Raw genomic sequence first — 285,455 nt, 5'->3', positions numbered from 1 at the left:
ACTGCGCTCCCAACTAAAGGTATGAGAACACAGGGACCAGCTCAGCAGGTCTTCCCCCGCCCTTAGTGCTGGACATGGAGACGGAGTCAGGCCTTCCTGGGACCTGACCTTTGCCTGACCTGTCCCAGGTGGCCAGATGGCTCTGTTACTGGGCTGTAACTATTGCCACCATCACTGACAAAGCTGTATAGCAAGTCTATACTTCGCCAGCAATCTGGGTTGTGAGGGTACATGAGGCCAGGCTAGGTCCCCTTCTCAAAGCAACTCAGCCACTTGATGGCCCCACTGGCAAATAGGAGTGGACACTCGATACGGCTCAGCATGTGGGGAGGTGGCTGCATGTGCTCAAGTTCTCTGTCTCTGTCTCTTACTCAGAGCCCCAATGGACATAATGCCCTCTAAGGGCACTTGAGATTACACGGAGTTACCTTTGTGGCACAGTGGAAACGAGTCCGACTAGGATCCACAAAGATTCGAGTTTGGTCGCTGGCCTCACTCAGTGGGTTAAGGATCCGGCCTCGCCATGAGCTGTGGTACAGTTTGCAGACACGGCTTGGATCCCAACTTGCTGTGGCAGTATCTTAGGCCGGCAGGTGTAGCTCTGATTTGACCCCTAGCCTGGGAACTTCCATATGCTGCAAGTGTGACCCTAAAAAGCAAAAAAAAAAAAAAAAAAAAAAAAAAAAAAAAAAAAAAAAAAAAGTTACTCAGGCCTATGGGTTACAGACTGGGGTCTGTGCCCAAAGGCTGGTAGACAAATTGTCTTGAACCCCACACAGACTCTATGAATGGCAATTTTGAAAAAATTAAGCCAGACCCAGTTCCCCCTAGAGGGCCTAGAAGTAGTGACACCACAGTAGCAATAAGCACATCCAGCCCCAAGATCTTGGTTCCTAAACAGCACTCTCCAATAAAAGGACCCAGGGCTCCTTAGAGAAATGACTGACCCTAGGGCTGAGGAGGGAAAATGCAAGATGAGTCTGGAGCTTATTGTCGTGCTAGAGAATAAGGAAATGTTCAAAAAATACACAGAAGCCAACGCGAAAGAGATCCCAGTGGCCACATTTAGACCAGGATGAGCAATAGAACAAATAGAATTATAGTCCAAAGAATAAAATAAATATCCATGAGGCGTTCCCGTCATGGCTCAGTGGAAATGAATCTGACTAGTACCCATGAGGATGCGGATTTGATCCCTGGCCGTGCTCAGTGGGTTAAGGATCTGGTATCACCGTAAGCTGTAGTGTAGGTCGCTGTCATGGCTTGGATCTGGCGTGGCTGTGGCTGTGGCTGTGGCTGGTGGCTATAGCTCCGATTAGACTTCTAGCCTGGGAACCTCCATATGCCGCAGGTGTGGCTCTAAAAAGACAAAAATATTATATATATATATATATATATATATATATATATATATATCCATGAGTCCCTACTGGTATAATGGTTGAAGAAATAAATACATGGGGAAGGTGAGACACATCTTCCCTATAGAAGAATTCCAGATAATTTACACAGCTTTTCCCCCTCCAGGAGGTAGAGTTTCATTTCCCACTGCCCTGAGTGTGGTGGACTGGACCTATCATATACCTTGGAAAGAAAGGAAGTAAAACAAGGGTTAAAAAAGAAAAACAAACAATTTTATGGTAGAGAAACCTGGCAAACCCTACTGTAAGCAAGTTGACGTCACCCACGAAATAACAAACCAACCAACCAACCCAGAGCAACAGGAATTTGTTGCTTGAATTTGATCATCAGGTGTCAGCAAACACTTACCCAGGGGTTACTGGGCGCCACCCACTGTCCCAAGCGCTTTTCCCAAATTTACTCATTTAATCCTTCCAACAGCCCTTGGAGCTGGGTCCCCTCGTTGTCCCGTTTTACAGGATTTGAACAATGATGCTCAGGGAGTTAAGTGGCTTGCCAGAGCCCACGGGCTCATGCAGGAGTCGAGCCCAGGCAGTCTGGGGCCTTGATAACATGGTGTTCCGCTTGCCTCCTTCAACTGCCAACACAGGACCATCTACTCTCTCTGCTGTGATGGGCCCCTCCCTAGATATGGTTTGAGAACACTGGGGAAACGGAGGCCACGGAACCTGCCCAAGTTCTCCAAATGCCACAGCGGCTGGGCCCAGGCACCCAGCTTGGAGTGGGGAAGGGAGAGGATGGAGGCTGTGGGCAGCTTCCCGCTGCTCTGGGCCAGGCTGGGCACGGGGGCTGCAGAGATGCCTAAGGTCCTTCTCAGCCTTCATGGGGCTCTTAGGTGGGGGCAGCTGTGGCACACAGAGGGACCCAGGCTAAGGAGAGGAGCTGGGTATCATAAGAGCCAGGAGAGCTGCACCTGACCCAGGCTGGAAGGTTCAGGCAGGCTTCCCAGAGGAAGAGGAGCCATCCAAGTGGAGGCCAAGGTCAAGTGGGAGTCTACCAGGTAAGGGGAAGAGAAGTGTCCCCAGAAGAGCATGTCCCTACCCTCCACACTCCAGACCTCAGTGAGGAGGGCCTGAATCTCCCCCATGTGACCAGGACAAGCCCCATGTTGGCTCCCATGCCACCCTAGCCCCTGGCTGCCATGAGCAGCCCTATGACGCCAGCCCTGCTCTCATTCCCACCCTAAGCAGAAACCTCCCCCCGGCCTCCGTCATCTCAGCTGCGAAGTGGGCCTGCAGCCCGACGCCTTCCCTGGGCTCTGAGCTGCAGGGGCCTAGGCAGCCCTTTGATGCACCCAACAAAGCCCTAGAGGAGGCAAAGGTAACAATTATGAAGGTGCTGGGTGCGGGGTTGCCCTTTTTCTCTGCTGTTCCCAGTCTAGGTGGCAAGTTAAAACAGTTATCACCAGGCATCGGCCTTGGATTTTCTAATTAATTAGTAAATCACAGAGGAATGGGTGAGCTCTCTGCCCCTCCTCCCGCCTCCACGCTCCACCTCCAGCTGTGGCCCAGGAGAGGGCCAGATGCTGCTAGAACAGAGGGTCGCATCCCGTGTATAAAGTGCTTGCGTTCTCAGCTCCGGCCTTCTGTGCCCTCGCCCATGCTGTGCCTTGGGCCTCAATTATCCTCACCCCAGAATGGTATCTGGCACCTAGGTGGCCCTCAATAAATATTTGCTCAATAAACAAAGAATGAAAGAGAGAGGGGCCAGGCTTTGGGGACCTGGGGGCCCGGTAGAGCCATGGGGAGCCAGATGATTCAATAAGCCAAAACACAGGTTGTGTCGGAAGACGTGCCATGCAGATGGGCTCAGCTCCTGCTGGCTGGCCAGGACCATGCAGGCAGTAAAGGAGGAGGGACTGAGCATTTCTGTACACCTACTATGTGCCAGTCAGTGTGCCAAGCCCAAGACTTCCAAAGCCTTATTGAAGGATCACAATGACTAGGAGTTCCCATCGTGGCTCAGTGGTTAACAAATCTGACTAGAAACCATGAGGTTGCGGGTTCGATCCCTGGCCTTGCTCAGTGGGTTAAGGATCTGGCGTTGCTGTGAGCTGTGGTGTGGGCCAGTGGCTATAGCTCCAATTAGACCCCTAGCCTGGGAACTTCCATATGCCACAGGTGTGGCCCTAGAAAAGACAAAAAGACCAAAAAAAAAAAAAAAAGAATCGCAATGACTAGGCAAGGCATAGATTAATCCCCATTTTACTGATGGGGACACTGAGGCTCAGTGAGGTTATGGTATCAGACCAAGATCCCACAGCTAGGAGATGACAGAGCTGAACATGAGACAAAGGCCATCTTATTCCACTGCTTGCTGCCAAGTGACATCTGGGGACATGAGTGGGAGGGGTCCCTAGGGGGCAAGGCAGCTGGAAGATGAAGGGGAGAAGGCTCTGTTAGGCACCTCCTGATGACCTTGCTGTGGGACCCTCGGCCTGTCCCATGGCTTCCTGGCTCTCGGTTAGTCCATTCGTAACGTGGAGGGCTGGAAGAAGTCCATCCCAGCGGGGGATAAGGGCCTCCTGCCCTCCCCACCCCTCACCCCCACCCCCAGCCCCCTGGCGCCCTCTCCCCAGGCAGCTCCGGGCAGCAGGCCCTGCTCCAGCCCCTCGGAGTCTGGCTTTCTAGCTCAACCTTGTCAGCTATTCTCTGTCAGCTCTCAGAACCAGAGCTGGGTTTCTGGGAAGCTGTGGCCGCTTCCCTCCCCGCCAGGGGCCCCGTTTCAGCAGCCTCATCACATTCCCCAGTGGCCTCAGCAGCCTGGATGGACGGATGCAGTTTCCACTCTGGTCTGGCATCCAAGCAGCTGCGTGACCAGGTCTCCTGCTGGGCAGAGGGGTCCTTCCCTCCCCTCCAGGACCAGGCCTTGGGGGCAGGCACGCCAATCCCAGCATCAGGGCCCAGACAGATACACTCAGAGGCCCCAGGATGCATCCATCACACCTCTTCCCCCAAACTCCGTACCCCTCCCCCTGCTCCTTCCAGACCCCCCAGCCTATCCTCAATTTTCCATCTGAGCCTTCGCCCCTCCCTACATAGGTCCCCCTCCCTTAGTTACGCTTATGGAAATTGCACTCATGCTTTCAGCCCCAGCTCGAGCTCTGCATCCTCCACCTCCAGAACCATTCCTGCCACCATTGCTTTGGGAAAATCAGCCCCACCCTCCGGTGCCCCCATTGCAGTACAAGAACCACAGCGGGGCTAGAATGACCTGCAAAAGTGTGTCTCTCTATCCCTGACTCTCTTCTCTGAACTGTCCCCTCTTTCCTTTTCTTCTTTGGCTGCCCCCACGGCTTATGGACATTCCCTGGCCCAGGATCGAATCTGAGCCAAAGCTGTGACTTATATCTCAGCTTCCGCAATGCCGGAAACTTAACCCGCTGCCCTCCTAGTGGGAACTCCCCCAGTTCCTTTCTTCGTATGAAGAACCCTGTGAACTGTAACTGCCATGACCTACCCCGTGGGTTGGGGGCGCTGCATATCCCATTTGCCCAACTGCACATCCCAGGCGAGGGCAGTTGTCCTATGTGATTGGTAAGAGCGCCTCCCTCTCCACTCTCTGTCCCTGTTTGGATGATAACCTACCTGGTCACCCTACTGTGGGGCATGTAAAGGGGAAAGACTTGCCCAAAGCCCTGCTCTGAGCCAGTGGCAGAGTCAGGATCCGAACTGGGCACCTTGCTCCAGAGCTGTGCTCTCCACGGATGGGTTTCCAAGTAAATGAGCCTAGGCCTTCTTCAGGGCCTACTATGTGCCATCTGCTGCCTGGAGCTCCTCCCCACACCCTAGGCATGACTCACCAGCTTCCTCTGACCTTTCAGTTCATGCAGCACAGCCTGAGAGAGGATCCCCCCGTCACCCAATTTAAAGGCGCCCTAGCATCCACCATATTTCCTTCATCTACTTCAACTCTGCAGCTACAGGCTCACATGATGTGATAATTATCTGTTGGAGATGCCACCTCCTGCCTGGCAGCCAGTTCCATGAGGGCAAAGACAGGCCTGTTTCACGGCTCCTGGTTTCCCAGACCTGACTCCTGGGGGGCAGCCCCCCCACATCTGATGTAGGAATCCATGAGTGGCTCTGGGTGCAAATGGTCCCCTCACAGGCCCCCCCACTCCCTAATCTGCCCGGGGGGGGGACACTCATGGAAACAAGGATCCTCAAAAGATAGATGCTGCTGTGCTATGACTGTGTGGGGGTTGCAGGACCCACAGAAAGAACAGCTTGTTCAGTCTAGGGTGAGTCAGGGAAGGCTTCCTGGAGGAGGCAGTTTCTAAGCTGACTTGAAGGATTGAGGTGGTAGGGGAAGAGTGAGACTGTTCAACTCAGAAGCTGAAGGAAGGCCAGTGTAGCTGCAGCTTTGAGGGCAGGACCCAGGCAGCAAGGCTGTGGGGGGTGGGGGGCACCGAGGAGCAGCTTAACTGTTCTTAACGGGAGGGGCAAGAAAAATCTAACATTCATTTTCAAGATTGTGCTTGTTTTAAAAAAAAAAATCATCTGGGTTCCCGCTGTGGCTCAGTGGAAACAAATCTGATTAGGATCCAGGAGGACGCAGGTTTGATCCTTGGCCTCACTCAGTAGGTTAAGGATCTGGCATTGCTGTGAGCTGTGGTGTAGGTCACAGATGCAGTTCGGAACTGGTGTTGCTGTGGCCGTGGCGTAGGCTGGCAGCTACAGCTCCGATTGGACCGCTAGCCTGGGAACCTCCATATGCCATGGGTATGGCCCTAAAAAGACAAAAAAAAAAAAAAAAAAAAAAAAAAAATCATCTAGGAGTTCCCTTGTGGTGCAGTGGGCTAAGGACCTTGTGCTGTCACTGCACAGGCTCAGGTTTCCCCCGAGGCACAGGGTGGATTCCTGGCCCAGGTACTGCCACATACCAGGGGCGTGGCCAAAAAAATAAAAAAATCATTTTTTTGCCTGCCATTTGTAAGACCAGAGCCACTGCCTGGCTGGCCTTGCAGGGCCTTGGAAGCAGGACTGAGCCGCCGAGGATGCAGGTGTCCCAGCCCCGCCCCCCGCCCCCCAGCCATCTGTCTGGGAAGGTCCATTGTAGTGGCCTCTGACATCACGGCAGGGGGCAGCGTGATGTCACAGGGCCTCATTGTGGCCATAGAGGGGGAAGTGCCCCTGACCAGAGGCCCACTCCCCCTGCTCCCACCGCAATCCTATTAAGCACAGACTAGGGACAAAGGAAGGTGCTTTGTGTTTTAACCCTGTGTCTGAAGTGAGTCACAGGCTGCAGAGGGAGGGGGCAGAAAGAGGGTGTGCATTCCAGAGCTTGCCGCCTCCCTGGGCTGGGCCTCCAGGTCCGGCTGGAGTCCCGGCTGCCACTACCAGTTGCTGTCCCCATGTCCCCAGCCCTGCTCACTGCGATCCCAGCAAGTGGGGCAACAGAGACAAAGGGATTCCAGGCCCGCCTCTCCCACTCCAGGTCCCCCTCGTGGAGGATCAAAACCTGTGAGGAGGCTGGAAGCAGAAACTCCTCCTGGGTCCCTGAAGGGACAGAGGCTTCAGGGGGCCTGGGGTGAGGTGGGGGGAGAAGAAGCAGAGTCAGCTGTAGTCAGAAGGGGAACGCCCCTGAAAGATGGCCCCCCCCAGGTCTAACGGGGGGGAAGCAGCCTCAGTGCGCAGATGGGGGACCAACGCCTAAGAGGGTTAGCACTTGTCACCCAGCAGCCTTGATGAACATTTATGAAACACCTCCCAAGAGGAAATTCCTGCTGGAGTGCTAAGGGGATCCACGACATCTTAGGAGTGCTGGGATACAAGTTGATCCCCAGAGCGGTACAGTGGGTTAAGATCTGGCGTTGCCACAGCTGTGGCTTAGACCCAGCTATAGCTCAGATCTGATCCCTGGTCCGGGAACTCCATATGCCAAGGGGCAACCAAAAAAAAAAAAAAAAAAAGAAAACAAAAGAAAAGAAAGAAACACCTACCAAGAGCCATAGTGGTCTGTATCATGGGTTGGTCATCTGAACCCTGAAACCCTAAAAGGCAGTGGCCAGCACCCACCCCAGGCCTGGCCACTTTGGACTGGGACTCGGCGAGGGGGTGCCTGGCCTGGGGCTGGCTGGGCAACCCCTTCCTTCTCCTTGGTGTCCCTAAGGGAGGAGGGGGCAGGGCTTCTGAAGCTCAAGCTCTGGGGTCAGAGGGCCTGACTGGCAGCAGCTCCTCTCCCACTAACTTGCCTGCCCCCCCTTTCTGAACCTCCATTTACTCATCTGTAAAGTGGGACTAACAGTACTCCTCTCCTGGGGTTGCCCTGAGGGCTGGATGAAAGAGTCTGAGCACCCAGAAAATGCTGCTCCAAACCATTAGCCCCCCTGCCACTGTAACCCACCCCCACTGCAGGTGGGGGCAGCGAGTTTCCTAGTCCTGGCACCCCCACCTCACCTCCATCTCTCCTTGGGTTTTAACCCTCAGCCAAGCCCCCTCCTAGGTTGGCATCTGTACCCTTTGAAAGACCTGTCTAGGCCCTCAGCTGGGAGGAGGGTGCGGCCAATCGGGGACACCTAGGTGGGGGGAGGCAGCAGCTCCAGGAGAGGCCTCTGCACCCCTCGCCCCCCGCCACTGCCTCCCGAGTGGGTTTCTCTATCCTTGGCAGAATGCCTGGGCATGCAAGGAGGCCAGGGGTAGCTTGGTTTCGGACAACAAAGTCCTCTTTCTCCCCAGCTTGAGGAATTCCTGGCACCCCTTCCCACCCCCGTCCCAATCCATATCTATTACCCAGACCCAGTGTTCGCTCCATGGGGCCCAGGCTGGGCACTGGCTCTGCCCTGAGCCTATCAGACAGAGCTGGCCCTTTACGGTGTGGGAGTGCCACCCCTGGCCCTCGGCAGCCTCCCCTAGCCACCATCTCAAACACACACACACACACACACACACACACATGCATCCCCTCAAACAGCCCAGCCCTTGGGTTGGAGCCCTGAGCCCAGCCCGGAATCCGAGGCTGTCTGGGGCAAAGATGTTGGCTGCAGGATGGGAGAAAAAAAGGCCCCCAGGGTGTCAGCGCCTTGCCTCACCTTGCTGTTCCTGTGTCTTTGCACTTGACGATGTTTTTAAAAATATCTTGACTTGGCAAAGCAGAAAGTCACAGCCCCGCCCACGTCTGCCCCTGTTTTTTGAATTGGTACCGGCATGTGAAACCCAGGATCTGAACCCCTGATTCTGTTCAAACCCCTCATTTTCACCAAGGAGGATGCAGAGGCCCAGGATAGGCAAGAGGCTTGCCCAAAGCCACAGAGCATGGCAGGGCTAGGACTAGAGGGCGGCTGGGGATCGGTGACATTCACATGCGTATGGTCTAGCGGGATCTCTTTCTGAGTCTAGCCAGGGGCAGGAAGGGGAGCTGGCCACCCTGGCGATGGTTGCTCCATTGTATAGATGAGAACACTGAGGCTTGGAGATGTTACCCAGCGAGGAGCAGAGTGAAGATTTGAGCTCCTGGGGCCTCACGGATGGGAGAGATTGTCAGACATCCTGAGCCCCCAGGTCCCCTCCTGGGCCACTGCCGACCCCAGTACAGCCCCAGGCTTCAGTTAGGGCAGAAGACTCAAGTGGGAGGCGGGAGGCGGGTGTTTGGACCCAAGCTGCTGCTCTGGTCTTGACCCCTGGGCGGGATCTGCCCCTCCTGCCACAGCCCTGGTCAGATTCTGCCCAGACGCCTCAGGAATGCGGGGGGAGGGGGACCCAGAGATGATGGGGCCTGGGGTCCAGGGGTGGACAGAACAAAGGAGCCACGTGTCTGGACTCTCCGTGCACCCCGGCTGGACCACAGCGGGCAGAGGGGGGGCCCCCAGGGGCTGCTCATGCGTGTGTCCCTGAGTGCTGTGTGGCCCTTGGTATGCAGCCAACCGTCTCTGGTTTCCTGGACTGCAAAACGGAGTGCAGGAGCAAGGCATTTAAGGCAGAGTTGCCTGCTGAAGGCCTGAGTTGGGGCTTCTGGCAGAGGGGCAGAGAGAAGTGGGGGGCCAGCCCTGTGGTGGGCTCTTCTCCCTGCCTCCTGCCGCAGCCTCAGGAATCGCCTTAATTACAGCGTCAGTCTCACTGTGCTTCCTGCCATAAACCCAGGAATCTAAATTAGAAGGCAGGAGGCCGGTCCCCCCTCCCTCTGACCCCCCAAGTCTGCCGGGAAGTTCTCCTGGAGACAGGCTGCCAGTGGGGGGCTAACTACAGAGGTGCCCAGGGCTTAGACTGGGGGTGGAGCAGGTAGGCGGGAGGCTGTCCCCAGAATCCTCGTGCCTGTCTCTGCAAGTGCCTGCTGCGTGCCAGGCACGGGGCTAAATAAGCCCATTTGATCCTCCCATCATTACTGCAAGATTGACGTCAATGTCCCTTTTACAGAAGAAGAGACTGAGGCACAAGTCCAAGGTCACCCAGGGTGCTGGTGGCTAAACCGACTGGACCCAGGTTTCCAGCTCCCAGGCCAGGGCTGGCCCCTTTGCAGAAAGTAAAGGGGAGGGGAGGGGACCTGGGGAATGGCTAGTCCATCCTGGGGAGTGGAGGAGGGGGCCCCCTCTGACCCTTGAGTCTGTCCCTGCAGCCCCAGGGGATGACGGGAGGGAGATTGCTGGGAAGGGGTTGAGGGGCTGCTGTGAGGTTGCTGGGCGGCACCGAGGCAGGTTACAGGCCAGGTGCAGTGAGGGTGGCTTTTCCTCCCCGCCCCTCGGACCTGGCCAGGTAGACCAGGGCTGGGGCTGAGGGCCTGCAGATTCAGAGTGAAACGCAGCCAGAGATCAGTGTGCATGCGTGTGTGTGTGTGTGTGTGTGTGTGTGTGTGTGAGAGAGAGAGTGTGGTGGGGAAGTGAGGTCATCTGGGCAGAAGGGAGCTGAGCTTGTCCAAACCACTGGAGCCACTGGGGGAGAGAGAGACAGACTTTAGAGGGGGAGGCAGAGGGTGGGTGGGGGGCTGAGGGAGGGAAAGAGACCAAGACAGAGGAGAGAAACAGGGAAGGACAGAGCCGGTGCCAGAGGAACAAGCTACAGTGGGAGACAGACAGGATGAATGAGAATGTCAGGATGGCAGGGGGGGCAAGTTTGAGAAAGAGGGAGCCAGAGAGCAGAGACGGGGGAGGGACAGGGCCTCCCCAGAAGGAAGGGGGCTGCAGTCTAGGCGGCTCCATCCATGCCTCCCCTGAATGGGGCGCCAAGGGAGGACCCCTCTGTCTGCTTTCATTCTGGTCAGTGGGTCTGAGACCACCTGTCCCTAGGAGATATTTTGAGGACCTGTTACCTGAGCTTCCCTGGGGTGTGGTCTACCTAAAGGATCAAAGCTCAGAGGCTGGGAAGGCTGGGGAGTGGCTCCGGAGCCTGCCCTGAGAGCTTGGGGGACAAAGAGGGGAGGCAGCGGAGTTCCTGTTGTGGCTCAGCAGTAGCAAACCCAACTACTATCCAGGATGATGCAGGTTCCATTCTTGGCCCCACTCAATGGGTTAAGGAACCAGCACTGCTATGGCTGTGGCGTAGGCCAGCAGCTGCAGCTCTGATTCAACCCCTAGCCTGGGAACCTCCATATGCCACAGGTGCAGCCCTAAAAAGACAGGAAAAAAAGAAAAGAGGGGAGGCTGAGATGGACAGGAGGCATATTTTATTTTATTTCATTCTATTTTATTTTATTTCATGTTTATTTTTTCTGTTTTGGCCTCCCTGTAGCACATGGAGTTCTTTGGCCAGGGATCTGATCAGAACCACAGTTGCTGTAGCAACACTAGATCCTTTAACCCATTGTACAGGCCTGGATGGAACCTGCATCCTGGTGCCGCAGAGATGCTGATTCTGCACGGTGGGAACTGCATAGAGGTGTATTTTGGATGGAGGAGCAAGATGGAGGTTATCAAGGAGGCTGGTGCAGAGCTGGGTCTGGCTCAGCCCCTGGCAGGGCTAGGGCACGAACCAGGCATCTCTTCTCCCAGCCACATCCCAGCCTCTTTGACTCTCTCATCACCCAACTCCCCCTAAGTGGCTTCTGAGGCACCAGGGGCCTAGCAACCTGGATGACTCATCTCACCATGCTCTCCCTAAACCAGTGGTGATTTTGCCCCTATGGGAAATCTGACAACGGCAGAAGACATTTTTGTCACCATTGGAGGTGTGTCTAGCTGTAGAGGTCAGGGAAGCTGATAAACATCCTGTAGTACAGCCGCTACAGCAAAGAATCGTCCAGCATGCCCACCTCCCTTCTGTTCCTGGGCGGGCCAAGTTAGTTCCTGCCTCAGGGCCTTTGCACATGCTCTTGGCCCTTCTTGGAATTCACTTTGCCCAGATCATCGTATAGCTGCTTGCCTTCTCATCCTTCTGGAATCTGCTCAAATATTCCCTCCTTAGAGTGGCTTTCCCTGACACCCCCTCCCACACTCCCCATTATAAACCTCTGATTATGTCCTCCCAGCCCTTATCTCCAAATCATGAAGATCTTGTTTATTTATTCAAATCCTTGTTTATAGTTTGTCCAGCCTCCACTTGGCCATGAGCTCCATGAAGCTGGGGACTTTGGCTCTCAGCGCCACCCAAACACTGAGTGCTGGGTGCTAAGAGTGAGAATTCCCTTAGAACAGCCAGGGCCTGGAATTCCTGTTGTGGCTCAGCAGTAAGGAACTCGACTAGAATCCATTAAGATGCAGGTCTGATCCCTGGCCCTGCTCAGTGGGTTAAGGGTCCGGTATTACTGCAAGCTGCAGCGTGGGTCTCAGATGCGGCTGGGATCCCACGTTGCTGTGGCTGTGGCTCTGGCTGGCAGCTACAGCTCCAACTGGACCTCTAGCCTGGGAACGTTCATATGCCTCGGGTGTGGCCCTAAAACAACAACAACAACAACAACAAAACAGCCAGGGGCTGTCAAAAGAACTACTTAACTCAATCCTAAGACTTAGGCACCACTATGATGCCCATTTCACAGAAGTGGAGACCGAGGCTCAAGGGTATCAAATGATACCCTTGCCCAAAGTGGCCCAGGCCCGAGCTGGGATTTGCACCCAGGCAGGCTGGCTTCAGTGTTCAGGCCCTTATTGAAGCCACACTGCAATCTCTTGACAAATGTGAGTCGAGTGGATATGTGAGCTGGTCTCCAGCATGCACGCCCCAGCAGTCCAGGCCCCTGTCTCCCTGAGAAAGCCCTCCCCCACTGTCCCCTTGCCGCCCGCCCCAGGTCTAGGGTGCTGCTGTCAGTGGAGCTGAGGCTTCTGAGAAAAAGGAGCCCTGGGCTCTTGGTCTCCACTGCAAGTCAGCAGAGAGTTAAGTCTCATCTTAGCAGATCCCTACAGTGAAGAGACTCGGGGACACACATCATGGTGTTCCCCCATCCCATAGCCACCCCACGAAGGCCACGTCTGCTGCCCTGAGTTGTGTTGACTCTCCCAGGCACTCCTGGGTGCTGGATAGGAGGCGTCTGCCTGTCTTAGGCCTTCCTGGCAGGGCCGGGGGCAGGGCAGGGGGGGCTGTGCACACGCTGAGTCTGAGGGTTGTACTGAGCTGGCAGCCCCTGAAGAACAACTACAACCAGGAGGGGCCATCAGGGCAGGGAGAGGAGGAAGCCCTCACCAGCAGGCTGTGAGTGCCCCACTCGGTCCCGATGGGGAGAGGAAGTTGGAAGGCTGCCCAGAGCTGCTTGCTGTACAGATTCCTGGCGGGAGGCCCCTGCCAGGCCCAAGCCCACCAACCGCCCCTCTTTCCTGGGTTCTCTCTGCCTGACGCTGGTACCTCCTCACTTTACCTGCAGCTGTACCGTCCTGTCCTGGTCTTTTCTGGTCCTGTCCCCTCCCCCACTGGTGGCAATCCAGTGACAGTCTGTGCCTGGGATGTGCCAGGGAACTTGATTCTCATTGGTTCATTAGTTCATTCATTCATTCCTGTATTCTTTTTTAAAAATTTTTTATTATAGTTGATTTACAATATTCCGTCAATGTCTGCTTGTACAGCCAAGTGACCCAGTTATATACATACATTCTTTTTCTCCTATTATCTTCTATCATGTTCTATCAAGGGTGATTGGATTATAGTTCCCTGTGCTATACAGTAGGACCTCATTGCTTATCCATCCTAAAAAGGATAGTTTTCATCTATGAACCCCAAACTCCCAGTCCATCCTACTCCCTCCCCCTCCCCCTGGATTTTTTTTCTTTTTTCTTTCTTTTTTTTTTTTTTTTTTGTCTTTTGTTGTTGTTGTTGCTATTTCTTGGGCCGCTTCCTCGGCATATGGAGGTTCCCAGGCTAGGGGTTGAATCGGAGCTGTAGCCACCGGCCTACGCCAGAGCCACAGCAACACGGGATCAAGCCGCGTCTGCAACCTACACCACAGCTCAAGGCAGCGCCAGATCGTTAACCCACTGAGCAAGGGCAGGGACCGAAGCCGCAACCTCATGGTTCCTAGTCGGATTCGTTAACCACTGCGCCACGATGGGAACTCCTCTTTTTTCTTTTTTATCAGCTCTGCACCTGCAGCATATGGAAGCTCCCAGGCTAGGTCGAATGGGAGCTGCAGCTGCTGCCTACCCCACAGCCACAGCAACACAGGATCCAAGCCGCATCTGTGACCTACACCAGCAACGCCGGATCCTTAACACGAGCAAGGCCAGGGATCGAACCCACATCCTCGTAGATACTAATTGGGTTCATAACCAGCTGAGCCACAACAGGAACTCCGCAATGTTTGTCTTCCTTTTTTTAAAGCCACTCCTGTGGCATACAGAAGTTCCTGGGCCAGGGATCGAACTCACCCGCTGCAGTAACCTGAGCCGCAGTGGTGACACTGCCAGATTCTTAACCAACAGGCCAACTCCAATGTCTGTCTTCTTTATTGTAACCATCCTAGTGGGTATGAATGGTGTCTCCTTGTGCTTTTAATTTACATTTTTCTAATGTTTAATGATGTTGAACATCTTCTCACGCACTTATTGACTGTTCATATATCTTCTTTTTTGTCTTTTTGCCATTTCTAGGGCCGCTCCTGCGGCACATGGAGGTTCCCAAGCTAGGGGTCTAATTGCAGCTGCTGCCACAGGCCTACACCAGAGCCACAGAAAGGCCAGATCCGAGCCTTGTCTGCAACCTATACCACAGCTCATGGCAATGCTGGATCCTCAACCCACTGAGCGAGGCCAGGGATTGAATCTGCAACTTCATGGTTCCTAGTCGGATTTGTTAACCACTGAGCCACGACGGGAACTCTCATATATCTTCTTTAGAGAAATAGTCACACAAATCCTTTATTTATGTATTTATTTTTGCTTTTTGGGGCCAAAACTGTGACATATGGAAGTTCTCAGGCTAGGGGTCAAATTGGAGCTGCAACTGCAGGCCTAAGCCACAGCCACAGCCACAGCAACACGGGAACTGCGTCATGCCTGTGACCTACACTGCAGCTCAAGGCTACACCGATCCTTAACCCACTGAACAGGGCCAGAGATCAAACGCATGTCCTAATGGATCCTTGTCAGTTTCGTTACTGCGGAGCCACAACAGGAACTCCACTCATTTAAAATTTTTTCAGCCACACGCACTTCATATGGAAGTTCCCTGGGCCAGGGAGCAAATCCGAGCCACAGCTTCAACCTGTGCCACAGATGCAGCAATGCCAGATCCTTAGCTCACTGCACTGGGCCAGGGGATTGAACTTGTGCCGCCTCAGAAACAACGCCTGGTTCCCAACCAGCTGTGCCACAGTAGGAACTCTGTTTTGCTCATTTATAAATGCATTGTTTGTCATTTTTATTGTTGAGTTGTAAGAGTTCTTTATATATTCTAGTACTAAGCCCTTATCAGATATCTGAATTGCAAATATTTTTTTTCCATTTGGTAGGTTATCTTTTCACATTCCTCCTTTTCTTTCTTTCTCTCTCTCTTTCTCTCTTTTTTTGGGGGGGCAGGGGAGATGCACCCGTGGCATATGGAAGTTCCTGGGGCAAGGGTTGAACCCACGCTGCAGTTGTGAACTGTGCCACAGCTCTGTCAATGCTGGCTCCTTAACCTGCTATACATACCACAGGGGTATGTGCTCTTTTCACCTTCTCGGTGGTGACCTTTGAAGCACAGAAGTTTTGAATTTTGATGAAGTCCAGTTTAGCTATTTTTTCCTTGCTGGTGCTGAGATGTCATATCTAAGAAACAATTGCCAAATCCAAGGTTATAAGATTTACACCTGTTTTCTTCTAAGAGGTTTATAATTTTAACTCTTAGATTTAGGAGTTGGACCATTTTGAGCTAATGGTGTGGTGGAATATGGTGTGAAATAGAAGCCCAACTCCATTCTTTTGCATGAGAAAATCCAGTTGTCCCAGGTTTATTTGTCGTAAAGACTATTTCCCCATTGCATTTTCTTTCTTTTTTTTTTTTTTTTTTTTTGTCTTTTTTTTTTTTTTGCCATTTCTTGGGCAGCTCCCACAGCATATGGATGTTCCCAGGCTAGGCGTCGAATCGGAGCTGTAGCCACCAGCCTACGCCAGAGCCACAGCAACGCGGGATCCGAGCTGCACTTGCAACCTACACCACAGCTCATGGCAATGCCAGATCATTAACCCACTGAGCAAGGGCAGAGCCGCGTTGCTGTGGCTCTGGCGTAGGCCGGAGAATACAGCTCCGATTAGACCCCTAGCCTGGGACCCTCCATGTGCCGCGGGAGCGGCCCAAGAAATGGCAAAAAGACAAAAACAAACAAACAAACAAACAAACAAACAAACAAACAAAGCAATGGACCATAGTGTATGGGTTTATTTCTGGACTTTTGATTCTGTTCCATGGGTCTATATGTCCATCCTTATGCCAGTATTACACAGCCTTTTTTTTTTTTAATTGGCTGCACCCACAGCATGTGGAAGTTCCCAAGCCAGGGACTGAACTCGAGCCGCAGCAGCAACCTGAGTTGCTGCATTGACAACTCAAGATCCTTAACCCACTGTGCCACAAAGGAACTCCTACACAGTCTTGACTATTGTGACTTTGTAGTAATTTTTGTTGTTGTTGTTGTTGTTTTTTGGCCTTTTCTAGGGCCGATCCAGTGGCATATGGAGGTTCCCAGGCTAGGGGTCTAATCGGAGCCATAGCCACTGGCCTAGGCCACAGCCATAGCAACGAGAGATCCGAGCCGAGCTGCGACCTACACCACAGCTCACGGCAACGCCGGATCCTTAACCCACTGGGCAAGGCCAGGGATCGACTCCACAGCCTCATGGTTCCCAGACAGAGTCGTTAACCACTGCGCCATGATGGGAACTCCCTGTAGTAATTTTTAAAGTTGGGAAGTGTGAGTCTTCTAAATTTGTTCTTTCTCAACATTGTTTGGCCTATTCTGGCCCCTTGCATTTCCAAACGAATTCAAGGAGGAGCTTGTCCATGAGGATCTTTGAACTTGTGATTCTGAGGCCATCATTTTTTTTTTTTTTTTTTTGGTTGATCCCAAAGAATGCAGAAGTTCTCAGGCCAGGGATTGAACTAGGGCCACAGCTGAAACCATAGCCACAGCAGTGACAACCCTGGATCCTTAACCTGCTGAACCACAAGAGAACTCCCTAAGGCCATACTTCTTGATAATTCCAATATCTGAAGTCATCGTGGTCTATTTCTGTTGTATTTTTTAAAAAAACTTAGTGAGGAGTTCTACTGTGGCTCAGCAGGTTAAGGACTTGATATTGTCTCTGTGAGAATGTGGGTTTGATTCCCTGGCCTTGCTCAGTAGGTTGGGGATCTGGTGTGGCCATAAGCTGTGGCATAGGTCACAGATGCTGCTTAGATCCAGTGTGACTGTGGCTGTGGGATAGACCTCTGCTGCAGCTCCAGTTTGACCTCTGGCCTGGGAACATTCATGTGCTGTGGGTGCAGGCATTAAAAAAAAAAAAATTAGTGAAATATAATTGACATATAACATTGTGTAAGTTTAAGGTATACACTATGTTCGTTTGATAATTTATATATTGCAATATGATTACCACCTTAATATTAGTTAGCATCTCTATCATGTTACATAATTATTATTTCTGTTGACGTGTTTGTGCTGATTCTTGCTCATGGTGTCTCATTTCCTTATGTACCTAGTTATCTTCACCTGTGTTCTGCTCACTGTATTTGAAAATTATTTGTGAAAATAACATGAAGCCTAAGATGATTATACCTCCTTCAGACAAGTTTTTTCGTTTGCTTCTACCGAGCACCTGGAGACACTGCTAATCCAAGGCTACTGTAATTCAAGTTCAAGTCTTGAGTTCCATGAGTCACCCAGGTGTCTGGACTCAAGGCTTGGCTTTCTTCTGGGTCCCCCTTACTCTGAAGATGTCTCTGCTTAAAGAAGATGCAGGTATCATCTTCATTTTCGGTTTACTTTTTATTTTTCCTCCTTCCCCATCGCCCCCCGGAGGCCATCAAAACAACAGCTCAATTTCAAAGCTATTTCTTTCAGATTGGCAAATGCCCTCAGGGCAAATGTGGTTTCCACACTGGGCTCTCCTCTGGATTTTTACCCTCTCCTAGGTTCTTACTAGGGAATTCTTCATTACTTTAATTGTTTGATTTTTTTTTTTTCTTTTTGCCTTTTCTAGGGCCGCTCCTTCGGCACATGGAGGTTCCCAGGCTAGGGGTTTAATCAGAGCTGTAGCCACCGGCCTACACCATAGCTCACAGCAACGCGGGATCCTTGACCCACTCACTGAGCAAGGCCAGGGATCAAACTCACAACCTCATGGTTCCTAGTCGGATTCGTTAACCACTGCGCTACCACGGGAACTCCTGTTTGATAGTTTTTTGCACTGGATCTAGGGACTTTAGTTGTTTTTAGCAGGAGGGTTGGTCCAAATTACATATCTCACCATTGCTGGAGCCAGAAGCCCCTGAAAATCCCTGATTTCCCACAGGCATTTCCTTACCCCTGCCCAGGCTGTGCCCAGGATATACCCCCTCTCTACTCATCTCAGACACTCCTAATCCCAAAGCCCTACTCTGAATTTTGCCACCAGACTCTCCCAACTCAAAGTCCCTTGCTCTCAGCCCTTGTACCTAGAGTCCACATCTCCATCCCTGTATTTACCCACCATCAAATGTTTACGTGGTACCCACAGTTTGCCAGGCTGTCCCTTACCCTTGAGGAGGGTAATAAACCGTTGGCTGCAACCCAGTGGGATCAAGGTTGGGAGGAGGAAGCAGAGGGAGCCATTGAATAGATCCAACCAGGGGAGGCTTTCAAGAGGAAGTAACATTTAAGCTGAGACTTGAAGGATGTGTAGCAATTACCCAGCAGACAAAAGTGGGAGAGGGAATTAAAAAAAAAAAGGAAGAAAGCAGCAGAGGGAAGGATGTTCCTGACTGCGTGAAGATCATCAGAAGGGAGCGCAAGGGCTCCTCTGGGAGATGGTCCAGCCCTCCTTGGCTTTACCGGAATCTCCTTGGCCTCCTCCCCTCCCAAGGATGCGGCTACAAGGAGTCAAGGACCCCACACTTGAGGGAAAGCAAGCTCCCTTGACCTTCTGCACTGAACAGTTCCTTTCAGAAAAGGTCACCTTCCTTGGCTCGTTGCAAAACCTCAGCTCCGGCCTCCTTCCTCTCCTCCTGCCTGGGGCAGAATGGAGAATGGCCACATCCCCCTGTCGCAAGTGAAGCAGGATGTAGAGCTGAATGAAGCCACAGAGACTGTCTTCCTCAACTGCCCCTGCCAGAGAGTCCCCTGTACCGGCCCCGGGGCCCTTCCTGTGGCACCTCCGGCTCCATCCTCACCATCCTGTTTGGCTTGGATGCGGTCCCTGATCTAGGGAACCTGGAGGGATGGGGTTGACTGGGTGCAGAGGCCAAGCCCTGAGCCTTCAGGAACAATCCACGTCATGCCCTTCTCTACCCAGCCAGGAGTCTAGGGGTTGGGGACATATAGGAGCCCTAGCCTCTCACCTGCCCCCACGTCACCTTAACATCGAGCCTGGAAGGCAATGTTGGTTAACCCTAAGGGAACCAGTTGAGAGGAGAGACCAGAAGATTTCTGCCCTGCCCATTGAAGGGTTAAGCAGGGAGCTGGGTGAGTGATCCTAACTGGGGCAGGTTCCTTGATCCTGCTCAGCCCCACCCCACCCTATTGCCTGATGGATAAACTGAGGCTCAGGTCACAAGGCAAATGAGAGGCAGAGGCAAGAACAGAACCCAGGTCTCCTGACTCCTGGCCCATTGCTCATTCCCTTCTCCCATCCCCTCCCCACGGTGATGCCTGATGACCTGGAATGGAGGCCGGTGGGGAAGAGGTTCCGAGACTCACATTTGGGCTGCGGTGGATGGGACAGCAGGTGCTGCAGGAGTTAACTGAGGAGTTAACCATTCTCCAGCTGCAGAGCCTCCTGGGAACAGATGGGGATTACGTTTCTCTCCCACCCCGTCACGCTTCATCAGAGGCTGACACGTTCCTGGCCTGAGGCTCCAGGGTCATCAACAAAATGGGCTGAACAAAACATGTCTTGTGCAGTTCTTCTAAGACTTTGTCCATGCCCGCCAGCCAAAGACCACCAGAGACACACCTGAGCAAAGTTGGGTTTACGGCTCCTTGCAATGATTGGGGAAACCGTAGGCGGGGCAGGGGTGGCTCATGAGTGAGAGGGAGTTAGACAGGACTTGGGAAGGGATCTGGGCTGGGTGGTGTTAGGAGCTTTCGGCAGGGCTCGAGGGAGTAGAGCTTTGCTCTGGGTTGGATGCGTCAGGACGCAGGGGTGATTCTGTGATTGGGCGTCTTAATCGGTTTAATCTGGAAGGGAAGAGGGCTGCATTGAAGGGCAAGCTGCGATGGGCAAAGACGCCGTCATCACTCGTTTAGCCAGGATAGAGGGACGTTTGGTCATTTCTGTGGTTTGGCCCACATTCATTTTTTTGTCTGGGTTCAGACGTGATTACGGAGTGGTCTCGTTCTTTGTCTTGATCCATCATGGTCATTGAAGGGCCTTGTCTGATGCTGGTGATCTGTGAAATTGCTTGTGCTTAATGGGAGCGCATGGTGGCCCAGCCAGAGGGCCGGGCCAGCTCCCTGCTGTCAGGGGGCTGATTTTCTCTTTCTCAGGAAAGAGAAACAATGTGGAGCCTTGGCAATCTGGCCATGTCACCATGGGGGGCCCCGGTCATGGGTGAATGTCAGCCATGTCCTGTCTGTGAGTCCCGGGCTGCAGAGGAAGCTCAGCCGAGACAGAGAAGTCAAGAACCTTTGGAGGCAGACGTGGGTTCAAATTCTGCCTCTATTCATGCTCTTGGACAAGTCATCTCCCCCCTTGCAACTTCATCCACTCAATAAATAGTTAGCCAATGCCCAGTGTATGCTAGGGAGGGGGGGATCTTGAGCAAGAGCCTTAACTCTCTGGCACTCAGTTTACCCCTCCATAAAATGGGAATAATGGGAATAAGATTGGTCCCTAAGGTAAATTAGTGCTTATCTCCCAGGGTTGCTGTGAAGCTTAATGGAGAACCGTGTGAGGGATTTCCCATTGTGGCTCAGTGGGTTATGAACCCAACAAGTATTCATTAGGATGCGGGTTTGAATCCCTGGCCTCGTTCAGTGGGCTAAGGATCTGCCACTGTTATGAGCTGTGGTGTAGTTCTCAAAAACACCTTGGATCTGGCATGGCTGTGTCTGTGGCTGGCAGCTACAGCTCTGATTCGACCTTTAGCCTGGGAACTTCCATATGCTGCAAGTGCGGCTCTAAAAAGCAAAAAAAAAAAAAGAGAGAGAGAGAGAGAGAGAAAAGAAAACTGCGTGGAGCGTCTCAGGCACAGTCTGCCATGTGCCAACTGTAATTCCCAGGGGTCCCTGCCTCCCCCTGGCCACCCCTGCCTTGTGGGCCCCTTTATTAGTGAGGAAGCAGGAAGGGCCCATTCCAGCTCAGCCTGCCTTTGGAGAATGAGTCCCTGGGACCCGAGATACCATCAGCTGGAGGTCTGGCCCCTCGGGTCTGCACTTTCAGCTGCTCCCTGGGGCTGGACCATGTGACACCACAGGGAGGTGGCCCCAAATCTTGGAATTGCCCTGAACGCAGCCAAGCTCCCAGCTCTGCCCAGGTACCAGCTCCACCACCCTGGCCTGGATGTTGCCCATTCTTCGGCCCAGGTCTCACCATCCACACACTGCGCGAGCGCCTTCTCGCCACGAGCATCCAGGGGCTCCCCTGCTTTCTCCAGCTCAGTGGTGCCGATGTGGTTAGTGGGGCCTGGGGAGGCAGAGGGTGCCAGGGCTGTGGGGGTGGAAGAGGGCATGCTCCATCCTGCCTTCTCCAGGCGTGGAGGAGGGGGTGGTGACAGAGGAGGGTGTGAGGCCAGCACAGAAGGAAGTTTGTGTATTCTCCGGAGGTGGCAGGGGAAGGGCCCTTTGTATGCATTTGAATAGCCTGGCAGGTGGGGGCTCTCAGCTGAGGGCTGGGTGTAGGTGTGTAGATGTGTGTGGGCAGGACCCCAACGGTGGAGGGGGGCACATTCACATGTGCCTCTGTGATGCCCGCACCTTGCTGGGTAAGTCTCAGAAATAGCCTGGCTTTAGGATTCAAACTAGCCTGAGTCAGTACCTTTTTTTTTTTTTTTTTTTTTTTGTCTTTTCGCCTTTTCTACATCTGCTCCTGCGGCATATGGAGGTTCCCAGGCTGGGGGTCTAATTGGAGCTGTAGCCGCTGGCCTATGCCAGAGCCACAGCAATGCCAGATCCGAGCCATGCCTGCGGCCCACACCAGAGCTCACAGCAATGCCAGATCCTTAACCCACTGAGCAAGGCCAGGGATCGAACCCGCAACCTCGTGGATCCTAGTTGGATTCATTAACCACTGAGCCACGACAGGAACTCCAAGGGTCAGTTCCCATTTGCGTGACCTGGCTGTGTGACCTTGGCCAGGTTCCTTGCCTTCTCTGAACCTCATTCATTCGCTTCACCAGTATAACCTGCCCTCTTGCTGTGTGACAGGCATTGCAGAGACAGGGGCAAACAGGCAGAAAGAATCTAATTCCTCATGCAACTGCTGGTCTCGCCTGAGTCTCCCCATCTTTTTTTTTCTTTTTGCGGCACTCCAACTGCTGCACCGTATGGAAGATCCCAGGCTAGGGGTCAGAGATGCAGCTCCCGGCCTACGCACAGCCACAGCTATGCCAGATCTGAGCCTTGTCTCAGATCTCCAGCACAGCTTGCGGCAATGCCAGATCCTTAATCCACTGAGCGAGGCCAGGGATCGAACCCGCATCCTCATGGATACTTGTTCGGTCCTTAACCAGTTGAGCCACAGTGGGAACTCCTGACTTCCCGCCTTTTATTTTGTCCTTTTAGGGCCACACCCGAGGCATATGGAGATTCCCAGGCTAGGGGTCGAATCGGAGCTGTAGCTACTGGCCCATACCACAGCCACAGCAATGCAGGATCTGAGCTGCATCTGCAACCTACACTGCAGCTCATGGCAACGCTGGATCCTTAACCCACTGAGTGAGGCCAGGAATAGAACCCAGGGCCTCATGGATACCACTGGGTTCGTTGCTGCTGAGCCACGACAGGAACATCTTTTTTTTTTTTTTTTTTTTGCTATTTCTTGGGCCGCTCCCGCGGCATATGGAGGTTCCCAGGCTAGGGGTCCAATTGGAGCTGTAGCCACCGGCCTACGCCAGAGCCACAGCCACGCGGGATCCGAGCCGCGTCTGCAACCTACGCAGCAGCTCACGGCAACGCCGGATCGTTAACCCACTGAGCAAGGGCAGGGACCGAACCCGCAACCTCATGGTTCCTAGTCGGATTCGTTAACCACTGCGCCACGACGGGAACTCCCCAGGAACATCTTTAAAGAGGGGTGGCCGTTCCCATCTCCCAGATAGCGACTGGGAAGTGCGGGGCATCGGGTCTTCGTGCTCTGTGAAGACTAGTTTGCTTCTCCTCCTGGGAACCCTGGAGCTGCACCCCTTCTTCCAAAAGACACACCTCTCAGCTGGTGGGAACGGGAGCCAAGGGGGCCCCTTCAGGGCCTGATCCAGCTCCCAGATGGCTCTTGTTCTGTTCTGTTGTTCTGCGTGGGCCGTGGGAGTGAGGGGCAAAGGCCTCTGGGCTGGGGGCCTCAGCATTCCAAGAACCCGGGCTCCTGACCTGGGGAGGGGGGAGGGTCTGGAGAACAAGGTTCTCTGTGGGCCCCCTTCAGTCACCCCACACACCTACTCAGTGTGGGCACAGGTGTGGGATGGAAACTCCTCTGACAAGTTAGGACACCCTCTCTTCCTCGGGCGGGGCTCTCGGGGAGGGGGCTGGGGAAAGGGCCGAGGAGGCGGCTGCCAACTTCCCACTGGGCTGCTGTTTACACCCAAGCGATGAGCTGGCTCTTGGCTTTGTTGTCTGCTCACCTGGCCAGGTATGCCAGGAGAAGCTGGATGGTTCCTGCCTGGCTCCAACAGGCATTCAACGCTCCGGCCCTGATGGATTTGGGCGCCAGAAGGGAGAGTCAGAGGCGGATGACTCCAGATCCTTGCTTAGAACCAGCTGTCCACGGAGTTCCCGTTGCGGCTCAGCAGGTTACAAATCTGACTAGGGATGAGGGTTCGATCCCTGGCCTCACTTAGTTAAGCATCCGGCATTGCCGTGAGCTGTGGTATAGGTCTCAGATGCAGCTCAGATCTGGCATGGCTGTGTCTGTGGCGTAGGCTGGCAGCTGCAGCTCCCATTCGACCCCTAGCCTGGGAACGTTCTCATGCCGTAGGTGCAGCCCTAAAAGGCAAAAACAAACAAAAAACTCAGCTGTCTGATTCCCCTCTCTGCCCGATTTCTCCTTCTCAGGGCCCATGGCAGCTCCTGAGTCTGATGATCTGCAGATCTTCTTGCAGGGGGGAGGCTGGTAGTGCTCCAGAGCATCCCTGGGCCAGAAAGGACAAGGCCTGGGGAAGAGCTGGTAACCTCTTTTCCATGCCCGGTGGACTGGGGGTGCATCTCAGTAAGGACAGCTGCCAATAGCCAGCCCACAGGCAGGTGAGGAGGAAACAGACTAGCTAAAATGGGAAAGATTCGGAGTTCCCTTTGAGGCACAGAGGAAATGAATCCGACTAGTGACCATGAGGTTGCAGGTTCAATCCCTGGCCTCGCTCAGTGGTCTAAGGATCTGGCATTGCTGTGAGCTATGGTGCAGGTCACAGATTTGGCTCCTGCATTGCTGTGGCTGTGGCATGGGCTGGCAGCTGTAGCTCAGCTGTAGCTCTGATTAGACCCTTGGGCTGGGAACCTCCATATGCCGCACGTGTGACCCTAAAAAGCAAAAAATAATAAAATAAAATAAAGTGGGAAAGATTCAAGTTAGATCCAAGAGGAGTGCCCGTTGAAGTTCAGTGGGTTAAGAACCTAACACAGTGCTCATGAGGATGCAGGCTCAATCCCTAGCCTCGCTCAGTGGGTTAAGGATCTGGCATTGCCACAACCTGCAGCATGGGTTACAGATTCGGCTTGAATCCCGTATGGGCGTGGCGGTGGTGTAGGCTGCAGCTGTGGCTCCAAGAAGAGATGCTGGAGTCAGTAAGGGAGGCTTATGGGGCTGCTGAGCTGATCCCTCTCAGGGCCTGCCCTCGGCAGGAGTGGGAGACAGGTCAGGAGAGATGAAAGTGGGGGCTGGGGAGCCAGGTCCCCTCTCCTGATGCCAAGTGATGGGCATGTGGGTCCGGCACCCACCCACCCATTTCCTCTCACATCCAGCCAGCACCAATGGAGAGAACCGAGCTTGGGAGGCGTTTGGTTGGAATTGCAGGGCAAATCTCTTTAACCTCTCTGAGCCGCTGCTTTCTTCTTCTGTGTGATGGGCAGAGCGTATCTGCCTCTCAGGGTCCATGTGAGGCCAGCAGCCACAAGTGCTAGGCAGTTTACACCTGCCACATATGGTTAATTCATTCCTCCCATCAGCCCTTTGAGGCAAGCATCGTTAGAACCCCATTTTACAGATGAGAAAACTGGGGCTTAGCGTCCAAGGGAGAAACGTGGTAGCTGGGAGATATGCATCCCATGGCACCGGTGTTCCCTCTCAGCGCACAGGGGAGTCAGGCAAAGTCTCAGGAGAAAGTCTCAGGAGAAGAGCAGCTGGGCTCAGGGCACAGCTGGCTGCACCGCAGGGGACTTATCATCATCCAGACAGTGTGTTCCCTTCCAGTCGCCTTCCTGAGTTTCACTTCCCTCAGCCATGGGTCCCAACTGCACAACTGGCTCCCCTAATGACGCCGATGGGTGTCCAGGCCCCCCTGGGCTGAGGTTCTGCCCAACGCCCACCACCCCCAGCTCATGAAACCTACCCCTGTCTTCTCAGACCTGCTGCAGCCCCTCTGCTGCCCAGGCCGGAGCTCTGCCTCCCATTCTGTGCATGTTCCCTGCTTCTTTTGCCCTGCTGCCTGCTCTAAACCTCTTCTGCTGGGGGCATTTGTGCTGGGGTGTCCAGAGAGAGAGGGGTCAGGGGTGGGGGTGGGGGTGGGGTGGGTGGGACGGTGTTCTGTTCTGACCTCAGTTTCAACCTCACTTTTGTTTTAAGTGCCAAGAACGAGGTACGGAGGACTTAATGCACCATGGTTACCCGGCCATGTGCTGCAGAGCTGGACCAGGAGCCGGGAGTGAACTCTGGGCAGCCCACTCCAGGCCCGTGCTTCCCATCTCGTCCACTCGGCCTCTGTCCCACTTTGCTCCCCTCTGTCCTTTTCCAGCCTCTGCTGTTGCCCAAGCTGTGGCCCCCACTCTGGCCCCCCAGCCTCCGGGCTGGCCCTTCCAGCAACCTCATCTGACACCATCCACCCCTGTGCCAAATCCTTCAGTGGCTCCACTTTGCTTTCTGATATTTTCATTTTTTGTTTTTTTGTCATTTTAGGGCCATACCCGTGGCACATGGAGGTTTCCAGGCTAGGGGTTGAATCCGTGCTATAGCCGCCGGCCTATGCCGGAGCCACAGCAACGCCAGATCCGAGCCACATCTGCAACCTACACCACAGCTCGTGGCAACGCTGGGTCCTTAACCCACTGATTGAGGCCAGGGATCGAACCTGGAACCTCATGGTTCCTAGTTGGATTCGTTAACCACTGCGCCATGACGGGAACTCCCACTTTGCTTCCTGATAAAGCACTGGCTGCTGGGTCTGGCATCCAGTACCTTCCCTGTGGTGAATGGCCGTGCCATGAACCAGCTACGCCTCCTCCTCAAGCTGGGTTCCCAGCCCTGAGTCAGCCCTGTATCCTAAGGTGAGGGATGCAATGGCCCCTCATGTGTTGCCAGGAGTCCTGGGGCCCAGAGAGACACCTCATCCTGTTCCGAGTCCCATCTGGGCAGCCCAGCAGAAGCCCAGCCCAAGGCTAAACCCTCCCCTTCCCCCCAAATCCTTGTAAACCAGAGCCAGTGACCAGGTGGGTGGCCTGCACAAATCACCCCCAGATGCCACAGGCGCCGATTGGCCCTGCTCCCCACCCACGTGCCCTCTCCTCCCCCAAGTAGCTGCTCTTCTGGGGAGCAATGAACCAACCAGCTGCCCCCTTGCAAGCAGGTTTGGGGTGCCGGGGGTTGGGGGGGCTGTGAGGCCGCCTCCCAGCACCGGTCAGGGGACAGCCGCAGCTCAGCCCACATCTCCCTTTCCAGACAGGGAGGGCCCCACCCTGGTGCCCACCCAGATCGCCCTGCCCAGGCCGCCCCCAGCAGGTTGTGTTCCGGCACTGGGCCTGGCGCGGCCTCCAGGGCCTGCCGGTCACGTAGCCAAACTCGTTCCTCCTCTCCACCCCCCAGGCTGCTGAGCACAGCGGTTTCCTGCTGGGGAGAGCACAATGGAGCCTGCCTCGCGGGACCCACCCTGGGGAGGTGCGGCCCAGCCATCTCTCCGATGGCTGTGTGACTGGGGCCAGGGCCCACACCCTCTCTGAGGCTTGGTTTTCCCGGTGAGAAGTGAGTGGGTGAGACAAGGTCACATGGGGTCACTCTCCCATACTGATAACAGCCGACTTTCCTTGAGCACTAAGTGCGTGCCAGGTGCAGCATCCCCAGATCCTCACGACCACCCTGGAAGGCTGTGGCAGAGCTAGGCTAACTCACTTGACCACAGTTGAATCTCCCTTTGTGGTCCAGCATCCTAGAGCTTCTTCCCATCTCCTGCCCAGAGATCTGCTCCCCATCCCCGCCTCCGCCTTGTTAGCCCATTTCTTCCGTCACCTCCTTCTCCCGGGAGGCACCCAGCCCAGGCTGGGGTTGAGAATAAGAGGAGATGCTGTTCCATATTAGACCAGAGGGCCCCTGGCTCAAGGAGGTCCAGGCCTGTGGGCCCCAGCTGAGGGTGGGGAGGAGGGTTAGGGAGTCATAAGAAGAGGGACTGAGGAGTTCCCGTTGTGGCACCGTAGAAACAAATCTGACTAGTATCCATGAGGACGCAAGTTCGATCCCTGGCCTCGCTCAGTGGGTCAGGGATCCGGCATTGCAGTGAGCTGTGGTGTAGGTCGCAGACGTGGCTCAGATCCCGCATGGCTGTGGCTGTGGCATAGGCTGGCAGCTGTAGCTCCAATTTGATCCCTAGCCTGGAAACTTCCATAAGCTGTGGGTGAGGCCATAAAAAGCAAAGGAAAAAAAAAAGAAGAAGAAGAAGAGGAACTGATAGTTGGGGTCGGGCGAGGTCGAGGGGAGAGACTGAGAGGGGAAGATGGCCTGCAGGTGGCCGGGGAGGGAGCCAGCCAGTTTGGGACTGAGAATCATTTGACAAGGCCCCAGCCAGGGGGTTTCTGAGGCTGGGAGCCTGAGGTCCTAGAGTTTGCTCCCGCCTCCCCACCTGACTTCCCCGCTGCCAGAGCGGCACCCCTAGCCTGCACAGCCTCTTAGTCATCTCAACGCAAAGCCTGGGACCCAGGGCCTGCACATGAGCCGGATCCTCTCAGTGGTGGGAAGATGGGAGGTGACTTCACTCTCCACAGTGACACTTCCTCAGGACACAGCCCAGACCCCCCCTGGCTGACTCTGCTGTGGATCAGGGTCTGCACAAGTGCATTTCTGGGAAATCGGGGCCCCCAAGTCGGGGGTGGGTAGGGGTCTTCCTGAGAGCAATGCAGAGGTTTCTGGGTGAGAATCAGAGAGACGGCAGACAGAGCTTTTAGCGAGGAAACCATGGCTCCCCCGGAGGTGGGGGAAGTGGCTACTGTCCCACAGCCATGTCCCCCCTTCTCGGGTTCAACATCCTCAGCCTGGCAGCGCCCCCGATGCCTGCCTCGTCCCCAGCTCTCCAGGATTACAAGGCTGGACCTTGCTGCTGGTCAGCCATGGCCTTCCTCCTGCCCCCTACCAGGCCTGGAAGTGTCACAGCGACTCTACTCGGAAGCTCAGGGTCCCCAAGAGGCCAGGCCTAGACAAAGCCCCAGTGGCCCATCCTTGCCTCCTGCCTCCCGTCTTCACCTCCTGACATGAAGAGTGTGGCTTTCTGAGCTCTCAGACAGATGGGAGCCAGAATCCTGTCACTTGCATCTCCCAGTCTCAGTTTCCTTGTCTACACCACAGTCCTCAAAATCACCCCCACTTCCGAGGCTGGTGATGAGGCCCAAAAGGACAGCGTATGTAAAAGCCTTTACCCAGTGAGCTGCAGAATCCTAAGTTTTTTGTTTTTTTGTTTTTTTTTTTGTCTTTTTGCCTTTTCTAGGGCTGCTCCCACAGCATATGGAGGTTCCCAGGCTAGAGGTCTAATCGGAGCTGTAGCCGCCGGCCTACGCTACAGCCATAGCAACGTGGGATCGAGCCGCGTCTGCAACCTACACCACAACTCACAGCAACGCCGGATCCTCAACCCACTGAGCGAATCCAGGGATAGAACCCGCAACCTCATGGTTCCTAGTCGGATTCGTTAACCACTGCACCACGACGGGAACTCCAGAATTTTTAATTTTTATTTATTTATTTAGTTTGACCACACCCACGCATGCAGAAGTCTCCAGGTCAGGAATCAAACCTGCGCTTCTGCAGGGACCCTAACCGCTGCCATTGGATTCTTTACCCACTGCACCCAGCAGGAACTCCAAGAATTTTTATTTTTTATTTTTTAAAATGTTATTTATTTTTTCTTCTTTAAGGCTATACCTGCAGCATATGGAAGTTTCTGGACCAGAGATCACCACAGCACAAGACCTGATCCAAGTCCCATCTGCCAACTGTGCTGCAGTTTATGGCAGTCGGATCCTTAACTCACTGAGTGAGGCCAGGAATTGAACCCTCATCCTCACAGAGACAACATCGGGTCCTTAACCCATTAAGCCGCAATAGGAACTCTGAAGAATTTGTATTTAGTTTTATTTAGTTAGTTAGTTATTTTGCTTTTTAGGGCCGCACCGGTGGCATACGGAGGTCCCCAGGCTAGGGGTCCGATCGGAGCTACAGCTGTTGGCCTACACCGCAGCCACAGCAACGCCAGAGCCAAGCCGCATCTGCGACCTACACCACGGCTCATGACAACGCCGGATCCTTAGCCCACTGAGCGAGGCCAGGGATTGAACCCACAACCTCGTGGTTCCTGGTCAGATTCGTTTCTGCTGCACCACGACAGGGACGCCAAGAATTTTTACTTGTAGTTGAATTTGTTTGCCATCCCTCTGCGGGTCTTTTCCCTGCCCCCCCACCGCAGCTCGCACTTCTGCACTTATTTCCATGGTTGCCACCTCCTCGGCCTCCAAGGCTGCTGGAAGAATCCCCCGTCATCAGACAGGCCCTGCCCAAGAGCCACATCCTGCCACCCCACCTCGGCCCCCTCCCCGGATTGGCTTCCGCCTTTCCCAGCAGGCCCAGCTGGGCTTCCTCCATCGGAATCCCCAGGCTTGGGGTCATCAAGATTAGGGAATCAGGACCTGGGTGGCAGGGCTGGGGGGAGGGGCCGTGGGCTCTGGAACCAGTGTGTTTCACTAGCTTCCCAGGGGATCCTGACACCCACTGACTTACCTGCTGAAACGGGAACATCTCGCCCCTCGGGGGAGTGCTGGGGCCCTTCTGTCAGCTCCACCCTGACCTGGTCCCTGCCCCCCCTTTGCTGGAGAAAAACACTTTCCCAGAGTGTCGGTTTCTCCCCCCACGCCCATCCCACCCACTTCTAGGGCCAGGAAGGCTGGGCAGGGTTGCGGACACCAGCTGGGCTGTTTCTGGGGGGCTTTCCTTTTTGGCTGGTTTTCTAAACAGGGGGCCAGAGCCGGACCCAGTCCCTCATGGGACTTGGGGGCAGTTATTATAGAAGCTGAGGGGGCATTTATTCTCCTCTCAGAGCCAGGCTGTCTTAAGGAATCCTCAAAGCCCTGTGATGCAGGACCCATGAACCCATCTTACAGAGGAGGAGACTGAGGCTCAGAGAGGCCCAAGGACATGCCCAAGGGCACACAGCTGAGGAGGGGGCTGGGAGGGGGCAACGCAGCAGGGAGTCTATTTAGTGGCCGCCCTGGGTGTCTGGTTACGCCTTCCTCCTCCAAATGGTCTCACTGCCCCCACCTTCCCCAATTTTGTGCCCTTCCTGCAGGCAGTGCCTTTCCCTTCTCCTTCTCCAGGAGGCCCCCTCCTCAGCCCTGTCGCCATCATTCTCCTCCCGCGTGGACACAAACCCCTCGGGCTTCAGCTGCCAATGTCTAAACTGTCCAGTTGTGGTCACAGCAACAACATCTAAGGAACCTGCATGAGGCAGGCCCTCGTCTAAGGTGTTACCCAGGATTCGCTCGGTTAGGTCTCACAATAGCTCTGTGTGGTCGAGGCAATTATTATTATGACGATTATTTTCATTTTTGGCCACCCCACGGTGTATGGAGTTCCCAGGCCAGGGATCAGATATGAGGCATAGTCACAACCCAAGCCATAGCTGCAGCAACACCAGGTCCTTAACCCACTGTGCTGGGCTGGGATGGAACCTGCATCCCAATGCTCCCAAGATGCCACCAATCCCATTGTGCCACGTGGGAACTCCCAAGTGCAATTATTATTCCCCCTTTACAGCTGATGAACAGGAGGCCCAGAGAGGGAAGTAATTGCCTAGAGGTGGCAGAGCCAGGATTCAGGTCCAGGAAGTCCATAGGCCTCACTTCTCCACACCATCCCTCTGGCTATCCAGCCCAGACCTCTGACCTCCTGATCTCCCATGGTCCCCCCTGCTGGGGGGGTCACCATCCCCGCCTGGCTTCACCATGGCACCCATCTCAGCGTTAATGCCTGTTTTCTTCTAGTCCCCACATTGACCCCATCCCTAGATTGGGAGCATCTCGGGTCCCATTCATTTGCAGCCGTGTCTCCACATCTAGCACTGCAGGTGTGGCACATAGCAGGGCCTCAGTGGTCCCTGTTCTAGGAGGGACAAAGGGATGCCTGCTCAGGAGCCGGCCTTGGCTTCTCCACAGTGCCCTCTGCTGGTCATATCAAACACTGCCCTGGGGCCTTCGGACCATCAGTTCAGGCCTGATCCCTCCCCATCACCCTAATAACCCCCTGGGTTTATACAGCTCCTTTCTTCCATGGAGCTCAAAGCACTTTCCCATCTGTGATCTCCCTGGCTTGGGCCCAGCCCCAGCAGTGTGGGAGGGCCCAGCATTTCTCTCCCCACTTTACAGCGACAAACCAAGGCCTGGAGAGGGATGGGGCGAGCCCCAGCGTGCTGCTGGCAGATCCAGAAAGGAGCTTATAGGTCCCTTTCCCCAACCCTCTCGGTTACAGATGAACAAACTGAGGCCCAGAGGGGAACAGACTTGCCCAAATAATTCCTGGGCTAGAACCCGGGTGTCCTAAATACTGTCCAGGGCTTTCCCACGGCATCAAGATCTCTGCCTGCAGCTCAGCAAGGCTTGGCCAAGTCATTAAATATAACGAGCCTCTGTTGTCCCATTTGTAAAAAGAACAGTACTTCCTGCCCTGCCTGCCTCCCTGGGGGATGAGGAGACGGAGGACGTGAGAGAGCTCACGACTGGCCGAGAGGTCCGGTGATGTGAGAATGAGGGCAGTGGCCCAAACTGCAGATTTCAGCAGGACCCTCTCCCCCGCCATAACCACAGCCCAGGAGGAGACTCCAGTCCAGGGCTTCACCTTCAGATGGGTTGGCATGCTGTAGATGCTGCCCGCAGCCTGCCCCCACTGACCTGGCCAGGGTATCAAGGGTGGGAGGTAAGAAGAAATGCTGACCAATCGAACCCTAAATCTCAATTCCTCGAGTTCCCACTGTGGCTCAGCAGGTTAAGAACCTGACATAGCATCCGTGAGGATGCGCATTCAATCCCTGGCTTAGATCAGTGGGTAAAAGATCCAGTGTTGCCACAAGCTGCGGCGAAGTTTGCAGATGTGGCTTGGATTTTTGACTGTGGTGTAGGCAGGCGGCTATGGCTTCAATTTGACCGCTGGCCTGGGAACTTCTATATGCAGCAAGCACAGTCATAGAAAAATAAAATAAATAAATAAATATCAATTCCTGCTCTCGCTATGCCCTTCCTGACACTTTTCACAAGTTGTCATTTATTTATTTCAGTGACTTGTTTGTTTGGGGGTTTTTTTGGGCTGCATCCATGGCATGAGGAAGTCCCCAGACCTGGGATTGAACGCATGCCACAGCAGTGACCTGAGCTGCTTCAGTGATAATACTGGATCCTTAACCCACTGAACCACCAGTGAAGCTCCTCCAGTAACTAGTTAATGTCTGCCTTTTCTGCCAGACTCTAGGCCAGGTGTCAGCAAATTTTTTCTGCCAAGGGTGAGATAGCAAATATTTCCAGCTTTGAGGACCATAGGATTTCTGCTGTAAATACACAACTCTGCAGTTGCAAAGGCAAGCAGCCACAGGCAATAGATAAACAAGCGAGAACGGATATGTTTCAATAAAACTTTATTTACCAAAATAGACCAAGGGCCGGATTTGGCTCACGGACCAGTTTGCTGACCCCTCCTCTAATCTCCAAGACAGCTGAGACCTGTCTGATTACTCTCAACTGTATCCCATTATTTACTCAGACAGCACATTTCAGGTGTTGATTTGAGCAATAGTTGATGAATGAAGATGTAAATGAGGAAGCGAAGTGGGGAAGGCCTCTGTGGCTGAGATATGTGTGCTGTGGACCAAATGAGGGAAAGTGCACAGTCTGTGCAAACGTCCAGGGGCCCGAATGGAGGGGATCCTGCCAGTCCCCGGGAGCTACTCGGCTCCAAATCACCCCCGAGGTCAAGATAGAGGGGGAATGCCTGGAGTTCCAGGGCTGCACCAGCATAATCATGGCTTAGTAACCTCTGAAGTTTACCGGGAGGATTAAACAGGACAGGACCCGTAAGGGTCTCAGCACAGCAGCTGGCATATGGGAAGTTCTCAGCTGCTGTGATTATTACTGGTGACCAGAGCGCAGGCAGGGTTTCGGTGTCCCTCCTCCTCAGCTGGGTACCTTTGTGCAGCGTGCACAATGCACAACCTTGAACCATGGCTGGGTCGGAGATGCCAAGCATCGTGCTTTCTGGGTCAACTGGCCAGGGAGGAAGGAATGAAAGCAGTGAAGAATGACGCTGTCTCAGGCTGCCCTCTAGTGGCCACAAGACACGTGACACAGACAGCTCAGGAAGAGCATCTCAGGTGAGCCTAACCTAGTGCTTCTGCCTTGGTCCTAGCAGGGGACCTCCTCCCTGTAGAGATCCTGAGGTTCAGGAATCAGGGTGACAGCCTCTGGAACTTGAAAAAGGGATCCTGTCATGAAGCAGCTGGGGCAGACATTTTCGAGATGAACTCAGCCTGTTCCTGTTCACTCACCAGGCTGGAAGCTGCCCCGGGGTCTGGGGCTGGTCTCACCTGAGTGACCCCAGTGTCTCCTCCATCAGACTTTGAGCTCCCTGAGGACTCTGTCTCCCCCATAAGACTCTGGTCTCACCCTTCTCTCTCTCTCCCTATCCCAGCTTGTTTCCTGGAGGAGGTAGACTCTGACTAGTCACCCCACTTGGGCTAGAAGCTGGAACTGAGAGTGGGCACATTCTGAGGCCATCCTGTGGCCCTCTTCCTCAGGCTTCCCAGAAAGGCCCCAAACCCTGGCTCTTGGGACCCCCAGGCCAGGCTGGGCTTCCAGAGACCCAGGGAACTGAACTCAGCCATTGTCACCTCCAAGGACACTCCCTCCACCTTCAAGACCAGATCAAGTCCTCCTCTACCCTCTCAAGAGCTCCTGCCTAGAACTTTTCAGGGTTGTGATTCTCAATTTGCCTGGGTCATTATTGGGTTAATGCCAACCCCCGCCCCCATTCTGTTCTCGCTCCCCCAGTGAACAGGAACCTGACTCATTCATATCATAATTTCAGCCCCATACAGTGTTGGGCATATAGTAGGTGCTCAATAAGTATTTGCTGGGTGAACGAGAGGTTGAATCAGACAGTCCTGGCCGTAACCCCTTTCTATGGCCTTATATGTGACCTTGGACAAGGCTCACTTTCTTGCCTTCAGTCAACAAATACTTACTGAGCATCTACTATATATTGTTCTGGGCACAGGAGTTCTGGCTTCCAGTTCTATTTTCTTTCTGCTTATCCAGCTCTGCCTGGGAATGAAAACCAATATTGAGGAGATGTTTGAGGCTGGGAGGAGGGCAACCCCAGCCTGAAGTTTCTTCTCTCCCACTGGACCCCGACATATAAGCCAACTGCCCATGTGTCCCCCAGCCTCCCTGCCTCCAAGCCTTTGTGTACCCAGAGCCCTCCTCCATCTCTGCCTGCCAACATCCCACTCAGCCTTCAAAATTCCATTGCTGGGTCACCCATTGCCTTGAAACCATCCTCATGACCCTTGGCAGAGGCAACTCTGCTCCTACCACACTTGGCTGGCATGGGGATGCGCTGCTGTCCACCCTGACCCGAATTATTGGGGCATGTGGCTCCCCTTGCACCGCACCGTCCCGCCTCCCAGGACTGCCTGGGCAGGGACCGAGTCTGATTCATCACTGTAACGGCTCCCGCTGATTAATCTCTCTCTGATCAAACCCTGCAGCATCTGCTCTCTATGCTCCAGTGCCCACCCCAGGACGAGTGGACTGGTTGAATAGGAGCAAGTGGGGCAGGCCACAGGAGTAGGGGTTCCGGCTGGATCCCCAAAAGCATGGATTCAGAGATTTGAAGGGCACAGCCTGGTCACTCACCCTGGTCCTCTCACCCCCCAGGAGTCTCCGCCTCTCCTCCTCCATGGATGGATGAGGCAAGGAGGGCGCAGGAGGGGAGGATAGTGGAAGGTCACAGGGCAGATGGGCTGTGGGCTGAGCTGGGAAAGGACAGCCTGGCCCCGGGGAAGGACAACCACACATCTTGGAGCTGTCTGGGAATCTGGGAATCGTCTGCTTCAGCAGAATTCCAAGGACTGGGAAGGTGAATGTGGGTGTGCCAGGGGGAGCTGTCCACCCCGGTGTGGCCCGGTCTCAGGCTCGTGCCAGGCCTGCGTTGCCAAGCAGGAGACCTGGGTTCTAGTCCCCACTCTGCCACCAACTTGCTGTGTGACCTTGGGCAAGCCCCTGCCTATCTCTGAGCATTCATCTGTGCAATGAGAGGATTTGAGTCAATGTGGAACTGACCAGCACGAATGCTAGAGGCTGGGAGAGCCAGAGCGCCACCCACCCCCCCTGCCTCTGCCTGGGTTGGTAAGCAAGGTACCCTGGGTGGGACCACTCAACCTGTCTCTGTCTCAGGCTGAGGGAGGCACATCCTCTCCCCTCCAAAACTGTCCCATACTCCGTGCTGGGGTCCTCCTCCCTGTCTCCCCCCTCTGCCCCCATAGCTGCCAGGCTGCCAGCTGGGAGCCTCCGCAGCTGTGACCAAGCGTCCTGCGTCATGGTGAGTCAGAGCCCTCCCTCCAAGCCAGCTCCAGTCACCCCATGACAGGAAGAAGAGAAAGGACACCTCTGCCTCCCCTACCCTGGGCCACACAGGATGGGGCCCAGGGCCCAGCGGCAGGCAGGCCGGCTTTTCCATCTCCATGCAAGGCAGCCACACAGCTGGCACTGCCCAAGGCATCCATCCCCTCAGAGCTGTCCTCCCCAAGGCCAGACCGGCGGGGCGGGTGGCAGGGGAGGCTGGTCAGATGGGGGCAGAGCATGCAGGGCTCTGAGCATCCATGACTGGGTATAGCACTGGACTCTAGACTGGCACATCTGTCTTGTTCACACTGGCACATAGTAGGTGCTTTGTACACATCCACTGAATGAAGGCTCAGGCTTCTGGGGGGGAGTAGGGATACTGGTGAGGTAATAATGCATTATATCTGTGTTCACCATTACATTATTTATTTTTAGCCCTGTATCAGTGTCAGTCTTTTTTTTTTTTTTTTTTTTTTTTGGCTTTTTAGGGCTGCACCTGTGGCATAGTAGTTTGAATCCGAACTACAGCTGCCGGCCTACACCACGGCCACAGCAACTCAGGATCCGAGCCACATCTGTGACCTACACCACAGCTCACGGCAATGCTGGATCCCTGACCCACTGAGCGAAGCCAGGGATTCATCCTGCATCCTCATGGTTCCTAGTCAGATTTGTTTCCACTGTGCCACGATGGGAACGCCCATTGCACACATTATCTCACTCCCATGAGGCAAGATTTTACCCCCATGGAGTTCTCCTTGTGGCACAATGGGATTGGCAGCATCTCTGGAGCACTGGGACACAGGTTCAAAACCCGGCCCCGCGCAGTGGGTTAAGGATCCAGCCTTGCAACTGTGGTTCAGATCTGATCGCATATCCTGAGGGGTGATGAAAAGACCAAAAAAAAAACAAAAAATATTTTTACCCAGTTGGCAGCAAAAAACCTTGAGGCTCGGGGAAGGGAAGCATCTTGCCCAAGGTCACACAGCTTGTGTGAGGTGAGCCCATATTCACAATAGTTCCCCGACCCCCATGGCCAGGGTCATTCTCCACCAGGCTTTTACTCCAGAGAGGGCACCGGGCCTGGGCAAGGAGATAACGTCAGCATCCACGCCACTGCTCCCCACCCCCACCCCTTGGCAGTCCCACCGGGCCCAGATCCAGCCCGGCTAGAGGCCTCCAGCTCCACCCCACCCCCTTGTCTCAAACCTCATTCATCCTTCAAACCCCGCTGGTCCATCCCCAAGTTTTTAAAGAGAACCAGTGAACCTGGCTTCCTCACTTGGAAAAGGGGCACAAGGACACCTGCTCTAACCGATGCCCAAGAACGTGTACGGATGGAGTGAGTCGGCAGGATGTAAAAGTGAGCGCTGAGAAGCTGAGGATCTGTGGGCCATGGGCAGGTTTGCTAAGGAGCTGGGGGTGTGTCTGAGTGTGTGGCTGTGTGTAAATGCCAGTGTGTGTAAATATGGGTGTGTGTGTGTGGGTGTACCCATGTGTGTTTGTGTTCGTGGGTAGGGATGTGAGAGAGCCAGTGTGAGTGATTAGAGGGGCCACTGCGGGCCCCATCGGAAGGGAGCTGCGGGTCTGAGAAAGGACTTGGCCATTCTGCACGGGCTCAGCCCAAAGGGCCTTCTCACCTCGCTGCCGGCGCTTGCAGGAGACCCGGTGGAGGGATCCGAACGCTCATCCCCACCCTCTGTATCCCCAGCCTGGGCCAGTGTTCCCCCCCCCGCCACCGATGATGTCCCTGACACCTAAGGGCCCTCAGGCAAGGCATCTGATCTCCGTGAGCCTGTGTCTTCCCCTGCCACTTGGGCACAAGAGACATCTGAATGTCGTGTACTTCTTCGTGGCCCAAATGCTGAAATTTCCCTGCCCCCACCGCCCTCTTCCCTGACCTTCAGCCCCTGTCACCAGGTGGCTCGGGAGGCCCGAGGGCCTATGGTCCCCCTCCAGCTCCCCTGCCCCCTGCCCCGGGGCTGCCCCCGCCCCTAGCCTGGCGGCGGCGGCAACAGGTGCGCTGCGGGCGGGGCGCTGGGGGCGGGGCGGCCTCGCGGGCTCCGCGCTCGGGGCTCCGGGCGAGCGCTCCCCGGGGCCGCCCCGCCCGCCGTGCTGCCCGCGGCTGGCAGGGGCGGGCGCGGCGCGGGCGGCGGTGGCGCTCGGCGAGCCGGGCACGGCGGCGGCGGCGGCAGCGGCGGGGACGACCCGGCGGGAACGGCGGCCGAGCGGAGCGGAGCCCCGGGCCCTTCCCTGCGAATCCGCGCTTCCGCTGCGCCAGCGCCGCGCGTGAGCCCCGGGCCCGCGCAGACATGAGCGCCCGGCGGCCGGACGCACTCAAGGCTCAGCGGCCCGACCCCGAGGCCCCGTGATGGGCTCCTGCGTGTCGCGAGGTGAGGGGGCCACAGATCTTGGCGAGGAGAAGCAGGAATCGGGGGCCCGGGTCCCCGCGCCGGGGACGCAGGCACGACCCCTCGGCCTCTCGGGAGAACCTGGGTGGGGGTGGGGGTAGGGGGACGACCCGCCCTTCGCGGCCAGCCGCACACCCCGCCCCCCCGCCCCCCGCCGAGTCCCAGGGGACAAGGTGCCCCGAGGGGGTCAGGGCGTGGGAGGGGGCAGCAGCGCGGAGAGAGCGAGCGTGGGGAGGTCACCGCAGCCCCGCTTGGAACCACACCCCACCAGGTGGCAGAAGCAGGGTCGCTACCTTTCCAGCAGCCACACGCCCCCTGCCGTGTGCCTCGGAGGGACGGCAGGCTTCTGATTTCTCCTGGCTTCTCTGGAGGGACTGCGGGACGGCGGGAGAGCAAGCCGACCCTCCTTCCCACGCCCTCCAAGACATAGACCTTAGTAGCTCAGTGCCCCCACTTCTGTGCTCCTTACCCCACGCCCCTGACTTCAGAGTCCCAGACCCCACTGGCCACAAGGGGTTAAAGGAGATGAACAGGTTATAAGGAAGGTTCCCCTTCCCCCACCTTCATCCCTAACTCCTCATCCCCACCCCCATCCTTGGTCAGGGGACAGGAAGGGACAGAGACAGCTGATGTTCCCAGTCACCCCTGGGCCTTTCTGTCTGTCTTTAAAAGCCACTCTGACCTGGCAAGCTCCTGCTCTCTTCCAGTGCCTCAACCCTGAGGCTCCCCCCAAGGCCGTGTCTGGGGAGCTGGAGTGAGCTGCCCTGGCACCATAGTGAGTGGGAGAGGGTGGGAGTGGCAGGGACTTCTACACAAAGCTGGGGGGGTTGGGCAGCTTGGCCTTTGGAACCCTCCCCACCACCAGCTTTCCAACAGGCTGCTGAGTGGCATTTTAGAAGAGGTTGGCTGGGCCATTCTCCCACCCTGGTGAGCCTTTTGGGGTGCGGTGAGGGGGTGACTGAGGCCTTGGCTTCAGCGCTGCAGCCTGAAGCCAAACCCACTGACCCCAATCACGGCCTGGGGGGCGCTGCCACCTTACCTGTCACCCCCAGCAGCTTACCCAGATGTGGAGGGATGACCAGGCCTTGAGGAGGGGCTGGCAGGCCCTGGAGGAGACCTATCCCGGGGGGTGTTGGGGAAGGAGCACACCCCCTCCCCCCACCCTCTGCCCTCTCCGGGGCTCTGCCCACCAGTCCCCGTGGGACATTCAGATAGGTGGCTCAGGATGTCTCAGGAGGGTGTCATGGTGGGGATTAGGCTGTTCTGAGGTTCAGCCACTTATTCATTCATGAAGCTTGATGTTAGTGTGACACCTGCTGTGTGCCAGGCACCATGTACATGCCGGGCCCCCAGAGCGATGAGCCCAGCACAGCGCCTGCTCTGAAGGTACAGAATGACCATAAGGGAAGGGAATTTTAAGAGTGAGGGGGAGTTCCCATTGCGGTGCAGTGGAAATGAATCCGACTAGTAACCACTGGTCTCGCTCAGTGGGTTAGGATTATGGATCTGCTGTTGCCATGAGCTGTGGTGCAGGTCACAGGTGCGGCTTGGATCCTGCATTGCTGTGGCTGAGGTGTAGGCCAGCAGCTGTAGCTCGATTAGACCTCTAGCCTGGGAACCTCCATATGCCGCAGGTGTGGCTCTAAAAAGCAAACAAAAAAAAAGAGAGAGAGAGGAATGTTAAGAATTCTTTAGAACCAACAGGCTTTCCGCGTGTCTCTAGAAACCTCGAAGCTCTGAGCAGGCGCCAGGTGTTGGGGAGCTGGTATTTCCCTGTTGTCTGTCTCCCCCATCACTCAGCCATCCCGTGCCAGGTGCTGGAGGCCCAGCCCCAGGTGGGCCCCAGATGGACTTGGCTGTGAGCGTCAGACCCGAGGAGGAAGAGATGCTTGTTGAAGGTCAGGCTGCCAGGCTGTGTCAGGGCTGGGGACCAGGTCCTCTGACCACCTCATCCCCTGGACCTGGTGCTGGAACCCTCTGCCATGCCTGTCTGAGGTTACCCTGACCTAAGAGAGGTCCTCTCCACCCTTCCCTCTGTGGCTGGGGCTCCTGAGGGCCACCTCTAGATCTAGCTGTGTTTTCAGACCCTGTCCCCCTCCTGAGGGAGTAGGCCCGCTTCTAGCCTCCTCATGCATGCAGGCAAGCTGGATGCAGGTAAAGAAGCTGTGAGCCACGTGAGCCGAGGACAACCATTGTCCCAGCGCTCAGGGTTCTGCGTGGCCTGACCACTAAGCGGAGGCCACCCACCCCTCTAATTGTCACTGATACCCATAGAGTGCTTACGGCTTCCCAGGGCCCCAGTGGGAACATTCTAGGCACAACTAGCTAATTTAGGGTATGTACCGTCCCCGCCCCCATTTTACCAATGGAGAAACTGAGCGGGGCCCAGGGCCCCATAGGTAAGAAAGAGCAGAGGCAGGACTTGAATCCAGTCACACTGACTCCAGAGCCTGGGCCCTTGGCCTCTGTACCACGCAGCCGGCCCTCAGACCCAGGGCAGCTTCCATGAGCCCCGAGCGTCCACATCTGCCCCAATTGCTAATAACAGCCCCTTTGCTCCAAGCACAGCCTGAAGTCTGGAGCCAGGGATGACGTGCCTCCTGCCGAGGGCCAGATGGAGCCCAGAGCCCATACACAGCTTGGGCCACCCCAGCCAAACCCCAGGTACAGGCCACACCTGGCAGAGCCACCCCACTTAGCTTCTGCATGCCAGGCCTGAGAGGTCGGGAGTGCAAACTCTGGAGCCGGCCAGCCTAGGTTTGCACCCCTGCTCGGCCATGCACTAGCCCCGTGACCTCAGCAAGCTGCCTAACCTTGTGTGTGTGTGTTAGTGTTCTCATCTCTAAAATGGGACTAATACTGATCCTGATGCTTTAGGGTTCCCGGGAGGGGATTAAATGACTTAATTCATGCAGATCCCTCAGACCAGTGCCCAGCAAGTAGTAAGCACTGTAAGTTTAGCTGTCAGTTTAATTTAAAATTTTTTTTATTTATTACCTTTCCGTGCAGACAGCTAACCCAGACCCTCTTGGCTGGGAAAGGGGAAGCCATAGACGCTCCAAGCACCATCCTACCTCATGGGAAAAGAAGCAGGTGGCAGGCATTCGAGGTGCTGAGGACACGGGGAAAGGGACTGGAGCCAGATTGAGGCAACAATGCTGTTTCTACCAGCTGTTTTGTGTTTATTATCTATGTTTAAACTACCATTTATTGGGTACTTAGCCTGAGCTGGCTGAGGCATCACTCACCTGACCTCATTAGTCCTCATTGCGTAGGGCTCAGAAATGGGAAAGGTCTTACCTGAGGTCACACAGCCTGGACACAGGGAGAATTTGAATCCCACCCTGTGTGATCCCGGAGCCTGAGTACAGAACACTTTGCTTTCTCAGCCCGGACACAGGGAGAATTTGAATCCCACCCTGTGTGATCCCGGAGCCTGAGTACAGAACACTTTGCTTTCTCAAGTCCCCACTTGGAGAGAGGTACTGAGCATGTGGCCAACGCTTAAAAAATCCAACCTTCTGGAATAACTCAACTGTTGGCATTTGGTTTGGGCTTTCCTGCCACTGCTGGTGACGGTCGCTATGGAGCAATCCATATCTGCCACTTCTCTCCAGCTCCGGGCCTCTCAGCACCCAACCCTTGCCCCTGGCACTGGAACCTCTCTGCCTGCACCTTCCTGCCCCAGGCCTCCCCTCCAGACCACCCGTCAGCTCCTGGCCTTGCCCTGGGGTCTATGCCCTGGGCTGGCAGGTGGTGAGAGCAGAAGTTGGAGACGGAGGTGGTCCTTCTGGAAAGTGAGACATCTGGTCATGTCTGGGAGAAGCCGCACGCTCTAAAGGGGTCACACACGGACTGTGACCCCTTCACCCACAGCCCCCGAGTCCCGTCTCACCTTGGCCCCAGCAGAGCCAGTGTGCAGAGTTCTCCTGGATGCTGTGGGGAGACTGAGAAAGGGGTAGATGGGGGCTTGCCGTTTAGACGCTCACAGTCTGAGGAGGGAGACACAACCTTGCCCTTGGAGTAGCCTAGTGGAGAGGCAGGCAGGACACACACACACACACACACACACACACACACACTTGGAAAAATGGCCTGTAGACCTTCTAGGTCAGCACTGGTCAGTGAATAGAGCACAAGCTTTGGAGTTTTACACTGGCCTAGGTTTGAACCTCATTTCTGCCACTTTCTGGCAGGTGACCTTGCAGGAGTGATTTAACCTCTCTGAGCCTCAGTTTCCCCACATGTAAAATGGGCATAATAGCATCTACTGTGCAATGTTAAGATTGAATGAGTGAGAAGGGATGGAAAAGCCGAGGAAAGTACCTGAACCATAATAGGTACTCAGTACACAGAGTCAGCAGATCACATAGGCCAGATTTTGCCCATTAGGGCTCCTGCTAAGGGACCAGCCCAATACAGCTAAGGCCAATCTGGCAGGCTACCTGGAGGAGGTGAGGCTAGAGCAGGGTGTTCAAAGAAGTCGGGCCACAGGAAGGCAGAGGCTGTGGAAAGGAGCCAGGATGTGTGGAAGGTCCTGGAGAGGACATGGAAAGGGACCCCTCTGGGCATTTCTGAGTTGCACCTGCTGATGGATGGATGAACTACTGCTGAGGCTCTGGTGACCTGAAAACAGTGTCCTGAGAAGTGGGGGGCACTTTTGTCTTCTCAAGGCCAGGCCGCTGCCAAGCTCTGGGGGACAGACTGAGGCCATGGCAGTGACTCACAAGGGCTCACCCTTGGGGGGCCTCCCTCTCAGAACCCCCAGGGCAAGCTGCAGCCCTGGGGACAGGACCAGAGATGTGACACCCTAGATCTGTCCCACCCTAGATCCCAGAATGAGGATCTGAGGCCTAGGAGGGGAGGGGGACAGGGAGGGTGTCGCTTCTGGAGTGTTTGCAGTGGCAGGTGTCTCGCCTCACGGCAGCTCTTTCCAGGGTTCTCATTTCACAGATGAGAACCCCAAGGCGCCCCGGGGCCGTGCCGCAGGCCCACAGCCCTGGAGCTAGCCTTGAAGAGCCTAGATTTAAACCCAGGGCAGTGACCTTGGAAGGAGCACCTTGCCGGCTGTGCTCTGTGCAAGGCTGGAGCCTGGCCTGTCAGAGCCGGGTGGCACACACCCGGCCAGTGGCTGGAGGGAGGACCCCATCGGGCACTCAGCCGCAGGGGTCCTGAGAAGCTTAGAGGGGAGGCCCGCAACTGTCCAGGGAAGGGACTTGAGACCCAGGCTGCTGCTCAGCTACTGTGTGCTTTCAAGAGGAGCTTTGCCCTCTCTGGGCTGCTAAGAAGGAGCAGGGTGAAGGATGGGACCTCCCTGTGCTCAGGGAGGTGTGGGGCAGGGTGTAGGACCCCGGGAGACACACTGGGGGCAGATGGCAACTATGATGACTAATGGGCTGGGACCCGGGGCACCAAGGAACAGCCACGGGGGCCGGACGACTAGGAAGGAGGTGAGAGGAATCTTGAGTGGTTACGTTGCCGGCTCACCCAAGGAATGAGCAGAGAAAACCACTGTGGGAGCTTTGCAGTAAGAGGAGTTTAGGTTAGACATCAGGGGGAACTTTCTGGGTGGCTGGAGTCTATAGCAGATTGAGGAGCTGGCATAGGCAGGCAGGAAACATCCTTTGTGAGCAGAGACTCTCTAGTTGAAGGCAGAGGGACGGAGGGGACATCTAGATGACACCCCTTCTCCTTGAAGGCTCAAGATGGCCCTCTCCAGGCTGCCATGGCAACCAGAAGCCTGTCACTTCTGTGGCCAGGGCACGTGGGGGAGGGGCAGAGCTGAGAAGGGACCTCAGACCTTGAGTTCAGGGGAGTAGGGTGTGGACAGGGAAAGGGAGGGGCCCCCCTTCAGCTCCCTCGGAAGAGGAAGGTGCTCACAGGAGCAGAGGCTAGGGGTCTCCTCAGGCTACCCCCCAGCCCCCACCCCACGAGAAACGCTGTGTTTTTCCAGTTGCCAGTGGTGACGTGGCTCCCGGTCCCAGCTGGGCGAAGAGCAGCCTGTGATTTCACCCTGGGCTGGTTCATTACCTGACGTCTCCATAGCAACCAGCCTGTGACATCACGGGGCCAAAGTCCTCAGGGGGAGAAGGCAGCTTTGACAGAGGCGCCTGCACCCCAACGGAGGTGGGGGGGGCAGGAGGGCCGGGGCGGGGCTGGGAGCCAGGAGTCCACGTCTGCCACCACCCCAACGAATGACCTTGTTCAAGTAATGTCTCCTCCAGGCCTCTGACATCACCTGCCAGCACCCCCTTGCTCCCCAAGTCTGTGGTTTGCAGTTTTATTTTTATTTTTTATTCATTTTGGCCCTCACCCTCGGCAGGTGGAAGTTCCCGGGCCAGGGATCGAACCCGAGCCACAGTTGCAGCCTGCACCACAGCTGCAGCAACACTGGATCCTTAATCAGGAGCTTCCTGTGGTTGCAGTTTTAAAACAGTGCCAGGTGATGGGCAGGGGCCTGGGAACACTCCAGCACCCTTCAGAGTGCCTGGGAGGCAGCCTGCAGCCAGCAGCGCCCTGTCTACCCCTTGGGGGCCTGCCTTATGCATGCTGGAACCTTAAGAGTGACTTTCAAGCTTTCTTGACTGGACCCATAAGAATAAATATGTTTCACATCGTGATCCAGTACACATACATAGAAAAGTCTTAGTGTATACACAGGTGTGTCTGTGAACTTTAAATAGAGGCTTTGTGGAGTTCCCATTGTGGCTCTGGAGGTTAAGAACCCAACACAGCATCCCCGAGGACGCTGGTTTGATCCCCAGCCCTGCTCAGTGGGTTAAGGATCTGGCGTTGCCACAAGCGGCATAGGTCCCAGATGAGGCTTGGATCCGGTGTTGCCGTGGCTGTGGCTGTGGCTGTGGCTTAGGCCTGCAGCTGCAGCTCCCATTCAGCCCCTAGCCTGGGAGCATCCACATGCTGCAGGTGGGGCCGGAAAAATAAAAAGAAACAGAGGCTTCGTGAAATAGCACTTAATCTGACTGTCGTGGGTCTGGTATTTTCTACTCAATTCTATTTCATTCTTTTAAAAGATGCTTTAGTTGCTTGCATGACCCACAGAAGGATGCGCCCCTGCTTTGAACACCACCTTTGAGGGGCCTTGAAGGTGGCCTCTGGGTACATAGAAACTCTGCAGCCCAGAGAGGGATTAGACAACAACTTTCATCCTGTAGCCCATCCAACACTCCCCTTCTCCCCTTGAGCAGGAGCTGGCCATACCCAAGAACCACTGTCTGTTTTTTTTTTTTTTTTTAAGGCCACACCCGCGGCATATGGAGCTTCCCAGGTGAGAGGTTGAAGCGAATCAGAGATGTAGATGCCCGCCTACACCATAGCCACAGCAACGCAGGACCCGAGCTGCATCTTCAACCTACACCACAGCTCGCAGCAACACTAGATCCTTAACCCACTGAGCAAGGCCAGGGATTGAACCTGCAACCTTATAGATACTAGTTGGGTTCCCACTGAGCCATGACGGGAAGTCCACTGTCTGCTCTGTGCTCTGCTCCCTCCCTCGCCTTTCTGGGTCCCTTTCTCCTCTGCCATGGTAGCGTCTGGGCTGAGGAACCTGAGAAAAAATGGCCAAGACATTTGTATTGATTTGACACTGCAGGGGGCTTGCTTGGCCGACACCTGCTCACTCCCTCTGTGTGGTAGGTGCCCAAATATTCCTTCCTTCCTTCCTTTTTTTTTTTTTTTTGTCTTTTTGCCATTTCTTGGGCCGCTCCCGCAGCATATGGAGATTCTCAGGCTAGGGGTCTAATCGGTGCTGTAGCCGCCAGCCTACGGCAGAGCCACAGCAACTCGGGATCCGAGCCATGTCTGCGACCTACACCACAGCTCACAGCAACACCGGATCGTTAACCCACTGAGCAAGGGCAGGGACCGAACCCGCAACCTCATGGTTCCTAGTTGGATTCGTTAACCACTGCGCCACGATGGGAACTCCCCTTCCTTCATTCTTACAACAGATATTTCACGAGCACCTCTTATGTGGCAGGCCCTGGGCAGGTGCTGGGGCTAACAGAGCCCCAGCCCTCATAGAGCTTTAGAACTTGTCCTCTCATGAGAAACCGTGAACAAGGAAACAGACACGGTGTGGGGTGTGGGGTGTAAAGCGAGGTAAGGGGGTAGAAAGATTCGGTGTCATATGAATTCAGGTGGTTTGGGGAGGCCTCGCTGAGGTTACACCATTTGAGCAGAGACCTGAATGGAGTGACGGAATGAACCTGTATGTGCGAGGAGAGAGTCCCATTTGGTGGAAAGGAATGGCCAGTGCAAAGGCCCTGAGGCACGAGTGTGCTGGCTATGCCTGAGGACCAGCCAGGAGAGTAATCACTATGGCTGGAGGGAGAGAGGTAGACACGAGGTGGTGGAGGGGGGGCAGGGTCTTCCAAGCTAGCGTGTGTGAATTCTTCGGGGAGCCCTGGGGCAGTCTCCCCACTACAGAGCCCGTGTAGTGTTGTGGAAGATCTGACCTGGTTTGATCTCTTTCATCCCCTGCCGAACTCCCTTTTCCTCCTGAAGTGGTCCACCCTCCAGCTTCTTGGGGCTGGGGTCCCCTTGCCTGCAAGCAGCCCCCTAGGGGACACCAGCGAGGCTCAAACCTTGCCAGTTCCTCAGTGTCTGCCTGACCCTTGAAACCTTACAATCCTTGCCATGCTGGAGGTGGGAGGGCAGGCTGCCTCCTGCCTCCCTGACCCCTGCCCGGGGCCCGAGCCTGACCCCGCAGCAGCCACCTCTCCCCAGTTATGGAGAGGGAGGGGTGAGCTGGAGTAGGGGAGATGCCAGCCTCTCCTTTGCCAGCTTCGCCAATTTCTGCGAGTGGGTCTCTGGGAGCCCCTCATTTGGCCTGAGGGGAGACATAGGTAGAGTCAGAAGGTAGTTGACAGCTGGGGTAGCAGAGCCACGGTTCAGATTCGATCCCTGGCCCAGGAACTTCCATATGCTTCAAGTGCGGCAAAAAAAAAAAAAAAAAAAAAAAAAAAAAAAAATAGACAAACCAGGTTCTCCCTGGCCAGCCTGTTCAATGTGGCCCTCCCTGTCCTCATGCCAGCCGCCTGTCACTTCCCCCACAGTCATCACCCTCTGGTATTTATTTGGGTGTCTAATCTCTGTGCCCACAATGAATGTGAGCACCATGAGGGCAGAGACCATGGCAGCCCTGCTCACTGCTCTGCGTCTAGAGCCTAGAATTCTGCCTCACTCGTTGTGGTGCTGACGTTGTTTTTAGGGCTGTACCTGCAGCTTATGGAAGTTCCCAGCCTAGGGGCTGAATCGGAGCTAGAGCTGCTGGCCTACACCACAGCCACAGCAACTCAGGTTCTGAGGTGCATCTGTGACCTACACCACAACTCATGGCAATGCCAGATCCCCAACCCACTGAGCAAAGCTAGGGATCGAACCTGCATCCTCATGGATACTAGTCAGATTCGGTTCCACTGCGCCACAACGGGAACTCCCCCTGCCTCACTTTTAAAGAAAGCTGCTGTGAGGTGGGGGAGGTGGGGAGAGCAGATGCCCTCTTGGAGGCAGCTGACACGCCAGGGTGCTTTAGCTGGGCCAGGAGGGAAGTGGACCCAAGGAGCCAGTGGAAGGTGGTAGAATACAAGGATGGGATTGGAGGTCTCCAGGAGGTCAAAAATGTGCTGGAGTTATTCGCTAGAATTAGTCACAGGCAGATGGGCCAGCCATTCCCACTTGTATCCTACAAGCTCTCCTTTGCGGATGCCCTTGACCCTCTCAACCCTCCACCTGCTTCGTGCCTGAACCCTCAGAGCTGCACGTTGCTGGGGAAAGTCACCAGCCTCCGGTTAAATCAGTGCCCACGCTCCCCAGAGATCCTTCTCTGTTTCTCTGACACCTGCCAGTTTGCTTCCGGCGAGGTTGGCGACCTCATCCCCTCTCCTTCTGGAACCTCCAACACAGACACCCCCGGCTGCTCCCTGCACCCTGCTGCTGGCTTCTCTCCAGCTCTCTAGCTGAGATCCAGGGGGCTTGGAAGGCATCGACCCATTCTCTCCACCACGGATCACATGGTCTGCTTTCCGTCTTGATGAAAGAAGAGCCGTCCCTGCTGAGGGGTCCAGGAAGGAGGGGACCTGACTGGACTCCTCACCTGTGGCCTCGAGTCTGTTTTCTACAAAATGACCTGAGTGGAGTTTCCGACGTGGCTCAGGGCTTAATGAATCCGACTAGGAACCACGAGGTTGCGGGTTCAATCCCTGGCCTCACTCAGTGGGTTAAGGATCCTGTGTTGCTGTGAGCTGTGGTATAGGTCGCAGACATGGCTTGGATCTAGTGTTGCTGTGGCTGTGGTGTAGGCCGGCAGCTACAGTTCCGATTCGACCCCTAGCCTGGAAACCTCCATATGCTGTGGGCGCGGCCCTAGAAAAGACAAAGAGACAAAAACAAAACAAAACAAAACAAAAAAGTGACTGAGGAATAAGAAAGAAACGCCCCCCGTCTCTCAGAACTGGCTTGAGCAAGCTTCGTAAGCAAGAGTGCACTGGGCTTTTCTAAGTCCCACCTGTTTTTCTTATTTCCAGATTTGTTCACAAGTGCCCACAAGGACTGCCCCATGCCCCAGGGCACGGCCCCTCTGAGCCCGAACTTGCCCTCCAGCTGCCCACCCATCATGGCTCCAGACCGTGTCACTGGCAAGGTAATTGGTGTCGCTTCATCCCCACCTTCTTCCTGCACTAGGCCCTGGTTCTTGGGCTGTGCCCTACGGGTCCCCAGAGGGAGCAGAAGCCATGTCAAGCTCCTTTCCACCTGCCAGGCTTGGCTACTTCCTGTGGGATCAGGGCCCCTAAGGGTTGGTACTCAGCTGGATGAAGGTCTGAACTGGCTGGGCATCCAAGGACTGAACCAGCCTGCTGAGAATAGAGAGCCCCATGCTGAAGCCTTCCCATCCAAGGTAACTCAGGCTTGCGGGTAACACGTTCTGTTACCAGCCCACGACTCCCTAGCAGCCTGCACTGCCTGCTGGAGAGGAAAGGCCTGGAATTCTCAGTCCAGGAGATCTGGAAGGTCTAGCAAGGAGCCTCCAATCCTGGTGCATAATTTCCACCTTTGCCCCCGAGGTTGTGGCTTGAACCTACTGGTTAATGCAATTACCTTTTTTTGGAGCATATACCACAGGCCAAGTGTTGTGCCAGGCATTTTGCCTACATTATGTCATTTATGCGTCAAAACAGCCCGGGAGGTAAATGGCATTGTGACCATTTTACAGAAGATGAACCTGATGTTCTGAGATGTTCAGGCACCTGTCCAGGGATACCCAGGTAGCAATGGCAGAGTCAAAACTCGAACCCAGATCTGATCCAGCCCCTGTACCCACTGCCTCTCCTGGCAGACCCACCGCTGCCCCGCCTCCACCCCCCAGACCACTTCTGTCCCCGCCAGGGGACACCAGGGCATAACCCATGAGTAGGCAGACCCTGACCTCAGGGAGCACCAGAAAGCTGACCCAGGGCTTCATGCCATCTGCTGGCACACTGTGCCAGGCTCCGCCTGTTCCTCTTTCTCCCTTTGTTTTAGGACAAACAGATGGATTTCTGTTGGGATCCTTGGCAGGTCAGTGCACGTGCCCCGCCCCTGGTCTAACCAGCCCCAGCTGCCCCTGCTGCCCCCGCCTCTGCTCGGCCCAGCCCGGGCACATGGAGCTGCCCACCCGGTGGGGGGGTGCTGAGGACATAGGTCCTGTGGGGGTTGGCAGGATTGCCCAGAGTACCTGGGGAGGGTGGGTAAGGGGGCTGGGAGGGGTGGGGGATGCCATCTCGTAGGTCTGCCTCCCCCTGCTCACCCCCTCCCCCTCCTGCAGAGGTGCTTCCAGACCACCAATGGCTACCTGTCCGACTCCAGGTCGTGCTCCAGCAACTATAACGTGGCAGCCCTAGCCACCTCATCCCTTGTGGGTAAGCTCTGCTGCCCTTGAAGTTGGCAACCCCCCACCCCCAGGCACTAGCTGTGGGAAGGTCAAAGGTGAATTGCAGCTGGAAGGGTCGCCACCCTGTTGGAGTCAACATTTTTGTTTGTTTTTTTTCCTTTTTAGGGTTGCACCTGTGGCCTATGGAAGTTCCCAGGCTAGGGGTCAAATTGGAGCTGCTGGCCTACACCATAGCCTCAGCAACGTGAGATCCAAGCCCCGTCTTCGACCTACACCACAGCTCATAGCAACACCTGATCCTTAACCCACTGAGTGAAGCCAGGGATCGAACCCTCGTCCTCATGGATACTAGTTGGGTTCTTAACAGGCTCACCCACAGTAGGAACTCCGGATTCGACTTTTTCTAAAGGCCAGGCTCCATGCTGGGCCCTGCAGTACTTAGGGTTCCTGCCCCTGGCACCGCCCCCCCTCCCCCCGCCCCCGCTGCCGTGTGTTGAATTGTTGTATCCTCCAGAAGTTCTGGGAGATGGCCCTGATTTTCCGGGCGTCTGCCCCGTGTGGTCTCCCCGCCCCTCTGCAGACGTTGAAATCTGCCACTCAGGCCAGCATGGGTTGGGGTTCCCTAGAAGCAGAGCCCGAGTTGAGAATTGTCGTGCTAGTGATTTGCTGAGGGAGTGTTCTGGAAGGGAACCTGTAGGAAGGAAGGGAGCCAGGGCAGCAGCACAGGGCAGGGCAGGGAGCTCGGCAAAGGTGTGGTGGCAGAAGTCTTGTCCTTCTCAGCCCGATTCCATGGGAGCTCCGGAGCATGACTCGCACCACGGGATTCGTGGCGCTGAGGCCAGGTGGCTGATTTTATGTTATTCCTCCAGCAGTCTGTCACTGGCTGCCACTGGGCTCTCCCACCTCCCCAGCTTCTCCAGGTGAGGCAGTTCCCATTGGCCAAAGGCAAGGCTCCTGAGAAGGATGCGGGTGTGAGCTGCCAGCAGCAGCAGCCGGGAAAGGGGCCTCGCTGGGCCACCAGGTCTCCCAGGCTGTCCTCAGCCGGCCAGCTCCTCTCTGCTCACAGCTTTGCTCCTTGTCCCTCAGGCTCTCATGTCATTAAATCCTCATGGCCCTTGCTGCCCCCTGACCTTTGCCTTGCCCTTTCCTCTACCCCATCTGCCCCTCGGGGGCCACTGAACCCCCCCCAGAAACCCTCTCTGGTTGCCAGACTCCCCAGCCCTGGGGGATCACCCCCTGCTTGTTCACCCCCATCCCCCCATTTCCCCAGAGTCATACATCTGTTTTTTTCTCTTAAATATTGCCTTTCCTCACATGCACGACTTCTAGGACCAGTGACCCCCAGGTCTGTGTTCTCAGCCTTGGTTAAAGGAGATGCTGAACTGTTCTTGATGACCTTCTTTCTGTCACCTTTCACAGCCGACCCGTCTACTCCCAAGAACCCCTCCAGCACCCCCTGCCCAGCCCTGTCCTGTCTCTTGCTGGGTCCCTTCAATGGCCCCTGGTGTCCCCCTGTCTCCACCCTTGGTCCCTGGTCCCCTAATGAGGATGCTCTTCCTAAACAATGGATCTGACTTGTCACTCTCCCGCTCATTATCCTGCTGTGGCTCCCCATTGCTCTAAAGGACAATGGCAGGGAGTTCCTGTTGTGGCGCAGCAGAAATGAACCCGGCTAGGAACCATGAGGTTGCAGGTTCAATCCCTGGCCTCATTCAGTGGATTGGGGATCTGGCGTTGCTGTGAGCTGTGGTGTAGGTCACAGATGTGGCTTGGATCTGGTGTTGCTGTGGCTCTGGCGTAGGCCGGCAGCTATAGCTCTGATTCAACCCCTAGCCTGGGAACCTCCATATGCCATGGGTATGGCCCTAAAAAAAAAAAAAGATAGCAAGAAAAAAAAAAAAAAAAAAAAAAAAAGGACAACGGCAGTGCCCTCAGTCTGGCTCTTTCAGCCCCCAGTGTGGCCCCTGTTGGGCTTGCCAGCCTCTCTGCCGCCCTACTCCTGGTCTTGCCCTGGTAGTCCTAGAACAATGCCACACTCTTCCTTGCTTTCATCCTCTTCTCATCTTTGAAATAGCCTCCTTCTTGCCTCCGCTTATCCAACCCAAGCTGCCTTGAAAGCCTGACTCAGGTCCTCCTCTTCCAGGAAGACTTCCCTGCCTGCTACACCCCCCGCCCCCACTGGTCTCACCCTCAGCAGATCTGTCACTGTCCTAGGCACAAGGGATGCATTCTTTTTTTATTAAACTTTTTATTAAAGTATAGTTGATTTACAGTGTTTCTTCCATTTCTCTATATAGCAAATGACCCAGCCATACATACACATGCATTCTTTTTTTTTTTTTCCGTACTATCTTCCATCATGTTCTAACCCAAGAGATTAGACACAGTTCCCTGTGCTGTACAGTGGGACCTCATTACTTCTCCATTCTGAATGTAATATTTTGCATCTGCCAACCCCAAACTCCTCATCCATCCCCTTCTCTGCCCTCAACACTGGCAAACATAAGTCTGCTCTCCGTGTCCCTGAGCTGTTTTTGTTTTGTAGACAGGATCATTTGTGACATATTTTAGATTCCGCATATAAGTGATACCACATGGTATTTGTCTTTCTCTCTTTTTTTTTTCCCATCTTTTATTTATTTTTTTTTAGGGCTCCACCTGTGGTGTATGGAAGTTCCCAGGCTAGGGGCCGAATCTGAGCTCTTGCCAGCCTATGCCCCAGCTCACAGCAATTCCAGATCCTAAACCCACTGAGTGAGGCCAGGGATCAAACCTGCGTCCTCATGGATATTAGTCGGATTCATTACATTTGAGCCACAATGGGAACGCCTATCTTTCTCTTTATGACTTACTTCACTTAGTCTGAGAATCTCTAGTTCCAGCCATGTTATTGCAGATGGCATTGTTTTGTTCTTTTTTATGGCTGACTAGTATTCCATTTTATAGATGTACCACATTTTTTTTGTCTTTTTTAGGGGTGCACCGGCAGCACATGGAGGTTCCCAGGCTAGGGGTCCAATCAGAGCTGTGGCCACCGGCCTCTGCCAGGGCCACAGCAACACTGGATCCAAGCCTCAGCTGCAACATACACCATAGCTCACGGTGAGGCCAGGGATCAAACCTGCATCTTCATGGATGCTAGTCAGAATTGTTAACCGCTGAGCCACAGTGGGGACTCCTGAACCACATCTTAATCCATTCATCTGTCGGTGGACATTTAGGTTGTTTCCATGTCTTGACTATTGTGAATAGTGCTGCAGTGAACATACAGGTGCATGTATATTTTGAGTTCTAGTTTTATCCAAATGCATGCCCAGGAGTGGGATTTCTGTGACATATGTTAGTTCTGTATTTAGTTTTCTTCTCTTTTCTTTTTTTGGTCTTTTTAGGGCTGCAACCGTGGCATATGGAGGTTCCCAGGCTAGGGTGTCGAATGGGAGCTGCAGCTGCCGGCCTACACCACAACCACACCAACGCGGGATCTGAGCCACATCTGCAACCTACACCACAGCTCGGGGCAACGCCAGATCCTTAACCCACTGAGCAAGGCCAGGGATCGAAACTGCATCCTCATGGATGCTAGTCAGATTCGTTTCCACTGAGCCACGAAGGGAACGCCTATATTTAGTTTTCTGAGGAAACTGCATACTGTTTTCCTCAGTGGTTGTACCAATTTGCAGTCCCAGCAACGGTGAAGGAGGGTCCCCTTTTCTCCACACCCTTTCCAGCATTTGGTATTTGGGGGGCTGCACTCTTAGAACGTGTTCACTGATAGAGAAAGGGAGGGCTGGGTGGATCTTGAATGGATCCTTTGAGTGGATCTCCTTGAGCAGAAGGGTCTAAACTTGGTCAGAAAGGAAATGAGGGGCGTGGCGAGCCTGAGGCAGTGGCACCGGGTGGGCAGGAATGTTGATGGGGAGCGGGGGACACTGGGAGGGTGTGGGGCCTGCAGGTGGGTGGGGAACATGTACATGAGGGGCCTCAGGGTTGGGGAGGCCTTGGGGCAGGCGGGGAGGGGGCACGAGGCCTTGTCTGGGCGTGAGGAGTGGGCTGGTATAGGCTTTGTGGGTCCAGGCCCTTGAGGTCACGGGGCACTGGGTGAGTACAGGGTGCTGAGGGGATGTGGTGTACAGGCCATTGGATGCCTGCAGTACTCAGGGGCCTGGGGGACTGGGGGGCCTGGGGTACTGGAAGTGGGGCCCCGAGCTGGGCCTTGGGTCAGGGCTGTCACCCATCTGCCCCCAATTCCCCCAGGAGTGGTGCAAAGCATCAAGGACCACATCACAAAGCCCACGGCCATGGCACGTGGCCGCGTGGCCCACCTCATTGAGTGGAAGGGTTGGAGTGCCCAGCGTTCGGGCTGGGAGCTGTCCCCGGCCGAGGACGAGCATTACTGCTGCCTCCCAGACGAGCTGCGGGAGGCCCGCTTTGCCGCAGGTCAGTGGGGGGTCGGGGCGGGGTACCTGGGGACAGAGACTGGCCCAGACCTTGGTCCTTAGGGGACCTAGGGTCCCCCTGGGCATTGTTTGGGTAGAGAGAAATAACGCCATGGGGTGGGGGGCATTGGTGGGCACTCTGATCCTCTGGACGAGGATGGGCAGCTCCAAGAGGCAGCATCTGGTGCCAGCCTGTCCTGGCACCTGAGGCCACCTCCCCCCTCACACCTTGCCCGTGGCCCCACTGAGCAGGGTCTGTCCCCCACAGGGGTTGCCGAGCAGTTTGCCATCACGGAGGCCACGCTGAGCGCCTGGTCCTCGCTGGACGATGAGGAGCTGAACCCGGAGAACAGCCCCCAGGACGTGGTCCAGCTTCAGGGTACAGTCTGGGGCGGGGCAGGCATGGGGGGGTTGTTGCAGCAAAGCAGGGGCTTCCTGCAGCAGAGTGAGGGGGCGCTGCCTGCCTGTTCTGACACCAGATGCCCCAGGGCTCAGGCAGGCCCTTCCTTCTCTCAGCCTTAGTTTCTTTATCTGAAAAAGGGGGCTGGTGATTCTTGCCCCACCCAGGGCCAAAGAACTGCCAGGAGCATAAAGGAGAGAATAATAATGAGAGAAAGAGAGAAGGTGACCTGAGTGCTTAAGTGGAATAACCTGAATAACACAGGTTATCCCATTTCACCCTTTCTACAACTTTAGGAAGCAGACGCTGTAACTATTTTACAAATAGAGGGGCTCACTCACTTCAGATGACACAGCTAGAGGCATCGGAGCCAGGACCTGAACCTTAACACCAAGCACAGCCAACCACCTTTCTAGAACCTCAGGTTCCTACTGAGGGCTTCAGGGAGCCTGGGTCCTGGGTGGAGCCTGCATCCCCGCGAGATCTCATTTGATCTTCCCTCTAACAGTGATGGCAGGGAGGGGAAAGGAGGCCCCAGGAAGAGCACTGGTTGTCCCAATTCTGAGTACAGAGGAATGTGAGGCCAGGCAGGCTGGCTCCAGAGACAGCTTTTAATGCTCTGCTCACTGCCACCTCCACCCCTGTCACCCCTTGGGAGAAACGGGGGCTCAGAGAGGTTCTGCGACCTGCCCAAGGTCACACAGCTTGGCAGGAACAAAGCGAGATGTAGAGGCAGGTCTTCGGCCCCGTGCCTTCGCTCACACCCCAGGAGAGGGTGAGGGGCAGGGTCGTCCAAACCCCACTCCTCACGCCCACCCCTTTGGTGCTTTTTCAGACCTGGAGAGCATCTACCTGCAGGACAGTCTTCTGAGTGTCCCCTCGCAGGATGACAGTCTTCTGGCTTTCTCCTCCTCTGGTCTCTCCCCCGATGGCTGGCCCTCACCTGAAGAGCCCCCCATCACAGCTGTGGGCCCGCAGCCCCCCAGTCCTGAACAGCAGCACAGGCAGCGGCTGCCGGGGGCCCCGGGACCCGAGGGTGGGGCCCACTTGCAGGGCTCCCTCCCCTCAGTGGACAGTGGCTCCCTCTCGGAGGAAGAGGACGAGGTGTTCTATAACTGAGGTGGGGACCAGAGCCTGCTGGCACCGTGACCTGGCCTGGTGGGCAGCCCAGGTGTATCCGGACACCGGGGTCTGGCTGTGCATCTCTAGACCCCTCAGGGCAGGCCCAGGGTGGGTGCAGCGGGGCTGGGGGCCAGCATTCCTTGTGGACCACTCCGTGCCTCCGTGGCCCTGTCCCTCGCAGTGGGAGCCATCATCCCCTTCTCCCTCTTTATGTGGCTCAGGAGGGCACCCCCCTCTGCAGAGTTTCTGCCATCAGCGAGCTCAAGAGCTCTCAGTGGACACCGGGGCAAGCCGCCCAGAGGAGCCAACAGCCAGACTCCCAGGAAGACAGACACAGAAGGGCCTGCGAGACCTGCTGGGAGTGGGGCCCGGGGACCCTGCCTTGAGCCCAGGGCTCAGTCCTTCCCCCTCTCCCCCTGAGCTTCTGCCCCCATCAGAGGGGGACTGCCTCTTCTGGTAGCTAACGTCTGCCCCTTAGCGCTCTTCATGGGGATTCTGTGTCTGGAGTGTCTGTAGGTCCCTCACTCTCTGAACCCGCTCCCTGGTGCCCTCCTCCCCCTCCTCGCTCTCCCCTGCCATCTCCCTGATGCCATCTCCCTGAAGGTCGTCTGAAGACATTAAAGTGGTGGATTCACCCTGGATGAACTTGGGTTGGTCTCTGCTGGGAAAGGCATGTCCTCAGGCCCCTGGTGGGGGGAACTCTAGAAGGACTTTGGAGAGGCTCCTAACCCCCAACACACAGACAGCTGGTCAACCTGCTGCCAGCAGCCAGGAGAGTCCCCATGAAAGATGCCCAAGGCACTGTGGACTCTCCAAGGAGCCACACACCTGGTCAGCTCTGGCTCAGCCAAGGAAAAAGTTAAGGCTAGAGTGAAGGTAACTGGGCCACAGGGTCCTGCTTAGATGTGAAGACAAGAGTCTCCTGGTGGGAGAGTTCCCACTGTAGCTCAGAGGGTTAAGAACCCAACTCTATCTCTCTAATGATTCCGGTTCAATCCCTGGCCTCCTTCAATGGGTTAAGGGTTCAGTGTTGCAAGCTACAGCATAGGTCTCAGATGCAGTTTGGTTCTGGCATTGCTGTGGCTGTGGCCTAGGCCAACAGCTGCAGCTCTGATTCGACCCCTAGCTTGGGAGCCTCCATATGCCACAGGTGCAGCTGTAAAAAGAAAAAAAAAAAAAAAGATCCGCTGGGGAACCTGCTTTTTTCCCTGCAAGGAGGGTGGCCATGAGGAACAGTGGGACATCAGGGGCCCAGCCTGCAGTGCCCACATGACCACTAGGAGGCCCCAAGAGCTCACTCAGGGCCAGTGCAGAGTAGGCGCTAAGGTGCCAAGTCCCTTAGAGCTGAGATGAGGAACAAACTGGGACTCTGGGAATCAACTTTATTCTTTTTTTCCTCAGGAGCCTCTGGTTGGGAGTCATACAAGCCCCAGAGAGCACCTGTGCCTGCCCTTGGCGACAGCATATACCAATCTCTGCATTCATGAATCTGAGGAACTTGCCTTGAACACCCAGCATGTACTGGTTTTCCGCTGTCTTGCATTCTGAGCTCTGTCCAGGGTGGGATATGCTCTTCAAGGCATGTAGCACTTGTCCCAGCAAAGATGGGACACGGTGACTACGGGGCCCTCTTCAGTGCTGGGTCAGCTGCCTGCTTCGCCAGGGAGTTGAGCAGGGCTGGGATGGGGCGGGGTGTTGTGATGCAGGGAGAGAGGCAAGGGTCTCTGCCCAGTCTCCTTCACCAGGGCAGCGGGGGGTCCCATATCATCTTGCCAGGCCAGCTTACTTTGGGGCCGGAGGGTTTGTTAGGCTGGAAATCACTTTCTCCAACTAGAACAGAGAAAGAGGGATTATCTGGACAGAGATGTAGAAAAGAGTGAAAGTGAAGGCTCCAGGGGAGTTTGACTCCCCTAAGGGTTGATTCTGGAGTGAATTTTAGAGCTGGTGCCTCCCTATTGCACAAATGGGAACACTGAGGCCCAGAGAAGGGTAGTGCCGGCCACTAGCCACAAAATAAGGTAGGGATAATTGGGCCCAGTGGCTGACCACCCTGGGCCAGGAAATAGGGCTCATCAGAATCCCACGAGGCCCCTCCAGTTTTGGATGGGAGGATATCAGTGCCCCCCACCTCCCCAGCCTGCTTGAGCATGGCTCCTCCCCTTTGCTCCACCCTCGAGACCCTGGTACCTCCACCCAAGACACGAAGCCCACAGCTCGGCCCCGAGATGTCACGAAGAGGGACTGAAGGTTCAACAGCTCGAAGAGGTTGTGTGCCTGGAGGAGGGGTGTTTAGGAAACACTGGGGGACAGATGGCACCCACCTCACCCCTCTGACTTCATTTTCTCCCTAGCTGGGAGCTTTGAGCAGAGGGGAAGACCCTGGCCAGGCTCTGTCCCAGTGGTGCCCATCCCGTTGTTTCTGAGCCTGGGAGAGCTGGACAGCTGTGACGGTGGGAGACAAAAGACCTAGGCCTGCAATCTCCAATACCACCACTAGGGGTCCCCAGAATCCACACAAGGGACTAGTGGAAAGACCAGGTTATTCAGCCTCATTCAGCATCATCCTCGGACCGGCACAGAGGGACTGGAGCCAGAAGTAGGTCCCCAACCTGCTTCTCTCCCTCCATGACCCCGTGTACCAGCTTCTGTGCTTGCAGGGGGGAGAGAATCAGCATTCATTGTGATTAATTTGCTCAAGATCACACAGGCAAAGTGCAGTGGACCTGAAATTGAAATCCATGTGTGCCTTCATGCAGACAAACTTTTTGTTTGTTTTTAAACCTGCAGCATATGGAAGTTCCTGGGCTAGGGGTTGAATTGGAGCTGAAGCTGCAGGCCTATGCCACAGCCATAGCAACAACAACCAGAATCAGCAGCATCTGTGACGTGTCCCAGATCAATGCCAGATCCTTAGCCCACTGAGAGAAGCCAGGGATTGAACCCACATCATCACCAACACTATGTCAGATTCTTAATCTGGTGAGCCACAATGGGCATTCCACAAAGACATACTTTTTTTTTTTGTCTTTCTAGGGCTGCCCCCACAACACATGGAGGTTCCCAGGCTAGGGGTCGAATCGGAGCTGGAGCTCCTGGCCTACACCACAGCCACAGCAACACCAGATCCAAGCTGCGTCTGAGATCTACACCACAGCTCCCAGCAACACCAGATCCTTAACGCGCTGAGGGAGGTCAGGGATTGAACCTGTGTCCTCATGGATGCTAGTCTGATTCATTTCTGCTATGCCATGACGGGAACTCCCCACAAAGACATACTTTTAGCCCCTGTATCTCTCCACCCAGACTTTTCCCTCCCTCTTCCCTAGTTTCCCCATCACCCAACAACCCTGAGACTGAGGGACCAGAGAGGGCAGGAACCGTTTTGCCCATCCCACAGGAGAGGAAGCAGACACAGGAGGAAGAGAGAGCCGCAAGGCAGGTGGAGGAAGCTGGAGCCAACTCTCCCCACGTTTCCCTCAGGCTCCTCCCTCTACCCCAGGGTCCCTATCTTCCCAAAGCTTGGATTTCCCCCATTACCTGGTGCAGGGAGGTCTCCGGGGACAGCTTCAGGGTCACTGGCTCCGTGGGGCAGCCCACAGCCAAGATGTCCTGGAGACACCGCTGGAGGTGGGGGAAAGGCCATGGGGGTCCGGGCCAGCCTCCCCCTTCCGCGGGCTGCCCCCTCTCAAACCTCAGCTCCCACAGGCGATAAGCTGGCCACTCCTCGTACAGCCCTCTGACGCCCCGCCCCCTTCCCATGCCCCATGTGCGCACTCACCTGCTGTCCTGGAGCCCAGGAGGGTGGCTCAGCCTGCAGTGCCTGTATCAGGTGCGCCCTTCGCACGGTGCCCACCAGGATCTGAGACTCTGGACAAGTGGTGGGGGGGAGAGCCTCATTATGCAAAAGGAAATTCAGTTTACTGGGCGTTGATGATGTGCCACGGACTGTGCTGGGTGTTCTTATGGGACTTTCAGGAACCTACAGCAGCTTATGGGTCAGGAAGTATTATCACCCATTTTCCAGAAAAGGAAACAGGATCTGAGGCACAGAGAGGTTAGTTGTCTTGCCCAAGGTCACTCAGCTTCTGACCTGGAGGAGCGGAAGCTGAGGGAAGCTGGGTAAGGCTGCCAGGGGACAGGGAGGTCACTGGCTCCGTGGGGCAGCCCACAGCCAAGATGTCCTGGAGACACCACTGGAGGTGGGGGAAAGGCCCACCTGCACACCCTGTGACGCCCTTTGGGGCAGGGCCTCATGCCAGGAACAGGTTGGGGACACCTGCATGAAGATGTCTGTGGCTGGGCTCTCCCCTCATTTCCTATAAGGAGTTCTGCATCTTGGCTCCACCAGTGAAGACATGAACGCGGAAGGCCCCCGTGTTCTGAGGTCCTCCTGTCTTTGCTGGGGCTTTGGCAAGCTTCACTTCAGGCTGTCACTGGAGTTTGCAGGTATTTGGTTTTGAGGGACAGCCTGAGAGTTTTGCTTCTTCTCCAATAAAATAAAAACTTTACAGGAGTTCTCACTGGGGCTCAGTGGTAACAAACTCAACTAGCATCCATGAGGATTCAGGTTCAATCCCTGAACTCACTCAATGGGTTAAGGATCCAGCGTTGCTGTGAGCTGTGGTGTAGGTCACAGACATGGCTCGAATTGGGCGTTGCTGTGGCTGTGGTATAGGCCAGCAGCTACAGCTCTGATTAGATCCCTATCCTGGGAAATCCCATATTCTGCGGGTGCAGCCCTAAAAAGCCAAAAAAAAAAAAAAAAGGAGTTCCTGTCATGGTGCAGTGGAAACAATCTGATTAGGAACCATGAGGTTATGGGTTCGATCCCTGGTCTCACTCAGTAGGTTGAGGATCTGGTGTTGTCATGAGCTGTGGTGTAGGTCGCAGACATGGCTCAGATCCTGAGTTGCTGTGGCTCTGGCATGGCTAGTGACTACAGCTCCGATTGGACCCCTAGCCTGGGAAACTCCATATGCCTCTGGTGCAGCCCTAAAAAGAAAAAAAAAAAAGCTTTACAACTAGACATACAAATGCTTCCCCTTTAAGAAAAGGGGGAGAGTTTCCACTGTGGCACAATGAGTTAAGGATCGGCGTTGCTGAAGCTGTTGCAAAGGTCACAGTTTCTTGAGGGGTCATCCATGTGCATGTATTTTCAAATGAGATATTTGAGGTGTTCTATGAGATAATGTTACAGGTGTCCCAATTTGGATGGGGAGAAGGGCTTGGCATTTGGGATGAGAACCTCTGACAACTATATTCCCTATTTTCCAGATGAGGCAACTGCAATTTATAAGAGCTTAAGGGCTTTATGGTTCTGCTGCTCATAAACAGCTTTATGCCTCTTGGGGTACATATGGGGATGACCCATACGGTTGTGCAGGTTGCTGTGTAAGAGATTTGCCCAAAGGACAAGAGGGGACCAAAACCCAGCTGTGCTTTGCTTGCCAGGTATGCACCTTGTTTCATTTGCGCAAAGGGGACATATGGGCTGACCATGGCTCTGAGTGGACATGGCTGTCCCCTTCCCACCCCGAGCTTATCTTTCCCACTCATACTGTACTTCTTCTAGAGGGAAAGGAGGCTCTAGCTAGGTCTTCCCCAAAGATTCAGCTTATGTGTCTTTTAACGAGGGCCTCCATTCTGAGACACCCTAGTAGGGTTCCCGTTATCCCACCCCCTCTCCCAGGCACACCAGGCCTGATTTCTAGAATTCATGGAGTGCTTTACAAGCCTCCTCTCACACCATTGAGACATGTCAAACACCCCAAGGTAGGGTGGTTTGTTTTGTTTTTTGGGTCTTTTAGGGTTTTTTTTTTAGGGCCACACTTGCAGCATATGGAAGTTCCCAGACTAAGGGTTGAATCGGAGCTGTAGCTGCCAGCCTACACCACAGCCACAGCCACTCAGGATCTGAGCCATGTCTTCAACCTACACCACAGCCCACGGCAATGCCGGATCGTTAACCCACTGAGCAAGGCCAGGGATTGAACCCGCAACCTCATGGTTCCTAGTCGGATTCATTAACCACTGAGCCACGAGGGGAACTCCTCCAGGGTGGTTCTTATCTCTACCAGTGAGGAAACTGAGGCCTAGAGAGGGGAAGTGACTTGCCCAAGGTCACACAGTGGCAGCGCCTGGATTTGGATGCTGGTGCCCCACAGGCCCAACGCCCTGCTTGCCCTCTCCTGGGCCTGACCCTCCCTGGTCCCAGGGCGAGATAGCAGGAATCCCCCTCCCCAGTCACGCGTCCCCCTCCTGCGGGCACCTGTGCTCTCCACCAGGGGGTACTCAGCCGTGTCTGTGGACGTCACGACCTTGACCACCTCCTCCTGTGGTGTGTCCTTGGCCAGCGTGGTGATGGCACCATTCATGAAGTGCTCCACGATTACCTGGTGAGAGCTGAAGGCACAGGGATGCTCCCATCAGATTCCGCACCAGGGCTTTATCCAAACCCCAGGACGAGGCAGGGGTACCCAGGGGAAGTTTGTCAGTCCTCCAGTGTGGGCAGGGACTGAGAGAGTCCTTGGATGAACAAATCCTAGCGCCCCAAGGTGGGATGGAACCCGCAGACCAGCTCCTCCATGACCTGGCTCTGAATTCTCAGCCCCTAATCCCCTGCCCGTGCCCCAGCCCCCCAACCTCCCCAGACCAGCTCCACTTTGGTCTATTTTATCCAGAAGCCATCTCTGGAGAATTTCATTTGAAGAAAAGTTTCATGGAAAAAAGGGAAGAAAAAAAAAGCTTTAAAGTCTGAAAATCACGAATAAGCACCCCCATTTAACAGACGGGGAAGCTGAGTCTTGAGAAAGTGGCAGTTTGCACATGTCTGGAGCTGGGCCTTGGACCCAGGACCCTCAGAGCCTCTTGGTTTTGCCTCTCTGGGGACAGGGGCTGCTTTGGCCCCTGTCTCAAAGTTCGTTTCCATTCTAGTAGGCCAGTCCCCTCCTCTACCTCCCAACACCCCAGAGAAACAGCAAAGCAGGAGTGGGAGAGGGGTGGGGACCTCTCAGAGCTGGTTCTGACTCTGTGTGACCTGGAACCAACAAATGGGCGATATCTGTCCTCCAGTTGTGAAGACAGATGGATGACCAGTAAGACACTGAGGCTCGGGAGGCCAAGGACTCACCCAAGGTCACACGGGGAGCTGGAGTGAATGGAGGCTAGATAGAGAGCAGCTGTGGGTCAGCCCCTCCCACACCCACCCATGTCCAAGGTCAGCCCACCCGGACACCTTCACCTCGGTCAGCCAGTCCAGGTAGGCACTGCTCACCTGATGTTTCGGCCCCGGATCCATGGAAGGTACGGCAGCTTCTTGACAATAATGGTGCCATCATAGAAGGAGGGCTGGCAGCTCTGGGCAATGGCATTGGCCATCAGCACTGCCATCAGCACAGGCAGGGCGTGCACAATCTGGCCAGTCAGCTCGAAGGCCAGCAATGCCGTGGAGATGGTGTGGGTCACAGCCCCCGAGAAAGCTGCAGCCCCTGCAGGGGCAGAACCAGGGAGAGGGGCTCAGGCCAGGGGACAGCTTCATGCAAAGGGCAAGGCCACAGTTTAAGGTGGGAATTATTCAGAGGCCACAGGTTAACCATTGTTGGAAGTTCCTGGATGCCTGGGCTTGGTAAGGGGGAGGGGGCATCAGGGACAAGGCAGGAGCTAGAAAGGGTAAGGGGGACTTAAGGGGAGGGGCTCCGGGTGGGGTGGGGCTCACTGGGAGGCTAATGACCTCCCTATGCCCTACAGAACTACTGGCTGATTCTCCAGGTCCAGCCCAGCCCCATAGCGTCTGCCCACCTGGTGGGAACCCGGTCTACTCACCTGCCAGGGCATAACCCCCAGGCATGATGGGGTTGGTGACCCCTCCAGCTATGATGCCCTCTGGGAAGGCAACAGAGAGGGCCTCTCCTATGAGGCGCCCGATGGCAGCTCCTGCCACAGACTTAGGGTGAGGACAGGAAGCTGGGCTGACCAGGTCCCCATAGCCCTCTGTCATGGGGGACCAACTTCAGTACCACCCTGGGATAGGGGGTAGACCAGGAGCCATGGCCCTGTCCCAGTAACCCTGAACCTCTCAGATCTCAAGACCCCAGACTCACCGAAGATAAATATGGGCATGAAGTACCCGGCAGGAATGGGGATTGTGGTGGCCAGAATCAGCATCCAGAACTGTGGGTGGTGGGAACCCAGAGCACGGAAGTTAGAGGCAGCCAGACAAGAGTGGGCAAGAAAGGGATGGGACAGGGGACAGGAGGGTTCCCAGGGAGAAGGAGGGTGTCCGGGCACATGCCCATTCCATCTGGTGGGAGGGAAGGCATGACCTGGGGAAGGAACCTCACCTTAACAAAGTGCCTATTGTGTGCCTGGCACCGTGCCTGGGACTTTCCTTTCTTCCCTCTCAACCTACCTTGGATGTAGGCACAGTAACTACCCCATTTTATCTTTTTGTTGTTGTGGTCTGTTTGGGGCCGCCCCCTGAGTCATATGGAAGTTCCCAGGCAAGGGGTCGAATCTGAGGTGTAGCCAGCCTACACCACAGCCACAGCAATGTGGGATCCGAGCCATATCTGCAACCTACAACACAGCTCACGGCAACACTGGATTCTTAACCCATTGAGCGAGGCCAGGGATCGAACCTGCGTCCTCATGGATGCTAGTCAGGTTCACTTCTGCTGAGCCATGACGGGAACTCCTACCCCATTTGAAAGATGAGGAAACTGAGGCTCAGAGAGAGCTGATGCAACTTGCTCAGGACCACACAGTGGCAGAGGACAGAGGCAGGTGCGACAATCCCTGGGGACATGCCCTTGCCCCACCCACGGCTGGTCTCGGCTCTGTGCACACCCCAGAGGGCCCCAAGGTGCCCACCTTCATAATCAGGAAGAAGGAGAGGGTCCCCAAAACGGTGAACGGTGGGTGGTACCATTCAAACCACAGGTTCTGGGGGTCGGGCTCTGCAGGCCAGGCTGGGGACGCGTTCCGGGTCATCAGCGCCCACGAGTTGTCGTCGAACAGTGAGTTCAGGTGCTCCCTCATGGACAGCTGGGGTGGGGCCAGGGCAGAGTTCTGCGTGAGGGCTGGGCAGCAGTTCCCTGCCACCCCCTCGCTGCCGGACCCTGCCTCAAACCCTTCCCAGCCACTTTGGGTTGCGGGGAGACCCTGGGAAGGGCTCTGCCCCTCATGCAGCTGCAAATGCCTCATTGGTAAAATGTCACAAGCCATCCCCTTATAGGTATCCTGGGCATGACGGAAGACGACGATGGTCCCAAAGTGGACAAGGACTGGGCATTCCCCCTTCCGGCCGCCCCAGCTCAGCACCCCTTACCCGAGAAGCTATGAAGCGGCCCACGCCAGGGGGGTAGGTGATGGAGGCGAGGACCAAGGCTGCCAGAGCGGAATACAGAGGCTTGCTGTGGAAGCGGGGTGGGGGAGTCAGCTCCAGGATGGGCCCTCCGCTTCCCCCACCCCAGGGAGAGGGAAGCAAGAGTGGGTCCCACCACCCTGGGGCTGACGCTGAGGCCTGAGCAGGAGGAGGAAGGACCAGAGCAGGGACGACGCGCGGCCAAGGGCCCCACACTGCTGGGGAACAAGGGGTGGAGCTGATGGGAAAGGTGGGGACAGGTGGGCTGCCCAGCCAGGCAGGTGGGGCCAGTGCAGCAGCCGGGGCAGAAGAGGGCTCTGAAATGCCAAGGCCAGGGGGCAGAGAAGATTGGGAGGTTAGGGGGCTCAGTAAAGGGGGCTGGGTGAACTGGGGGTTCAGTGAGGGGGCAGGAGGTTAGTGAGGGAGTGAGGACTCAGGAGAGGGGGCGGTTGGTAGCCCAGGAAACTGGGCACACGGAGAGGCGTGTGAGGGAGGGGATGGGAGCTCCATTAAGTGAATGTGGGTGCGGAGGTTGGGGGCTCAGTAGGAGGATGGGGATACAGTCGGGGGTGCAGCTCTCTATATAAGGCAGTTGTGGGCTCAGGAGGCTGACTCTGGGGGGGAAGGATCTCCCTGAGGGGCCCCCAGCCCCTATCCAGACCTGGTGGCCAGCAGTTTGGAGAGGAACCGATTGGTTTTAAGGAAACCGAGGAACGTTCGCTGACAGAAGAGGTAGGCACAGCTCACGATGCCACAGATGGCTCTGGGGGAGTGCAGAGGGGAGGTGAGTCCACAGCCCCCTGATCCCCTCCAGAACCAAGGGCAGCAGTTCGGGCTAGGGGAGTCCCCCGAGGCACCCACTCACCCCAGCGCCACAAAAAAGAAGATTTCTGGCAGGTCGAAGGGGACATCCACCCGGAAACTGGTCTGGTAGAGGGGGGTGATCGTCTCTGGGGAAGGAGGGGCAGGAGGGATGAGGGACCACTCTCGTACCCCAGTTAAGCCCCAGGATTCAAATGAACAGGCAGGGGTGGAGGTGGTGCCAAGTCTGCTCCAGAATCTCCTTGTCCTGGCGTTCCTGGGCCTCCCTGAGCTTGGCTGGGTCTACCTGGGCCTCCCTGGGTCTCCCTGGGTCTCCCTCCTGAACAGCTGGACCGCTTCTATCCCCAAGGCTCCCATCCCTTATGCCCGATACAGGTCAGTTCCTTTCCACATGCCTAGAAGGAGGGGGTGGAGAGGAAGAAGAGGGAAGAGAGAGGAAAAGACGGGAGGGAGAAGGGGGGCAGGAGGGAGGGCCGGGCGCGGCTCACCCTGCTCGCTGTTGAAAACCGCCAGGAGGCGGAACATGAAGGCCCCACAGGTGGCCGCGAAGAAGCCCCTCCAGTAATCCCAGACGGAGAAGTGGGAGGACATGACCTCCAGGCTGAACAGGACGCCTGGGGGCGACACTGAGCTCAGACAGCCCCCCCCCCCCCCGCATCCATCCGGGCGCCCCGACCCCGCGCGTCCTGCTCGCTTAGAGACCCAGCAGACAGGGCCACCCCTTCTCCTCCGTCGTGAGCTGAAGCGAGGGCGGGGAGGGGAGGGCGGGCGGGCGCCACCTGCCCAGGGCACACGCCTGTGAGCGCTCTCCCCGGCCACCTCGATCCTCACAACAGCCTGTGGGATGGGGACGATCACAATTCCCATGTCACCGATGAGGAGAGGAGTTCTGAGAGCTGAACTCACCAGCCCGGGGTTACACAGGGGCGTCTGTTTAATGTAACCGCGAAGCATTGGGACCCCCACCCCCACCGCCACCCCGGGGCGGCTCTGCCCTTCCGGAAAGACTGACATTAAGGACCAAGACCGGATTAGCCCCCCTCCTCGGGACCCCGCCTGGCGGCGGGCGCGGGGGACTCACCGCTGAAGGGCGCCGAGAACACTGTGGCCACGCCCACCGCCGCCGCCGCCGCCAGCATTTCATTTTGCTTGATCTTGTTCTGGAGGGATCGGAGTTTCGGCTCAGAGCCAACCCCCGCCTTCCCCTTCGTCTCATTCCTCCAGGGTGGGGGGTGGGGCGCGGGAGGCCTGAGCCCCTTACCTCCGACTCCCCAATGGTTTTGGTGCGCACGCGGCCCAGGTAGGCAGCGATCATCACGGACAGGTGCACGAAGGGGCCCTGACAGGGGAGGTGTGGGCACAGGGCACAGGGTCACCCCTTGGGGAGATATGGAGCCCTTCCTCCCCCTCCCCCTCCTCCCTCTCCTCCCCCTCCTTCTCCTCCTCTCCCCTTCCCCCTGGGGCCCAGGGTTGGGAGGCAGAGGAAACCTCATTCAGAGACAGTGTGGCTGCCCACCCCTCACCCCATCTCCCCAGCTCACTTGTCTCACTGCTGGGGAGGTATCTTGCCTCCTCCCCATGACTGAGCCCCCCACAAAGGCAGGCATGGCCCGAGTCCCACTAACCCTGCTTTGGAGGGGTGATGGGGAAACAGCAGGCAGGGTGGGGTGGGATAGGGAGCTCTCACACTGCCCATACCACTTTGCCCAGGAAGATGGTGCTGCCTGCGGCCAGGGTGCAGGTGAGGCCCACCACCTTGGCCCCGAAGTTCTTGATATCCAGGTAGTCCTCCAAGACCACGCCCGACAGGATGGTCTTCAGCTCTGGAATTCCAGAACCTTGGCAGGGAAAGATGGTCAGGGGACAAGGGGAAGGACAAGTTCTAGATCAACCCTTCGAGCATTCCCTGAACAGGGTTTTGCAGCATGATCTTGTCAGGACCCCTAAACCCTCTGAGGTAGGATTTGTGAACCCATTTTACAGATGAGGAAGCTGAGGTTCAGAGAGGGAATGGGAATTGCCCACCTTCTTCCAGCTGGGCCTGGCAGACAGCTGTGGTGGGATGGGGGGACCTAGGAGAGAATCTCAGGCCACCTGGACACCCCTGCACCTCCCCTCTGCTAGCCTGGAGCTGAAGGCAGAGTTGGGCCCTGGGAGACACGTGCCCCTCTGTGTGCCCCTCCCTGGGGAGCCCTGGCACTGGCCCAGAGGAGCCCTCAGAAAAGGAGCAGAGCCAGCAGTGACCCAAGAGGCAAGACCTGGCCTTCTCACCGTGTGGCTTTGGGCAGATGACATGGCTCCTCTGAGCCTGGCTTCTCTGGCTGTGAAGCAGGGTCACTGCTGCCTGCGTCCCCCCTCAGGAGCCCCGGGGCATACGAAAAGGCTTTGACCCAGGGGCATACGGGGCAAGTCACACAGGCAGACGGCGTGGTGAGTGGGCTCACCTCCAGAGAAAGGCGTGATGCTCTGGGAAAAGCCCGAGGAGAAGGAGACCAGAGCCACGGGGTACACGGTCCAGGAGAGATACCGGAGTAGGTGGCTGTCCCCAATCTCCCGGTACAGCCACATGTGTGCTGGGAACAGCCTGGAGTCAGGAAGTCATCCACAGGCCCTGCAGCCCTCAAGCGCCCACTTACTGCCCAGGAGAGAGAGGCTTGGAGAGGCCCAGGGCCACCCTGTGAGTGGCAGGTTTCCAGGAGGAGGCAAGAATAGATGCTTGGATCCACCCATATCCCAGCTGTGTGACCTATTGGCGAGTGACTCAATATCTCTGTGTCTGTCAAATGGGCCAGTGATGGTACCTCCCTCCCAGAGTCATTGTGAGAAAGTGCCTCCTCAGGTGATGCCTGGTACCTAAGCAGGTCCTTGTGATGAGACCTGAGGGAGCTTCCCAGAGAAGGGCTCTTAGACCCATCCTGCCCCATGCCCCCTCTTCCAGGGAGACCTCAGGGTGGAAGGAGCCGGCTGAAGCATGGAGAAAGTTCTAGACCAGTGCCCTCCCCCAAAGATACTGAGCTGAGAGAAGGGAGGGAGGAGGAGCAGGGATGGCAGGAAGAGGTGGGCTTGGGGCTCAGAGGAACAAGGGCTCTTGGGACCCTTTGAGCTCCCACTCACTGTGCAGATGAGGAGACTGGAGCCCAGAGAGGGGCAGGAGCCTGCCCAGAGTCACACAGCCAGTCAAGAGCAAAGCCAGGACCAGACCCAGTCCTCCTCCCCACAGAGAGCCATCTCTCTCCCCACCACAATCCCGCTGCACCTGGCAGCCCACCTGGCAGCCCACCCGGCATCCCCAGAGCGTGCTCAGAAGCCCTGAGTCCAGGGCAGGCATGCATGGCAGGGAGGGGTTACCTTGGACCACACGCCCGACGGCAAAGTCCATGGTGTAGCTGATCAGGGCCATGAGCACCCCGAGGATCATCAGGAAGTACCAGTCCTCACCCACGCGGAACAGCTTCAGCTTCAGCCACTCCAGGCCAACTGGGGCAGGGGCACTGAGTCTCACCCCCGGGCCTGGTGGGGGCCTAAGCAGCACCTGTCCTGGGGGCCTGCTCAGGCTCTGGCAGGGAGACAGGGGCTGTGTGGGGCTGGGGACAGGTGCCTGAATCCAAGGAAGCAGGGATGGGGCTCTGCCTCGGGTGACCGACAGTAGGATTTGTGGCAAGTGAGCGTGGTGGCACAGCGGGTGCCAGGCCTGTTGGCCCCACCTGGAGGGGACTTTGACCTTTCTGCCCTCCCCACCCTGCCCCTTGCTGAGGTTCATAAGGAAGAATGGAGACAGTGCTTTAGAAGCTGCACTTCTTTCAGTGTCTCTGCAGGGTCCACGGCTTAGAGGACATGAGTCTAGAGACTATTGTCCCAGGACGTACGGGGCTGTCTCGGTGTCAGACCAGAAAACACCCCCAGCCTAACCCTAGCAATGCCCCAGGCACAGTGATCAGATCCGGGGGCTGCATTCCCAGAGGCAGAAGGCAGACCTGCAGCACGTCTGACCCACAGACAGGCAGATGGATCCTCTCCCTCCCTGCGGCCCAGGAGACTCTGGGCAAGTGAAGGCGGGGTAGTGGGGGAGCTCTCAGGCCCCAGGGTGGGTGGGGAGGAGGGGGGCCAGGGGAGGATGAGGTCCCAAGGGGCCTTTGACAGGGAGAGGAAGGGAACCAAGCTCTCACCTCGGATGCCTCGGCGGATGCGGGGACAAGGGCCCCAGAGCTCCTGAAGAGTCACGGGGCTCCCCGAGGAGCCCTCACGAAGCCCTACCAGCTCCTCCATCAGGTCCCTGAGGGAGCGGACAGACAGATGGACCCTTGGTGCGCTGCTCCAGGGCCCTTACTCTGCCACTGGGCCCTTCCAATAGCCACTCCCCAGAGAAGAAGGAGAGGTGGCATTTTCAAAGGGGATGTGAGTCTGGTGTGCCCTCTTTCCTGAGGGAGTGTTCCCCAGGGCATGCATGTGTGAGTTAATATTCAGGACAGTTCCTAGCTGTGCCCTCCTTGTCCCGGAGCAGATTTAATCAAGACAGGACCCCAGGCTCAGAACCCCCTTCTCCCTCCCGTGGCCACCACTCCTACCCTGCCCTGAAAGCTTGGCTGCTTCCCCTGCTCAGAACAGTCTCCTTGCCCAGGAGCATCCATGTCTCACTGGGGTCCCCATGGACCACTCTGACTCCCCCTACCCATCCTTGAGCCTCTGCCCCCTCAGCTCAAGCTACAGAGTCAGGACAACCCCAGGCCCAAGAGAGCCTATGAGGGTCAAAAGGAGGTGCTGGCTCCCTGCCCCCCAGCCTCCTGCTCCTGCCTGCCCTGGTCTGGCCTGGCCCTGGCAGGTTTCATCAAGTCCCTGGCCCAGCTCTGCACCTGGCGGCCCCTCACCTCGGTCAGTCTGCTCTGCTGTGGCCCCAACCAGCCTTCCCCGACAGAGACTCCTTTGCTGGCAGCTCAGGTGCACCTGGACAGGTGTGTGTTCCACCAATCAACATCCCGCCCCCCTCCCTCCTCCCGCCCCCCCACCCCGGGTTTACCCTGGCCATTAGGAATGTCCTTGACAAACCAACTGGAACTGCCCTGGCCAGCTGAGTGCTGCAGACCAGAGCAGCCAGGAGGGACCCGGAGCAGGGGCTCCCCCGACCCGCCACGCAGAGGGGTGTGGCACCCGGCCGAGCTGCAGGAGCGGGTACACAGGGCCTAGGAGGAGAAAGCTCAGGACCCAGCAGGATGGTGATGGGTCATGTGCAGGGGTTGAAGGTCAGGGTCCTGGCTTCTCAGAGCTGGGCATGGGAGGGGTTTGAAAAAGCAGACAAGGGAGAGGGGAGAAAGCAACAGAGCGGGAGGAAAGACTCAGAAGCGAGGGGTCTGATGTCATTAGCACACCCTTGCTCTGTGACCAGCTCTGTGATCAACGCTCTCAAATCAATGAGTGTTCATGGGAACCCGTGGGTGGTATTAGCCCATTTTAAAGAAACAGGGTCTCAGAGAGGTGTCCAGGGTCAGAGCCTAAGGGATAAAACTGAAATTACCACCCAGGTTTTTGATTCCAAAGCCCTCACACCACTCCAAAGTCCTGCCTTGATGACCCTTGGTGACCCTGCCTTGCTCTGAGGTAGGGAGGGGGTAACAAGCTGGAGCAGGGCAGGAAACTTGAGGGGATGGCTGGGAACTTAGACCAGATCCTCATGTCCAGACCCTCCAGTCTCAGAAAACTGCTTCTTAAACCCCAGCACCCAAGGGGCAGCGGCTCTGCTTGGGGCTGCCGGGTAAATGCCACAAACTGTCCCACCCCTACAGAGTGTGGGGACATGCACATTACATCTGAGACCCAGTTCATCCTCTCAGCACCCTTGTGGGTCAAGGATAGCACCACCATTTTGCAGATAATAAGTGGAGGATCAGAGAGGTACAGCCACTCATCTAAGGTCACACAGGAGAGGCCGTACCCAGACTTAGACTCTGTGGCTCTTCCTCTGCCCAGAACTCCTCCAGCTCCTGTGGCTTAATCATTCAGGGCAAGGGTTTGGGCACAAAGCAAAGGATTTGTGTCTCATGTCACTTTTAGTAGATTTGGGCAAGGGATGTGGGACAACTCCTGCCCCCCCACCTCCCCCAGCAAAGCCACCCTCCTGAAAATCATGATGGCTCTTCAATGACTTGCTAAAATACTGAGACCCTGAGCCATTCTCTGCTCCTGGAGATCAGGCTAACTCAGTTGAAAATAGTGAGAGTTGGGGTGGGGGGCTTGCTGCTCTGCCTGGATCTGGGCCCATTGTCACCACCATTACCCCAACCTTGTACAGTAGCAGGATAACTGGCCACCCTGTCGATATCCCAAACCCCAGTCTCTGGTCTGGCTCCAACTCACAGCTGGCATCAGCCAGCAGCCAGCACCGCAGGTCCACACCCTCATCTCCCAGCCCCATGAGCATCAGGAAACTGGGAAGAGGGCAACAAAGGGACACGGTGCTGGTGACATGTCCCTCCTGAAGCCATTTTCCCCGCATGCCAGCCCCCAACTTCTCCCTCTTCTGCATCAAGCAGTGGAGGGTAAGGGCAGGCTGGATGCCAGAGCAGCTCTGCCACCCTCAACTGGTCCTTCACCACTCAGAGCCTCAGTTTCCTCTTCTGTCCAATAAGGGGAGCCCAAGAGCCACAGGGCGAGAGCCTATCTCTGCCACGTTCATCACAAGTCCCCCAGAGCCTAGAACAGAGCCCATAGACACGTGCTGAGTGCTGAGTGGTTTCCAAAGCCTGGCCCAGGGGCTGTTGAGTGGGGAGCTGAAGGGAGCAGATTCCTGGTCCCTTCCCAAGACCCCAAGTCAGAATCCTGGGGGGTACATGTGAAGAGTCTGTGTTTGTTCGAAATTCCTCCAGGTGACTGGGATGCCCTGGCAGGTCTGGGATTGGATCATCTTTGAAGCACCTTCTGTCCCTGGAATCTGAAGGGAAAGTCATGCACAGGGACGGGGGAATGGCCTCTTTGACCTTTCAGGGTCCCTCCCGGTCACTGAAGCCAGTGGATCCAGTGCATGTATGGGCGACGCCTTTGGGATGGGGGAGGGGAGGAATGGTGGGCGGGGGTGGGTAATGAGATCTGACGTCCAGGAGCAGTGACTCAGGCCCTCAGCATCGTGACCGTGTGTCTGCATTTAGCCACTGGCTCCTGTTTCCCTGGCGGGCGGCAGGCTTCTGGGACCCCACCCCCTCCACCACCCTCTCTCCATCTCACCTCAATGCTGGTAACTTCCTGGCAGCTCTCCTGGAAGCCCCCTTGGCCAGAATGGGTGACACAGGCCAGGCAGGAATCTCCACTGTGGGACAGACCCCTCTTGCTCCAGCTCCACCCTGGCCCCACCTCCTGGACCATCAGCTCCAGTAATTACCCCTGGAGATGGAGTTCTGTGGGAGCCAGAGAGAAGAGGGACACTCCCCCCTTCAGGGACCCCCAGCCTAATGGGGAGACAGGCAGGCCCCCGCCCCAGGGAACTGCCAGTCTGACAGGGGAGAGAGGTCACGGCAGAGGACACAGGAAAACCACGCCACACTCAGGTGCCAGGCTGGGCAAACATTGCCAGTACGTCAGACATCTGGGCAGGACCCCCTGTGTGGGCTGAAGCCATCCGAGAGGCCTCCCTGGGGGAAGAGGAACCAGAGCTGATCTGGGGAGGAAGGGCAGGATTTGGAGAGAAGAGCAGAGGCCCCAGGAACCTCCCAGAATAGCCCTCCCCCGCTTCACCCCTTTGGTCCTGCATGATGTCAATCCTGGCTCCACTGGTCCGTGGGTGGGCACAGGAGGGGCTTCTCAGGGTGTTCCAGGCCAGCCAGGCTCCCTACATGAATATTCAGGTCACCCTGGCCTCCTGGAGAGTTTGGATCAAACACGTTTGTGTTCAAATCCCAGCTCTGCCCCTTACCCACGTGCAAGCCCCAGGCTCTCTGTGAGGCTCCATTTCCCTGTCTGTAAAATGGGAAGAAAGAACATCCCCTTCCCAAGAAGGGAGAGGATCAGATGAGGCCCACCTGGAGCCTGGGCCCAGCAGGCACCTCAGGAGTCACAGCTGGAACCACTGTCTTGTGGGGGCCTCCTTCCCCTCTCTCTGCTGAAGCCCTGCCCCCTGCCACCCCCCACATCTCCCCTGAGCTGGAGGTCAAGCGGACCATTCCTAGGAATGTAAGTTTTTAGGTTGCTACCAACCTTTACAGAACTCTCTGCTCTCCTCCCCTGGGTCCAGCCCAACCACCAGCCCTGCCTGAGCTTTCTCGTCTTGGGTCCGTTAATGTTTCCAGAGTCGGGGGGAGGGGGAGGGGGGACAATTATGAAATCTGGGTCCCCGGAGGGGCTGCCAGGGCAACAGTGGCACCTTCTCCACCCCCTCCCCCAACTCAGGGCTGTCTCCGTCCTTCCTAAGAGATGGCTGTGAACATCGCCTGTCCTGCAGGATGAACCCCTCACCTCCCACAGGGGTCCAGCAGGTGGGGGTCCTCTACGCCCCTCTGACCTCTTGACTTGCATTTCCTGTCCTCCCCAGAGTCAGAGGCTTGGGCCCCTCTGTCCTGATCACCTGCCACCCAGATCCCTCTCACCAAGGGCTAGAACTCTGGGGGAGACAGGACAGGAAAGAGAGAAAACCATGTCTTCAAGGAGCTTGCCGTCTGATGGGGGAGACAGAGACAGAAAGCCTGCACACACAAGGTCCCGGGGCAGGGGGGCAGGGGTCTGAGTGGCAAGGGAACAGCATGGGCCCCCACCTCGTTGCCCTGGGAGGCCCCCCATGCGGAGTTATCAGCCTGGAATGCTGGACTGTGAGCTCAGCCTCACAGGCAGCCTGGGCCGAACTGTCAGCAGGGCCGTCTCACTGGAGAAGATTTCCAGCTCCTCTGGGCCATGGAGAGGACTAAATTTAGCTGGTAGACAAGGGGCTGGCCCTGCGCCCAGGGACGGTCGGGCCTTATAAAGCACCGCCGGCCAGGGCCCCGCATGCTCCCCCAGAGCTGGCTGTCCGCACCCTCTCCTGTCCGCCCCTGCGCCCAGCCCGGGCCCGGCCGCCTGCCCGTGGATGAGCCACAGGACTTCCTCCACCTTCAGAGCGGAGAGAAGCTTCCATTCCTCCTCTTCTTCCTCCTCCTCCTCGTCCTCCTCGGCCTCCCACACCCTCCCGGCCCAGGACCCACCCATGGAGAAGGCCTTGAGCATGTTTTCCGAGGATTTTGGCAGCTTCATGCGGCCCCACTCAGAGCCCCTGGCCTTTCCAGGCAAGTGCTTGGGGGCGCTGTGGGGGAGGGGAGGCACACGGGGGAGGGGACACCTGCTCCAGGCCACCACCCCATGCAGCTGCGGCTGCTGAGCTGCTAGGAACAGGTGCTGCACAGCTGCAGGGCCACCAGGACAGATGTGGCCCCAGGCAGGCCTCCCAGGAAGCGCTCTGGCCTGGGGGTCAGCTAAGGTGCCAAGGGCCAAAGGCCCTGTGGCCAGGCCCTCTCTGGAGCCCCGGAGAGCTGCATGTGTTGGGGGGGCGGGCAAGGTGCATCCCCAGTCCAGGCCTGGGACGAGTGGCTATGGACAGTGTCATATACCGGTGCCGAGTAAGGCCCTTCCCCACCTTGGGAGAGGTGGCTTTCGAGAAATGAGGAGGGACGGCCAGGGCAGCTGAGGAGCCACAGTTGAGAGGGAGGTCAGGCCTGGGGGGCCGCCCCTTCCCCAAGGAGAAGGAGCCAGAAACCTTCCTCCTGGGTGCCAGCCTGCCCTGTGCTCAGCTCACAGCAGCCCTCCCCACAGCCCGCACCGGGGGGCCTGGCAACATCAAGACCCTGGGCGATGCCTACGAGTTTGCAGTGGACGTGAGTGACTTCTCACCTGAAGACATCATTGTCACCACCTCCAACAACCACATTGAGGTGCGAGCTGAGAAGGTGAGCCCGCCCCCTCCCCTAAGACTGGGGGCTCCGCACAGGTACCTTCTGTCCAGCATCCCCACTCTCATGTCCCATCCTGGGACCTTGCACCCTAACCAGTGCCCCCTAAAACTTCAGGACAAACTGGGGGCCTTGCTCCTGTAGCCACGGGGCCCCCTTTACTGCCGCTCTCTGCCTGGAGGCTTCCAGATCCTCCTTTAAATTTTATTTTATTTTTGAAGTGTAGCTGATTTACACTGTTGCATTCCCAGATCCTTTCTTCAGGAGCCCAGGGCAGCAGAAGAAGCCACAGGGGATGGGGGGCGGCGGGAGGAGGCAGAGGGTGGGGCACCTGAGGCTGGGAGGAGAGGGGAGGTGAGAGGAGGTGAGAGGTAAGAAGGGGAGGTGAGAGGAGGTGAGAAAGGGAGGTGAGAGATGAGGAGGTGAGAGGTGAGAAGAGGCAGGAGAGATGAGAAGGGGCAGTGAAAGATGAGAAGGGGAGGTGGAGTTCCCGTCGTGGCGCAGTGGTTAACGAGTCCAACTAGGAACCATGAGGTTGCGGGTTCGATCCCTGCCCTTGCTCAGTGGGTTAACGATCTGGCGTTGCCGTGAGCTGTGGTGTAGGTCTAAGATGCAGCTCAGATCCCACGTTGCTGTGGCTCAAAAAAAAAAAAAAAAAAAAGAGAGAGAGAGGGGGACGTAAGAGGAGGTGAGAGATGAGAAGGGGGGGTGAGAGGAGAGCTCTTCCCTCAGGTGTGTGGTCAGGTGGGGGGCTCACCTGGGCGGCTAGGGGGAAGGAGCTCCCCCATGGGACAGCCCTCAAGCCGTCTTCCCTCTTGGACCCCAGAATGGAGCTCAAGGCTAGGCAGCAGCCCTGCAGTTCAAGGTCACACACACTCCAAACCCCACAATTCTTCTGCCCATGGATCTCAGGGTCACTGTGTCACTAGGGCCTCTACGTCCTAACTCCCAGGAGACTTGCACCCTCGAGGAGGGTGTGGCCCTGGCTGAGGAGGGGGGCTGCCCCCAGCGGGTTAGAGCCACAGCTGCTCCTTAGAGAAGAGGGTAGGCCCAAAGCTACCCCACCGGACAGCCCAGCTTCTTTCTCCAGCATGGGAGGATGCCCTGCACCTCCATCGGGGAAGCCAGGGACTATGGGCACCAGGACCAGTGGGCAGCATGTGGCAGCCCTGCCACCCCCACCAGTGACTCAGCCGCCCCAGGCTCTTCTGGACACCATGTGCTGGCTGGGTCGTGGGGGAGGGGCTGCCAGCCCAGCCCCGGAGGTGGACACCAATGTGTCTGGGTATCCAGGAGGGCTCGGCTCTGCTCTGTGCCTTCTCCTGTCACACAGGAGCCCCAGATTCTGCCACCAAGCCTCCTCTCCTTCGGAGCTCCCCCACCAACCCCTTGCCTTTCCCCTGGGACCACTGGAGCGCCGCTGAGCATCTTTGCGCCCATCCTACCCTGGCCAGCCCCTAGGCAGGGCCTCTGCACCTAAGAGCAGAACCTCTCAGCACATGGGAGCCCAGCTGGGGTTAGACGGCGCAGCCGGGGCTGCGGCCTGTCGTGAGCAGTACAAGGGTGGGGGCCAGCCTGCCCTGACCCATCACCCCTTCCCCAGCTGGCAGCTGACGGCACCGTCATGAACACCTTTGCTCACAAGTGCCAACTGCCAGAGGATGTGGACCCCACATCGGTGACCTCGGCCCTGCGGGAGGACGGCAGCCTCACCATCCGGGCCCGGCGCCAACCACACACGGAGCACGTCCAGCAGACCTTCCGGACGGAGATCAAAATCTGAGGGCCCTCCCCTCCCCGGCCCTGCCCCCACCGCCCTCTCCTCTCCCCCACTGGGCTGCTAGAGAGGCTTTCCTGCCCCCCTTGTGACAGCTTCCGGGACATCTCAGCCTGGGTTCCAGGCCCTGACACCCCCACCCCCGCAGACCCCAGGTGGGTCATTCCCCCCACATGAGGCCCTCTGCTCCACCTGGGGCAGGCCAGGGACCCTCTCGCCTCACCTGTGGCCTCTGGATTCCAGATGTGGCCTCTTTCACTTAATCCAGAATAAAGGAATTGGGATGGAGAATGGGAGATGCCAAAAAAGCCACTTTGGGGACGGGGGCTTGGGATAGGCAGGCTCTCTGGGCATTTAATCTGCAGGACAGACAGAATCTTTGATCTGTGGAATCTCTGCAGGGCAGGGGCGGGGGGATGATGGGGCCTGGGACCCCCTCCTTGGCCAAGGGGATCAGGAGAGGCAGATTCAGTTTTCTTTCTAAACTGAACTGCCATGGGGACACCAGAAGGAGACAGCAGGATGGTCAGCTCCCCTCAGCCGCTCTACCAGCCCCGACCCAGCTGCTAGGCTGCCTGCCCACAAGGTGCCCCCTCCAGCCGGCTGTGCCAGGGCAGGGCCACGTTGTGTCTGTGTATAGCTGGGGTTTTTCCAATACAGCTGGTTCGTGATAAACTGTGTGAACCGTCTGTTACCTGCTCATGCCTCCAGGGAGGCTGGGCTGAGGGGGTGGGGCTGGGCCTTCTCCCTCCCACCCAGGGGACCTGGGCTCCCCAGGCTGCCTCCACTGCAGACAGGTCACCCAGCAGAGGGAGCCTGGATAGGCCTTTGGGTCCTTAAGGTGGGACCCCAGCTTCTTGCCAACCTTCCCTTGAGGCCATTTGCCTCTCTCATCCTTTTCTATCCTTAATCTGCGAATCTATAGGCACGCGCGAACACACACACACACACACACACACTTAACCTTGTTCTTCAAATACTAAGTATTACCAGTGGTCGAAGCCCAATTTGGACCATTCTAAAATCAGATTTACCCTCTCGAATTTTAACACTGAGTGTCCGAGCAGCTGAGTGCCCAGCTGATGGCTGGATTTGAACCCACGGTGTCAGAAGCTGCTCTCAAACCACCCCTGCCCCCTCTGGGCAGTGAGGAGTAGTTCCCCTCATTCTGCCTCTTTTGGCCTGTGCACTCTGCCCCCACCCCTTCCTGCTCAACAATGCACAGATTGCCGTAGAGTCCCCAGCCCAGCTCCCTCCTAGGCCCCAGTCCAGGGTAAGGACCTCCAGTCAGCCTTCATTCTGGGCAGCCTGGCTGCCTCCAGGGACCCTGGCTCAGCCACAGACAGAAGCAGAGGTGAGGAGGAAGGGATGATTGACAGTCAGTCAGGGGCCCCGGAACAAAGTGGCAAGGCCAGCCTCAGCCCTCCGCTCCTCTTGGGTCATTGTTCTGTAAGGTGGCCTCTCACCCCTGCCATTTTGGGACCCTTAGGGGACAAGTGGGGGGTGGGTGGAGAAGGGTCAGGGGAGGGTCCTGGGATTGTACCCTGCACACGAAATATAATAGACAACAGAACTTGGACTTTGGGAGATCACCTGCCTGAAGTTCTCAAACTTGGGGTAAGGCTAGAGACAGCAGGGGTACAAAGCCCCAGGACAGACACACCTTTCTTAAGATTTGGGGGTGAGGGGAGGTCCTGTTGTGGCTCCGTGGCAATGAACCCGACCAGTTTCCTTGAGGATGCAGGTTCGATCCCTGGCTCCGCTCAGTGGGTTAAGGATCCCGTGTTGCTGTGGCTGTGGTGTAGATCGGCAGCTGTATCTCCAAATCAACCCCAAGCCTGGGGACTTTCATATGCTGCCCCTGCAACCTTAAATTTAAAAAAAAAATGATTTGGAGGTGGGGGCAGTTGTTCAAGTAAAGCTCAAGATCTCACAGAAGGAGTTTCCCGGTGGCCTAGCAGTAAGGATCTGGCATTGTCACTGCTGTGGCATGGGTTCGATCCCTGGCCCCAAAACTTCCATATGCCATATGGCCAAAACAAACAAACAAACAAACAAAAACCCCAAGCCCCCCACAAGAACAAAAAAAGTCTCACAAAAATGTGGGTGTGTTTTGGCCTCCTCCCTGGGCTCTCAGGCCCATGTGGAGTGTAATCTGGGAATTATTTCCATGAAAAACCTCACATCGCCTTCTCTTCCAACTGTCAGCCCCTGCTACTCCCTGCCAGGCACTGTGACACCGAAGGTGGGCCAGCTGCACTGGGTTGCCTGCCCTCCTAAAGCCTATCTGTACCAGATGGGTTCTGAGGACCAGAGAGCCTGAGTGACTGGCCTAAGGTCACACAGCTGGAAAGGCTGAGCCAGGTTGGAACCCGGCTGGGAAGCGGACTGGTCAGGGAGTCTGAGTGCCCTATGAGGGACACACACACACCCACGCACCACCAGGCCCTCCTGAAATCGGAGTGCCAGGCGCTCCCCAGCGCAGCTCGGCTGCAGACAGGAGGGGAGTGGAGTGGGCACGGTATTTCCAGCCTCTGTGACTCACTGATTCCACCGGGCTATTTGCAGCCCCAACACTCATCGGCGGCGAGGAGCTGGGGGGAGGAGCCAGACCAGTTTTCCCCCTCCCTCGACCCCCACTCGGGGTCAGGCTCAGCTTGGCATCCCGACCCCAGCAGCGTCCCTCCCTGGGCCGGGCTGGCGGGAAGCTGGGCTGGGAAAGGGGGCAGCTCCCCGGGTGGCCAATGGGGCTCCAGGCCCCAGCAGCCCCCTCCCCAGATGGTGGTTTTAGTGGATAAGGGCTGCGCAGTGCACAGAGCCGCCACCGGGGACACGGGGCGGTCTAGACGGAAGGCGCCCTCCTGCCAAGGTGACCCTGGGAAGAGGAGGGAGGGGAGGTGGGGACAGCCGGCTGCCTTCTCGTTGGCCCCGCCCTCTGGCGCCTGGGCGGGTCGCCGCGCTTTGTCTTCCGCCGCCCCCACCTTTCCAGGCTAAGTATAGGTCTGGCTGCGAGCGCTGAGCCCCGCCCCCACCCCGAAGATTAATTATAGCAGCCCCATTCATTGAGCGCCTCCTGTGTGCCAAACACCTGCTCATCCCCACAACAATCCCGCAAGGTGGGTACCAAGGAGGAGAGGCGGTCCAGAGAGGTCAAGCAGCTGGTCCAAGGTCACCCAGCTTGGAAGTGGCATGGCTAGAATTTGAATCATCGTCTCTGGCTCTAGAAAGACCTCTGCTGGGTCAGCCCAGATCAGTCCCACCACCACCAAAGGGCGAGGCTGCTCTCCTGCCTCCATTCTGTACAGGGAAACTCCATCTTACAGCTTTAGGAGCAGACATGGGTAGGGGGCAGGGGAGGTTGAAAAGATGGAGCCCTCTGGGGCTAAAGACCTGTGACAAGGTCCAGGTCACGTGGTGCCAGAGGCATGTGGGGCATCCAGGAAGTTCCATCGAATCAGAGCTGCTGCTGCTGGCCTCCGCCACAGCCTCAGCCACTCCGGACAGGATCCAAGCCACACCTGGGACCTACACCCAGCTCATGACAGCGCTGGATCCTTAACCCACTGAGTGGGGCCAGGGATAGAACCCACATCCTCATGGATACTAGTCGGGTTCTTAACCCTCTGAGCCACAACAGGAACTCCCAGTTCCATTGCTTTTCAAGGCCCAGTCCAGGTCAAAAACCTCCTCCTCCAAAAAGCCTTCCAGAGCTACAAGCTCAGAGGCACTGGCAGATCCCGGAGAAACCATAGGCCTAAAACATGTCTTCAAAAGAAACTCAAACTCAGATGAACGGAACACATGCCTGGAGGTAAGGGCAGACCCTGAGGCTTGATTGGCCAGCCCTGTGTCCTTTGGGAGTCACTCCAAAATCCTCAGGGTTTGATGGAGAGATGTAGGCCCAGGGAAGGGGAGAGCCTTGCCCAGGGTCACACAGCAAGTCAGTGGCAGAGATGAGATGAAGACTCAGGCCTCCAGAACTTCAGGCCAGAGGTGCTCTACCAAAGCAACACCCCCCCATCTGCATGACCTCCGTTTCCTGACTCACTTCCCACATTGTAGCCCCTCATCTCCCCCTGCCCCCATCAACTCACTTCCCAGGCTGCCGTGGATCCCAGTTCTGCAATGGCAGAAGATGCCTTATTCTGCCCTCTTGTTCCCAAGCCTGGCACAGGAAAGGAGCTCAGTCAATGGTTGTAGTGTTTTTTATTTATATATTTATCTTATTTTTTTATTTTTAAAATTTAATTATTTTGCTTTATGGCCATACCTGCGGCATGTGGAAGTTCCCAGGCCAGGGACTGAATCCAAGTCATGGCTGCAACCTGTGCCAGAGCTGCGGCAACACTGGTTCCTTTAACCCACTGCATCAGCCTGGGGATTAAACCTGTACCCCTACAGTGACCCAAGCTGCTGCAGTCAGGTTCTTAACCCACTGCACCACAGCGGAAACTCCTTTATTTTTTAATTTTAATTTTAATTTTTTTTGGCTGTGCACATGGCATGTGAAAGTTGCCGAGCCAAGGATAGAACCCGTGCTACCGCGGCAACCTGAGTCGCTACAATGACAACACCTGATCCTTAACTGGCTGCACCATAAGAGAACTCCTGCAGAATTGTTTTGAAAAGCTATCAAGACTTAGTAAAGAGTGGAGCGTCAGTTGCGGACGCTGGAGCCACACCACTTGGGTTCAAATCTTGGCTCTGCTGCTTCTGAGCTGTGTGATATCTTGAGCAGTAACTTAACCTCTCTGTGCCTCAGTTGCACCATCTGTGAAATGGGGCCAGAAGATCTACCTGCTGGGGTTGTTTTAAAATTCACTTAAAGGGCTTGGCACACAGTTGTTGACTATTGCTCACACATGCCATGCATTGGAAACACCCAGAAGGGCTCGTTTAGAACTCTGTTATTTCATGTATATTTGGTGCCCACTAGCCCCAGCTCACCCACAAGACTTGGGCTGGAAGGGCAGAAGAACTGCCCTGTACCTGGAATCTTCTGTCCAGAAAACCAGGTGAGGCAGAGCTAAAATGTAGGTTCCTGGGCCCTCTGGGAACACCTGTCTGGGCACTGGGGGAGAAGCACCTTGAAGGCTTAGTTTCCTCTTGTATAAACAAAGATCAGGTACTGCTATGAGGAGCCAGAGAGAGACAGTGTTTTACTATAAACTCAATAAATGCTAAGCTCCTGTTAAAATCCCTGTGCTGCTTTTCTGAACAAGGAAAGGCAAGCTTCCACCCCTGGCTCTGCCCTCACACAAGAATGTCCTGAGGTGTATGCACGAGCCCCTGGGCAGGGAAGGGCCTGCTGTTTACAGTCAGCACAGCTGGCCTAGAGCTCACCTGGAGCAGCCAGCCAGGCCAGCCCTGAGCTCTGAGGCCTTGCAGGGCCTGGGCCCAGGGGAACCGTCCATGGGCATCTGGGGCCTACTAGACTGGGTGGGGGCCCTCTGGAGCGCCTCCCTGAAGGGCACAAAGCAAGGCTGCTGGCCCCAGGGAGCCAGAGAAGAGAGAACAGGACAGTAAACTTGCCCCTCTGTCCCTCCCTCCCTCCCTTCCTCCCTCACAGCCACAGCAACACTGGATTCGAGCCTCATCTTCGACCTACACCACTGTTCATGGCAACATGGATCCTTAACCCACTGAGCGAGGGCTGGGATTGAAACTGCATCCTCATGGATACTAGTCGGATTTGTTTCTGCTGCACCACAACAGGAACTCCCCCACACAATTCGTGACCACTAATTATGTACCAGACACTTTAAGGCACCAGAGACCCAGGTCTGATTGGGCATAGCTGCCAGCTTGGGAACACATTCACTTTTTCACACTTTCACTCACTGGTTTGGTAAAGTCTTTCATTCCTTTCTTTTTTTTTTTTTTTTCTTCTTTGCATTTTGAGGGCCGCGCCCGTGGCATATTGAGGTTCCCAGGCTAGGGGTCAAATCAGAGCCAAAGCTGCTGGCCTACACCACAGCCACAGCAACTCCAGAGCCAAGCCACGTCTGCGACCTACACCCAAGCTCACGGCAACGCCAGATCCTTAACCCACTGAGCAAGGCCAGGGATCGAACCTGCATCCTCATGGATACTAGTCAGGTTTATTAACCACTGAGCCATGACAGGAACGCCAAGTCTTTCACTTCTTTATTGATTCATTCTCTCAACAGATTTTTCGGGAACTCCCTACAATATGGGACGTAAGTAAAGCTCTGAGGGCAACCTGCCTCCATTTCAACCCTAGCTCTGCCACTTACCAGCTGCGTGACCTTGGGCCAGTCACTTAACCTACCTGAGCCTCGGTTTCCTTATCTATGAAATGGGGCAGCACCTCAGAGGACTGGGGCGGAGAGACTAAGTAAGCAGTTCTCTTCCACCTGTGTGTCCCGTCTCAGTGAGGGCCTCATCACTTGTTGGACCCTCAGATGGTCCCTCCACACTGCCAGGCCCTGGGCGAGTTCCTTGGAGAATGCCCATCCCTTCCTTCATGAACAGGGCACCTACAGCTTAGTACAGGGTGAGGATGCTCTGATGACATAGTCACACCGCCTGTGGTTTGGATTTGGGCTCGGCCTTTTCCTAGTTGGTGACCTTGGGCAAATCATTTCATTCTCTATGCCTCAGTTTCTTCATCTGTAAAATGGCAACAAAAAATAGACCCATCTCATGTGAAGAAATGAAGTGGCATGTGGTGCCTATAAAAATCTCAGTAGGGGGAGTTCCCTTTGTGGCTCAGTGATAATGAATCCGATTAGTATCCATGAGGATTTGGGTTCAATCCCTGGCTCTGTTCAGTGGGTCAAGGACCCAGCATTGCCGTGAGCTGTGGTGTAGGTCGCAGACACAACTCGGATCTGGTGTTGCTATGACTGTGGTGTAGGCCGGCAGCTGCAGCTCTGATTGGACCCCTAGCCCAGTAGCTTCAATGTGCCACAAGTGCAGCCTTAAAAAAAGCAAAAAACCATCATGGCTCAGTGGAAATGAACCTGACTAGCATCCATGAGGAAGCAGGTTTTTTTTTTTTTTGTCTTTTTGCCATTTCTAGGGCCGCTCCTGGGGCATATGGAGGTTCCCAGGCTAAGGGTCGAATCGGAGCTGTAGCCTCTGGCCTACACCAGAGCCACAGCAACGCGGGATCCGAGCCGCATCTTAGACCTACACCACAGCTCACGGCAATGCCGGATCGTTAACCCACTGAGCAAGGGCAGGGATCGAACCCGAAACCTCATGGTTCCTAGACGGATGCATTAACCACTGCGCCACGATGGGAACTCCGAGGAAGCAGGTTTGATCCCTGTTCTCACTCAGTGGGTTAAGGGTCCAGCGCGTTGCATGAGCTGTGATGTAGGTTGAAGATGCGGCCAGGATCTAGTGTTGTTGTGGCTGTGATGTAGGGCAGCAGCTACGGCTCCAATTCAACCCCTAGCCTGGGAAACTTCATATGCTGCAGGTGCAGCCCTAAAAAGACCAAAAAAAAAAAAAAAAAAAAAAAATCTCGATAGGAGTTCCCTAATTGCTCAGCAGGGTATTGTCACTTCTGGGGCTCCGGTTCGATCCCTGGCCTGGGAACTTACACATGCTGTGGGTGAGGGAAAAAAAAAATCAATAATCATTATTCTGGATGAAAGGGATGTTGGTTAGAGTGAAAGTCTGGCTTCTCTAAACTTGACCCCCACTGGGTGGCTAGCTTGGTGACTCCCGGCCCTCCCTCAGCAAGTTCCCATCTTCCCCACCCACACCAGGAGGCGGTGCCCGCCAGTCCGATGATAGGGCGACACCTGCTGGTGAAAAACTAGACCTGCAGCCCCAACGTTTCCCTTGTGAGTCTCAAACTCTAGTTGCAGCTATGTCCTTGGGCTCTTCTTGTCCAGTGATTCTCAGCAGGAGGAGGAGAGACAAGGAAGTATATGTGACCCAGATATCCTCTCATCATGACATAGTCACACCGCCTGTGGTGAGTGAGTCCTTTGCCTGAATTAAGGTGCAGCCTCCTCAGCTTCCTCCCCTGCCTTCCTATCCCAGTGTAAGAGCTAAGAGGAATTTTTGTTTGGGGGCGGGGCACTTGCAGCAGGTGGAAGTTCCTGGGCCAGGGATCAAAACTGAGCCACAGCAGCAACCCAAGCCACTGCAATGACAACGCCCCGGATTCTTAACCCGCTGCACCATGAGAATTCCTACAAGAGGACTTTTTTTTTTTCTTTTTTCGTCTTTTTAGGGCTGTACACAGGGCATATGGAAGTTCCCAGACTAGGGGTCAAACCGGAGCTGCAGCTTCCAGCCTACGCCACAGCCACAGCAACACTAGATCTTTAACCCACTGAGCAAGACCAGGGATTGAACCTGCATCCTCATGGATACTAGTCGGGTTCTTAACTGAGCCACAGCGGGAACTCTGAGTTCTCCTTATTTCCCCTTCACTTTTTGTTTTGTTTTGTTTTTTTCTTTTCAGGGCCTTGCCTGTGGCATAAGGAGTTTCCCAGGCTAAGCGTTGAATGGGAGCTGCTGCTTCCGGCCTTCACCACAGCCACAGCAATGCCAGAGGCTTAACGCACTGAGCAAGGCCAGGGATCGAACCAGTATCCTCATGGATCCTAGTTAGGCTCATTTCCATTGAGCCACAACAGGAACTTTCCTCTCCTTCACTTTGAATCTCCTGTCCAGAGTCCCAAGGTCTCCTGGTGGTCCCTGGTCACCTACACACTTGCACGTGAGTCAGGATGATAGCAGCCAAAGTATTGCCCCTGCCCATTGTGCTGGGGGTGACCTGCCTTTTGCTCTGGACTGTTCTGGGATGAGATGCCAAGCAGGGGACCAGGAGGGTAGTGTGCAGTGCTGGCTCCTTCTCTTTTTCCTTTGGCCAGGCCTGCAGCTGTGGAAGTTCCCAGGCCAGAGATCAGATCCGCATCACAGCAGCAGCTAGAGCCACAGCAGTGACAACACCAGATCCTTAACCACGGGGCCAGCAGAGAAGTCCTCCTTCTCAACGTTTTTTTCTTTTTACAGCCGCACCTGCAGCAAATGGAGGTTCCCGGGCTAGGGATCAAATCAGAGCTGCAGGCCTATGCCACAGACATGGCAATACCGGATCCAAATGGCATCTGTGACCTGCACTGCGGCTTGTGGAAAAGCCAGATCCTTAACCCACTGAGTGAGGCCAGGGATCGAACGTGCGTCCTCACAGACACTATGTTGGGTTCTTAAACCCCTGAGCCACAACAGGAACTCCCCTTCTCACCTTTTAGAGAACACTTTGTTACCCACTCAGAGAGGCCTTTCCCAACCACTGGGTCAGAATAACTCTTTGCTCAAATCATTTCCCATCCCGGCGCCCTGTTTGAGTTCCTCCGCACCGCTCGTTACACGGTCCAAAATCATCTTTATTCAGTTGTTTAAGCATTCTCCCCCATCCCCAAGAATACAAGCTCTAAGAAAGCTGTGGCATCTTCTCTAGGCTTTGCAGGGCCTGGCATGTGGATGGTGCTCTGGTTAGAATTTGCCGTGTGAGTGAATTAGTCTCTTTCCACGTGGCGGTGCTTATCCTCCTGCTACTGAAAGGGAGGACACGCGTGGCTGTTTCAGATGTCCTTTAATGATCTTAGGCTCCTTCCGTGGCCCAGCCACAAGAGATTTCCTCTTGGCTGGGGAGGAGGGACGGGCTCCTGGGTGTCACCCCCTTCCTCCCTCGGCCAGGCTCTTCCGGTTAATCAGCCTGCGCACAGACGCAGGAGGAGAGGGCTTTGAGGGAGCCCAAGACCGTTCCCCAAGCTGAAGACCTCTTGGCAGGGCTCCCCTTGACTTCAGGAGCCTCCTGGAGGCAGAGTGGGCTGGCAGGGGAGGAAGCTGGGGCTGCACTCCCTGTGCAGGGTGGCAGGGGGCCCCTGGCCCAGGCAAGGCCTCCCTCATCCAGGGGGGCCTCTGGAGTCTGATGGGGGGGCCGGCTTTCCCCACAGAACAAGATGTAGGTCTTCATTGGAGGGATGACAGGTCCTGGGTTGGGACTAGGGGCTCGGGGTGGCACTGGGGGTGCTGTCAGGGAGATCCGTTTCCCGTGAGCACAGTCGATGACGAAAGTTAGGTGAGCTTTGGGAATGGCCTTCTGGTGGCCTGCGGGCTTTCCACCTAGAAGGAAGGTCAAGACCAAAGGTTTGGGTAGCACGGCGAAGGATGTGGTTCTGTTACTGCATATTGGTTGGGGCACAAACATGGAAGGGAGAAGTTCCTACTGCGGCTCAGCGGTAATGAACCCGACTAGTATCCGTGAGGACGTGAGTTCGACCCCTGGCCTTGCTCGGTGGGTTAAGGATCTAGCATTGCTGCGAACTCCAGTATAGGTCACAGACATGGCTTGGATCCTGTGTTGCTGTGGCCGTGGTGTAGGCCAGCAGCTGCAGCTCAGATTCAACCCTTAGCCTGGGAACTCTGGCTATATGGAAATATGTCACAGGTGTGGCCCTAAAAAGAGAAAGGAAGGAAGGAAGATGGGAAGACAGATGCCTAAGAGCATGAATTTCAGCATCGGAGAGACCCAAGTTTCCACGTGGTTTCCCCCGTGTGAGCCATCTGCCTTTCAGGAGCGCAGAACCCACTGCATCAGAGACTCTCAAGTCCGCTGTGTACGCAGACGGTTCGAGCGTCTTGTTAACATGCAGATTCTGGACAGAGGGTCTGGGATGGGGCCTGAGGAACTGCATTTCTTTTTTTTCTTTTTAGGGCTGCACCCTTGGCACATGGTAGTTTCAGGATGAGGGGTCGAATTGGAGCTGCTGCAGCTGGCCTACACCAGACACAGCAACACCAGATCTGAGCCACATCTTACATTGCAGCTTGTGGCCTTGCCAGATCCTTAACCAACTAAGTGAGGCCAGGGATTGAACCTACATCCTCATGGATACTAGTTGGGTTCTTAACCCACTGAACCACAATCAGAGCTCCGGGGATTACATTTCTAACAGGCTCCCAGGTAATGCTGGTGCTGCTGGTCCACAGACCACACGGTGAGTGAGTCATAAGAGCAAATCCCCTTTTTACAGGTGAAGAGTGTGGGGCTCAGCTTGTGCAAATGTCACTCTCCCCGTCCCCACATAATCGTGTCTAGTGGTCCCCTCTGCCCTGGGGATCCCAGCTCCATCTTCCCCACCAAACGGGAAGAAGCCACGAAGCAGTCAAGCGGTTTATCAACGAAGCAAGTAGCAGAGCAGGTCTCTTTGAATCCAAAGCCTGTGCTCTTTGAAAGGTAAGTTTTCAAGTTACCCAAATAATATACAAACCCACTCTCTTAAGAACGTGCTCGTCACCACGACAGGCTCAGAAGGAAGCTTCTGTTCAGGAAGGTTGGTTAACACAGGAAATACAGCTGACCCTTGAACAACATGGGTTTGAATTTCGGATCCATTTATACACGGATTTTTTCCAATAAATCTGGATCACGACACAATCCAGAATAGGTGGAATCTGTAAAGGTGGAACCTCAGAGACGCAGGGGTAAAGGGGGATTTTCCACAGCAAGGAGGGTCAACTGTGAATGAAGCCCACCCATGGCTTGAGAATCCTGGCTTCCCCCAAGGCAGGGTATATCTGCCCTCTGCCGCCACCCCCCACGGCCTCCCCAGCCCCCATTCAGCTGCAGGGCTGAGGCGCCCTCAGTCACCTCTTACCTGAGCGAGTCTTCAGGTCTGTCTTAAGGCCCCTGACTTTGGGGCTGGCTCTGGGGTCTCTGGGGTCTTTTGAAGGGGCTGTTTCTGCGGCCATAGCGCCTGGCTGAGCACCGGCTGAAGGAGCAGTTTGTAGCGGCCTCTTTCAGGATGCAGCAACCTCCACCCAAGGACCAGACCTTTTATATTTACCAGATCCGGATCTGCTGAGTGAATTCCACCAGGAGCCACAGGAACTTGCCTGGAGCAGTTGGGGGATTGCTTTGATCCATGGGGTTACGTCAACAGGGTTGCTGTCCGGTCGCTGGGCAGCAGGCTCTCTACTAGACACAGTTTCTTCCAACTCCAGCTGCTTCCTCGCTTAGGAGGGGCCTTGGAACATTCTCAGCCAAGCCTCCATTTCCCAAATCTCAGTCCTTACTGGCTGCATCCTTAGTTTTTAGGAGTTGTTTTGCTTTTGTTTTTTCCTAAGGACTATAAGGAACACTACCCACTTAATATGTCCTTGTGTTAGTCTGTTCAAGCAGCGATAGATTAGGGGATTTAAACGCAAACATAGAGTTCCCACTGTGGCTCAGCGGGTTAAGAATACAACATAGTGTCTATGAGGATATGGGTTCAATCCCTGGCCTCACTCAGTGGGTTAAGGATCCAGTGTTGCTGCAAGCGGCATAGGTTGCAGATGGCGTTGCGGTGGCTGTGGAGTCAGCCGGCAGCTGCAGCTCCGATTCGACCCCTAGTCTGGGAACTTCCATATGCTGCAGGTGCGGCCATTAAATAAATAAACAAACAAACAAACAAACAAACCACAAACCTTTGTTTCTCACGATTCCAGATGCCGGGAAGTCCAAGATCAAGGACCTGCAGATTTTAGTGTTTGGTGAGGACCTGCTTACCAGTTCACAGAGGGCTGTCTTTGCACTGTGTCTTCACCTAGAAGAAAGTGCAAGAAGGCTCTCTGGGGTCTCTCTCTCTCTCTTTTTTTTTTCCAGCTATGCCCATGGCATGCATTCAGGGAGGTTCCCGGGCCAGGGATCGAACCTGTACCAGAGCTGTGACCCAAGCCACAGCAATGACAATGCTGGATCCTTAACCTGCTGAGACACATGGGAAATCCCTGGGGACTCTTTTATAAGGGCACTAACCCCACCAGGAGGGCTCTTACCCTCATGACCTAATCACCTCCCAAAGGCCCCACCTCCTGATTGGGGATTAGTTTTCAAAATATGAATTTTTGGAGGACATGTTCAGTCTAAAGCATCTTTTAAGTCGACCAACAATTTTTTACTGAAAAAGAAAAATATTTGTCAACTAAAAAAAAAAGTGCGTCATCTAATCGTTGAGTTATGTTTTTCCCAGTGGACTTATTGAGGACTTAAGCCAAGAGACAGCTTCTCAGGTAGCTCTGAGGGGCTGTTCCTTTTTCTTTTTTCTTTTTTTTTCTCTTTATGGCCACACCTGCAGCATATGGAAGTTCCCAGGCTAGGAGTCAAATTGGAGCTACACCTGCCAGCCACAGCCACAGCATCACCAGATCCTTAACTCACTGAGCGAGGCTGGGAATCAAACCTGCATCCTCATGGATACTAGTCAGGTTCTTAACCCACTGAGCCACAATGAGAACTCCCTCTGAGGGACTATTCTGAAGAGGTAAGAGAGGAGCCACGATATATAGGAGTTAAAAAAAAAAAAAAGAAAAGAAAAGAAAAAGGAGTTCCCATCATGGCTCAGTGGTTAACAAATCCGACTAGGAACCATGAGATTTTGGGTTCAATCCCTGGCCTTGCTCAGTGGGTTAAGGATCCAGCGTTGCCGTGAGCTGTGGTGTAGGTTGCAGACGCGGCTCGGATTCCGCGTTGCTGTGGCTCTGGTGTAGGCCGGTGGCTATGGCTCTGATTTGACCCCTAGCCTGGGAACCTCCATATACTGTGGGAGCGGCCCAAGAAATGGCAAAAAGATAAAAAAAAAAAAAAAAAAAAAAAAGCCCAAGTATTTGGAACATCAAAAGATTACTGTAAATTTAAAAAACATCAGACAGCTCAGGAATTCCCTTCTGGCGCAGTGAGTTAAGTATCCAGCATTGCCACTGCATTGGCCTGGGTTGCTGCTGTGGTGTAGGTTTGATCCCAGGTCTGGGAAATTCCACATGCTGCAGGTGCCCAAAGGAAAAAAAAAAAAATCAGGCAGCTCAAGGTAATGAATTTAGCACTTTTCTCTTTATGGGAAGATGCATGACTCTGAGTTTATTGAAATTACTCATTTGATATGCATCTTAAACATCTAGGGCCAGTATCCTATTTTTCTCCATTCTGAATCCAGGGTGCACAACTAGGGGCAGCTGCAGTGGCTGATGGGTTGATGGCTGCCACATCCTTTATTTACTGATGTGGCAGGTGACATTCTTTGTCCACAAAAGGAAAATTGGTATTGCTTCATTAAATAAACAGTATTACTGCTACAAATAAAATACCAGAGTTCCCGTCGTGGCTCAGCGGAAACGGATCTAACTAGCATCCATGAGATGTGGGTTCAATCCCCGTCCTTGCTCAGTGGGTTAAGCCAGCGTTGCCATGAGCTGTGGTGTAGGTCACAAATGCGGCTGGATCTGGCATTGCTGTGGCTGTGGTGTAAGCCGGCAACCGTAGCTCCGATTTGACCCCTAAGCCTAGGAACCTCCATATGCCACGGGGATGGCCCTAAAAATACAAAAATAAAAATGAAAAAGTACCTATGTAAGGTAGAAGAATAATGGTACCCCAAAGATGTCCATGCCCTAATCCCTAGAACCTGTAAAAATGTTATCTTACACGGCCATCAGGTCTTAGCATATGTGATCAAGGGTATACCAATTCTCCCGCCCATTCCAATGTTTTTTGTTTTTGTTTTCACATTACCAAGCAATTGACTCAGGTCTGACTCCATCTACCTGGAGATAGCATCAGATCTCACAGGTTAAGGGTCCAGTCCTACAAGACCACCCCTGACACAGACATCAATTACAAGTCCTGCTTGTCACCTGTGTTTCTGACCAATAGATGGGCAGTTTCCACAACTCACTCCTTGGGTTTGATTACTTTGCTAGAGCAGCTCACAGAACCCAGAGAAACATTTTACTGACTAGATGACCAGTTTGTTATAAAAGAATATAACTCAGGGAGTTCCCTTGTGGCCCTAGAACCTGGTGTTGTCACTGTGGCAGCTCAGGTCACGTGTAGGTGATGTCATATGTTATTTGTCTTTGTCTGGCTTCCTTCATTCAATGTGATAGTCTCTAGGTCCATTTGTGGCTGCAAATAGCAGTCTTGCATTCTTTTTTTGTGGTTGCTGTTATCTTTTTTTAACACAGGCTTTGGAGATGGTGGAAGGAAGGTAGGCAGCCACTTTAACCTGGCAAAGGCCAGGAAAGGAAGTTTCCTGCCAACATGTAGATAGTCATGTTGGACTTCTGACTGACTGATAACAAATTTGCATTTAAGCCACTAGACTGGTGATTTGTTACAGCAGCAATAGAAAACTCATATTCTTTGTAAATGTCAAAGAAAAAATTTTTAAAAAATGCACCTCAGCGTTCTTAGCAGCATTATTTACAGTTCCCAAGACATGGACGACAATCTAAATGTCCATTGACTGGCGTTCCTGTGGTGGCTCAGTGGTAACAAACCCGACTAGTATCCATGAGGACTCAGGTTCGATCCCAGGCCTCACTCAGTAGGTTAAGGATCTGGCGTTGCTGTGAGCTGTGGTGTAGGTCTCAGATGCAGCTCAGAACCTACCTTGCTATGGCTGTGGCTGTGGCTGTGGCCAGCAGCTGCAGCTCAGATTTGACCCCTAGCCTGTGGGCTTACATATGCCGCAGATGTGGCTCTAAAAAGAAAAAAGAAAAAAAAAAAAGTCCATTGACAGACGAATGGATAAAGACGTGATATATATTTACACACACACACACACACACACACACACACACACACGGAATAGTACCCAGCCATGAAAAAAAATGAAATAATGCCATTTGCAGCAACATAATGGACATAGAGATTATCACACTAAGTGAAGTAAGTCAGACAGAGGAAGACAAATACCATATGACATTACTTATATGTGGAATAAAAATATGATACAAATAAACTTCTTTTTTAAATTTTTTTTTTGTCTTCTTTTTTTTTTCTATTTCTTGGGCCGCCCTTGCGGCACATGGAGGTTCCCAGGCTAGGGGTCAAATCAGAGCCATAGCCACTGGCCTACGCCAGAGCCACAGCAACACGGGATCCGAGCCGCGTCTGCAACCTACACCACAGCTCACGGCAACGCCGGATCGTTAACCCACTGAGCAAGGGCAGGGACCGAACCTGCAACCTCACGGTTCCTAGTTGGATTCGTTAACCACTGCGCCACGACGGGAACTCCTTTTTTTAAATTTTAATTTAATTTTTAAAAATTTTTTGCTTTTCAGGGCCACACCCACAGCATATGGAGGTTCCCAGGCTAGGGGTAGAATCAGAGCTACAGCTGCCAGCCTACACCGCAGCCATAGCAACGCCAGATCCGAGCCGCATCTGCAATCTACAACACAGCTTACGGCAATGCCGGATCCTTTAACCCACTGAGTGGAGGCCAGGGATCAAACCCACAACCTCATGGTTCCTAGTCGGATTCTTTTCCGCTGCACCGTGGCAGGAACTCCCAAATGAACTTATTTACAAAACAGACACAGACTCAAAGACATGGGAAAACAAATTTATGGCTACCAAAGGGGAAAGGGGGTGATAAATTAAGAGTTTGGGATTAATACATACCCACTACTATACATAAAATAGATAAACAACAAGGTTCCAATGTATCACACCTACAGAATATTCAATATCCTGTAATGGAAAAGAATATGAAAATTCTCTTATACACAGGCACACACACACATATATATAAAACCAAATCGCTCTGCTGTACACCTGTAGTGACATTGCAAATCAACTATGCTTTAATAAAAATTTTTTATGAAAAGTCAAAATTAAATTCTAGCTAGACATTTAAACCACAGTGAGGTGTTCCTGCTGTGGCTTGGTAGTAATGAACCCTGCTAGTATCCATGAGGACTCAGGCTTGATCCCTGGCCTCTCTCAGTGGGTTAAGGATCCGGTGTTGCCATGAGCTGTGGTGTAGGCTATAGATACGGCTTGGATCTGGCGTTGCTGTGGCTGTGGTATAGGCTGGTGGCTATAGCTCTGATTCGACCCCTAGCCTGGGAACTTCCATATGCCATGGGTGTGGTGGCGCCCTCCCAAAAAAAAGACAAATAAATAAATAAATAAATAAACCAAAGTGACTTGGCATGTCTGAATAACATGCGCTCCTGATATTACATGATGAGAAGGGCACTTCCCATTGGTCGTTTCCTTCCTCGAAACGTACAACCCTGGTCTAATGTGAAGGACATTGGAGGACTTCCCTTGGTGGTGCCTCAAGTCCAGCATCTAGGGTTGTCACTGCTGTGGCTCAGGTCCCTGCTGTGGAGAGCCTTCGATCCCGGACCCTGGAACATCCACATGCCACAGGAGAGGCCAAAAAGAAAAGAAAAGAAAAAAAAAAAAAACCCTCAAAACCAAAAAACATTGGAAAGATCCAAACTAAAGAACTTTATGCAAAATACCTGCCCAGTACTCCTCAAAGGGTCAAGATCTGGAAAATGAGAAAACACAGAGAGACAGTCACAGACTGAAGGAGGCTAAGGACTCATGATAACTACATGTCATGTGAGATCCTGGGCTGGATTCTGGCACAGAAAAAGAACATTCATGGGGAAAAGTGGTGAAACCCAAATAAAGCCTGGAATTTAGTTAATAGTCATGTACCAACATTGTTTCCTTAGTTTTGACAAATATTCCACAGTCCCGTAAAATGTTAACAATGGGGAAACTGGGTGTGGAGTACACAGGAACTCTCTGTACTCTCTCTCTCTTTCTTTTTTTTTTTTTTTTTTTTTTTTTTTTTACTTTTTTTATGGCCACACCTGCAGCACATGGAAGTTCCCAGTCTAGGGGTTGAATTGGAGCTGCAGCTGCTGGCCTACACCACAGTCACAGTAATGCAGATCCAAGCTGCATCTGTGAGGTACACAGCAATGCTGGATCCCCAATCCACTGAGCGAGGCCAGGGATCAAACCTGCATCCTCACAGATACCAGTCAGATTGGCTTCTGCTGCGCCACAACAGGAACTCCCCTCTCTGTTCTATCTCTGCCACTTTTCAATAAATCTAAAATTACTCTAAATTAAAAACAAAGTTTTTAAAAAGTGAGTTGGGGAGTTCTACCTGTGGCACAGCAGGTTAAGGATCCAGCATTACCACAGCTGTGTCCTAGGTTGCAGCTGAGGCTCAGATTTGGTCCCTGGCCCAGGCACTTCCATATGCCAATGCTTCGGCCAAAAAATAAAAAATAAAAAAGTGAGTGGGGAGGACTCTCCTTGGATGCTAGTGGAAGTAACCAGGATACCTTCTCCTTACTCTGAAAGTTCAAATAAAATGAACATCAGGAAGATAGACAATCACACGCGTGAGTGAGGAAGTTCCCACTGTGGCGCAACAGGATCGGCACCAATGACCCCAGGGTTGGGGGCGTCTTGGGAGTGCTGGGACACAGGTTCAATCCCCAGCCTGGCACAGTGGGTTAAGGATCTGGCATTCTTGCAGCTGCAGCTTAAGTCACAACTATGGCTCAGACCTGATTTCTGGCCTAGAAACTTTTTACGTCACAGGGTGTCCAAAAAAAGAAGAAAAAAAAAAAAACCAGGGGGAAAAAAAGTGTTAGTGAGGATCTGGAGAAATTGGAACTCTCTTAGATTACTGGTAGGATTGTTAAAAGATGCAGTCACTTTGAAGGTGGAGAGGAGGGATAAATTGGGAATTTGGGATTAATAGATACACGCTACTCTATAAAAACAGATAAATAGGACCTACTGTATAGCACCGAGGACTATATTCAATAACTTGTAATCATTTTTACGGAAAAGACTCTGAAAATGGATATATACACATATGTATGTATAATTGAATCTCTTTTCTGTACACCTAAAACATTGTAAATCAACTATATTCTATTAAAAAAGTGCAGTCACTTTGCGAAACACTTTGGCAATTCTTCAAAATGTTAAATTTATCCTAAGACCCAGCAATTTCATTCTTAGGTATATACCCAAGAGTGAAAATATATGTCCATACAAAACTTGTACGCACATGTTCATAATATCATTTTTTTGTAATAGCAAAGTGGAAACGACTCAAATGTCCATCCACTGATAAATGGATAAACAAAATATGGTATATTTATACAATGAAATATTATTTGACCATAAAAAAGAGTGAAGGACTGATACATGTTACAACATGAATGAAGTTTAAAACCTAAATGAGGAGTTCCCGTCGTGGTGCAGTGGTTAACGAATCCGACTAGGAACCATGAGGTTGCAGGTTCGGTCCCTGCCCTTGCTCAGTGGGTTAACGATCCGGCGTTGCCATGAGCTGTGGTGTAGGTTGCAGACGCGGCTCGGATCCCATGTTGCTGTGGCTCTGGCGTAGGCCGGTGGCTACAGCTCCGATTTGACCCCTAGCCTGGGAATCTCCATATGCTGTGGGAGCGGCCTAAGAAATAGCAAAAAGACAAAAATAAATAAATAAATAATAAATAAAACCTAAATGAAAGAAGCCAGTCTTGGAGTTCCCACTGTGGCTCAGCAGGTTGAGAACCTGACTAGTATCCATGAAGATGTGGGTTTGATCTCTGGCCCTGCTCAATGGGTTAAGCGTTGGGCCTTGCTGAAAGCTGTGGTGTAAGCTGCAGATGCGACTCAGATCTGGCATTGCTGTGGCTGTGGTGTAGGCCAACAACTGCAGCTCTGATTCAACCCCTAGCCTGGGAACTTCCATATGCCATGGGTGTGACCCTAAAAAAAACCAAAAAAAGAAAAGGAAAGGGAAGGAGTGAGCCAGTCACTAAAGACCACATGTTGTATGATTCTGTTTTATAAAACATCCAGAACAGGCAAAGTCATAAAGACCAAAAGTAGATTAGTAGTTGCCAGGGCCCAGGGGAAGGCAAGGATGCCCAACAGGGTTAAGATGGGGTTTCTCTTTGGAGTGATGAAAATACTCTGTAATTAGATAGCAGTGATGGTTGCACAATTGCGTCCATAATAATACCAGTTGAATTGTATACTTTATTTATTCTTTTTGCTGCACCTACAGCATACAAAATTCCTCAAACTCACACCACAGCAGTAACCCCAGCTGAAGCAGTGACAACATTGGATCCTTAACCCACAGTGCCACCAGGCAACTCCTGAAATTTATACTTACTATTTTTTTTTTTTTTTTTGCCTTTTGGGGCTGCACCTGCATCATATGGAGGTTCCCAGGCTAGGGGTCTAATCTTCCCAGCCTACGCCACAACCACAGCAACACGGGATCCGAGCTGTGTCTGTGGCCTACACCACCACTCATGACAACACCGGATCCTCAACCCACTGAGCAAGACCAGGGGTCGAACTGAAACCTCATGGTTCCTGGTTGGATTCATTTCCACTGTGCCACGATGGGGACTCATGAATCATATACTTTAAAGGAGAAATTTGTATGGTATGTGAATTATATCTCAAGAAAGCTGTTTTTCTTTTTGTGTGCTTTCTTTGGCCTCTTCTGTGGCATGCACAAGTTCTGGGGCCAGGAATGGAACCTGTACCACAGCAGTCACAATGCCAGATCCTTAACCTACTGAACCAACAGGGAACTCCAAGCTGTTATTTTAAAAAATGAGCTCTATCTTGTCTTCCCTGAAAGAATTATTTTTTAGGTAACTATCTGGCCCCCTGGTTGATGAGGGAAAGTTCTTGTTTACAGAAGAATTCCAGATAATAAATGTGGAAAGAATGATAGGATCAGAAATGCATCATTTTACAATCTCTAATGAAATTACTGACTCAGACAAGCATCCTCAAAGGAAGAAACTATTAGATGGAAAGTTGATGAGAAATTTTCCAAAGGAGGGGTCAGGCTGCTGCCACCCAAAACCATCACCAGAGGGGTCTTTAGCCCTCGGGGCACATATGATGTGTTCTTACCGAAAAAGTTGGACCCAAATCTGTTCAGGCCTCTACAACCATTTTATAGGCAATAGGGGGCAAATCAGCTAGTCACATGACAGCACAAGGAAGCAAATAGAGAAATCCAGAATGTGGGACAATCTATAGGACAAGTGACACCATGTCTGCAATAAGGCAATGAACTAGAACAAATGAACCAAAAAACAAACAAACAAAAAACCCTAAAACAAAAACAAAGAGAAAAAACAAAAAACAGGGGGAAAGGATTATTTTGGAATATACTGACTCAAAAGCAAAACAAAAAACCCACCCACTTGTGACCACAGTGAGAAGACCTGGTATAAATCCTGATTGGAGCAAAGCAATCATAAAAAGACGTTTCAAGACAGGGAAATTTAATTACTGTTGACTCATAAATGATTCCAAATAATACTCTTAATTTTGCTAGGTCTGATCAGGGCTTTGTGGAAATGTAAGGTCATTTTTTAAGATTTGCAGCCTGGGAGTTCCCGTCGTGGCTCAGTGGAAAACGAATCTGACTGGCATCCATGAGGATTTGGGTTCGATCCCTGGCCTTGCTCATTGGGTTAAGGACATGCAGTTGCCATGAGCTATGGTGTAGGTCGAAGATGCGGCTCAGATCCCGTGTTGCTGTGGCTGTGGTGTAGGCTGGCAGCTGTAGCTCAGCTCTAGATCTAATTCGACCCCTAGCCTGGGAACCTCCATATGCTGCAGGTGAGGCCCTATTAAGACAAAAAAAAAAAAAAAAAAAAAAAAAAGAGAGAGAGAGAGAGAATTGCATACTGAAATATGGAATGACGATTTCTGCGGTTTACTTTAAAACATGCTGGCAATTAAAAAAAAAAAAAAGGAGTTCCCGTTGTGGCGCAGTGGTTAGCGAATCCGACTAGGAACCATGAGGTTGCGGGTTCGGTCCCTGCCCTTGCTCAGTGGGTTAACGATCCGGCGTTGCCGTGAGCTGTGGTGTAGGTTGCAGAAGCGGCTCGGATCCCGCGTTGCTGTGGCTCTGGTGTAGGCTGGTGGCTGTAGCTCCGATTCAACCCCTAGCCTGGGAACCTCCATATGCCGCGGGAGCGGCCCAAGAAATAGCAACAACAACAACAACAGCAACAACAACAAAAAGACAAAAGACAAAAAAAAAAAAAAAAAGAAAGGAGGGAAGGATATGCTAAAACAAACAAACAAACAAAAAACCCCCACAAAAACAAAATTAGGAGTTCCTGCTGTGCTGCACTGGGTTAAGAATCCGACTACAGGAGTTCCCGTTGTGGCTCAGTGGTTAACGAATACGACTAGAATCATGAGATTGAGGGTTCGATCTCTGTCCCTGCTCAGTCGGCTAAGGATCCCATGTTGCCATGAGCTATGATGTAGGTTGTCAATGCAGCTCAGATCCTGCATTGCTGTGGCTGTGGTGTAGGCCGGCAGCTACAGCTCCATTCGATCCCTGGCCTGGGAACTTCCATAGGCTTCAGGTTTGGCCCTAAAAAGACCAAAAAACTCCGCACAAAAACAAAAACCCAAACCAAAACAAACAAACAAACAAACAAAAAAACAAACCATAGGAGTTCCCTGGTGGCCTAGTAGTTAAGGATCTGGCTTTGCCACTGCTGTGCTGCAGGTTCAATCCCTAGTCCAGGAACTTCCTCATGGTAAGGAAGTAGTCAAAAACACAAAACAAATTTTATTTATTTATGCTTTTTAGGGCTGCACCCACTACATATGGAAGTTCCAAGGCCAGGGGTCCAATCGGAGCTGCAGCTGCTGACCTACTTCACAGCCACAGTAACACGGGATCCAAGCTGCCTCACAGTAACACTGGATCCTTAACCCACCGAACAGAGCCAGTGATCAAACCTGCATCCTCAATGGATACTAGGTGGATTAGTTTCTGCTGAACCACGATGGGAACTCCAAAACAAATTTTAAAAAAACAAACAAAAAGAAAGTAAGGCTATCTTAAGCACATTTAGCAAAAGTTAACTATTGAATCTGGGTAATAGGTGTAACGAAAATATTTTTTTCTTTTTGGCTGCCCTGCGGCATATGGAGTTTCTGGACCAGGAATTCAATTTGAGCAGAGGTCATCCAGCTGCAGCAAAACCGGATCCTGATCCTTAACCCACTGTGCCGGGCTGGGGGTTGAACCTGTGTCCCAGCATTCCAGAGAAGCCACTGATCCTGTTGAGCCACTGCAGGAACTCTTGAAAATACTGCTTTAGCTATTCTTATATACTTTACAAAGTTTTCAAAATGGAAAGGAATTTTAAAATGCATATCAAGGATACAGGCCAAGAATGTCTGTGAAGTTAAGAAACCTAATGCATGACAAGTGAGCAGAGGGGAAAAAAGTAGCATTTATAAATTAATACACTGTTAGTACATGATTTTTAAGATGTTTGTAATCAAACTGATAAACTAAATTGTATAAATAGGTATTTGTCAGTTTATTTATTTATTTATTTTTTGTCTTTTTAGCTATTTCTTGGGCCGCTCTCGCGGCATATGGAGGTTCCCAGGCTAGGGGTGGAGTCGGAGCTGTAGCCGCTGGCCTATGCCAGAGCCGCAGCAACGCGAGATCCGAGCCAAGTCTGCAGCCTACACCACAGCTCATGGCAACGCTGGACCCTTAACCCACTGAGCAAGGGCAGGGACCGAACCCTCAACCTCATGGTTCCTAGTCGGATTTGTTAACCACTGTGCCACGACGGGAACTCCCCATTTGTCAGTTTATCTACAGGGCTTCAAGTTTATAGCCACAAGCTGGCCAACCAGCTCAAGAATTCTCCTTATTGGGAAAAGGCAAGGACGTCCACATGTGAATAATGACAGAGCTTTGGGAAGACTTTAGGGTAGGGAGAGGATGAGATTTAGGCTGGAGACTCCAGAAATGGTGAAGGGCCCTGTCTGGGCAGCGAAGGGGTAGGGGATTGGAAGAGAAAATCAGGAGCTGGTTAGTAATACACTGGAGCAATAGCCCTTAATAAGAAACCAAGCAAGACAGTCCTTCACTCAATCAATGCAAGGATATTTAGGTCCTGCCCTGTCTCAACTACCTAGCCCAAATTTGGGGATTTCTTCCTCTCTATGTCTCTAAGGAGTTTCTGGCATCTCAACCCCGTGATAGCTGTCCAGAATTCATTCAACCAACTGATCGGTTAGAACCATTCTCAGCAGGAACATTAAAACACCCAACTCTGGAGTTTCTGTTGTGGCCCAGCTGTAACGAACCTGACTAGTATCCATGAGGACGTGAATTTGATCCCTGGCCCCACTCAGTGCGTTAAGGATCTGGTGTTGTTGGGAGCTGGAGTGCAGGTTGCCAACACAGCTCAGATATCCTGAGTTTGTGTGGCTGTGGCGTAGGCCGGCAGCTGTAGCTCCAATTCGACCCTGAGCCTGGGAACTTCCATATGCTGTGGGTGTGGCTCTAAAAAAGGCAAACATACAAACAGAAACACCCAAATCTCTCGGAGTTCCCGCTGCGGTGCAGTGGGTTAATGATCCAGCTCATCTCTGTGGTGTTGCTAGTTCAGCCTGGCACAGTGGGTTAAGGATCTGGCCTCAAACTTCCATATGAAACAGGAGTGGCCAAAAAAGAAAAGAAAAGAAAAGAAAACAAAATCTCTGTAGTGTGGAATTGTGTTGATACATTCAGCTAAATCTAATGTAATCTTTCTTCCTCCTAGACCTGGAACTTTTTTTTTTTTTTTTGGCTGCGCCTGTGATATATAGAAGTTCCCAGGGCAAAGATGGAACCCACGCCACAGCTGTAATCAGAGCCACAACAGTGACAATGCCAGATGCTTACCCCACAGAGACACAAGGGAACTCCTAGTCCTAGCACCTTTAGAATCCAGTTACACCTATATTCCCTAGGTTTCAGTTTATTTATTAGCTAAGACTCTCTCTTTCTTCTTCCCTCTCTCTCTTTCTCTTCCTTCCTCCTTCTCTCTCCTTTCTTTTCTTTCTTTCTTTGGCCACACCTGCAGCATTTGGAAGTTCCTGGGTCAGGAATCGAACCCAAGCCAGAACAGTGACAACACCAGATCCTTAACCTGCTGAGCCACAAGGGAACTCTTCCTTCCTTCCTTTTCCCTTCCTCCCTCCCTTCCTCCCTTTTTCCTGTCTTGTGTATAAGCCACCTCTATGGTCAGACTGTGTTCTAGTTCCCTGGGGCATTTTGGAACTGGACTCTGTTTATAGGTCTGGTGACACATAAAGTGTGATGGAGTGGTCTCTTAGAGGAACCAGCATCTTGTTGCAAAATAACTTCCTCATATGAGTTATTACCTGCTCTCAGGGGGAAGCAGGATTGACCTGATTAGATGGAAGGAGGGGCTGCTTCTGTCGACAAAGGAATTCCATTGAGTTTTGGAACTCAGGGAACTCAGTCATCTGCATCCACCCAAACATTCCATTTTGATTCCTAAGTGCCATTTGTTCCCATTCAACACACCTGGCCAGCTGCAATTGTACTGCAATTATATTGCAACTTATATGGCAATTACATTACAATTTAGCAACCCACAGGATCAGCTCTGTCCAGTTTTCAGCTACACAAGCCCTGTGGCTACAAGAAATAAGAAAACATATTTAGAGTAGTGTAGAGTAGCCTCTGGTTCTCTGGCTGTCCTGAGAGAGAATTTAAATCCTATATATTTCTTTTTTGAAAATCTTCAGTGTCAGTATAGCCAGCCCACCACACAGTCCTTCTAGCTTCCCAGAGATCAAACCAGCGCCACAGCACTGGATCCAAGCCACAGCAGTGACAGTGCTGGATCCTTAACCTGATGAGCCACCAAGGAACTCCCAGACTTTCTCATTTTTTTTTTTTTTTTTTTTTTTTGGCCATGCCCGAGGGCATGGGGATGTTTCCAGGCCAGGGATCGGACCCGCGCCACCACAGTGACAACATCAAATCCTCATCCCACTGTGCCACAAAAGAACTCCTAGAGTTTCTCTTTAATTAACCTGTTTATTTTGAAATAATGTAGGTTCACGTACAACTGTAAGAAACAATACAGAGCAATTCCACCTCCCCGCCCCTTCCTTTACCCGGTTTTCCCCAATGGTAACATCTTGTGAAACTACAGTACAATTTCCCAACCAGGATATTTACATTGATGCAATCAAGGTACAGAATATTTCCATCGCTGCGAGGATCCCTCATGTTGTTTCTAGGATTATTTTAACTAGAAATGGATTTAATACAGAGAATTAGGTGTTATAAAATTACTGCAAGGAGGAGTTCCCATCGTGGCTTAGCGAAAACAAATCTGACCAGTATCCATGAGGATGAAGGTTCGATCCCTGGCCTCACTCAGTGGGTTGGGGATCTGGGGCTGCCATGAGCTGTGGTGTAGGTTGCAGACACGGCTCGGATCTGGCGTTGCTGTGGCTGTGGCATAGGCCAGCAGCTGCAGCTCCGATTCGACCCCCATATGCCACAGGTGCGGCCCTAAAAAGCAAAAAAAAAAAAAAAAAAAAAACCAAAACAAAAGAGCCCCACAACATTACTGCAGGGGCTCAAAGAATGGTGTCTAGACTAGGCTCCTAGTACTTCTGACACCTAGAATACCATAGATCTCACCAATTAGGAGCTATGGCTTCTGGAACAATCAGGAAGATAGAGAATGGAGGCCAACACTGGGATTATTGCATTCAAGAACATGTCACCACAGCAGGGCTCCATGGATCTAGATGTGGGACGAGAAGCTGGTTCCCAGGCAGTAGGACGCCGAGTTCTCCCATTCAGAGCATCTGACAGATGCTTCTGAACACTCATGAAGCTGGAGACTGGCCCCGACGCACTGCCGTAACCCCCCACATTTGCGTGATCTTTCTTGCCAGTAGAAATCAGCTAACATCAGCAGGCCAATGGCTACTCCTTCTCTTCCACCTTCCAAATCTTAACTACTGTTAAGAACCCATCTGTATCTGGGAATTTAACTGCTGCTGAGTCTGGGAAATAAAATCCTAACTTTTTTTGCCCCACGCATGGCACATGGAAGTTCCCAGGGCCAGGGGTCGAACCCATGCCACAGCAGTGACAACGCTGGATACTTAACCCACTGAGCCACCAAGAAAACCCTAAAATTTTAACTCTTTTAATTTCTGGAAGGAATGGATACTGAGTCTCCATTAACTATATCCAACACAGATGGACTCAGAAGTAGATTTGCATGCTTAGTATTGGGAGAACTATCAGATTTGCTACTACTTTCCTATAATGAAAGGGTGAAGTCAAGTACTGCAGAGTTTTCTAGTTTCTCTAGTTATTGTGAAGGGAGTAGTAAATTGGCCAGACTGACATCTGTTGAAATTCCACTTAAAGCTGGCAGTCATGAATTTGCAGGAAACAGTCTGTTCCATTCCGTACCTTCTCCACTTGTGTTTGGCTTTTTGGGTGCCAGCAAAGGGAAAAGGAGCAGTTGGATTCACCCAAGGCTGAAACTCTTACCAAGTCCATGTGACAAAAAGACAAGAGGGCAAAAATGAGTTTAGGATTGTGGCAAGAGTGTTGTCAAAATTATGGCTCACTTGCTGTATTGCACTGGGAACTATGTCGGGTCACTTGTGATGGAGTATGATCATGTGAGAAAAAAGAATCTACCTGTATGTGTAATCGGGTCACCATGCTGTACAGCAGAAAGTTGACAGAACACTGTAAACCAGCTATGCTGAAAAAAAATTATAGATCATGAAAAATAAATAGGATCAGAGTGAAGAAAGGAGAAAGCCCAGGAACTGTTAGAACTGTCAAAGGCTTGGAGGTGCTGAAAAGTTGGAAACAGGCCGCAGAGGGGCTGGTCAAGTCCGCAGGCAAAGTTTTGTTTCCTGGCACCCTTCTTCACCCCCAGGCTAATCCTGGACCACCTCTAGATAGGGAAGGGGCTCAAAAGTAGAAAAGTATAATCGGGGTTGGCTGCTAGCTCAGAAGTAGAAAAATATAATCGGGGTTCTTCGGCTTTGATGCCACAACTAGGTTCACATCTCTGCTCCACCACTTGAAAGATGCGGAAGGACGGGCGCATCTCACCCTAAGACTCCGTTTTCCCTTGTTCAAAAGGGGGAGAAAAAAATCCTATGCTGGTAAGAGGATTTAATGAGGTAATGCAGCAAGGCGCTTAACACAGTGCCAGCCACACAATAATCGCTGAACACATAGAAGCTGTTACTGTTATACTTGGAATAGAAAGCCAAAGAAGAGTTACAATAAGGACAATTCTAAGCTCCGAAGTACTGTATTACAGAACTTCTGGATAACTACGCGCCTGCGCTGCCTGCGAGCTTCGGCTAGCGCGGCCGCTGCGCATGCGCCGGAAGTTGCAGCCGGGAAGCCAGCGAGGTCGGTTCCGCCCGACTCTAACATGGCGGCGCCCTTTGTCTGCTCTGAAGTGCCGTCCCCGGCCTTCTCGCGGCCGTGATGCACCTCCCTCTGTGGTGGGGTCCGGGACATGGCAGGTGAGGGTCAGCAAGCACCCGGGGCCGGGGGAGTCTCAGGAGTCGGGTGGAGGCGGCGGAGGTTGGGGCGCGACAGGACGCTGGGGACGGTTGTGTGGGGGGAGGGGAGGAAAGTGGACTGGGAAGGGAATCTGGACTGAGGAGACCCCGCAGGGCAGGATGGTGCAGGGCACATGGGCGGGGGGGGGCGCAGCCTGGCAGGCGGGCAGGGAATGGGCAGGCGTACTGGACCCTCAGTCCCGGAGAAGGGAGCGCGAGTTGCCTCTAGGCTAGGTGACACCCCAGCTGGTAGCATCTCCGCCCCCGCCGCTCGGCTGTCACCGCCCCTTGACCCCGCGCGCCGCGGCGGGTGGGCGTTCTGCCGCGAGGTGAGGGGGTGTGGGGGCAGCTCACTTTGGCAGGCGGGGCGGAAGGGCACAAGGGCCTAGGAGGAGCTGGCTGAGCAGGAGGTCGCCACTGCCCCTCACAAGATTATTTCATTCATTCATTCGTTCTCCTGACGGTGGTTGTGAGGCTAGAGCAAGTGATCTAGTCTCGAGTAGTGGTTAAAAAGTGTTAACTGTGGAGCCCGGCACCTGGGGTTTGAATGCTAACTCTGTGCTTGCCAACTGTGTCCTGGGACACGGTAGTTTCTTGCTCTCCGCCTCGGTTTTCTCATCTTTAAAGCAGAGATGAGAGTAAGCTCTGCCTTCTAAAATGCTTATAAAGATTAAATGAGGTAATAGGTATAAAGTGCTGAGACCGCTTCCTGGCACAAAGCAAATGCTCTATGTGTTCTTGGCCGTTATTTTTCAGATCACCATCATCCCCCAGAGCTCAGAGGCTCATGTGGGTGACACAGAGATGCGTAGGCAATTCTAATACAACGGAAGAAAAGCAGAGACGTTCTTGCTTTGGAAACACTGAGTAGAGGAGGCACCTCACTCAGTCTAGGTGAATCCAGGGAGGTTTCTGCCCCCAGGAAGCCGAGACCCGAAGAATGCTTGGGGAGTGCAGGCAGGAAAGGGGGAGAGTACTCTCAGTTGAAGAGAGAACTGGTGAGCAAGCTAGGGGAGCACTGTGATAATTAAGTTCTCTGCCTAGAGACAGAGATGAAAGGTAAGACTAAAGAAGCAGTCTGTGGTCTGGTCCCAGGAGGCCTTTTAAACCTAGCTGTGGGCTTGAAATTTTAAGATTAATGGAAGGGCATCTAAGAATCTGATTTTAGGAGTTCCCTTGTGGCACAGTGAGTTAAGGATCCAGTGTTGTCACTGCAGCAGCTTGAGTTGCTGCTGTGGTGTGGGTTCAGTCCCTATCCTGGGAACTTCCACATCCGAAGGGTGCAGCAAAAAAATAAATAAATAAATAAATAAATAAAAGAATTAGGGGTTCCCTTTGTGGCAAAGTGCAGACGAATCAAACTAGTATTCATGAGGTTGCAGGTTTGATCCCTGGCCTTGCTCAGTGGGTCAGGGATCCGGTATTGCCATGAGCTGTGATGTGGGTTGCAGATGCAGCTCAGATCCCAAGTGGCTGTGGCCAGCAGCTATGGCTCCAATTCGACCCCTAGCTAGCCTGGGAAGTTCCATGTGCCCCCAGTGTGGCCCTAAAAAGCAAAAAAAAAAAAAGAATCTGATTTTAGATGTATCCACTCTAGCTATGTGAAGAATATATTGAAGGGAGTGGGCCTGGAGGCCAATTGAGAGGCTACTAGAACTATCCTGGTGATAAATGAGAGTGGCCTTGCGTTAGAAAAGAGGCAGAAGGTGGAGAGAGTTGTTTTTGCGGTAGACTTGACCAAGTTGTTTATTACTTAGATGAGTGTATTAGAGATGGGGGGTGGGGTGAGGGCTGACTCCAAGTTTTTGACTGGTAGGTGGTGAAGCTGCTCAGTGGGACAGGGAACAGGATGGGGAGCAGGTTTGAGGAGAGAAGATAAATTTCGTTTTGAACATTGGTACAAGTAGGTGTCTGTAACACATTCAAGTGGAGCTGTCCAGAGGTGATCTAGCAGTTGTCATCCATCAAAGGTCACTAAAGTCGTGGGAAGGGATTCGTCAACTAGGGTTAGGATCTGGAATGGGAAGCACAGTGTCTGAGGCATGCCAGAGGAATGCCCATGCTATAATAATACTTGGGCTTTTGCTTATCAACCTTGTGTTATGTCTTTCGGTCAGCAGGCCTTCCTGAGTGGAGGGATTGGGATGGGTTTCATTCATCTTTGTGTTCCAGGTCTTGCACAGTGACTGGCATGCAGCAGGCAGTAACAATCCAATTTAACATTTATTGAGCGATTACTTTGTGCCAGGCTCTGCACAGTGCTCTGCATTTGCCTTTATTTGATGGATGAATGAAAGGACATGTCTTAGGGAGCAGGTACCCTACAGGTTCTCATCAGATTTTTCCACTTGGTCTTTAATTTAGGTAATGAGCTGGAGGAGGAGAGTCAAGCTGGAGTTTACGCTAAACTGCCAGAAAAGAGTAGCCTGGGCTACTTGGAAATCTGAGGTATGTCTGTAATACTCAAAGGTGAAACAAACCAGGAGGTCATTTTGTCCTTCTCTAGGCTCAGCGAGATTCAAATCACCCTTTTAAGATAGCTTTTTCTTTAAAATAGTAATGACAAAATCCTAGTTAATTTGGTTGGGAGATGGTTGGTAATATTGTCGTTTTACCAACAAAGATCAGGCTAGGTTGATCCCTGGGCATTGTTCACACCTTGTTTTAGTTAAGTAAAATCTAAAATGTGCTAACAAAGCAATCCCAAAGTACAGTGGCTGGAAGGAAATAGAGGTTTACTCCGCCCCTTAAGTTTGGAAGTAGGCAGCCCCGAGCTTCTAGGGCAGCTCACTCTGTTCCGTGAAGTCATCCAGGAACGGGGTTCCATTGATCATGTGGCTCTCCCAGGCTTCCATCTTCATGGACTAAGCTGGCTGCTCTAGCTCCTGCCATCATATATACACTCCATCTGGCAGAAAGGGGAAGACAGAGTGGGGAGCACATACTCGTTCCTTTTAAGGGTCTAATGTTTAAAAATACATATTTTTGTACAACATGTCCCCAAACATAAACATCTGGTGTACAACCAAAGAAGGAATCACCACTGTTCCAATGCTGGAGGGAAAGCCGGCTGAGAGAACCTGCTTTCTCCCCAGCGTGACTGGCTTGCTGGCTTGGGGGTTGGACTCAGCCTGGGGGAAGGTCCACTGCGTTGGTGAAAGAGGGCGGGGCCTGGCTCCCCAAGGCAGGCTGTTCTGGCCTTGGATAGTTTGTGTTGCTTGGGCCCAAGGAGTCCAGGTTTGTTTATGCAGTCAGTGTTTTCTGTGCGAACATGTCGAACACTGTGATGGGGGCTGCGGATGTGGAGGTGAGTGAGACTGGATCCCAGGAGCAAGGAGCTCTTAGCCGTACAGATAATCACAATACAGTGAAAGAAACACCATAGAGTCTGTTCAGAAAGGCGTGGTGTGGGAGTTCCTGGTGGTCTAGTGGTTAGGATTTGGTGCTTTCCCCTCTTCGGCCTGGGTTCAGTCCCTGGTCACATCAAGCTACTGCATGTGATGGCCAAAGAAATGAGAGTGAAAAAAAGTGTGGTGCACAGAGGGCCAGAGGATGACTGTCGTTGGAAGGTTCTACTGAGGGGGTAAAGACTTTGAGTACATGACATGTTTTGGCTTTTTTTTTTTTTTTTTTTTTTTTTTAGGGCCACACCCACAGCAAATGAAGGTTTCCAGGCTAGGGGTCCAGTTGGAGCCACAGCCACAACCACGCTGGATCCATAACCCACTGAACAAGGCCAGGGATTGAACCTGAATCTTCATGGATACTAGTCGGGTTCGTTAATTGCTGAGCCACGACGGGAACTCCTACATGACATGTTTTGGATTGGTAACCGTAAAGCTCCCTTTGGATAGAGGCTGCAGAGACTCTGGAGTCAGGTATGAATGTCTTCTTCCCTGGTTAGTGGCTCTTTGTCCTGAGGGCCAGTTACTTCATTGCTACACCTCAGTTTCCTCATCTGTAAAATAGGGGTAACAGTATCTACTTCATAGAATTGTGCCTAGGGGTCCTTTGGGAAGGGAAGGATTCTCTCTGCCTTTTTAATTCCTTCAATCTCGGATGCTTCTGGGAAGCCTTTTGCCAGCCCTGCCCAGCCCTCTGCCACCACAGCTGAGTTTGGAGCCCCTCCCTGTGATTTCTTAGCATCTTGCACAGGTCTCACAATTCATGCTTCCCCCCTGTGATGGTCATGGTTCTCCTTGCCTGTCTCCCTGTGGTGCCACCATTGGGGACAGGTCTTGTTTCTCCTGGTATTCTCACCATGTGGGTCACTTTCTGGCACGTAGCTGGTGCTCAGTAAATGTTGTTGGATGAATGGATGATCAGGCTGGAGGTCCTCCAGCGTGATGAGGGTTTGGCTTGCTGTTGCCGGAAGAGAGGACCACCTTGGTTCTGTACTTACTAGCCGTGTACCTTTGGGCAAAGTGCTTGATCTCTCTGCACCTCCATTTCCTGGGGGTAATGATGCCTCACACTAACTTTACTGGGTGGAATTGTTAATGAGGTAACCCAGAAAATGCTTAGCCAAGTCCTTGATTCCTTAATTGGTAACTAACGTTATTGTGTGTGTCTTAGGAGAGGATGGCCCTTCAGAAGGTCAGGAAAGAAAATATGCAGGAGGCAGAAAAAAATAGGGATACATGCACGAGGTGCAGAAGTCAGAAGGTTCTAGAGAAAGTGCTGCGGAGAGTAAGTCACCCTCCCTCACCTGACGTGGGCCCCTCCCAGATAACTGCTAACAGCACCTGTGTGTCCTTTGCGGCTCTTCTGCGCCAATGCACGTCTGAACGTGTAGATGGGGGCCGTCATTTTTAAGAGTTGAATGGCCTGATTTTGTTGCACATATACTGAGCCCTCCGTTTTGGGGCATCTTCTGTGGGCAGGGCTTCAGGTTTAACAGTTTGCCACCAAAAAAGATCCGGTGGGCCACTCTCTACCGTCCTGGAATTCCCCCAAGGATGGTGCCGTATGGGTGACACGGAGGTTGGCAGACATGGTGTCTGGCAGGGTGACAGACACCACAAAAGGGAGGGATCCCAGCCTTAGAGGAAACGAAAAATTCCCAATACATTTTACCCACAAAGCATTTTTTTTTTTCTGGCTTTTTAGGGCCGCACCTGAGCCATATAGAGGTTTCCAGGCCAGGGGGTCTAATTGGAGCTACACCATAGCCACAGCAATGCCAGATCTGAGCCGCAGCTGTCGGCCTACACCACAGCTCATGGCAACGCCAGATCCTTAACCCACTGAACAAGGCCAGGGATCGAACTCGCAACCTCATGTATCCTAGTTGGGATCCTTAACCACTGAGCCACAAGGGAACTCCCCCACAAAGCATATTGTGGAGACCGTACTCTCCTTCTTTTGCTGGCCCTGTTTTTAAATGATTGGAGTAGTGGCAGTCATAAAGAGTAAGCATTTTAGCACCGACTGATTTCAGCATGTGCTGCAGATGTGTGTGCCTGAGTGCTGGCATCGGAGTCTGGCACTCTTAAGGTCCTCGTGGATATCAGTACCTCTAGAGTCCAAGGGCCAGTTAAGGTTGACCTCAGTAGTGTGGTCACAGATAAACAGAAAACCAGGGCATGGGCTTTTAGACTCAGACCCGCTTGTGGTAAATTGGAGAGTTGAGCCTTGAGCTACAAGGGAGGGGAAGCAAAGGGCATGGTTAGAATAGAGAGTTGTTCACTCATGTCTAAACGGCAGTCTGCAGAGGTGCCGATTCCAGCCCAGAGTAGGGTCTGGACCGGAAAACAGGCTGGGTGGGTTCATTGTCACGTCAGAAGTCTGTTCAGCTTCTGGTCTTAAACAGGCAAGTAGAACCTGTTCTCCCTACCCCACCCGCACCGCTTCCTGCACGGGCGGGTAGTCTCGGCAGTAACTTTCCTGTCCTAAATGGAAGGCTCCAGGGCCCAGTGGGAAGTTGTCTCTCTGCAGCTCAGAAGCGAGGTTGGTGAAGCACATCTCATTTCTGTAGTCTCAGGGCCTCGAGGGCCCCTGTCAGGGACTTTCCTGGTTTACTGTAACTCCGTCAACTGTCCAGGTTAATGCTTCATTGTTTAAAGTCAGAAGGAACATTGTGTACTTTTGTAAATTGTTTTCTTAAATACTGAGTACATACAAAAGAATATGTGTGGAATCAAAGATAAGGCTGTAAGGAAGGCTCCTGTACCTGTCACCCAATTTATAAAACTGAATGTTACTGTTACCTTTGGAGCGGCCCTCCCCGTATCCTGTCCCATTCCTGCCCCAAGTGAGCACTGAATTTGGTTTTTATCCTTCTCTTGCTTTTCATTATAGTTTTACCACATGTGTTTGTATTGCTAAACAATGTATTGTTTAATTTTGTTTGTTTTTGAGCTTCACAAATCATTTTGTTTTCAATGATTTAAGTTTCTTACTTAACATAGATTCTTGAGAGTAATCCATGTTGTGTATAGGTGTATTTCATTTTCACTGATGAATAGTGTTCCATTGTACGAGCATTTATTTATCCTTTCTATTGTTGGGGGACCTTTGCTTCGTTTCCAGTGTTTTGCTGAGACAGACAGTGCTGCAGTGACCCCCCCTGGGGCCCCCGGTTATAGCCTCTCCAGGCTACTTCCCTGAATCACAGGGTGTCTGCATCTTTACTTTCACCATATAATACCAAACTGGCTCCAAAGTGGTTTCCCCAGTTCACACTTCAGCTGACAATTCTGTTTGCTTCATATCCTCCAAACAATGGTATTATCAAATTTAAAATTTTTTACTAATCTGATGGAAGTTCTGTGATACTTCACATGGTTTTGATTTGCATTCATGTTTATTAGTGGGTTGACCATCTTAGTGGGTTGGACCTAATTGATCATTCAGGTTTCAGCTTCTATGAAACAACTGCTTAAATCTTTAGTTCTTTTTTCTTTTTTTGGCTGCCTGGTGGCATATGGAGTTCCCGGGCCAGGGAGTAGACCCAAGCCGCAGTTATGACATATGCCACAGCTGTGGCAATGCTAGATCCTTAACCCACTGTGCCCGGCTAGGGATCGAACCTGCATCCTAGTGCTCCATAGACACTGCTGATCCCGTTGCACCACAGTGGGAGCTGCCTTAGTTCACTTTTGTATTGCACTGTTTGTCTTTTTTTTTTTTTTTCCCCCCGCTTTTTAGGGCTGCTTGTGGCATAGGGAGGTTCCCAGGCTGGGGGTCAAATCTGAGCTACAGCTGCTGGCCTACACCACAGCCACACAATGCAGGATCCGAGTCGAAGCACATCTGTGACCTATACCACAGCTCACGGCAACGCCAGATCCTTAACCCACTGAGTGAGACCAGGGATCAAACCTGAAACCTCATGGTTACTAGTCAGATTCATTTCTCCTGCACAGTGGGAACTCCTGTTTGTCTTTTTTATTACATGTAGACCTTTTTCCCTGTTTGTTTGTTTGTTTTTTCCTTTTTAGGGCTGCACCTGAGGCACATGGAGTTCCCAGGCTAGGTGTCCAGTAGGAGCTGTGGCCTACACCAGAGCCACAGCAATTCAGGATCCGAACCAAGTCTTCAACCTACACCACAGCTCATGGCGATGCGGGATCCTTAACCCACGGAGCAAGGCCAGGGATCGAGCCCGAGTCCTTTTGGGTGCTAGTCGGGTTTGTTAACTGCCGAGCCACGACGGGATCTCCTTGTTTTTTGTTTTGATACTAATCCATCATAGATGTTGTAACCACCCACTTCCAGTTTGTGGCTTGTCATTTTAGGGTTTTTTTTTTTTTTTAATGAATAGAAATTCTTAATTTTAATGTCATGTATCAATTTTTTTCAATATATAGTTGGCACTTTTTTTTTTAAGAACTTCCTTCCTGGAGTTCCCATTATGGCTCAGTGGAAACAAAATCTGACTAGTATCCATGAGGATGCAAGTTCAGTCCCTGGCCTCGCTCAGTGGGTTAAGGATCTGGTGTTGCCGTGAGCTGTGGTGTAGGTCGCAGGTGCTGCTCATAGTCTGTGTTGCTGTGGCTGTGGTGTAGGCTGGCAGCTACAGCTCCTATTCAGCCCCTAACCTGGGAACCTCCACATGCTGCTGGTGTGCCCTAAAAAAGAAAAAGAAAAAACTTCCTTCCTACTTTGCATTTATAAAGATAGTCCCTCATATATTGTCTTCCAAACATCTTATGATTTTGCCTTTTACATTAATGTCTTTAATCTGTTTATAGTTAATTTTATATATGGTGTGAGATAAAGAGCTTATTTATTTTTCATTTTAAAAATAAGCACATCAGATTGTCCCAGTACTATATATTGAAAAAAAGACCTCTCTTTCATTTGGCTATGGCCACCAGTAACCATTATCATACATCAAGTGTCCACAGATGTATGGGGTTTATTTCTGGGCTCTTTACTATCTGTTCTCTGTCTGTGTGCCAGCCTCACGCTGACTTAATTTCTAAATTTTTATGTAACAGTTCTGGGTATCTGGTAAGACTTTGGCCCTTTGCTTTTCTATAATTTTATTTTATTTTTATTTATTCATTTATTTTAAATTTATTCTGTTGGAGTTCCCATCGTGGCTCAGTGGTTAACGAATCCAACTAGGAACCATGAGGTTGCAGGTTTGATCCCTGGCCTTGCTCAGTGGGTTAAGGATCTGGTGTTGCCGTGAGCTGTGGTGTAGGTCGCAGATGCAGCTCGGATCCCGTGTTGCTGTAGCTCTGGTGTAGGCCAGCGGCTACAGCTCCAATTGGACCCCTAGCCTGGGAACCTCCATATGCTGCGGGAGTGGCTCTAGAAAAGGCAAAAAGACAATAAATAAATAAATAAAATAAATAAATTTATTCTATTGAAGTATAGTTGATTTACAATTATGTGTTAATTTCTGCTGTACAGCAGAGTGATTCGGTTCTATATGTACATACACATCTTTTTCACATTCTGTTCCATTATGGTTTCTTACAGGATACTGAATATAGTTCCCTGTGCTATACAGCAGGACCTCATTGTTTGTCCATTCTATATATAATAATTTGCATCTGCTAATCCTAAACTCCCAATCCATCCTTCCCCAACACCCCTCCCACTTGGCAACCACAAGTTTGTTCTCTATGTCTGAGTCTCTTTCTGTTTCATAGATAAGTTCATTTTTTTAAATTTTTTTGGCCATGCCTAAAAATGTGGACATTCCTGGGCCAGGGATCAAACCTGTGCCACAGCAGAAACCTGAGTGGCTGCAGTGACAATGCGATATCCTTAATGCGCTGAGCCACAGGAAAACTCCCTGAACTGTATCTTTTATAGTGTGCGAATTTGGGCTCTGGTCCAGTTGGGGCCATCTAATGGTTTGGATTCTCAGGGGGATTTTACACTGCTCTCTTTGGTGCCAAGATTTGATATGGGCTGTTTTTTGTGTGGCCTTCTTTCCATTAAGATCTGACCCTTTGCGGCCCAGCTTTATTCTGGAAGGCCCTCCCAAGAGACTTCCTGCCTTGGGGGGATGGGGAGAACTCCAGCTTGCTGAGTTTTGCAGATGCCCTCGCTGCCCACCCTCAAAGCTTTGCTTGCTCTGTGGATTCCAGCCTTCACTTGTATTTGTTTGATCTGTCAGTATTCCTTACTGATTTGTCAGTCCTTTGATTCATTTTTTAAAATTTATTTTTTATTTTTTATTACTCAATGAATTTATTATATTATAGTTGTACAATGATCATCACAATCCAATTTTATAGGATTTCCATCCCACAACCCCAGCGCATTCCCCCACCCCCCAAACTGTCTCATTTGGAAACCATAAGTATTTCAAAGTCTGTGAGTCAGTATCTGTTTTGCAAAGAAGTTCATTCTGTCCTTTTTTTAGATTCCACATGTCAGTGAAAGCATTTGATGTTGGTGTCTCATTGTATGACTGACTTCACTCAGCATGATAATTTCAAGGTCCACCCATGTTGCTAAAAATACCATTATTTTTTTCCTTTTAATGGCTGAGTAATAATCCATTGTGTATATGCACCACATCTTCTTGATCCACTCTTCTGTCAATGGACATTTAGGTTGTTTCCATGTCTTGGCTATTGCAAATAGTGCTGCAGTGAACATTGGAGTACCTGTGTCTTTTCGAGTCATGGTTTTCTCTGGATAGATGCCCAGGAGTGGGATTGCTGGATCAAATGGAGTTCTATTTTTAGTTTTCTGAGGAATCTCCATACTGTTTTCCACAGGGGTTGCACCAATTTGCAATCCCACCAAGAGTGTAATAGGGTTCCTTTTTCTTCACACCGTCTCCAGCACTTATTGTTTGTAGACTTTTTGATGATGGCCATTCTGGCCGGTGTAAGGTGGAACCTCATAGTGGTTTTGATTTGCATTTCTCTAATCATGAGTGATGTTGAACATCTTTTCATGTGTTTTTTGGCCATCTGTAGGTCTTCTTTGGAGAATTATCTGTTTAGATCTTCTGCCCATTTTTTGATGGAGTTGTTTGGTTTTTTGGTATTGAGCTGCAGAAGGTGTTTATAAATTTTGGAGGTTAATCCCTTGTCAGTCGATTCATTTGCAAAGATTTTCTCCCATTCTGTGGGTTGTCTTTTTGTTTTGTTTAGGGTTTCCTTTGCTGTGCAGAAACTTTTAAGTTTAATTAGGTCCCATTTGTTTATTTTTGTTTTTACTGTCATTACTCTAAGAGGATCTGAGAAGATGTTGCTGTCGTTTATGTCAGAGAGTGTTTGGCCTATATTTTCCTCTAAGAGTTTTATAATGTCTGGTCTTATATCTGGGTCTTTAATCCATTTTGCATTTATTTTTGTGTATGGTGTTAGGGAGTGTTCTAATTTCATTCTTTTCCATGTGGCTGTCCAGTTTTCCCAACACCACTTATTGAACAGGCTGTCTTTTCTGCATTGTATATTCTTGCCTCCTTTGTCATAGATTAGTTGGCTGTAGGTGTGTGGGTTTAATTCTGGGCTTTTGTTTTTTTTGTCTTTTTGCCTTTTTCTAGGGCCACATCCACGGCATATGGAGGTTCCCAGGTTAGGAGTCTAATCGGAGCCGTAGCCACTGGCCTATGCCAGAGCCACAGCAATGAGGGATCCGAGCTGCATGTGCAACCTACACCACAGCTCATGGCAATGCTGGATCCTTAACCCACTGAGCAAGGCCAGGGATCAAACCTGCAACCTCATGGTTCCTAGTTGATTCGTTAACCACTGAGCCACGATGGGAACTCCTGGGCTGTCTTTGTGCCAGTACCATACAGTTTTGATGATTGTTGCTTTGTAGTATAGTCTGAAGTCAGGGAGCCTGATTCCTCCAGCTCCCTTTTTCTTTTTCAGGATATCTTTGGCTTTTCTGGTTTTTTTGTGCTTCCAGATAAATTTTAAAATATTTTGTTCGAGTTCTGTGAAAAATGTCCTTGGTAATTTGATAAGGATTGCATTGAATCTGTAGATTGCCTTGGGCAGTATAGTCATTTTGATAATATTAACTCTTCCAATCCAACAGCATGGTATGTCTTTCCATCTATTTGTGTCATCTTTTATTTCTTTCATCAGTGTCTTACAGTTTTCAGAGTACAGGTCTTTTGTCTCTTTAGGTAGGTTTACTTCTAGGTATTTTATTCTTTCGGATGTGATGGTAAATGGGATTGCTTCCCTAATTTCTCTTTCTCATCTTTCATTGTTAGTATATAGAAAAGCCGTTGATTTCTGTGTATTAATTTTGTATCCTGTGACTTTGCCAAATTCCTGGATGAGCTCTAACAGTTTTCTGGTAGCGTCTCTAGGATTCTCTAGGTATAGCATCATGTCATCTGCAAATAGTGATAGTTTTACTTCTTCCTTTCCAGTTGGGATTCCTTTTATCTCTTTTACTTCTCTGATTGCTGTGGCTAAGACTTCCAACACTATGTTGAATAGTAGTTGATTCATTTTAAAAGATGTCCTACAGGGATTTCCCTGGTGGCTCAGTGGCTTAAGGATCTGGCCTTGTCACTGCTGGGCTCCGCTATAGTGTGGATTCGATCCCTGGCCTCGGAACTCCCACGTGCTGCGAGTGCAGCCAAAAAAAAAAAAAAAAAAGTTGTCCTACAATTTTTCTCAGCATTTATAGCTGTGTGTAGTGAGCGTCAGCCAGGGTACCTGGTGTACCATGCTTCCAGAAATTAAGATGCTTCAGTTTCTTTTCAGTTACAGTTTTGTGCTTCATTTGGCAGCAGCAGACTCTGAAGGTTAGAACTAAGTCTTAGTAATGTTTATTTCTGGCTTTTTTTTTAATAACTTTTTTTTTTTTTTTTTTGCTTTTTGGGCCCGCACCTGTGGCATATGGAGGTTCCCAGGCTAGGGGTCAAATCGGAGCTGTAGCCACTGGCCCACACCACAGCCACAGCAAGGCAGGATCCGAGCCGCCTCTTCAACCTACACCACAGCTCACAGCAATGAAAGATCCTTAACCCACTGAGCAAGGCCAGGGATTGAACCTGCATCCTCATGGATGCTAGTCAGATTCATTAACCACTGAGCCACGACAGGAACTCCTATAACATATTTCATAACACTCATTAATATAAAGAAAGGGAGTTGATAAATGCCAATTAATGACAGAATTTGCCCTTTTGGGACAGACTAAGGATCTGGTGAACCCAGAATTCCATGTCTGTCTGTGGGAGTTTTGTCCTTGTTTATAGTGAAAAGAGCACACCTTATAGAGTGAAGTAGACTTTGGCCTTGAATCTGGGCATGTTGGTGGACCTGGGTCAGGTGACAGCCCCTCTGAGCTGTATTTTGCTCATTGGCACAACAGGAGTGATGGTACTAAAACTCACCCAGGGGATTATTGTGGGTGTCGATGAGGTGGCATGTATATTGGAAACACTGTGCAGGCAGGTTGTCACAGCAGTGATTCCAGTCACCTCTTGGTGGCCTGTATCAGAGGTGTGCTCCCCATGTGCTGCTGCCCTTGGGCAACGACAAGCCTTCTATTTCTCATGCCCGCCACCTCCCTCAAGTGTTTAGGATGGTGGATCTTATTATTGGAAAGGCTGTGTTTTCTCTGGACACAGTTCCACCCACAGACCTTCCCCAGGATCCATGGTTTCCTCACAGCTCAGTGGGGTACCAGTCAGACCTCTGTATGGTGAGCTGTCCGATCAGCTGCTCACATCCAAGCATGACTTTGTGCCTGAACAGTGAGTGCAGTTAGAATTTTCAGGGTATCGAGGTTCCCTGGTGACCTTGTGGTTAAGGATTCAATGTTGTCACTGCCAAAAAATAAAAAAAATTAAAAAAAAAAGAATTTGCATGGTATTTACAGCCTGCCCTCCATCCGACACAGAATACCCCCTTGTGCTCCTGCTCACTGGGGACATGTTTTTTCGCCCACAGTGGAAACTGTCTTTCTTTTTTTTGCCATTTCTTGCGCCGCTCCTGCGGCATATGGAGGTTCCCAGGCTAGGGGTCCAATCAGAGCTGTAGCTGCCAGCCTACGTCAGAGCCACAGCAACTCAGGATCCGAGCCGCATCTGCGACCTACACCACAGCTCACGGCAACGCCGGATCATTAACCCACTGAGCAAGGGCAGGGACCGAACCCGCAACCTCATGGTTCCTAGTCGGATTCGTTAACCACTGCGCCACGACGGGAACTCCGAAACTGTCTTTCTAATATTTGCCAGCTTGAAACTGGAAGTGGTAACTTGTGCTTATTCATATTTCCTTGCTTGTTAGTGAGGTTGAACATCTGTTTTCTATATAGAGTATGTTGACCACTGATATTTTTGTCTTTTCTTTTTTTTTTTTTTTTTAGGACCACACCTGCGGCACATGGAGGTTCCCAGGCTAGGGGTCGAATTAGAACTATAGCTACCGGCCTGCACCACAGCCATAGCAACTCAGGACCCGAGCCTCATCTGTGACCTTCACCACAGCTCACGGTAATGCTGGATCCTTAACCCACTGAGCGAGGCCAGGGATCAAACCTGAAACCTCATGGTCCCTAGTCGGATTCGTTTCTGCTGGGCCACGACAGGGACTCCCAGACCACTGATTATTTCTTTTGTGAATTGCCTGTTCATTACTCTGACTCATTTTTCTGTTGGAAGATTTTTTTCTTGTTGATTAATTTTTAACAACTGCTTCATTGAGATAGTCACATACCATACAATTCACCTGTTTTAGGTGTACAATTCCATAGCTTTTAGTTTATTCACAGAGCTGTGCAACTGTCATCACCAAAACATTTTCATTATCCCCAGAAGAAACCCACCACCCGTTAGCAGTCACTTCTTATTTATCTCTATCCCCCAAGCCCTAGGCAGCCACTTTCTATCATTGTGGAGTCTTGGCGTTTCATATAAATGGAACCATGCAATTTGTGGCTGGCTTCTTTCACGTAGCACAGTATTTTCAAGCTTTGTTCAGGTTGTAGCGCGTTATTAGTACTTTCTTATTGTCAAATAATACTCCATTTTATGGATATGCCACATTTTATTTATCCACTCATTAGCTGATGGATATTTGGGCTGTTTTGACCTTTTGACTTATGAATAAGTAAACATTCGTCTGCAAGCCTTATGTGGCTATATGTTTTCACTGTTGATTAATTTTAAGAGCCTTTTATGTATCAGAACTATTAGCACTTACTTTCCGTATAGGCTCTAAATATTTTCCCCCAGTTTATATTTGCATTTGAGAAACTGAGAAGATACGGGTAGAGATGTGAATGAAACAGAACATTCAGATTTCTGACCAGTCTTTCATATCCCTAAGAATTAAGATCGTGTGCCTTCACTTCCCCACCGTGGCCCCTGTAAGGAGGCCCCTTGAGGTTGGTCTGCTTCCTGCTCTCTGTCTCTCTTTCTCTGTGTCTCTGTCTCTCACTCAGCCTGCTTGCCTTTGGGCCACAAACCAGGCAGCACTTGGGGTGGTTTCCAAGTTTCTCTCAGAAGCTCGCACTTCAAAGTGGCTGGCTGAAAACCCGCCAACATTGCAAGTCTTCCGTTAAAAGGCTTCCAGCAGCTTTGCTGATTCACACTGCTGCAGGTTGGGGGTTCAGGGGCTGGAGGTCAGTAGCACTGTTTCTTCAAGGGCCAGCGCTGGGGCCTGAGCTGCTGCTGCTTTCTTTTGTTTGCTTTTTAGGGTCTCACCAGTGGCATATGGAAGTTCCCCATTCTGGAATCGGAGCTACAGCCCCTGGCCTACACCACAGCCATAGCAATGCAGGATCCAAGCCGCATCTGTGACCTACAGCACAGCTCACAGCAACGCCAGATCCTTTAACCCACTGAGCAAGGCCAGGGATTGAACCTACATCTTCATGAATACTAGTCAGTCATTTCGCATCACCACAATGGGAATTCCCTGAGCTGCTTCTAATCCTCCCGGGACCGCTGTCCAAAAACTCCATTCTGGAGCAACCCTCAGCCTCTGGATTTGATGAGGCCAGGAGTTTTAAGAAATCATTGGAAATCGAGACATTGAATTCTTGACTTTTTTATCCAGGTGTACCTTAAGTTTTTGAGGTCTCTCAAAATAGTCCCCTGAAATAGCCTCTTACTAATTTAGTTTTTCTCAGTCAAGTTTTACAAAATATTAACTTTGGTTTAATCTTCTTTGGAATAGTAAATGTACAATTTGATGCTGGCTTATGTAGTTTATATATATTCATATATCGTTCATAGTTGATGTTCGCGTCCTATAGAGTTCATGGCCGTGAACTATTTCCAACATAGGGGAAGTTTTAGATTGAAAAAAACATCTGCTGAATGCTAGGGAAATATCTCACTTTATTGTCATTCACAGGGTATCTGTTATACTTCAAATATATGCATTTGTAATCTGGCAGTCTTATTAATGAAATCATTTACTCAACATTTATCAAATCTTAGTGGTAGAACGGCCCTTGGCAGTCACTAATCCTAATGAGGAAACAAACCTAGAAGAAGTCAGTCACGTGAATAGCACGTGCTGCATTGAAGTCCACATAATCCAGCTCCAAATAATTAGTATTCAACCTACTTTTTTCTTTTGGTTTGGATTCTTGATCTTAGTTCCATGGGGCAGCTAATCCATCCTTTGAAATTGCCACGATCTGTCTTTTCTCAGTGGAAGCCGAGTTACTCCTCCACAGTCGTCGTGTTCTTTGTAGACAGAAGGTAGCTTTTGCTGTCACATATGAGGCTTGTCTTCCAGTTACTGTTGAGTGGAAGCATTGCAGTTTGCAGGGCCTTTTCCTGGTCTTTTTCCCGGTCAAAGCTTTATCTGTCTTGGGTGCTTGGATACTGATGAGAAGAGAGGGGCAGGGAGGAAAGCATTGTGTTAGATCATTGTTGCTGGTGAGGGTTTATATGTAATAAGAATGATGGTGGCTGACAGCAACTTTATGAAGTGGGAACTTTTTTTTTTTTTTTTTTTTTTTTGCTCTTTGGGGCCGCACCTGCGGCATAGGGAAGTTCCCAGGCTAGGGATTGAATTGGAGCTACAACGGGCAGCCTACACCACAGCCACAGCAATGTGGGATCCAAGCCACGTCTGCGACCTACACTGCAGCTCACGGCAGTGCCGGATCCCCCACCCATTAAGCAAAGCCAGGGATCAAACCCGTATCCTCATGGATACTAGTCGGGCTCGTTACCGCATCGCCACAATGGGGACTTCTGAAGTGGGAACTTTTATTATCACCCCCGTTTTACAGAAAGGACATAGAGGTCCAGGGATTTAAGTACTCTTGCCCAAGGGACTTACCTACCTTTGACTGGATTCCAAGGCAAGAGATTTAACTGGGTCTGGGGAGTCGCTTGCAGAACTGTGTGTGTGAGACGCTCCCTGGAGAGGCCTTCAGCGCCGTCGTGCTGCGGAGGTGGTTCATCTGGGTCTGGAAAAGGCTCCCAGCTGCTCTTCTAGGGGATTTTCAGTTTTGACCCCTTAAGGAATTTTTGCTCATCAAGATTTCCCAAGTGACACATTCTTTGTGCAAATTACCATCATGTTCCATTTCCCTTATGAGAAATTTTTTCCTGTTGAGAAGTTTTTAGTCACTAGGTCTTATGGAAAATGTCTGAAAGGTTTTATGATGAGTAGAAACAAAGAAGCTCTGACTTTGCAGACATTTTCTTTCTTCCCTTCTCTCTTTGTTTTACTTTCTCAGTTTTCTGTTAACCGCCACCCCCCCCCCCCGCCGGCCATGCCCTTAGCATATGGGCCAGGGATCAAGCCCACACCACATCAGTGATAACACGGGATCCTTAACCCACTGCACCACAAGGGAGCTCCTGCTTTCTCAGTTGTAGTATTTTAATAGAAAACATTTACAAATGATCCGACAAAGCCCAGAAACCCAGAAAGGATATAGCGTGGAAAGTGTAACTCCTGGAGTTCCCGTCGTGGCGCAGTGGTTAACGAATCCGACTAGGAACCATGAGGTTGTGGGTTCGGTCCCTGCCCTCGCTCGGTGGGTTAACGATCCGGCGTTGCTGTGAGCTGTGGTGTAGGTTGCAGACGCGGCTCGGATCCTGCGTTGCTGTGGCTCTGGTGTAGGCTGGTGGCTGCAGCTCCGATTCGACTCCTAGCCTGGGAACCTCCATATGCCGCGGGAGCGGCCCAAGAAATAGCAAAAAGACAAAAAAAAAAAAAAAAAAAAAAAGTGTAACTCCTTTCCTCCCTTCCTCTGCTGCCCTGAGGGCACCCCCATACAGTTTCTTCTATATCCCTCCAGAGACGTGAGCATTTTTCTTTTAAATGTGAGTGAGAGATAGGAATTCTTGTGGTTTTGAACCAACAGCATGGCCCAGCTTCTCCCAGGAAGGATCGGGTGCTAAATGTTAAGGACATTGAGCCGCTCAAAGAAGAAGTGCTTAAAACTTCCGAAGGATGTTATAATAATCAGCAGGAGGGCCCCTTGCACAGGCTGCTCAGAAAGGTTGGATTCTGGGCACCAGCCAAACCCTTCCCATGCTGGCAGTTGTGGGGGGCGGGGGGTGGTGACACTGTCACCTTCTTTGCATCCTGAGGGTCCAGCTCTGTAAGACTTCTTCAGTTGTTTTTCTGCGTCTCCTCTCCCTCTTTCAGCCTATTCTTACTCATGAGCCAGAGCAGCCTTTCGGAAGTGGGAGTCCAATCGTGGCCCTCTTTTGCTTAAACCCCTGGCATGATTCACGTGGGCTAGGGCTGCAAGCCCTGGGGTGATGGGGGAGGCCTCCAGCCTGTCCCTGCAGCTGCATTTCTCACCTCACTCTCCACTCACTCGTTGCTCTCGTCATGCCGAAGTGTGCAGTTCTCCCCCAGCCCGGTCCCCAGGCGTGCACACCGTTCCTTGTCACACACCCAGACCGTTGCTTGTGCTGACCTCTCATTGGACGTCCTTCCTGCCTTTGTTCGTGTGTCTTTGTAGCTGTGCTGCACACCACATCCTTCCAGGGTGGCATTTGGTGGCGCCCTTTCAGCACTCATCAGTCAGTAGTGACAGAGTCTGGGCCATTCCGAAGAAGGTTCCAGAGGGTGGGTCCCCAGATGGTCCTGGCCTTCTTCCCCTTGGAGCCACCAGCTGCCAGCAGGGCACCCGTGCTAGGTAGTGCTCTGCAGGTGACTGAGGTACTGTCCACTGCACAGTCCCCTCAGTCCACCACATGCAAAGGGTGGACCCTAAGCCCATCTGTATTTAACCCGAGTGCATGCGTCTGCTCAGGCTTTCTGCCCTAAGTTGCACGCTAACAAAGGCCTGACAGCAGAAGTTTAAAGCCAAATGGGAACAAAAGTCCATGTGCTTTTTTTGTCACTTTGGACCAGGCTTTGACTCCTTTGTTCTCCAACTGCCTTCCTGAGGCTTGATCAGCTGCCTTGTCCCAGAGGAGCCATGTGATTCACTGGTAAAGGGAGTTCACTAGTTCGCTACAACTAGTCTTAGTTTAATTTTAGTGAGTGTTTTAATTCATGTTTTTATTTTTTGTTTAACTGTGTACCAGTCAGACTTGTTTCAGAGAAATAATATCTAATTCTACTTTTGCCAGTATTTGTGCAGTATTTCCTGTTATTGGGAGTTGTGGTGTACGTGAGCTGTGGAGTACGTCACAGACGTGGCTTGGGTCCCGCGTTGCTGTGGCCATGGTGCAGGCTGGCAGCTATAGATCCAGTTGTACCCCTAGCCTGGGAACCTCCTGTTATTTACCTTCTTAAATCCTTGCAGTCACTGTGTATGTGATGGTTCTCCAGTTGCATAAATGAGCGGTCTGTAACTCAGAGAAGCTTGCCTGAGGACCTCCCGCCCCTGGAAAGATTGGAGCCAGGATTCACTTGCATGTCCCTTGTGTCTGAGTCCATTGGTCTTCTCTCTCCAGTATTCATCCCATGGAGGTCCGTTCCATCTTGTGACTTTAATCCCCATCCCTGCTGTAGGCATCTCAACTGTAATTGGCCAAAACAGAACTACCGCTTTCCCCCAACTAAACCTTTGCTCCCACCATCATTCCTCACCTCAGTAAGTGGCATCACCACTTGGCCAGTTTCTCAGCTAAACATTTTCTTTCTTTCTTTCTTTTTTTAAATTATAGTTGACTTACAGTGTTCTGTCAATTGCTATACAGTAAAGTGACCCAGTTATACAAATGTATAGATTATTTTTCTCACATTGTCCTCCATCATCTTCTATCACAAGTGATCAGATATAGTTCCCTGTGCTATTAGATGTAGATCCCTGTGCTTTACACAGGATCTCGTTGTTTATGCCTCCAACTGCAATAGTTTGTATCTACTAACCCCAGACTCCCAGTCCATCCCACTCCCTCCCCCTTCCCCTTGGCCACCACAAGTCTGTTCTCCATGTCCTTGAATTTGTTTCTTTTCTGTAGGTAGATTCATTTGTGCCATATATTAGATTCCAGATATAAGTGATATCATATGGTATTTTTCTGCCTCTTTCTGACTGACTTCACTTAATATGAGAGTCTCTAGTTCCATCCATGTTGCTGCAAATGGCCTTATTTTGTTCTTTTTTATGGCTGAGTAGTATTCTGTTGTGTATATATACCATATCTTCTTAATCCATTCATCTGTTGAAGGGCAGTTATCAGGCTTCACATTTTTATGTCATCCTGACTCCTTTCTTTTCTCACAACCCACATCTGCTTGACCAGCCAGTTATGTTGGCTCCACCAAAACATATCTGACTACTTCTGCCTCCACCTTCGTAGAGACCACTTCCATCTTTTGCTTTTTTCCTGGTGTTCCTATGTCCACTCTGGTCCCCTTGCAGTCACTCTTCTGCTCTCAGCCCTCCCAGGGCATCCCAGAATGCTTAGAAGAAACTCTTAAAGCCTAACTTGCCTCTTAAGACCTGGAGTGATCTCAGCCTCTGCTGCTGCCCTAAGTGGCCCCTTTGCCAGGGTCACACCTGCCTCAGGCCTTTGCATTTGCTCTTCCTTGTGTCTGTTATGGTCCCTGGGCTTACGGTGGCATGGCTTGCTCCTCACTTCATTCAGGTCTTTGCTTAAATGTCACCTCCTCAGAGAGGTCCTCCTTGACCCTCTTCTTAGATAGTAAGTAGCCTCTGCCTCAGCTTAGTTTGATTTTCTTCTCAGCACTTAGCATGTGACATTATGTATCATATGGATTTATTACTCGTCTTCCCCACTGGGCTCAAAGCACTAATATTGTACCTAAGGCAAGCACAGAGTAGATGCTCTTTCAATGTTTGTGAAATTCTTTGGTTTCTGTTTTATTATCTGTTTCTTGGTTTGTGGATCGAGGACCCCGAGAGGGGAACACGGTCCGTGGAGTAGTTGTGCACCTGTGTCACACCACGGAGCTGTTGCTTCTCTATGTTGGGGAGAGTCTCATTCTTGAGTATTGTTTCTCAAATACATAGAGATGCTTTGTGATTGATATAGACTGGCAATTCTTTTTCTCTTATTTTCGTGGCCATGCTCACAGCATGCATAAGTTCCCGGGCCAGGGATCAAACCCACGCCACAGCAGCAACCTGAGTCACTGCAGTGACAGTGGTGGATCCTTAACCCGCTGTGCCACAAGGGAACTCCTAGAAATTCATTTTCCGTAGTGGTTTTTATTATTTTTTTAATTAACAAGAACTAAGAGTTCCTTGGTGGCCTAGCCATTAAGGATATGGCATTGTCACTGCTGTGGTACGTTTTTCTTCCCTGGCCCAGGAACTTTTATATGCTACAGGTGGAGCTAAAAACAAAAAACAAACAAGCACCAGAAGTACAGTGATCATTTTGTAAAAGCCCACAGAATATTTTGACCTTGACTTAGTCATATTCAACAAGGCCAGGAGGCCACCTTATACCACCTATTCCCCAACTTGATTTGACAGCAAGGTCCTGGGGTAGGTGCTATAAACAGCTGGAAGGAAGCAGACAGATGTAGTCCCACCCAGCAATGAGCTTATTAAACTTGGTAGGGAAGGCCACCTGCCAGTGTCATTTCAGGCTGTGGAAGTATGCCACCACTGCTCAGGGAATATTGGGCCAGGAGAACAGGGGGAATGTTGGGAGAATGATTAGACCTCACGCAAAACCCCACATGCTCTGATTCTGTCTCTGGTAGCAAGGCCCTTAATTTAATTAATTACCCTGCATCAAGTTTCAAGAGTCCCCAGAACAAGTACTGGCCTAATGCATTCAAAACTGGCACAGGTGCTGGGACACAGGACACAGCTTCTTCAGGGCCATGCAGCCTTCCCACTCAGCCACGTTCTTCGAGCAGCGGGCTCCATCAGGGGTCTACAGGATGCCCGCTCCCTCTTCTGAAGTGTGGTTCTGGAGGGGAGTTCTCTCCATGGCTCAGTGATAACAAACCCAACTAGGTTCCATGAGGACACAGGTTCGATCCCTGGCCTTGCTCAGTGTGTTGAGGATCTGGCGTTGGTTGCCATGAGCCGTGGTGTAGGCTGCACATGCGGCTCTGATCCTGTGTTGCTGTAGCTGTGGCTGTGGCTGTGGCCAGTGGCTGTACCTCTGATTCAATCCCTAGCCTGGGAACTTCCATATGCCACACATGCAGCCCTAAAAAGCCAAAAAAAAAAAGTATGGTTCTATCTTAGAGATAGTGGAAGTTGTAGAGTTTGAAAAGCAAAGTCAGTATCACAATTTAATTTTATATTTAGACATTATTTTTAGATTTTAAAAAAATCAGTGTTTTTATAACATACACTTCAGCAAAGAAAATGTTACCAAATCTTGGCTGGAAGGATTATGTAGAGGGAAGCAGTGATTTTCAGGGTGGGGCTGCAATCCACTAGAAGATGAAGTATCAGCATTTGGGGCTGCTGGGAAGGGCTGAGTCAGGTTTGTATGTTTATCTGAAAGGGAAATTGATTTTATTATTATTTTTTTTAGGGCCGCACCCACAGCACATGGAAGTTCCTAGGCTAGCGTTGAATCGGAACTGTAGCTGCCAGCTTACACCATAGCCACAGCAATGCAGGATCCTAGCTCACCGCAATGCTGGATCCCCAACCCACTGGACGAAGGCAGAGATGGAGCCCGAGTCCTCACAGATACTAGTTGGGTTCGTTACCACTGAGCCACAACGGCAGCTCCCAGGAAAATTGATTTTATAAGTTTGAGAAACACAAGCTTAATAGAAGAGCTGTGTTTGCTGGGCAAGGAGGAAAGTGCCGGAAGGGCTGGTTTTGTTAATATCTGTGTCCCTGCCACATTACACTGGAAAGGGACGGGGTTGTCACACTGGGTAGGTTGGTGGGGTTGAGCAAGTAGGTTTCATGTTTGCAGGGCTGGCCTGCTGCAAACTCCCATTTCCTTGGCCTGAGTGTGTGTGTACTGGCTTGTGTGCAGCAGCCACCAGGAATGCTGAGTGACTAGAAACCAAATGGTGATCCCTGTCTCTTGCTCTCAGGTGCCTCAAGGCCCCTGGCTGGCTGTGTCGTTGTCCTGTCCTGCAGCTGGCGCAGCACATTCTGGGAACCGGCGCGGCTGTTTGTCAAGATCAGCGTCTCCTGCTGGTAGCCAGTTGTTTCCTGACTTAATAGCTTCCCTCTGTGCAGCAGTGTGGAAACCATGGCTGCAGTTTAGTGCCTGCTAATAACCTGGGTAATATTTCATGTTTGACAGGTGCCCATTTGACTTTGAGATGGAGCGGCACTCTGTGGACCCACTTAGAGCTCTGGGCAGGCGCTCCAGCCTTCAGCCGGGAGTACTCACGGGGTTTACAGAACAGTTGTTCAATATAAAGTGCTTCTCCAGCAGAGAAAATTGCCCTGAGTGGTTTTTGCCCAGTGCCCCTCCTTCTCCTAATGTTAATTGGGCTCTGGGATTTTTCCAGATGGCATTTAGAAGGAATAATGGGTTATGATTACAACGTCTAAACAAGGTTCAAGTCACCAAATAGTTATTGAGTACACCCGAGGTGCCCAGGAGAAAAAGCTGTGTAGAAACCATCTGATGTGGTCTTTGGCTTAAAAAAAAAAAAGTCTGCCTCTCTGCTTCCTGGTAACAGTCGTTTGCTGAGGGCTCACCACGTGCCACCCCCTGGACAGGCCCTCTGCCCCCATTACCTAGCTTAATCCTGTAACGAACATGGGCAGCAGTCCTGGCAGCCCCGTTCTGCCGAAGAGGAACTTTGCTGGAGGTCACCTGCGGGTGTGGTAGGTGGCGGGACCTGGATATGGGCCCTTCCGGACTTGGCCCCAGAGGTTCTGCTGCCTCCGTGGTGCTGAACTGCCTCTCAAGTCCCTGAGTCTTAGAGGCAGCAGTGTGGGACTTGGTGCCCGGTACAGCTGTGCCGTTGGTTGGCAGGAGATTGGGCTGTCCCATGCCTGGCACCGTGCCGCTTGGCATGTCGAAGACACTCCGTAAATGCCATTTTGTTGTTGCTGGAGGGGACTGGGATTCAGGTTTTGTTGAACTGATCAGAGTGGATTTCACAACCCAAGGAGAACCCTTTCTCACGTCGGTGGTCTCTTTGTGGGTGTTTTGGAACCGAAAGGCAAATTGAGAGGGATTGCGTTGTTTTTGCAGCAGCCCCCCTTCCCCCAGTCCCACTCCCGTCAGCCTCTGTGGCTCTTTCCGCTCCTCAGGACAGTGCCGGTGATGGTGCCAGGAGCACAGTTGAAAGCGACTCTTTCTCTGCCTGGATTGAGTGTGCCACCTGTACCTCACTTTCTTCCTATTACAAATTTTGCTCATTTTGAAAAAAGTTCACATATTAAAATATAGGAAAAGCATGTGTTTAAATAGTAGATCTTGTGTGTGTCTGAATAAAGAAACAGAGCACGCCTCGGTCTTCGAAGCCCCTGATTGTGCTGCCTTCTGTATCCAGAGAAAACGTTATCCTGAGGTGGTGGTTGTTGCTAAGCATTCCCTTTTCTTTACGGTTTTACCATCTGTATCTCTGGCTGAAGGAAGCTACCACCAAACTTCGTGGCTTCGACCATCAGCAGTTTATTCTTTCTCCCCATTTTGTGGGTGGACCAGGCAGTTGTTTTTGTTCCACGAGGTGGTGAGGTCATTCACGGGCCAGCTTTGAGCCGGTGGCTGGGCTGAAGCCTCGGTGCCGTCGGCTGGGGTCTCTCAGCTCTTCCTCGCATGGCCTGGGCACGGTGACGTCTCCTCCAGGGCCCCTCCGTGTGTCCTCTCTGCCCCGCAGGAGTGCCTGAACATCTCTGCAGCAGGGTGTCTGGGTTGGTTCCAAGAGAGCAAAGCAGAATCTTCCAGCCCTCTAAAGGGCCAGGCTTGGAGAGTCACTGCCTCCTGTTGGGCAGAGTCATCACAGGGCCACCCAGATTCAGCTGGATCCGATGGCAGGTGCAGTCCGATGGGAAGGATGGTCGGCGGCTGGCCTCGGAGACCGTGCCCATGCTGTCCGTGTCCGTGTCGCTGTGGGGCTTCTCCAGGTCCCTCATGTTTCCATTCCCAAGTGAATTCCTTGCGAGGTCAGCCAGGGCTTGTGTCCGCCCAGGCCACTGGTCCTCACGAGAGTATCCCAGCTCTGACACCGAGGTCTGCCCCATTCATCAGGGAAGTTGACCGAGCAGGTGGCAATGTGACAGAGGGTGCCTGCTCACAGGCAAGAGTTGGTCAGGCAGCCAAAAACAGAAAAAAGAGAGAGTTGGTCAGAAGGCCATGCCGGGCTCCTTGTGGGCAAGCCTCTAACATGAGGGCTGTAGGCTCAGTGGGCTCTGAGGTCTTGTTCTGTTTGCATTTTCTGTCAAGCTAAGATTTTAGGATTTTTCTTAGAAGCAGCTTTTGGAGTTATTTTTGGCCACGCTCACAGCATATGGAAGTTTCCGGTCCAGAGATCAAACCCGTGCCACAGCAGTGACGAGACACCAGATCCTTAACTGCTAGGCCACCAGGGAACTCCCAGAAGCAGCTTTAACTAAGGCCCACACGTAGTGCCCTTGAAGCAAGATGAAATGAGGGGGAAGATTCCCCCCAGTTGTGCTTAGTGACGGGCCCCGCAACCATGGGCGGGCTGCCACTTGATCCCCAGCCTGGGTAACCAGAAGTCGACTGGCTGCTGATCTTATTTTTGTGTTTAACGTCTCCTCAGAATGGGCAGCTCCCACTTAGCGGCCTGCCTCTGGCGTCCCCGTGTCCCTCGGTGTGGCCCAGGCAGGTGCCTCCTGCCCCACACTCACCTCTTGTCCTGGTCCCCTCTAAGCTCGGCCAGATCTTGGCGGGGTCCTTTCAGTGTGGCGTGTGGAAGAGGCGGCCAGAGGCCTGCACGTCACACAAGAGCCATTCACCAGGTCCGGAGATGGGGCCCCCCAGCTCCTGCCCAGCCTTTCGGAGGGGAGGACCCGCCAGCAGGCCCCTCACCCGCTCACCGCATCACCCTGGGGAGAGAGGGGCTGTTGGAGCTTTCTAGCAGGCAGCCTGCTGGTGGACGGGAGTGGGTGAAGACAGCCTGGGGCCCTGCGCCCCGCCTGGCCCTGGGGGTGAGCCGTCAGAAGAGCCACAGCGCTGCCCACAGACAGAAGGGGCCGTTTAGCACTTGCAGGCCTCTCGGGCCCTCGCACTGCAGGGCGGTCACAGGATGGGCTTGTGAGCAGAGTTTAGTGCTGCCAATCTGTGTGTGGAGATGCCCCCTCTTCTCTTCCTTCCTCCCAGCCCTCTGCCTGCTCCCCGCTTCTCCCTCCCTGGGTCCTTTCCCGTTTTCTCTCTTTCCATTCTTTGATTTTGTCAGAACAGATGCTCTTTTAGGGCTGTTTCTCTGTTGGAACAGCTTCAGAGGCTGCCTCAGAGGGATTCCAGAAGCCTCTGGTGTTCTCCTCCCGACACCCACGTTTGGGGAGGAGCCCACTTCTGGGCGGGCATCTCGCACGGAAAACCGCGGTTAGCTTCGGGTGGAAAACATTACTCATGGCTCACAGCTGCTCCCCGTGCTGGGGGCGGGTGGGGGCCTGGAGGTACTGCCACCATCCAGGCTCTCCAGGGACCTTTACCCCCCCACCCCCCACCCCCCTGGCCTCTGGAGACAGCTCCCCCAGCCCCCGCGTGTCCACCCAGGAGACCTGGGCTTGGCTGCCTTTCCCTGGGAGCGTTGGGGGTGTGGCCGCACAAGGCCTTGCTGCGGCCTTGGCTCCAGGCAAGGCCAGTAATCACCTGATCTTTGAGCTGGCAGGTCCCCTCCACCCTGTTGGCCAGGAGTCTTTTCTCACGTTTATCTTCCCAGCAAGTCAGATCGCTTTTGGGCTAGAGGGCCCTGCTTGCAGCAGTCTCCAGCCCAGGGGCCTGCGAACAGCTCTGTAGCTCGGGGTGGGGGAGGTGTTCTGCTGAGGCTCCCCAGTCATTTCGAAGCCTGGGAGAGAGTTCCTCCCAGCTCGGTTTTCAGGTTGGCTCCTGGTGAAGGTGAAGGGCCCAGGCCCACTGCCAGGAGGGAAAGGTTTGGGCCTGATTCTGAAGGCCATTGTGCTGCAGCTGACTGAGGAGGCCCTGGTGGGCCCTCCCTTTCTGTGCTTGGGAGGCATTTCACCCAGAGCTCCTGAGGACAGGAGGTGAATGTGCTCACATGCACCCCACCCCCCACCCCCCTCGGGTCAGCTCACACGGCCTTCACGGCAGAGAGAAGACAGCTCAGAGGCTGGTTTGGCCCAGGCCCCTGCTTGCCACCTCCCTTTGGTTCCATTTACATCTTGCCTGGTGTGTACCCGCTTTAGGTCCGGGGCCTAAGGGCCCTGGCCTGGGGTTTCAGCCCATGGGTTGGTTCTCTTCCATGTCCTCCAAAACGTCCCTGTTTTAGCTCCGACCTGCTCAGGAACAGAACAGGCCAGCTTCTCCCTTGCACTCCTCTAGGTCACGAATGGAATTTTCCAGGGCTGGAACACCGGGAGAAGGATGCTTTCATGTAGCAGCCTTTGCTCTGGTGGCTCCGTGCTGTGCCGGCTGGTTTGGTGCTGAGCCGGTTGTTCAGCAGACGCAGAAGGGCCAGCTGCCCCATGCCTGACCTCCTGACTCCAGGACCAGCTTCCAGCTCTTCGCTGCTCACACTTAAGAGGGTGGAGCCACAGGCACTTATGATCTGAGAGATCCAAGAAGCTGTGCCTCTGGCTGGGAGCTTGTGTGTGGAGGCTGGAGTCAAAGGGGCATGCCAAGGAGACTGGAGGAAACAAAAGGGTGTCTTCCAGTCTCCAGTAGCAGCGACTGTGCACTCACTGGCTCAGGGACTGGCACCCCATGGCACACAGCTTGTTGCCACTTACTTGGTGGAGCCCCGCCCATCTACTCGGTGACTTCCCCCAGTTCAGCAAATATATCCCCCCACTTTTTTGGTAAAGTTTCCAGACACCACAGGGTGGGTGGGCTTTGCGTCCTTCAAAGCTGCTCTGTGCTGGCTGAGCCACGTGCATGGGGGTGTGGCTTTGGTGGTGTCTCATCACAGCCACACAGCCATACATGGTCACTGTGGCTGCAGAGCTGCAGCGTGGTGACTCAGCCCCAAGAGGCTGATGTAACCGGGGAAGAGCCGAAGCCTGTGAGGGGCTGCTGAGACCTGAGGCTGAAAGCACGTGTCCGTCTCACCCTCCCTCCCTCCCAGCAACAGCCTGGAGCGGCTCAGAGCCGACCCAGGCCTCAGAGGGGGGTTCTGGGAGAGCTGCAAAAGGAAACCACTGCCATCTATCTGATTCGGGGTCGGGCGTGACAGCCCAGCCCTGCAGGGGTCTTTGTCACGTGGTTCGGGAGTGGGCGTTGATGTTGACTTGGAAAGTGGTTTCTTTTCCCTAGAAAATGCTCATCTTGAGACGAACTCTGGTGTGGTGCTGTGGGGGCGGGAGAGCTGTTTTTAGATACCAATTTAGACATGGCTTGTGCAATTCAGGATGATTCGCATCAGGTCGGCATCAGGTCGTGGAGCTTTTGTGAGCATTTTTGACTTGAGGCAGTTGTGGGATTTCCAGGCAGTAAGTGACGCCTTTGATAGAGAAACAGCAGCCAGGCCAGCAGCTGTTGGGGTCAGGATCAGAGTTCATTCTTCCTCCCGGGACAGCCTGGAGAGGTTTCTGGAAGCAGAGGGCTCATCAACCTTCTGTAATTTCCTGCGCCCATGAATCAGGGAGGGGGAGAGAGGGCTCCTTGCCCCCCAGGGCCAGGCTCTGCCAAGGACAGGGAGCTTGCCCAGAGCCCTGTGGGTGCCACGGGAGAGGGGCCGCTTCCTGAAATGCTGGAAGATGAACCAAGCACGTATTTCACCTCCATGACACAGAGAAAAATAAGAACAGAAGGGTTTCATAAAGCCATATGTATCCAGTTGAAGGATCTGTCCTTTATTCTAAGATGTGTTATGCATGCTTTTTGTAAAAGCTGTTTAGTGACTCTGTCTTTCTTTTTTTGAAATGTTTTGTGTTGGTCCCTCCACGCCTTTGGAGGTTTGGGAGCTCTCCTGGCCGGTTAGCCCAGGAATCTAGAAGCTCCAGTTTGGTCCGGGCTTGCAGAGGCACCTGGCGCCTCTGCCCTCTGTGGATTTGTTTTTGTCCTCCCCGTCTCCCCGCTTCTCATCTGGGCATGTTGGGGCTGCTGTCGGGGCCTGTGGGTCCTCCCTTGTGCTAACACGAAGGCCCTTTGGCTCTCCCCAGCCATGGATTTTCCCCAGCACAGCCAGCACGTCTTGGAGCAGTTGAACCAGCAGCGGCAACTGGGGCTTTTGTGTGACTGCACTTTTGTGGTGGACGGTGTTGACTTTAAGGCTCATAAAGCCGTGCTGGCGGCCTGCAGCGAGTACTTCAAGATGCTCTTCGTGGACCAGAAGGATGTGGTGCACCTGGACATCAGTAACGCGGCAGGTACCCCGCTGGGTCCAGGGCCGACTTGCGGAGGGGCACAAGCTGTGGTGGCCCCGTGTCATGCCAGCCCCTCCTGACACAGCCCCTGCCCTCCTGTGAGCAGCACCTGCCAGCCGTGGGGTGCACAGGACGCAGGCCACAAGTGGGTGGGCACCACACTCCTACCACCTTGGCCTGTCACGACTGGGAACAGGGTGGTGAGGGGAGAGCTGGCAGGAACGACTCGTGATAAGGTCTAGGCCAGAGTGAACACAGGACAAGCTCATCAGGAGGGCCACAGAGCAGGTGGACTCGGAGGCTGGACCCTTTCCCTTGCTGCGTCAGTCCCGAACCCCATACGCCGGTGCCAGCCTTGATGGGGATGGTCAGCCGGGGTGTCAGGAAGGTCTTCTTCGTAGTGAGGAAGGAACTAACTGGTCCTAGATTCGGGTTCCCAACCCAGAATGGTGTGACATGCCGCCAGAAACTCGGGCAAGGTGTTGGTCCTTCGTTTTACAGATGTGGAAACTGAGACCCCAAGAGGTCAGGTGACTGGCCTGGAGGTCAGATAGTTTGTGGTACAGCCCTGATGGGAGCCAGGGGTGACGCACTCTGTCCTCCAGTGGCGGAGCGTAGCAGCTGGGCAGAGTGCTCCAGGTGGGCATCCCACCCCGTGCCCTCTCCGGGTGGACTTCTCTTTGGAGACGGCTTGATGTCTGGGCCAAGAAGCCCCAGGTTGTCCACCTCTGCTGGCACAGGACTTGGCAAGATGGTGGCGTGCCACTCAGCTTTCCACAAACCCCTGGATCCTGCCACCGAGTGGAGTGGCTGGACAGGCTGCTGGTGCCAGGCCTTGAGGGTGGTCTTTGATGGCTGTCTATGTCCTTGGCAGGCTTGGGGCAAGTGCTGGAGTTTATGTACACAGCCAAGCTGAGCCTGAGCTCTGAGAACGTGGATGATGTGCTGGCCGTGGCCAGCTTCCTGCAGATGCAGGAGATCATCACGGCCTGCCACGCCCTCAAGTCACTGGCCGAGCGGGCCACCAGCCCGGGGGAGAGTGTGGAGGCCTCGGCTGTGGAGGGTAAGATCCTTGGCAGGCTGTTCCTGAGCAGGTGACTTTCGATGGGGAGCTCTGCCTCTGCCTCTGTGTCACCTCTCTCTGTCAGGGTCCTCCTCTGCATTGTGGGGAGCTGTTGAGGAGGGGCCCCTCAGAAGGGCCCTTCTGGCCCGCAGCTCCCTTGTGCGCCGCTGCCTGGGGGCACCAGGCAGCAGTGCCGGGCTCAAGACCTTTGCACAGGGCTTCGCTCCTCGGCAGCTCTCCTCTCCCACGTCCTTCCTCCTGCTCCCCATACCGCTTCAGGAAGGCCCCCTGATGCCCCGGGTGGGCCAGGTTCCTGTGGCACTTTCTGAGTGCCACGCTCTCCTTATAAGTGCAGATCTCTGATCAGTGTCATTTCTTTTGTGAGGTCTGTCCCCCAACCAGTCGCAAGCCCCACGGGAGCAGCAGCCAGGACTGCTGCACCCCAGGCCCAGCCGACAGCCTGGCGGGGAGTCAGTAATCTGGTGAATGGGCAGACTGATAACCACTACTTAGTTGTGTCCCCAGGGAGGGTCTGGAAGAGCTGGCAAGTTCTGGGCCACCTCCCCGCTCCAAGCAATGGGCACTTGATGGGAAATGGCAGGTCTGTCTTGTTCTATCTCCAGTGGGGGACAAGAGAGCCAAAGAGGAGAAGGCTGCTGCCTCCACGCTGAGTGAGCTGGACCCGGCCAGAAGCAGTCCACCCACGGGCCCAGGCAGGGAGCCCAAAGAGGAGCGAGGCGGCCAGGCCGAGAGCATGGCCAGCGGTGCGTTGTGATGCTAGGACCTGGCTGGCGGTCCCTCACCTGCCAGCAGTGCAGGCCCTACCCAGGAGGCTCCTGTGGGAGGGAGGTACAGGCAGCTGCCCCCCTTGACCAGCCTATTATTGGTTCTGGGGCGCCTGTTCCAGGAGCACAAGCAGCCTGAGCTCAGAGGCATGTCCCCTGCCACTGGCCACAGCTGCTTCCAGGGACCTGGTCCAGGGGAGCCCTCTGGCCTTCAGACAGAGGGTCCCAATCCAGCCTCCGCTGCCCCCACGCCCCTACCCTAGGTGCAGAGCAGACGGAGAAGGCCGATGCCCCTCGGGAGCCACCACCGGTGGAGCTCAAGCCTGACCCCACAAGTGGCATGGCTGCTGCTGAGGCTGAGGCTGCCTTGTCAGAGAGCTCGGAGCAAGGTACCCTTGGCAGCCGGGCCAGCCAGCACGCGTCCCCTGCACACAGCCTCTCCCTCCTGCCTCAGCCGGTCTCACTCTGAGTCGCTCTTTGATCTCAGCTCTTGAACCTACATCGTCTTTTCTCGTTCTTGAACTGGTTATCAGTTTCTTGGTTGTGCACCCTGGACGTGTCTCCCATTAGCACAGAAAGGTCCCCGGCCCAGCAGTGGCCCTGCTGCTTTTCCCCGGGCTCAGCACCTGGGGGAGCCTTGCAGCCCAGGGCAGACCCCACCTCACCCCACCCCCTGCGTTCCACTGCTTGTTGGCTGATGGCACCCTTGCCACCGTGTCACCAGCCTGGGGCCCACGGTGGTGGCCGGAGGCCCATCCGCATCCTCCGAGCAGCAAATGTCTGGGTCAGCGGTGTCCCCTGGGCGTCCCCTGGCCGCTGCTGGGGACCATGTACCTGTGGCCGCCAGACCCTGCGGCGGTGAGCAGACGCCCGGGGGCGCTTCCTGGCGCTCGCTTGGCCCCGAGGTCGTGTCCCTTTGGAGGCCCCTTTCGCCCTCCTAGGCGCCTCAGGGCCGGCCCTTCTTGCGCAGAAATGGAGGTGGAGCCAGCCAGGAAGGGAGAGGAGCAGGACGAGGAGGGCGCCGTGCCCGCTGCCGTCAAGGAGGAGGGGCCGCCGCTGGAGAAGGGCGAGGCCCCCGAGGAGAGCGAGGAGTCGGCCAGCACGGACTCGGGCCAGGAGCTGGGCGCCGAGGCGCGGGGCCTGCGCTCCGGCACCTACGGCGACCGCACGGAGTCCAAGGCCTATGGCTCGGTCATCCACAAGTGCGAGGTGCGCGTGGGCGATCGGGGGGGCGATTGGGGGGTGGCAGGGGCGGACCGGTTCTGACAGCCCGCCCGCCGGCCCGCAGGACTGTGGCAAGGAGTTCACGCACACGGGCAACTTCAAGCGGCACATCCGCATCCACACGGGCGAGAAGCCCTTCTCGTGCCGGGAGTGCAGCAAGGCCTTCTCCGACCCGGCCGCGTGCAAGGCCCACGAGAAGACCCACAGGTAGGCCCCGCCCCGCCCGCCCGCGGTCCGTCCGTCCGTCCGTCCGTCCGTCCGCCCGCCCCGCGAGCCCGCTCTCGCCTGCCGCCGCAGCCCGCTGAAGCCCTACGGCTGCGAGGAGTGCGGCAAGAGCTACCGGCTCATCAGCCTGCTGAACCTGCACAAGAAGCGGCACTCGGGCGAGGCGCGCTACCGCTGCGAGGACTGCGGCAAGCTCTTCACCACGTCGGGCAACCTCAAGCGGCACCAGCTGGTGCACAGCGGCGAGAAGCCTTACCAGTGCGACTACTGCGGCCGCTCCTTCTCTGACCCCACGTCCAAGATGCGCCACCTGGAGACCCACGACACCGATAAGGAGCACAAGTGCCCTCACTGTGACAAGAAGTTCAACCAGGTCGGGGACCCGGCGCCGGCCGCTTCCGCCCCGGGGACTGAGGCCCACGAGGGACGGGCCGGGTGGGGACACGGGCTCTTGGCCGCTGTGCTGAGGAAGCTGGGGGCGGGTGGGGGGGGCAGGTTCACGGCGTGGGCCGGGGCGCGGGGGTCGCCCTCTTCCGCCGGCCTGGAGGAAGGCCGGGGCTGGGGGCTGGGAAAATCGGCTTGGCCCCTGCGGGAGGGGTTGCTGTGGGGCGGAGAGCGGGTTCCTGGGGGGTCGCTGACGCCCCGCCTGGCGCAGGTGGGGAACCTGAAGGCCCATCTGAAGATCCACATCGCCGACGGGCCCCTCAAGTGCCGGGAGTGTGGGAAGCAGTTCACCACATCAGGTAAGGCCAGGCCGCCCTGTCCCCGTCCCGTCCCTGCCACTGTCCCCCGTCACGGCGTGTGGGCCCGGCCCCACCTCGGTCTCGCCACAGGGAACCTGAAGCGGCACCTTCGGATTCACAGCGGGGAGAAGCCGTACGTGTGTGTCCACTGCCAGCGGCAGTTCGCGGACCCCGGCGCCCTGCAGCGGCACGTCCGCATCCACACGGGTGGGTGAGCCGCCCCGGAGCCAGGGGCGGGTGGGACGGGCGCGCCGAAGGAGAGGGGGCACCGCCTCCTCCTGCGTCCCTTGTCTTCCTGCCCAGGTGAGAAACCGTGCCAGTGTGTGATGTGCGGCAAGGCCTTCACTCAGGCCAGCTCCCTCATTGCCCACGTACGCCAGCACACCGGGGAGAAGCCCTACGTCTGCGAGCGCTGCGGCAAGAGGTCCTGCCCCCGCCCCCTGCCGTGGAGGGAGCGTGTCAGGGACCAGCCTGGGGCTGGCTGGGAGCCGGGCCGCCTGCCGTCCAGCCCAGGCGCTGGTCCCAGGGCTCCTCCCATCGGGACGTGGAGGCGGAGGCCTCGGCGGAGGCCCGGGCTGTTTGGTGCAAGCTTCTCTCTCTGCAGATTCGTCCAGTCCAGCCAGTTGGCCAATCACATCCGCCACCATGACAACATCCGCCCCCATAAGTGCAGCGTGTGCAGCAAGGCCTTCGTCAACGTGGGCGATCTGTCCAAGCACATCATCATCCACACTGGTGAGTGGGTGCCCCTCGCCTCCCGGTCCCAAGCCCTGACTCTGGGGCGGGTGGTGGAGTGGGAGGAGCCCCAGACCCCCGCCTTGGGTGCTGGCACTTGCCCGAGGTGGCCTTGGAAGCAGTTCAACTCCAAAATGCAGGCTCCAGTTTCTCAGTTTCTAGGAGGGGCGGGGGCCGCCAGAGGCGTCTTTGTGGCTCAGGTGGCCCACCTCAGAGCGCTTCCTACTGGAAGACAGGGCTGCTGGGGAAACTGGAGGCCACTGAGGTCCTCCCCCCTGCACCCCCCCAATGGCAGGAGAGAACCTTGCCTCCCCCCCCAGGAGAGAAGCCTTACCTGTGTGACAAGTGCGGTCGCGGCTTTAACCGGGTGGACAACCTGCGTTCCCACGTGAAGACCGTGCACCAGGGCAAGGCAGGCATCAAAATCCTGGAGCCAGAGGAGGGCGGTGAGGTCAGCGTGGTCACCGTCGATGACATGGTCACGCTGGCCACAGAGGCACTCGCGGCAACGGCTGTCACTCAGCTCACAGGTGGGGGCCGTCACAGCCCACCAGGCAGCAGGGGGTGGTTACAGGAGGGGTTGCCTCTGGGTGGCAGAGGAGCAGGTGACTTTGACTTCAGGCCCTGCGATTCTGCCCACAGTGGTGCCCGTGGGGGCCGCCGTGACCGCCGATGAGACAGAAGTACTTAAAGCCGAGATCAGCAAAGCTGTGAAGCAAGTGCAGGAAGAAGGTGAGAGGGGCTCCCTGCCGGGAAAGCTGGTGGGCCTGGGGCCCTTCCTGTTCTGACTGCAACCCCACTCCCACAGATCCCAACACCCACATCCTCTACGCCTGTGACTCCTGTGGGGATAAGTTCCTGGATGCCAACAGCCTGGCCCAGCACGTGCGCATCCACACCGCCCAGGCACTGGTCATGTTCCAGACGGACGCGGACTTCTACCAGCAGTACGGGCCCGGCAGCACGTGGCCGGCCGGGCAGGTGCTGCAGGCTGGGGAGCTGGTCTTCCGCCCTCGGGACGGGGCTGATGGGCAGCCTGCCCTGGCAGAGACACCCCCCACAGCCCCTGAATGTCCACCGCCTGCTGAGTGAGCAGGCACCCCTCCTCCTGACTGTTTATTTAAGGATGGATGGCACCCTAGAACTGAGAGGGGTGGCCCTGTTCCGTAGAGAGAATAAATTTGATTATTTTCTAATGCTGCCTACAGCTCCCTGGGGGGTTTGGTGGGGAGCTGGCAGCTGTGGCTGGTGCCACGGAAAGGGTTGCTCCACCCAGGGACCAGCTGGCAGAGACCCGCTTCTTGGGAAGGCCCGGCTGTCCCTTTGCAGAGTGGGCCTGGAGACCCGGGAGCTGTCTAGGATGCTTTGCCTGAGGAGTCGGAGCCGGGGCAGCACGCTCAAGGCCAGAGAAGCTCGGCTCCATGAGCCCCATCCCCTCACCTGCTCTCCTCGTGAGGCTTCCCGTCCGCTCGGCCTGGGGACCGGACCTCCCCTCTCCGTCTCTCTGTCGTGGAGCACAGCTGTGACCTTGCTCCCTCTGCCCAGGGACTGAGAGCTGGGCCCGCAGAGCGTCACCACAGGATCCAGGCCACCCATACAGAGCCCAGCACAGGGGCCCGTGCAGTCAGAGTAGCAGGATAGGCACAGCACCAGAGCCAGCAGGCCACAAGCCTGCTTCTGGTGGGCTTAGGAAAGTGGGAGAGCTCCACACCCACTTCGCAGTTATCTTGGCCCGAAGATCACGGCCAAGCCGGTGTCATCTTCTGGGGACACTTACTTGCTTGGAATCAGCCATCAGGACAGTAACGCAGCTCACTTTCACTCCTGTCAGTAAGGAGACGCAAGCTGCCGTTGCGGCTGCTTTTCCACGCAGCTCGCCTCCAGCAGCTGGACTCCCTCCCTTGCAGACGGTACCATCTCCGTGCACAGCGTACATAGGTCTGTTTGGAGGAGCCCCAGGGATCCTGCAAGTGAGACCAACCTTCCGGGCCTTGTGTCTCCGTCCCCCTACGCCCACCTCCCCAGCCGCAGGGGAAGCTTGGCCCACTTATCCCATTCTCTCCGGAGCAGGGAGAGGCCAGGCTGTGCCTCTGCCGCTGCAGGGCCAGCCTGCAGCACACCTGGAGGAGGCAGGGGCAAGAGACAGGACCCCAAAGCCCACTTACGCTGTTTCTGAATTTGAGTGGGAGGTGGCTTTATTCTTTATCTAAATCTGAAGTGCCTTTGATGTTTACCCAGGAACCAATTGGGGAATTCGAAGTGTCCAATTTACACCACAGCACTGAAAAATGGTTCAAAAAATGAAAAACTTGCGTACAAGATAAAATTATCTTTGGGGAAGATTTGTGGCAGAAAGGCAATAGGTCCCATGTAGGTTTGGTGGGAGTGGGATAAGGACTAGCTGTTCCCATGAGCCAAGGACCCTTGGTTCTCCCATCCAAGTGACAATCACATCCACACTTGACGTGTTTTGTATTTTTTAATAAAGTTTGTAATCCAATGGACACACAAAACAAAACTGCGCTGAGAAAAAGTTTCATAAATTAATAAGTGTTAGGAAGTTGGGGGAGAGGTCAAGGTCATAGGAAGGGAAGCCAGTCTTTTTGTACAGTCTTGTGTGTGTGTGTGTGTGTGTGTGTGTGTGACACTTCCAAATTGCGGGGGCAGGGCCCGTGCTGTAACGAAGCGCACTTATACAAATGAGTGACAATACAAAGTCTGAGTATGAAAATAAGATCTTCTCTGAAAACACATTTTTGGCACAGATTAAAAAAAATGTATGTCGGGGAATTTGATTTTTTTTTTTTAGTATTATATATATTTATATATATTATATATTTATATATACACACATCCCAAGTTCTGTATATTCCACCAAGAAAGAAAATCCTTCCGTTTGCTCTTTTTTGATTGTAAACTGTACATCCTGGGTGAATCAAAGATGGTGGCAGCAGGAGAATTAAGAAAGGTGACACATCCAAATGAGCAAGGGGAAGGGAAGGGAAGGAGTGGGGACGAAACAACCCAATGAAATGTTCCTTGACCCCAAGATTTCAGCAGAGTTCACAAAGTCCTGCGTGAGAGTCTGCGATGTGTGTTTACATACACCAAGACATCCAGAGTGTCACAGCCTGTCTTCACTGTGCAAAAGTCCAAGTCACTAATTTAGTGCAAAGGCAGTTCTGTTTTGTTTCTTAAAAACAAAAACAACAAAAAAATTAATTCCACTGCCCTGTTCCTTTTCTCCAAAAAGAGAAACCCAGCCTCAAGGTGTCTGCAAGTCCATCGGTTGGTGGTCTGTCCTTGGGCTAAATGTCATGTAAACATACAAGTAGCAGCACCACTGCCCAGAGGGGTCTGTCCGACTGAGCCGGGAGGGCGGGCGGGCGGGCGGGCGGGCAGGAGGGCGAGGCTGGCCGTCAGGCAGTGGAGTCTGTCCCCCTCGGCAGCTTCTTCCTCCACTTGGCTGGGTTGTCCTGTGTTTATTTTTTGCTGCAGAGCCTCAGGAAGATATACCGCGTGGCGACCATTCAGTGGCTCACACAGAGGCGATGACAATCATGAGGTGGGGAGAGATGTTGGAGATGCTGGCCAGGAGGTCGGGGGCCAGACGGGACAGGTGACTCTCAGAGAACTCGCAGGGCGGGAAGATCTGGAGCACGTAGGCGGGCTGGAAAAGGGGACAAGAGAAAAATGGGACCCCATCTTCACCTCACCCCCTCACACACACACTACCCTTCTTCCCTTAAACATTTCCAACTGGGGGCCCTAAAGGCCCAACACAGAGCCAGGTTGAGTCAATCTCCCAACCAGCCAGTGCCTCTGAGACGTTGCCAGAAGAAAACCCAGTGAAAACGAACCGCTGCACACCTCTTCTATATTGTTAAGCTAAAGAAAAACCTCTGCTGTCTGGCTGGCCACTGCGTGACTCCAGGGTGGGCAGTGGCAGACCCACCCATGCACTCCGCCTGTCCCTTTGTCCACCTCCTCTGGGAAACTTCCCTGGACTCCTCTAGCTGGCACTGGCAGCCATACGTCACCAGATGAGACGTGTGTGTTTGCCGAGGAAGGACCCCGGGCTGACCTGATTGGAGCCAGGGTTGGGAACGTTGATGATCCCTGCCGCCTGCTTGGCCTGCAGATACGTGATGAAGGCAGCCTTGAGGGACTCAGTCTGGCTCACAACGTCTTCTTGGTCACGGCCACAGGGCAGAGCCAGCAGCAGACAGTAATCTGTCTCCACCTGAGGAAGAGGCAGCCGGCAGTGATCAGGACTCATCTCACAAAACAGCAGCCCCAGAAGAGGCCCTTCCGACAGAGGGATTTGACCCCTAGATCCACAAAAGCCCCCACTTCTGAGATGACCTTGAAGCCCATCCCTCTGTTTGTTGAATGAAAAAAGCCTCATCTCTGGGTCTAGGGGCACGTGACATCCCCAGTGGAGACAGAACATGCTCTTCATCACCCACTCCGAGAATGCCACGACCTTGCCCCATGGCAAGCCCGAGACACAGGCAGTGGGGCCACCCATGCCTTTCCTCCCGGTGGGTGGGGCAGCTGCTCACCTGGGCCCCGAGTCTTACCGTCATCCTTCGGGCAACCCCCTCCAGCTGTGAGGCCTCCAGCCGCATCCGCTGGGCGATCCTCAGAGGGGGCCCGCCTTCAGAGAGGGGCAGGGAACGGTGGGCCAGGACATTGTTGCCAGAGACGAAGTGGAGCTGCACAGCAGCTGTGTCGTTCTTGAGGGCCAGCAGGCCCTGCCACACGATGGGGTACTTCTGCTCATAAGGAAACAAAGACAAGTGAGCTCAAGGCTGGAGAACAGAGCCATGCTGGCCACGGCCCTAGGCAGCAGTCAAGCAGGGATCTTAGGACACCAAACAAGCACAAGAGCCTGGAGGGTGGTAGGGGAGCCCCCTCTCCCCAGGCTTACCTTCAGAAGCTGGACCATATCCACGGGCCTCTGGGAAGTCAAGTGCGGAGAGGAATCTTGTTTGGGGGCTGCCTGGGCTTCAGTATGTGGCAGAGCCAGTCCTGGAGGGGTGCTGGGGCCTGAGGTTGTGGGGACAAACAGTGGCTGCTTTGGGGCAGCCTGAGTGGGGAGAGGGGCCGGGAGGTCAGGCTTCATGGAGACAGACACAGGGGAGGGATAGGAGGTCTGGCTTGTTTCCGCCTGCGCCCTCTGGACCTGGCCATGGGGCTCAGCTGGCCTGCTTGCAGGTACACTGGGGAGGCGCGGCTGTTCTACTCCTGTCTGGGTCCCCTTGGCCTCCTGGGAGACTGGAGGCATCTTGCTGCTTGGTGGCTGGCCTGGCTGGCTGAGCTGGGCGGGCTGAGTGGGCTGGGCAGGCTGGACAGACTGCACAGGCTGGAGAGGCTGGGAAGACTGCGCAGGCTGAGTGGGCTGTAAGGGCTCGCCTTCAGGAGGGGCACCCTGGGGGGTGGGGGGAGAGAAAGGGTCGGAGTCAGAGCCTGTTATGCACAAACAACATCTTGCCCCCAACCGACCAGCCATGGGCCCCTGGGCCGGTCAGCTGCAGGGCCATCTCCTGTCGCCAGGCCCCCCAGAAGGAGCTTTAACATGATGGGTGTGCCCATGGGCATTCAGGATTGAGGATTCTGGTAAGAGATCACCTCTCCCCAGTCCTGTCCCCCAAAATGGTCACCTCTTCCCTGCCTTCTCACCCATGCAGGCAAAAGCCAGCACTCTACCCACTCCCTGGGTTCTCCAAGCTGTGATCTGATCCCTTCAGCCCCACACTGAGAACGCTCCTCTTTAAATCCACAAGAACAACACACGTCAGGGACCTTGCTGGCACCTCCCCCACTATCTGGACCGGAAGCCAGATCCCGGGCACGCTCACCTGAGTGGGAGCCTTGGTCCGGGGAGGCAGGCCGATGGAGGCAGCAGCTGGAAACTGCGTGTGTGTGAGCTGCGCCGGGCTGTGGTAGGTGCGGATGTCTCCGTACCTGTACTCCTGAAACAGCTCCCCGCTGGAGTGCACGATCTGCACCCCGTGGGTCACCACCACGGGCGGGGTCAGGGGCAGCCCCTGGAGCTGGTTGCTGGGGGTGACTGTGAGGATGCGGGCCTCACCGTGAGAGGCTGGGGCGGGGGCAGCTTTGGCATCTGCCGTCTTGGCAGCATCTTTCACTGGCTGCTGAGGGGCCTTGCTGGCTGGGGGCACCTTCACCACCCCATCTGCTGCCCGGGGCTGCTCGCTGACCGCCGTCACGTGAGGATGCACCATGATCCTCACATCCCGCGGCACGGTGTATGGGTGCAGTCGGTACTCGGACTGCATGACCAGCACCTCCGACTGCACAGGGGCTGCAGCTCGAGCAACAGGGAGATGATAATGCACCTCTTCCTCAGGAGGGTGCTGGGAGGCCAGGGCGGGCACACCGGCCGGGGCTGGCTGGGGGGTGCCTGCACGCTGCGGGGCCCGGACCTCTACCTGCTGGGGCTGCAGGGGGCCCGAGGAGAGTGAAGCGTCTCTGGCCGGATGCTGTAGGTGATGCTGGGCAACGTGGGCGTGCTCATCCTCACCTCGCCCTGCGACAGGTGGCCGAGGGACACAGTCTGGGTGATGCTGTGGGGCGGCATGATGACAGACTGCTCTGGGTGAATGCTAGAGATGAACTGAGGCACAGGGATGCCTGCAGCCAGCATGACTGTGGCGTTGGTGGAGAGCGCGGTGGACGTGGTGCTGCTGGGGTGGCACGCCCTGGGGAACGGGGTCGGAGCTGGCCCGCTAGGTCGAGGGGAATGGGCATCTGGCTTTGTGGCCGCTAAATGGGAGACAGTTCGATCTGTCGGGGTGCTGGGCCCCGAAGAGACATGGTTCACTTCCGCAGGCAGTTTGCTGGGCAGCGCAGGAGGGTGGTGGGGAGTAAGAGTGGAGCCCAGGTTCGCCGGTTGAAGGACCTTGGTCTCTATTTTGAGGGTGACAGGGTCAGCGAGCTTTTTGTTAGTGGTGACTATGCTTGGGGTGAGGACCAGCTGGTTGTGCACCAGCACCGGGGGTGTGTTTATGCCCTGGGTGAGGACCTTCACTGTGCCGCCCTGGGTGACAGGTGTGGACACAGAGAGGTGGATGGGCTCAGGCTTCTCCAAGGACGGCCGGTCGGCCTTGACAGATGAAATCACGGGAGATGCATTATACGTCTGGGCAGTCAGTACCAGGGTCGAATGCGTGGCCACGTTTGCGTAGCCCGAAGGAGCCTGAGGGCCTTTGGGTGGAGGCTGCGATGGCGGGACGGAGTCAGGTTTGACCTGGGATTTGGACACCGACTGTTGGAACTCAATGTCCATTGCACTTGCTGGGGGGATCTGGCTAATCTTGGCGCTGATCCGCTGCGGGCCTTCCGTCTTCTGCCCCGAATAGCTCAGGAGTACAACCCCTTCTGAAGTGTTCACGCGCAGCCCAGTGCCAGAGGCCGCGTCTGCCGGGCGGTCGTCAATCACCGACATAGACCCTGGGTGGAACCGACTGTTGTCATTAGAGCTGGATCTCTGTTTGCACTTTGCCGAAGGTGCGATCACTGCACCTGCCACAGTCACAGCACCTGTTGTTGCGGCAGTCACAGCCCCAGAGGCAGCAGTCACGGCGCCTGCCGTGACTGTCACTGTGCCTGGGGTGGCACTCACCACGCCGGTGGCAGCGCTCACTGTGCCCACGGTGGCGTTCACTGGAGTGGTGAGAACGTTCACAGGGCCTGTGAGAACGTTTACGGGTCCCTTCAGGACATTCACGGGGCCAGCAGGAGTGTTCACCAAGCCCTTCAGCGTGGCCACTGGGCCCTTCCCGGGGCCTTTCAGGGCGGTCACCGGGCCAGTCAGAGCATTCACTGGGACCAAGGAGACATTCACCAGGCCAGTCAGGGCGCTCACCAGGCCAGTCAGGGTTTGAGGAGCTGGTTTGGCCAGAGTTATCTTTTGGGAATTTTCCAAATCAATGCTGACAGGCATCCGGCTAATAACAGAAGTAATTTTGGGAGCAATGACTGGAGTCACCTTTTCTTTGTCTGTGGCCACTGGAACCTCTGAGGCCTGTGTGTCAGTGGTGTTAGTTACTGGAGCTGCCGGTTTTTCTTCTAAAAGAGGCTTTTTGGATTCAATTGGAGGGGGCAATGCCTCATGCAGGCAAGGGGTGGCACTGACAGGCTCTGCAATGGCCGTTGTGACACTTGTGGAAGTGACACCCGTGGCAGATACGTATTTCGGGTCCATGAGGATCTTCCGCAGTGTACTGGAGCTGGTGTCTATGTCAGAGGCCTTTGTGTCTGGGGGAAGGGCCGGAGACGGCGTGGACTGTGCCCGAGGCTCCTCCTGCCTCGTGATCCACTCTGTCACCTTGGCTGGGGGGCTCTGGTGTGGGATCCCCGCAGTAGTGACAGGGGCTGGGAGTTTTGCTATAGTGACAGAAGGAATGGGGGGTGTGGGCATGCTTGAGTCACTGGGCGGGGTCACTGGGTCACTCTCTATGATGGAATGCACCTTGAATCTGGCTTGAGGCTCCTCATCTGAGGGGGCTGGCTGTGAGGGAGGGAGAAGGTCTGGGAGCACAGTCGCTTTGGCTGGAGTCTTTTCCTCAACACTGCTTTCTTGGGACAAAGTCTCCTGGGGTGGAGTCTTGCTTGGGTCAGAAGCACATGACTCAGGGGGAGTGGACTGGGGTTTGTCACTCTGCTTTTCCTCCTGTGGAGTTTCTGGGGCTTGTATTACTATTCCCTCATCTGTTGCAGGGCTCTTGCTTTGAACTTGGTCAGGTTCAGAGACATGGTTCTCTGTAGTGCCCCCTGTTTTCTTGTTTGCGTTCCTTTTGCGACGCGATCGAGTTATCTTCTGGCGCCCTTTGTCTTTCCGAGCAAGAGTAACTTCTGCTTCTTTTGATCCTTTGGCTTCTGGCACTGGATGGGAGGTTTCACTACTGTTTCCTCTGGCTTCCTTGGCATCTGCTAGGCCTGCTGAGGAGTCAGGCACACTGCCTGGTGGCTTAGAAGATTCTGTAGCAGCTTCAGTCTCCAAGATGCCAGACACAGCCTCATGCATCTCAGGCTCCAGTCCTTCCTCAGGAGGCTGCAGGGCTGTCTGAGATTCTGCAGGGTAAGGGGGCGGTGCTGGGAAGTTTTCTGGTTCTCCAGAAAAGTCATTGATGATGGAACCGATGGCCGCAGCCAGCTCTGTTTCGCTGGCTTGGTGTGCGGGCTTGTCCCTGTCCCCTGCAGAGAGGCCCTCTGAGGCATCTGCAGCTGCCGCCTTGAAAGCCGAGGGGGTGGAGGTCTCTGTGAGCTTCTCAATGTTCTCCACTGCTTGCTCCAGCTCCATCTGCTTGGCTAACTGATTGGCTTCCGGCGATGCCTTAGAGGCAGACACATCTTCCTTCTCTGGCTCCTTGTTGGGCTCGGCAGGCTCCCTGCTCAACAGTGATGATGAACTACCCTCCTTCTGAGGGCTCTCGCTCTTCTCAGAGGAGACTCCCACAACCCCAGCCTCCTTCTCCACGGGCAGCCCCACAGGGCTGGCCGCCACAGTGGGACTTACAGTGGCTTCCACATTTTTCAGATTTGCAGATTTGTCCGCCGCTGACCTAGAGTTTCGAGATCTTCCTCTCTTTGACTTGGAGTTTTTCTCAGGGGCTGTTTTCTTCTCCACCATTTCAACTGGGGGGGCTTCAGGTGGATTTCTGTCTGTGCTTACTTCTTTTCTGTCACGTTTCTGTTCACTTCCTGCTTCTTCTTTATCAGCCTTGGATCTCGTGTTATTTTCTTTCACATTTACTTGGGGACTCACCTCACTGGTGGCCTCAGGACGTTCGGCATCAACTTTCGGTTCATTTTTCCCCTTTTTCCCTTGCTGGCCACCAGCAGCTACTTTTTGGGATCGTGGAGATCGCCATCCCTCGGCTGGTTTGACTGTCTCCACTGGTTCTTTTGCCTCAGTCTCGTCATCTTCGTCAGCTCGACGGCGTGTTTTCGGAGGCCTCCCCCTCCTAGGGGTTGTGGGAGCTGCTGCCGCCTCCTGAAGCTCCCGCTCCAGTCTCTTCCTGGTCACTCGGGGTTGCTCAACAGGCTCCTTGACTGGAGAGCGGCTCTCATGGTCACCCATGGTTGCGTAGACACTCCTTACATTCCGGCGCCTGGTTCGGCTGAGGGGCAAGCTTGGCTCAGGTTGTTCATGGTCTGCGGCTGAGTTTTTAGAGGCAGTTCTGGTAATCTTCTCTGCCTCCATCTTCAATTCTAAAAGCTTCTGTGCCTCTCCCCGAGGAGAACTGGACCGCTTAAGCTTTTCGCGGTCTATCCGCTCACTCTTCCTTGTGACCGGCTTCTCCACGATGCCTGCTGCAGCTGCCTGAACGGGGGTCTTGGAACGTTTACTTTTGTTCGGTTTTTTATCTTTTGCAGCCACTGGAGGATCAACCTCTACATCTTCAGTAGCCGGAGGCAGAACTTCAGGAACAACTTCGGCTGTTGGATTTGCACTAGGTTCAACATTAGCAGCTGAGTCTGGCTTCTCCACTTTTGGCTCATCGGCTTCCTCGGGCTTCTGAATCGGTTTTGAAGGTGTTTGGGTTTTGCCAGGTTCTTGATCTACACTGAGCTCTACCTGGGAAAATGAGGCCCCGGGAGTTGGAGGCTTGGCATCCAGATAAGGCAGCTGATCAACTGATGAACTTTCCTCAACAGCTAAAGGAGTCTCAGCAACATCTTTCCTGGTGTCCCCTCCTGGAGGTGAGTCCACTTGTTCAGGCTGTTGTTCCACAGCGATGGGAGCAGGTTCAGAGACGGGTTTTGCTTCTTCCGAGACAGAGGCTGGCTCCGTGGTCTTCTCTTCTGTCACTGAGGGCACTTCCCCTGTTTTTTCAGCAGCTGTCTTCTCCAGTGATGATGATGCCGACTCTGGAGCTACAACCGTGACACTAGGAGGTCCAATCGAAGACAGAGTTTTCGGTTCCAACTCTTTATTCTCAGAAGCAGATTCGGGGGTCTTGGGATGATCCTCTGTATCGTCCTGCTTCTCCATCTCTTTGGGTTTTTGGTCTTTTTCTTTTTCTTTCTGTTGCATTCGTGTGAGTTCTACAAACCTGCTGTGGAAAAGAACTACTGGCTCTTGAATGAAATCACTCGTGCTATTCACTCCATCAGATGTCTGCCTCCCGTACAACCTGCCAGAAACAAAGTCGGATTCTTCATCTTTTCTTTCTAGATGCTGCAGTCGCTTGGAATCTTGTTCAAAGATTGAGCTGTGTAAAAAACGGGAAGCAAATAACTCTTGTCTTTCCTGTTCTTCTTCTTTATGGTCATCTTTTTTATCATCCATTTTTCCTTCTGAATCAGTCCGAATTTTCTTCTTTTTCATGTACCAGGATGGAATAGGTCTTGGAGCAGAGTCTACCTTTTCTTTATCTTTGTTGTTCCGAAAATTAGCAAATCGGGAATCCCAATCGAGAAAAGACCAGTTTTCCTCTCGAGAGGAAGAGAGGGATTTAGCTCTTTCAAGCAAAGCCTTAGTGTCCGGTGTGATTGTCTTATCCAATGCAAAGGAATAAAATTTGTTCCTTTCTAAAGAACTGGAGAGTCTTTCATCTCTCTCACGTAGTTTATCTTCTCTGTCCCTCAATAAAAAAGACAACCGGGAACTCTCATACAATCCAGAGGCTCTGGGTGAGTGCGATTTGTGTTCACCGTCTTCATCAGAATCAGAAGGCACCTCACCAGGTTCCAAGTCACGCACAGACCTCTTTCGAAGGCTGTCTCTCTTAATTATGCTGTTTGGGAAACTCACATCAAACCTGCTGGCATCTTGTTTCATTTGAGAGTCCCACCGATTTAATTCCTCTTCAGGATTCAAGACAGATAACTTTATTTTGGCAATGTCTGCCATCTGTTCTCTCCTACTAGAATCGTAAGGATTAAATTTCAAGGACTCTTCTCTGACTATTATATTAGAATAGGGGAGACCTTTTTCATCTACTTTGGGAGACCCTTTTATTGACATTAGCCTAGGAGAGCCAATGGGGTCGTCTTCTTCATGGAAGGAACCATGTCGGACGCTGGGAGAACCACCAGTCCTTTCCGAATCTTCACTGATTTGGCGTGAACTTCTATAGTTCCTCTCTCTCTTGGTGCAGACGTCAAAATCAACATGGTCCATCCTTTTCTTTTTGCTGGGAGGAGAGTCGTCAGTGACATCCTGAGGGGGTTTGCCTACCTCGTGAACAAGACTACGTCTTTCATATTCATCCACATCTTTTTTTGGACTGCCAAACTTTTCAGACTTGGCTATTTCCATCTCCATCTGCTGTTTTCTACGACTCTGTTCCATTTGTTTTCGGTAACTCTGTGTGTGATCAATATCAATGCCAATTTTTTCTTCAGCATTTACTGGATGTGGTTTATCTTGGCCCGTTTTACATTCAAGTGTTTCATCACGAAGACTACAATAGTTTTTCCTATTATCTTCTCTCTCTGGTCCTTGATCATCTAATAGCTGCAGCTGTTTGAGTTGCGGTTTTGAGGGAGTGGGTTTTTTGGACTGGATTTCTTGATTTTCCACAGATTCACCTACTGGTTCTCCCAGCCTTGCTTGGAGGTCTGAGTTGGGCTTTGAGCCAGTCCCAACAGAAATACTGGCAAGCTCCTGACAGTCTTTGGGGCTGGGAACAGCATTAAGTCTGTCTAGTTTGATTTTTTTGGATTCTCTTTTAAGAATTTCTTTCCTCACAGGCTTTTTTTCAGACTCCCCTTCCCTCAGCAGAATGACATCTCTAGATGATAAGTCAGGCTGCTTCTTTAAAAGCACTCGAGCATCTTCCATCTCTGGACTACTTTTCTTGACTTCTGATTTTTGTCTTTCTACTTTCAAAGTGGAATCTGCAAAACGTCTTTTTCTTGCTTCCAACTTCTCCAGATCCACAGCGCTTACGCTGTCAGCACTCTGCTCAGGTTTTAGGTGCTTCCTGGGTTTAGGCCTGCCTTCCTTATCTACCACTTCTATGTGGCTTGAAAGCCCCCTTTCCTTTGCTACTTTCATTCTAACAGACTCTAGTTTAGACAACTCAGATTTTGCAGGCTCAGTCTGAGAGACCTGAAGTTTCTGATCTAGGGCAGAAGATTTGATGCTGTCATTATCAAGCTTGGCTTTCAGCTTTTCCAAAGGAGTGTGGTCAATAACTCTCCCCTCTTTTTCTTTTACACGAGTCAAAACCACACAAGGCATGAGTTCCAAGCGGTTTTTTGCTATTCCTTCTTTGTCAGCTTTATCCCTGCTCAGTTTATTAGAACTTCTTAATTTTTCAGGGCTCTGCTCTCTCTCGTTTTCTTGGTCTGTTTCTGAAGACTGAGAACTAGGGGAATGAACTTTCCCTTTTCGTTTCTGCTTGTCAGTTTTGTCCTTTTCCACCTTCTCCTTCCTTATTAAGCGTCTCTCTCTTTCCACTCTTTCAGGATCAAAAGTTCGTTCTTTATCTGTCTTTTCATTTTTCGTATACCGCTCCAAACGAGGTTTTTCAAGTTTATCATATCTTGGAGGGGAAAGTGAGCTACAGCTTCCGCTCCGGTCTGAGGATCGGCTGTAAACCCTCCTCTCGGAATCACTAGGCAATCTCTCTGACTGTGAGGGTGATGCTCCAGGACTCTGTGGGCGTCGCAAGTGCACTGGACTCTGACTGCGTTCAATGGGCCTCCTCTCGTGGTCTCTGTCCCGGTCAGACTCAAATCTTTCACGTTCCCTTTCTCGTTCCCTTTGCCTGTAACTGTATTCTCGAATATCTTGTTCATAAGGATCATTTCTGTAATCCCTATATTCCCGGGGATCATCATAATATCGTGATTCATAGTAGTCTGCTTGGTAGGTTTCCCATTCTGAATAAAATTCTCTCCCTCGAGCTGGATAGTCTCGTCTAGAATCCTCAGGATATGTGCCTGGAGTACGAACACTCTCATAATATGTACGCTCTTGGCTGTAGTCATAGGATCCCCTTCGTTCTTCTCTGCCAACAGACAAAAAAACAGTATATTAGTTTTTTGTTTTCTTGTCACTTACACATTAATCATACAAATGAGATTACAAAGTCTCGCTTCTACAAATCTTTGCATTATTTCATCATTAGACCTACACTGTCCAATGCCATAGCTATAAGCCACATGTTGCTACTAAGAACCTGAAATTTAGCTAGTCTAAGTTGAGATGTGAGTGTAAAGACACACTGGATTTGGTACATTTAGTTTAAAAAAAAAAGAAATACCTCAATAATTTATTTTGATTATATGTTGAAACAATATTTTAGATATACTGAGTTGAATAAAATTAATTTCAACTTTTTTTTAGGGCCACACCGGCGGCATATAGAGGTTCCCAGGCTAGGGGTCCAATCGGAGCTACAGCTGCCAGCCTATGCCACAGCCACACCAGACCTGAGCTGTGTCTGTGACCTACACCACAGCTCATGGCAACACCTGATCTTTAACCCACTGAGCAAGGCCAGGGATTGAACCTGCAACCTCATGGTTCCTAGTTGGATTGTTTCCGCTGCACCACAAGGGGAACTCCAATTTCAACCTTTTTAAACCAGAAAATGTAAAACCATATATGCAGCTTGCATGACACTTCTATTGGACTTGGATGGCAGTACTTCACCCCCTTTTTATTCTTTTGTTATCATTTTTCATGACTTATAATGAGCACTAGTATTAAATAGTATCACATCCCACTTTTTTTTTTTTTTTTTTTGGGTCTTTTTTTAGGGCTGTAGCTGCAGTATATGGAGGTTCTTGGTCTAGAGGCTGAATCAGAACTACAGCTGCCAGCCTACACCACAGCCACAGCAACATGGGATCCCAGCCACTTCTGCGACCTACACCATAGCTCATGGCAATGCTGGATCCTTAACCCACTGGGCAAAGCCAGGGATCGAACCTGAGTCCTCATGGATACTATTCAGATTCATTACTGCTGAGTCACAATGGGAACTTCTAACATCCCACATTTCTAAGTCTCCCATAATTACTTTTTTTGCCAAAAGATATTCTTACCACAATTTGGGGAACAAAGGTACTGTTTGAATAGACAGATAGCAATGTAACTAAAATCTTCCCAACTATGCAACCTGTACCTGTACGTTACGGATTAAAAAAAAAAAAAAAAAAAAACACTAGGGGCCAGTCTCCCTGGGCTGGGTCTCCTTACTTGTAAAATAAATTTTCCTCTTAAAGCTCAGGTTTTGAGAACTCTGTTTCCATGACTGCATAATAGCCAAACTACCATAAGTAGGTGGGAAATTCATTTAAGGCATAATGTGACCCTATAAATGCACCTTGAGAGTCACTTTGGTAAAGTATAAGGCTCAATGCACTAGAAGGTAGGAGCCCTGAGTTTATCCCCAGCCCAGCTGCTTAGTAGCCTATAACCTTATAAAAGTCATCTGATCTTCAGATCCCTCCATAAGTAACATCTGACAAGAGTCCTGGCTCTATAACCCTGACACAGTATTTAAGGGAATAAAAGAAATACTACTTTTATTTATTTATTTTTTTAGTCTTTTTGTCTTTTTATAGGGCCACACCTGTGGCATATGGAGGTTCCCAGGGTAGGGGTCTAACTGGAGCTGTAGCCACTGGCCCATGCCAGAGCCACAGAAACATGGGATCTGTGCCACATATGCAAACTACACCACAGCTCATGGCAAAACCGGATCCTTAACCCACTGAGCGAGGCCAGGGATTGAACTCTCAAACTCATGGTTCTTAGTTGGATTCGCTAACCATTGAGCCATGACAGAAACTCCAAGAAATACTACTTTTAAATTGCAAAAACCCTTTGTAAATGGGTCATCATTTGCATTCCTGAGCTGAACTATCTTTAGGGGTAAAGTGGCTTTTCTGTTGTTTCTTTTTGTTTTTTTCATTTATTCATTATCTATTCAGCAGGATGACTTCCTTCCACTGTATGGAAAGGGCAAAGGTCTTCAAATTCTATTGCAGGAAATGCATTTCAGAAGCACTGCCATCTGAAACCAAATGGGACAAGCCAATGAAGTTCCACATCCTCCTCTTCCTACTTTAGGAGATGAACACCATTCAACAGGGATAAATAACCACAGGCAAGAACCAAAGAACAAAGCCAGAGCCAGATCATCAGTGAAATGAATGAATATAAGTGATAATGTACAAAAATTAACACCCACATAGCATTATCCAACCCTCACAAGTTACTGTTCTTTGAAAAATATTTAACATAAGCACAGAGGATTTTAATGGAATTTTTGTCTTAAGTGCCATTACACCATCAACACACTTTCCATTCACTTATGGGTAAGAAATCCTATAAGCATTTAAAATATTAACAATGACTTCAGATTGCTACGTGGGGGGAAGCCAGGATGGAAAACCCTCCCTAAAGAAACAGACATTCTCTTACATGCTCATTCTCTTTGTCTCTCCGTCTCGCTCCCTCACCCATACACACAAGTAACAGAAAAATTCAGAAGGTGGATTTCAATCCACTGGTGAAAAACCATTAAAACCTTAGAAGTTCAAGCTTTTAGAAATTTGGCTGTAGGGGACCTTTTTCATTAAAAGAATCTCCCAAATATTCAATGATCAGTACACAATGCTCCATGGAAAAATGAAAAAGAAATATATACCTTCTGTGATTTAAACAAAAATGAAGTGGTAAGAGGAGGCAGTAAAAAGGAAATGCATTCAATAGATTTCATGATCAGGATTTGGCTCATCCTTGTAATAGAGCCCTTTCATACTTGAATTTGAGAGTCTAAAGGCATTTTTCAAAAGTCTTTTGTCTAACACATATACAGGGGTGGAGATCTAGTGGTAACGTTCCAGGAGACTTAAACACAGAGGGACCTTTGGACAAACAGCTTCATTATACGCTGAAGCTTTGGACAAAGAGCTTCATCATATTCCATTTTCAAATGTGATCAACTGGTGACATTGCCAGGATGTTTTAATATATTTGGTCTAAAAAAGAATCAACAGTTTGGGGCAATCTTACACTATAGAGATAGCTTAAGATCGTGAGACCTTAAATGATTTTGAACTGTAATGTTTCACACAAGTAGCAGAAAAAATATCAAATACTTCATTACAATGAAAATATTAACATGGAGAAGGTTTCCTTTTTACACAGCTAAAGTTACCAATTTATATAAACTTTGGCTTACTGATTCACAATTTTTTTTGTCTTTTTAGGGCCATACACACAGCATACAGAGGTTTCCGGCTAGGGGTCTAATCAGAGCCACAGCTGCTGACCTATGCCACAGCAACACCAGATTCGAGCCGTGTCTGTGACCTACACCGCAGCTCATGGCAATGCTAGATCCCTGACCCACTGAGCGAGGCCTGGGATCTAACCTGCGTCCTCATAGATACAGGTTTCTGCTGAGCCACGACGGGAACTCCTGAAATATCAATTTAAATAAAGCTCTTGATAGTCTTTTGAAAGGTTTATTTTTTCAAATTCATTCTATGGCCTCATGCATGATGACAACGTGGATGTTGTCATTACTAAATATACAGGGCATTTAACAGTTTCTAAATTTTATGTATTAGAAATTTTAAAATCAAGCCATGCTAATATTTTTTAAATACATACCTTCTTTCTGCTAACATTTCATAAAAATCTCTGATATCTTGACCAGATTTTTCCATACAGTGGTAAAATGCCAGCTGACTTTCCCGATTTGCAAAATCCACCTAAAAAAAAAAAAAAAATAGCAGTTGTTTAATGCAAGTTTCATGCCTTAATGATGAAAAATGTTATCAAATTTGAAAATCTGATAATCCCAATCTTCCCAATATAGTCTTCTGGATAAATTTCAAGAAAGAGTAACTTATCTCATTTAAGGAAAACAGTCTACATAACTAAAACTATATTTTGTTAACATCAAATTGCTCTCAAATTCTACAGAAATCTTGATAGTGGTAATTTAAAGTCCCAAGCCTTTAACAATCCGGCGTTGCCGTGAGCTGTGGTGTAGGTTGCAGACGCGGCTCGGATCCCGCGTTGCTGTGGCTCTGGCGTAGGCCGGTGGCTACAGCTCCGATTCAACCCCTAGCCTGGGAACCTCCATATGCCGCGGAAGCGGCCCAAGAGATAGCAACAACAACAACAACAACAACAAAAGACAAAAAAAAAAAGACAAAAGATAAAGTCCCAAGCCTCAACAAATTTAAGAGTAGAGATTATTTCAAGCATCTTTACTGACCACAACACCATGAAACTAGAAATAAGCCAAAGAAAAAGAAATGAGGGGGAAAAAAAGATCACATGGAGACCAAATAACATGCTACTAAAAAACCAGGAGTTCCCTGATGGCCTAGAGGTTAAGGATCCAGCACTGTCACTGCTGTGGCCTGGGGTCACTGCTGTGGTGCACATTAAATCCCTGACGTGGGAACTTCCACATGCCATAGGTGCGGCCAAAAATTAAATAAATAAAAAAATAAGAGGAGTTCCCATCGTGGCGCAGGGGAAACAAATCTGACTAGGAACCATGAAGTTGCAGGTTCGATCCCTGGCCTTGCTCAGTGAGTTAAGGATCAAGCGTTGCTGTGAGGTCGAAGATGCAGCTCAGATCCTGCGTTGCTGTGGTTGTGGCATAGGCAGGCAGCTGTAGCTCTGATTGCACCACTAGCCTGGGAACCTCCATATGCAGAAGGTATGGCCCTAAAAAGAAAGAAAAAAAAAAAAAAAAAAAAAAAAGGGAGAGAATACTACAAATGATTATGTGCCAAAAATTCAAAACCTACAAGAAATGAACAACGTTCTAAAAACATACAGCCCACCTAAAATGAATCAGGAGGAAATAGATAACTTGAACAATCACTAGAAGTGAAATAGAAGTCTGAAATTAAAGAACTCCTACAGAACAGACTTGCGGTTGCCAAGGGGACGGGAGTGAGATGGATTGGGAGTCTGATGTTAATAGATGCAAACTATTAGATTTAGAATGGATAGACAATCAGGTCCTCCTGTATAGCACAGGGCTATATCAATTTCCTGGCACAGGCCATAATGGAAAATATTTTTAAAAAAGAGAATGTGGAGTTCCCGTCGTGGCGCAGTGGTTAACGAATCCGACTAGGAACCATGAGGTTGCAGGTTCGGTCCCTGCCCTTGCTCAGTGGGTTAACGATCCGGCGTTGCCGTGAGCTGTGGTGTAGGTTGCAGATGCGGCTTGGATCCCGCGTTGCTGTGGCTCTGACATAGGCCAGTGGCTACAGCTCCGATTCAACCCCTAGCCGGGGAACCTCCATATGCCGTGGGAGCAGCCCAAGAAATAGCAAAAAGACCAAAAAAAAAAAAAAAAAAAAGGGAAAGAAAGAAAGTTGATAAAGGCAAAAAAAAAAAATCCCTCTATACAAACAAAAGCGTAAGACTTGATGGTTTAACTGGGGAATTCTACCAAACATACAAAGAACTTAAACTGATCCTTCTCAAACTCTTTCAAAAGACTGAAGAAGGAAGGAACACTCCCAAAGATATTCTATGTATAAAGAATCATCATTACCCTGATACTAAAACCAGACAAGATACTACCAAAAAAGAAAATTACAGGCTAAAGTTCCAGAACACAATCCTGAAGAAGTAGAAAAAGCAAAATGGAAAACTGGAACATACCTATTAGGATTCTAGGTTGTCAATTGGATAACTGACAGCTGTCAATTAGATAAGACCAACTAAATCCAGTAATCTGCTGTGCATAAATTTGCTGGAACCACAGTTAGGACATAAAATAAAATATGGAAGAACACAAACCTTATTCATAGCCAGGCCTCAGTCACTAAAGCATAATACCCATTTTCTATCAATATACTGAAAGACTGATTTCAATCTAGTTACTAAGTACACAAATTCCTTTGAACTACCACGAACAAAAGTGTTTAAAGGAAAACATCAGACAAAAGATCATGAGGAGGAAAGAAGATAAAGAGAGGATCATTCCAAAAGCTGGACTGACTGACACTTGGAGCTAGTGGGTGTGCACATACCCACAGGTGATTGTGGGCTACATGTGAGTACCAGGTACCCGGGATGCAGAAAAGCACACTTCCTTGAATGAGAGGATTTGGGGGGAAAGTTCTATAGCCAATGGTTTAGAACATCCTGTGCCCTTAAGTAGCCAAATATACAAACTGCAATATTCCCCTTAAAAAATGAGGACATATGCTGCATGTGCTGTAAACAAACAAAACACTGATTATCAAGAAGTTGGGATCTGAACATGATTTTGTTTTGCTTCTGTTTAAAGTCATTCTGCATACCTTAATTTTATTCCCACCAATTTTCCTCCCCTTGGTCTCTTTTACAGCTGCTTGTGCATATTCAATTTCATTGTAGAGAACCAAGGCCATGCCTTTTAATCGATCAAATACCACCTGTAAAAAACAAAAAACAAAACAAAAAACCATAAGAGCCTCATCCACTAGACTTAGCATCGGTCCTAATAAAATCCTAAGTCATAAATACACTGACAAAAAAAAATTTTTTTTATTCTAGAAAATGTTTAAGGCTTTCCCTGATGATGCACGTTACAGTGAAAACACAATAAAATGTGTAGGGACTGTTTAGAATTGTGAATGTTGTAGCTTGAAGTATATTATGCCTTTATCTTGTTTTTAGCATTTTACTTTATTTTCCATGTTGACTGAGTGCTGTACTGTATTTAAGTACGCACTCTTCTAGTTATAGCTCAAAAAAAACCAATACCCTTGAAAGAGAGGGAAAAAATGTAAAGAGTACTTAATGAACAGTAAATTTCATATTGTATGTCAACTATACTTGAATTAAAAACTTTTAAAAAGCCAGTTCCCACTGGCTCAGTGGTTAACAGACCTGACTAGCATCCATGAGGATGCATGTTCAATCCTGGCCTCACTCAGTGAGCTAAGGATCTGGCGTTGCCATGAACTGTGGTGTACGTAGCAGACACAGCTCAGATCTTGCATTGCTGTGGCTCTGGCATAGGCTGGCGGCTACAGCTCCAATTCAACCCCTAGCCTGGGAACCTCCACATGCCAGCAGTGTGGCCCTAAAAGACAAAAAAAAAAAAAAAAAGATTTTAAAAAGAAAAAACTAGGAGTTCCCATTGTGGCGCAGTAGAAATGAATCTGACTAGGAACCATGAGGTTTCGGGTTTGATCCCTGACCTCGCTCAGTGGGTTAAGGATCCGGCGTTGCTGCAAGCTGTGGTGTAAGTCGCAGATGCAGCCTGGATCTGGTGTTACTGTGGCTCTGGCGTAGGCCGGCAGCTGTAGCTCGGATTAGACCCCTAGCCTGGGAACCTCCACATGCCAGCAGTGTGGCCCTAAAAGACAAAAAAGGACAAAAGACAAAAAAAAAAAAAAAAAAGAAAAGAAAAGAAAAGAAAAGAAAAAACTATACTATAGCAAAGGAAAAAAAAGAAAAAAGTTTTGGCATTCTCCTGTGGCAGGCATAGTGAGTTAAAGGATCCTGTGCGGTCATTGCTTGGGTTGCTGTTGTGGTGCAGGTTTGATCCCTGGCCCAAGAATTTCCACATGCCACGTGTGCAGCCAAAAAAAAAAAAAAAAAAAAAAAATTTTTTTTGGTGAATTTTGGTTATGAATAGCACTATGTCTTAAAGCTGCTAGATTTTTTAATTTATACTAATAGCCTTTTTGTTTTGTTTTGTTTTTTAGGACCGCACCCACAGCATAAGGAAGTTCCCAGGATAGGGGTCAAATCAGAGATACAGCACCGGTCTACACCACAGCCACAGCTACGCGGGATCTGCAACCTACACCAGGGATCAGATCACAGCAAAGCCAGATCCTTAACCCACTGAGCAAGGCCAGAGATTGAACCCACATCCTCATGGATACCAGTCAGATTCATTTCTGATGTGCCACAACAGGAACTCCATATACTAAGAGCCTTTAAGATGTGTTTCTCCAAACAACAGAAGCTACATTTAAGAAATGTCAGAGCTTCCCCTGTGGCATACTGGATTAAGAATCTGACTGCAGCAGAGGTGTGAGTTCAATCCTGGTGGGTTAAAGGATCTGGCACTGTTGCCACAGCTGTGGCTCAAGTCGCAGCTGTGGCTTAGATTCAGTCCCTAGCCTGGGAACTTCCATATGCCGTGGGTGGGGCTATTTAAAAAAAAAAAAAGAAGGAAACATCAGTTACGCAACACACCACAGTGTAAATCTAGTTTCAAAAGGTTAAAAACTTGACCTTCACATCATGGAATGGGGTACAGAGACCCGTTTGCTGTTATGTTTGTAAGTGTATTACACAACAAACATTGTTTAGATGAATAATCTATTGTGTGAGTGTCCCTTTAAAGTCATCGTCATTTTTTTAAAAAAATCAAATCATATTACATATTAGTGTGAACGTGAATAATTACATAATTAGACTGTCTAATTTTTTTAGACAGTCTAATTTTAACGTGAGATAAAATTATAGCAATCCCTAAGAAACATTCTACTTAACAGCATTATGCAGATTAGTTCCAAAATTAATCATCTCGGTCGGTTCTAGATAGTTTTTCAAAATATTCACTCATATCATAAGCTAAGAGATGCAAATGCTCTTCCACACCAAACTTTGGAAAAGAGAATTTTAATGTATGAGTTACTAAAGAAAAAGTCAGCACTAGAAATTGAGACTGAAAAGACAAAATACCAAGAAAGAGAGCCAGAGATAACTTTAAACCTTCCACCTACCTTTACCACAGGTCCATAACGGCAGAAATGTCGTGTTAAATACTGATCTGACACATTTGAAGAAAGCCCATCTAACCACACACAGTTTGTGGGCATGCTCTTTCCAAAACCCAGCTGAATATGAAAGGTAAAAACATCTATTAGTTAAGTCACCAATTATTCAACAACAAAATTCTCAGAAAACTTGTCTTCTGTAGGAATCTTATCAAACCAACATCGTAAGTGGAAACCATCACGTAAAATCAAACAGAAATGTACACAGAGGTTATCCTGCCCGGCTAAGCGAGTATTAATTCAGATATAGTATAACAGGATGAGGATGCAGGGAAATTTATCACCATGAAGTTATCTAACTATACTATTAAAATGTGAACTAATCAGATATATGCACAAATAACTCCAAATCTTTAAAAAAGGCAAGTATTAACAATGGCACAATAACTTATGCGAGTTCCTTTACCTTGAGGCGGTTATTTCCAAGGTATTCCCCATCCATCTTCTTAATAGCCTTACAAACACTGGCAATATCACAGTATTGCAAGAATGCATACTGAGGAACTCCATTTACTTTCTTAATATCAATATCCTGAAAAAAGCCAATGTATACCACTTGGTGATATGCCAATAAGGAAATAAATCATTATAAACCACGTCCATAGGAGCTATATATTTCTCAAAACAGTTTTATTCGTGAAAACCATTTTCTTAGTTACAATTATATATTCTTAATGCAACTGTAGATTAATAGTATAAAAAAACCATTCACAGCATTTGTTGTCACAAACCACGAAACCCTTCTCATGTGAAGAAGCTCCTTGCAGAAAAGCAACTGCAATGCAACTCAAAACTCAAGTTAAATCCACAATACCTGTGATAAGAGAAATTTATGTTATGAAAAAAAGGTAGCCTGTTTAACAAAAACCTAAGAAATAATTCCCTTCTGCAATACTTAAAGTCCTTATGAGGAGCAAACCATTTAAAATATAGTATCTGGGAAGAGTAAGATTGATAAAGAAATCAAGTTTTCAAAAGTGATTTAAAATATTCAATCCTATATTGAAGACTCATTTTACCAGTATATTTAACTGAATTAAGCCTAGTTTGGTAATAATCTCTCTTACCTAGAATAAATGGATTACATGAATATGCGAATTATTTTGCGAAGATCCATCAGAATACCATCCCTGGAGTAAAGAAACGCTCTACGAAGGGATACCTCCGTCTCTTTGGAATGCTCAAAACCTGTAGCCACATCTGATACTGCAGTCCTGCCTACTTAGAGGAGGTAGTGAAAAAAACCTGGCTTACACATGAAAATGGTCCAGAGAAACCAGACACTTGGATGGCAAAACTTGTATTTAAACAATAATGAGCTGGGCCATATACTGCAGATTATGTATTGTGATTATCTAAACCTCCTTAAAGGTCACAAGTCAATAATCAAAACCTGAAACAGAGCAAAATGAGTAATGCATTTAAAGAGCTGTTTGATGGGTCCTTTAAAAAACATTATATGCCAAATGCTTCTAAGTAATGGTAAATAGGAGCTGTTTTCATCATTACATAGAATGTGATAACCCAGGATAACTCCATTTGAGAGAAATGTTTCCAAAGAATACTGGTGGGTAGACTCACTAAATAGGTTCTTCTGGTTCTAGCAAAATCTGTTATCGATAAGCAGGAGACCATGTTCCCAAAATTTGTATGTCATCAAAATAGTGACCACCATGAACAATTGCATACATAGTAAGATTACGGTTTTCAAACAGAATACTGACATGTCCACCTTACTGACAGGCATAGCCCTTAGAAGATAAAAATTATCCCATTTATAGGAACATTGGTGAAGAAAATGTATCCATATGCCCAAATACAACTCTTTATATTCCTCTAAAATTTACAGCAGCAGCTACATTCAAATAAAAGTACGACTGAAAGTTTTATCAATTCACAGACACGTGAATGCCAAAGAGCAAAAAATAACAAATCATGGTCTAAAGACCAAAGAAGCTGAAGCCCAGATAGGTAATTGAGCGTCTAGGCACTCATCCAGATAAGCAGTAGGGGTGACATTAAGAGTATATGCTGTTCTCACAAAAACAAGATAACTCAGAAAAATCAAAATAACTGAAAAAGAAAGATGAATGTTTTGCTGGTATATTTCTCTAAACATAGAGCTTCTCTGTTTTTTCTTCACTTCTACCAACCACTTCAATCTCTTGCTCCCAGCCTCTCTAAGATGAAGTTTAGATCAGCCACAAGCACAAATGTTTTATTCACAAGACTAGATTATTTCATTTAAAAAAATAAGGATCTTTTGCTTAGAGCATTAGTGTATAAATAAGGATGGATAAATGGATGGACAAATAGACATCACACACACACACACACACACACACACACACACACTAAAAGATTAACAATAACTATTTCTACCCAAAACATTTTTTTTAGTCTCTAAAGTCCAATACACTACAGTACCTTCTTCATTGTCAGTAATACAGAGAAAATCTAGGAAAACAAAAACTAATTTCCCTATTTTTTCAAACATGTCTTATCTTATATATCTTAAGGGTACAAAGCTGCAACCAAACTATTTCCACTATAAACGGATTCGAGTTTTTTAAGTCATGGGGAATAGAAAAATCCTTTTATTCTTTAACAGTGACTTGCATAATTTAAAAAAAATGATTCTAATTAAAATTTCAAAATAGAGCTGGGTTTCCAGCATGGCATCCACATTTTAGTAATCCCCAAGATACTTCTGATGTGCATTCTGATAAATAATCATACATTAATCTTTTGTTTCTTTCTTACAAACATTTTTTCTCTCCAGATTTTCCTTTCAATCCACACGACTGAAGACAGTATTAATATAGCACCCGATGCGCAAAGATAAGAAAAATGGCAAGAAAAATATATGAAAACAAAATTATCTATTAATTTATTATTTATTAATTTTTTATTTTATTTTATTTTTTGTCTTTTCTAGGGCTGCACCCGTGGCATATGGAGGTTCCCAGGCTAGGGGTCTAATCAGAGCTGGAGCCACTGGCCTATGGCCAGAGCCACAGCAATGCAGGATCCAAGCCTTGTCTACGACCTACACCCCAGCTCCCGGCAACGATAGATCCTTAACCCAATGAGCGAGGCCAGGGATCAAACCCGCAACCTCATGGTTCCTAGTCGGATTCCTTAACCACTGAGCCAACGACAGGAACTCCTATTATATATTTTTAAATACACACATAAAGCAGTGGGTTTTTCCAGATCACGTTTTAGTAGGAGTTAAGGGCAAGTGAGAAAAATATTCATTACACCATCTAAATATCATTTTTCCAATATATAATCTGTACTATGGTTTATGTTTTATGACAAAAAAAAGAAAAAAAAAAAAAACACATACCACAATTTCTCCAAAGCGCTGGAAGATGTTGCGAAGATCATGATAAGTAGTGGTTTTTTCAAGGTTACCAATGAAGAGGGTTCTTGTTGCTTTGGGGTGAAATTCATCTATCCTTTCATCCAAAGGGCGAAATTCATTTTCACTTTCTGTTTCTGTAAGTGGGATAGGGACAGAGTGTTTTAATATGTATTCATATATCATGGGAAAAATCTACAAATAAGAAATTAAATCTCTGAAATATTGGGCTAAATATTCCTAATCTGAAAAATTATACACACTATCAGAAATAGCTCCAAAGCAAAAGAGGAATACAAAGGCTAAAGAAACTTGTCCAAGAAATTAAGGGAAAGTTAACACTTTGATCTTTAAAATAGAAAAGTAGATCTGAGCTGCGTCTGTGACCTATACCACAGCTCACAGCAACGCCAGATCCTTCACCCACTGAGTGAGGCCAGGGATCGAACCTGCATCCTCATGGATGCCAGTTGGGTTCATTAACTGCTGAGCTATGACAGGAAGTCCCTAAACGACGCTTAAGGTTTCCATTTCTTATGATCCATTTCTATGATCAAAAGTTCGACGTCTAATTCAATTATAGGTGTTCTCTGAAGCTCCATTAATTAACTTGGTTTAGGGCAGGGACATTCAACATTTTCTTTTTTCTTTCCTTTTCTTTTTTTTTTTTTTTTTTTTTTTTGCCATGCCCATGGCATGTGGAAGTTCTCGGGCCAGGGATCAAACTTGAGCCACAGCAATGACAACATCAAGTCCTTCACTACCAGGGCACCAGAAAACTCCCAACACTTTCTTAATAAAAATTATCAAGCCTGTATGTTCTCTCTCTTTTTACTGAGAAACAAAGCCATCCAAAAAAGTTAATATTTAATCAACTTGGCTGAAACAAACTGTTAGTACCGCCACCAAAACATTACTGATGTCAAAGACAACATTGGTATTAAAAAGACTCTATTTCTGAACTCGAGTGAACTCAGCCAGAATACATCTCACTCCTGACTCCAGTTTATTTCAGCTTAATTTTACTTGTGTCAGCAAAGAGTACGTACTTTCAGTAACATGGACCCATAAACTTCCCAGGGCTCATACATCTGACTCCATATTTTCAGCCTATTTCAAGGGAGTTTATCTCATTTTAAGCTCAACTAGGTGTTCTTAAAACTAATAGAGGGTACATACTTAGGAATATTTCATTTAAAGGAAAAAAAAGAAAAAAATAATTAGGACTCATCTTGAGATTTGTACTTCAAAAAAATCAAAACAATAAAGCATGATTTGCAACCATTTAAATCTGTAATGACTTCATTTCCACCGAATAAATAGCTCAGTAAAAATTTCAAAACTGGAAATTCAGTTTGGGAGGGGGGGTGTCTTTTCCACCTGTAATAATCTATTTACACTTCATGACCAGTGTTAAGTCTTAATGTCTACACATCATTGAAAAAACAATTTTAGTTTTCTAGTGAATTTTTCTGAGGTCCTAAAAGCGTTTTGTTTCCTTTGGTTGTGATGATTGCTGTACACCAATACGTGTAATAAAATTTATTAAGTAATTTAAAAAAAGAAAAAATGATTTTATCCTACAATTTCAGTTTTAGGAGACTGTAATGCTGTGCACAGGAGCAAAAAAGCACAATCTTAGGAGCCATATCTATCTGCAAAGTTGGGCTTCTTGGATTTGGATCTTTTTTTTAATTCCATGAGGTCCTTGACCTAAAGAAGCAATCGGCTCCATAAATTTCAATGTAAAACATTTATAACAACTATCCAACAGCATAATTCCAATGAAGTCTCCATACTCAGTTTTCAAATATCCCATTAAACTGGAGTTCCCACTGCAGCTCAGTAAGTTAAGGACCTGATGTTGTTCCTGTGAGGGTGTTGGGTTCAATCCCTGGCTTTGCTTGGTGGGTCGAGGATCTGTCATTGCCACAAGCTGCAGTGTAGGTTGCAGATGTGGCTTGGATCCAGTGCTGCTGTGGTGTAGGCCTGCAGCTGCAGTTTCAATTTGACCCCTAGCCCAGGATCTTCCATAAGCAACAGGAGCAGTCTAAAAAGGAAAAAAAAAAAAAAAAAAAAAAAAACATTAAACCACTATTTCAGGAGTTCTCCTGTGGCACAGGAGGTTAACAATCTAGCGATGTCACTGCAACAGCCTGGGTTGCTGCTGTGGTGCAGGTTCAATCCCTGGCCTGGGAACTTCCACATGCCACTAGCATGGCCAAAAAAAATGAGAAAAAAGAAACTGCTTTCCAGTTACATTGGCTTTCAACATGGGGAACAGCCAAAAACAAAACAAAACTGGTTATTTCAATGCTGCTGCATATGGAAAAATTACCTTCCATTTTCCTATGCCTGAACAAATTAAACATCTTAAAATCTTCAGTGGCAGGTAGTTAAAACCAATTAACACCCTGGATGCTAACTAATTAGATAAAAATGCTTTTTTACAGAAACAATCTCAATCTAACTCCATTACCTGGAGATTAGAAGGTCATCTATTGATAATGCCCCTGAATTAGATCCTCACCAGTCAAAAATTATATATGGCTCTAAAACCTTCCATAGATTATATGACATTCCTAAATATCATTCCTGGGAGTTCCCATGGTGGCTCAGCAGTAATGAACCCAATTAGTATGCATGAGAACACAGATTTGATCCCTGGCCTTGCTCAGTAGGTTAAGGATCCAGCATTGCCATGAGCTATAGTGTAGGATCCCAAGTTGCTATGGTGTGGTGTTGGCCAGGAGGTATAGCTCTGATTTAACCCCTAGCCTGAGAACTTCCATAGTCACAGATTCAGCCCTAAAGAGACCAAAACAAAAACAAAACAAAACAAAAAACAAAAAAAAAAAACCCTCCTGAGTTTGCTCTTAGCCCAGTAAGTTAAGGCAATACATCTCAAACTTCACAGAGTAGGGAATGTATAACCTATAATTCTTTTGAAAAGATAACATTCCTTAACTCCTATGTTTTACCATAAAAGTATGCACATTTTAGTCTTCATTCTAATAACTAACTCTGTGCCTGTTTTAATATACAAGTAAGAGTTACACATTCTTCACAAGGAAATTCTATTTTTCTTCTTAATTGTTAAAAAAAAATGAATATTCCAAGAAAACAGGCTATGTTTACCCTATAAATTATACTCAAAATCTTAGGCTTCAAAATTCAATTGCACCAGCTACATAATGTGAATGCATATTATTAACATTTCTATTCACCCCTCTAAAATTTACTCACAAACTGCCTTAAATCAGGGGTTCCCAAACTTGAATATGCAAATTCTGAACCAGTAAGCTGAAGTAGAATCAAAGAGTCTGCATTTTAAACAAGTACCACAGGTGGTTCTGAAACAGGAAAAACACTAACCGAAGTCATGCCTGACAAGACTTCCTGCCTTAGAACAGAGAGCTCTTACAGGTAGGTTCCAGCAATATAATATCCCCTTGAAATTTTCAATAGTTGCACTTACAAGACTTAGTCCTCCCCCTCTGTCACTGTCTTCTAAGGTCATGAAAGCAAGAATAACAGATCCAATTTGTCCACTGTCCAGTTTCAATGGAAATAAAACTGGTTTAACTAGTCCTGCAAATTGATGTAGTTTGTTTTCTAATTCAGGATAATTCTGTTGTCATTCTCCTAGGAACTATAATCTTATTTCAATCACTTCAGTCCTTTTGAGAAGGCAGGATTCAACAAGGGGCTCTACTCTGCCTTTCAGGACTCCTACAAATTAGCATTGCTCCCCGACAGAAACAGAACAATCTTGGAGTTCCCGTCGTGGCTCAGTGGCTAATGAACCCAACTAGTAACCATGAGGTTTCGGGTTCCATCCCTGGCTTCACTCAGTGGGTTAAGGATCCCGAGTCACCATGAGCTGTGGTGTAGGTGGCAGACGCGGCTTGGATCCCACAGTGCTATATGGCTGTGGCTGTGGCCAGCAGCTATAGCTCCCATTCAACCTCTAGCCTGGGAACCTCCATATGCAGCCCTAAAAAGGCAAAAAAGACAAAAGAAAAAAAAAAAAAAGGAAAGAAAGAGAACAATCTTTACCTCATCCTAACCAAAACAATGTATTTTATTAAGTTAAACAACAAAAGGTAATCACTCTTTAAACAGAAGAGACTGAAAGTATGTTAATAGAGCTGGAATGGTATCAACATTCAGGATAACATGTTGCCCTTTCATAAAATGGAATACAAATTACACTAACACTCAATTGCCTATCTCTTACCTGGCCCTATCCATGCTGTTACTTCAATCTGCATGCCAAAGAAAAGTTTTCCTTTTGATGCAGTCAATGCTTTTTCTTGGTCCTCTTGCTGCCGAAAGAATACCAGACCATACCTCTCTTCTGAAGTTCCATGTATCTGCACTGAAGTCACCTTTCCAAATTTCTTAAATTCATGGAAAAGCCCATCTTTAAGGCTTGTATCTAAATGCCCAAACAAAAACAAGTTGCTTATTTTTCTAATTTAGTTACAACTCAAAATGTAAGCTACTAAATCTTTAGCTTCATTTTTGACCTAATTAGCATTAAAATGTTACTTTTTAAAGTAAAATAACTCTTAAAAAGGCATTTTAGAGAATACTGTACAATCTGAAAATAAACTGTTAGAAGATATTACTAGTTATTTGTTAGGTGAGAAATGAATATCATGGTTATGCAGAAAAATTTCCTTATGTTTTACATACAAAAGTACAATCTTTTAAGTCAGTACGAAATAATGTAACATCAGGGATTTACTTGACATTAAAAAGGTAACAAGAACAGGAAAGAAGATGGGAGACAGATAAAGCAAGTATGGCAAAATATTGATGATTTTTTTAAGCTGGGGTTTGGTGCAAGGGGAGTTCATTTTGCTATTTCCTCTACTGTGGGTATATTTAAAATTTTCATGGTAAAAACTTTACACACACACATATATATGCATATATAAACTTAAAGACCTGAAAAAGAAAGCCCTATTTCTAGTTTTCCAAGCATCATGTCAATGATAAAACTGTGTGGGAAATGGCATGTAATATGTAAACAACTTTAAGGCCTTTCAGAGATGAATTACACCATCTGGAGGTCTTGTGTTAACTGCTTCATTATAATAAAAATTGTACAGAAAGACAAGCCAATTTTACTCCCCGTCCATTCCTAAATCACAAAGTAATCTAAATTAAAAGCTCACCAACACCTGTATGTCACAATATCTCTATGCATAAACCTAGCACATATGTTTTATAGGCTATTTTCTCTCTCTCTCTCTCTTTTTTTTTTTTTTGTCTGTTGTCCTTTTTTAATGCCACACCTGCGGCATACGGAGGTTCCCAGGCTAGGTGTTGAATCGGAGCTGTAGCCACCAGGCTACGCCACAGCCACAGCAACGCCAGATCCAAGCCGCGTCTGCGACCTCAATCACAGTTCACGGCAACACCAGATCCTTAACCCACTAAGCGAGGCCAGGGATTGAACCCACAACCTCATGGTTCCTAGTTGGATTCATTTCTACTGCACCATGACAGGAACTCCAATGGGCTATTTTAATAAATAATACAAATAATTACTGAAATACACTTAGGTAAGAAATATTTAGTTTGGTCTTTGTTGGTCTGACCATCTATTATTACTAATAGTTGTTCACATAGTACTCAATACACTTGATGTAGAAATAACGTATTATGGACAGTTGTCAACTGAAAATATTGGGGAGTTCCCGTCGTGGCGCAGTGGTTAACGAATCCGACTGGGAACCATGAGGTTTCGGGTTCGGTTCCTGCCCTTGCTCAGTGGGTTAACGATCCGGTGTTGCCGTGAGCTGTGGTGTAGGTTGCAGACGCGGCTCGGATCCAGCGTTGCTGTGGCTCTGGCGTAGGCCGGTGGCTACAGCTCCGATTGGACCCCTAGCCTGGGAACCTCCATATGCCGCGGGAGCGGCCCAAGAAATAGCAACAACAACAACAACAAAAGACGACAAAAAAAAAAATATTGGGAGAGTTCCCGGCGTGTCTCAGTGGTTAACGAATCCAGCCAGGAACCATGAGGTTGTGGGTTCGATCTCTGGCCTTGCTCAGTGGGTTAAGGATTCAGTGTTGCTGTGAGCTGTGGTGTAGGTCACAGATATGGCTTGGATCCCATGTTGTTGTGGCTCTGGTGTAGGCGGCAGCAACACCTCCGATTAGACCCCTAGCCTGGGACCCTCCATATGTCAAGGGAGTGGCCCCAGAAAAGGCAAACAGACCAAAAAAAAAAAAAAAGAAAGAAAGAAAGAAAGAAAATATTGGGAATAAAGCCTACAGCAGAGCTTTTAACTATACGTCATTATTCATGACTTTCATTTCATTTCAAATGTTAGTATTCTGAAATGGGTATCCAAAAATAGTTTTTTTGTATTTTTTATCATGATTTTTAATTTCCAAGTTATTTCACACAGGATTCCAGACCAATATAAATCTTTCTTTTTTTTTGTCTTTTTTTTCCATTTCTTGGGCCGCTCCCGCAGCACATGGAGGTTCTCAGGCTAGGGGTCAAATGGGAGCTGTAGCCACCAGCCTACGCCAGAGCCACAGCAACGCAGGATCCGAGCCACATCTGCAACCTACACCACAGCTCATGGTAACGCCGGATCCTTAACCCACTGAGCAAGGCCAGGGATCGAACCCTCAACCTCATGTTCCTAGTTGGATTCGTTAACCACTGCGCCACCATGGGAACTCCAGACCAATATAAATCTAATTAAAAATAGTGCTTCCACAATTTCATCATACCGAATTTTCCATAGTATCAAAATATTTAATCCAAAAGGCAGTTTTATTAAAAAATAAACCATGTTTTCTCTATATAATATACAAGTTTTGTGTGTATATGTATATGCATATAATATGCATAATATATGTAAATGTATGTGTATATGATAAAGTATAAATAAAGTAACATGCAATCTTTACATAAATAACAACCTAGAAACTACATGAAGTTATAACCACTTACTTTTTCTGACATGGCATTAAATGTCAATGAACCACAAAAAGAAAAGAAGGGAGACAAAGTTGAAAGACAAGGAGAAAATATTACCAACAGTCAGAATAAGAGAGGGATATATTTAAATAAGTCCTATACAAAGTATAGAATTTAAATCTCTCAGTCACACATTCCCCAATAGTAGCAGAGAGGAAAGCACCTTAACACAAAATTTTACCTGTGGAGCGTACTGGAAGATTCTGAACCTTGATCCCAAAACTTTTGCGGGGCTCATCTTTTTCCAAGGATGAAAGCAACTGCGAAGTGGGCGCCGGGACTGCTGCAGATTGAACTGATCGGGCTGGAGAATCATCGCTTGAACTACTGCTGGAATCAGTGCTACAGAGGGCGAAAAGAAAACTTTAGTGAAAACAATAAACAAACAGAAAATGAGTCAATGAGTCGCATAAAAAACTTCTTAAAAACAACAAGTGGCAATAATTAAAATGTCTAAATTTCAGGTCTGAAACTTCTGGACACCCTTCCTTCTTCTCAACATCTATTTTATCACTCTTACCTTCAGACATGGCAAAAGACAGCAAACACTGGGCTGAGAATGTGGAAGGGAAAGTAACAATCTTTTACCACCAGAGCCACCTAAAGACAAATGTCTCCTGAACAAAATCTGAACATTTTTTTCCAAATGAAATAAGACTAGTAAACACAATTAACAGAGGAGTAAATATATGGGTTTTGGATTCAGAGATATTGACTTGAATTGTGGCTCAGACCTACACCATGTATACTTAGACAAGTCACCTGACCTCTTGCTAATAAGCCTGTTTCTACACCTGTAAAATGGAAATAATAATACTACCTATCTCACCGCCTTAAGAATAAAATAACCCACAGGTTTAAAGAGTTTCCGATATGACCACAATCAATAAATGAAGGGGCACTGCTCTGTGACTATTATTACTACTATTACCGCACCTCATGGTAAAATTAATTTTTAGGAAAAAAAGCAGATACCTCAAATAATTTCCTGTGTAATTTTGATTTTAAAATTGTTGAAGGACTAATAAAAAATATAAGTTACTTGAGTCTTGTTAGCTTAGGCTCTTTGCAAATAATACGGAAATGAGAGTCAATGAAATTGAATTTCTCTCTTCAATTATTTATTTATTTTTTTGCAGCGCCACATGTGCAGCATATGGAAGTTCCTAGGCTAGGGGTTGAATTGGAGCTGCAGCTGCTGGCCTATGCCACAGCCACAGCAACGTGGGATCCAAGCCTCATCTTCAACCAATACCACAGCTCATAGCAACACTGGATCCCTTAACCCATTGAGCAAGGCCAGGGATCGAACCTGCGTCCTTGTGGATACTAGTGGGGTTCATTACCACTCAGCCACAATGGGAACTCCTCTCTCTTCAAGTTAATACAAACTTCAAAGGAGGAGACAGTTGAGTTGAAAGACAAGGAGAAATTATTACCAACATGGTCAGAATAAGAGAAATATACATTATAATAAGTTACTATGCCTAAGAACCATGTGAGAAATATAAAATGATCTTTCCAGCACTGCATGTGAAAGATTGTTATGTTTTTAATTTCTCTTATAGCTTTCTCAAAGATATTAATAAAAAGCTATTTACAGGTTCTGGTATTCCCAAGTTTTTGAAATTCTGCTTCACACTCTCCTTACTGTGGAAGACTTAATCCCTGAAGCAAATAATTCAGGGAGTGGGGGATCCAGCAGTTTTTATCATTTGCACTCAGACTACAGCTCTCACATCCAAGATAAACTAGAAACCAGCTAGATGAGTAAGTGAACCTAGGATCTGAGACAAATTTGCTACTGCTTATAAAAAAATAAATACTATAAAAAATAGAATTTACACAGCATTTTTTAACTTTCACATAACGCAAAACATAAAAACTCTGAGATTATCAAAGTTTTCTGCAGTTAGAAACATAAAAAAATAAACCTATGAGAAAAGGAGACATTTAAGTTACACAATACACAAGTTACACTATGGATAAAAGCCTCAAGAGAGAACCACAAGTCATTACTGCCAGGCCTGCTATAAATGACTGGGTTTCAGTTTTCCCATCAATAAAAATAAATTTTTTTCCAGATGATTGAACAAATTAGTGTTTCTGGTACTAAGTGAATATGATACCATACTTTCATTCAAATTAGAGATAATAAAATTAACTGTCTTTATTACAGAAGAAAAATATGTTTGTTATACTCCAAGCAATATAAGATTATTCACAAGGCCACAAGATGACAACAGTAAGAATATGCATGTGACTTACCAATTTAATTCTAAGGAATCATAAAATAACCATTAGGGAAAATACTACCAATATTACATACAGCAAAATTCCTTAGAAGTAGTGGGTAAAGAAGTAAATATGGGCAATAGCAGAATTTCTGGGTACTAAAATAACGAGCTAATAAAAAAAGTTCTGTTTAAGGCCTTATTTTTATAATGCAGAGGAAGGAGATCAATAGCAACAATGATTTTAAAGAACAGGAGTTCCTGTCGTGGCTCAGTGGTAACAAACCTGACTAGTATCCATGAGGACTTGTATCCCTGGCCTTGCTCAGTGGTTAAGGATCTGGGGCAGCCATGAGCTGTGGTGTAGGCTGCAGACACAGCTTGGATCCTGAGTTGCTGTGGTGCAGGCCGGCAGCTACAGCTCTGATTCCACCCCTAGCCTAGGAACTTCCATGTGCCTCGGGTGCAACCCTAAAAAAAAAAAAAAAAAAAAAAAAAAAAAAGGGCACAAAACAGTGATAAGAATTAAATTTGTTATAAATGCCATCACACTTTTGGTGAATTCCCTATTGGCCTATTAGCACACCAATTATGAAACAAGATGTAAAGTTTAACTGGCAGAAATACCTGCTAACCTATTTGAAGTGATAACTAAAAAGGAAAGTTTTAATAAGTTGTGAAAAGATAAAACAACGTAACTTTTGAATTCACATTTGTACAGAGACACCCAAAAACTTTTCAGTTCTATAAACTGAAAGAAAACCCTAACACCCAGAATATCTGTGTCAAGTTTAACTTTATGCTTTTTTTTTTTAAGGGCACACCTGAGGGCACATGGAGGTTCCTAGGCTAGAGGATGAATCAGAGCTATAGCTGCCAGGCTATGCCAGAGCCACAGCAACGCAGGATCAGACCCACATCTGTGACCTACACCACAGCTCATGGTAATGCCAGATACTTAACCCACTGATCAAGGCAAGAGATCGACCAGCATCCTCCTGGATACTAGTTGGGTTCATTACCACTGAGCCACAACAGGAACTCCTCAAATTTAACTTTAAGAAATTCTTATTTTTAGGAGCCCCCGTTGTGGCTTAGCGGAAACGAATCTGACTAGCATTCATGAGGACGCAGGTTCGATCCCTGGCCTCGTCCAGTGGGCTAAGGATCCGGCATTGCTGTGAGCTGTGATAGAGGTCATAGGTGTGGCTCAGATCTGGCATTGCTGTGGCTGTGGTATAGGCTGGGAGCTAAAGCTCCGATTCAACCCCTAGGCTGGGAACCTCTGCATGCCACAGGTGTGGCTCTAAAAAGACACACACAAAAAATTATTATTTTTATAATTTTGTTAAAACTGAAGAATTGTAACAGTTTATCAAAACTTATGCCGTATAGTATTTCAGTTTTTTTAAAAGCCAAAAAGAGTTAATTAGAAGCTTTCTAATTTAAATTGTCTTAAAGTGGTAGTAATGGTACATCAACTAATAACTTTAATAAAGTGGATAAATTTACCTGCCACAATAGGCATGTGAACAGATGCTAATTATTAGCGAAATGAAAACAAAAACTACAATGACCTCTTTTTTTTTTTTTTTGTCATTTAGGGCTACATCTGAGGCATATGGAGGTTCCCAGGCTAGGGATCCAATTGGAACTACAGCCACTGGCCTACGCTAGAGCCACAGCAACGCCAGGTCTGAGCTGCATCTGCAACCTACACCACAGCTCACGGCAACGCTGTATCCTTAATCCCCTGAGCAAGGCCAGGGATCGATCCCGTATCCTCATGGATGCTAGTGGGGTTTGCTAACCGCTGAGCCACAACGGGAACTCCCAAAAAGTACAATGAGATACCATGTCACAATAGTCAGAATGGCCACCATCAAAAAATCTACAAATAATAAATGCTGGAGAGGGTGTGGAGAAAAGGAAACTGTCCCACAGTGTTGGTAGGAATGTAAACTGGTGCAGCCACTATGGAAAACAGCATAGAGGTTCCTTAGAAAACTAAAAACAGAATTGCCATATGATCCAACAATCCCACTCCTGGGCATATATCCAGAAAAAAACTGTAATTCAAAAAGATACATACACCCCAATGTTCACAGCAGCACTATTCACAATAGCCAAGACATGGAAGCAACCTAAATGTCCACTGCCACAAAAACGGATAAAGAAGATGTGGTACAAATGTAAAGTGGAATATTATTCAGCCATAAAAAGAAAGAAATAACACCCCTGCAATAACATGGCTGGACCTAGAGATTATCATACTAAATGAAGTGAGACAGAGAAAGACAAACATCATATGGTATCACTTATATGTGGAATCTTTTAAAAAAATGATACAAATGAACTTATTTACTCAACAGAAACAGACTCACAGATTTTGAAAACAAACTTATGGTTGCCAAAGAGAAAACTGTGGGGAGAGTATCAATTTAGGAGTTTGGGATTAACATATACACACTATTATATATAAAATACCCAACAAGGATCTACTGTATAGAACAGAGAACTCTACTCAATATTCTGTCATAACCTATATAGGAAAAGAATCTGAAAAAGAATGGGTATAGTATATGTATAACTGAATCACTTTGCTGTAGGCCTGAGACTAATAAAACATAGTAAATCAACCACACTCCAGTGAAATCATCTTAAAATAAAAATAAAAAGGAGTTCCCGTCATAGCTCAGTAGAAACAAATCTTACTAGCATCCATGAGGATGCAGGTTCGATCCCAGGCCTCACTCAGTGGGTTAAGGATCCGGCATTGCCCTGAGCTATGGTGTAGGTCACAGATGAGGCTCAGATCTCCCATTGCTGTGGCTGTGGTATAGGCTGGCAGCTACAGCTCTGATTCAACCCCTAGCCTGGGAACCGCCATATGCCATGGGTGTGGTGTAAAAATACAAAAGACAAAAATTAATTAATTAATTTGCCTGGGCATATCACTATTACTTTTTCAACATTACTTTAAAGTTCTAAATGGTAAAGAACTTGAAATAAATTCAATTTAAAGGAAATCTAATTATACTTTTCCTGAGCATGTATGACAATTAAGGCTGTGCTTATAATTTTTAAATTAAGATTACTAAGAAAACTAAGAAGCAGATCTGATCAAAATTCCCATAATGGAGAAATACAAGAATAAGCAATGGGTTACATAACGATTCTTGATAAGCAAACACAATAATAGGATGCCAGGATTCTCTTAAACCAAATTATGGTGTCAAATAAGCAACCATTACCATTCAAACAGCCACTTTATACACAAAACTACAGTGAGCATTTGAATCTTAACACTGAAAATATCAAGGCACTGACTATGCTATTTATGACTCCAAGCTAAATACGTTTGCACACAAGAGTAACATCCAATAACTGACTTCTACATATATATCCCTACATTATTTGTAAACACTTGATTATGAAAATTATGCATCTATTTGACCAAATTAACTTGAGAGATAAAACAAAAGTGTGGCATAAATAGATTTTTTTTTTTTTTTTTTTTTGGTCTTTTAGGGCCTCAACCACGGCACATGGAGGTTCCCAGGCTAGGGGTCGAATTGGAGCTACAGCCACTGGCCAATGCCACAGCCATGCCAGATCCGAGACATGTTTGCAAACTACACCACAGCTCACAGCAACACCGGATCCTTAACCCACTGAGCGAGGCCAGGGATCAAATCCGCATCCTCATGGATACTAGTCAGATTCGTTTCAGCTGAGCCACAACGGGAACTCTTTTTGGTCTTTTTAGGGCTGCACTTGCAGCATATGGAGGTTTCCCAAGCTAGGGGTCAAATCAGAACTGCATCTGCCGGCCTATACCACAGCCATGCCAGATCCAAGCTACATCTGTGACCTACACTGCAGCTCATGGCAATGCTGGATCCTTAACAGTGATCAGGGCCAGGGACTGAACCTGCATCCTCACGGATACTAGTTGGGTTTGTTAACACTGAGCCACAACAGTAACTCCAAAAATAGATTTGTTAAAAAGGAGCAATTTAGGAGTTCCCATTGTGCTTCAGTAGATTAAGAACCTGAATAGCATCCATGAGGATGCAGGTTCAATCCCCAGACACACTTATCGGGCTAAGGGTACCATGCTGCCGAGAGCTTATGGTGCAGGTCACAGACCCAGCTCCAATTTGGTTTTGCTGTGGCTGTGGCAGAGGCCAGTGGCTGCAGCTCCAATTAGACCTTTGGCCTAGGAACGTCCAAATAAATAAATAATAAAAGGAGCAATTTTTAAGTGACTAAAAAAATTTTTGCAGTTAAATGAGTTAAGAGGGCCCATTTGTTAAATGTAAACATATCTCTCCTCTTCCATCAGGTAGCTAATAATTTCTTCTCTCTATATAATCAATATACAAACTTGAGTAAAGAGGGACAAGACGCAAAATGCAGACTTTCCATTAGGCTTGGGCAATTCAAAATAGGCCCAGTGTCCTTTGCATTTCCATTAAGTGAAAGGGAAAAATCATCTAATTTCTTAAATGGAATGTATCACCATACCAGGTAATAATCCCTCCAGATCCAATTTTTCACAGGTCCAAATTTTCAAGATGATCTTATCTTTACAGTGCAGCAGTTCCCTACATGTGGTCTGAGCAACTGGGTAGGCCTCTAAGATCATTTTGGAGGTCTGCTAAGTCCTTCCTATTTCAATTACATATGTGTGTGCGGCCACATTCTCTTCACTATACTTCACATACAAAAAAATATATATATAATCAATGCAAATACAGAGAATCTAGCTATAACATTAAACTAGACATTAAAGTTTGCCAAAAGATAAACAATGCCACTCATCTCACTACTTTTTGTTTTAAAAGACAGATATACCACACCAGCTAGAAAGCTAAAATTAAAACTGATTATGGAGCTTCCTTGCCAGAAGCAGACAACATCTTAAGGTAGATGGCTCTTCCAAGATCCTGGATGAAGATCTTTATATTCAATATGAAAACTTTATTCCTTTTGCCTTTTCATCACTTGCTTTTTCTCTCTGTAAATACACAGGAAGACAATGCTCCTTAACTCTGGCGAATACCACTAAATCTACCACAAAGGCCATAGAGGCATAACCAAAGTCCCTAGAATTTCTTGCTAATGGGGTTTGGGATGATATGATCACTGTAGATTGCTTACTGGCAAGACAAGCCATTAAGTCTATACCATAGCAAATACCTCCTACTGTACCTGGATCAAAACCTCCAGTATGGAGCAAATACAGGAAATTAATGAACAAGCCACTTGACTTAAAACAGGTAGATGTCCTTTCAAGGACATTCTTTGATTTATCTTATACCAACCTGTTTGGTTCATAGGGAACCCTAAGGAGCTTAATCAGTCTCTTTCTATTGGTATTATTATAATTTCCCTGGTGGGCTTGTTCTCTCAAGGGTCCTAAATTCATGTTTTAAGGGTCTTAAATTCAGCAGTACATCAGATGGTTTCACTGTACTTGGAGAGATATAAGATAAACAATGAGATGAAGAACAGCCCCCCCAAAAAAAATTCTTCCACAGACCAGACATAACCTATGAGTTTCACGAGACAAAAAGAATATAACGAGCTGATGGTCACCAAGAGCGGCACTAACACCAAATTCCTAGTTAAACTCTCATGTATGAGAAGAAAACAAAAAGGGGGGAGTTGATAAACAAGGAGACCTCTGTAAGCAAATCAAAACCTAAGCCTATAAATGCCTCAAAGTTAAGAAATCAAACCTAAGGACAACCAATAAAAAATAGCCAATTAGTCTTTTCCAAATAAGGCAAATACTAAAGCTATAACTGATCAAATAATTGTTCTGCTTTGCATCTGTCTTTCCTCTATAAAAGTATGTCCCACCTGTTGGTGGAGTGCTCCTAACCATTTCCAATTTGGCACTGCCCAATTCAAATAGAATTTTGCTCAAATAAAATATTAAAATTTAAAAGGAAAGAATAAAATCAAAGTTATATCAGATTAATTAATAAAATTTTCAACTTAAAAGATTAAATTTCTAATATGACAAGTGACAAAATAAATGAAAGCTCAATAATTTAAGATTGTAAAAAGGTCCTGAGTCCAGAAAGTTTAAACAAAACTAAAAGCAAAATACCCACTAGTTATGTGATTCCAATTCCATTTTCAGCTCTCCTTCTGATACAATCTGGATTAAGCCTCTGGTTCTTTTTTTTTTTTTTTTTTTTCCAGGGCCTCACCTGTGGCATATGCAAATTCCCAGGCTAGGGGTTGAATCAGAACTGCAGCTGCCAGCCTATGCCACAGGCACGGATCTGAGCCAAGTGAATGACCTACACTACAGCTCACAGCAACAACAGATGAGCAAGGCTAGGGATCAAACCTGCATCCAAATGGGTACTGGTCAGGTTCTTAACCTGCTGAGCCACAATGGCAACTCTGGCTTTTTTTTATAAGAAAATCATAAAGGACATACTCAACTGCTCAGTCTGGTAAGGTACGCCACCTCGTTTTGCCTCCCTAAACTTTAATTTCCCTAATGGATTACCAGACCTCATCACCGTCAAAGGTCCTGCTAACTCTACAGTTCTATGGCTCTCTACCTACCTCCAAACCTTCCAGCTCTCAAATACATACAAGATAAAGTCCATATTGTTCAACAAGGAAGAGGGGACCTTTTCCAACTTGGTCACAAACCTTCTAGTTGCTCCTGCTCATTTTCTCATCACTCACTTATTCTACCCACTAATGATCTAATTACCTGAATATTATACCAGTTTCTAATCATGGGCATCCCCCCTTTTTTTATTAGATATAAGATATAACCCTAATCCTTCAATTTCTTTTATGTAAATAGTGATAATACCACTGGTGAGGGGCTGTGGTGAGGATTTCATGAGTTAGTGATTATATAGTACTTAGCACTCTGTCTAGCACACAGCAATCATGAGAGCTCTTGTCCATACCCATTTTTATTGAAGACACCTTCTGTCCCTCCTGGCCTGCCCTGCCTTCAAGAATTAGCTAGCTCCAAGTTAACCTCCAGCTCTGCAACTGTTGACATTCCTACCCCACCCCATAATAATCACTGTTTTTTCTTTTTTTTCCCCTGTTTTTACAAGCCACACCTGTGGCATATGGATGTTCCCAGCTAGGGGTCCAATCACAGAGGCAGCTGCAGGCCTATGCCACAGCCACAACAGATCCGAGCCTCATCTGCGGACCTATCCCGTAGCTTGTGACACCACCAGATCCTTAAGCCACTGAGCAAGGCCAGGGATCAAATCCACATCCTCACAGAAACAATGTCGGATCCTTAACCTGCTGAGCCACAACAGGAACTCCAAGCATTCATCAGTTTGTTAATGTGTATTTTTAAGCCTACAATGTCTACCTCGAACCTCTTCAGTCTGTATTATGATTCATTTACCAGCTTCTTGAAAGTCTAAGATTGGATTCATCTTTCTAAACAGAGCCTAGCATGATGCACAGTAAGTAATGGATATGCCTCCAAGAAAATACTGATTTGAATTATGTAAGCAACTGAAACTAATGCCTAAGAAAGTACACCAAGCTCAATAAAATGAAGGTATTACCTACATTCAGTATCTAAGAGTGAAATGAAAATTTCTGATAAAATATTACTTTGTTGGAAACTACAAAGTGTTTCTTCTTTAATGTTTCATTATTTATTCAAGAAAAATAATGGCTATTCTATCCAAGATCCTAGAGTTCTGACACATTAATAACTTGACTGAAAAATCACTGGTAGGTCTCTTGTGGCTCAGCTGGTTAAGGATTTGGCATTGTCACTGTGGCATCTCCAGTCACTACTATGGGGAATGTTCAACCCCTGGCCCAGGAACTTCCATATGCTGCAGGTACAGCCATAAAATAAAATAAAATAAAACAAAATAAAATAATTCACTGGTAACTATGAAAAAAAAAAAAACTCTTCATGGATCCTGTCATTTAGAACTTTGTAGTTTTTTGTTTTTGTTTTTTCTTTGTCTTTTGTCTTTTTAGGGCCGAACCCGCAGCATGTGGAGGTTCCAGGCTAGGGGTCTAATCGGAGCTACAGCTGCTGGGCTACAACACAGCCACAGCAACACCAGATCTGAGCCTCATCTGTGACCTACAACACAGCTCATGGCAACGCCAGATCCTTAACCCACCGAGCAAAGCCAGGGATTAAACCTGCAACCTCATGACAGGAACTCCTGTAGATGATTTTTTTTAAATAAACATTTTCTGGGATGAAAACAAAATCATAATTAAAACACACGAAACAGGAGTTCCCGTCGTGGCGCAGTGGTTAACGAATCCGACTAGGAACCATGAGGTTGCGGGTTCGGTCCCTGCCCTTGCTCAGTGGGTTAACGATCCGGCGTTGCCGTGAGCTGTGGTGTAGGTTGCAGACGCGGCTCGGATCCTGCGTTGCTGTGGCTCTGGTGTAGGCCAGTGGCTACAGCTCCGATTCAACCCCTAGCCTGGGAACCTCCATATGCCACGGGAGCTGCCCAAGAAATAGCAACAACAACAACAACAAAAAAAAAACACAAAACAATGCTTTAAATATCTATCAAAGTCCAGATTCTATTTCATTCATAAACCCTGTAATTGTGAATACCTATATAGCTCTCAGCTCAGGGCAATTCTGGCCTCCAAGGGACATTTCTGGATGTCGCAATTGTGGATAGGGGTGAAGCTTACTGCTATTTAGTGGGTAGAGGCCAGGGATGCTGCTAAACATCCTATAGTGCACAGGATAGTCCCCATAACAAAGAACTATCCGACCTCAAATGTGAAATAGCACCAAGGTTGAGAAACCCTGGCCTACATTACTTCTTTGACCGCTTTCCTATCTTTTGAAAATCCAATATGCTAATTTTAAGCTGCAAGCCAAATGTGGGATCCTTAAAGTGACTGTTCTTCCTTGTTACTAATATATCACTTCATAAAAATCTTCTAATAATGCTAAAATTTACAGGAAAAAAAAAGGTCAACTTCTAAAAATTAGACTGAGAGGAAGCTGGGATTTGAAACATGCTGAAGTCACTCAATTTTGAAAAACATGACAAAAATGAAAACCCCAAATAGCTTTTTACAATACTTGCAGAAAAAACTTTTATAATTATGAAAAACAAATGGGAGAAATATACAGTATTGCTACCATTATTCTAGTAAGGTTTACATCAATGAAAACTATTCCATTTATGTCAAAAATGGCTTTTCAGCTCAATAGTTTTCTTTACCCTAAGTGTAGGAACTTAAATGGTAGTTTAGTACAAAATTAGACTTCTCCCCACCAAAGTTACCATGGTCAGAAGAAATTCGTAAAACTTGTGGGCAGAGCTTCCAGGCCTGCCCACTTGTATCTCTCACAAGTGTCCTATCTTAATAAATCCATTTCCTGCCTATCAAAAAAAAAAAAAAAAAAAAAACCTTCTATCGTGCACAAAGAGCTTAATGGGGCACTGACGATGCCAGATCCTTAACCTGCTGAACCACCAGGGAACTCCTCATAGCCCATTTAATAGCCAAAAGGGGGAAGCAAACCAAGTGTCTAGCAACAGATGACTGGATAAACAAAACTTTGTATCTACATACAATGGAATATTACTCGGCCCTTAAAAGGAAGAAAATTTTGACTTAGGCTAAAACTTGGGCATATCTTGAGGACATTATGCTAAGTGAAATAAGCCAGTCGCAGAAGGATAAATATTGTATGACTCAGTTTTCATGAGGTATCTAGAGTAGTCAAATTCACAGAGAGAAAGAATGCTAGCATTGCCAGAGGCTTGGGAAGAGGAGAACAGGAAGTTGTTTAATGGAAAGATTAAATAAAGGTTCTAGAGATGAAGAGTGATGATGGCTGCACAACAAGGTTTGAGTGTACTTAATGCCACTAAACTGTACACTTAAAAATGGATAAAATGTTAAATTTTATGGGTTTTTTTTTTTACACCACAACTCACAGCAACATCCTTAACCCACTGAGCAAGGCCAGGGATCGAACCCGCATTCGCATGGATACTATCGAGTTCGTAACCCACTGAGCCACAGTGGAAACTCCCAAATATTCTGTGACTTCAATTCACACACACACACACACAAATATGATCTAAGAAGTAAAGTACGAAAAGAACTGTTCTCTTTGTTCCTTAGAAAAAGATGAGAGATTCCGAACCACTTAACGTAACAGGCCAGGGATCAAACCTGAATCCTCATGGACACATTATAGGTTATTACAAGATATTAAATGCTGTTCCCTATGCTACTCAGTAGGTTCTTATTGTTTATCTGTTAATCCCAAACTCCTCTAATTTATCCCTCCCCCTCCCTTTTCCCTTTTGTAACCATAAGTTTGTTTTCTATGTCTGTGAGTCTATTTGTTTTGTAAATAAGTTCATCTGTATCGTTTTTAGATTCTACATATAAGTGATATTGTAGGATATTTGTCTTTCTCTGTCTGACTTCACTTAGCATGATAATCTCTAGGGCCATCCATGTTGCTGCAAGTGGTGTTATTTCATTCTTTTTTATGGATAATATTCCAGCGCATAGGTGTGCATGCGTGGGGGTGTGTGTGTGTATAGAAGTTTCCTCTTAATAGACATAGGTAGAAACAGAAAGAGAACCATAACCCACCAGCAGCAATTTTTCTTTTTACTGAAGTTAGTTTTTATTGCTGATATAAAAACTAATGATTTGGAGTTCCTGTCGTGGCGTAGTGGTTAACAAATCTGACTAGGAACCATGAAGTTGCAGGTTCGATCCCTAGTCTTGCTCAGTGGGTTAAGGATCCAGCGTTGCCGTGAGCTGTGGTGTAGGTTGCAGATGTGGCTTGGATCCCACGCTGCTGTGGCTCTGGCATAAGCTAGCAGCTATAGCTCCGATTAGACTCCTAGCCTGGGAACCTCCATAAGCTGCGGGAGCGGCCCTAGAAAAGGCAAAAAGACAACAACAACAACAAAATTAATGATTTATTTCCTAATGATTTTTAGGTGTAACAGAAAATTTAGACCTCCAAAAATTAACTTTTCTCTTTTTTTTTGTTTTTTAGGGCCACACTTGCAGAACATGGAAGTTCCCAGGCTAGGGGTCAAATTGGAGCTGCAGCTGCTGGCCTACAAGCACAGCCACAGAAATGCTAGATCTGAGCCATGTCTGTGATCTATATATACCACAGCTCATGGCAATGCTGGATCTTTTTCTTTCGCTTCTTAGGGCCACACCTACAGCATATGGAAGTTCCCAGGCTAGAGGCACTGAATTGGAGCTACAGCTGCCGGCCTACACCATAGCCACAGCAACACTGGATCTGAGCCACATCTGTGACTTACACCACAGCTCATAGCAATGTCGGATTCTGGACCCACAGAGCGAGGCCAGGGATTGAACCTGCATCCTCATGGATCCTAGTAGGGTTCAATACTCCTGAGCCTCAAGAACTCCAGAAATTAACTTTTCTTGAGTTCTAGTTTCCATCTAGCCTTGACCTATGAGCATCTATAAATATCAAGCATGTCTAAACCTTAGACAAGTACTAGCTCCACTTGACAGGTAGATTAAATAGGTTTAGTGTTCATGGTCACTACAGTGGTAAACTCAGCCACGGTATTTAAAGTAACTAGTTTTGGAGTTCCCGGCGTGGCCCAGTGGAAATGAATCCTACTAGGAACCATGATTGATTGCGGGTTCAATCCCAGCCTTGATCAGTAGGTTAAAGATCCGGCATTGCTGTGAGCTGTGGTGTAGGTTGAATATGCAGATTGGATCTGATGTTGCTGTGACGTAGGCCAGCATCTGTAGCTCCAACTGAACCCCCAGCCTGGGAACCTCCATATGCCGTGGGTGCGGCTCTAAAAAGTAAAAAAATAAAAAATAAAATTAAAAAATAACAAAAAAAATTTGGGAGTTCCTGCTTAAAAAAAAAAAAAAACCAGCTAATTTTATTTTTCTCCCTATTCTAAAGCCCAAAAGTCTATATAATGAAAGAAAAAAGAAACTCATTAAAGACTAGTTTTTAAAGAGTACCTTATTTCGGCAGAAAATACTGTTTAAAATTGAGCTTAAGTATGCTTTGCGTGGTTAGCTTCATCACAAAAAATTAACTACAAGTAACTCTTTGGGATGCAATTACAGCTGCAAGTTACATTTTTAAGCTTACTACTAATTTTGAGTAGAATTAAATTAAAAGGAATATGGAAAGAGTTAATCCATAAAATGACCTCTGCATAATTAAAGGTCCCTACCCTCCCCTCAAAAAAACCCTGAAAGAATATTACTCAGTCTTAAAAAGGAAGAAAATTCTGACATTTGTTACAAAACCGATGGATCTCTAAAGCACTGTGTTAAGTTAAATAAGCCAAACACAAAAGGATAAATAACATATATTGCATTCATATGAGGTAACTGGAATGGACAAATTCATAGACAGAATGTAGAATGGTGGCTACCAAGGGCTGGGGAAGAGAAGAAAGGGAAGTTATTGTTTAATAGTTACAACGTTTCAGTTTGGGAAGACTTAAAAGTTCTGGAGATAACTGGTGGTAACAGTTGTACAACAAAGCAAATATATTCAATGCCACCGAATTGTGCACTTAAAAATGGTTAATATGGTAATTTATGTTACGTATATTTTACCACAATTTTTTTTTAATTGAAAGCTTACAAGTTTGGGCATTTAAAAAATAATGTGGTTGTTTTAGTACAAAATTCATAGTAGATACAGTGAAAAAATTATTTTTCTACATATTCTCACTGTGTCCAAAACACAGACCTTACTCTAGGGCCAAGAGTGCTTTTAGCTTAAATTCCAAAGAGCCTAGGCCTGCAGAGTCATCAAATTCTTGGCAATCCAGAAAACCTGCTACTTAAGTAAAGCAAAAAGCATCAAACATGCATGTGCCCTAGAAGTAATAAGTAAGTACAACACGCCTGCCCAAGGAAGAAGAAATCCTTCTGTATGTTAGCAAAGCCCTTTAAACACCCATGGGACACTTCATTCAAAGGACACACTGAGGAAAAATCTAAACTGTTTAACAGTGGGGTTTTCTTATTTCCTTAACCACACAAAGTATATAAAACTAGATATATTTCTTATATGAACAACTAAATGGCATAAACGGTCTCAGATCAAGTGAAACCATTCTGGGGTTTGCTTTTTTTTTTAAATTCCAAATGCTGTATGCAGCCTTTACCAAAACCAAAAGTAAATATGAACTCTGGGTTTTGCAGTCTTTCCAATTTAACTTTGGTACTAATCACATCTTCTTCCTATACAGAATAAAAAAGAAGTTTGCTGTTCTATTAAGGCAGTTCCAGATTCAAGAGGTTAGAAAGGCACCTAACTGTCCACCTAGAAGCCTAAAGCCATCCACTGTTTGATGCACTTGTTTATTTATAAATGACTTCAAATTACCAAGAAACTCCAGCTTGAAGTCCTGCTTAAACAACTCCTCTGCAGTTTCTTCCAGTTGAAACAAACACAAAGCTATAGTTCAAATGGCTCCAACCACCATGACACAGCACAATGAGAAGGCCAGTCTGCCCTCCCTGCCCCTCCCACAATCGAAAATAACATTCAAAGAATCATAAAACTCTGCCCCTCCCCCCCAGTTTTGGTTACATAAATCACGCCTAGAAGCAACACAAGTATCTATTAAATGTGTGTCTTATTCTAATTCCAACACCAAAATTCCATGTTATTAGACACATTTTACACTTCTATTGATTAGCCATCACTTAAAAACTACCTTCAGGAATTCCCTTCATGGTGCAGCAGAAACGAATCCGTCTAGGAACCATGAGGTTGCAGGTTCCATCCCTGGCCTCACTCAGTGGGTTAAGGATTTGGCATGGCCGTGAGCTGTGGTGTAGGTCACAGACTCAGATCGAATCTGATATTGCTGTGGCTGTGAGTAGGCCGGCAGCTACAGATCAGATTCAACCCCTACCCTGGGAACCTCTGTATGCTACGTATGTGGCTATAAAAAGCAAAAAAAAAAAACACTTCAGATTATGATTTGGGGTTTTCTTTAATTAAAAAAAAAAAACACTCTGGTTAAGATGACTTGATTTTCTTCTTGGGGGATCAAACTAATTTATTTAGGTTTACCTAGCAAAGTTTTTCAACAGCTGAAACATTCCTTTGGCCACTCTAAAAATTCACATGCATTTTAATATTGTAGCCTGACTGATACCAAATATGTTAAAGACACAATATGCAAGTAGTTCCGTCTATATTTTAAGCTTAAAAGTCCCAAGAGCCTTTTCCATTAATCCATAATTTCAATGAGAACTGAAGTCTTGAGAACTAATAAAAATAATGGATTCTAATTCTTTAAACAAAATGAAAAGCACTAAATGGATGCACAAATTACTTCATGACATTCTATAGTGATAGAACTCATTTGTAGAACTGTGCTGTCCAACAGACATTTAATAGAAGCCAAAAATGTAATTAAAAATTTTTAAGTAGCCACTTTGAAAAGAATGTGACATTTAATACTTTAGTTAATGTAATATATTCAAAATATTATTTCAGCATGCAGTGAACATAAAAACTATTAATACTTTTTTGCTCTAACTTCAAAATTCTGTATTTTTAAAAATAGTTCTGAGATATAATTTCATACCATAAGAGTGAACCATTTAAAAGTTACAACTGTTGTAAACTATAAATAAAATTTATTCAGATGGCCAACAAGCACATGAAAAAATGCTCAATATCATGTTTATTAGAGAAATGCAAATCAAAACTACTATGAGGTACCTACCACCTCACACCAGTCAGAATGGCCATCATTAATAAGTCCACAAATAAATGCTGGAGAGAGTATGGAGAAAAGGGAACCCTCCACTCACCTGCACTGTTGGTGGGAATATAAATTGGTACAACCACTATAGAAAACAGTATAGATGTACCTTAGAAAACTATATATAGAACTACCATATGACCCAGCAATCCCACTCTTGGGCATATATCCAGACAAAACTTTCCTTGAAAAAGACACATGCACCCATATGTTCATTGTAGCACTATTCACAATAGCCAAGACATGGAAACAACCTAAATGTCCACCGACAGATGAATGGATTAAGAAGATATGGTATATATACACAATGGAATACTACTCAGCCATAAAAAAGAACAAAATAATGCCATTTGCAGCAACATGGATGGAACTAGAGAGTCTCATACTGAGTGAGGTCAGAAAGAGAAAGACAAATACCATCTGATATCACTTATATCTGGAATCTAATACATGGCACAAATGAACCTTTCCACAGAAAAGAAAATCATGGACATGGAGAACAGGCTTGTGGTTGCCAGGGGGAAGGGGGAGGGAGTGGGACAGACTCGCAATTTGGGGTTAATAGATGCAAACTATTGCCTTTGGAATGGGTAAGCAATGAGCTCTTGCTGTATAGCACTGGGAACTGTATCCAGTCACTTACGATGGAGCATGATAATGTGAGAAAAAGGAATGTACATGTGTATGTGTGACAAGGTCACCTTGTACAGTAGAAAACTGACAGAACAGTGTAAACCAGCTATAATGGGGAAAAAATTCTAAAAAATAAAATAAAACGTATTGAATTTTTTTTTACCTTTTTCTTTTTTTTTTTTGCTTTTTAGGGTCACACTAGCGGCATGTGGAGGTTCCCAGGCTACAGGTTGAATCAGAGCAACAGCTGCTGGCCTATGCCACAGCCATGCAGGATCCAAGCCATGTCTGTGACCTACACCACAGCTTACAGCAACACCGGATCCATAACCCACTGAGCGAGGGATTGAACCCGCAACCTCATGGTTCCTAAAACAGATTCGTTTCTGCTGCACCATGACAGGAACTCCAAATTTATTGAATTTTAAAAAACATAAAAGTATACAATTAATGGTTTTAGTATATTTATGGAGTTATACAATCATCACCATAATGTAACTCTGGTAGTTCCGCATTGCCCTCAAAAGAAACCTCATCCCTATTAGCAGCACTCCCCATTCTCTTCCACTCCTGGCCCTAGGTGACCAGTAGTATACTTTCTGTCTCTGTAAATTTACCTACTCTGGACATTTCATATGAAGAGAATCATAAGATACATGGTCTTTCATACCACCTTCTTTCACTCAGCTTTTTTTTTTTTTTTTTGGAGTTTCATCTACGTTATGGTATGGATCAGTACTAGTGCATAGACTAGCCAAATTTCGAGTCCTCAACAGCCACATGTGGCTAATGGGTACAGTACTGGACAGCCTAGTTCTAGAACCAAAATGCTCCCCAATAAACAAACATACCATCCTTAAATAAGAGACCATGTTAAAGCCAGTACAGTGCTTAAAGAAATCCCATTTATGGGAGGTTAACACTTTCAGAGGTTTGGCACATTTTAAAATAACTGTTATAGTATATATAAAAACCATTAAGAAAAACTAAGAGTTCCCTTGTGGCACAGAGGATTAAGGATCTGGCGTTTATCACTTCAGGGGCTTGGGTTGCTGTCATGGCACAGGTTTGACTCCTGGCCTAGGAACTTCCACATGCCTCAGCCAAAAAAAAAGTTTGCTTTTTTTTTTTAATTTAACGTCATTAAGAAAAACTCGAAAGGTTATTAACTAAATCAAATTCTAAAATGGTTCAGCCTTCTTTTACTATATATGGAGTTCCCATTGTGGTTCACTGATAAGGAACCCAACTAATACCCCTGAAGATGCGGATTTGATCCTTGGCCTCGCTCAGTGGGTTAAGGATCCAGTGTTCCCCTGAGCTGTGGTGTAGGTCACAGACGCGGCTCAGATCCTACATTGCTGTGGCTATGGTGGAGGCCAGCAGCTATAGCTCTGATTCAACCCCCAGCCTAGGAACTTCCATATGCCACATGTGCGGCCCTAAAAATACACACACACAAAAAAAAAATTATAATGTTTTCCCACCTGATTCTAAGAATATCTTACTACCCTCATATCTTTGAATATATTTCTAATTTCTTCTATATCAAGAAAAGTATGATTGAGATTCTTAGGGAAAAAATAACTGTTCTGCAAAGTTAATTTTAAAATATATTTCACTTACTATCTTGTCTACCAGGAAAGAGAAAGTTGATTTATCCTACAAGGTAGACTGGAAGATATTCCATAGAAGTGACTTTATATAGTTTCTAGCAGCAGAAGACCTTAGTAAGATTTAATTTAATGAGTAATAACTTTAGTAAATAAATTTTCAAAGAATACTCTTTCCATTTTCTCACAGGAGAAGCAATTACAAGAGTATCCTTTATATATAAAAGCAATTATTGTTTGTACTCTAAGACAGACTTTTAAAAAAAAAATTAGTAAGAGGGTACGGGTAATGAAATCTTAGCTAATTCTGAGCTTCAGAAAATACTCATGTTTATTGTGAGATGACAATGCCACATTTTCCCTTACTTGTGTGCATGGATGATCTCTTTGCTCACGGCAGGGTAAAATTAAGTCACAGCATCTAAGAATGACCATAATAGACAGCTTGCAAGTGAAAACACAAAAAGGATAAAAGACAAGAACAAGGTCTCTAAAACTGCTGAGTGAACTTTTATCATAACTGAAAAAAGACTAATAGAGGTTTCTATTTCATTCCAAAAGTTTAAAACATAAGCAAGTTATAGGAACTTACATTTTGTACAGCCCTGGCAGTGATAAAGACAAAAATAAATGTATTCTTTTATTTGTGTCTTTAATATTTCTTAGTGACTTCTGAACATTCTCTGAAGAGGAATCAGGCCATGTTTAATTCTCTTATTTCCTTTAACTCTCTTATTTGTCAGGAGGCAAACTGAAAAAGAGCACTAGGCACAAAGCTGCCATAACATAAAAAAGCATTTTTTTTTAAAGTTTGGGTCCAAGTCAAGCAAATGCAATTTGGCATAGCATTTTTAAAGTTTGTTGTTTAGCACTTTGACCTAAATTACTTTCTTGTTAATTTTTAAAGCAACATTTTAAAAATTTACATCAAGGTTAAATTAAAACTCACAAGATACCAAGTCACAAGTTTACCCCAGGAAATCTATTGTCATTCCTTCCACCTAACAGCCAATCAAACTAAAATAAACCCGAGGACAACCCAAGTGGAAAGTATGAAAAGGGGTATAGGAGAGAGACGTCTTTACTTCAAACAGACTAACAACTAAAAGTAAGGTCCTGGGGAACTTTGGATATTAATTAATTAACTAATTTGGGGGTAATAAATTCATCACCAAACGCAGATTATGTACTTAAGCAGCGATGGTGCAGAAGCTGTTTTTCAACGCTTAGATTCTCCAAAAAAAAAAAAAAAAAGGCTTTGATTCTCAGGGGGCAGAAGACAGAAAGTTACAGTTTTAAAAGCAAAGGAGTAATAACGGAAAGATGTATTGAAAACAGAGTTCACACTAGCTTCTAGTCTTCTCTCCCCATTGTTTCTATGCCTTTTGGCTAAGACCAATCGTAGTCTTTTCGCTCCCCAAGCCTTCACCTGAAACGCCGCCTCTTCACAGCGGCCCCTCCCCATAACCCGCCCAGTCACAGAGCGCAAGCCCCACCCCCTGGGCTGAGGGCCGGGCAGAAACTCTGGCAAAATAAGGAAGCCTCTGGGAGCTGGCAAGCAGCCAACTTAAACTGGATGATTCCAGTTTAGGCTAGTTTTGAGTCACAAACAAGCAGTTCCTAGCTTTCCCCACAACATTCAGAGGCACTGGCTGCCCAGGCGGCACACGATGAGCTCTCCTCATTTGCTCTCATTGCTAAGCCTGCCTCGTTCTCATTTCCCTAGCAGCAGCAGATCTTAAATCAAAGCAGGGTTCCCAATACAGCAAATACGATCAGCTCAGCACTTGTTTCCAAGACAGACTGCCTCTTCCACCCAGAACAGTAATGCAAGCAACACCTACACCTCTCAAAAGCCTTACTGAAATGCTGTACTTGACAGAAGAAGAAAAATAGAAAGGACAGATCTATTTCTAGATATCCGTAATGGAAGTTAAGCCCACCAGAGCAATTAGAAAGCAAACACTTCCATTTTCCATATTTGGCATAAAAAAGGCTTGGCTGGTTAATATGACCCTTAAAGACCAAGGTGTGTAGCTTACTGCCCCAAAACAAAGTATAGCTATACAGTAGCCTAGAAAGGAATGTGTTTCCAAAATTTGGGCTCTTCAGTTTGCCTGCCACTGATGGGAATAGAAAAAAAAAATACTACCATTAAACTAAAACAAAATATTTATATAAATTAATGTGTACTGGTGGGTGTACTTCTCTCCAAAGCACACAAAGCTAAACATGTATTGTATGCTGCTAAACAGCCCCAAAACTACATTAATAGGGGGGAATGAGCAACTGCTACTTCTTTTGGAAAGTAAAAGTACTTAAGGCAGCCCCACTTACAATGAGACAAAATATAATGTGGATTTTTTTCCCTTTTTATGGCAGCACCAGCCACATATGGAAGTTCCGGGGCTAGGGAATGAATTGGAACTGCAACTGCCAACCTACACCACAGCCACAGCAACATCCAAGCTGAAGCTTGCAGCAATGCCGGATCCTTAACCGCACTGAGCGAGGCCAGGGATCAAACCCGCAGCCTCACGGACACTACATTGGGTCCTTAAACCTCTAAACAACAGTGGGAACTCCTTAACGTGGATTTCAAATCTAATAGTTTTGTCCAGGATTGCAGACATACTAATACGCCTTCTCCCTCCAAGTTTCTGCGTTTTTTTTCTTTTTCCACGGCATCAGCAGCATATGGAAGTTCCCAGGCCAGGGATCAATTGCCAGCTGCAGGTGCAACCTACACCACAGCTGTGGCAACACTGGATCCTAAACCCACTGTGCCGGGCAAGGGATCAAATCTGAGCCGACTGAAAAGACATCAGATCCATAACCCACTGCACTACAGTGGGAACTCCAAGAAGGTAACTTTTAAAAGAATTTATACCCCAATATTTTGGGGAAAGAATAATCACATAGTCAATAAAGCCATTCATCACAAATAAGAGTTGAAAATTTCAAAATAATTTAATATCTGGAAAGGTCCAGAGTAATGAATACATTTTATCCATAACGCTGATTTTTGGCAAGACATTCTCCCTTTTGATTATTTCATGTATCTAAAAAAAAGTAAAAATGAGGCAGAAGAAAATAATAAAACAGACCAAGAATGGCTGTGAAATCCAGAAATACATCAGCTACTTAATATTTAAAATGTAATATTTCACTCAGACTTAAGAGTATAGGAGTTCCCACTGTGGCACAGGAGATGACACTTGTGGCATAAGTCACAGGTGTGGCTCAGATTTGATCCCTGATCTGGGAACTTCCATGTGCCACGGGTGTGGCAAAAAAAAAAGTACATGTTTTCATTTTAAATAAAAAAATTAAGGGCAAAAATATAAAGAAACATCATTCCTGAGAATATCTGTTATCCTTGACTCTGGCTTCTTTCAAAGGCTTTTTGATAAATCTTCACTGTTCCTCCTTGAAAGTCCTCTGATTCGAAAACATACACTTCGTTTCTTATCTCTCAAATCAATAAATATCTAATCATTGATCATCGTATTTTAGTTAAATTTATGTTTCAATGGTCTCTGAGCACAGGTATCTTCTCTTTACACATTCAAAAAACAAAAATACCCTTTTTTTTTTTCTTTTTTTTTTTTTTTTGTCTTTTTAGGGCTGCACCTGCAGCACATGGAGGTTCCCAGGCTAGGGATTGAATCAGAGCTGTAGCCGCTGACCTGCAAGCCAAGTCTAAGACCAAGCCGAGTCTGCAACCTACACCACAGCTCACAACAATGCCAGATCCTTAACCCACTGAGCAACACCAAGGATCAAACCTACGTCCTCATGGATACTAGTCCTCATGCTTTCACTGAGCCATGACAAAAATACCATTTCAATTTAAGTGCTCATGTCAAACTGACAGATACAAACAGACTAGCAAAAAGGAGAAAGGCTTGTATTAGGCAATAAGCCAATTAAAAATTTTTTTTTTTTGGCCACACCTGAGGAATGTGGAAGGTTCCTGGACCAAGAATTGAACCCTCACCACAGCAGCAATGCAGTAACAACTCATTGGGCCACAAGAGAACTCCCAAGACCAGCTTAATTTCTATTCTAACTCCTGTCCTATGCAGCTACAAACAGAATGGGGCGGTGGGGGGGGGGGTCATGGTTCCTAATCACCAATTTCCTCAAAACCATTTACTTCAATTATATCATTTTTTCTGAGATTAAAAGGCATTATTTTTAGGAGTTCCCATTGTAGCACAGTGGAAATGAATCTGACTAGTATCCATGGGTTTGATCCCTGGCCTCACTCAGTGGATTAAGGATCTGGTGTTCTGTGAGCTGTGGTGTAGGTCACAGAATTGGCTGGGATCCTGAGTTGCTGTGGCTGTGGCATAGGCCAACAACTGCAACTCTGATTCAACCCCTAGCTTGAAAACTTCCTTATGCTGCAAATGCAGCCCTAAAAAAAGCAAAAGCAAAAAAAAGCAAAAAGAAAAAGAAAAAGAAGGCATCATTTTTAGTTTAATGATTTTCTTAAAAAAAAAAAAAAACCAAAAAAAAAAACCTGAATACAATCAATTTTGGCCCCGCAAACTATATCTGAGAATAAAGAATTACAGTGCAACAAAACAAATTTTGTTTCCAACTGAATCCAAAATTATGTCTACTATTCATTATCATAGATAAGATCACTTTTGATGATAAAATTTCAGACTTTTTTTGGGGGGGGGTCTTTTCAGGGCCACACCTGCAGCATAGGAAGGTTCCCAGGCTAGGGGTCGAATCAGAGGTGTAGCTGCCGGCCTACACCACAGCCACAGCAATTCGGGATCCGAGCCAAGTCTTCAACCTACACCACAACTCAAGGCAATGCTGGATCCTTAACCCACAAAGCAAGGCCAGGGATCGAACCCGAATCCTCACGGATACTAGTCAGCTTTGTTACCGCTGGCTGAGCCAGGATAGGAAATTACTGCTATTTAATAATGCCTTTTTTGTTTTTGTTTTTGTTTTAGAGCTGCACTTGGGGCCTATGGAAGTTCCCAGGCTAGGGATTGAATCAGAGCTGGGGCTGCCAGCCTATGCCATAGCCACAGCAACAAAGGATGCTTAACCCACTGACTGAGGCCAGGGATTGAACCAGCATCCTCATGGATACTAGCTGGGTTCATTTCCACTGAGCCACAACAGGAACTCCTAGTAATGCTTCTTTTTTTTATTTTTGTCTTTTTAGGACTGCACCCGCAGCACATGGAAGTTCCAACGCTAGGGGTCGAATTGGAGCTACAGCTGCCAGCCTATGCCACAGCCACAGCAACTTAGGATCTGAGCCAAGTCTTCAACCTACACCACAGCTCACAGCAATGCCGGATCCTTTACCCACTGAGCAACATCAGGGATCGAACCTGTGTTCTCATGGATACTAGTCAGATTCATTTCTGCTTAGCCACAACAGGAACTCCAAGACAAATGTGTTTTTATAAGTAAGTATTGCAACCATCATCCCTCCCAGAAATTATTAATTATTAATTTCTTTAACACCTTTAAGAAACTGACTCTTACACTTCATGTATATATTTGTGAAAACTGGTGCCATATCTGACAGTTCCTAGCACATAACACATATAAAAACAAACAGAGCCAGTTAATGAAATGAGCATTCCTTGCCCCAATCAACATTCTAAATAGTATGCTTATTTAGAAAAAGTATACTATCATTTTAATACAAGCAATGCCACCATATTCAGTAATCACTGGGAACCATCTTTTCAGCCTCATCTATGTTCTTTCAGGACGTTTCAGGGTAACAGCAATTCTGAAAATGTTTCTACATGACCTTGAAAGGAAATTCTTTCTCACCAACTAAATTAACTGCAAAACTTCCTCATGAAGTCATAGATGAAAGGATATTTGAATAAATCTTACCCCTCTAGAAAACTGTAATCCATAACATCTAGATCATTCATTCACAAAGTGAAAAGAAGATGGGATTGCCTTCAGTAAAGCTATAAAAATGCACCCAGTAGAACTGCTCTTTATAGAAAAAAAAAAAAAAAAAAAGCTTGTTATATTAGGGACTTTTTGCTAACATTTTTTTAGTTACAAGTGTCACACTCCTTTTAACTTTATCTGTTGTAAAAATCCAGAATTTGTTCAATATTCTGATTACTGTTTAACTATAATTCAGGTAAAAAAAAATTTTTTTTGATGGCCGCACTCAAGGAATATAGAAGTTCCCAGGCCAGGGACTGAATCTTAGCCAGACGCCGACCTACACCACAGCTGTGGCCAGCACTGGATCCTTTAACTCATTGTGCCAGCCTGGGGACTGAACCCATGCCTCTGCAGTGACCCAAGGCACTGCAGTAAGATTCTTAACCCACTAGCCATGGCAGGAACTCCAGATAAAATATTTTTAAATTGTCTAAGAAAAAAATTAATAGGGTTATGGAAGTTCTGATGCATTTTATTCAAAACAAATGATTTAAAATACACAAACATGTTGGAGTTCCCATCGTGGCTCAGTGGTTAACGAATCCGACTAGGAACCATGAGGTTGCAGGTTCGATCCCTGGCCTTGCACAGTGGGTTAAGGATCCTGCGTTGCCATGAGCTGTGGTGTAGGTTGCAGACGAGGCTCGGATCCCGCGTTGCTGCAGCTCTGGTGTAGGCCAGTGGCTACAGCTTCGATTAGACCCCTAGCCTGGGAACCTCCATATGCTGCAGGAGCAGCCCTAGAAATGGCAAAAAAGACAAAAAAATAAAATAAAATAAAACAAACATGTTCCACAAATAACACCAGCAATATGAAATACTTTTCATTTCCCTTTCAATAAAAAGTAAATCGTTCTAATAGAAATCTTATATATTGGACAAGAGAGGAGCATAAAGCATGTCATATCTTAATACAGTGTCAGAGCTGAAAAGTCTGATTGCTTGCAGATCTTATCCCTTTCCTGTTACTTTAAACAAACACTACAAAGGCTACTTCATGTTAGTTTTCCTGATCTAGAAATGATTTTATTTGTATGTCTTTCGCTTCCCTTTCCTATCCTCCAATCTTCTTCCTTGTATCTTCCAACTTAAGACAAAAGAAATTCTAATAATATAATAAACTATACAAGGAAAAATTCAGGAAATTTCATTCCATACAGTTTTGTGGGGTTTTTTGGGTTTTTTTGCTTTTTAGGGCCACACCTTCAGCATATGGAGGTTCCAGGCTAGGGGTCGAATCAGAGCTACAGCTACCGGCCTACACCACAGCCATAGCAACGTGGGATCCAAGCCATGTCTGCAACCTACACCACAGCTCAAGGCAACACCAGATCCTTAACGCACTGAGCAAGGCCAGGGATCGAACCCGAAACCTCAAGGTTCCTACTCGGATTCGTTAACCACTGCCCCACGATGGGAACTCCTCATGTAGTTATTCTGATTACTACATTTGTTTTAAGGGTTTCTATCTAAATGCCTATTTTTGTGATTAGAAAGAATAAAAGTCTGTAGTTAGCTGACTTTTTTTTTTTTTTAGGGTCACACTCTCAGCATATGGAAGCTTCTAGGCTAGGGTTGAAATTGGAGCTACAGGCGCTGGCCTACACCACAGCCACAGCAACACCAGATCTGAGCCTTGTCCGTGACCTATATGACAGCTCATGGCAATGCCGGATCCCTGACCCACTGAGCAAGGCCAGGGATCAAACCCTCATCCTCATGGATACTATTTGGGCTCGTTACCATTGAGGCACAATGGGAACTCCTGACATACTCTTCTTCAGATGAACCAAAAGGATTCAGCAGAACAAAAAGAAAGGAGTTCCCATCGTGGCGGTGCAGGTTTGATCCCTGGCCTCGCCCATGGGGTTAAGGTTCCAGCATTGCCGTGAGCCGTGGTATAGGTTGCAGATGTGGCTCAAATCCTGCATTGCTGTGGCTATGGTGTAGGCCGGCTGCTATATCTCTGATTAGACCCCTAGCCTAGGAACCTCCATGTGCTGTGGGTTCGGTCCTTAAAAGGGGGGGGGGGTGTTCCCTGGTGGCTCAGTGGGTTAAGGATTGAGCACTGTCACTGCTGTGGCACAAGTTCAATCCCTAGAGGGGGAGCTTCCACATGCCACAAGTGTGGCCCCCCCCAAAAAAAAGAAAGAAAAAGGTTAAGTCAACTACAATATAAAAAATAAAAATCATAAAAAAGAAAAAGGCTGAGAAATCAACTACGATAGAAAAAATTAAGATTATATAAAAGGCTGAGAGACATCCAAAGTATTTTTAAGGGTTCAGAAGATGGGACTGCCTTTGGTAAAGCTGGAAAAAAAGGCCATGGACACTCAAGATTAATTTAATTAGATATTAACTTTTAATTACACATATGTAGATTTTGTTTTGGATTAGCCATAGCCAGTGTTTAATCCAAACGGGCTCTACTCCTAGGGCTCCATACCACCAGCTATCTTATTTCATAAATTTGATGCACAAAAAAAGCACTATTTGTTGGAGTCCCCTTGTGATGCGGCAGGTTAAGAATTCAGCATTGTCACAGCTGTGGCACAGGTTCGATCCCTGGGCCAGGAACTTCCATATGCTACAGGTGCAGCCAAAAAAAAAGGCAAGTTATGTTACATAAATGGATGAGTGAATATAAACTCAAAAGTTAAACTTAGCCCCCCCCCCCAAAAAAAGGTAAGGAAATAACCATGGGGGAAGGGATGCAAGAACAAAAGGTTTTGGATTATCTAAATCTCAACTCCCTCCCATTACCTTTTTCTCCATTTCCCCCTCACTGATTCTGTAAAGCTTTATAGGATGCAGAATCAAGGGCTAAGGGCAGCCACCACCCTTTTCATCAATCTGGTAGAGACTATGGATCACTTTTCAGAATAATGTCCCTAAATGCATAAAATAAGATAAATTGGAATTAAAAGAAAATGAATTATATGGACATATTATTAAAATGTTTTAATTTTTTGATATAGGAATGTCTCTTTAGTAACATTAAATAGCAATATCTAGCACTGAATTTAATAACTCTTTTCCAGTAATAATCAACATAAGCCCAATTTTGAGATATCTGTACTACAGTAATAATAAATTACTTGTGTATTTATATTGAGAACGAAGTAAATCATACTGTTAATTTACTAGTTTTTGTTGCCTACTTTTATACTGGGAGGTAATAAGGCTTAATTCAGTTTCAAGTTAGTAAAAAGATGTAATTTTTCCCCCATCCAAGTTCAGGGACCCTGAGCCAGCCTAAACATCTTTAGCTGTGATCAAAGTAAACAACTGAGAAACAAACCTCAGTTAAAACTACTTCCTTCATGTTGTGGCTCAGCAGAAGGAACCTGACTAGTATCCATGAGGGCATGGGTTCGACCCCCCGCCTCACTCAGTGGGTTAAGGATCCAGTGTTGCCATGAGCTCTTGTGCAGGTTGCAGACTTGGCTCAGATACCATGTTACTGTGGCTGTGGTATAGGCCGGCAGCTACAGCACCAATTCAACCCCTAGCCTGGGAACTACCATATGCAGAGAGTGCAGCCCTAAAAAGACAAAAAAAAAAAAAAAAACTACTTCAATATAGCAGGGAAGGATATTATGAACTAATTTAATTTCAACAAACTCTGCAATTTCTTTAGCCTGTATTAAAGAAAATTCTTACATGACAGGAAAAAACCACCACCACCAAGAACCAATAATAGGAAACTATAGAAATAAAATATGTTCATCTTCAACCAAGGGCTTTTAAAATAAATGCTTTTGTGAAATTTATGTTTTTTCTTTTTTTTATTTTTTATTTTTTTCTTTTTGCTATTTCTTGGGCCGCTCCCGCAGCATATGGAGGTTCCCAGGCTAGGGGTCGAATTGGAGCTGTAGCCCTCGGCCTACGCCAGAGCCACAGCAACGCGGGATCCGAGCCGTGTCTGCAACCTACACCACAGCTCACGGCAACGCCGGATCGTTAACCCACTGAGCACGGGCAGGGACCGAACCCGCAACCTCATGGTTCCTAGTCGGATTCGTTAACCACTGCACCACGACGGGAACTCCCAAATTTATGTATTTAAAGTTTTGTTTGGAAAAATAAAAGCTGACTCCCTAACTGACCAAGACAGAGAAAGAAAGAGACAAACAGAAGCACAAGGATGCACATAGGAAAGCTTGTAACATTAAGCCCCCATTCTCACCAGTTAAATACTGTGAACAGTTTGGCAGAAACAGTAGATATATCATTTATAAGGATTTCGCAACTAGACTGTCATCAATCCTATGTCTATTCATTTGAAATGCAATGCTAGGAATCTACACCAAAGCTGTAGCAATTAAGAGGGATGGTGGATGATTAACCTCCCAGTCAGTCATACAGACAGTATAGAAACTTATTTCTATAGATAAAACCAGGCTGTAGTTTGTCTACTATAATATGCTGATTTTAAACCTTTTTTTGGCTTTTTGTTATCTCTTTGGGCCGCTCCCGCGGCATATGGAGGGTTCCCAGGCTAGGGGTCGAATCGGAGCTGTAGCCACCAGCCTACGCCAGAGCCACAGCAATGCGAGATCCGAGCCGCGTCTGCAACCTACACCACAGCTCACGGCAACGCTGGATCGTTAACCCACTGAGCAAGGGCAGGGATCAAACCCGCAACCTCATGGTTCCTAGTTGGATTCGTTAACCACTGCGCCACGACGGGAGCTCCGATTTTAAACATTTTTAAAGAACCTGGAATGTCACCACTCCACAACCAAGTTTAAAGATTACAAAATAGAACTTAATTTTCCAAAAGGGCAATGAACACTCTGAATTGATATAACATCTCAAAATACTACATTCTGAAATCAACAAGGAAAAGAGGACATTTGGTAAAAGAGGGGATGAACCCAGGGATAATGAATATGCTCTGAACACCGAAGGATTTTATTTCTCTGTACTTGCTTCAGTCATAATATAATGACCAAATCTTTTAACTATTTATCAATTCTGCTTTAACCTTCATGTTAATTAAGAATCATATCTAAGTATTTCAACTATTTGCTGACATACTGGGAGACAGGCAATACACTTGACTGGCTCTTCAGTGTGCACAAGGGAAGACCTGGCCCTGTTCTTACAGGATGGCACCAAAGGCTCATCATTTGGTTATATTTTCAAAAAGTTCATTCTGTGGTTCATAAATCAACATAATCTGGTTCTCAATACTATGTCCCTCCTACCTGTCCCAAGTTAGGCACTCTCATGGTCCAAGCTTTCCTTCTCCGAGATACTGAAATGGTCTCCTAACCGGAATCTCAGCCTTTCCTGTTCTAAGACACCAGATGCCTCTCTAAAGCACAGATCTCAACAAGCTACTTCCCTTCTCAAAACCCTTCAACAGTTCATCTCTGCATAAAGAATAAAACCCAAAAGCATCAGCATGGTTAAGTCATTCTAAATTATTTGCTGTTCTCAAAACATTCTTCCACCCACCTGTATCTATTCAAGTTGTTCCTTCTGCCCACAATGTTCCCTGTCTAGCCTAAAATTCATCTCGGCTTGCTGAAGTCCTACATATCCTTCATAGCCCTAAATCATAAAAATTTCCAGCCCTAAGTATGAATCAGGCAGCTGACAGAAGAGGAAATATTCTCTACAGTTGTAATTTAGTCCCCATGTAAATTTTCCAAGCTCATCCTGCATTTGTGGCAGTTATCATTCAGAACGTAAATATTCAGAAGCATATAAGTGTTTCTTTTGATTATATAAACAGGGATTACCTCCATCGAATTCATCAGATCACCTCTGGGTTCAAGTTTTTGAGCCCACAGTGCCAAGGGCCAGATCCAAAACACTGTAATTCCCACCAAAATACAATGCCATCCTGAAGGGCTTGAATCATGTTTCTCCTTTAACTTCCAACACTTACACAATCAGTTAGCTTTTGAAAAAGTTTTGATCCTATGGAATGCAGTGCCATCCCTTTAGTGGGGTAGGTTTACGGAAACTAAAACTTGAGTATCTTAGGCAATTCTATGTAGAAAAAGGTGAATCATGACAAGATTTTATAATCAGTTTATAGAATTCAAATGAATACTGTCAATCAACAATATACTGAAAGAAATCAAAAAAGTTAAGGATTTCATTAATGTCACAGAGCTGCAAAGCTGGAGCCAAAACTTAACTCTCCTGACTTCCTAAGCTAAGTGCTTATTTCATTATACAATGCTACATCTTCCAGATGGTTGAATTATATCTAAATAGACAGATGTATAAAATGTTTCCATTTATTATTTTGAATTAGAAAATTTAGGAGACCTAAAAGGAGCCATTCATCAATTACATGATCATTTACTTTTTTAAAATTAATTCTAAGCAGGCAATACTAAAGGAGGAGAATTCCTACTCTGGCACAGTGTTTATGCAGCAGCTCAGGTGGCTGTGGATGAGTGGGTTTGATCCCTGGCCTGGCACAGTGGATTAAAGGATCCAGTGTTGCCCCAGCTGCAGCTTGGATTAAATCTCTGGCCCAGAAACTTCCATATGCTGTGGATACAGCCAATTAAAAAAAGGAAAATACTGGAGTTCCCGTCGTGGCTTGGTGGTAACAAAGCCAACTAGGATCCATGAGGCTGTGGGTTCAATCCCTGGCCTCACTCAGTGGGTTAAGTATCAGAGTTGCCGTGAGCTATGCTATAGGTTGCACACACAGCTCAGATCCCACGTGGCTGTGGCTGTGGTGTAGGCCAGCAGCTGTAACTCCAATTAGACCCCTAGCCTGGGAACTTCCATACGCCACAGGTGTGCCCCCCAACCCCCCCCCCGCCAAAAAAAAAAAAAAAAAGACTAAAGGAAAAATAACCTAACTTAATCAAGTCAGAGAATTTCTATCTTGTAATTTTTTTTTTCTTCTTTTGGCCAAATCTGTGGCATACGGAAATTCCCAGGCTGGGGACTGAACCTGAGCCAGACTGTGACAATACCAAATCTTTAACCACTAGGCCACTGGGGAACTCCTATATCTTATAAATTTAAAATACAAACCACCGGGGTTCTCAGCTGTGGTACAACAGAATTGGCAGCGTCTCTTCAGTACTAGGACACAGTTTTGATAACCAGCCCAGCACAGTGGGTTAAGGATCTGGTGTTGCCACAACTGCGGCATAGGATGCAATTGCAACTCAGATCTGATCCCTGGCCTGGGAATTCCACATGCCATGGAGCAGCCAAAAATAAATAAATAAAATAAAAATAAAATAAAGTAGATACCATCTAAATTTAAAATTAGAATATCTGGGATTAAAAGGTTGAATAACAATAACTAGAAATGGGAAATACTCAAAGAATATCAACATCTATAGCAGTAGGAATAATTATAGCTAGCAATTATTAGAAGCAGTATGTATTCAACATATTGGGTATCAAGCTAAGCACTTTACATATTTTCTCCTTTCAATCTTCACAATAACTTTATGAAGCACGGTTCTTATAAAAGATGAAAAAGCTGAGACCCAGAGAGCTTAAAGAACCTGTCTAAAATTATAAAAGTAGTAAGCTATACCATCTATCTTGATCTATGACTTCAAAACCCATAACCATAACTTCCAAGCTGTTTGCTGTTAAGGGTACTTGCAATTTATTATGTTATCTTTGGAAAAAAACTCCTTTGGAAAAAACTCCTAAATCATGAAATTAGCTTACTCAGCCTTAGTGAACAGCAAAGCTACAACCTGAATTTTAAAAAAGCTTTCTGGAATTCCGGCTGTGGCACAACGGGATGGACAGAGTCTCTGCAGCGCCAGGACAAAGGCTGGATCCCTGACCCAGCAGAGCAGGTTAAAGGACCCCGTATTGCTCCAGCTGTGGTATAGGTCACAACTGTGGCTCCGGTATGATCCCAGGACCGGAAACTCCATACACCATGGGGTGGCCAAAGAAAGTTTTCCAACTTGAGTTTACAAATTGACTACCACCTTGATGTTAAAATTAGTTAAAATGTACATAAATCAATTTAGTCATTGATAATAAAAGTGTCAATGATATATTTCACCAATACATCTTTACTCAAACAGCTTTTATAAATTTTCAACCAAAATAATAGAAACAGTATCATATACCTAAGAAATCAAGAACTTTAAAAAAATACCACACATTGTGGCACAATATTTGCTCCACATGAGTAAAGTTACCATTGTTCTTCCTTTCTGGCAATTTTAATATTGAACATCTAGAGGAAAAAGTGTTTACAAATCATCATTTAGCTTCCGGTACTTGGCAGAATGATTAATTCAACAGCCACAAAGCTAATCAAAGTTTCTTCACTCATTATATGCAGACCCAAGATTATTTTCTCTTAAAAATATTACTATACTAAAAACCAGTACCACTGATCATAGTGAATTTGTGACAATTTATTCAACAGCTTGTCTGTTATAACAAAAGGCTGTTAACCTACCTGTCACTGCTGGTACTACTGCTGCTGCTGATTGAATCACTACTGGAGGATCTACTCCTAGAGCCGCTGCCGCTAGGGGACCTTGTGGGTCTAGACGCTTGGCTAGCCAGCCTCTGAGGAGACTGATTTCTAGACTGGGATGAATGTGGTGACCGACTCCTGCTGTGCTGGTAATTCCGCTCTGGCCTTCTGCCTCGTACCTCCCGGGTAATATCATCCCTGTAGATATCCCTGTGTACCACACTGGGCAGTGTAAACTGCTCCCGAGCCCTAGGTTCGTATCGGGGGTCATGAGCATCAAAACGGTTTGGACTTCGACTCCGAGAAGTATAATAGAGCCCATGTTGTAAAGTCCGCTCTCGAGGATCTCTATAGTAATCCTGATCGTAATGTCTTGTCCGATCAAATCCTCCCGTCCCCCGTTCATGGTGTCCATAGGCACTATGTTCATAAGCACGCTCCCTGTTATCTGAAGCCCTGCATTTAGGAGGGGGGGAAAAACATTTAATCAATCAGAAAGGGGAAAGCAAAACTAAAAGCAAGTCATGCAAACATTCACTTCAGCACTGTCTTTGTCTTTGCTGGTCATTTTTGAAACAGCATTAACCTACTTAGTAAGCATACACTAACAAGCTTAACATTTTACTTGACTCCAAAAATTATCTTCACAGCTGAGCAATCACTGTTGTAATGGTATATTGGGCTTTCATGACTAGTGTTCCGAAAATCCGTTGCTCTTTTTATCAGGGATTTTCTGGCTTACATATGGAAATATACATATGCCATCTCCTTTTTATTTTAGATTTAGTGGAACAAGAAGAGACTATCATTGTAATATCAAAGTCTTCTATACCTTCATCTGATTAAAATATATAAGAAACTCTATTTACTGTGCAAATATATTTCAGGCAAAATTTCCATGAGAGATATATACATATAAATATTTGTATTTAGATATATATATTTTTTTTATTTATTTTTGCTTTTTAGGGCCGCACCTGAGGCACGTGGAGGTTCCCAGGCTAGGGGTCTAAATGGAGCTATAGCTGCCTTCACCACAGCCACAGCAATGCCAGATCCGAGCCACGTCTGCGACCGACACCACAGCTCACAGCAACGCTGGATCCTTAAACCACTGAGCGAGGCCAGGGATTGAACCCGCAACCTCATGGTTCCTAGTTGGATTCGTTTCCAATGCGCCACAATGGGAACTCCTCCATGATGTATTTTAAACACAGACATGAAAGCCCCATTGGAATGCATGCCCATGTCCCAGCAGTAGGAGGGCATTTTCTAAGTATGGAAAAAATTTAAGTATAGCTTTTCTTATTAAATTTCAATTTATCGGATAATTATAAAAATTACTAAATTATGTAAACTGCTGTGCCCAAATGATCACATTGAATAATAAAGGTGGAATCTTAAAAAGAAAAAATCAAACCAAAAAACCACTTAAGACATCAAAATATTGGGTTGCCACATGCTATTCTCTGATAAACTTAAAGAATAATACTTATTTTATTTCCTTTTGTTATCGAATTCCACATAATTTTTTAAATGCCTATTTCATGATTCAATTTGCTAATGTATATACTTAATAGTTACAGGAAATATATTCTCTTAGGGTTTTACTATACTCATAAATTGCCTATGATGAAATAATGCAACTTTGGGAACTGTAAGATACGATAAATAAAGATTGCTATTAGCAATGGTTTAACTCATTTTTTTTTTCTTTAGGGCATGAATACTTGTCAACCTGAGAGGACAAAAACTGTTGCATGTACAATTACACACATGCAATTAAGTTTCAATATTAAAAATCAATCCCAATCCTATAAAGAAATCTTAAATTCTCTAATTAAGACAGTTCCTAAAAGACCATTTCATTTGAATCTCAAACTTGAGGTTGAGTTTCTTCTCAACCTTTCTTTTGGATCTATCTTCTATCAAAAGTGAATAAGGCATCATGAAAGATACAGAAGAATTAGGATCTCTCCAAAGAAGAAAATATGGCAAACTATTACAACTAATACTATGTTGATAATATATGCTTAGATTCCAAATCTCTCCACTAACCTTCATTTTCATCCACCATTTCACTTAGTAGCAACTATACCTTCTCTTAGGTTGTTTTTGCTTTTTGCTGCTATTATGAAAAGCAACTGGCATGGCAAAAAATTCAGTATTAGCTTTCCTACTTAAATGTATTAAATGACTTTCTCTTTTTTATCCACTATGTTTTTGGAGTTTGGATAGATACTTCCATGTCTAACAAACAAGCAGGGTTTCCTCTCAGACTTAAGAGAAAATTTCATAAATAATTCAATGACTACCCTATCAAATGTTAATCAGTAAGAGCTGTTATTAATGATATAATAGAAGCAATAGGCAATAGTTCTAGGAGAATTAACTGCTACAGCTGATATTTTATAAATACACAAGTTCTTATTCATTAGGAAGATACGGAAGGCAGGCACAAGAGCTAGCAGAACTGAAATCTAATAGCTATTCTTTGATTCATCTATTAGTACTAAACAATTCTAGAGTTAGTGGGAAAAAAAGAAAAGTTTGACTTGGGTTAAGAGAGGGGCTAATATACACAGGTCAGGACATACCAACCTTTTCCAAGTGTGGAAACACGACCTATAATCCCAATTAAATCTAGGGAGAGAATTGTGAACATAACTTCCCCAATTTTGGCCCCTCTTATGGGGGTAATCCACCTTCTTAATGGGCAAGGGTGTCAAATGATATTTAGATGAACCACAAGGAAAAAAAATCTTAATGACCAGATAAAATAATTCCACTGGAAGCAAGCAGTCCCAGACAAACTGTAACTCTCAAACCCCCAGACTTCTTTCTTGAGATAGTAGAAAATTATAAATTGATCCACATTCACAAAAATTTCCAGCCCTAAGTATGAATCAGGCAGCTGACAGAAGAGGACACATCCTCTACGATTCCACCAAATGAAGAAGACACGGTTGCTCGCCAAGAGTTCGCCTTTGTAGCCATCCAGCACAGTCAGTTTTGATTGCTGTATCCACAACTGATGGTCACCATGTTTTCAAAGCTAAAGTACCTTAATTAGCCAGCAACTTGCTTAAGAAACAAGATAATAATCCTCTTCTCCTGGGCTAATGGAATCTTGACTGTATGACATCCCATACATTCCAGCAATTAGAAAAGAATGGCTATATTCCAGGATTTAGGAACGTCCGTCATCTCGATTTTTTCCCCATGCCATCAAGGAGTATAATTCCAACATGGAAAATGTGTAGATCCAAAATGGAAAAATCAAGCATTGCCTTCACTCTTCTTCATCCAAGTACATATTTCCAGGTTTAAATATTGTTTGTAGAATCCAAGAGGTTGAATCATATGGTCTGCTAGGTTTTTTGGTGACAATCCAATTCATTTGTACACTTGATGTAGTGAAAACTGAGAAGCAGAGATCAACTTCTAAAAGAATCTGTAGGCACTAATATTCCAGAAATATTCCAATTAGTACAACCAGAAAATCTGCAGCCAAGTAGCTCCATCAGGTAGAAGGGATATATCCAAGGAAGGCCTTAACATTATCCAAGAGAAGGAATAATTAATTCTAGAAGACAGGTAACTCCAAAAATGACGCTGCCATACAAAATCTTCCACCATTTTAGATCTCAGGAGTAGATATCCAACCAGCTGCAGGAAATATCCTCTATGATTCCATAAGATACCAGCCACTGGGATAGAAATCACTTCCGTTTCCAACCCAAAATAGGAAACATTGAGAATGCCCAAAACTTTAAATCCATCTGGGGCCCCTAAATATGAGTTTCTGTTTCTCACCATATCAAATACAAAATACCTGCCTACAGAAACCTTGGAACTTACCCATCAAGTCTCCGCTCATAACGTCCTTCTCGTGCATGAAGTGATGGTGGGGGGCCATAAGCAGGCCCCCCACCACCTCCTCTGAACCCAGAAACCTCTCTACTACGAGATGCTATGGAAACTGTATCATCCAATCCCCGAGCAGCACTTGGAATGGTGCCTGGTTCATTATAATCCGTGCGTAGGTCTCTATCTCCCATTTTGTTGACTGAGTTGTGAGCTTTCTGTGCACTTTTGATGTCCACAAAATCCACAAAGGCAGCCACTCCTCCTTCAGAACCCCTCTTGGGGAGAATTTTGACACTTTCCACACGGCCATATCTGAAAAAAATAAAGTGAATATTACTGTTGCATAGCAATAATTTTCCAAAAATAGTTTTTGAAAATGTTTCTTACTTTTAAACAATTTACATTATGTATGTATGGGAGAAGGGTTGCAGAATGACATTTAAAATGGCTTTTACACTCACATTTTACTTTTTTGAGGCAAATATTTACAAATGTTTTAACTACATTATTTTATTGCCCTCTTTTTAAATATAGTATTTACTAAACTACCTTCCACCTTTCTAGAACACTTAGCTGAAATGAATCAGAAATTTTAAGGAATTTTTGCCTTCTAAAAAAGGATACTAGGGAGCTCCCTTTGTGGCCCAGTGGTTAACGAACCCGACTAGGAACCATGAGGATGCAGGTTCGATCCCTGGCCTTGCTCAGTGGGTTAAGGATCAGGCGTTGCTGTGAGCTGTGGTGTAGGAGAGCAGCTGCAGCTCAGATTTGACCCCTATCCTGGGAACTTCCATATGCTGTGGGTGCGGCCCTAAAAAAGAAAAAGAAAAAAAAAAAGGATACTATACCTAAGATAACCACAGTAATCAAAGTAACTTATAAATCCTAAAAGTACAAACTATTCCTAGAAGTAGTTATTTTACTTCATTTTAATTTAATTCATTAAGTGAAAATGATCTTACTGAAAAAATGAGATGACTTCAGGAGTTCCCGTCGTGGCGCAGTGGTTAACGAATCCGACTAGGAACCATGAGGTTGCGGGTTCGGTCCCTGCCCTTGCTCAGTGGGTTAACGATCCGGCGTTGCCGTGAGCTGTGGTGTAGATCACAGACGCGGCTCGGATCCCGAGTTGCTGTGGCTCTGGTGTAGGCCAGCAGCTAGAGCTCCGATTCGACCCCTAGCCTGGGAACCTCCATATGCCGTGGGAGCGGCCCAAAGAAATAGAAAAAAGACCAAAAAAAAAAAAGAAAAAAGAAAAAATGAGATGACTTCAAACACTTCTTACTGGATGGAAAGCAAAATAAATCCCGAATATTCTGTGCATTTCCAAGTGTCAATCTAAATTTTTTTGTTTTTGGCCATGCCCGTGGATGTGAGTTCCCAAGCCAGGGATCAAACCTACGCCAGATCAGCGACCCAAGCCACTGCAGTGACAATGCCAGATCCTTAACCTGCTGTGCCACAAGAAATCTCCTCTAATTTTTAATGTAATCTTTTGCTATTTAATTCTTTTCCAGAGGATTAAAAGAAAAAGGTACAACTTATAATTTATGTATAATTAAAATGTTCATCATATAATAAATCTAAAAAATCTTTTGAAAGACTCTATGTTCTCATTTTTATTCAAAAAATGTTCACTATGCATGTAAAGAAAAAATTTAGGACACCTTTCATATTTTGAACATATACGTAAAAAGTATATCTAAAAATTTAAAATTCACAAAAACTTTGCAAATTTCATTAGGAGTTAACTGTATTTTATGTACTTCTAATTGGCATTAGAAAGGCAGGCACAGCACTTTTAAATATAACACTCTTATCTGCTGAAAATCCAAGATCATAATTTTACAATTCCTATGAAGAAACTAACAACATTATCAGAAAGCAAAACATTTCTTTCATATACTTCTACTGAAGGATGACTTAAGTTATCACCTCTCACAAGGGAAACATAATCCTAAAATCCAGTTTCATTAGGGAACTGAACTAGACGTGACGAACTTATTCTGGGTAAATTAACTGATGAAAGGATCTTTAAAATTTGGGGAGAAATTATAGAAACTGAAATAGTTCTTTCCCATATAAACATCAAAAAATACCTTCCAATGTATGACACAGGGCTTGTGTCTAGAATACAAGAAATCTTACAACTCAACCCATTTTTCAAAAATAGGGAGGACACTTCACTGAAGAAGACAGACAGATGGCAGATAAGCACAGAAAAAGATGCTCAAAATCATTAGTCATTAGGGAAATGCAAAACAAAACCACAATAAAATATCACTTCATACTCTCTAGTATGGCTATTAGAAACGAGAACAGAACAGAAGTGTTGGCAAGGATATGGAGAAATTTGAAACCTCCTGCATAGCTGGTATAACTGTAAAATGGTGCAGCCACTGTAGAAAAGTTTGGCATTTTCTCCAAAAGTTAATCACAGGATTACCATATGATCCAGCAATTCCAATCCTGGGTAGGCTCAAACAGATACATGTGCACCAATGTTGACTGCATCATTATTCACAAAAGTCAAAAGATAGAAACAACTCAACTTATCCAACTCAGTGGATGAAGGGATAAACAAAATGTGGTATATACATACAATGGAATATTATATTAAGACATAAAAATAAAGTTTTGATACATGCTACAACATGGACAAACCTTGAAAACATAATATTAAATGAAATAAGCCAGACACAAAAGGACAAATAGTTTATGATTCCACTTACATGAGGTATCTGGGATAGGCAAATTCATAGACATAGAAACTAGAATATAGGTTACCAGGGGCTAGGGAGATACTGCTTAATCTTAGAGAGTTTGTATATGGGATGACAAAATTCTAGAAATAGATAGTGGTGATGGTTGTTACATACCACTGTAACTATACTTAATGCCATTAAATTGTACACTCAAAAATGGTTAAAATAGGGAGTTCCCGTCGTGGCGCAGTGGTTAACGAATCCGACTAGGAACCATGAAGTTGCGGGTTCGGTCCCTGCCCTTGCTCAGTGGGTTAACGATCCGGCATTGCCACGAGCTGTGGTGTAGGTGGCAGACGCAGATCCCGCGTTGCTGTGGCTCTGGCGTAGGCTGGCAGCTACAGCTCCGATTAGACCCCTAGCTTGAGAACCTCCATATGCCGTGGAAGCAGCCCAAGAAATGGCAAAAGGACAAAAAAAAAAAAAAAAGTTAAAATAATACATTTTATATTTAGTATATTTTAACACACACAAACACAACATATTGCAAAGCCCACAGCCACATAGGCTTTTTCTATTAAAAAGAAGAAAAAAGGGGGGGGGAGGGTTATCAGCCAACTCTCCCTCAAAAAAAGTCAGTTACCCAAAGAATAATGCAGGGAAAACAAATATTTAAGTTTGCATCCTGAATAACAAAGAGCTAAAAGCTATACTGAAAGAAGGACCAAACACTCAATGCATAGATTATGCATGTAGAACAAAGTCAAATATGGCCCTCCTTCCTCAAAAGGGTAACCATCTTTTTTTTTTTTTTTTTTTTTTTTTTAAGGGCTGGACCTGCAGCACATAGAAGTTTTCAGGCTAGGTTTCTGAGCTGCAGCTGCCAGCCTATACCACTGCCACAGCAACACCAGATCCAAGCTGCATCTGCGACCTACGCTGAAGCTTGCAGCAACATCAGATCCTTAACCCACTGAGCCAGGCCAGGGATCAAACCCACATCCTCATGGATACTGGTCAGATTCGTTACCTCTGAGCCACAAAGGGAACTCCCGACTATACCCAATGTTTTCATATAAGGAGAGAACACTATGGAAACAATACAAACTCATCTCCAAATTTAACAAAGGAGAACTTGCTCAGGTCTTGCAGTCTACTGAGAAGACTGGAAACTCCCAAATTAAAAAAAAAAAAAAAAAAGTACTTAGTTCTTCACATTCAAGAAAACTCAGCTGGTAAATGTAAATGTCATATCCTGATTTTGTCTACTATTTCCAAAACAACACATTTCCTATAGTATGCAAGTATTCTATAAGCATTCAAGATGAAACATCAACCTGACATTTACTAATTAAAAAAGAAAAGAGAACAAAAATGATAAAACCACTATTAGATCAAAACTTGGCTTTCAGAGAATCTATGGAATATTCTCCAGTAATATGTATAAAAATCTTTTTTGTTTTTGGGTTTTTTTGTTTTTTTTTTTTTTTTTGCTTTTTAAGGCTGCACCTGTGGCCCATAGAAGTTCCCAGGCTAGGGTCGAATTGAAGCTATAGCTTCTGGCCTAGGCCACAGCCACAGGAACACCGGATCCTTAACCCTCTGAGCAAGGTCAGGGATCAAACCCACATCCTCATGGATACTAGTCGGGCTCGTTACTGCTGAGCCACCACAGGGACTTCCTAAAAATCATTTTCTTAAATTACAGTCACTGCTCATAGTAATAAGTTAACTCATCTGTAACTTTTAAAGAATCAAGAAAACAAAATATTTTAAAACTATGAACATAAAACTAAGAAATTGGGCTTCAATGCTACAAGCTGAAGTATATAATATCCTAGTGGGTTTGTCTTCAAAAACACAATAAAAAAATATTTAATTGGTGTCTGGTCAAAATATTCACCATCAAAAATACTAATTTCATCAACATACACTATAATTCTAAGTTTTCTGTTTCTGTATTTTAAGGCCATACCTTCGGCACATAGAAGTTCCTGGGCTAGGGGTCAGATCAGAGCTGTTAACTGCTGGCCTACGACAGAGCCACAGCAATGCAGAATCCAAACTGCATCTGTGACACATGCTGCCACTTGCAGTAACTATGGATCCTTAACCCACTGAGCAAGGCCAGGGATCGAACCCAAATCCTCACAGACACTATGTCAGGTTCTTAACCCACTGAGCCACAATGGGAACTCCCAATTCTTCTTTGTAAGAGAATTTTTTTTCCTTTTTTTTTGGCTGCACCCACGCCATAGCAACAACCCAAGCTACTGCAGTGACAACGCTGGGTCCTTAACCAACTGTGCCCCAAGAGAACTCCAAGAGAGGATTTTAAAACTATCCAAAATAATGCCAAGTTTGCTGAGATGTTTGATCTCCTTTCAACATTTACTTAACATTTACTACTTATATAAAATAGGAGTTCCCATAGTCAATCAACTATAATGGAAAAAATAAAAAACTTAAATAAATAAATTAAATTAAATTAAATAGGAGTTCCCATTGTGGCTCAGCAGAAACAAACTGGACTAGTATCCATGAGAGCACGGGTTCAATCCCTGGCCTCGCTCAGTGGGTTAAGGATCCAGTGTTGCCGTGAGCTGTGGTATATAGCTCACAGACCCAGGTCAGATCCCATGTTACTGTGGCTGTGATGTAGGTCAGCAGCTGCAGCTCTAATTTGATCCCTAGCCTGGGAACTTACATATGCTCCAGGCAGGGCCCTAAAAATTAGCAACAAATAAATAAATAAGACAAACACTGGCACTCTCTGGTTGTTCCGCAGGTTAAGGATCTGGCACTGTCACTAATGTGGCACAGGTTCAACCCCTGGCCTGGGAACTTCCATATCACAGGTGCAGCTTAAAGGGGGGGGGGGCAGCCCAATTTCACACAAAATTTCAAAAATCCAAATTTAAAAAAGTACCATGGAACACAAAGACCTAAATTTTAATAATACCTCGGTATTAGTTATAGTCTAAGAAAACAGACACTTTCCTAACACTGTCTTCAAGAGTATAAATTGGAGAAACTTCTTAGGAAGACAATTTTATAGTATCTATTAAGAACTAAGTACACAGCCCCAGAAATTCCGTTCATAGGAATTTTTCATGCATGTATAATTGCACGTCTACAAACCGTGTACAAGATTGCTTACTGCAGCACTCCTCAAACAATAAAAAATAACAACAAAGCAACCACCACTCCACTGTCTCTGTGAATCTGACTGCTCTAGGTGACTAATATAAGTAGAATCAACCAATATTTGTCCTTTTGTGACTGCCTTATTTTACTTAGCCTAATGAATGTCTTCAAGGTTCATCCACATTGCACATGTGTCCGTTTCATTCCCTAACATAATACTGTAAATCAACCATAACTGAATTTAAAAAAAAAAAAAAAAAAAAAAAAAAAAAGAGGGCGTTTCTGTTGTGGCTCATCGGTAAGAAACCTGAACAGTAACCATGAGGATGTGGGTTGAATCCCTGGCCCTGTTCAGTGGGTTAAGGATCCAGCGTTGCCGTGAGCTGTGGTGTAGGTTGTAGACACAGTTCAGATTCCTCGTGACGTAGGCTGGTGGTTACAGCTCTGATTTGCCATATGCCACAGGTGCAGTCCTAAAAAGACAGGAAAAAAAATTTTCTTTCCTTTCTAAGACTGAATAATACTCCATTGTGTATATTTTATAACGCATTCTGTTTATCCTTTCATGGGTCATGAACACTTAGGGTTGCTTCCATCTTTTGGCTACTGTGAATAATGCTGCTATGAATATAACAGATTAATATGAAAAACAACTTATTGGTTCTAATTAGAAAAGGGTTAAGAAAACAGACTAAAAATAAGCTTAATTCGACCAACAAAACTATAGTCAGCTGTTTATGGAATCCATGGTGAGTACCTAGATTCCTGTACATGAAAACTTGATAATTACAATTCTTGGGAAAAGGCAGTATTTTCAGTAAAGTCTTGAATTACAAAATTCTTCAAAACTGTTGCAGGCACCATTACCTCAGTTAAAAAAAAAAAGTAAATGCATTATTTTGCACGGACCTAATGAGAAGCTATTTACTAAGTAAAATTGATTTTTAACCAAAAAATAGTGTTCAATTGATATGTAAACCTCTGAAAGATTAGCCAATTACAAGGAGAAAGAATTCTAAAGATTCTATGATTTTCAGATCATACTGGCTGGATAAAATAGGAAGCCTGAATCTTTGAGACACTCTTAGAAAGAATCCCTAAGGTATTTCTTCAGACAAGGGGAGAGGAGTTTACACTCCAAGAGTCAAAATACATAGTGCAGGAAAACAGATAATCATGATGACCACTAAGTTAACATTTGGACACCTGTTCTCACAATACTTCATGAATAACTTCATATATGTGCCTGAATTACATAGCACTTTTCTAGGAAAAGCTTGAGTATAACTATAAACAGAATGCAAATAACCATGATGAACCATTTTTTAAAGTAATGGCAGTAAATAAAACTGATAGAGAAAAAAGGAGCACAGCAACTTAATCAAAAGGGAAAGCCTGAGAGTTCCTGCTGTGGCACAATGGGATCAGCAGTGTCTTGGAAGCACTGAAACAAGGGTTGGATCCCCACCCCAGCACAGTGGGTTGAGGATCTGGTATTGTTGTACCTGCAGCTTGGGTAAGTAACCTCAGCTCTGATCTGGTCCTTGACCCAGGAACTCCATATGCGGCAAGGCAGCCAAAAAAAAAAAAAAAAAAAGGAAAGGCTGGAGAAAACAAAGTTGAAGTAGCAGAAGCCAAGAAACTAACAAAAATCCACAGCAACAATCCCCGGTATGAATGCAAAGGGCTCTGAAAATGTACTTCCTACCTAGATTTATTACAGCTGAGAAAGAAATTAATGTCAATGGGTTACTTCTTAGTAAAATAATAATTTAAAAAAGACTTTGAGAAATTTATAAATTCCCTCTAATATTTCACCTGACTAGATTTTATTCTTATTTCATAATATATGGTTGCTTAGATAGAACAGAATCAAGACAAAAATGTGATCTTTCTGTAATATACGTAAATTCCATATTCTTTTCATCCACCACTATCTTTGTAAAATCTTCTTTATTTTTTTGTCTTTTCTGAAGCCACACCTGTGGCATATGGAGGTTCCCAGGCTAGGGGTCTAATCGGAGCTATAGCTACCAGCCTACCCAGAGCCACAGCAATGCAGGATCCAAGCTGCAGTTCTGCAACCCACACCACAGCTCACATCAATGCCAGATCCTTAACCCACTGTTTGAGGCCAGGGATTGAACCTGCAACCTCATGGTTCCTAGTCGGATTCGTTAACCACTGAGCCACGACGGGAACTCCTGTAAAATCTTTAAAAACTACTTCTATTTCCGGATTAAGGAAATGGTTCTTTATCACTCTTCAATATACAAACGTCTTCAGATTTTTCTACTCATTGCAATGTTTTATAAATTTTTTTGCCAATACCCGCAGCATGCAGAAGTTCCAGCACCAGAGGTCAAACCTGTGCCATAGGAGTGACAATGCCGTATCCTCAACCTGATGAGCCACCATGAAACTCCTTTCTCTTTTCTGGGTAACTTTTGGGTTTTTTTGGTTTTTTTTTTGTTTTTTTGGCCTTTTTAGGGCCACATCTGCAGCTTATGGAAATTCCCAGGCTAACAGTCCAATAGGAGCTGTAGCCACTGGCCTAAGCCACAGCAACGTAGGATCCTGACCACATCTGCAACCCACATCACAGCTCACAGCAACACTGGATCCTTTAACCCATTGGGCAAGCCAGGGATCAAACCTATGTCCTCATGGATACTAGTCAAGATTCGTTAGTGCTGAGCCACAACAGGAACTCTCTGGAATAAATTTTTTTTTTTTTTTAGGGCCGCACCCACAGCACATGGAGGTTCCCAGGTTAAGGATGGAATCAGAGCTACAGCTGCCAGCCTATGCCACAGCTACAGCAACACCAGATTCGAGCCGCATATGGAACCCACACCACAGCTCACAGCAACGATGGATCCTTAACCCACTGAGTGAGGTCAGGGATTGAACCCACAACTTCATGGTTCCTAGTCAGATTTGTTTCCACTGCACCATGAGGGGAACTCCTGGAATAAACTTTCACAGAAACATGCTTCCCAATAAAGAACTCTGGCATGAAATCAAGCCCATCAAGTTAAGAAATAAGTCACCACTCTTTATGCCAGTAATTCCTGAAATTTATTATATACGCAAACTTCTCTAGTCAACACCTTAGGTTTGATTAATTATAATCTTTAGAATTAAAAAGCTTTTTCTACAGCAAAAAGGCTTTAAAATCTGATTTCCAGGAGTTCCTGTCATGGCACATGGGAAATGAATCCAACTAGGAACCGTGAGGTTTCGGGTTCGATCCCTGACCTCGCTCAGTGATTTAAGGATCTGGCGTTGCCGTGAGCTGTGATGTAGGTCGCAGGCGCGGCTCAGATCTGGCATTGCTGTGGCTTTGGCGTAGGCCAGTGGCTACAGTTCAGATTGGATCCCTAGCCCGGGAACCTCCATATGCCATGAGTGTGGCCCAATAAAGACAAAAAAAAAAAAAAATCCGATTTCCAATAAGATCAACACAAAGGAGATCAAATGTCATAACCCTGAGAAACCCCCAGCTGTAATCAAAGTTCCTTTTTTACATCTACTTTTAGAATGGCATTCCAAACTTAGGCTGCAAAGGAACAGTCTGTGTCAAAAACCACTTTAGAAAGGGTGACTTCATAAGAAAAAGAGAGGTATAAGTGCAACAAAAACTAGAGTATATCCTTATACACATTAGATTAGTATGACAAAGCACATATACCATTTTTAAAAATTAATTGCAATATAATTTAAAACTACTTGGGAGTTACCACTGTGACAGAGTGGGTTAACGATCTTGGATTCATCCCTGGTCCAGGAACTCCCATATGCTTTGAGTGGGGTCAAAAAGGAAAAAAACAAATACAAATACAAATACCAAAAAAAAAAAAAAAAAAACCAAATACAAAAAAAAAAAAAAAAATACCTGAAACTTTACAAATGCCACTTAAGTTCCATATTCTTTTGGGAAGGGAAGGCTATTTCTGACTGAAGAGCATAGCTGACTAGCAGAATGATTCATCTGAAATGAACTGATACACTACTGTTTTGTATGATGGCTATACATTATTTCTCTTAAGCTCTTTTATAATCCAACATTTATACTTTTTAAAAAAGCTTCACAACAATTCAGTGACCTTTATGCATTATGAAGGATGACAGCTATAACAAGATTTCCAAACTAAAAAAATCTTAGAAACCTTATACTCCAACCCATTCAATTTATGGGAGAAAATAAATGTACACACTTTAGATAATGTGTTACTGAGGAGTTAAAAGTGTCTTATTTTGTCTTATTTTATATATAGCATCACAAACTAATTGAATTTTAGGCACTCTCTATAAAGTGAGATTTCTGCAAATTTTGTTCTCTTTGATTAAAGCTGGACCCACCTATAATAGAAATCAGTATCTATTATGACATTTAATTCTAATACTGGATATGTTCGAAGTTCATTTCACTGAAAGAATTCAAGCTGACTAAAAGGAACAACCTTAAAAGTCTAAACAACTCATGATTTCTAGGATAAAACTGAGGGGGAGGAAGGATATAAAAACAGAAAAAAAAAAAATCCCCACAAGAACAGTAGTTCTAGGGAGTTCCCATCGTGGCTCAGCAGTTAATGACCCCTATCGATGAGGAGGTGGATTCCATCCCGGGCCTCCCTCAGTGGGTTAAGGATCTGGCATTGGTGTAGCTGTGGTGTAGGCGGGCAGCTATAGCTCCAATTTGACCTAGCCAGGGAACCTCCATATGCCAAAGGAGTGGCCCTAAAAAGACAAAAAATAGAAAGAAAAACAGCAGTTCTAATCATGTAAGTTTACAATGAGGAGGGGGGTAAAGAATCAAGCTATTCATAGGACACTATCTTTGCTTGTTTTCTAGCCAGTGTTTTGGTGATTCTTAACTTTTTAACCTCAACCTTTTTATGTCAAAGCTAAAATCAGTACTTAAATATACTGCCAGCCTTCTATTCTTACCCTAATGGTTTGTCTAAACCAGTGTTTCTTAAACTTGTTTCCCCAACTACTTTGACAGCCTGGTGAAACCTATAAATCCTTTCTCAGAATATTACTAAATAAAATAAAATGTACAGAATTACAAAGAAACCAATCATATTGAAATACAATTATCAAATATTTAAAAATAAGTCCACATGTGAACATACAGGAAATAGAGAGAAAAAAGATAATGTTAATATATACCACCAGACAAGAATGCAATCAGCAAAACACTGTGAGAAACTCTACAAAATAATCAGCCTGGTTTCCAACAAATTAAACTGTAAGGATAGGTTCCATTGCTTAGGCTGGTTGAAGCACCTGTCTAATAAACTATAAGGAGAGAGAGAAATTAAAAACTATGAACTAGGAGTTCCCGTCATGGCGCAGTGGTTAACGAATCCAACTAGGAACCATGAGGTTGCGGGTTCGGTCCCTGCCCTTGCTCAGTGGGTTAACGATCCGGCGTTGCCGTGAGCTGTGGTGTAGGTTGCAGACGCGGCTCGGATCCTGCGTTGCTGTGGCTCTGGCATAGGCCGGTGGCTACAGCTCCGATTCAACCCCTAGCCTGGGAACCTCCATATGCCGTGGGAGCGGCCCAAGAAATAGCAACAACAACAACAACAGCAACAAAAGGCAAAAAAAAAAAAAAAAAAAAAAAAAAACTATGAACTAAAAAAGACTTAAATAGTCTAAATGTTCACCAATAAATAAAGAAATTATGGTTATCTTGACTGTGGTGGTAGTGATTACAAGGACTACTGCATTACTCAAAATTTAACAAACTCAACATCTGAAATAGATACATTTTATTGTATGCAAATTATACCTCAATAAATTGTTTAAAATACATACTGTGTACCTTATTTAGAGCCTGAGTTTTAAAAAATTCTGAAAACAGGAGCTCCCGTTGTGGCTCAGCGGTTAAGGAATCCGACTTGGAACCATAATGTTGCATGTTCCATCCCTGGCCTTACTCAGTGGGTTAAGGATCCAGCATTGCTGAGAGCTGTGGTGTAGTTCACAGACACAGCTCAGATCCCAGCATTGCTGTGGCTGTGGTGCAGGCCAGCAACTGTAGCTCCAATTAGACCCCTAGCCTTGGAATCTCTATATGCTGCAGATGCAGCCCTAGAAAAGACAAAAAGACAAAAAAAAAAAAAAAAGAAAGAAAGAAAGGAAAAAAAATTCAGAAAACAACTATAAACTTGAGTACTGACTGCGTATTTGAAATAGGGATATGCCACAACACTGCCATCTTTTTTTTTTTTTTTTTTGCTTTTTAGGGCCACACTTGCAGCATATGGAGGTTCCCAGGCTAGGGATCAAATCAGAGCTACAGCCGCCAGCCTATACCACATCCACAGCAAGCCAGATCTGAGCCATGTCTGCGACCTACACCACAGCCCACAGCAACACCGGATCCTTAACCTACAGATGGAAGACAGGGATCAAACCCACAACCTTATGGTTCCTAGTCGGATTAATTTTCGCTGTGCCACAAAGGGAACTATTGTTGTCTATCTTTAAACAGTTCTTATCTTCTAGAGATCAACACTGAAATATTTATGGATTAAATAAGATGTCTTGGATCTACTTCAAAATAATACCATATATTGTAGGGATTGTGCAAAGGAACAAAAGGTTCTTAACTTTTTAAGGAACCCTTTGGACAGTGGCCAAGAGTACTGTAGGAGGAGGAGAAAAAGAAAGCTGAGCGTAGCCACTCTAGTAAGAGCAACCATGGAAAGCAGTATGGAGGTTCCTCCCATTCCTCAAAAAATTAAAAACAGGATTACCATATTCCACCTCTGGGTATATAACCAAAGAAAATGAAAACACTATTGAAAAGATATATGCATGCCCACGTTCCCTGCAGCATTTTATTCATCAAAGTCAAGGCATGGAAACAATCTGTGTCCATCAACTGATGGATAAAGAAGATGCAGCACATGTAGCACGTGCGTGTGTAATAACAGCACACTATTCAGGCATAAAAAGAAGGAAATCTTGCCATCTGCAACATGCATAGACCTTGAGGGCATTATGCTAAGTGAAGTAAGTCAGAGAAAGACAAATACCATATGATCTCACTTCTATATGTGGAATCTTACAAAAACTCACTGATAGAACAGATTGATGGTTGGGAGTGGGGTGGGGAGATGGGTGGGAGGAAAGGGCTCAAAAGATACACACTTCCAGTTATAAAATGAACTAACTTATTGGGATATAATGTACAGCACAGTGACAACAGTTAATAATAATGTATAGCATATGTGAAAGTTCCTAAGAGAATACATCTTAAAAGTCCTCATCACAGGAATTCCCACTGTGGTGCAATAGGATCAGCATTGTCTCTGCAATGCCAAGACACAGGTTTGATTCCCAGCCTGGCACAGTGGGTTAAAGGATCCAGCATCGCCACAGCTGCAGCATAGGTTGCAACAGCAGCTCGGATCTGATCCCTGGCCTTGGAACTCCATATGCAGAAGGGCGGCCAAAAAGAAGTCCTCATCACAAGGGGGAAAAAAATGGGCTTTTTTGGAAATATACATGTTAAAGAATATTAACTAGACTTATTATGGTGGTCAGTTTTGCAATATATACAAATATTGAATCATTATGTTGTATACCTGAAATCAGTAAAACCTTATATGTCAATTATACTTTAATTAACAATTCAATTAATTAAAATCTAAAATTTAAAACTTATTTGAAATTAATTTTAAAATTTTTAAGTTAAAACAAAAAAAGGAGTTCCCATTATGGCCCAGTGGTAATGAACCAAACTAGTATCCATGCAGACACAGGCGGGTTCTATCCCTGGCCTTTCTCAGTGAGTTAAGGATCCAGCATTGCCATGAGCTGTTGTGTAGGTCACAGACGCAGCTCAGATGCCGAGTTGCTGTGGTTGTGGTGTAGGCCAGCAGCTGCAGTTCCAAATCAATCCCTAGGCTGGGAACTTCCATATGCCAAGGGTGTGGCTCTAAAAAAACAAACAAACAAGCAAACAAGCAAATAAGGCTGAGGTCAATAAGGTTTGGCGGGGAGTTCCCGTCGTGGCGCAGTGGTTAACGAATCCAACTAGGAACCATGAGGTTGCGGGTTCGGTCCCTGCCCTTGCTCAGTGGGTTAACGATCCGGCGTTGCCGTGAGCTGTGGTGTAGGTTGCAGACGCGGCTCGGATCCCGCGTTGCTGTGGCTCTGGCGTAGGCCGGTGGCTACAGCTCCGATTCAACCCCTAGCCTGGGAACCTCCATATGCCGCGGGAGCGGCCCAAGAAATAGCAACAACAACAACAACAAAAAAGACAAAAAGACCAAAAAAAAAAATAAGGTTTGGCGGAAAGTAAGGTCAGGGTAAAATTTTGCTGAGACACCACACAAAATGAGTGACTGACACCCATATAAATGGAACAATAATGATACCTAGCATTATTTCTAAAAAATAAATTCCCTTCTCACTACCTCCTCTTCTCAGTGAATCAGCATTTAATAAAGCTCAGCCTGATCCTGTGATTAACCTCATGTCACAATGTCAGCAGTGGAAGTAGAACCAAAACTAAAATTTTACAAGTAGGGCAGCTCTAAATTTGCTTACAAGTGACACCAGAGGCAGGTAATTCATTCATCCAGAAGTTGTCTCCTATGAGAGAAAAAAGTGAAGGCAAAACATGCAAGTCACTTCCAGCCCCACCTTCCTTTCCTTGCTTTGCCTTCCAATCGCCCAATATTGATGTTTAAAGAGAATAAAGAGGTGTGATTCCATGAAGAGATGGCAGGGGCAAGGTGCCCAAAGGTGGGGGAGGCAGAGTGGATAGAATATTAGTTACACTGAGAATGTAACTAGACAAATAAGTAAATATATTAAGCATAATGGGAGTCAGGTTTCTCATTGTCTGAGAAGGAATTTATAAACATGGAAAAGGGGAGATTAGAAAGAAACTTCATGTACTAAGACATCTGTGAACGTAGTTTTAACATATATGATAAGCATTATATAAAAAAATAAATGTATGAGGTAAAGCATGCACACACACGCTTTACTTTAGAGATAAGCAATGGGGTCCTACTGTATAGCACAGGGAACTATATCCAGTCTCATGGGATAGACTATGATGGAAGATAATATAAGAAAAGGAAGGTGTGTATATATGTGCTTGCGTGCGTGTGTGTGTGTGATTGGGTCACTTTGCTGTACAGCGGAAATTAGCACATTATTAATCAACTATGATTTAATTTTTTTGGGGGGGGTTGGTTTTTTTGGGGTTTTTTTTTTTTGTCTTTTTGCTACTTCTTGGGCCGCTCCCTCGGCATATGGAGATTCCCAGACTAGGGGTCAGATCGGAGCTGTAGCCTCCGGCCTACGCCAGAGCTACAGCAACGTGAGATCCAAGCCGCGTCTGCAACCTACACCACAACTCACGGCAACGCCGGATCGTCAACCCACTGAGCAAGGGCAGGGACCAAACCCGCAACCTCATGGTTCCTAGTCGGATTCGTTAACCACTGCGCCACGACGGGAACTCCTTTTTTTGGTTTTTTTGTTTGTCTGTTTGTTTTTATAATTTAATTTTTAATTAAATAAAATATATGATGTAGAGGTATACGTATATACGTGTAAATATATATATGTACATGTGTACATAAACAATACACATCTTTGCTCTCCAGCAATGGACAAACTGTGTACCCAGATTTTGGTTTCTAAATGCCATTCTGCACTACAAGGAGCCAGAGCTTCTTGGAGAAATGGCTGATTCCAGGACTGGGGAAGGAAAAATACAGGATGAGTTTCTGTTGTGCCAGAAATCAAGAAATGCTTAAAAGAACAATGGAAAGATATCAAAAGGACAGAGTAGCCAGTTTGAAGGAGCTCCTACTGGTCAAATCTAGAATGATTTGGGTATCAAAAGAAGCCCTGGACTAAAACCCACTGAGGAGTTCCCTCATGGTACAATGGGTTAAGGATTTGACGTTGTCACTGCAGCAGCTCAGATCACTGCTGTAGCACAGGTTCAATTCCTGGCCTGGGAACTTCTGCATGCACAGGCATGGCCAAAAAAGGAAAATAAATTGAAAAAAAAAAAAAAAGTATACGTGTGTGTCTGTGTGGAAAGTTCCTGCCTACAGCAGGAACTTCTTCAATATACTTAGAAGAAATCATACTAATAGATTATCATAGCAGTACATAATACAGTAAAGGGTTATCAATGGATGCTAAGGCTGGTGGGCTTAGGGCTGCTGATGGAGGAGACTATCAGTGTAATATTGGAATATCTCCCCATAAAATGCTCATCAAATAAAAAGGGGGAGATGGTGAAGACACTAACTTGATTAGGTGATCAAAATTAACATCACCAGTGGTGGGGTGGATTCATACTGTGTGCCTCCTTATATAATACTCTGCTGAAAAAGCACAGTATCATTTCTGTGGTATTCCTGCCAAGAATGTATGACCTGATCTGGCAATGAGGTCATACTGGACAGTGTGGGTCAAGGGTCAGCCTGCAGAATGAAAGAACTCAGCTCTTTAAGACTATCAGGCACATGAGAATTAGATGAGACATGACAACCAAAGGCAATTCATGGTACTGGCTAGGATCCTGGACCAAAAAGGAAAGGGGGACATTGTTGGGATGGTTAGCATCATTTGAATGAGGTCTATGGATTGGGTAACAGTGTTGTACCAATGTTGATTTCCTGGCTGAGAAGACTGTACAGTGCAATGGAGGAGAGTGTCCTTGCTTGGGGGAGGTATACACCAGAAAGTTTTCAGGTGAAAGGGTATCATGCCAGAAAAAGACAAAAGAAGGTAATGAAGCAAACATGGCAAAATATTAACAACTGAGGAATCTGGATGAAGGGAATGTGGGAGTTCTTTGTACTTTTCCTGAACTAATTCAAATAAATTTCAAAAATAAACACAGCAAGAAGTGGATCTTGGTGTGTGGACAGGTCTTCTTTCCTGTGTATCAAATGCTATCTTTTCAAAGAAGCCTTCCTCATCACTCCCAACCCCATTACTCTCCATCCCCTCCTTTGCTTTATTTTTTCTCATAAGGCAGAATTAGGCCCATGGTTGATGGTCACTGGTGCTGAGTATTGGGTACATGGGATTCATTTACTATTCTACTTCTATGTTAAGTTCACAGTTCTCCAAGGTAGAATTTTAAAAGTATATCCACCACACATATTGATCATATGATAAATATGTGTCTTTATTAATGCATCAAATAAAGTATTTAGCAGTAGGTCTAATAGCTACTGTAATTTCCAAGTTGTAATGAGCATAAACAAGTTATCTGCACCGACTATAATGTAAAATATGAAAATACATCTGATTGGTGCTGATGGTGAAATTATCACAGGTACTACTCATACTACCACACCGGTACTACGATGACACTGTAATCTTATAATTGAAGGAAATACTAAATTCGGTTACGAGGTTAGTGAAAATATATTTTTCTATTCAAATTTTTATGTACCTCCTCCTAAATTCTATTTTTTTCCTCCAAAATTCTAAATGGTAATAGTTTTCTTTGAAGATTTTAACATCTTTTTGATATAATAAAATAAGTTTTTAAAACCTTTTATCTTTTAATCCAAAGTGACAATTTGGCGGCGGGGGGGGGGGGGGGGGCAACACCTGCAGGCATATGGAAGTTCCCTGGCTAGGGGTCGAATCAGAGCTGCAGCTGCTGGCCAACACTACAGCCACAGAAACACCAGATCCAAGCTGAATTGGCAATACCTCAGCTCTTGGCAATGCCGGATCCTCAACCCACTGAGCAAGGCCAGGGATCAAACCCACATCCTCATGGATACTAGTCAGGTTCGTTACCACTGGGCCTCGTTGGGAGCTCAAAAATGTTTTTAAGTAATTACAAAAATCCTAGTTTTTAAATCAAAGGAATAAAATGACAGGATGAAAATTTTTTAAAAAAATCACTCAGAGTTCATTTTAAGAATTTTAAAAATTATAAATGTGTTCTACATGATAATACATATACTATGTATGAACACTGTAAGAATATAACAAAATCAACACACAGTATAAACAGAAAAATCTTCATTTCTTTTGTCATTGTAACCGAAACTCAGCATCTAATACAAAGATACAAAAATACACACATACTCCTACAGTTTAATGCTGGACTAAAAATTTAGCACCAAGTATATAACACAAGCAATAACAGTGTTTTCCATTGAATCTTCCCACAAATATTCCTTAACTATAAAAAGTAGAATAGTTCTTATATAATAAGATGTTTAGACATGCTAGATTTCAATTCATCCTCATACTCGAAATGAAATTGTAAGTAAATCCAAGAATTCAGTAAATTTATGTTAGGGTTTTACAGAGACCTTCCATCATGAGTTTTTTAAAATGTTTATAATTTTCAACCTGGCAGACAGAGACACATGGAAGGAGGAAAAAAATCTGAATATCTCAATATACTTATCCCAAGAACATCTTTTCAATGCAAAGCATATTTCCACATACTAAAAGCAATTAGACAGCACACAAAATTATATAATTTCTAATAAACTGATTAAACATTCTAATTGGTTTTCGCAACAATATGCTATTTCAAAATATGAGTAGCTATAACACAAATAATGAAGAAATAAAAATAAAACAAACAGTAAGGTTAGAAAAAAGTTACTGTTACTGTATTTAGTCTCCTTATTCAGCAGACTAATATATACCTGTTTCAAGATGATGAACAACATTTATTTTAAATCATCCAATAACGACACTCAGGAGCACAATTTTAATAAATACATACACTCAAGGTATTTTCAGACTATAAAATATTTACTCTAAATACGGCGGACTAGTTAACTACAGCTCAAATCCTAGAAATTCTTAAAAGTAAAAGCAAAACAAAATATAGTCCCCAACTGGAATATGCTAGTTTTCATGAAATGTTTCAGGTTTTTTTTCTTTTAAATTTAGGCAAAATTTCAAACTAAAGGGAAAGTGAGACTTGGAAGACTAGCTGGAAAAACTTTCACAGTGCCACTATCTCTGCAACTTCTACCTAAGTCTTCCCAAAGCATTAGTGCTCACAGGATTAAAAAACGTTTACCAAATCAAACGTGAAATCTTTTTATATGCATACCCGAACAATACAACACCTAAGCAATCAAGAGTCTACAAGAAAGGTAGCTGGAAAAAGGTGCCCTCTACACAAGTCAAACATTCTTTCTGGCACCAAGCCCTACGTTTTCCTCCAATCTGCCAGAGGCATTCTAACTCAGGAAGTAAAACACATTTCAAGCATTCTGAATTAATTTTTTAATGCTATTTCTCAAGATAACTATAAAATTATTTTATTTATTTTTTAAATGTGCAAAAGCCTGCCATGCAAATAGATATTCAAAATTATAACATTCAAAATCAGAGGAGTTTTTTCATAGACACTGGCTCAGCTCAAAAGAATAAACGATGTAGCAGTGATGCAGGCTAGGGTGAGTCAAATTTGTTTAAGACTAAAAATATCTCTAGCAATAGAGTATTGTAAGGACAAGGAAACTCTACCACAATACTTTATATTGTGTCCCAGAAGTAAAAGCTATCCAAATTCATGTAACATAACATACATATATCCCAGCTATTTAAACTCAGGAAAACCACAAGGATTAGACATTTAAAATTAGCCCACCCCCCAAATTTTTTTAAATAGGTTCCATTCTTTGACAAAATTTTTCATGAGCTGCTACCTTGCTCAACCTCTGCATGATCTTCGATTTATTCTCTAAAACTAGAGAATAAATGGGAAGAACCTGAGTATGTGATTGACTTCAAACCTGAAAATAAAATACAGAGAATTTTATGTTCTTTAAAGGGTTTACTCATTCTAATTCTGGGAATCGCCTTTGCACATACCTCTCTTCCTCTAACAACTAAGACAGCAACCAATTGTTGTATAACTCCTCCCTTCTCCCTCCAAACCAGCTAACACACCATACAAAGGAAAGGCCTTTCTCTATTGTGCAAATTCAGTCCCTGCAAAGGATCTTTGTTAACTAAAATGTGATTCAGAAATACTCATTTAATTCTTTTCAATCTGCATACTGAATGATATTAAAATAATGAACACAATAGATTATTCTTATTGCAAGAAGGTAAAGCCAAATTTTGAAAATGTTCTGATTACATTTTAAAGGTTTGGTCTTTCCATGGCACAGAGGGAAAAAAAAGCCAAATCAGCAAGCTTCTCTCAATCTATTTTCTACTAAAAACACTAATCAAAATATAAATAAAAGAACTGGCTCCACCATTCCCCATCCCAAAATGCCTCTAAACTGCCCTGCACCCAAAGCCGTCTCTTTTAGTCATTTTTGTAAAACCCAAACATTTACTAAAAAAGCCTAATGGCTGTTACCGAGAACATTGATTTGGAAAACATTTTATATAATGTATTCCCAGTGTACACCTCTTAATCCTGTAAAACAGTTATTAGTTAATGTTGAAATCAGCTAGGGAAAAGACTAAAAGTAGGCACTTTAACCTCAGTTTTAATGTAGGTATTGCATGGTTTTTCTCATTCTGATTTCTACAAGACCTCAGAAGTGAATATTCTTAAATTTTCTCACTGCTATCATTCTGGTACAACTGCCTCTTTATCCCTTTCACTTAAATTATTCAGACTGAGTGAGTTTCCCTCCCAGCAGCAATTACACATTTTACATTTTCTACAATAATGACAAAAGACCTTGAATTTCCAAAATCCATTTAGCTCCACAGCTGGATCAGCAAGAACATTTCCTGTACACGTTTAACACGTTTGGTTAAATAAGCCAAAAATAGAGATTACCTGTAGGGCTGAGGGCGGAAAGGGGAGGATGGGAACTGGGATTCCCAGGGTCGGGGTAAAGGGGACATTTTTCTCTGTAAACCTTTTTACACTCTTTAAACCACTAAGACTGAATTATCTGTTCAAAGTACTAAGTAAAACTTGTTTAAAAAATTTTAAATCGCTTTTAAAATAAAGGACTTTCAGGGACACTCGGTCTGCTTAGTTTTAAAATAATCTGCTTTTATGAACAGCATCTGCTTCTTCTGCTCTCCAATAGGTAACACACTCCTTTAAATGCACTCGTGAGCAATGTGCCAGCTAAGCCCTCTTTAATACAGTAACGTTCCTCCAGACCGCCGCTTTCCAAGGCAGCTCGCATCCTCCGCCCGCTTCTCCCTCTGTGCATTCTGAGATCTGCTCTGCCGATTCCCACATAAAGTGGCTCCTGGCCGCCATTTTAGAAAGTCATTCACACAAGCCGGACGGCAGCACCATCCACTTAAAAAACCTGCCAAAACTCCCTCGAATGATTTCCTCTTTCCTCTCTAACTCCGCATCTTGCAGAGGGGTCAAACTCCCCGCGACAGGCATACAACGTCTCTAGAATCTGCATAATGAAAAATGACACGTCTGGCCACAGAACACTGAGGGGGCAAAGCAAATGCTGAAATGCACGTGTTTGCACGTCCGTGCCTACGAATTTCCCAGGCAGAGACCTACAGAGAAAGTCCACAAGGAGATAAAAGTGAGCACATCTAAGTGGCTTTTCCAGTTCAATAACCTGCGCCTAAATTATTTTTCCACCGAAACACTTTAAATATGGGGCCCCTATATGGGGTAAGGGGTGGAGCAGCGCCAGGGAGAGAGTTCCCATATGTTTCCCCACTGAGCTCGAGATCTTCCCTTTGTCACAGGGGACAGAGGCGAGTTTCTGCTCCTGCCTTCCCTCTCCCTGGTTTCTCAGCACAACGTAGTAAACACCAGGAGTCCCTGGGAGCGCGCCTCCCCAGCCCCGCCGAGGACAGCTTCGGCGGGTTATGAATGGCCTCACTATTCCCGGCTCCTTTTCACACGCGGACACGCGCAGACGCGCGCTCCAGCAGTGAAGATTTAATACCCCAGTAACAGCAACCACCAACAGAATCAATGATCCTCCATTTGAAAGAGCGGAGCTCCGCTGTCGCTGCTTCCATTTCCTTATCCAAGCTGCTCAAGAGCAAGCGACGCAATCTATTTTTCCCATGGTGACTCACTAATAAGGGCGCTCCATAGTTTCCTTCACTCAGTAGATAGTAAGAGGAATTAAGAGTAAACCAAACTTAAAACCTTCAGAGGTCTTGATTATCGGAAGAAACAGTAATTTTCGAGGACACTGACAGATTTGCTACAGTCCTTCTCCTTTTACACCGGTGTAAGTAAACCGCCGTTTTCGGTATTTCACATTGAGAGAGGGCTCTATCGGCTATGGCACACATAGATTCCACAAAATAAAAACAATGCTAAAAGCTACTAAATAGGTAAAATGTATCAAGAACGCTTATTCCCACTATCGCGTGAACAAATATGAATATATATATATATATATATATATATATATTCTGGGAAGAAGCTTTTTAAAAGATCTACATCTTCTAGTCTAAGCTTGCATTTTTAAAACCACTGATTAAGGGATTCTGGGCGGGAGGGAAACGCCGTCCTTTTAAAGAAGGCTCCTCGCAGTGAACGCCGGCGCGGCAGCGGCAGCGGAGACCGCGAGGCTGGCGAGCGCCGGCGAGGCGGGGACCCTGCTGCAGGAGGTGGCTCTTCCAGCGCAAACACTCAGTCCCCACCAGCCTCCTGGCCCAGAGACCCCAGCGGGCTGGAGGAAGGCAGGCGAAAGAGCCCAAACAGACGCACCAACTTATTTTCAGACACCATCCTCCACCCAACCCCGCAAAAACAAGGGTAAAAACCAAAACGCTGGCGTTGGCCGTTTCCAATTAGTTTCTAGGTCTGTAAACCTTCCGTGAGAGATCCCTAGAGTCCAGTAGTGTCTCAGCACTTCCGAGATGTCCCTGCATCACCTACCCAGACTTCTGTTTTTGCATAACCTTTCCTCTCACACAAAACCCTCTCTAGGTCAGACATGTCCACGCGTCCGCAGGGCGAGGAGCGGGAGTTGCTGCGGGACTCCGGAGTTGCCCGGCCCGGGGCGGGGTAGGGGTTCGGGTCCCAGCCCGCCGGCGGCTCGGTTCCACAGTGTTGGCCGGGCCGGCGCGGGCAGCCGCTTGGAGCCCGGGCAGCGGCGCGCAAGGACGCGACCCCACCGCCGCCTCGCCAGCCTGAGGGCACCCTCCCGGAGCCGGCTTCGCAGAGGCCGAGCCACAGCCGCCTCCTTATCGGGAAGGGGGACGGAGGCAGCCGGGCCCGCTCTGCCGCCGCCGAGGCCCAACGCCGCGACGCGGGCCGAGCGGCGTCCAGGCAGCCGCGCGCTCCCCGCACCGGTCCGTGGGTCTGGCCCGGGTCCCCTCACCAGTTCCGCGCACGGGGAGGGGCGGGCAACGGGCCGGAGGGGCATTAGCGTCCGAGGAGAGAGCGCGGCCCGGGGCCTCGTGTCACTCACCGTTTGAAGTGCTCGATGATCTTCTCTTCCCGCACATTCTCTGGTAAGTTGCCCACCCAGAGGTGTCTGGTTTCCCGGACCATGCTGGGCGGTGTGCCGGCGACCGCTGGTGCGGGTTCCCCCTCGCCGGCTTCGTACGAGCCCGTCAGCGCCGGGAGGCGGGCGCCGAGGCGGCGGCGGCGGCGGCTGCGGCGGTGGCGTCGGCAGCGGCGGCGGCTCCTCCGGCTCCCCCCCGTGCAGAGACCATCCCTCTCCCCCAGGTTCTGACTCTCGGGCCTCGCAGCTCGGCTCTGCCGCCACCACACACCCGAAGCCGACCCTCGCGCTCCGGCGGCGCATGCGCCCGGGCCGCGGCGGGCGGGGGAGCGGGGAGGAGGGGCGAGCGGGACCCAGGCGGCAGCGACTACGACGGAGCTGGCGCTGTGGCAGCCGGACGCTTCCCACCGGCGCGCGCGGCCCGCCCCCCTCACCGCGGGCGCGCGCGCGTCGGCCCGACCGCCGGCTGAGGCCGAGTCACCGAGTTCCTCCCAGCCGGCGCGCAGGCGCGCGGAAGAGGGAGGAACGCAGAGCCAGGAAGGAACGCTCGCGCGCTTGGTCCCGGTGCGCAGGCGCGCAGCCGTGCGGGGAGCCGGCCGCGGGGCGGGCACTCCGTCAGGCTTGGGGCGCCGCGCGTGCGGAGGCCGAGACAGCCTCCAGACCCTGGAGCAGGGGTCCCAGGCGCCGGCCTGGGGGAAGAAAAGAGAGAAAGAGGGTTGGTATCAAAGCGGCTGTCAAGGCTACTCCTAGGAGAAGCCAGAACCCATTCCCCTGGTCACCCTTTGGCCAGCTTCTGGCCATTTCCGGGCATTTGGATCTGCGCCTGCTTGGGAAAGTGTCAGAACAAGGCCGGCCTTTTTCACCGCCCAGCTAAGCTGTGACGGCTTCAGAAACCCATCCCTCCCAAGAATCATTAGCTTGTAACATTAAGCAACTTTATTTTATATAGGATCTTGCGAAACCGTTTGCAAGATCTCTTTGTTGATCGCTACGGTATACCAGGAATAGAACTGAAATGAGACGGTTACATGTCCGATAGTGTTACTCTCAGCGGATTTACTATAATTTAATATCTAAGTGGAGGAGCAAGTTAGACCTCCTCCAAGCCTTTCCAGGCCTAAGGGCTTTTACATTTTAAAGCCTACAGTTAAACTTTTTAGTTTACAGAATCCCGGGGAAAACTCACAAAATTAAGGAAACGGTATTGAGTCCAGAAAAACGGAGCTGTTTAGAACAGTCAGCAACTCAATTTTCTTTTCCATTTTTAATCTATAGAAATAAAACATCAGAAGTATAGTGCTTCAGGTAAAGACCAGATTTTAAATATTCAATTTCATTCATTGTGCTTTTAAATACAAGCCAACTTATCATCAAACCACTATTGTGAATTGGAAAATATGGCCAGCCTAATAAACGGCACTAATACCAGAGGTCTCCTGTGCATAATTGTTTCTTTTATTCCATAGATGGTAAAGCTCTAAGTATTTTTTTTTTCCACCATATAGTCTAACATAAGATTTTTTTTTGTCTTTTTGCCTTTTCTAGGGCCTCTCCCGCGCCATATGGAGGTTCCCAGGCTAGGGGTCCAATCGGAGTTATAGCCACCGGCCTACGCCAGAGCTACTGCAGCGCGAGATCTGAGCCGAGTCTGTGACCTACATCACAGCTCACCGCAACGCTGGATCGTTAATCCACTGAGTAAGGCCAGGGATTGAACCCACAACCCCATGGTTTCTAGTCGGATTCGATAACCACTGTGCCACAACAGAAACTCCTAACATAAGATTCGTAATCACTTGTCAAAGAGAGTATAAAACTGAGAGTCATGTCAACTTCCCATGTTTGGTTTCATAGTTTATACTGTACTTAAACTTGATCTCAGCAGGTGCAATCAAGACCATTTCTCTTCCCTACTCTCTCAGGATGTCAGAAGGCTAAGCAAGCCCCTGTCTTACACATTTGCAACAAATATAGTACAAAGATGTGCAGAGCTCAGGGGATAACCTTACCATCTATTGAAATTATTTTTGGAATTCTGACAATTTACCTCTAAACATTCTAGATTCTGAGCCAGGTAATTTAACTGTTTGGTTTTTTGTGTTTGTTTGCTATTTTTCTGGCTTATGTTTATATTATCATTCAATACACATTTTTTTTTAATGGGGTGGAGTCAGTAAGAGGGAGAAACAGAAAGAGGTGGTCCAGAAAAGTTAGAAACAGGAGTTCCTGTTGTGGCTCAGTGGTAAATGAATCCAACTAGTATCCATGAGGACAGGGGTTCAATCCCTGGCCTTGCTGAGTGGGTTAAAGATCCGGAGTTGCTGCGAGCTGTGGTGTAGGTGGTGTAGGTCGCAGGCTCAGATTTGGCATTACTGTGGCTGTGGCCAGCAGCTACAGTTCTAACCCCTAGCCTGGGAACTTTCACAAGCCGCAGGTGAGGCCCTAAAAAGAAAAAAAAAAGTTAGAGACAGAAAGAGCACTACCACAAACTACCACAATAGTGGCACTCATTCATAATTCAGTTAAAGTTTTTAAGTACCACCCCAGAGGTTAAATTTGTCTTTATGTAAATCAGAGTCATTAAATGATATGGAAATTTTTGCTCTTGAAAATAGTGTGGAATTGATTCCCCTGAAAAAGTAAAAGCAAATAAAACTATATTCAGATGTAGCATTAGCCATTGACATTTGGCCATTTCTTAGTCACAACTATCTCATACAGAGTATCAGGCCAGCACACTGTTATTTAAACTCACGAACTATATAGTTCTATGTATGTGGGTGCAGTTAGTATTGAACTGACCAACATTTTTCCACAAAGCATGAATTTCAATATTAGCAACCACAAAAATAGACTTTTTTTTTTTTTTTTAGACCACACTCTTGGCACGTAGAAGTTACTGGGCCAGGGATCAAGCCTGCACCACAGCAACAACCTCAGCCACTGCAGTGACAACACAGGATTCTTAACCTGCTTCAACATAAGGAAACTCTGAAACAGATTTCAAAATATCATGTAAACTACTCATTTAAAACTGAATAGACCCTGAATTAATTGGATCTTCTCCGTGTTACCAGGAAGAACAGAAGTGGCTCAGCTCATCACGTTAAAACTAGCCACAAAGAGAATTCAAAAAACAGCAGCTTTCAATTAGAGAAATGAAGGGCATATCTCACCTTGAATGCAGCCTTGAGTTAAAATCATGCTGAAAAAATTCAAAGGCTGAAAAAAAAAAAGGTGGGCCTTTTAGAGCAAAATCATTAGAAGAGAGATGAGTTAAGAGTCATTATTAGGGGGAGTTCCCATCGTGGCTCAGTGGAAACGAATCCGGCTAGGAATCACGAGGTTGCAGGTTCGATTCCTGGCCTTGATCAGTGGGTTACGGACCCTGCGTTGCCATGAGCTGTGGTGTGGGGTCACAGATGCAGCTCGGATCTGGTGATGCTGAGGTTTGGCATAGGTGGGCAGCTGTGGCTCCATTAGACACCTAGCCTGGGAACCTCCATGTGCCAACAGTGTGGCCCTAAAAAAAAAAAAGGAGAGTCATTATTAAATGTGGTATTTTGTATCCATCTATGACTCTCAGAGAACAATATAAGGATAGGCAAAACCAATTAGGAAGTATTTATAGTTTCCCCATGGTACAAGAATAAGGAGACATTCAATGAAAATTAATGGAGTTCCTGTCATGGCTCAGCTGTAACGAACTCAGCTAGTATCCATGAAGACAGAGGTCAAGGCCTTGCTCAGTGGGTTAAGGATCCAGTGTCGCTGTGAGCTGTGGCCATAAACCACAGATGTGGCTCTGATCCCAAGTTGCTGTGGCTGTGGTGTAAGCTGGCAGCTACAGCTCCAATGTGACCCCTGACCTGGGAACTTCCATATGCTACAGGTGCGACCCTGAAAAAAAAAAGAAAAAAGAAAATTAAAAGGAACATGTTTACCAACTAGATTTTTTTAAATGTAGTTTTTTTAAATTATCCTAAAGGCGTTGCTGTGGCTCTGGCGTAGGCCGGTGGCTACAGCTCTGATTCAACCCCCTAGCTTGGGAATCTCCATATGCTGCGGGAGCGGCCCAAGAAATAACAACAATAACAACAACAACAACAACAACAAAAAAAGACAAAAGACAAATAAATAAATAAATAAATAAATTATCCTAAAGGACTTATAAGAGCAGTTTTGTTTCCCCATGTAAAAAGCAGAGTGTATGCATTGAAGATATATTTCTACCAATAAATGCTAAAACATGTAGAAAAAAATAAAAGCAGAGTAGATATGTAATTTTATGTAAAACAGTTTGAAATGGGCAAAGATGTTTGCAAATACTTTCAAGCCCCCCACCCTTTGGGAGGTAGAAGAGAAACTGTGGTGGAAAATTAGTAATATACAAATTGTAAAGCAAGGTTGACTTGAAGTTCTCCCAAAGAGGGAGTTCCCGTTGCGGCTAGTGGGTTAAGAACTGACATAGTGTCTGTGAAGATGTGGGCCGGATCCCTGGCCTCATTCAGTGGGTTAAGTCTCTGATGTTGCTGCAAACTGTGGTGTAAGTTGAAGCTGCAGCTGAGATCCGGTGTTGCTGTGGCTGTGGTGTAGGCTAACAGCTGCAGAAAGTCTCTGTTTAACAATATAAAGGCTAGCAAAGTCCCATTAAACATCATTTGATAGCACTTCATACTCAGATACTTTTGAAGTGTTAGTTCCATCAAAATATTTTTCAGAATTAGGGGCACCAAAAATAGCAAGCAAGGTGTTCATTTTAGCTTCTTGAGTTTTCTTTTTCTTTTTTTTTTTTCTTTTTTTGGTCTTTTTGCTATTTCTTGGGCCGCTCCCGTGGCATATGGAGGTTCCCAGGCTAGGGGTCGAATCGGAGCCGTAGCCACCGGCCTACACCAGAGCCACAGCAACTCGGGATCCGAGCAGCGTCTGCAACCTACACCACAGCTCACGGCAACGCCGGATTGTTAACCCACTGAGCAAGGGCAGGGACCGAACCCGCGACCTCATGGTTCCTAGTCAGATTCGTTAACCACTGCGCCATGACGGGAACTCCAGCTTCTTGAGTTTTAAAAAATCTGTATATTTTGGAATTTCTGTTGCCACTCAGCGGATTAAGAACCCAACTAGTATCCATGAGGATGCCAGTTTGATCCCTGGCCTCGCTCAGTGGTTAAGGATCCAGCATTGCTGCAAGCTACTATGTAGGTGTCATATGCAGCTCCAATTTGACCCCTAGCTGGGGAATTTCCGTATGTGGCAGGTGTGCAGCCCTAAAAAGACCGTGCTCCTTACTGAATCTCTGATCATAACACTACTTGACCTGAACTTTGGGGAAAACTGAAAAACTATGACAGTATGAATGAGAGATACTATATTGGAAGTACCTCTGGGTTAAGAGTCAAAAATTCCAGTTCAAGGGCATATATCCAGAGAAAATGAAAACTAGAAAAGATACATTCACCCAATGTTCACTGCAGCACTATTTACAATAGCCAAGACATGGAAGCAACCTAAATGTCCATCCACAGAGGAATGGATAAAGATGTGGTACATACATGCAATGGACTATTACTCAGCCATAAGAAAGAATGAAATAATGCCATTTGCAGCAAGATGGATGGACCTAGAAATTATCATACTAAGTGAAGTTAACTCAGGCAGAGAAAGATAAATATCATATGAGATCACTAATACGTGGACTCTTGTAAAATTTGATACAAAAGAACTTATTCACAAAACAGAAACGGACTCAAAGATTTTGGAACCAAGTATATGGTTACCAAAGGGGAAACGTTGTGGAACAGATAAGTAACAAGGACCAATTGTACAGTACAGGGAAATCTACTCAATACTGTGTAATAACCAATATGGAAAAAGAATCTGAAAAAGAATGGATATACGTATATGTACAACTGATTCACTTTGCTCTACACCTGAAACTAACACAACACTGTAAGTCAACTATACTCCAATAAAATTTTTTAAAAAAGAAGAATCAGGAGTTCCCGTCGTGGCGCAGTGGTTAACGAATCCGACTAGGAACCATGAGGTTGCAGGTTTGGTCCCTGCCCTTGCTCAGAGGGTTAACAATCCGGCGTTGCCGTGAGCTGTGGTGTAGGTGGCAGACGCTGCTTGGATCCCGCATTGCTGTGGCTCTGGTGTAGGCCGGTGGCTACGGCTCCGATTCGACCCCTAGCCTGGGAACCTCCATATGCCGCGGGAGCGGCCCAAGAAATAGCAAAAAAGACAAAAAAAAAAAAAAAAAAAAAGAATCATCTAGTCAAACTAAGCCCTATTTTCCAACCCACAGAACCATGAGCTAAATAAATAATTGTGGTTTTAAGTCACTGGAAAAAAAAAATTTCCAGTTCCAATTTTGTCACTGGCTATATAGCCTAGGCAAATCAATTAAATCCTCAAAGTCTCAATATCCTTATCTGCAAAATGAGCATAAAAATATCAATTTTCTCTACCTGGTTAAGATTGGAAGAAGTATCAAATGAGAATACATGCAAAAGGATTTGGAAGTAACACAGCATAAAAATTTCATGAATACTATTGATTTGATTGCTAATATCATATTAATACGAAAAGCAAGCATCATTTGAAGTTAAAAACATACCATTATCAATTTATAACATTTTCAGGATTTGTAGTTTCAGGTCTTGTAGTCAAACAAACACACAGAGACTGCATATTAAATACGAAGTTCTTTGCACTTTTTTGCTGACTTTTTCTATTGCAAAACTCTTAATAACAACAAAACTGATAAGCACATGCCCTTTGCACAGCCCCAAATGAAGTGCTGGGTTTTCCCAATGCTTTTCAAGTTTTTTGGCAACATATCAGGAAACACTGGGAAAACTTTTCTCTCTTTCTGTCCTTGTTACAAATATTTACAAGGACAGAATTTTTTCATAAGCATTTATTTTTGTGTATTTTTAACATAAAGGCAACCCACTCTTATTCTCTGATTTTTAATTTTATTTTAACAATTAATAATTGATGCTTATTGGAAAAGATCAAACAGTAGGGTGTGATCTCTTCTTTCATCTCTAATAAATGATGGTGAAGGGAATATCCTCATTTGAATACTAAAGATAATTCAAAAAGGTAACATTAAAGCAGAGCCACTTGCAAAAGGGAATTAAAATAGATGTGTTTTTAATCAGGTCTTATTTTCACACTATGTGGAGTGCCTGTATTCCACATGCTAGACATGCTCAAAGAGTTCAGTCATGCATAATGGAAACCCAGTTGGGGAAAGCATCTGAGCTTCAGACTCAGGCTTTGAACGTTAGCCTAGCCAATAGGGCAGATAAATTAATATCACCATTTAAGCAGGAGGACAAAATAGTTACCAGATACTTAACAAGAATTTGATAACCAATCAAGTTCCATACTATTAAAAGTAAACTGCTTTATGAGAAAACACTCACGTAAAAGATAAGTGCTGTTCCCTAAAGGCATCATATAAAAATTTATCAACTTGCTCTAAAATGATCAAAGACCCAACCATGTGAGGACTGTGAAAATACTAACAAGCTTCTATTATTATAATCTGGGGTTTTTTTCCCAACAAAGTAGAAAATAAAACAGACAACACTACTATGTTATTCTAAAAGAATGTTTGACATCTTGCTAGTTCTAAGGGTCAACTGATGAAAAAAGACCAGTCTATTAACAAATAAATATAAATCAAGATAACGATATAGCAGCCTCATTCTGTGAAACTATGCGTATATAGAGTATATGAAAACTCTAATCAGTTGAACAGTATTAGCTGGTCCTTCTCTAAATCATTCTTTCAGCATAACACTTGGTAATCTACTTTACTGTTCAACTCTAAGAAAGTTAAATAATTTATTCTACATTGTTTTTGATTTTCCAGAAATGAATAAAATGGCTAATATTTTCTTTAAAAAAATCAGTTGGAGTTCCCATCGTGGCGCAGTGGTTAACAAATCCGACTAGGAACCATGAGGTTGCGGGTTTGATCCCTGCCCTTGCTCAGTGGGTTAACCATCCGGCGTTGCCGTGAGCTGTGGTGTAGGTTGCAGACGCAGCTCAGATCCTGCGTTGCTGTGGCTCTGGCATAGGCCGGTGGCTACAGCTCCGATTAGACCCCTAAGCCCGGGAACCTCCATATGCCACAGGAGCGGCCCAAGAAAAGGCAAAAAGACAAAATAAATAAATAAATAAATAAATAAATAAATAAATAAATAAAATCAGTCCCAGGCCTGGGAACTGCCATATGCCATGGGTGAGGCCATAAAAAATTTTTAAAAATATAAAAACTCTATTCTAACCCTCATGTGAGGAAAAAAAACCTCTGCACTGTAAATGATAATATAAGCCAGGAGTTCCCGCTGTGGCACAACAGGATCAGCAGCATCTCTGCACTGCTGAGAAATAGGTTCGATCCCTGGCCCAGAGCAGTGGGTTAAGGATCTGGTGTTGCCATAGCTGCAACTATGCAGCTGCCACTGGATCTGATCCTAGCCCAGGAACTCCATATGCCATGGGGCAGGCAAAAAAGAAAAATAAGTAAGTATTAACCAAAACACCCCAACTTTAAGAGATTGTTACATAAACATCAGGAAGTAAGCAAATGAAGGCTACTAATTAATTTAGAGAAGACTATTAAAGTGCACTTGATGGAATCTCAAAAATAATAATACCAAATAAAACATGGCTAGTAACTTGTAATATGTGTATTGAAATTTTCAGACTTCAGGTTTTCAGTTCCCCTACTGCTCCTCTGAAAGGCCTTGTTCTAGTTTGAAGTACAGAAGTCAAAACATCATGAACTTGTTCCAAATAGGTTTTAAAACTTTTTCCATTTTATTTATTTATTTATTTTTGACTCTTCCTGAAGCATGCAGAAGTTCCTGGGCCAGGAATCTAACCGCTCCACAGCAGCTACCTGAGCCATGATAGTCACAACAATGGATCCTTAACTGCTAGGCCACCCAGGAACTCCAAAACTGTTTCCATTTTAATGAAATTATTGTTTTGTTTTGTTTTGTACTGCATATGGAAGTTCCCAGGATAGGGGTCAAATTGGAGCTGCAGCTGCCAACCTACACTGCAGCCTCAGCAACGCCAGATCCTAGCGGAGTCTTCATGGCAATGCTGGATCCTTAACCCGCTGAGTAAGGCCAGGGATCGAACCCAAATCCTCATGGATATTAGTCAGCTTTGTTACTGCTGGCTGAACCACGACGGGAAATAATTGCTGTTTCATAGTGCTTTTTTATTTTTTTATTTTATTTTATTTTGTCTTTTGTCCTTTGTTAGGGCCACACCCTTGGCATATGGAGGTTCCCAGGCTAGGGGTCTAACCAGAGCTGTAGCTGCCGGCCTACACCAGATCCGAGCCACGTCTTCGGCCTACACCACGGCTCACAGCAACGCCGGATCCTTAACCCATGGAGCCAGGCCAGGGATCTCACCCACAACCTCATGATTCCCAGTTGGATTCGTTTCCGCCGCGCCACGCTGGGAACTCCCTTTTTTCGCTTTTTTAGAGCTGCACTTTTGGCCTATGGATATCCCAGGCTAGGGGTCAAATCAGAGCTGCAGCTGCCAGCCTATGCCACAGCCACAGCAACACAGGATGTTTAACCCACTTACCAAGGCCAAGGATTGAACCAGCATCCTCATGGATACTAGTCCAGTTCGTTTCCACTGAGCCACAACGGGAACTCCTAGTAATGCTTCTTAATGTTTTTTTTTTTAATTTTTGTCTTTTGGGGGCTGCATCTGAGGCATATGGAGGTTCCCAGGCTAGGCGTTGAATCGGAGCTGTAGCCAATGACCTACACCACAGCCACAGCAACTCCAGATCTGAGCTTTGTCTGTGACCTACACCACAGCTCATGGCAATGCCAGATCCTTAATCCACTGAGCGAGGCCAGGGATTGAACCTGTGTCCTTATGAATGCTAGTCAGATTTGCTTCCACTGAGCCATGATGGGTGCTCCCTAATGCTTCTTTAAATCACATAACTGCCTCAGTGTTTTGCTATTAATCTTCAGGATGGTAATGATTGCTAATTTTATATAATATACCATAATTAGAAACCTGAAACATCTTGGCTTAAAATAAAACCACATCCTATTTAAAGACTAGGTAGGACATGATATATTTCTGAATTAAATGCTAGAATATTTTTGTTGTTTTGGTTTTTTTTTGGCTGTGCCCACGGCATGCAAAAATTCCTGTGCCAGAGATTGAACCTGCAGGGCAACAATGACAACACTGGATCCTTAACCTGCTGATCCACCCAGGAACTCCTGAATGCTGGAATTTTTTTAGTTTTTTTAATTTTTAAAAATTTTAATTATAGTTGATTTATAATTTTGTGCCAATTCCTGCTGTACAGTAAAGTGACTCAGTCATACACACACGCCTTTTTTTTTTTTTTTTTTTTTGCTGTTTAGGGCCAAACCTGTACATATGGAAATTCCCAGGTTAGGGGGTCAAATCGGAGCCACAGATGCCCACCACAGCAACACAGGATCCGAGCCCAATCTTCGACCTACACCACAGCTCGAGGCAGTGCCAGATCCCCAGCCTACTGAGTGAGACCAGGGATCAAACCCACATCCTCATGGACACTAGTTGGATTCGTTTCCACTGTGCCACAACGGGAACTCTCTGTTTGTTTGTTTTTTTATATTATTTTCCATCATGGTCTACCCCAGGAGATTGGATATAGTACCCTGTGCTATACAGTAGGACCTTACTGTGATCCATTCTAAATGTAAAAGTTTTCATCTACTAACCCCACAATCTAAGTCCATCCTACTCCCTCCCCCCACCCCCTTGGCAACCACAAGTGTGTTCTCTATGTCTGTGATTCTGTTTTATATGGAATTATTATTATTATTATTACTGTCTTTTGAGGGCTGCACTCGAGGCATGTGGAGGTTCCAGGCTAGGGCTCGAATCAGAGCTATAGCTGCTGACCTACACTACAGCCACAGCAATGCAGGATCCGAGCCACACCTGCAACCTACACCGTAGTTCATGGCAACACTGGATCATTAACCCACTGAGCAAGGCCAGGGATGGAACCCTCAACCTTGTCAGATTTGTTACTAGTCAGATTTGTTTCCACTGAGCCATGACAGGAACTCCTCTACGGAATCATTTTTAAATTTATACTTAAACATTTAAATGTCAGTATTTTGATAAAGGAGATAACAGAATTTTTTCAGGCTATATGCTACAAAAGTCTTGGGAACCATCCCTTACAATTCTATTTAGAAAATACTTTGGCTGAAAAGCATTTATCTCAAGATAACTCTCTTTGCTAGATTTACTTAAAACGATATTTCTAAGAAAACAGAACAAGCAGGTCATAACTAAAGATTTCACTGTAGGAGTTCCCATCATGGCACAATGGTTAACGAATCCGACTAGGAACCATGAGGTTGAGGGTTCGGTCCCTGCCCTTGCTCAGTGGGTTAAAGGATCCGGTGTTGCCGTGAGCTGTGATGTAGGTTGCAGACGCGGCTCGGATCCTGCGTTGCTGTGGCTCTGGCATAGGCCGGTGGCTACGGCTCCGATTCGACCCCTAGCCTGGGAACCTCCATATGCCTCGGGAGCGGCCCAAAGAAATAGCAAAAAGACAAAAAAAAAAAAAAAAAGGAATTCACTGTATACTGTTAGCTGGTGGGAGGGGCCAGGTGAGATGAACTAAAAAAAAGGGGTTTGTGTTTTCCCCACCCCTACAAATAATTTAAACACACACTCAAGCCTAAATCCTTTACTTTAAAAAAAATTTTGCCTGAAAAAGTGGCTTTACACCAGGTTACTTTTGTCCTTCATAGTTTTCAACTTAAATGTATTGTTTCCCTCAACATCAGTTTCCCAAGACTCTAATTATCAGATAGCACATAAGTACTTTGATGCTGGAATTCCCATTATGGCTCAGTGGTAACAAACCCAACTAGTCCAAGAGGACTAGGGTTTGATCCCTGGCCCTGCTCAGTGGGTTAAGGATCAGGTGTTGCTGTGAGCTGCGATGTAGGTTGCACACATGCTCTGATCCGCTGTGGCTGTAGCTGTGGCATAGGCTGTCAGCTGCGGCTCGGATTTGATCCCCTAGCCTGGGAATTTCCATATGCTGTGGTGTGGCCCTTTTAAAAACGTGTTTTTTTGATGTTATGCCTATTTAAATTTGCAAAACGTACATAGTCAAAAATTCTCCACCCCTTACTTTGTAGCGTTATCCTTACTGTAGGAAATTTGTTTTAAAGACTCTCATTAACCATAATTTTTTAAGGCAGAATCTCTGATAGATATTCTGAAAATTCAAGGGACTGCTGATCTGGTCGTTTCCAACCCTCAAATAACAGAACAGCCTTGTTAGCAGAGGTAGAACTCTTGCTATTACTCTAATTGCTTGCTAGTACTTCAACAGCCTCAACATAGCTAAGAGTTCTTAGGAATCTGGCACTAACTCAAAATTCTCACCAGGAAAGAAAGATCTCCCTTCTTTAGGACCCATCGGGTGGCTCCGCCCAGAGCGATGACCTAGACTGACCTCGGACTCGGGCGTGGTCAATGGCTCACTAGCACCTGCGGGGAGTTAGCAGGTGCTGAGACCATAAAATGCCAAATAACAACTGCCACATCAGTCTTTACAGCCCCCAAATTGCCCTCTTTGCGAGCAAGCTCCCTCTTTTAAAACCTTACATCTCTGAGGCTCCGAAGGTACATTATACCGCGGTACCGAATATAGGAAGGCAATTACTCCATCAGGGAAACGAAGTTACTTCAAAAAGAAGAGTGGCAAGGAAAGGAAGACCGGACAAGTAGTAGCAAGCTTCCATGAGCCAGGGGACCTTATTTAACCCGCTGGATTTCAAAACGGGGTTGGATGGAAGTGGATTACATGGTAAGGTAAAGAGCCTGGTTGGGAGGCGGGGATTAGTTTTTTCAAAAGCCCACAACCCTGGCAGTAATTTCCAGGGCAGTCCTAAAGGAAGAGGAAAGGAAAACAAAACAATAGGCACCTTAAGAGTAAAGGCGGTTACTATGGTTACCACGCTCCAAGCTCAATTCTGCAAATGGAGACCGAGCGGTACGCCAAGGCCCTTTGTCTGTATCCACGCACCGACCCAGCTGCCAGCCCCGCCAGCCCGAGCAGAGGCTGGTGTCAGGACCAAGGGCAGCGTTCCAAAAAATGAACACCTTTATTTTGGCTTAGTGAGCAAGAACTGCAGTCTGCTCGGAAGCCAGCTGGGCCATCACGCAGTCCCTCGGCCAAGGATGTTTGGAGAAGGGTCCAAACACACTCCAGTCACCAACTCGAGTGAGGATTCATTCTAAACATGGCGCAGGCAGGGGTGGAAAGGGGCCAAGAGACACAGCTCAGCCTCAGCTCTTAAGAAACAAAGGGAAGGCCACTCTCCAGAAAACCCGCTGGAGGTAATTAATAACCCCTCAAAAGGTTAGTTCCGCAAGTGGGAGCAGAGAATACAGTGAGTAGGGAACAACCGAGGTGTTCAGACTCACTTCACATCAAACATATTACCGCTGGCCACGCGGAAAAAGAGCCCGGCACAGACAAGCCGGTGCACAGGCGCGCGGAGCAGCGACTCCCCAGTCTTCTCCCAAAGGCGGGGGAGTTGACCTAACGCGCTTGCGCAACGATGGAACGTTGGGGGAGGGGAGAAAAACTTTTCCCTTCATTGTGAGAGAACCGCCCCGCCCATCACACGGCGAACGCGCGCGCACACGCACCACTCTCACACTCGCACACGCGCTCGCGCTGAGCTTGCCGCCTAGTGCTCCGCGCATGCGCCGGAAGGGGACCGGTGTCCTACCCTGCGGCATTTTCGCGAGTTTCCCTGAGAAGTTTCTGGAAAGACGGAGCCCAAGGGAACCTGGGGGATGGGGAGCGCAGAAAAGGGAGCGTTTGGGAGAGGAAAATTTAAAAAATCTGAAGTACACCGTCGCTGCCTTGCTTCCATCCATCAAGCCACAACCACAGCAAAGCCCAAGCCCACAAGACCTTCACGCCAGGGTGGAAAAGCATGAGGACTGCAGCAGCTGCTCCTTCCTCTGCCCTGAGCCCGGGCATTGCAGGGGGAGGGCAGGGGAGAAAGGTGAAATGCATAAAAAATGCTCACTGGATGTTTGTGGAGTGGAAGCTGACATCCTTGCTTTGGAGCTGCCCTTGCACTCTTGGGCCACCATGGCTCTTCGCTGCGCTCTCGAGTGTGGGCTCAGCGTGTTGGGATTCGACGTGGCCACCGAAGGACGCGTGGGGCTTTGGCCTCCCTTCCATAATTTACCATTACTTGGGGGCCTCTTTGAGCGCCCCCCCCCCTTGCCTGTATTGACTTCGGCGACCTGGAGCTAGAGCTTTGAGCAGGGGAGACCCTAAGGAACAGGCGCTCCCTGCCTGCGAGGGGCCAAGGGGGCATCGTGGGCGGGCAAGGGTCTCCTGGCAGGGTGTGTGGGGCTCAGTGTTTTGCAGCTTGCAAGCTCTTTGAGAGTCTCCAGCAGAAGGGGCCCTTTGGAAGCGTAGAGCCAGCGCAGGCACAAAGGCGCCCGGCTGTTTGGGCTCTAGGGTTGTCGGGCGGGGCGGCGTGGGAAGGCCAGGGTGTCTCCACGCGGCCACGGAGGCGCCCCAGTGCTCTGGGCTCCCAGGTGTCGTCAGAAGGGAGCTGGGGCTGGTATTGCTGCGCTAGAGGGGAGGGGCCTGCGGCGGGCGCCTTTTATTTCTCCTCCAGCTCTAACTGGGGGGGATCAGCTCGGCTGCCATTTTGTGGCGCGGCCGCCATTTCGTGTGGCCGCGGGGGGCAGGGTGATGGGGGAGGGGCGCGCTGCCGGCGGGGAGGGGCGGGGCCGGGCCGACGCGCAGGCTGCCCAAGGAGCGAAGGCGGGCGCGTCCCCTTTGTTCTTTGCCTTTGGGCTTGGGCTCTGCCGCGACCCGCCCCGGACACGCGCTGGGTGCACGCGGCGTGTGAACCTCGGAAAAGCACCGAGAGGCGTGCACGGAGTCTCAAATCCTTTCTGCCTTCTAAGCCCTTCAAAAGTGGGACTTTTCGGGGAGATTCCCCGGTGTGGTGCGTGGTGGCTTAAGGATCCAGGGTTGCCGCTGGCTTGGGGGGCTGATGTGGTGTAGGTTGCAGGGGAAGTTCCACAATGCCACGGGGGCGCAGCCAAGAAAATTTTAAAAATGGGACTTCTCCCCGCCCCCCCTTGCAGTGTGAAAGGGATTGAATTTACGAGGCAGTGCTCAGACCTCAGGAGAGGGAAGCTATAATTTCACCCTGAGAGTGAAGGCGCTTTCTGCAGTAGTAAAGCCGGTGGCATGCTATGCCTTGAGCCACAGTGGCGTTCTGCAAATAGAAGTTAAAATGCAGAGCTGGGAGACCCAACAATGGTGCTCAACGCCAGTGTGTGACCGAGAGGTCGGTCGCTTTAAAAAAAAAAAAAAGACTTTGAAGTGCTGTCAGCCCGTAGGAGAAGCCAGACATTGCGTTTCATTGGCTGGCTGTGAAGCACGCACTGCGCAACTATTTTCAGATCAGGTTTTATAGCCCATTATTTATATCTGAGCTATAAACTGGAACAATAGATTGGAATATGTTATTTCTGCCTATTGAGAACGTCTTCCATTTGACTTCTTTTTAAAAATCCCTTATGAGGATGTAAATAATGAATTGACTCAATAAAATATTATGTGTCTTCCAGTGTCATTTCAAATCCTGAAAGAGCTATTGTTTTCCTGATTTCAACAAATATTTAAATGTGAATCTTGGCATTTTAATCTAAACTTGGCGACTCGAATCAACAAAGCCAGGAAATTCAAGAGTGATGTTAAGTTTGCCTCCTAGGCTTGCTTTTTTTTGCAAGGTATTTTTGTTTAATTTTTTTTACGTTTGTTATTTTTTTCACAGTAGCATGAGTTCATAACCTAGCCAGACTTTTCTGGCTCAAGACTATGGTACCACAGCTATAGTAGGTTTTGTTTGTTTGTTTTAATTTACTACATATAATTATAGGTGGTTGGCTATCTGTTTCAGTAATGGGGTTAAGCTGTAATGATAGGATGGAAGTGCAAAAAATATCTTTGTTGTTGAGGGAACAGATCAGGATTTGATGGCTTCCTGATGAAAAAACAGCTGAGCAGCTGCTGTTAGATTCCAAATTTTGTTTCAGTTGCATTATGGCTAAAAGCACTGCTTGGAGTTTTGATTTTTTTATACCCAAGATTCTTTTTTTTTTTTTTTTTTTTTTTTTTTGTCGTTTTTAGGGCCACACCCAAGACATATGGAGGTTCCCAGGCTAGGGGTCGAGTCTGAGCTGTAGCTGCTGGCCTATGCCACAGCCACAGCGACTCCAAGCCACGTCTGCAACCTTCACCACCATCTCACGGCAATGTCAGATCCCTAACCCACTGAGCTAGGCCAGGGATCTAACCTGCATCCTCATGGGTACTAGTCAGATTCGTTTCCACTGAGCCACGATGGGAACTTCAATATACCCAAGATTCTTTTTTTTTTTTTTTTTTTGTCTTTTTGCCATTTCTTGGGCCGCTCCCACAGCATATGGAGGTTCCCAGGCTAGGGGTCTAATCGGAGCTGTAGCTGCCGGCCTACGCCAGAGCCACAGCAACGCGGGATCCGAGCCACGTCTGCAGCCTACTACCACAGCTCACTGCAACACCTGATCCTTAACCCAATTAGCAGGGGCAGGGATCGAACCCAAAACCTCATGGTTCCTAGTCAGATTCGTTCACCACTGCGCCACAATGGGAACTCCCCAAGATTCTTTAAAGCACAATACTGTGCATTCTTTTGGTGGTGAGAGCTTATGAAATCTTTTGGTTTTTTAATTTTTTTTTTCCTGCCCCACACTCGGCATGTGGAAGTGCCTGGGCCAGGGATCAAACCTTCGCCACAGCAGTGAACAGAACTGCCACAGTAATAACTCCAGATCTGTAACCCAGTGAGCCATCAGGAAACTCCTGAAATGTGTCATTGTTATTATTTTCTTTTTAGGGCTGCACCTTTGGCATATGGAAGTTCCCAGGCTAGGAATCAAATGGGAGCCACAGCTGCCAGCCTGTGCCACAGCCACAGCAGCACAAGATCCAAGCTGCATCTGTGACTTACACAGAAGCTTGCAGCAACACCAAGTCCTTAATCCACTAATCGAGGCCAGGGATTGAACCCGAATCCTCATGGATACTAGTTGGGTTCTTAGCATACTTAGCCACAAGGGGAACGCCCCTAGAATTTTTAAATTTATAAAACATGTGCTTATTTCACACCTTTAGCTATTACATTTAACTCAAAAAGCACATCTTTTTTTGGAGTTCCCATCATGGCTCAGCGGTTAACAAATCTGACTAGCATCCAAGAGGACACATGTTCGTTCCCTGGCCTTGCTCAGTGGGTTAAGGATCTGGCGTTGCTGTGAACTGGTGTAGGTCACAGATGCGGCTCAGATCTGGCGTTGCTGTGGCTGTGGTGTAGACTGGTAGCTGTAGCTCCAATTGTACCCCTAGCCTGGGAACCTCCATATGCAGAGGGTACAGCCCTAAAAAGCAAAAAAAAAAAAAAAAAAAAAAAGTCACATCCTTTTTTGCACAAAAACGTTTGCAATTCATATTTTTTAAAAATAGAAAATATCTATATATGTACTATATGATTCCAACTATACTCTGAAAAAGTCAAAACTAGGAAGACAGTAAGAGGATTAGTAGTTGCCAAGGTTAGTAGGGAGGGATGAATGAATAGGCAGAGCCTGGGGGATTTTAGGACAGTGAAACTATTCTGTATGATTCTACAGTAGTGGGTACATGTCACATTTGTCAAAACCCATAAACTATTTTTTTTTTTTTAGGGCCACACCCATGCCATATGGAGGTTGCCAGGCTAGGGGTCTAATTGGAGTTACAGCTGCCTGCTAACACCACAGCCACAGCAGTGCCAGAGCCAAGCTGTGTTTGCAAACTACACCACAGCTCACCGCAATGCTGGATCCTTAAACCACTGAGCAAGGCCCGGGATTGAACTTGCAACCTCATGGTTCCTAGTCGGATTTGTTTCCGCTGCGCCATGACGGGAACTCCAAAACTCATAGACTTAAAATACCAAGAATGAACCCTAATGTAATCGGTGGACTTTGGGTGATAGTGCTAGTCAGTGTAGGTTCATCAAATGTAGCAAATACAATATTCTGGTGTCGATGTTGGCAGTTGGAGAGGGACTGGCCGGGGGCAGGGAGGGTATGGAAATCTTTTAACACAAATTTGCTGTGAACGTAAAACTACTCTAAAGAATAAAGTTTATTACTTAAAAAAAAAAGTAGAGAGTTCCTGTCATGGCTCAGCGGTTAGCAAACCCAACTGACACCCATGAGGACGTGTGTTTGATCCCTGGCCTTGTTCAGCGGGTTAGGATCCATCGATGCCATGAGCTGTGGTGTAGGTTGCAGATGCAGTTTGGATCCCGCGTTGCTGTGGCTCTGGGCCAAGAAATGGCAAAAAGACAAATGTCTGTTTGTCTTTTTAGGGCCGCTCCCACGGCATATGGAAGTTCCCAGGCTAGGGGTCGAATCGGAGCTGTAGCCACGGGCCTACGCCAGAGCCACAGCAACGCGGGATCCGAACTGCATCTGCAACCTACACCACAGCCATGGCAACGATGGATCCTTAACCCACTGAACAAGGCCAGGGATCAAACCCACAACCTCGTGATTCCTAGTCAGATTCGTTAACCAGTGTGCCACCACGGGAACTCCAAAAAATCTATTATCTTGCACTGTATCCCTCTCCCCTTGACTAATGCCATCCATTTGCAAAACAGTTGAACAGAAATTCAGAAGTAACTCTCCTCCCCATTTATTGTTGGACTTAAAATATTTTCCAACTTCTTAGGCCAAAAAGCCCAAGTATTATTAAACAGGTGAACTTTAAAGGTGCGGAGCGCCATGGTCAAATAAACAGATTTTGAATTATCACAGTCTCAGGATCTGCCCCAGGAGTGGAAATATTTTTGTATATGTAGTCCTGGGCCTCTTCAGTTTGTCAAACCAGGCAGGACTAGTGAATTCCAGGATTAATGTTCCATTGTTCCTGTGGTTTTTATTCCTTATTCGAAAACCGAGGTTCTGAATTATTTTGTACCAGTTTGTGTTCCCTTAAAGAGATTATGTGTTAACCAAAACCCTTAATTATACCCAGATCCTTAAGACAGCCAGTGTAGAATTGAAGTGGTATGTGCTAGGCCCCTTTGGCCCATGCCTTTGATTGTGTTTGTTTTTTTGCCATTTGGTGAAGCTTGTGTACAACATTTCTAAACAACAAAAAGAAATATTAAATATCTGGATTCGTTCTTCCAGAAAAGGGCAGCTTTTCATGCCAAACTCCGGCATAGGAGAGAATTTTAAAAAATAATAACCTTTTCCTAGGAAAAGCAAATCGTTTCCTTTAAATACTTTAGTAATATGGGAAATTCACAATTTTGGGGCTGTAGTTAAGCACCTCAACAGGCTGGAATAGTCTATTCCCTTCTGAGGCAAAACTCAGAGCTTCAGCACTTCAGAATTATTGGACTTCAGGAGTTCCCATGTGGCACAAATGGTTAAGGATCCAGTGTTGTCACTGCAGCGACTGGGGTCCCTGCTGTGGCTTGGATTGGATTCTGGGCTTGGGAACTTCCACAAGCTGCAAGGGTAGCCACAAAAAAGAAGTATTAGGAGTTCCTGTCGTGGCTTAGCGGAAACGAATCTGACTAGTATTCATGAGGACACAGTTTCTATCCTGGCCTTGCTCAGTGGGTTCAGGATCCGGTGTTGCTGCATGTTGTGGTGTAAGTTGCAGATGCGGCTCGGACCTAGCATTGCCGTGGCTGTGGTGTAGGCCGGCAGCTGTAGCTCCAATTCGACCCCTAGCCTGGAAACCTCCACATGCTGTGAATGCAGCCCTAAAGAGCAAAAAATTTAAAAAATAGGAGTTCCCGTCGTGGCGCAGTGGTTAACAAATCCGACTAGGAGCCATGAGGTTGCGGGTTCGATCCCTGGCCTTGCTCAGTGGGTTAACGATCCGGCATTGCCGTGAGCTGTGGTGTAGGTTGCAGACGCGGCTCGGATCCAGCGTTGCTGTGGCTCTGGCGTAGGCCGGTGGCTACAGCTCCAATTCCACCCCTAGCCTGGGAACCTCCATATGCCGTGGGAGCGGCCCAAGAAATAGCAACAATAACAACAAAGACAAAAAAAAAAAAAAAAAATTTAAAAAATAAAAGATACTCCTAGACAACCTAACATTTGTTTGTCCTGCCAGAGTGTATATGATCACCCCTAAAACAGGGGTCTAGACTGATAATTATGTAGATTATATGAAACCTGTAGGTTTATATTTTGGCATCACAGTTTAAATGGCCTAGTTAGACAATACATCAAAAAGATTTCTAACAGTTAAGATCATTATTTGTTTAACAATTTTTGAGCACCAACCTTGTGCCAGATTCTATTAATTAAGATCCATTGCTGGGAATTCCTGTCATGGCGCATCAGAAACAAATCTGACTAGGAACCATGAGGTTGCAGGTTCAATCCCTGGCCTCGTTCAGTGGGTTAAGGATCCGGCATTGCCATGAGCTGTGATGTAGTTCGCAAACGTGGCTCGGATCCAGCGTTGCTGTGGCTGTGGTGTAGGCCAGTGGCTACAGCTCCGATTGGACCCCTGGCCTGGGAACCTCCATATGCTGCGAGTGCGGCCCTAAAAAGACAAAAGACAAAAAAAAAAAAAAAAAGATCCATTGCTGAATAAAATAATTCCCCATTCTTGTGGAGCTTATTGTGAGGGTGCAGGAGGGGACAAGGGAGAGACAATAAATACAATAAAAAAGGAAATTAAATAATAGGAACAGTAAGTACAATAGTGAAATACAGAGAAGGATAAGAAAGAGGACTCGTGTGTTGTCATTTCAAATGAGGCAATCAGGATAGGCCTCATTAAGACGATATTGAAGACCTGGAGTTCTCTGATGGCTCAGCGGGTTGAGGATCTGGCATTGTCACTGCTGTTGCTCCTGTCACTGCTGTGGTAGGGGTCCAATCCCTGCCTCGATAATTTCTGTATGCTGTGGGTGCAGCCAAAGGAAAAAAATAGAGTTGATAAAAAGAGGTGCTGGAGCTCCTGCCAGTGGCACAGTGGGTTAAGAATCCAATGGCAGCAGCTCCAGTCCCTGCGGAGGTTTGGGTTTGATCCCTGGCCTGCACAGTGGGTTAAAGGATCCATCGTTGCCACAGCTGTGGCTTGGATTCGACCCCTGGCCAGGGAACTTCCACATGCTGTGGGTGCACAAAAAATTTAAAAAAAGACAGAAAGAAAGAGAGAGAGAGAGAGAAAGAAAGAAGGGAGTTCCCGTCGTGGCGCAGGTGGCTACAGCTCCGATTGGACTCCTAGCCTGGGAATCTCCATATGCCACGGGAGCAGCCCGAGAAATAGCAAAAAGACCAAAAAAAAAAAAAAAAGAGAGAGAAAGAAAGAGGTGTCAAGAATAAGGTTTTTAACCTGGGCCACTAGAAAGATCAAGTTGCAATCAACTGAAATAGGGACATTAAGACAGAACAATTTCCCAGGGGAATATTAAGAGTTCAGTTTTGGACAAGTTCAATTTGAGATATTTATTAGATATTCAAATGGAGATACTAGGTGGGCTGTTGGATATGAGGATCTAATTTAGGAGGTATGTTCTGATGATATGTATTATGTATACATAATACTTTATACATATGCATATATAATGCATAATTGTGTGTGTGTGTCTGTTGGGGAGTTGTTAGCATATAAATGGCATTTAAAGTCTGAAAGGTCAAGTTCCTGTTGTGGTTCAGCGGTAACTAACTCGACTTGTATCCATGAGGATGCGTGTTTGATACCTGGCCTCACTTAGTGAGTCAAGGATCCGGCGTTGCCGTGAACTGTGGTGTAGATTGAAGACTTGGCTTGGACCTGGTGTTGCTGTGGCTGTGGTGTAGGCTGGCAGCTGCAGCTCCAATTTGACTCCTAGCCCAGGAATTTCCATATGCCAAAGGTGCAGCCCTAAAAAGAAAAAAAAAGTCTGAAACTGAATGACACATCAGCAAGGGAGTAAGTGTAGATACTGACGAAAGAGAACCAGGAAAGCCCTGAGGCGCTCCTCACATAAGTTCTCAGAAGAAAGGAACTTGATGAACACCTGAGTAGGAACAAGCCAGTCAGTAAGGAGAAAAACCAACAGAGGAGTCGTGTCCTGGAAGCCAGGTAAAGAAAATACCTGAAGGGGGAGGAAGTGATGGGCTGAGAGATTAGGGTGAGGCCTGAGAATTGACCCTTGGAGCAAGGTGGAGTCACTGGTGATCTTGACAAGAGCAGTTTTGGTGGAGCAGAGGGAGCAAAAGCTTGATTGGACTGGGTTGAATTAAAAAAAAAAACAAAAACAGTATATGAAGTCTGACCTTTGGAAATATACTACAGTGGACTCGAGGGGAAAATGCCAGGGACTATGACGGTACAAAGTACTGAGAGTTTTAAAAACTTCCTGGATCAGGACAAGAATCAGAAACTCAAAAGCTTTAGGTTTCTGGAAGAATTGTTACATTCTCAAGATATGGTCAGCTTCTAGCCTTGCCTCTGTTCCATAATGATCCGAATAATACTCAATTGCTTTGGAAAAGAATACTATCCTATAAAATCTGCAGATTCTGAACTTGGACTTTGGCCAGTACTTGGAAGAATTTGGTTAGTAGGATAAAGAATCTAGCAGAGAGATTTTCCTAGAATTTATATAAGCACTGATGCTCACCAGGGGTCTGAGGCCATCCAGCCTAGAGATGCAACAAAGCAGAATTTACCCTGGTTTCTCAAGTGTATACTTCAATAATTACTGATGACTTTGCAGCTTTTGTTGGACTTCCTGTAAAAGTATTAGAACAACGATGACGAACTGACTCCATCACGAGAATGGTAATACCCTAAAATTAAGTACCCAGAAGTTTCCTTTTTTTTTTTTTGGTCTTTTTGTCTTTTTAGGGCCGCCCCCGCAGCACATGGAGGTTCCCAGGCTAGGGATCGAATCAGAGCCACAGCAATGTGGGATCTGAGCCGTGTCTGCAACCCACACCACAGCTCACAGCAATGCCGGATCCTTTAACCCACTGAGCAAGGGCAGGGACCGAACCCGCAACCTCCTGGTTCCTAGTAGGATTCGTTAACCACTGCACCACGACAGGAACTCCCACCTTATCATTCTTTTTTGTTGTTGTTGTTGTTGTTGTTGTTGTTGTTGCTATTTCTTGGGCCGCTCCCTTGTTGTTGTTGTTGTTGTTGCTATTCCCACGGCATATGGAGGTTCCCAGGCTAGGGGTCCAATCGGAGCTGTAGCCACCGGCCTACGCCAGAGCCACAGCAACGCGGGATCCGAGCCGCGTCTGCAACCTACACCACAGCTCACGGCAACGCCGGATCGTTAACCCACTGAGCAAGGGCAGGGACCGAACCCGCAACCTCATGGTTCCTAGTTGGATTCGTTAACCACTGCGCCACGACGGGAACTCCCCCACCTTATCATTCTTAATTGGAGCATGTGGTAAAGTACTGTGTGTATTTTATCCTCAAACAGTTATGCTTAATAATTGTTGACAGAATTTCTTCTTCTTCTTTTTTTTTTTTTTTTTTTTTGTCTTGCCCCTACCCAATGCATGCGGAAGTTCCTGGGCCAGGGATGGAACCCACACCACAGCTGCGACCTGTGCCACACAGCTGCAACAACCTGGGATTCTTAACCCACTGCACCACAAAGGAACTTCCTGCTGAAACAATTTCTATTTCGAAATATTTATCAATTTGAATGAAGCCTAGCATATTTTGTAGTTGTTTATATGTTTTAATTACACATGACATCGTATTCTTTCTAGCCTATATGGAATAGTTTCCAACTATTTTTCCCTTGTACCAGCACTGGTTTGTACTGGTGTAAGGTATTCAATTAGGGGTTGAAGAAGACCGTCTCCCTAGCATGGAATAATTCCAAGGATTCTGATATGTGTGCTTTGTGGGAATTTTCTTGTACCGCCTGAGAACTACTGATGTGGAACTTGAAATGTAACTGAGGAACAAAGACGACTTGTTTAACTTGAGACGTATTTCTTTTTTTTTTTTTTTTTTTTTTTTTTTGGTCTTTTTGTCTTTGCTCTTTCTTGGGCCGCTCCCTCGGCATATGGAGGTTCCCAAGCTAGGGGTCCAATCGGAGCTGTAGCCACCGGCCTATGCCAGGGCCACAGCAACGCGGGATCCGAGCCGCGTCTGCAACCTACACCACAGCTCACAGCAACGCCGGATCGTTAACCCACTGAGCAAGGGCAGGGACCGAACCCGCAACCTCATGGTTCCTAGTCGGATTCGTTAACCACTGCGCCACAACAGGAACTCCTGAGACGTATTTCTGATGGTAGTTATGCATCAGTTGCTGGTGTAGATATGTCATGAAACTTTAACTTCATTGAGAGGCCCAAGAATTTATTATTATTATTATTATTATTATTATTATTATTATTATTTTACTTTTAGGGCCACACCTGCAGCATACGGAGGTTCCCAGGCCAAGGGGGAACTACAGCTGGGGGCCTACACCACAGCCAGATCTCATCCGGGTCTGCGACCTACACCACAGCCCATGGCAACACCGGATCCTTAACCCAGGGATCCTTAACTGAGATTTGTTTCCAATGCGTCACAGTGGGAACTCCTCCAATCATTCTTTAATGACCTGGTTGCCAGGCCCTCCTCTCCCCCGACTGGCAACACCGGATCCTTAACCCACCGGATCCTTAACTGAGCAGGCCAGGGATCCAACCTGCAACTTCATGGTTCCTAGTTGGATTCACTTCCACTGCACCATGATCGGAACTCCAAGACTTTTTTTAAAAAAGATTTATATTGCATTTCTTACTTTGAAAAGTGTAGGGTATTCTCTGGTGGCTCAGCAGGTTATGGATCAGGCATCGTCACTTCTGTGGCTCTAGTTACTGCTGTGGCACAGGCTCAATTCCCAGCCTGGGGAATTTCTACATGCCTTGGGCGTGGCCAAAAAAAAAAAAAGAGTTCCCCTGTGACGCAGTGGAAACAAATCCAACTGGTATCCATGAGAACATGAGTTCAATCCCTGGCCTCACCCAGTAGGTTAAGGATCTGGTGTTGCTGTGAGCTATGGTGTAGGTGAGCTTGGATATAGCATTGCTCTGGCTGTGACATAGGCTGGCAGCTACAGCTCCAATTTGACCCCTAGCCTGGGAAGCTCCATATGCCACGGGTATGGCCCTAAAAAGCAAAAAAAAAACAAAAACAAACAAAAAAGAAAGAAAAGAAAAGAAAAAGCATAGTATCCATTAAATTGGAAAAATTTGAAACTGTGCAAATACCATACTGAATGTATCTAACCATTGCTTATATTCTGCCTTTTGGGAGAAATATAACAAATAGTTTTGTTTTGTGACAAGTCCTCTGAATATTTCAACTTAACTTATGTGAAACTTACTGTGTGACATGTTCCTAGTTCATTTATTCTGCATCTGTTCAATAAATACTTATAAATTTGACAATGGGAGGTATTTGCTGCAAAAGGAGAGCAGAAAAAATGGAGTGGGTGCTGGTGAGGGATGAGTGGCTGGGGGAGATGATACTGAAGGAAGTTTGTTTGTAAGGTGGGATTACAATGCTTTATTTATTCATTCATTCATTACAACACTAATGATACAGTAAAGAATTGCAGTGTGTGGGAGAGAGCTGACTGGATCCTCGTCCTTAGGTAGGAGAGAGGAGCTGCTATGTGAAGGAACTGGCTTTAGATGGGCGTATAAAACAGTAGATCTGGTGAAAGACCAGAATCCCGAATGAATGGGAACAAATACTGGTGAGCAGCCATGGTTGAGCAAGTCTATTTAAGAAATGCCACTAATGTACTAAGAGACAGACTGGAGATAAGTAAGTTATCTGTGCTTCATTTTTCTAATCCAGGATGAGAATAATGATACAGTATACCAGTCGAAAGGGTCTGGATTTAATTTCTATGCTCTTGGGCAAATCACAAACATTTTTGGCAGGCTTTTAGTGGGTTTTATTTTCCACCGAATGTTCATTATCTAAAAGAATATCTGGCAGACAGTAGCCATTCGATAAATATTCATTGAATTAATCTTTGGAAATGCATCTATTAAGTAACTATATCTACCCCACAGGGTTGTTTTGAAGATGCAATGAAATAAAAGAATGGATGTAAAAGTGCTTTGTAATCTGAGCAATGTTATTCATCTCTAACTGTGAACGCTGTGTACCATGTACTGTAGGTACCATGTGAGGAAGAGCTGGAGTAAAGCCCACTTGGTGTTTTACTCTTAAAGTGAGAGACACGGAGTTCCCGTCGTGGCGCAGTGGTTAACGAATCCGACTAGGAACCATGAGGTCGTGGGTTCGGTCCCTGCCCTTGCTCAGTGGGTTAACGATCTGCCGTGAGCTGTGGTGTAGGTTGCAGACGCGGCTCGGATCCCGCGTTGCTGTGGCCCTGGCGTAGGCCGGTGGCTACAGCTCCGATTGGACCCCTAGCCTGGGAACCTCCACATGCCGCGGGAGCGGCCCAAGAAATAGCAAAAAGACAAAAAAAAAAAAAAAAATTAAAGTGAGAGACACGATGCAAATATGGAAATAGGGGAGTTCCTGCTGTGGCTCAGCTTCGCTCAGTGTGTTAAGGATCCGGTGTTGGCGTGAGCTGCGGTGTAGGTGGTAGACACAGCTCGGATCCCGCATTGCTGTGGCTGTGGCTGTGGCTGTGGCTGTGGCATAGGTTGGCAGCTGTAGCTCCAAAGAGACACCTAGTCTGGGAACCTCCAGATGGCTTGAGTGTGGCCCTAAAAAGACAAAAGGCATAGATAAATAAACAAATATGGAAATAGAGTCATTGTTAAGTTGGATTTCTTTGTTCCTTTGAGGCATATGCCAAGATCTCAGAATTCTGTCAACTGGTTTGAAATTCAAGAATGGAATACAACATTATCGTTATTATTATTATTATTATTATTTTTTTTTGGTCTTTTTGCCTTTTCTAGGGCCGTTCCCACGGCCTATGGAGGTTCCCAGGCTAGGGGTCCAATCGGAGCTGTAGCCGCTGGCCTACACCACAGCCACAGCAACATGGGATCCGAGCCACGTCTGCAACCTGCACCACAGTTCACATAAACACTGGATCCTTAACCCACTGAGCAAGGCCAGGGATCGAACCCACAACCTCATGGTTCCTAGTCAGATTTGTTAACCACTGCACCATGACGGGAACTCCTACAACATTATTAAAATAGGATTTGTTGCTATAAATCATGTACTATTACAGAACGGACAACAATACACAGAGGCCAGAAAACCAAAACCGTCTAAGTCAGCTAGCTTTCTGGGAATGCCATAAATTAAGTTCCAGGTTATAATACTGGGCACATGAGGGGTATAATACCTCTCTTTTTCTTTACTTCCTATCTTCGTTTTCTGCTAGTTAATAATTTCCAAAGTAAATACATTATTGGAGTTGTGGATTTACTTTTCCAGGTAACAGATGAAAGGTGTAAATATATTGATGATTCTGAGAAAGATGTCTTATCATATCCCAAGTACACCAGACTATTTTCATGATAAGTCTGTATGGTCTTCTCACATATTATAGGACTGCTTTGGACCAAAGTTCTGACTGAAAAAAGAAAAAAATCCTGGAGTTCCCCTTGTGCTCAGTGGATTAGGAAACTGACTAGTGTCTGTGAGGATGCGGGTTCAATTCCTGGCCTCCCTCAGTGGACAAAGGATCTGGTGTTGCTGTGACTCTGGCGTAGGCCAGCAGCTGCAGCTCCAATTCAACTCCTAGCCCAGGAACTTCCATATGCCACAGGTGCGTCCCTAAAAGAAAAGAAAGAAAAAAATTCCGTCTTTACCATTCCAGGGACTAACGTAATATACTTAATTGCTAGTTCTGTTTGAAAGCAATTTCCTATATGCCAGAGTTTTATTCCTAGAAGTCCTCATCTTTGATCTTGATGGAATACCTGCAAGGAGAATGAATCGACTCATGCCATCCTTTTCAATTTTGCATCATTATCACTGGTGATTAGATAGTACATAATTAACCAAGGTCATACAAGAGGATTCAGTGGAGCACGTTAGGATTAAATTTAGGAATTAGACACTAGAAACTCACTGGGATTCCCATAGGTGTTTTTAAGTATTGCAGTATGGGGGTGGTTAATTAGGCCACCAGCCTAGTTCCCGCTGTTAGCCAGCACCAGGCCTTTCAGGATTACTTAGAGAAAATGCTCAGTTCTCAGAAAATCTCAGACGTCAAGCTCAGGCTGAGGAAAACATTTGCTGAGTAATGCAGTTCAGTTCCCTTCCTGGTAAAGACGGAAGTGCCATATGTTTTTCTAATTAGCCCCACCAGATTTCCTCTAGGTGTGATTATGTGTCAAGAAGCCAGCCCATTCTGCCTCTGGGGATTTGTACATTCTCAGTGAAATTTCTCTCACCATCTGATGTGATAGTCTGCCTATTCGGGTTTCCTGTGGCCCAGTTCTGGGTCAAGATGAAAGACTGGGCCACGTGGTCTTAACCTATTTTTCCCCCTGCCACCTCAGTAAGCAACAGCCGTGGTGACACCTACAAAACATATCTGCCCTCACGGTTACACCATTCCATCTTGCATCTTGCAAGGGGTACCTTTTCATCCGAGGGCTCTCCAAGCCCGTTGCAAACATCAATTATACTTCATAAATATCTCACTGATGCTAGGCTGCAAGCCTCACTAACCACATTTTATGATTGCATGCCCAAAATGAAGAGACGGAAACTCTTCTTCAGCCCACTCAGAAGGAGGGCAAATCTGGGTCATAAGCACATTGCCACTCGCCTACTTAAAACTGTCCCTAGGGCTCTAGGAGAACTAATTTCCTCTCCATGTTCCCCAGTACTCAGAAAATGGGTTTCAGGGTTTGTTTGTTCATTGTTGTTGTTAACATGTAGGTGTGCTTCTCTGAAATGCCTACATTTGTTTGGCTGCAGATTTGGCTTCTGTTCTTTCAATTCTAGCTAGATGCGGAAGATTTTCTGAGCTTGAACTCACCTTTGGCAATTTGTCCCCCCCACCGCAAAAAATTGAAAATGTCACATATTTGCACTAGTATTGTATGCATGTTACCACCAAAAGCCCCTTTCTTTTCTTCTTCTTTTTTTTTTTTTTTTTTTTTTTTTTGTGGCTGCACCTGCTACCATGGAAGTTCCTGGGCTGGGGGGATAGGGTTCGAACTCATGCCTCAGCAATGACCTGAACTGCTGCAGTGACCACACAGATCCTTAATCCACTGTGCTGCAGGGAACAATCCAATTCAAGCCCTTTCTGAACTGCTTTCTTTTTTGCTTATTTTATTTAAGGACAGGACAATGTATGGGCTATTTTGCTTACCTCTGGGAGAAAAGCTTGCATTCTAGAGTCGCCTTAACCAGTGCTGCCCTCTCGAGGGTGCAGATGCAGCGGCCAGGGGCTGTGAAGAGCAGAGAATGCATGTAGAAGTACCAAATGGTCGTTGTCACAATGAAGTTTTGCATATCTGCTTTCATGTGACAGCATAGCAAAAAGAGCACTAACAAGGCACCACAGATTTCTCATTTCAGCCACAGACAGACTGTGCGATCTCAGGTCCATCATTTCTCTCTCTATGCCTCAGTTACCTACCAATAAAATGGGAAAAACTGGTCTAGTGCACGGACCAGCCAACTTTTTCTGTAAAAGCCTAGTTAATACTACATTGGGCCTGGTGAGCCATTTTGTCATTGTGGCAACCCAGTCCTAGCTCAAAAGCAGCCAGAGAAAATGTGGAGGTGTTCTCAAAAAAAAAAAAAAAAAAAAAAAACACAAACAAAAAAACACTTCATATGGACACTGAATTTTGAATTTCATATAATATTTGTATCATGAAGCATTAGTTTTCTTTCAATTATTATTATGTTTTTTGCCTTTTTAGGGCCACACCCGAGGCATATGGAAGTTCCCAGTCTAGGGGTTGAATCAGAGCTACAGCTGCCAGTCGACACCACAGACACAGCAATGCAGGATCCTTAACCCACTGAGTGAGGCCAGGGATCGAACCCGTAACTTCATGGTTCCTAGTCGGATTTGTTTCTGCTGTGCCACGATGGGAACTCCTAATTTTTTTTAATTTTTAATTTTTATTTTTTGTCTTTTGTGGGCCACACCCATGGCATGGGGCAGGATAAGACAGAAGCAAACTTCTCCCCACATTTCAGCTTTTTAGAGTCATGACCTTCATGTCTTGGAGTTCACGTGACACTCTTCTTTAGGGAACAAGTACTCATTTGGGAGGTCAGGATAAATGGGTCTCAGCTAGCCTGTAGCTCACTCGATAAAGGGTGATAAAATGATCCTGCACACCTCACAGAACTAAGAATGTGTGTTAGAGCTTGTGCCCCAACACTGTCCAGGTACAAGTAGCATTGACCTTGATGGATCAGCAGCCTCTAGCCTCCCATTGACTAGCAGGCCGTGCTCTTCCACTGCAGTGATGTTGCTGCAGCTGCCCTAAGACCTCCACACCCTGAGTGCCAGTTACAGACCAAAGACCCACCCTTTCTTGAATGGCAGCTAATCCAAGCCTTCCAACTTTGGTTGTTCTAAGTCACGTAGGCTGACTTATTAAATCATACCTGTCAGCTCCAAGGAGTGTCTTGATGGGTTAAACTGCACTCCTCACCCAGGTGAAAAATAGCCATCATTCCTTGCAGTGGTATTTCAAATAGGCAATTTTATTCCCACCTCCGTCTCTTCACTTGTCACACTCTGCCTGGGATTTGCACATGGAAGGCTCTTTTTTTTTTTTTTTTTTGTCTTTTCTAGGGCCACACCCGAGGCATATGGAGGTTCCCAGGCTAGGGGTCCAATCGGAGCTACAGCCACCAGCCTACACCAGAGCCACAGCAACGCAGGATCCGAGCTGCGTCTGAGACCTACACCACAGCTCACGGCAACGCCGGATCCTTAACCCACGGAGCAAGGCCAGGGATCAAACCCACAACCTCATGGTTCCTAGTCGGATTCGTTAACCACTGCGCCATGATGGGAACTCCCATGGAAGGCTCTTTGACGTCAATCAGATCTCTACACTTCCTTAGGCCCTTTGTGGCAATCAAGAACTCTTCCACACCATTGCCCTGTATCTTTCTCTTGTGCTAGTGTTCTTCCTTGTCCTTATTTCTACCTGCAATCTCTTGTTTACTGGCTTTCGTCTACATTTCCCCACTAGAGTGTGAGCTCCAGTGCCTAGAAGAAAGTCTGCCAAGAAGCACTCCATAAAATCAGTTCTTGATCCCAGCTTAGCATCCATGCTGCAGCCAGACCAATCTCAGTGCTATCCCCATGCGGGTTGTGCCCCATGTGGGTCTAGGGCATCTTCTAGGTACCCTGTGACCAGACAACCAGCAATGAATTTGTTTGTTTGTTTTTGGTTTTGTCTTTTTTTTTTTTTAAGGGCCACACCCATGGCATATGGAGGTTCTCAGGCTAGGGATTGAGTCAGAGCCATAGCCACTGGCCTATGCCACAGCCATAGCAATGCCAGATTTGAGCCACGTCTACGACGTACACCACAGCTCACGGCAACACCAGGTCCTTAACTCACTGAGTGAGGCCAGGGATCGAGCCTGAAAGCTCCTGGTTCCTAGTTGGATTTGTTTCCCCTGTGCCTCGACGGGAATTCCAACAATGAGTTTTTTTGAAAGTATCCATTTGTGTGTGTGTGTGTCTGTGTTTACGGCCACACACACAGCATATGGAATTTCCTAGGCTAGGGATTGAATCTGAGTTACAGCTGCAACCTACACCTCAGCTGCAACTTTATCCAGATACTTAACCCACTGTGCTGGGCTGGGGATTGAACCTGCACCTCTGCAGTGACCTGAGCCACTGCAGTGAGTTTCTGAATCCACTGCACCACAGTGGAAACTCCAAATCATCCATTTGTTGAATGCTATAACAGAACAGTTAGGGAAAACAGAAAATAGTCTAGGTAATTTAAATAAAAGTGGTTTTATTATATATATATATATATATTTTTTTTTTTTTTTATGGCCACACCTGTGTGATATAGGGAATTTCCTAAGCCAGAGGGCGAGTTGGAGCTGCCGCTGTAGGCCTACACCGCAGCCATTACAACACTGGATCTAAGCAGCATCTATGGCCTATACCAAAGCTTGAGGCAACACTGGATCCTTAACCCGCTGAGCCAGGCCAGGGGTGGAAGCCGCAACTTCACAGAGACAATGTCATATCCTAAATCTGCTGAGCCTCAATAAGAACCCCAGAAGTGGATTTTAGGTAGGCATTTTTTTATCCCCTCCATGTACAATAGTTTACATGTGCTAACCACCCCCCCACTCCATCCCTCCCTCAACCCCTCCCCCAAACCTTCCCTCTTGGCAACTACAAGTCTGTTCTTGTCTGGGAACATCTCTGACAACTTCTGATTAGGTCTCTTGAAGATCTCTAGTTCCCAGGCTCGGAGTTCCCGTCGTGGTGCAGTGGTTAACGAATCCGACTAGGAACCATGAGGTTTCGAGTTCGATCCCTGGCCTTGCTCAGTGGGTTAAGGATCCAGTGTTGCCGTGAGCTGTGGTGTAGGTTGCAGATGCAGCTCGGATCCCACGTTGCTGTAGTGTAGGCCGGTGGCTACAGCTCCAATTAGACCCCTCGCCTGGGAACCTCCATATGCCGCAGGAGCGGCCCTAGAAAAGGCAAAGACAAAAAAGAAAAAAAAAGTCTGGCTCAGGATAGGGATATAAGATGCTAAATACAAAGTTGCTGAATTCCTGCTACTCTTTTATGACTGAGTCAGTCCTTGGCCTGGGTGTGGGATGAGGAATGAATAACTTTTTGGCAAAAAAAATGTTGAACAGTGTTTCCAACAAGATTCTGTCCAGGAGTTCTCTCGTGGTACAGTGAGTGGGTTAAGGATCCAGCACTGTCATTGCAGTGGCTCAGGTCACTGCTGTGGCTCAGGTTCAATCCCTGGCCTGGGAATTTCCCACATACTTTGGGCGCGGCTGGAAAAAAAAAAAGATTTTTGTCCAGCTGTAATTCATGTGTTGTGGTTCAGCTCTTACCCAATGTTATTAGAGTAACTGAATTATGAAACTTACATGCAAATCTCTCTCTCTCTCTCTTTTTTTTTTGCTTGCTTAAGAAAGACTGTGGAGAGAAATCACTTGGGATGACATTCATTTAAAGGGCTAGAGGGGGACAAAAAAAAAAAAAAAAGACAAAAAAGGAATTCCTGTCATGGCTCAGCAGTTAATGAATCCAACTAGGAACCATGAGGTTGTGGGTTTGATCCCTGTCCTTGCTCAGTGGGTTAAGGATCCGGCGTTGCCACGAGCTATGGTGTAGGTTGCAGACGTGGCTCGGATCCTGCATTGCTGTGGCTCTGGCGTAGACAGGTGGCTACAGCTCCAATTCGACCCCTAGCCTGGGAACCTCCCTATGCTGTGGGAGTGGCCCAAGAAATGGCAAAAAGACCAAAAAAAAAAAAGACAAGAAAAAAAATAATAATAAAGGGCTAGAGGGATATCTTATCCATGCACCTAACATTGGCAGCAGCTTTACATCTTATAAAGCCCTTTCCAATATATCAGCTCATGAGAACTTTTTGATGGAGGCAGCATTATCCTAACCTTAGAAAGGATAAAACCAGGACTCAAATTAAGTCCTTAGGGTGGCAGAGCTAGTGTGCAAACTCAGGTCTTCAAGGTTCAAAAAGTCTAGTGATCTGTTTTCCTTAAAGTAGACAGTTGTTCATCTAAAAACACCTGCCACTCTAAGTAGAAAGCTCTTTCTCTCTTTTTTTTGGCTGTGCCTGCAGCACGTAGAAGCTCCAGGTCAGGGACGGAGCCTGTGCCACAGTTGCCACCTGCACCACAACTTTTTCTTTTTGTCTTTTTAGGGCCGCACCCACAGAGGTTCCCAGGCTAAGGGTCCAATCGGAACTGTAGCTGCTGGTCTACGCCACAGCCCCAGCAATGCCAGATCTGAGCCGTGTCTGAGACCTACACCACAGCTCACAGCAATGCCAGATCCTTAACCTACTGAGCGAGGCCAGGGACTGAGCCTGCATCCTCATGGATCCTAGTCAGATGTGTTTCTGCGGAGCCACAGCGGGAACTCCCCATGCACCACAACTTTGGCAACGCTGGATCCTTAACCCGCTGCACCACAAGGGAACTTCTAGTAGAGCTCATTTTTGTGCAAAGACCGGATTTGGCCCTGGAAAAAGAATCAGGGTCAATAAGTGGGTGTGGATGCAGAGTCCGCAGACCACCAGGAATCCCAGACAAATGGCAGGGGCCAACCAAATACTCCAAAGACTCCTCTAGTCTTCTGATCTCCCTCCCTGCCTATTAGAGAAGAAAACATCTTGCTTGGGTTCCTCCAGCCCAATGCTGTGAAATGCTTACCTGTGTGCTAGGACCAGCCTAATATGTCCAACAGGGGTTGCTTCCTGAGTAGCATGGTTTCAGAGGCTTCTTGATGATGGTGCTGGCTTCCTCCCCCAGCCCACCCCGCTCAATGGCTACCTCAACTGCAATGTCACTGCTGGAGCTTCTCTCCTTTTGCTTTCAGTGTGATAATACCTGTTAATTTCAAGAACGCCTTGAGGTCGTTTTAACACCATTAGCAATCACCAACCTAGATGAATGAGCCTCAGGGTTTTTCCTGAGAGTAGTGTGAGTTGTTCTTTCATGGAAAAATAAAACATATTGGAGTTCCCGTGCTGGCTCAGCGGTATCAAACCACAACTAGTATCCATGAGGACGCAGGTTTGATCCCTGGCCTTGCTCAGTGGGTTAAAGATCCAGTGTTGCTGTGAGCTGTGATGTGGGTCGTAGACATAGCTCAGATTTGGTGTGGCTGTGGCTGTGACACAGGTGCCAGCTGCAGCTCTGAGTCAATCCCTAGCCTAGGAATGTCCATGTGCCATGGGTGTGGCCCTAAAAAGCAAAAAAAAAAAAAAAAAAAAAAAAAAACATATTACACAAGTGATAATTATTACTGCAGGAAGTTAAGCCTCACTGATGGAATAGGAAGAAGAGCCCCAGAACAGAGCTATACCAATACAAAAATTGAGTCATGAGAGAGACGACAATTTTTTTGGCCAAGTCTGTGGAAGTTCATAGGCCAGAGACTGAACTTATGCCACACCAGTGACAACACCAGATCCTTAACCTGCTGAGCCACCAGGGAAGTCCAAGACAGGATGCAGTGGTTTTTACTTATTTATTTATTTATTTATTTATTTGTCTTTTGTCTTTTTAGGGCCGCACCTGCAGCATATGGAGGTTCCCAGGCTAGGGGTCTAATTGGAGCTATAGCTGCTGGCCTACACCACAGCCATAGCAATGTGGGATCAGAGCCACGTCTGGGACCTACACCACAGGTCACGGCAATGTCAGATCCTTAACCCACTGAGCAAGGCCAGGGATCAAACCCACAACCTCATGGTTCCTAGTTGGATTCATTAACCACTGAGCCACGACGGGAACTACTCTCTAAGACGACTATTTCTGATGAAGATGTGTAGAGATGAAAACCAGGCGTGTAGTGTGTCAGAGAACAATCATTCAGGGGTCAGTACCAAACATTTCCTGCTCTGGCTGATATTCTCAGGCAGGGGCGAAAGAAGATATTCATCAGACAGCTTTGAAATTGTGTCCCATTCCCAGGCAGCCTGTGGCCTGTTGTGCATGAATATTTTTATAATTCCCATCAACTTGCGACTAGTAGACTAATACAATTGCTTTGTGATATGCGTTTGCCTTTTCTTTCTTTCTTTTTTCTTTCTTTTTTTTTGCCTTTTCTAGAGCCATTCCTGCGGCATATGGAGGTTCCCAGGTTAGGGGTCTAATTGGAGCTGTAGCCACCGGCCTACCACCGGCCTACGCCAGAGCCACAGCAACTCAGGATCCAAGCCACGTCTGCGACCTACACCATAGCTCACGGCAATGCTGGATCCTTAAACCACTGAGCAAGGCCAGGATTGAACCCATAACCTCATGGTTTCTACTTGGATTCATTAACCACTGAACCACGATGGGAACTCCGTGTTTGCTTTTTTTTTTTTTTTAATTATTTTATTTTATTTTTTTAAGGGCTGCACCCATGGCACATGAAAGTTTCCAGGTTGGGGGTTTAATCAGAGCTGCAACTGCCAGACTACGTCACAGACACAGCAATGTCAAATCTGAGCTGAGTCTGTGACCTACACCACAGCTCACAACAGCACCTGATCATTAACCCATGGAGCAGGGCCAAAGATCGAACCTTCATCCTCACGGATACTAGTCAGGTTGGGTTCGTTACCACTGAGCCACAATGGGAACTCCATGTGCGTGCGTCTTAAAACAGTTTGTTTAATGCAAACATTTGGAATGGACTATAATTTCTGTGAACCTATTTCGGCATCTCTTCATTTGGTAATGAAATGGAATCGCCCCCCCACCCCCCCACAGAATGGAAGTATTCAAGGGCCCTCTTGATCCCTACAGAACTGTAATTTGGAGCCATTTGTCTCTTTTGAACTTGTAATTATGTATTGCCCGGTCCTTGAAGGCAAGAACAAGTCCTAACACTCTGTCCATGGCTGCGTTAATGTTTGTCCAGGAGATTGTTACCAAAGAGAAGTTCGCCACCATGTCTCCTCACTTGTGTGGGATAATGAGGCAGGTGAATCACCCAACAGAAAGAAGCAGACTTAGAAGTTGGAACTTAGAGTTATCTCCCCAGATTCCTCTGAGAACACAGCCCTGCTCTCTCCCATCCAGGCTTTTGTTTATGCTGTCTTGAGTGTGCAGTCAGTATGACTTCATAGTCCATGAAGCCTGAACCAGAGAGAGAGAGAGACAAGCCCAGATGTTGGGAGGGGATGGACCAATTGGAAGGACAAGCCCCGGCATCAGCAGGGCTCCTGACTTTTGTCCCTAAGGAGACAGCAGAGAGAGCTGGCATTTGGTCTCTAAAGCGGATCACCTATTCCCCACTTGGTACTGTTCCACTGGTCGCCTGAGGTGTGGGAGAAGGGAAAACAAAATAGGCTCGGCAGGTGCCGGGGGCCGAGGGAGCCTCTGGCTCGCTGCTCTGTGGAGTATGAGCCAGCTAGCCTACACATCACCCTCTTGTTGATTTTTGTTTCCATTATGCAAGTGCGTGTTTGTCTTAGTCCATGTGGGCTGTTGTGACAAAATACCCTAGGCTGGGTGGCTTATAAACAACAGAAATTAATTAGCTCACAGTTTTGGAGACTGGGAAGTTTAAGGTCAAGGCGCTGGCAGATTTAGTATCTGGTGAGGACCTATTTCCTCATTCATAGATGGCCATCTTTTTGTTGTGTCCTGACATTGTGGAAGGGCTGAGAGGTATCTCTGGGACCTCTTTTATAAGGGCGCTAATCCCATGTGAGTGTTCCAACGTCCTGAACTAGTCATCTCCTAAAGATCCCACCTGCTAATATCATCACCTTGAGGGTTAGGATTTCAACACAGGAATTTTGGGGGACGACAAATATTCAGTCCACTATAACGTTCATTGTAAAAAATTTTGTCCTAAAAGGACAAAAGACAAAAAAAAATTAAAAATTAAAAAAAATAAAATTGAAAAATGATAATTTCCAATTTTTTGGCACTTATAAATAATGTTGGGAGTTCCCTTGTGCCTCAGTGGGTTAAGGATCTGGCCTTGTCACTGCCATGGCTTGGGTTGCTGCTGTGGCACACGTTCGATTCCTGGCCCAGGACATTCCATCACAGGCATGGCCAAAAAACTCCCATTTATCCATGTTTAAATATATATTGTTGGGAGTTCTCTTGTGGCACAGCGGGTCAAGGATCCGGTGTTGTCACTGCACTGACTTGGGTCACAGCTATGGCTCGGGTTTGATTCCTGGCCCAGAACTTCTGCATGCCAGGGGTGCAGCCAAAATAATAATAATAATGCTAGAATAAATATCCTTATAGGAGTTCCTGTCATGGTGCAGTGGTTAATGGATCTGACTGGGAACCATGAGGTTGTGGGTTTGAGCCCTGGCCTCGCTCAGTGGGTTAAGGATCCGGCGTTGCTGTGAGCTGTGGTGTAGGTCAAAGACGTGGCTCAGATCTGGCATTGCTGTGGCTGTGGTATAGGCTGGCTGCTACAGCTCCTATTTGACCCCTAGCCTGGGAACCTCTACATGCCATGAGTGTGGTCCTAAAAAGCAATAAATAAGACAAAAAAAAAAAAAAAAAGGAGTTCCCATCGTGGCTCAGTGGTTAACGAATCCGACTGGGAACCATGAGATTTCAGGTTCGATCCCTGGCCTTGCTCAGTGGGTTAAGGACCTGCGTTGCTGTGGCTCTGGTGTAGGCCAGAGGCTACAGATCCGATTGGACCCCTAGCCTGGGAACCTCCATATGCCACAGGTGTGGCCCTAGAAAAGACAAAAAAAAAAAAAACAATAAATAAATAAATGGAATCATCCTACACATAACATTGTGCAACTTTCTTTTTGTTATCTCAAGTAAAAAAAAAAACCTCAGAATATTTCGGTTCATTCATTCAACAAATATTTATTGAATCCCTGCTCAGAAGTTAGGGACACAGTAATGTGGTTGTCTTCAAAGAAGTGGATGGGACAGACATAGACAGGAAACAAACACAGCAGGTTAAGGATCCAACACTGTCACCACAACGGCTCGTGTTGCTACTGTGGCATGGATTTGATTCCAGGCCCGGGACCTTGCACACAGCACGGCCCCCCCAAAAAAAGAAAGAAAAGAATAAAAAAAGAAATTAACAAGTAGTCATGGGATTTCCCTGGTGGCTTAGAGGTTAATAATGAAAGCCAAGCTAACAGGAAAGCAATGTTTTGTTTTGGGGGGGTTTTTTTTGTTTTGTTTGTTTGTGGTTTTGGCCATGCCCATGGCATGTGGAAGTTCCCAGGCCAGGGATCAAACCAGCACCACAGCAGCAACCCGAGCTGCTGCATTGACAATGCAGAATCCTTAACCTCTAGGCCACCAGGGAACTCCTGTTTTATGTCATCTTTTAGCAATTCCAGGGTGTGAAATGGAGTTAAGAGCTTCTCTCTGTTGTAAAATGCTGGTACAAGGATGTCTTTGTCATATAAATCTGCATGTCTGTACAAGCAGATCCTAGGGGTTGGAGGCCCCCCCCCCCCACCTGATTTTTAGGGCCGCACCTGCAGCATATGGAAGTTCCCAGGTTAGGGGTCAAATCATAGCTACAGCTGCCAGCCTACACCACAGCCACAGCAACTCAGGATCCCAGCTGCATCTGTAACCTACACCACAGCTCACGGCAACACCAGATCCTTAACCCACTGAGCAAGGTCAGGGATCGAACCCACATCCTCATGGATGCTAGTTGGATTTGTTTCCGCTGTGCCATAACAGGAATTCCAGCTTGGGTATCTTAAATCCCTTTTCTATCTGGGGCTAGCAACTGTTTCCGAAGCCAAGTCTGAAAGGTGACTCCAGCATATCTCCCTCATTTGCAAAATGGTAATGACCATCTAGTCTCAGAGGGTTATTGTTATTTTTTTTCAGCCACCCCTCAGTATATGGAGTTCCCAGGCCAGGGAGCAGATATGAGGCACGGCTGCGATTTAAGCCACAGCTGTGGCAACTCTGGATCCCTAACTCACCGTGCCAGGCCAGGGATCCTACCTGTGTCTCTGTGCTCAGAGCCACCACTAATCCTGGCTCACCACGTGGGGAACTTCTCTCACAGGGTATTGCAAGGATGAAATGACATCTTTCTCCCTCATACTCTTCCCGGGACAGGTATAGTGATGAGTGAAAAAACAAAATGTCTGTTCTCTTTTGGCAAAGCAGGTTAAAGATCTGGCGTTGTTCCTGCAGTGACTTGGGTCACTGCTGTGGCATGGGTTTGATCGCTTGCCTGGGAACTTCCACATGCTGTGGGTGAGGCCAAAGGGAAAACAAAACAAAATGCTAATGACAGAGTTGGAAAGTATGATTCCATTCCCTTGTGTAGGAGGACTAGAGCCTTGCTACTTAAGTTGTGCTCAGGGGACCAGCTATTTGATGTCACCTGGGAGCACTTTGGAATTCAGAATCTGGGGTTCCCCACGTGGCTCAGTGGTAACAACCTAACTAGTATCCATGAGGAGGCAGGTTCGATCCCTGGCCCTGATCAGTGGGTTAAGGATCTGCAGTTGCTGTGAGCTGTGGTATAAGTTGCAGATGAGGCTGGGATCTGGCACTGCTGTGATCGTGGCGTAGGCCAGAAGCTGCAGCTCCAAGTCAGCCCCTAGCCTGGGAGCTTCCATATGCCATGGGTGTGACCCCTGACCCTTTCAAAAAAAAGGAAAAAAAAAGAATTGCAGAATCTCAGGTCCCCACCTCAGACCTATGGATGCAGCATTTGCAAATGAACAAGACCCCCAGGATTTCTTTTTCATCCCCTCCACCCACTCCCTCACCCCCCCACCCCCGATTTCTCATGAACATTTTGGTTTGAGAAGCGTTGGTTTAGCGTGGAAGACAAAGGGCAGGTAGAATTAAATATCACTTCATCTCGATTAGGAATTGGAGAGGGAGTGCCCCAAAACATTCTTCTGGGTTGAACGTGGCCTTCAAGTTCATGTTATTTATTCTTTCCGGGAGAGAGCTCAAAGACCAGATCATCTTAATCTATTTCTCTCACCAGGGGTGGAAACCCGGCTTGCTTCAAGACCAGGCGCTGTCAGGTTTGGGTGGGCCTTGAAAAGATGTCATTCCATCTCAGCCCTCAGCCGCTGCCCTGCCCGCCGCTGCCCTGCCCGCCCCTGCCCCACCCCGATTTCAGAGGCGAGGCCCTAAAAAGGGCGCTAATTTGCTCAAAGTCACACACCAAACAGGTGGTAGCCTCAGTCTCGGCTCCCAACCCGTCCTTACCTCTTCCCTATCTCAAATTTTGGTCTGTTATTTTATTTCTACAGATTTAGCTCACTTTTAAATTTTATTTATTCATTTTTATTTTTTGGCTGTGGCATTCGGAAGTTCCCAGGCCAGGGACCCAGCCTGTGCCACAGCAGGGACCCAAGCCACAGCAGGGACAACACCAGATCCTTAACCCACTAGGCTACTAGGGAACTCCAAGCTCATCTTTTAATTAATTAATTAATTTCTTTTTCAAGCTTACCTTTTTAGAAAAATTATTTCTTTTTTTTTTTTTAATTTACGGCCTCCCCTGGGACATAGGGACGTTCTTAGGCTAGGGGTTGAATTGGAGCTGCAGCTGCCGGCCTATGTCACAGCCACAGCAATGTGGGATCCAAGCCGTATCTGTGACCTATGCTTCAGTTTATGTCAAGGCTGGATTTTTTTTTTTTTTTTTTTTTTCTCTCCTGGCTTTTTAGAGCCACAGTTGTAGCATACGAAAGTTCCCAGGCTAGGGGTTGAATTGGAACCACAGCTGCTGACCTATGCCACAGCCAGAGTAACGCAGGACCTGAGCCCTACCTGTGACACCCACCACAGCTCACAGCAATGCTGGATCCTTAACCCACCATGTGGGGCCAGGGATCAAACCCACATCCTCATGAATACTATTCAGGTTCGTAACCCACTAGCCACAACGGGAACTCCTCAACGCTGGATTCTTAACCCACTGAGCAAGGCCAGGGATGGATCCACACCCTTACGGACACTATGTCAGGTTTTTTGTTTTTTTTTTTGTCTTTTGTCTTTTGTTGTTGTTGCTATTTCTTGGGCCGCTCCCGCGGCATATGGAAGTTCCCAGGCTAGGGGTCCAGTCGGAGCTGTAGCCACCGGCCTACGCCAGAGCCACAGCAACGCGGGATCCGAGCCGCGTCTGCAACCTACACCACAGCTCACGGCAACGCCGGATCGTTAACCCACTGAGCAAGGGCAGGGACCGAACCCGCAACCTCATGGTTCCTAGTCGGATTCGTTAACCACTGAGCCACAACAGGAACTCCAGAAGAATTTTTCAAAATATTGATTTCTTGGGAGTTCCCACTGTGGCGCAGTGGAGATGAATCCGACTAAGAACCATGAAGTTGTGGGTTCGATCCCTGGCCTCACTCAGTGGGTTAAGGATCTGGTGTTGCCGTGAGCTATGGTGTAGGTCGCAGCTGAGGCTCAGACCTGGCGTTGCTGTGGCTGTGGTGGAGGCTGGCAGCTGCAGCTCTGATTCAATCCCTGACCTGGGAACTTCCATACACCGCAAGTGCAGCCCTAAGAAGACCAAAAAAAAAAAAAAAAAAAAAAGAGAGAGAGAGAGAGAGAAGAAAAGAAAAAAAGAAAACACTAAATGAAAGGAGGCAGGCACAAAAGGCAATGTATTGTATGATTCCATTTATAGAAATGTCCAAAATATGCAAACCCATGGGAAAGTAGATTAGTGGTTGCCAGGGGGTGGAGGGGATGGGGAAATGACGTATGGAGTTTCTTTTTGGGGTCATCAAATGTTCTGAAATTAGATCATGGTGATGGCTGTGCAATTCTATGAATATGCCAAAAACTACAGTTAAAAAACCCTCAAATCTTGAAAAGGCTAAATTTCGTGGTATGTAAATTATAGCTCAATAAAACTGTTATTAAAAAAAACACAGTAGAAGGAGGAAAGTAAAATATTCTTTAAGTCACCGCATCCCAGATTCCCCCACGTGGAGCCACTTATTCACACCATAAATATTCAGTCCTGTGGGCTGAGGACACACCTCACATCCTGAGAGCAGAGTGTTCAGAGCCCTGTGACCAGGGCCTGCACCGCCTCCATAATTTCCACTGAACGACCTCTGCCCTCACCTCCTTCCTTCCCTCTGGTGCCCCAACTGCAGCCACCTCCCCCCGACCCCGTCCCCTGTTCCCCGCCCCCCCGCCACTTTCCTCACTGCCCTTGCTACCCAGGCACCCACTGCTTCCACAACCTTCCTCACTCCTGGCAAAATCCCAACACTATCGTCAAACCCAGCCCTCTGCCCACTCTGCTCCTGGGCAGCTGGATGTGGCTGGAGGAAAACAGGCCACCTTGCCAGCGCCCCATCCCCCGTTAGTTATGTATTTATTTGGGGGCCCCAACCATGGCAAATGAAAGTTCCCAGGCCAGGGATCAAACCCACATCAAAGCAGCCATTCGAGCCACTGCAGTGACAACGCTGGATCCTTAACCTCTGGTGCCGCAAGAGAACTCCCCCTCCTCGGCCGCCCCCATCCCACTTTATTTATTTTGGCTTTTTAGGGCCTCATCCGCTGGATATGGAGGTTCCCAGGCTGGGGTCGAATCGGAGCTACAGCTGCCGGCCTTCATGCCAGCCACAGCAATGCCAGATCCTTAACCCACTGAGTAAGGCCAGGGGTTGAATCCGCAACCTCATGGTTCCCAATCGGATTCGTTTCCGCTGCGCCAAGACAGGAACTCCCCCATCCTCCTTTAAATCCATGACCTGAGTCCTGAGTGGGCCCTTGATGCTGCTCAATATCAAGGTCATCCACTCCCCTTGACTATGGACCCTTTTCTCAGTGAAATGGGGACATCGATGATCCTGCCCCTGGAGCTGTTTGCTATATTAGCACTGCCACATGGTAGGCCTTCAATCAGTGACAGCCACTGGGGACATTATCTCTGGTCCTCTGTCCAGGAGCTCCCTGGTGACCTGGTCTCCAAAGAGGCTGTCCCTGCAGTCATTACTTTGTTCCACTGGCTGGGCAGCCACAGGTTCTTTGCCACCTGGGATCCTTCTGTGGATGGGGGAGGGGACGTGGCTGGGGGCGGGAGGGGGAGGGCTGTGCTCAGAGCAGGCAGGCAGAGGGAAGGCTGTGACCGCCTGCAGCCCAGGTCCACGTGATGGGTGGAGAATGAGTCAGCCCCAAATGGAAACTTACCAGGGCCTCAGAAAGGGAGTGTGGAGGAGTTGGGGGAGTGCAGACAGCCGGCACCCCGAGCCTGGACCTGCAAGGAGGAGGGCCGCCCCCAGGAACCCAGGCTGCGCCTCCCCCCAAGGTGCTGAGCTCAAAGCCCAGAGGAAGGAGGAAGTGTGAGCCTTGCTCCCGTGACTCACTTCGTCCCTCGGGGCAAAAGTCAACTCTCACCCCTGCAGGAAGCTCACCCGCCTTCCCCTCCCCTGAGGGGATCCTCCGCCCTGGGTCAGCCTGTTCAAAACACTGACCTAATTCTTCCACCCACACCCTTCGCTCCTCCACCTTGAGATGTTTGCAGACACCTGCCTGGGTCCACAAGCAGGTCTTGGGAGATCATGGAGACAGCTGGAGGGGGTGGGAAAGCCCTGTTCTGGAAGTCAGGACACCTGGGCATGATGCTACCTGCTGTGTGAGCCTGGCAGGACGCACACCCTCTCTGGGCTCTAGTCTCCACTTCTGTGCGAATAGGCAGTTGCACTCAATGTGTTCTGGTTCCCGGCTCCGGAATTCCACCAGGGCTTGGGGTTCCTGCACCTGGCTATTGCCTTCAGGGTTTCAGTCCCACCCTCTGCACACAGCCCTGGAGGTCCTTTCCGACTTGGTCCTACCCTGGACTGGATCTCATCCTCGCCCCTTCTCGCACCCCCAGCAACATGCAAATGCCCCACTCAGAGAGCAAACACCTGGAATGCTCTGGAACAGCACCTGACTGGCAGATCCCCACTCATCCTGCAGTGGATGTCATGCTCTCTCCAGTTTTCTTGTCCTGACCTGTCAGCTGTATGCATCTCTTCCTCATTAAACTGAGTTCTGTGCCATGGGCAGTGACCGGCACACAGAAGGGGTCAAAGAATATTTTATGAATGAATGAACAAACAAATGCATGAGCTGGAAGCTCCTGGCCAGCCAGGTCCTTTGTTTGTCTTTTCCACGTGGCGCTAGGGGCAGGCCACCCGAGTTCTGCCCTGCCCAGGGGTTGGGGAGAGGGTGCTCGTTGAGAGGTGTAGGTTTTCAAGGGAGGTTCCAGCTGGGCTCAGCCAGGCCACAGCCCTGAGCTGCCTGGCCCATGACTCACATCCCCAAGCAAAGCTTTCATAACCCTCCCCGGCCTTTCTGGACCTGCCTTCTGAGCAGGCCTTCAGACTAATACCTCTCAGGTTTCTCTCTAGCTCCAGCCAGTCTCTGCCTGGGAACTTGAACTTTGCAACAGCCGCCCACCCCCCTCCCACCCCGGTTTTAAAGGACCAGATCAAGATTCCTGGGCTCTATTGTATTTTCTTTCCTGAGGAATTTGTGTTCTGTTTACAGAATGGAAAAACATTGCCACCCACACTGGCTCAAGGTCATCCTGATTTTTTGAGATCCCTCATTTGGCATCTGCTTGCTGTCTGCTGGGGTGGAGAGGAGCCCTAGCCCTCCCCCCACGGCACCCTAAGACTCCCAGGCCACCAGGGTTGGGGAATGCTAGCCTCAAAGCTTTGTTTACACTGCCAGTCTGGCCAAAGCCATGTAGGGCCACCAGGGGCTTGCTCCAGTCCTGAGAACAATTGAGAACCATCAGGAATCCCCATAAATTGGGCTGGGGTTCCCCACCTTACCTTCCCTGCCTTCTCCTCCATCCATGGAACCCCTCCTCCTTTTCCAGACGCTGCCCCCCGCCTCAAACAGTGCCCTTTGCAGAAAAGCATTCAATGGCTTCCTTTGTCCTGTGTCCTCTTGTCAATGGTGGGCAGTGACTCCTGGAACTCACAGGCTTCTCTTTTTCCAGTTACATTTTATTGTTTTATTTCTTTTATTTTATTTATTTTTGGTCTTTTTAGGGTTGCACCCATGGCATATGGAAGTTCCCAGGCTAGGAGTCGAATAGGAGCTATAACTGCTGGCCTACACCACAGCCACAAGGTCAGATCCAAGCCTCCTCTTCGACCTACACCACAGCTCACAGCAACACCAGATCTCTAACCCACCACGTGAGGTCAGGGATCCGACCCACGTCCTCATGGATACTCGTTGGGTTTGTTACCACTGAGCCACCACAGGAATTCCCTTCTAGTTACTTTTAAAAATAATATATATTTTTCTTTTTTGCTACAGCTTGCAGCATCTTTTTTTTTTTTTTTTTTTTTTTTTGTCTTTTTGCTATTTCTTGGGCCGCTCCCGCGGCATATGGAGGTTCCCAGGCTAGGGGTCTAATCGGAGCTGTAGCCACCGGCCTATGCCAGAGCCATAGCAACACGGGATCTGAGCCGCGTCTGCAACCTACACCACAGCTCACGGCAACGCCAGATTGTTAACCCACTGAGCAAGGGCAGGGATCGAACCTGCAACCTCATGATTCCTAGTCGGATTCGTTAACCACTGCACCACGACGGGAACTCCAGCTGCAGCCCCTTAATGTGGGATCTCAGTTCTCAGACCAGGGATTGAACCCAGGCTGCATCAGGTAAAACAATGGGTCTTAACCATTACACTGACCACCAGGGAGCTCCCCAATAATAAATGTTTAATTTTGGAATAATTTTAGATTTCCAGAAATGTTACAAAGATCACACGGAGAGTGTACCTTACACACTTCACCAGTTTCCTTTCTGATAACAGCTTGTTGGCTTTTGGTTTTTTATTTGGGCTTTTTTTTTTGGCCAAGCCCATGGCATGAGGAAGTTCCTGGTCCCCAGATTGAACCCAAGCCGCAGCAGTGACAATGCCAGATCCTCAACCTGCTGAGCTACCTGGGAATTCTTCTTTTTTAATAATCACTATTTTTTTTTTTTTCTTTTTTGACCACCCCACGGCATATGTTGTTCCCTGGTCAAGGATTACAACTACAGTAACACTAAATCCTTAACTCACTGTGCCAGGCCGAGGATCGAACCTGGGTCCCAGTGCTTCCAAGAAGCTGCTGATCCCATTGTGTCACAAGGGGAACTCCGATAACATCTTACATAACTATGGCTCCTTTGTCTAAATGAGGAAACCAACAAGGGTACAAAACTATTCACTCAACTCCAAACTTTGTCCGATTTCACCAGTTTTTCCACTAATATCCTTTTTCCATTCCAGGATCCAATTCAGAGAACCACATCACTTTTAGTCATGTGCTATTTGTGATGATGAAAGTATAATAATCTCCATTTTACAGATGAAGGAAGAAGAGATTGGAGAAGGAGGCGAAAGCAGAGGAAGAGAGAGAGGAGGGTCTGGTATTTGGTAGTGAATCCACCTGTGCTGGGACCTGAGCCTTTGTTTTTCCTCGTTGAAGGGGTCATAGGTAATTACTTGCCGGCAGGTGTGAGGATGAAAGAAGATATGTTTATGGGTACCTACCATCCTCGAGATGGTAGCTGTATTATTGTCAGCATCATCATTACTGAGGAGCCCGGATCTCTTCTTGTGGTTTTTTTGTTTTGTCTGGCCAAGCCCTGGGCATGTGGAAGTTCCCGGGCCAGGGATCAAATCTGCAGCCACAGTAGTGACAATGCCAGATCTTTAACCCACTGAGCCACCAGGGAGCTCCCCAAGTTCTTGTTAGGGGTTATGGTTATGTCTAGAGGAGGCCCTGCCCCTCTTTACCAGGAGAGGGGCCCTTGTTTGAACCAGGCCTTAAAGATTGAGAGTTAGAGGAGTTTCTGCTGTGGCTCAATAGGTTAAGAACCCAACTAACATCCATGAGGATTTGGGCTCAATTCCTGGCCTTGCTCAGTGAATTAAGGACCCAGCGTTGCTGCAAGCTGTGACATAGGTCACAGATGCAGCTCGGATCCAGTGTTGCTGTGGCTGTGATGTAGGCCTGGCAGCTCCAGCTCCAATTTGACTCCTAGCTTGGGGACTTCCATATGCTGCAGGTGCAGGGAAGAAAGAAAGAAAGAAATGAAGGAAGGAGGGAGGGAGGAAGGAAGGAAAGAAAGAAAGAAGGAAAGAGAAAGAGGGATGGAAAGGAGGAAGGAAGGAAGATTGAGTTAGAAACCCTAGGGTATGGCCCCACAGTGGCCGCTGGCTGTGTGTGGCATCTCCCTGAGCCTCGGTTTCCCCACCTGTAGGACAGGGGTGTGAGGCGATGTTGCAAAGGTTCTGTGGGGCAGGACCCCGGGAGGCGCAGAGCAGCACTGGGCTGGTCCCCCAGCATCTATTAGTCTGGACCATCCCCAGCCCTCGCGAGGCAGGCAGTCACGGCCTGGACCTCTCCGTCAGACAGACCTGGTGCCCATTTCGGTGTCCCCCCAGCAGGTTTCCTATCCCTGCAGAAACCCTGTCAGGGGTCGTCAGTACCCCCCCCCCAACCTCACCCCAAACAAGGACTCAGAAAGTCAGTTCCCTCTGCTTTCCTTACCTTCAGGACTAAAGAGGCTGTGTCCTAAATTCAAATAGCTGGCTAGGAGTTCCCATTGTGGTGCAGCGGAAACAAATCCGACTAGCATTCCAAAGGAGGATGCAGGTTCAATCCTTGGTCTCAATCAGTGGGTTAAGGATCCAGCATTGCCAGGAGCTGTGGTGTAGGTCACAGACAGTCTTGGATCTGGCATTGCTGTGGCTGGGGTGTAGGCTGGTATCTACAGCTCCGATTCGACCCCTAGCCCTTAAAAAAAAAAAAAAAAAAGCTGGCTAGAGGCTTAATCAGAGCGAGAGGAGGTCTTGTTAAGACCCTGTTCTGTCCAGCTGAGCAGCGCTCCCCTCCCCGACTCATTCAGTGATTGCTGGGAGGTGGGGCAGCTGCCACTGACATACAGAAGATCCTGGGTGAGGGGTCCAATCAGAGCTGCAGCTGCCACACCACAGCCACAGCTGTGACCTATGCCACAGCTCACCGCTGTGCAGTATCTTCAATCCACCGTGCGAGGCCAGGAATCAAACCTGAATCCTCAAGGATATTAGTTGGGTTCTTAACCCTCTGAGCCACAAGAGGAATTCCTGACTGCTGTTTCTTTTCCTTTTTCTTTTTTTTTTTTTGCACCCGAGGCACATGGAGATTCCCAGGCTAGGGGTCGAATCAGAGCTGTAGCCGCCAGCCTATACCACAGCCACAGCAACACAGGATCCGAGCCTCATCTGTGACCTACACCACAGCTCATAGCAACGCTGGATCCTTAACCGACTGAGCAAGGTCAGAGATCAAACCTGCATCCTCAGGGATGCCAGTTGGGTTTGTTAACCACTGAGCCATGACGGGAACTCCTGCCTACTGTTTCTTAACTGCTTAATGAGGATGCCCACAAGTCACCCTCCACCTCTGCTGGCAGAAAGGAGCATCCAAAAACCTGATGAAGGAACTGTTAAAAGATAATTTTCAAGAAGTGAAATCATGACTCCTATACAGATACCAAATGAATGCATGTTAACATTCTGTTTAACTCAAAAGGGAACCGGGTGGATGTTACAACAGGCAGCCGAAACACAGTCACGCTTATAGGTCAGGAATACTGAACTGAATGTGCAGATGGAGGCAAAATGGTTTTTCCACAAGGGGCTGGGGGGGAACCTCTAAGACAAGCCAGAATTTATCAGTTACCTAGAATTTATAAAGTTGTAAAATAGCTTAAAGACAATGAAAGGCTAGAATCCAATAACCAGGAAGTCAGCGCTGCATGTAGACAATCTAGTTTTCTGCTGAAGCGCAGTTTTTTTCTGCAAAAGGAAGGTCATGAGTAGGGTGCATCCATGGTCTCTAAACTGCTGATCGTTCACGAGATTAGTGTGATTCACACACTATGAATGCACGATCCTTTCTGAATGCATGCAGGAAAGCACTTCTCAATGGCAAGAAGCCTGCAGCCTAAAATCAGCAGCTCTTAAGATGAAGGGCTGTAAAATTTTTTCCAGCTGGGTTTTGGCATCTGTATGACATGATGGGATCTGGAACATTCTAGAATGTGGGTGTTTGTGATGTGGGTCTGTAGCACTGACCTGTAGTTTTTCCTGGACATGGTTTGATACTGACTCTGCTGTGCAGCCCCAGACAGCTAAAACCATCTCTCTGATGTACAGCTTGTTTTGAATTGGGGTATTAACAGTAGCTATTTTGTCCATAGTCACTTCATCAATTATTATTTTTTTTTTTTTTTTTTCTTTTTGCCTTTTCTAGGGCCGCTCCCACGGCATATGGAGGTTCCCAGGCTAGGGGTCGAATCGGAGCTGTAGCCACCGGCCTATGCCAGAGCCACAGCAACGCGGGATCTAACCTACAACACAGCTCACGGCAATGCCAGATCCTTAACCCACTGAGCAAGGCCAGGGATTGAACCCACAACCTCATGGTTCCTAGTCGGATTCGTTAACCACTGTGCCACAACAGGAACTCCCAATTATTATTTTTTATGAATAGCTTTTCACCTTATGATAACTGTTTTGTAAAATGATAAAAGCCTTTCTTTGAAATTGTCTTACGGTCATCCTACCAACCTAGCCTTCTCGTCTCCTCCTTCCTGATCCCTTCTGTTCTCCTTTAACCTCACATCTCTACCACTTGTGCCCCTAGCAGAGCAGAGGCAGCATTTGGTTGCCCTGATGGGGCTGGCACATGCTGGGCGTGGCCTCGGGTAAGGCAGACTCTGGGGACAGGTGACAGACAGGAAGTCTCAAGGATCCCTGGCAACCTCATTCTGTCCTTTGTCCTGACTCTGTCTTTACTGAGGCTAGGTACTCAGATATAACTTGTAGGGGTGGCAGCATGGGAACCCCCCGGGAGCGGGGGTGACCCTCCCAACAGGTAGGAATTTGGACAGATGAAGAATTTCAGTCTCCTGACATAGTTTTCCCAGCAATTCCTTAGCCACATTGCTCCCTTTCTCGTTTTCCAAGCCATTTTCTTCTCTCAGCCTCACCCCAATCATGTGCGGTGGGCAGGCAGGAATGATTCCCATTTTGCATCTGGAGAAGTTGAGGACCCCATGGCA

The 285,455-nt window shown here is 48.2% G+C and overlaps 7 protein-coding genes across 22 annotated transcripts; 4 read left to right on the top strand and 3 right to left on the bottom strand.

Moving 5' to 3' along the window:
- Positions 37,378–57,062, top strand: FAM131C (family with sequence similarity 131 member C). 4 transcript variants are annotated; one of them, XM_021095409.1, is made up of 8 exons: positions 38,339–38,555; positions 41,142–41,237; positions 49,121–49,236; positions 50,115–50,150; positions 50,398–50,491; positions 54,718–54,900; positions 55,168–55,278; positions 56,135–57,062. In XM_021095409.1, the coding sequence occupies exons 2-8, from the start codon at positions 41,162–41,164 to the stop codon at positions 56,416–56,418; spliced, it is 900 nt and encodes a 299-aa protein (XP_020951068.1). In that variant the 5' UTR covers positions 38,339–38,555; positions 41,142–41,161; the 3' UTR covers positions 56,419–57,062. The 4 variants fall into 4 exon arrangements, with proteins under 4 accessions (XP_020951069.1, XP_020951070.1, XP_020951068.1 ...); XM_005665034.3 differs by having other exon boundaries at positions 41,137–41,237; XM_021095410.1 differs by lacking the exons at positions 38,339–38,555; positions 41,142–41,237 and adding an exon at positions 37,378–37,525.
- Positions 57,789–71,545, bottom strand: CLCNKA (chloride channel protein ClC-Ka). 7 transcript variants are annotated; one of them, XM_021095403.1, is made up of 20 exons: positions 71,470–71,545; positions 70,771–70,877; positions 69,953–70,081; positions 69,049–69,177; positions 68,303–68,442; positions 67,866–67,943; positions 67,686–67,764; positions 67,093–67,218; positions 66,648–66,732; positions 66,444–66,545; positions 65,747–65,831; positions 65,290–65,463; positions 64,521–64,590; positions 64,243–64,353; positions 63,695–63,908; positions 62,690–62,823; positions 60,200–60,288; positions 59,959–60,042; positions 58,609–58,720; positions 57,789–58,251 (listed from the first exon to the last, which is right to left on the bottom strand). In XM_021095403.1, exons 2-20 carry the CDS (start codon positions 70,868–70,870, stop codon positions 58,160–58,162), a joined length of 2,133 nt encoding a protein of 710 aa, XP_020951062.1. In that variant the 5' UTR covers positions 70,871–70,877; positions 71,470–71,545; the 3' UTR covers positions 57,789–58,159. The 7 variants fall into 7 exon arrangements, with proteins under 7 accessions (XP_020951062.1, XP_020951061.1, XP_020951063.1 ...); XM_021095402.1 differs by lacking the exon at positions 71,470–71,545 and adding an exon at positions 71,170–71,354; XM_021095404.1 differs by lacking the exon at positions 71,470–71,545 and adding an exon at positions 71,170–71,352 and having other exon boundaries at positions 58,609–58,695.
- HSPB7 (heat shock protein family B (small) member 7) lies at positions 75,541–78,952 on the top strand. Its single transcript, NM_001243388.1, has 3 exons — positions 75,541–75,840; positions 76,364–76,497; positions 78,104–78,952. The coding sequence occupies exons 1-3, from the start codon at positions 75,645–75,647 to the stop codon at positions 78,281–78,283; spliced, it is 510 nt and encodes a 169-aa protein (NP_001230317.1). The 5' UTR covers positions 75,541–75,644; the 3' UTR covers positions 78,284–78,952.
- C6H1orf64 (chromosome 6 C1orf64 homolog) lies at positions 87,637–90,536 on the bottom strand. Its single transcript, XM_021095401.1, has 2 exons — positions 89,932–90,536; positions 87,637–88,396 (listed from the first exon to the last, which is right to left on the bottom strand). Exons 1-2 carry the CDS (start codon positions 90,023–90,025, stop codon positions 87,978–87,980), a joined length of 513 nt encoding a protein of 170 aa, XP_020951060.1. The 5' UTR covers positions 90,026–90,536; the 3' UTR covers positions 87,637–87,977.
- Positions 106,356–141,731, top strand: ZBTB17 (zinc finger and BTB domain containing 17). 7 transcript variants are annotated; one of them, XM_021095395.1, is made up of 17 exons: positions 106,373–106,505; positions 108,909–108,992; positions 129,374–129,479; positions 135,552–135,758; positions 136,630–136,818; positions 137,442–137,582; positions 137,867–137,992; positions 138,574–138,812; positions 138,892–139,034; positions 139,125–139,425; positions 139,708–139,795; positions 139,886–140,002; positions 140,099–140,219; positions 140,400–140,530; positions 140,851–141,060; positions 141,173–141,262; positions 141,339–141,726. In XM_021095395.1, the coding sequence occupies exons 2-17, from the start codon at positions 108,912–108,914 to the stop codon at positions 141,620–141,622; spliced, it is 2,574 nt and encodes an 857-aa protein (XP_020951054.1). In that variant the 5' UTR covers positions 106,373–106,505; positions 108,909–108,911; the 3' UTR covers positions 141,623–141,726. The 7 variants fall into 7 exon arrangements, with proteins under 7 accessions (XP_020951057.1, XP_020951054.1, XP_020951059.1 ...); XM_021095398.1 differs by lacking the exon at positions 129,374–129,479 and having other exon boundaries at positions 106,356–106,505; positions 141,339–141,731; XM_021095400.1 differs by lacking the exon at positions 129,374–129,479 and having other exon boundaries at positions 137,420–137,582; positions 141,339–141,731.
- SPEN (spen family transcriptional repressor) lies at positions 142,991–234,894 on the bottom strand. Its single transcript, XM_021095393.1, is given in 16 exon segments — positions 142,991–144,200; positions 144,615–144,773; positions 145,114–145,308; positions 145,464–145,964; positions 146,395–147,008; positions 147,011–154,524; positions 158,148–158,248; positions 160,820–160,933; positions 163,247–163,360; positions 163,707–163,832; positions 166,653–166,804; positions 170,908–171,108; positions 173,861–174,021; positions 207,356–207,832; positions 211,238–211,558; positions 234,486–234,894. Coding segments are annotated over 16 exon segments (10,965 nt in total). The 5' UTR covers positions 234,569–234,894; the 3' UTR covers positions 142,991–144,068.
- Positions 248,039–250,246, top strand: LOC110261101. Its single transcript, XM_021095392.1, has one exon. It carries the CDS (start codon positions 248,335–248,337, stop codon positions 248,899–248,901), a length of 567 nt encoding a protein of 188 aa, XP_020951051.1. The 5' UTR covers positions 248,039–248,334; the 3' UTR covers positions 248,902–250,246.

Source organism: Sus scrofa, chromosome 6 (genome assembly GCF_000003025.6).
Source record: "Sus scrofa isolate TJ Tabasco breed Duroc chromosome 6, Sscrofa11.1, whole genome shotgun sequence".
Classification (NCBI taxonomy): domain Eukaryota; kingdom Metazoa; phylum Chordata; class Mammalia; order Artiodactyla; family Suidae; genus Sus; species Sus scrofa.
This window is presented reverse-complemented; position numbering and strand designations above follow the sequence as displayed.

Coding starts and splice junctions, on each gene's coding strand:
- CLCNKA (XM_021095402.1), bottom strand. CDS start 71,228: ATGCTCCTGGGCAAGGAGACTGTTCTGAGCAGGGGAAGCAGCCAAGCT. Junction 70,082..70,770: donor CATCCGCCGAGGCATCCGAG/GTGAGAGCTTGG, acceptor CCCCTGCCCCAG/TTGGCCTGGAGTGGCTGAAG. Junction 69,178..69,952: donor CGTCGGGCGTGTGGTCCAAG/GTAACCCCTCCC, acceptor GGCTGTTCCCAG/CACACATGTGGCTGTACCGG.
- FAM131C (XM_021095409.1), top strand. CDS start 41,162: ATGACGTGCCTCCTGCCGAGGGCCAGATGGAGCCCAGAGCCCATACAC. Junction 49,237..50,114: donor CAGACCGTGTCACTGGCAAG/GTAATTGGTGTC, acceptor CCTTTGTTTTAG/GACAAACAGATGGATTTCTG. Junction 50,492..54,717: donor AGCCACCTCATCCCTTGTGG/GTAAGCTCTGCT, acceptor CAATTCCCCCAG/GAGTGGTGCAAAGCATCAAG.
- ZBTB17 (XM_021095394.1), top strand. CDS start 108,912: ATGAGCTGGAGGAGGAGAGTCAAGCTGGAGTTTACGCTAAACTGCCAG. Junction 129,480..135,551: donor AAGATCAGCGTCTCCTGCTG/GTAGCCAGTTGT, acceptor GGCTCTCCCCAG/CCATGGATTTTCCCCAGCAC. Junction 137,993..138,573: donor GTCAGAGAGCTCGGAGCAAG/GTACCCTTGGCA, acceptor CTTCTTGCGCAG/AAATGGAGGTGGAGCCAGCC.
- C6H1orf64 (XM_021095401.1), bottom strand. CDS start 90,025: ATGGCCGCAGAAACAGCCCCTTCAAAAGACCCCAGAGACCCCAGAGCC. Junction 88,397..89,931: donor AGACCTGAAGACTCGCTCAG/GTAAGAGGTGAC, acceptor CCTTCCTTCTAG/GTGGAAAGCCCGCAGGCCAC.
- HSPB7 (NM_001243388.1), top strand. CDS start 75,645: ATGAGCCACAGGACTTCCTCCACCTTCAGAGCGGAGAGAAGCTTCCAT. Junction 75,841..76,363: donor AGAGCCCCTGGCCTTTCCAG/GCAAGTGCTTGG, acceptor CCCTCCCCACAG/CCCGCACCGGGGGGCCTGGC. Junction 76,498..78,103: donor TTGAGGTGCGAGCTGAGAAG/GTGAGCCCGCCC, acceptor CCCCTTCCCCAG/CTGGCAGCTGACGGCACCGT.
- LOC110261101 (XM_021095392.1), top strand. CDS start 248,335: ATGCGCCGGAAGGGGACCGGTGTCCTACCCTGCGGCATTTTCGCGAGT.